The following is a 288,358-nucleotide window of genomic DNA, read 5'->3' on the forward strand; positions in this document are numbered from 1 at the left end:
CACCATCTCCTTCACTATCACTACCACCATCACTATCATCACTACCATCTTCATCTCCATCACCATCACCAACACCAACACCAACACCACCATCACTATCACCATCACCATCTCCTTCACCCTCACCATCACCAACACCATCACTAACACCACCATCACTATCATCACCACCATTACCATCACCACCACCACCATCTCCTTCACTATCACCAACACCACCACCATCACTATCACCAACTCCATCACCATCTCATTCACTATCACCATCACCACCATCACCATCTCCATTGCCATCTCCTTCAATATCACCATCACCATCGCCATCTCCTTCACTATCACCACCATCACCATCACCATCTCCATCGCCATCACCTTCACCATCACCACCACCACCATCACCATCACCATCACCATCTCCATCGCCATCACCTTCACTATCACCATCACCATCACCAACACCACCATCACTATCATCACCACCATCAACATCACAATCACCATCCCCATCACCATCTCCTTCACTTTCACCATCACCAACACCATCACCATCACCAACACCACCATCACTATCACCACCATCACCATCACCAACATCACCAACATCAACGCCATCATCATCATCTTCATCACCATCAGCACCACTTCACCGTCATCATCACCACCACCAACACCACCACCCTCCTCAGAAGACGACTTGGCCTGTGTTGAGGAACTCATGCTGTCACTGTATAATATATATCATGTGTCATGTCGCATAAATTAACTATGATTGACGGGAAATGAACATCTGTGATCAATAACTGCATGGTATGTTTCATCGTGGTGTATGTACATCATCCCATTTAATCTTCACGCATACTATCAATCGACAGGTACTGGAGCAGATACAAATTTCATTGATCGCGTGTATCGCGCTAAAATCTTCACACGAATATACATACAGGCATTGTAGGATTAGTCAATAACACTCTCATTCATATTTCCCGTTTGAGAGGAGGACGAGTGTATTAATATTGTTTTATGCCGCAGTCAGCCAAACTATTCCAGCGGCCTGTAAACAATCAGCCATGAACCATGCAAACCAATGGTTGATGGCATAAGCACAATTCACTTTGGTGATCGGCGACAATCAAATAGCCAGGTTTAATATGATAACAACAAGATCTTCCTTTATAGTCCAAAGTATATAATGGTAACCTGCTGTTTTTCGGCATCCCCCCAAAAATGGAGAGAACCCGTCCACAATATTTAGGCCCCATCACATTAAAATTCGCTTAATAATGGTCCATATGCATCCAGAGTTTCACACTATTTATCCTTATGTATACGTTCAATTTAAGAACTATCTACACATGCAAAACACAAACGCCGAAATTCTGTTCTACTTATGCCAATTGTGACGCTGTGATGTTTCCATACTCGACATATAAGAAAGAAGGTGTAAAACTAGACGCGGCAGTAGACGTAGTATGGACCAGCGCCCCCCCCCCCCCCCCAAAACCTACGCCACTGTGTTACAGTGCTAACTATCGTCAGTGCATGTCCACAATATACACTTGAGGCAAAACACTCACAACGAGCACTGATCTGGCTTAACTTACTATTGATTCCTGTGGGTGATCGATGACACGGTTAATGGGGATGATAGTTGGGCCAGTTTAATTGCGTGTGTCGACAAAACCAGCATGGCCGACATCACGTGACTTGTATCAGCTTTTCGTTCAAGTTCAGAATAGTTTATCTTTTTCCATCAAGCGAAGGATGCACATGAAATGGTGGAAGTATCATGTAGATTACTCCCTGTCATTTCAAGTAGTGTCTAACGTTATTTATAGTTGTTGTTGATGATAAGACTTGTAGATAGGTGCTAAATACGAGATTCAAGATACAGGTCTTCAACGAGGGCTCTGTACCCCGTTCTGGTGAGGTGAGGTGAAATGGGGTTTAACGTCGCGTCCAAGATTATTGCACTTGTATTGCGCATGTACGTGTGTGTGTTTGTGTGGCTGCTTGTACTAGTCCGGACTGATGCCGATTTATAGTGCTAGCTCACTGAGATACCATGCCGCAGTTTAACATGAATACCCCACTCAGACACTGTATACTGACTCCGAGCCGACCAGTCCTTGTTTTAGCCCCTTAATGCCGAGCGCCAGACAGGGTAACAACAAGTACCATTTTTTAACGTCTTTTGGTATGACGCGGTCGGGATCGAACCCCAGACCTTCCGCTCTCCGGGTGGACGATCTACCACTAGACCACGGAGGCGGCCATACCCCGTTCAGGGCCCACTTACACAAAGCGATCTTAGCCCTAAGACTATTGTGAGCCTATGTTAAAGTATGGGAGTTACGATCATCTTAGCGCTAAGATCGCTTTGTGCAAGTGGGCCCTGGACTCGGTGACTCATGTTGAAGTAGCAATTTCATTGTAAATAGACGTGCATGTTAAAACTGTTTGGTGGGCTGTAGTACTGATGTTGTGTAGCTGTAGTGATGTTGTAACATAGTAGTGATGTAGTGATAACAGCCCCCGTGGTCTTGTGGATAGGGTGTGCTCCCTGAGAGCGGAAGGTCGGTGGTTCGATCCCCTGGTCATACCAAACAACGTTATAAGATAGTGCTCCTTGTTGCCCTGCAAGGCGTTGGGTCTAGTGATAGAGCGTCCGCCCGGAGAGCCGAAGGTTGGAGGTTCGATTCCCGGCCCCGTCATACAAAAAGACGTTTAAAGATGGAACGTGCTACTACCCTTCCTGGGGCTCGACATTAAGGGGATTAAGAAAGGACTGGTCGGCTCGGAGTCTGAGGATATCCATGTTAAACTGCGGCATGGTATCTTTATAGGTTAGCACAATAAAACCAGCATAAGATCGGACTGGTACAAGCAGCCACAAGATTATATCACTCACATAACGACGTTGACGCAACGTTAAACCCAATCTCACCTCACATAGGCTAGCGCTCTTGCTGTAGTGGTAACGTAAAGTGATATAGTAGGAGTGAGATAGAGTGTGTTGTGTTTGACGCCGCTTTTAACATTATTCCAGTTATATATCACGGCGTGTCAGGTTAATGTGGGAGGAAAGCTCAGACGTTTACCACTTCGGGGAAATCCACGAGCACGGGTATGGTTCTGACATACCTAGAAACATAATCGAGGGAAACCGGGATTCGAACCCACAATCATAGGTTTCTGGCGTGCCCAAGGGACGCAACTCTTCACAGCGAATCGCCGCGCCTTTGACGACTGGGCCAACCGTGCCACCTGATATAGTAGGACAGTAGTCCTGCTGTAGTATTACTGTAGCAATAATGTAGTTAAAGTGTAGTGATATGTAATGGAACCGCAGAATACTACACCGACCGATCCATGATGAATGTAGCGCTTACCGCCTACCATGTTCGCACAGAGGAGGTAATGAATATCATTATGATATACCGACATGCAACACTAATGTTTTTACTTTTTACCAAGTGACGAATGATGTTCAGTGAACACATCTGCCGTCTGCTGTTTTCATTTATTCAAATGGTGAAAAATGAAATTATCATTTCTATGAATATTAAAATACACCAGGCACAATGCTACTTAGTTCTGCATCCGGTAAACACAGATAGCATATTCTGACCTGTCCACGTTTTTCATGTTGAAAGGCGGGGGGCGGATGACACAAGCTGATCGTGCTAGTTGATGTGGGGCCCACACTCGATCATACTCCAACTTAGGCCAAGCCTTCTGTCCACTAAGAAATCGTCAGAATTCTTTGAGTTTTAGTTTTTAACATATATTTTCAACAGGTTTTCATTAAAGTATTACAAAAAATATTTTGATTGATAGCGACAGTGAATGAGCTTAAAACATATTTTACTTCCTGATCGTCGGAAGAAAAACTGCTTTTCAATTTTTTTTTCGGATTGAGCCATGGCCTTTGGCATGACGAGCGAACGCTTCAACCACTAGGGGACTTCACCACGCCAGGTATATATAGCATCAGTGGAAGAAGTAGTATTTCTAGTAGTAGTAGTAGTGGAAGAAGAAGTAGTAGTGGAAGTAGAAGTAGTAGTAGTAGAAGTAGTAGTAGTAGTAGCAGCAGTAGTAGTAGAAGTAGTAGCAGCAGTTATAATAACAACCGTAATAGCAGCAGTAGTAGTAGCAGTGGTAGTAGTAGTAGTAGTAGTGGTAGTTATAGTAGTAGTAGTAGAAGTAATAGAAATAACAGAAGCTGCGGTAGTAGGAGTAGAAGAAGCAGTAGTTGTTGCAGCAGCAGCAGTAGTAGAAGTTGTAGATGTCGTAGTAATAGTAGTAGAAGTAGTAGTAGAAGCAGTAGTAGTAGCTGTAGTAGTAGTTGTACAAGAAGTAGAAGTAGTAGTAGTGGAAGTAGTAGTAGTAGTAGTAGTAGTAGTTGTAGTAGTAGTAGTAGTAATAATAGTAGTAGTAGTAGTAGTAGTAGTAGTAGTAGTAGTAGTAGTTGTAGTAGTAGTAGTTGTAGTAGTAGTAATAGAAGACGTAGAAGTAGTAGTAGTGGAAGAAGTAGTAGTAGTAGTAGTAGTAGTAGTAGTTGTAGTAGTAGTAATAGAAGACGTAGAAGTAGTAGTAGTGGAAGAAGTAGTAGTAGTAGTAGTAGTAGTAGTAGTAGTTGTAGTAGTAGTAATAGAAGACGTAGAAGTAGTAGTAGTGGAAGAAGTAGTAGTAGTAGTAGTGGAAGAAGTAGTAGTAGTAGTAGTAGTAGTTGTAGTAGTAGTAATAGAAGACGTAGAAGTAGTAGTAGTGGAAGTAGTAGTAGTAGTAGTAGTAGTAGTAGTAGTAGTAGTAGTAGTAAATAGGTGGAGTTAAGTTACTACATCGTGAGAAACACATGCTCTGCTGCGACATCTGGGGCAATGATGACGCATAGGTCAGCCACAACACAACTTCGTCTACTAAGCAATATGATTACTTTGACACTGAACCTACAAATGCTGCTGTTGAACTGTTGAATACATGCATGTCCTGGCACAGCGTGTACATCCCTGATGACTTGTGGTACAGGACCCTGTTTGATAATGCTCTGTTTGTGGGGACGTCATCATCTCGTCGTCATCTGGTTGCATCCCTCATCATCTTACGTCATCCTGCATGTACATGCCGAAACAGTAACTGTGTGACGCATGATGAGTCATGGAGGAATTGAAAAAAATATAAGGCATTTGAAATATCTAAAGTTTATATTCATTGTTTTTTTTAAACATCCCTTTGTTCGTGGACAGTAGGATTTTAGTTCCCTTGAGGGAGTATGCTCTATACTTTGTTTTGCTGTGAGGTACGCCACATTTCACTTGCAGATTTGCTTCCCTTAGCCATGTCTGTATCTGCTGATCGAATACCGAAAATAATCCTCCCACTCTCAGCATCCCATTTCACCCATACTTTTTGGTTTCCCACCCACACCATTTTTTCTATTTCTGTTCCTGCAAGGTGGTTCAAATTAAGACTCTATGCATCTAGTTTTTACTCATTGCCACAGACCCATTCTGAACAATTCTGCTCAATTCTGTGTATACCAGTATAGTGCCCATGATAAACGGCGTCCATGCTAACGGCGTCCATGCTAACAAACCTAGATCACATTGTTCTCACTAACTATGAACACTGGAACTGTTTTAATGAATAGACGGCACTGTTCCCATTCAACGTGACTGTCCTGAATAGGTAGTTTCCGCACTAGAAGGGTTCGAATTAAAGAGGTTTCTCCATCCGATTCTGCTGATAGTGTGACGACCCATGTTAGTCAAGACCTGTGTACATGCACGTGAAACTTACCTAAATCACCTATTGAAACCAAATCATCGATAGACGACAATACATGATCAAATAAACTTTGTTCACAAAATTGGAATCTACAAAATAAATCGATTGAATATTGGAATACTAGTAAATTGAACACGACAAAGACACGCGGGAACATGTCCACTGAGGGGAACGTAGCGTGTTTTATCAAGCACATGATTTTAAAGACATTCCGAGTAAGAGATGACATTGGTTGTTTTTTTGTTATTACCTGTCTCTGCAACAAAGCCGCCACGGCGAGATGGAGCAAGCATTACCCTTGCTTTGATCGTAAATGCGCAATCTATCTTACGTAAAACCAACGTGGAAATTCATCCATCAGCTGGTATTCGTCTCGGCCCGAACAAGCCACTTGGGTCTGCTTTAGTTGGCCTCTGCCTGGCCGAGACTTCGTTTCTCGGAGCGCCATCTTAGGCGAAAATTGAAACCGAAAGATGTGGTAAAGACTGTTGGCACATCCTGGTCGCTGGGAATGGAATGTAATTCCGTCTGTTATTGCGAACAATGAAATTGTATTGCTTTTATATAAGCGTTGATGGTAGGTGATGGATGGTCTTTGGGCGCGTGGTTTACGTGTTACATGACATCTTGGTAGGAACAGGTCAGGTTTATGGTTGTATGGTGAGTGATTGGTTTAGAACATCTACTTTAATTCTATGTATTCATTAGACGGTTGCGTATGTAACGTTTCTAACAGCACTGTCATTAGAAATGTTGTGGTAGGTTTGTTTGTTTGTTGTTTAACGCCGCACTCAGCAATATTCCAGCTGAATGACGACGGTCTGTAAATAATCGAGTCTAGACCAGACAATCCAGTGATAGTAATAACTAAAGTAACAATAATGTCAGTAGTACTAGTGGCAGATAGTTATAACTAAAGTAACAATAATGTCAGCAGTAATACTGGTAGGTAGTAAGTAAGTAATGTTATTATCTACAGTAATTGTAGAAGTGACTAAAATAACAATGTTAGCAGCAGTAGAAGTTGTAGTGGTAGTAGTAGTCGTAGTAGTAGTAGCGGTAGCAGTTTTAGTAGTAGTAGCAGTAGTAAAAGCAGTAGTGATGGTAGTAGTAGTTGTAGTAACGATCACTGTTAGTGACTGGCAGTAGTAGTAGTAGTAGTAGTAGTGGTAGTAGTAGTAGGGGTGATGGTTGTAGTAGTAGTGGTAGTGGTGGTAGTAGTAGTAGTGGTAGTAGTAGTAGTAGTAGTAGTAGTAGTAGTAGTAGTGACATACAACTGGTTGTAGTAATATCAACAGAACATGGCGAACTGTAGAGTATGATACGTAATAATACCGGTGAGTGAGTGAGTGAGTGAGAGTAGTTTGGCACCGATTTTACCAATATTCCAGGAATATGACGGCAGGGGACAGATGCAATGGTAAGGATGACCAGTATCGGTGGTACCAGTATTTGTCATAATTCTAAGAGTACTGGTAAAAATATGCGTCGTAGTGCTCGTGCTAATAGTAGAACCTCATTACCCTGGGCGGTGGGGTAGCCTAGTGGTTAAAGCGTTCGCTCGTCACGCCGAACACCCAGGTTCGATTCCCGACATGGGTACAATGTGTGAAGCCCCTTTCAGGTTCCCCCGCCGTGATATTGCTGGAATAGTGCTAAAAGCGGAGTAAAACCATACTCACTCACTCACTCACTCCGAGGGTAAATCGAAACGTTCGTGTCTCACTCACTCACCTCATAACCCTAAGAGCAGGACAAGTTTTTTGAAGTGAGGGAAGAATCAGCATCATGTCTAACGTGTCTGCCGACAGTTCTACATGGTTCCACTTCCTATACAGTGAAATGACGTGAAATGGGTACTGAAATAGAACTACACTCGAATACACTGCAGACAGTAGATATTAAACATCTATTAATGCAGTATTTCAAACGGTTCGGGTCTCCAAGAAAATATTCACAAAACCATAAATCGTTATAAAAATCATAAAAGATTTGGGGCAATTTCCTCTCGGCTGTTAGGCGAACGACCGCATCCATGTCTCACATATCCGAGCCAAGATTCAGGCCATGAATCTTATAAGAGTACGTTTTTAGGAAGGAATGTTTGGATAGCAAAACCAGGCGTTCAACGCCCCAAGTCCTTTACCTCCCCGCATGTTGTTATTTCCAGATTCGTTTTTACTTACATTGACTAGATAATACCCCATGCGCAGTAGTGCCGTAAAGATCCGGGTTAGAATTGATCTTCAGCAACCCAAGTGTGTCGTAAGAGGCGACTAACGGGATCGGGTGGTCAAGTTCGTTGACTTGGTTGAAGCACGTCATCGTATCCCAATTGTGTGGATCGATGCTCATGATTTCAATCACTGGATTGTCTGGTAAAGACTCGATTAGTTACATACCCCAATCAAATAGCTGGACTATTGCTGAGAGCGGCGTTAAACCAAAAACAACAACAACAAAACAAACAAACAAATTGTGTACAGTATCTAGATAAATGATTTTCCATTGTACAGTACAGGTCGACAGAAGATATTAAAATGTTTTGAAAGAGACTTGAAATAACATTAAGTGTTTTTTTTCCTCATTTGGATTGGATTTAATATAGCCCTTACAGTATTCTGTTCAACACTATTGGCTCTTTTTTAGCCACCCAAACAGTTTCTTACTCGATTAAAGCTATTGGAGTATATATATAAAACAAAAAATATTGTAATATCAAACATATTCGTTGCGCAGGCTGAAGTAAGTTGTGTAGGCAATATACGAACTTTTTTCTCGAATGTTCGTCATACGCACGTTTTAAAGGAACACTACCCATGGTTGTGAAAAAAAGACTATAACAACGGCATATATGTTGGTGCCAAGCTCTCTTCACTAATTTTTGGAACACCAAATGAGACGCACAAGGCTTCGTTCTACGAATCTGTTTTACGAAAGAAAAGGACAAAACTCTTTCCATATCCAAAATAAATTTCTACATAAAGCAGAGTCGATTGTACGATTCCGACTATATCATGAGCATGTGTTTATGAATCACTATCAAATAGTAATGATACCAGGTGTCGCGTAAAGGTGGGCGTATCCTGTCCCACCGATGGTACCCGTCACAAACACATGCAAAGGCAAGTCAACTGTTCACCTGAAAAACACACCGGAACATATGGTATAACTCAAAATAGGGAATTGCATCGGATATCAAATTTTGTCACTGATGCGTCAAATTTCGAAATGTCCTTTTCGAAAGCTTTACCTGGGCCTCTAATGTTGTAACCTTATCAAACAACGTCTGAGCAAGAGTCGTATGACGCTCTTTGAAATCTTCGAAGAAAGAGCATGCTTGATTGTATCTCTAGAGTTGTGAAATGTAAACAAGACTGCAGCTGCTGGAATATTGCTCGACATGAAGGGACAGTTGACTATTGGAAAGTTGAAGTGATCCCTCTTGTCATACAGTGTTTTGTCACTCTGAATCGTTATGCATGGATCTCAATCTGAAATATGAATGTAAGGCTATGTTGAAGAAAATGGGAGACAGCAGTCACCTTTCTGAAGCTGAGAACCAAGGCTGGGTTTTAACGAATAGTACTGGTAACACCATTTCCACGATCGGGACAACACTTCAAGCTCGATTATTCTTGGTATTATCTCTTCTTCTGTTAATGATAAATATCCAGGACCCATTCGCTTCATTTTGAGCCCGATAAAAATACACAACTCTTAAAATAGCCGTCCAATCATATTACACTCAGCATTCCATTATAACATGTGGTGACGAAAGGTTTAAGGTTATTTATCGTAATGAGTATGTATCATGCACTGGATAACCGAGGATGGTAACACAGATTCTGGAATACGAGACCAGGCACATGATGAGATTGTCTCAGAGAAATAAAGTACATTGTTTCCAACAGAAAGAAATGCTGGGTCGTACGCAGGTGTGAACAGTATTTCAGTTACGTTATGGCGTGTCAGCTTCAAGAAAAGCTTAAAGTGATCACGACCATAGTATCATGACACGCCAAAGGGCCGCAACTCTGAACAGCGAAGTGCAACGTTTTAGACGACTGGGCGAAATGGCTCGATAGTAATATCAGGATAATAACATATTAAACGTAAACTTTCAAAACCGATAATCCTCAGAGCAGCAAACCCAGAAATAGATTATTAATAAGCAAAAGAAATATATATGCGTGTGACAACAGATATTTGAAAACTAATGTGATTTCTCATACCTAACGGCAACGTAGTACACCTGGATTATTTGGTAAACCTGTTTTTCTTTCCTTGAATTCAAGTTAAAACAGAGCAACCTTGAATATACATGTAGTTTCATGCGATTCAAGTTAAACCATATTAACCTTGAATATAGTTTCATGCACTCCTTCAGTTGCAACCCTCCTTCAACTAAAATGCTAGAGATACCAAACACAACGACATTTTAATATGAGGTGATCTAGATTCCTCAGTGGAAAAAGGACGCATTGTTGGTTCAATTCAATAGGGCTTACCACAGAACGGCATTTAGAACACCAACAGCTTGCAGTGTCATATATGCAAATGCCAGAAGTCTGGTCATTATCGCAGATGAAAATTATGGAAATGAGATCCTATCAATTACTATCAGCTCTGGTCCGTTTAGGACAATTACTGAGTGCAAAAATATATCGATTGAAAGAATCCGCCTTACCACGAGGAAACGGTTGAAATAATAGTTTCATGGTATTTCCTGCAACGTGCCTGCATATGATAATACACAGCATTAGAAATAGTGCTCATTTATATAATGGTTATAATGATGTGAAAGCATACAGCTGTGACAGTTTAATAATCTGGGGTAGGGTTAGGGGCCGTGGGGGTGGGGCCGTGGGGGTGGGGCCGCCCGTAGGGAAGTTCTGGGATCGGTGTTTCAGACAGGCTGTATTTTCAGTCAGGGATTCAAACCATACAATTTCTTTCTCTGGCAGGAGTAGACGAACAACTGTTTCACTAATAACAGGATAGATTCAGGACATTCAAAAACGATTAATGTTTGAGTATAAATTTTGAGGAAAACATATTTTGCCACGGATTTTCGGGAACAGATTATTTTTCTCAATTAGATATATAGCGTTGTCGGTTCCTTAGATTCCATTCGATCGTTATCGTGGTTGTATCGTTTATAATCCCGAATCATTCTTTTCGACGTTTGTAATAACGACACTCCGTTTGTCTCGAACTACGGATAAGTCAACATGTTTTCGATTGTCAACAGGATTTCGAATGAGGTTCATGGAGGCTGAAGGCTTTAGACATCACAGCTGTAACTGGCCTTCACATCCCATCATCACTGTAACTTGACTGTAGAGTTGCGTCCCTTAGTCATGCAAAGATCCGATGGTCGTTGGTTCGAATCCCAGATTCTAGTTCTTTTAGTCATCACCACATCCGTACTCGTTGGTTTTACTATATTTTTATGAACTGCTTTGAGCCTTCTCCCATATTAAGTTGATATATTTCCCATGATGCACTTCCCGTACTCTAGAAAGCCGTGCTGAACCCAAGTCTCTCTCTCTCACTAACCCGTTGTACACGGTCCAAAATAGCATCACAAACCTGCATAACGTTACAGTTGCTTATAGAAAACACTTTGGATCCCTTATCACATTCACAACCCGATGCCTACTTCCGAGGGTAAACGGGGCGGTCGGGTAGCCTTGTGGTTAAAACGTTCGCTCGTCACGCTGAAGACCCCGGTTCGATTCCCGACATGGGTAGAATGTGTGAAGCCCATTTCTGGTATCCCCCGGCGTGATATTGCTGGATTATTGCTAAAAGCGGCGTAAAACCATACTCACTCCGAGGGTAAATCGAAACGTTCGTGTCCTCATAAATATTTTTTGTCACCGTCTGAAGTTTCAACACAAATATGACTGACTGGAAGCTATAACACCGAGTTACCAACTATGTGCGTTCGATTATTAAATTTAGAGCCAACAGAGTTTACCACCTTATTCGACCCACGAAGATCCGGGGTAGAATAGGTCTTCAGCAACCCATGGTTGCCGTTAAAGGTGACTATGCTTGTCGTAAGAGGCGGCTAACGGGATCGGCTGGTCAGGCTCTCTGACTTGGCTGATGCATGTCATCGTATCCCAATTGCGTGGATCAATGCTCATGATGTCAGTCACTGGATCGTCTTGTCCAGACTCGATTATGTACAGACCGCCGTCATATAGCTGGAATATTGCTGAGAGCGACGTTAAACAACAAACAAACAAACAAACCACATTTCAATCAGGGTTGACTCGATTTAACCTTGTTAACCAGTGTTATTCAAAGATATCGTCGACAGTACCCGAAATAGAACGCATAAAATGCAACCTTAGATTATACAACTGGCTGATGCGGAGAAACACAACCGTCGTGTGTATTGCTATAACACACAACTATGAGAGTTTAACTAGTTTGCGCAGCTTGACAAAGCTGCCATTGTACCTTCTCTAGTAAATGCATTTAAAACGATGAGATGAACGTTGTGATCAACGTTGCGTAATTGATTCTGTATTTATATACACAAACGAAAGTTAAATTACCCCGACGCGTATCAAAATACATATATTATATCAATACTTAGTTAATTATATTCATGAAAATGTTTGTATTCATGATTGAAAGAAGAAATGAAACATGTATGCTTTAACGATGACGTTAGGGGTTCAGTAGGTATGGGCAACGAAGGTTAGAATAATTATTAAGTAAATCAGTTAACATAGGATAACATACGTCAAGCACGGTTAACTTGTGTTATACGAGGGTTGGTTTGTAAAATGTTGAGACTTATATAGCAAGAATTGACTCATGGTAAAATCTTTTGTTGTGAGTGACTGAGTGAGTTGGGTTTAATGCCGCTTTTAACAGTATTCCAGTTATATCACGGCGTGTCAGCTTAATGTGGGAGGAAAGCCCGAAGTGATGCAGGTCTCTGACGTTTACCACTTCGGTGAAACCCACGAGCACGGGTATGGTGCTGACAAATCTAGAAACATAATCGGGGCGAACCGGGATTCGAACCCACAATCATAGGTTTCTGGCATGTCCAAAGGACGCAACTCTTCACAGCGAATCGCGGCGTCTTAGACGACTGGGCCACCCGTGCCCCCTCTTTTGCTGTGGACATTGCATGATGGCGAAGCGGGATATCCACAAAAGACTTGAGTCTATTGAGCAAATTGTTTCGCTGTGTCAAGTCAGCCAACTACAGGGTCCTGTGACCGCTGGAAAATGGACAAACGTGTGATAAAATACTTGCAGAAAAACGGCTCAACACCAAAAGCCGTTCATGAAGATGAGTTCAACACAAGGGATGGACGCTCCTTCCTGTCACCGTATATAAGTGAAAGGTTTCTGACGTCAACACAAGATATGATCCACAGAATCCATGATATGGTGATGACAGACCGGCGAATGACTGATATTGCGAGTTCAGCAGGCATATCCCAAGAGACAACTTTGGCAGCTCGTTTGGTTCCAAAGATTCTGACATCGGATCAAAAACTCACCAGATACTCAAGCTCTCTCAGAAAATGATCCAAAGGGTTTTTGTAACCATGTGAGACTATGGCTGCAACCCGGGTTCACCACATTCCGCTTACAGTCAAAACAGTGGAGGCATTTGACATCACCGACGCCACCAAAGAAGGCAAATAAAGATTATGTTCTCCGTGCCATCATGGTTGACTCTCTTTCAAAAGGCCAGACAATAAACGGAGCATATTATGCTTCACTTTTGCGGCAATGGCGGGTTTAAATTAAGACTACGAGACATGGGAAGCTGAGAATAGGTCCATCAGGACAATGAGCCAGTGCGCAAATCAGTCATTGCCGTGGCTCCTTCAGAACCAACCCTATTCTCCTGGTCTAACGCCCTCAGACTTCCATCTGTTAGCAAACATGAAGAAAAATCTAGCCGGAACCCATTTCGACTCAAACAATGATGTCATAGCAGCTGAAGGTTTTGGACAGACGACAGAATGACTTCTAAGAAACTAGAATAAAATACCTCCAACATCGTTTGCAAATGTGTATTCATGTGTAAGGGGATTATGTTGAAAAAGATCATTTTAATGTCTTTCTGTGTGAGGTTCAGAACTTATCAATCAACCCCCTAACCTTGGTCCACGCGGGCTCCCCTGGGTCGTTCGGGGTTTTGAAGCCGAAAGAAAGAACTGGTAACTGCATTTCTAGGCGTTAACTGGATAATTTAACAGGGGAAAGAGAAGCTGTGAAAATGGAGAAAACTGAGAAACGAGATGTGATACGTACCAACATGAAGAGGGCCAAAGGAAATAGTAGACGAATATATGCACAGCGCGCTTGAGGATGAATTCCCTCATTGGCAACTGTTACGAAAGGAACTGTTGCATTTTTGCAAGGCAGAAGTAGCACAGAAGGTGACCCTAGGTCATGGCTGGCAAACGTGTTACAGTTCAAGATATCGCTGACACTACTGGGATCAGATTGGGTTCACCATTGCTGTTCGCAGAATGATGACTCAAGGTCAGAAGCTGACCCGACCGAACGTATCCAGGGACCTATGACAGGTCACCAGCAGAATCTTGTCAACACTTCCAAGAAACCAGTGGAAACATTTCGTCTCACCCCAGCAGAGGAAATACAAGCGGATGACGTCATTTGGCTAAGTTCAGTTGGCAAACCTTCGGATTCACCACGATTGACTATCTGCGCCGAGCTCCGACCATCAATGGGAAATACTATACCGCAAAACTACGTCAGCTGAGAGAAGCTATCAAGGAAAACTGGTCGGGGAAAGCTCTGTTCAAGTGTACCACTGCTTCGGGACAATGTTCCCGAGCACCAGTCAGGAACCAAGACGAAGGATTCTATAGAGCAGGAATAACAAGCTTGGGCATCGCTGGACCAAGTGTATTCAAGTCAAAGGAGGTTATATTGAAAACTAGTGTGTGAACAATTTTTATTTTAAACGATTTTCTATGTGCTGCCGCGAACATTCTATTTACATTCCTCGTACTGTTGTTCCCACAATAAAGGGCTGCACTGACAGGCACAAAGTTGCACTGGCAGGCACAAAGTTGCACTGACAGGCACCAAGTTGCACTTGCAGACACAAGGTTGCTCTTGAGGGCAAAATGTTTCCGATGCAGACAAGGACAAACACAACACACCAAAAATAGAATTACAACAAGCTACAAAAGTTCCAAAATAGGAAACATTTGTCTTCCAATCTTTGCCGAACTCTACGTGTGACGTATCCCCGAGCTACTGACGCATGACGTGTGTATAACAGGGAAGAAGCCTGTCCTCGCCGACGCTAAATATTAAAATTCAGTTTGCTTAATCCACCCTACCTTCAATAAATGCTCTCAGACAGATCCATACTTGCTAGGGTCATTTTTGCAACTGATACGCCGTTCTGTCTGGAGCCTGGAGACACGGTAGTGTCGCAATCAACTGTTTAAAGACAAGGGGTGAAATTGAGAGTATTTTAGGAAGTGGTCACTATAAATATTTAACCCATCCCGGTGTGAAGTAGCAGTCCTGTCACCACGTTGTATGGCGGAGTCGTTGTTGACGAGGTCGGAGCTTAGGGAGATGACGGGATGAGGCTTCAGGAAGAGAGAGCTTCGAAACAGTATGAAGATGACCTTTTATATTGGGCAAGAACCGTAAACGATGTGTATATTTTGTTCATTCCAATTGCAAAACCTTAAATGCCAAACACCCAATGATATTTACACCAAACAGCAAAATCTATATATCATCACGAATTCCTGACGTTATGGTGAATGCGATTATGGTAAAAACAAAATGCGCAAGAACAAGCATAGCATATCCATTCTTTTTACATGTAAATGAAAGTATATCAATGACAATAGTTATTATCAAACATTATATTACTTTGTGTATTGGTGGGTCTTCTGATATTATTATACACGTTATGGCATGTTTCAATTATATTCATACATAGACATGCAAAATGTATTTTATTTAAATAGTGTATGATGGTAATGCTTCCGTTTTGTGCTTTTCTGTTTAACAATTCCTTCAGTTTGAAGTGGCATCACTTAACTGTACCTAACCAAGTGATGTTTAGTCGCTGCACCAATGTGAATATAATCCACCAAATAGCCCTTAACCGGCAGGTGAATTGTTGTGCAAATACAGAGTATAGATTTTTAAATGGAACGAACATGTAGATGAATTATTACTAACAAATTCTGAAGTTCAGACCACGACAGTGAAACAGGCCGGAGACTTGCCATGTTGGTAGTGTAATCGATGCCAGTACTGAGCTCTGGTATACAGCATTACAAACCAGTTATTACACATCTATAAATACACAACCATCAACTCATCAACACTGGTTATTAACATACCAACTAGTCACAGCAGTATGGATGGCAGCTATGGATGTGTTTAGCAATGTTTCGCTGTACTTGTACGCCATGGTTGAGTTCTATTTACAAGTAACGCCATGTGCCGACTCATGACTATAACGTTAGATGCACAATGTCGGGTTGAACTCATGTCATTATTTAGAATATTTAGCTCTGTTTGAATTTTCATGGGATTTGTGATGACACACCGAAAGGGAGGCGTTCACATCCAATCTAAAACGAAACGAAATAATCCGTTTTCATGTTGTGACTGTCTGTTTGCGTTTCGTACGAAACCAAATACATCAACTTTAAACAAGTTAAACTCAGACAGTTCCATCCGTTAGAAGTACTTTGTGTGCCTACTTTCTCACAATGTACAATCATACTGCCAACGTCTTCTATATTTCGTATTATTATCGAAATTGAATTCAATGATCCGACAACAAAGACGAACTGGTTTCCTCGGCAATCGTAACTGGTGCGAACAGATATTCAATAAATCAAAATGATTTAAAGATATCTCGTTAGCTGGTTTGATGTGTTTGCCCTGGACCAGCTTGACGTAATTACAGTTGATGAAAATCGATTCCGTGTATATAGAAAGGTCATTGGGCAAATCAGGGTCCCCATCGTACCTAGCAGACGAAATAATTCGGCCTCATCACCAGCTTCGCGCCTGCAGCTATAGACAATCGTATCTTTTTAACTCTTGTCAACACTAAATTGGAAGTTTCCACAACCAATTTTACGCAATAAGGGTTCAACAGACAGAGGGCCGGTCGATATCAATTGTTGTTTTTCGTAATGTAATGAAACCCATCGATCATGGAGTTCAAGCCAGTGGATCCTGACATGTAATTGTTGTTGATAATCTTTTTCAGATTGGCAACTACTGATTCAGAATAACGTTTCGTGCAATAATTGTTAGTTTGCGTAATTATCAGTATTAGCTGTTGTTGCAGCGAGTGTCCTAGATACTGTGGATGAGGATGCCATTATGAAATATTCATCACACAACAGCCGGGATGAAAGAGGCATGTTCACTGTCTGTTACCAACATTCAGAAGGCGGGAATGACGCTTAAATAAACAATGCGAGTTTTACAAGTGTGTTAAACCCAACCACAAAACTATGCAGCATTCATACTTCTCACCCTGAATATCGAGCGTGGCACCGCGACTGGTATTGTGCAACATCTTTGTCTGTAGCATATGGTAATTAAGGCCAAGAAGTACGACGCAAATTGAAATTTACGTCTATGTGCAGATATGGGACGGATCGACTTGACGTGTTGTCGTCGCAGGGAAATGTTGAATAATCGTCTTGCATGGTACATACTGTTGGGGCGCATCATTTCACAACATGCATATTTCATTTAAGATGTCACAAAATCGTATTGATCTTTAAGATATGCTATTAATTCGTGGTATACGAACTGACCTTTTTCTCAGGCTTGATTTCGTATCCGTTTCAAAGTTTGAGTAGTATAGGTGGTATCATAATGTGCCTCGACGACAGACGTGTGTGGTTGTAACACCTCTCATGCGGCATGAACACCTGGACAATATTCACGGACTTATTCGAAGGTCCTAGAGGTAGCTGTCGTGAACGTATGTCACTTTAGTTAGGGCTGTCAACTCAGTATTTACGAATGGTGAAGCTATTATGACGTAGTATACACGGGAGAGTGAGTAGAATGAGGCACCCAGACTCTGTTAATTCCTGCTTATAATTCCCAGTGTAAAGGCCAGCCATGGGAACAGCAGACATAGGAACAGCATAGTCAGTCATTAGAACAGTAGAGTCAGACAGGAACAGCAGAGTTAGTCATACGAAAAGTAGAGTCAGACAGGAACAGCAGTCAGTCATAGGAACCGTAGCGTTAGCCGTTGGAACACCGGGCCTAGGAACTGCAGTCAGTCATAGGAACAGTAGCGTTAGCCGTTGGAACACCGGGCCTAGGAACTGCAGTCAGTCACAGGAGCAACCGAGGTTATCATAAGAACATGAGTCAGACTCAGTCGAAGGAATATTATACTCAGTCATAAGAGCAGTCAGTCTAACTAACAATAGTGTCAGTCACAAGAACAGCAGTCAATTTAACGATCATTGGAGCCAGTTAAAGGAACATCAGTCAGTTATACAAACGACAGGTCAGTCATAGGATTAGTTGAACCACACGAAAAGAGTGAATATGGTTTTAGGCCGCATGTAGCAATATCCCAGTCATCACGACGAAAACACCAGAAATGGACAGAACAGGACGACGTAGAACTGTCTCAAACCTGAAGCAGGCCATCAGAAGAATAGTTGGTTGGTTGGTTTGTTGTTTAACGCCGCACTCAGCAATATTCCAGCTATATCTGTAATAATCGAGTCTGGACCAGACAATCAAGTGATTGAAATCACGAGCATCGATCCACGCAACTGGAATCGATGACGTGCATCATCCAAGTCAGCGAGCCTGACCACCCGATCCCGTTAGCCGCCTCTTACGATCAGAAGAATAGTCCGAAAGTCATAACCACACTGACTGTACACTGTCTTTAGTAAGAACAATGTGACTTGACACTGTGACTGTCGTACCAAACTTAACAGTCGTGGGAACGGTGTGACAGTCAGTCCAATCTCAGTCTCCAACGGTTTGTCTGGAATCCCGAAGCAACAGGGGACAAGGCTTGGGGAAGCTGGCGGCGATGGAATGTCTTTCATGATGCAACCAGGGAGGGAATAGCCGCTGCATCACTAGGATCACCCGTCCTGTTATGACATCGGCCTGTTATGATAATAACCCTAGTTGGTGTCGAGAATACCTACTTCCGTGTTAACTATACTGACATACATAACCATTATGGGTGGTTGCACATGCTCGTCGTTTGTGCTTGGCGCGTTAAACAAGACAGCGAATGTGTCACCGTGAGCACTTTAACGGTAACGTTAATTCATGACAGTGTTCTCAGCTTGGTCTGACAAAATTTGACTCTTAAAATCTACAGATCCAGATATATGAGTGAGTGAGAGAGTTGGGTTTAACGCCGCTTTTAACAGTATTTCAGTTATATCACGGCGTTTCAGTTTAATGTGGGAGGATGGTGATGCAGGTCTCAGACGTTTACCACTTCGGCGAAACCCAGGGTATGGTGCTGACAATCCTAGAAACAATCGGTTCGAACCAGTATTCGAACCCACAATCATAGGTTTCTGGCGTACCCAAGGGACGCAACTCTGCACAACGAATCGCGGCGCCTTAGACGACTGGGCCATACGTGCCCCCTTTTTCGTACGACTATAGTTAATCTATCATGCCATGAAAGAATAAGTATAGTCATATGAACACATCGGGCGTCCATTAGCTTCTTTCGAGTAGTATATCCAACTAACTGGACAATAGCGAGTGGTTCACTTCACCCCGGCAACCTCCTGTCACGATTCGACCCCATCGCCTTCTGCCCTTGTTTTAACAAGAGCGTAAAACGTAAATCAATAATTCTTGAAAATTCATTCTTTTATCCTATTACATCATGTATATCCGTGTGTCCAGGTTGGTTCGCTGGTATTTCAATACTGGCTTGGTTTCCGTTTCACTGTAGACAGATGTCGAGACATTAACGTGTGTCCATTGAACGAAACCAAGCGACTTTGTTGCTTCGTTCAATACCCAATACTTTCCTTTCTATTGTTTCACATCCCACCGCATGCATAATGCACCTGGTTCACCTTGACATGCAAGGTACGAGAGAGAATATTAATAATGCATTCTAGTGTTATGCATGTCTTCGCGGGACCCTGTCGTGTACCTTACACGCCTGCGTTATCCCCGATCTTCATGTTATTCTAGTGCAGTAATTAATTTTAGAAATATATTGTACCCGTACGCAGTCTTCTTACGACTCCGTAATGAAACCTCATTTGTATTTTATATAGGTTTGTTGTTGATTGTCGTGGAACGATATCGTTTCCGTTCAGAACTATATTACCATAAATGTTCAAGGACCAAATACTTTTCGTTCGAAGTCTGTGTAACTTACGCCGGACATTTTCAAGCGTATTCGTAGGTGAATGTACCAGAAAGCATGCAGGACTATAGGCGGCCATACACCAGATACTGTTCATTTTCAGTGTTGACGCTGTTTATTTTGCATAATATAGATGTAAATGAACCCGTTCTTAGGAAGAGATAAGTGTAGAGATCAAGAAGAATGCTAACGCAAGAAAAGATACCATTCTACAATCTAATCGCTAGTTCTGTGAACAGAGCCAAGAATGTCATTCAGATGCGGGAGTGGTTCGGCAACCAGGGGTCCATTCGATTTAACATGCAAGTGACGTACAACCATTTGGATAAATTGGAAAGGTAGCTACCAATTATTGAGAAGCGGGTAACCTGTGGTGACCGCGCTCTCATCGATATGCATGGGGCGGCGAGTGACGTCTTGCACAAATTTATCAAATATGAATGCTCTGCAATTACGACCAATGCAGTCACGTGTAGCAAATCACAATGAACCAATTACCAAGATGTGATAATTTGTTTCTTCGTCGTAACGTCATACACCTCCCCTTATATCGATCGGTTGTCGATCTTTGCAGCTATTACCCTCCAATGACGTCAGATTCCTGGTTTCCGAGATGGGTCGCCGACGGCCGAATATAATAGGACAATTTTAGTAGGAAACCAAAAGATCGAACAAGTTGTGTAATTCCACTTTGGAACTTGACTTTAATGGCAGAAAAATAAAACTCTTACATCTTATACTTCTGAGTTTCAGCAAATATAATATTAGTAACGGCCATATTTTGCTTGGCCTCAAAATAAAAATATCTTTCTTGTACTTTGTCGACGAGTTATTGGTAATCTGTGGAACATCTACAATATACACAGAGTAGTAAATAATATTAAAATAGAAAATACTAAACTATGGATGTGCAACAAATTAAGTCTTTGAGAATCTATTTATACAAATAATATATGTATGTTAGAAAGCTTAAATCTTCAATCACAAACAAAACCCACTTTGGGTTGACTCCACAATATAGAATAAAATAAAGTCTATTTTTTCTTTTTCTTTTTTTTTTCATTTGGACTATAAAATATTGTCAGCTGGATAAAATATAATTTAAAAACGGAATCTTACACCGCCAATTCTCGTGAACATAACATACCACCTGCAGTTGCCTCCCCTTGCATTTTGGGTCGAGCAGGTTGCGTCCGTTAATAACACATATACCACATAGAAAGCAACAGTCAGCTGCACATAACATACACTTAAATTATTGTCATCTCTCGATATCAGACATAAGGAAATACAGATATTCAAAGAATAAAATACTCTTATAAGTAATATTAATATAATACTTTTGGATAAACGCACATGTATATATCCACTTTGCACTTTTGAATATTCACATAATATTCAATAATAACACATATAGTTAATATAAATCAACGTAGAGAGTGGGCTAGTAATCTCATTTCGCTTCGTGTGAACTCAGCGAGGTCCCATTGAGAAAATGTCCACCACGAGTATCATTATATGTGGAGAGAACGTTGATTAATAGGAGTACGTACACACCACGTAGGAGTAGTATTAGGAGGAGTAAAATGAGAAAAAACTCAAGAAAATATTCGAATTGCCTGAGTTGGAGTCTGTTGGCATACCGGGCAGGCTCTCTCGCTGGAAGGTTTCTCAACAATTAGGCTGGCACACTCCATACAGAACAAATTGTGACCACACGGAACGAGAGCTGCTACCACCTCGCTTTCATTGCAGATAAGACAGTGCTTCCTTGGTCGTGTTGGGGACGGGCCTGTACCCGCTGGGGTGACAGGGCCACTTGCATCGCTTGTTGGGGTGGGGCTTGAGGTGGCGGTGCTGCTGTGGGTGGGGGAACCGCTGGAGGTAGAGACACACGCGAAACCGTTCGTCACGGCGCTAGGCGGGGTGGTGAAACCGTTCATATTTGATAGTCCATTGCTCAGCGGATCGCTGCGGATACGCCGGACCATTTGATGGTCCCCTGAAATGCTTGGAGCTGGGGACGAGGTCATATTGCTGGGGGGACTGGAGCTTGCGGAGGTCCCGTTCTCCGTGAGGGGTGGGGAGATTCGTGAGGAAGGGCACATGCCACCGGCGAAACTGCTGCTGCGGCGCGGACTGGTGGATGGCGGAGAGTTCGTATTGCCGAAGATTGAGACTAGAGAGTTACGGTTGTCACTGCTGAAGTCGGGCCACATCGACGGTGACGGAGGGATTGGGTCGAATGACGGAGACCCGATCCCTTCGTCGTTGTCGTACACACTAAAGCCATTGAATGCACCGAATCCGTTCGACAAGGGGTTTGGGAAGTCTGGTGAGATTTTGGATGTGGAGGACGTGGACCCATTAACGGGTGGGAAGTTGAATATTGTAGCTTCCTGACTCCGTCGCGACAAAAGGCTATTCCCATTCACGTTGCTGCTGCCATAAGACGTAAATGCCGACCCAGAGGTCGAATGTGGCTTGTAGATCGACCCCATGAAATCCCCATTGAGCTCGTGAAAGCCGGAATCAAGTCCATTACTTGGGAAGTCCTCTCCGTGATTGGAAGGCAGGTTTGTCGTATCCACTAAACCTCCCGTTCTCATAGCAATATGGCTCTCTATTTCTTGCCTTGCCTTCTCCACATTATCCGGAAGACCGGTCACTTCGAACACTGGCTCCTTGTCGCGACTTGGGGTCACAATATATGTGTGCGTTTGTTGCTGGATTCTTTTGATTGTAGCACCTTTAGGTCCCACAACTAACCCGACCACACGGTAAGGGACACGAACTTGTATTGTCACCTGTCCCGGGGCGTTGGGACTTGGGGGTCCAGGAGTGAGGGTGGAACCATTGCTAGATCCCACACTTGAAACACTACTGTTCCTTCGGGACGCCCGAATTTGACTAAAATGCTCAGCGGCAGATAAGATCTCTCTTTTGGCAGAGTTGACATCTTCCTTGCGTCCGGTGACGACGAAGACCGGTTCTTCTCCCCTCACTGGTGTTTTGATGTACGTATTTGTCTTGGCCCGGAGAGCTTTGATTTTGCATCCTGAAAGTAAACAACAGCGTTAGACATGATTGCACAGCGGGGACGTGTTAGTTGCGACCATTCCGAGAGACAGCTTCGGGCGGTCAACTTGCCAGCGAGCTTCATTAAAGTACACTGATTACTCAGGAGGAAGATATAATATTTACTTAATTGACAACATGGTGGCTTTCTGATACTGCAAATTAACTATCAATCGGCAGCCACCGTTAAAGAAAGCGACAGACAAAATTCTAATCGTGCCAAGAAATTAAACCAGGTAATCGATAGCGGCTTGACACAAGCTTTGAAAAGAAATGCAATAACACCATCATTAAAATATACAGCTTCTTTTGAGCGGTCAAAAATAATTGGTGCTTCAACAGGATATATATCATACTTCACGAGATAAAGTTATATGCGATGATGCTCTAACTCCACTACAGAAACTAAACCCTTTCTATACAGCAAGCGAGAACTAAGCCAATCCGCCCCATGTCAATACCACTGAACTGACGCAACACGGGAAGGGAAATGTGCAAATTTGCCTACATCGGTAATTGATTATTAGTACCGTCTTCCGGCCTACATTTCCTCGGTTTCACTAACTTAATTAGGGCAGTCGACGGGAGAAGGGCAGTTACTAGTCACTCGAGGCGCGCAGCCATACTGCCAACTTTCAAGTATGCTTTTCCTCTTCTTACACGCCCGCCGCAAATAACCGTTCTCAAGGCCGGTCAGCATGCCGCCCGTCGAGGTGTGGAGGCAATGCTAGACTGGCCATGGCCGATATGCAGCACCTACAACCTTTATTATGCTTGCTAGAATTTACATATAACTTTGAAGTCACCGCGAATATTCAATTACTAAGGCCGGGTGAAGATACAACACAAGTTCTTGACTGGACGTAAAAGCTAACTGAATAAATACAGGATTTGCTTACCGCTAATAAAGCTATGTGTTGATAAAGATGCACATGTAGTCAGGAAATAGGACAGTATTCAAGGCAAATTCAAAAACACTGATGGTAGAGCTACATTGTTGGTGCGGCAGTCTTCTCAAACACTATACACAGCTGTATGTAGTATGTATGTCTGGGCTGGAATGACACCCGACACTGAAACTAACGGTGGAATTTCCTGGAACATTGGAAGATAACCCAGCTTTGGTAACATGCTAGTTATATAAATAGACTTGATGTCTGGGAAATCAATCACATGCCGCGGTTCATACTTCGAGCGTGTGGATGTAGTCTTCACAACGCACTCGCTCCTCATATCATGAACATGCCATGTTCCCTTACAAAAAATTCCCTTTGGAACGAAAACATCCAGTATAGTGCACAAATACCAGGACTAATGACTGGATGGGGGCACGTTCTGCAGACTGATTAAATACCGTCTATCTAAGCTGCATAAACTGTCTACACCGTCCGTGACCTCTGACTTCGTGTGCCGTCTGCGTGACCTCAGTTTATGACACAATCTCCTTAATGGGGTTACACTCGGGGGTCCACTCCATTTAGCACGTGTTGATGCATAACAATCTCGAATCAGCTTAACTTAAAGTGGGTCAACCCAATATCGACTGTTATATTATATACCATTATAAATATATCATTTCCCTTACTGACTGCAGGACCCAATCCTGAAGTTCATGAAAAACACGCCAGCACTCGATGCTGATCAGAAGATACCGGGATAGCTCCTTCAATGACTGTTTACAGATTTAATCAAAGATATGTTCATGTATCATTATAGCATAAGATCATGAAAAGCACGCTTTCTGCTTGCGTGCAGGCATCTGAATGCAATTACTAGATGACCTTAGATGCAGGCGAGGCCTGCTTCAGGAACAAAGGGGCATATCACCATGATCAAGAACGTCGGTCCACCATCTGTCAGACCAAGCATATGGCAGCAAGCAGTTATCTCGGCCAATCAGCCAGCCTATGGTAATGCCTACTTATTAATGTATAAGAGCAATTTAATGAAACGTAAAGCCGTCATGACAGAGAATGATTATGTTCTTTCTTTCCACAGGCGTACTTACAGTACGAACATGCAATACCATGACAAATTAACCGGTCTTGTTATTCGGGCTCATTGTAACCTCTGGTTTCGGTTTGAAAAGAAGACATCCACATCCACGTCCACGCCTCAAACCTGCCCTACGAGCGCGAGTGCACTTTCCCTCTCCAGCAAACACCGGGACAGCGGCTTGTGTGTTTGTGGTCTGACCACATGACACAACAGGAAATGGTCAATCACGACATTACATTAGGTTTCCGGTGCACGACATAGAACCCGTCGCTAGCCAACTTCAGTCACATGAAGTGGGCACTTGACATTGAACATGACCAATTGGACGCAGCCAAACAAATGTCGCGGGCTACATATTGCTCGAGGTATGACAACCCGCCTTGCATCACAACAGATATCGAACTGCGTTTATTTCCCAGGAGATGGGGACCACTTCTGGATGTTAACTAAATGCTTGTGTCAAGGTCCGAATTTATCTCCGACTCTGTCGCGAATATGCAGGCGTTTTGTTACAGACATACATATCAAACCCAAATGACCTCGGCAGTAATCATCAAAATACTGTACGGCGCATAACTCACATTCTGATGGCTGAGCTTAATTACCGTACCGACCACATGCCACACAAGTTCACGACTTCTTTTTACGTCTACAGTAAATACGTGTTTTTACCACTCGACTGTCGATGCCATTCAGCGTTAGTGATAGCAGTCTCATTATCAGTCTTTAGTAAAGTATTTTATCTCCTTCTTCCATTCCACAAAATACGATCATCGTAATGCAAAAGGAAGAAAACACCAAGCAAATTAGTTGTAAGTGGTTCCTCAAAGGAAGTGTCAAGTTTTACGTGTATCTTATACGCCGTGTTAAACAAGACGATCAGCGCTATACTTAACGTCCCCCAACACATACAATGCGAAGAAAAGTAACAATAGTTTATTACATGTCATAATTTCCAACGACATGTGGCAACCTGTGATATTCTCTTACAGGTAGAAGCGCTAATCAGGGGTAGGTGCAAGCAAGATATACAACACGGCCTTGTGGGGTTCAAGCAGAGGTCGCCGACAAAAGGTCAAACCTAGGACCCTATCCCACGATGGGTGTATTATGCCAGCATATTGATGACATATCTGCTCATAAGGAGGGCGTTCTCGAGTCGGTGGATGTTCTGCAGTGAAATGTCACTCGGCATTTTGACACATGCATAATTCAACTTGAATAGAAGAGTCTGTAAAATGTCTGACAATTTATTCGTACGTAAAGGTCAGACAGTTTCATCTAACTGGTACATAGTCCCCAGGAAGGACAAGAGGAGCTTATTACATTGTAAACATACCTCGCTAAAAATAGCCACAATCAACCACATTGGTTCCAGTTCTTCGGTTAAGAAGATCCCACCCGCGCAAAGAATAAGAACAATTGGCACTTAGATTTTGATTAAAAGTATGAAACAGTCGTTGTTGTACGGAAGTGAGGTCCGTTAAATATGGACGTTTAAATGCGTCGCATGTAACATCGGTTCAATTGGATTCTCGGTCTCCTGTAGAGAGTACGAGATTTTAAAGTGGTCATTATAAAAAACCAACGTGGTATACAAGCGGACCAGGGATAAATATATGGGCACGTTGAAGTACTTTGGCTAAGCAGGGATAACGTGAGCGGGGGCTATGGATGAGAAGCACTGCTACAGAGATGGATGGTCCGGTTCCTGCATTCCCACAGCAGAGCACAGCTACAGGCCATACAAGCCACAAGATCCCGTGGAACAAGTGGACGAACATTCCTGTACTGGACCGCCCGGATAATGGGGTTATTAACTTGATTAATGTTTACTACTGGAGCTAGGTCTGGCGGGGGAACATGGCGCTGGTATTTGAGACACTGACTGTAGGTGATGCTCGTGTCCAGAGTGTGCCGACAGACAGGTGATATAAGCTACTGCTATTAGTGGTAGGGAATAGCAACGGTTGCCGGTGTACAATGTCAAACAGTTGAATTTTATGATCTATTCTCTTTTGAAAATTCACACTAAATGAAATGCCTTATATATAGTGTAAGAAAGATCAAATTTAATTTAAGATTTATTGAAATATCTCACATCCATGTACGAAAGAATAATGTATGCATGTAGGCGAGACCAACAGAACGGTTCGAACGTTCTGCATGGCAGGACCACGTGCTGTCTGCAGTCACCGATTAATCAGCAAGATGAGGAGTGCTCCTCTCACCAGATGGTATCGCGCAATTCCGAAACAGATAAAAACACTACGTCCGCTCACCTACCAAATCCCTACTTTCCAAATTCCTAACATCGGCGACATCTTAAACAGCCATTCATCCAAAAGTTACTCGACCGTAGCGAGGAAGCGGTACATTATTTTACGCATCTCAACATCTGCATATTCATACTTATGCAATATATTTGCGGCTCAGTCTAACACTCCTGCCTGTATTGGCAAAGATGGGCCCGCATGGCCACTAGATGAACATGACACTATACACCCAGTGCGAGTACAGTTTCAACCCAGTTATGTACGAGTGATGTATACCACATGTCAGCGTCGGACGTGTAATATAATCATTTACACTGCTAGCTTCCTATGTTAATACACTGGTATGCCAACACTTCCCTTCCTGGGTACTCTCAATACATCAAACTTGTCACGGCGACATGGACGAAACCATCCATAACCACGCATAATACATGCGAAACTCAAGCATGTGCACTTCTTTTCATTTATCTATAACCTCCACGCACACCATACAAAACGTAGCGGCGACAAATTAAGTCTTTTCAAATTTAGGTTCACTATTCCCCCCCCCCCCCCCTAAATCCGAAGTTGAAGTATGCTTCCTGTATAATGAATAACCTACGCGACCAGACTCAAAGTTGGGTTTAATCGCTATTGATGCCTTTCAATCCTATATACTGACTGTAACAATCAACCCAGGATTACCCACCCAATCTGTTTTAAAGCGACCGAGAATTCAGACAAAGAAAGCCGTTGACTCGGCATTCCCGCCAATTCTGACAGTTCAAACAAAGCCGTATCGAATTTGAATTGGTCAATGACCATCGCCCCAGGTGTACCTTGCCTTGTCACAACATCCTACCGCGGGCACCAACCCCTCTCCCTAACACTCACCTTAATTACGTACATAGACAAAGATTAATTGAAATCTGCGTCATCCATGCTTCCGACATTGATTACAAGTTTATTGTCTTGTCGACGCATGATTGACAATGACCCGAAACATCTAAAGACAAGAAGCTTGATGAACAATGATTAAACGGAAAATATTTTCGCGCCAATTACAGTTTTGACAAGGAAATATTTTGACAGTAGGTGACCACGTGGTTAACAAAACCGTCAGCTGTCAAGCGTGGTGCGCCGAGCGAGGGCGCTGACTGATTCAATTCACAGCATCATACTATGAATGAAAATCTGAACAATACATGTTTTCAGTTTCGTAGTAATTGTAGCGTTGGTCTACTTGTAAATTAATGCACTATTTGAGAAAAATATCATAATATGAGGGATTTACGAAGCCTTCAAATACATCTCTATTTCTTACTGAAATTACCTCAACAACCTCATGGGCTCCATACAAATAATTTATAGGGAGCTTTGTTGGAAATATAAACCACGAGAACATTTTTCAATTATGCTGTCTGTCCGCGGTCAAATTTGACACGACTTGTGTGCATCACGTTTTCCCATGTTGGTTCCACCATCTTGGTGTGAGTAAATGTTTGGTCGCGGATTTATCGACCAAGTTGTTCGTATGAGTAATACTGCTCTCGTAAATTCGTGTTACGGCGTAAAATATCGATCGCAAATGCTTACAAAATACATGAGTTCATCGGCAAACGAAGGTACACACTCGTGAATATATCTCCGTTTCGATAAATAGTCATGAGGTGGCTACAGAAATATGTCATTACTAAGATACATTTATACACACATGGTTCGACAACGTGGAAGTAACATTGCAGGTTTTTCAAAGCTGTAAGTAAAGACGTGATTGTAAGACCACGTGCAAATTGGCGCGACCCTGAACAATAGCCCGAGGCGCACAGAAATCTCGTGCACGCGTAGCCGTAGTATTTACACTAAATATAGAATAGGCTACTGTTAGGCGTTGAATGGAGAAGCGAATAACTCGAGTCTAGAAAACACATGCGATAGACTGACAGACTTTTCTTTATTTATACATGCGGTTTTTTTTCAACAAAGAAAAAAGCCAATGTTTACAGTGCCACTGCGTTTTAATACATACCTTGTCTCCCTACAATTTCAGCTACATGTTCCGAACTCGGCACAGGGACACACTCCGTCATGTTTGCACTTCTTTTTCTAGCATTTGAATCCTCGAAAGATGAGGATGAGGAGGAAGAGTTAACTGTGGTACTATTGGGACTGGTAGTGCTAGGCTCGTCTTCTCCTCCCAACCCGAGCAAAGACAGTTCGAAGGCGAGTTGCAGGGCTCGCTGGTCTTCTATGCCAGTACTGGCAGTCATCATGTCTGCATAGATATTCGCAGGCATCACACTTGCTGTTTACCTCAGACGTACATCCAGAATAGTGAATGGGCAGTCGAGTAGTGCCCTATCTACCTTAGTTTCTTTGTTGCCAGCGCCGTACTGAAACGTGCGCGGCATACAAAGCCTTACCTTCTACAAGTACTCACAATGCACAAAAGCAATATGGCTAGGGTGACGTCATTTTCCCAACATGCAGCGCGCGGGCTGGAAATTATAGCACAGCTGCCGCTGCTGATTGGACAGTTTGACAACGGGGCGGAGCTTACCTTTGACCTTGATTGAGGGTCGCTGTGTTGAAAACATTGACTGAGAGATTTTTTGTGTACGCTCGCGCGGTTTACCAGCAAACTTGAGTGTTACAACCCGCGGAATATTTTTACTGTAATAAGTCTAGCGTAGCTCCACATTTTCAGAGTAAAGGGTAAGGATTTCGAATGAGTTTCTTTGTGTAATAACAGCTGTCGGCTCGCGCTATATTTGGGGACCTTTGTGTGGTTGGTGAGTTTACGGTTGATCGAGTCCCGCTTGGTGGGCCGAGTTTGTTTACTGTTTAGGCCCACGAATTTCATGGGTTTGACGTTTTGAGCGCGTATGACTTGGTCGGTTTAGCGTCTAGATACATTCGAACAGCCTTACCGTCCGCTAGTAGATAACGGAAGTTTTGAAGTGAGGTTAGATGATATTCTCAACATACTCGCTGAGCTATTTCTATCCTGCTCTATGAAAACACTTTTCTCTGCGGATGTTCAGCACGAGCTAGCGAGGTGATTAAAGCGTACATATAAGTCAATTCGGTTACCCATGGCGCGAAAGGATTTCGTTGTCCGGAATAAAGTACAGTTCTCCAGCGATATTCAATATTCATTTTGTTTTCCGAGAATGGTATTGATTGAAGATGAAAACTTATTGCGGTAATTTGGTATGGAATACGCGCGTACGGAAATATGTGATCTCTTAAGTCTTTGTATAATGCCAAATTCAACCATGTGTGTGAAATACGCAGTCTTGCAGCAGACAAACAGTCTCCAAGCTGCATTTAGATAAAACGTTTCGGTGTAAAACCTATCGATTGGAGCTTTTCCTTCACATGGTGTGAATACATTTCTGTGAACCATTTCTAGGGACTATTGTTCATCGGAGGGCAATCGATGGGGTAAAAGAGACTTTTACACAGGGATTTGAATATTTGTTCATTAACATCGTGTGATTTCTAAGACTGGCCTAGTCATTTTATTAATTTGTTTCTTGAAAGATCCAACATATTACTCAGCTATACACTTCACACTTGGTAACGATACAGTAATATCGACAAAACTAACCCAATAGCCAGAAAATAAAATTACTTCAGCTCTAACGAAATTGGTGAAGAAAGTGTGGTGTATACAATGCCAAACCTAGCGTCATCCTGAGACACGAAGAAATGAATGTTCCTGGATAACTACACATGATTTCTGAGAATTGTTCGGAAGTTCTAATCGTAGTTATTATTTTACACAATGTCCTGAAAGTGATCTTTGAAACAAACAATATATAAGTGAACAAGATAATTAATAAAACACTAAATCCACAAAAGATCATTATTAATTTTTTTTAATATGCATTCAACAGTTCTGTTTATAACTGAGATAGCTCTTCAGCGAGCTTGATCCGGGGGTGAAATCTCAGCCCTTGTAAGCAAGAACTCCCTGCATGTGCAATGTTGAAGTATGTGTCAGACTGACAGAGAGCGGGGGGTATCTAGAGGAAGAGTTCCACATCGATCTTGACGCATGCATGTGGTACTTACACACGTGGTGCATGTCAGAACGATCTGACAAACTGCATGACATACACATTACAGGTAACCTGTGTCAAGAAATTAACACCGAAGTAATTGCATGCGCATTAATAATTCCTTTTTAACATAGGCAATCCGGAAACGGAGACAGTCGACTGTTTAGGTATAACACGATTTTAAATGAACTGAAGAAGAGTTTGCAATGTTTAATTACATTTAGCAACTAGTTCTATTTGAATTTGGCAAAGGGGCGGTCGGGTAGCCTTGTGGTTAAAGCGTTCACTCGTCACGCCGAAGTCCCGGGTTCGATTCCCGACATGGGTACAATGTGTGAAGCCCATTTCTGGTGTCCCCCGCCCTGATACAGCTGGAATATTGCTAAAAGCGGCGTTAAACCAAAACTGAATTTGGCAAATGTTACAGAACATTGCTTCATATTGATATAATACACCCACGGCATGAAACGTTCTTGATGGTTTAGTCCTGCATGCGATGTTGTGTTTGTGCATGCGTGTGATCAAGTTGATCAATTGAATTGTACCAATAAAAATAATAATATCCTAAGCTTTATTGAACCATATGCTATAAAACATCGACGTGTCATGTATGAATACTGTATGTGTTTTTAATTAAAACAGATCCACGATTTTAATGACACACACCTGGTATACATGTACACACACATCCTGCAATAATGGTACATGTGTTGCATAACGTGAGGCAAAGTATGATTGATGGATGGTGCACACATATGATTACATATCAGGTCCACTTTTCACAAGAAAGCGTATGGAATTTGCATTTGCCACAGCACATATTTCAGTAGTGGTGAGAAATCGACAAGGTTATGTGCATCAGCGGAGTGTAGATAACACTTGAAATCAACATGGCCAGAGTGAAATGTGATACACTCCACGCACAGTTACACTGTCGCTGGTGGAAGCTGATACTCCCAATACTGATTGTATCCCGCGCCCTTCGGAGGAGAGCTAGTCAGGTTAAGGAAAACGTTGTTTTAGAAAACAATGCAGCTGTCAGGACCTTTTGAAAAGTTCACAAAACATTGCCAAAGTGCGCCCATTTATTTATAATTTGAGGGTAACGCTGTGAGTTAATTGTTGGCATTCTTTAGCTGACGTGTGACGCAATGGGGCTTTAGTACGTGGGAATTGTATTATCTATCCACCCGTATTCTTCCATATCCACATATTCCGTTCTTTATCAGGTACTTTTACCCGATATTGCAATTATATCACCGTGGTCACACTAACATGGATGCTGTGCTACAAATAGCATAGTAGAGAGCGGAGTTCCATAATTGAAAGAAACATTTAGTTTCAAATGCTTATCGATTTCATCATCATAGCTAAATTACAATATCTTAATATAACTACACACACACACACACACTCACACACACACACACACACACACACACACACACACACACACACACACACACACACACATATATATATATTCATATTCCATGTAACAATTCATCTATATCTAGCTATGCATCCTCATATTCCATATAACAATTCATCTATATCTAGCTATGCATCTTCATATTCCATATAGCAATTCATCTATATCTAGCTATGCATCTCCATATTCCATATAGCAATTCATCTATATCTAGCTATGCATCTTCATATTCCATGTAACAATTCATCTATATCTAGCTGTGCATCTTCATATTCCATGTAGCAATTCATCTATATCTAGCTATGGATCTTCATATTCCATATAGCAATTCATCTATATCAGCTATGCATCTTCATATTCCATATAACAATTCATCTATATCTAGCTATGCATCTTCATATTCCATATAACAATTAATCTATATCTAGCTATGCATCTTCATATTCCATATAGCAATTCATCTATATCTAGTTATGCATCTTCATATTCTTTTTCAAGTCATACCTTTAACTGATAATGTTATATAGAAATAAACTTATGTCTTGCAATCCAAAGATCTTATATTACATACAGACGAACTTCCTTCGGTCATATGTCACTAATTAAACATAACCATACGGAGTTCATGATCTTCAGCTTATCAAGTGAAATGATATTTCCTAACTGGATCTCAAAGAGTTTTGGCATAATGACCTGACATGTTTTCATTTTCCTGTGAGGTCGATTAAAAGACTGTAGTGGAAATCTCACAAGAAAAAGAAATACAGACACTGGCCACAGGTTTGTTTCCTATGATGTAAGTTCAGTCACAGTAAAAAAAGTAACAAAATAGTGAAACACAAATTCTGATTGTTTTATATCGTTCATAATAATATGATAACAATAGTAGACACAATTTATGGATAACTTTAAAACTGTAAAAAGCGACGTTTCGGTATAGACCCTTATACCGTTGTTAAGCAAAAATGAATGAGGGGCATTGTACAGAATATATATAGTAGATGGAGAATAAATTGTATCTCCTTTGTCATCCGCCAACTTCTAAGTAAGGCCTATCAAACAATACAAAACAATATGTATATACGTAGCACAGTCACAAACCCTTAATAACTTACAATTTCACAAACTTACAGTGCATAGCATAATAAACAAAGTCACAGGAAAAAAAGGCACATAAAAAGGTCCACAGGAAGGACAGCCAGACCCTTCCTGTGGTTTTTTCTGTGACTTCTTTTCCCTATGACTTTGTTTTCCGATCACCGATTAAAAGAGACTATCGTCATATGATTTCATATGAATGCATATACAGTGTTCCAGGCTATACATCGCTGCCTTACATGTCCGAACATGTATTATGTAGCATTTCATCTTCGTGTGATCACTTAATGAATATACCGACTCCAACCTTGCGTGCGGCCGCCATCGTACATGAACCACTGAACCAGTTCATGGTAAGCGGTTCCAGCTGGTGCAAAAAACATAACGTAATAAAATAATGACACTATTTGTTGAATCGTTCAGGTGGTGTGCATGAATTACACTATTAAAAACAGATGAAAGAGAGAACCTTTACTAAGTGTGAATTCGTCTTTGAATGTGTCCAAGCAGGTATTAGCATATCTATCATTCATGAGAAATGCTAGCATACCTGTAATGTTTCTATATCCTCCTTTAATAATACATTGTATTTCTCACGTGAGTACTGAAGCGAGATTCGTCTGTGACAGCCAACTAAATAACGTACCCTATTTTATAGTTCGCATGGTACCGATTAGCATAATTACACACGGCGGGTTGTCTCCTTGTAAATATTTAACTTCTATTCAGAAATCCGTCATTAACAATCAACTTTTGAAACAGAGTCTCATCGATATGTCTGTATAGCAGAGTAATGTACTTCGACCATATTTACACATACTTGTGATGCTTTTACCCCGAATATATTTACTTCCAAATCCAAATCAATATGTCACGCTTAGCTTATTTGAAATAATAATTTGCAACAAACCTCTTCGTGCATCAATGAGTGCATATTTAATGTGCTATATATATGTCGTACTGCATGTATGCAGGGTATGCATATGACATAACGATTGGACAGAGTGAGTGAGTTGTGTTTTACGCCGTTGTATCACGGTATCAAGGCGTGTGCGCATAGTGTTAGGCAGAGCCAATGTCGTTGACATTTACAACTCTCGGTTTCCTTTGAACAAGCTCCATTTAACCTATCATATCGTCACTTACTTACTTATATTGGAGATTTAACGTGCGCTTTCCGACTGCAAGCGTATGTCGCACACGGGTTTATCGTCAGAGCCGGCGTTGATATATATATGCTAACGGCGTTGTATCCGATACAGTGAGTGAGTGAGTTGGGCTCAACGCCTCTCTTGAACAGTATTCCAGTTTTATCACCACGTGTCAGCTTAATGTGGGATGAAAACCTGAAGTGATGCAGGGCTCATATGTTTACCACCTTGGTGAAACTCACGAGAACGGGTATGGTGCTGACAAACCTAAAAATATAATCGGGGCGAATCAGGATTCGAATCATCTGTCGTAGGTTTCCTGACGTGCACAGGAGCATCAACTGCACACAACTGACTGTTTATCTGATACAATTAATCCACGTGTTATGTAAATAACTAATCTGTCTTAATATTTAGTAAGTGGCTGTTATAGTCCCTTCTGTGTATGCTATTAAAAATGTAAAATATATTTTTTTCACCCATGACTGAGATGAAAATAAAGTTATCGGATGCAGGGACAAGTAAATCTATCATCACTCGGGATTAGTCATGTAATCAATCATACAAATAAAAAGGCACCAGATTCCATCGTCCACTGACTAAGAGTAATCAAATCAGCATTATGTAAAATCAAATTACAAAAATAAAAAACGAACATATTAAACGCGAAATTTCTGCTCTTTTCGATTTTGCTCAACGCGGCCAAAACACTGCTCGTGCACCGCCGCTTCTTTCTCTGACTCATTGGGTCTACCAAACAGGCTCATCAGCTCCATATCTAAGTGAAGAATCTTTGTTTAGGAATTAACACAGCTGCTGTGATGTCCCTCATATAGCGAGTATTAAACACGAGGATGCTTATGATACCTTAGACCGCCTCCGTGGTCTATAGTAGAGCGTCCGCCCGGGGAGCGAAAGGTCCGGGATTCGATACCCCGGTGCGTCATATCCAAAGACGTGATAAGATGGGACTTGTTGTTACCCTGTCTGGCACTCGGCATTAAGGGGCAAAATCTAGGACTGGTCAGTACACTGTGTCTCAGTGGGGTGTTCATGTTAAACTGCGGCATGGTACCTCAGTGGGCTAGCACTATAAAATCACCAATAGTCGGACTAGTACAAGCAGCCACACACACGTGCATTCACATCGCAATATAAGTGCAATAGTCTTGGACGCGACGTTAAACCCCATTCACCTCACCTATACCGTCCATACTTTGTATAATTGACGGATAGAGACATCCTTTGGGATGTATTGGGGATGGACCTGGTATGGTGCATGTGTATCCCCCGCTACATGTGAACAGACATGTCAAAATGTTACTGGATATTTATTCTTTATAAAAAAACAAAAACATAAATGCTCAGATTGCCTGGCGATGTAACGACTACTTATTATAAGGGCAGTGTAAGCATGTATCCAGCACGCAGTCTCAGAGCAATGGACCGCCGGAAGTACATAGTTCATACAAGTACTTGGAGTAAAAACACAGTATTACATGACCTTCCGGGTACTTGGGGATCAAAGTGACAAATTACTTACTTTGTACACACGTCAGTGTCGAGATTTACAGCCCGAGGTTTGCACTGAAATTAACCCACATTGGCCAGCTGTGCCTAGTCTCTGTCACATACTTGTTGTTTTTGCTAGACAGCGGTAATCTCTGTTATGCAACCTGGATCTGTCCACACTCAAAGGTTATGGCATAACGACGAATCCTGACAATTGAAACGCATTAGGCTGTGATTTGGCAATAACACATGTTGATTGACATAGAAAAACACTGATTTTGCCTTTCTCTAGATGAGTTTAAGCAATTAAAACCTTTTGCATCAACGTCTTATTTTCGTTTTGTATCCATGATACTGAAACACAATAAGGAGAATAATAACTATTAATGGTGAAGTTATTCACACCGTTCGTATCGGTGAAGAAACATGGGATATCATTACAGCTGGGTATGCTGGCATTGCAACTAGTCTGTATTCCGAGAAAATGGTCCTTCAGTGAGCGAGTGTGGTTTTACGTCGCGTTTAGCAATATTCCAGCAATATCACGGCGGGGGACGCCAGAAATGGGCTTCATACATTGCAAAATTGTCCTTCAAATAATGCAGAATGAATATCTGTATTCGACATGGTTGTAAGCCTTCGACCAAACGATAACAAGACGAGTTACCAACCATAAATCTCCAAAATATTCCCAAGTAGACTGTTGGGGAACTTATTTGAGAATTATAGCAGGTAATTGTATTGTTATCTGATGATGATGCTAACTTGTGAACATGTTCTGACTAAAACAAGTAAACATGAATGGTGAAGTATCAACAGATAAATATACTTTGGTATTAATTCCTTTTTTTTCCATTGATAAATACATACAACTGATATGTGAATATACAAAAAAGGTTCAATTTCAAAATTTATATGTACTTTTCAAGGTGGCCCATCTACTTAGAGAAATGTGGGAATGATTCTTTTCAAGTTAAGTATTATAGGATTGTCCTTGAACATATCTCTATTGATACACGCTCAAAAGATAAATGAATGCTAAACAAATACACGATGTATAATTGAACATATGTATATTTATGAAAGTTTGTCCCGGTCACAACGTCAATATGCAGTTGATCCACCTGTTTGTTGCCATTCTTCACGGTTGCTGTGAGATAATTATTAACATGTGTTTATTGTTATGTTCTATTGAAGCAGGTGTTGACAGTGTTTCCATGGCAAAGTAGTACTTTACGGTATACTCTTACGATATCTATGAATTCTGTGCAATTTAAAGGACAAGTTACCAGTAAAATTTAAAAGTGTACATTGAAATTCAACATCAATATCTTTACAATAGAAAAGGAAAAAGAAAATCCTCCACCACTATATATATTTTGTACAATGTCCCTCATTTACCTCGTGCGAAATACGCTACAGTCATCATCATCATCATCATGACGTACATCATACAGTCGGAAAGCGCACGTTAAATCTCCTATATCAGTCAGTCCTCATTTACGAAAATAGAAATCACACCAATACAAAAATAGAAATTCTGTGAATTCACACATGAGTCCCAAAGAGGGACAGGTTTGTCGAAATTGCTTAGGCAGAAGGCGACCTCTTAAACACTTAATGCAACAACAACACTCATTCAGTCTTCCTTATAAGGATCTATACCGACACGTCGCCTCTACAGTATCAAAGAAGTTGTTATCCATAAACTGTGTCTACTTTGTCATCCGTCAACTTCCAATTAATGCCTATCGAACAAAACTCAGTGATTATAAACACACAATGCCATTTAGAAAGTGGTCAAATGTAACAAATGTTATATTTGGGATAACACTTTCTTTGTAAAGTACAGATTCTCGCACTGTTTTGATTGAGTCCCGTCCGGGATCCGAACCCACACTAATCCACTAAAATTTAAATAAGGCCATGTCACGTTTTCGACTTTGAAATGTCGTCCATCACCCTTATTGCTCTGATGCTTCACGTTATGTACTGTGTCTTTCAACATGGTTGCCTAGAGATATGGCACTGCCGCACGCAAATTGTATATTACTATGTCTTACCATGCGGAGTCATACCACACCTCTTAGAGGTATAAAACAAATTGTCTGTGGTGCTTACCTACCCTTTTTAATCCGGGAGGTATCAATTCACACCCCTGTATTCACACTTTCTGTCTGGGAAGTATGAAATGTCTGGGAGGTATCAAATTCCACACCGGTGTTTAGCTACCCTTACCAGCTGGACGGTGTCAAATTAGACCATATTTAGGTTTCATTACATATATCCATCTTTTTTTGAGTGACACTCCTGTGATGTTAACCTACCTTACAGGTATCAAATTGCACCTTATAAGGATTGGCCTACAATTTCTAGCCGGGAGGTATCAAATACATCCAAATGGTATAATTCTTTTTTTAAAATGTTCAAAATGAGATTGGCGTGAGTACGTAATTAAGTCAGTGATTTACGCTACTTTGAACTTTACAGTATTTGGGTTGTACATTTCATGTCATTTTGTTGTGCTGGATGTAAATAATAACGTAGCTGTAGTCACGAAATATAATCCAGTAATAAAACACTTACAGAACAATGATTATCTTTAATGTCAATTATATAATGTATGATATTTCTCATGTCACTTTCAATAAATTGTGGGGGCGGTCGGGTAGCCTAGTGGTTAAAGCCTTCGCTCGTCACGCCGAAGACCCGGGTTCGATTCCTGACATGGGTACAATGTGTAAAGCCCATTTCTAGTGTTCCCCGCCGTGATATTGCTGGAATATTGCTAAAAGCGGCGTAAAACCATACTCACTCACTCACTCAATAAATAAATTGTAATTTGTATGTGTATCATGTTTGGGAGAGGCGTTCAGATAAACGAAATCGGCTTGTTTGCCAGTCCCTCCAATTTATGGAAATAAATGTGTTTATATCATGTCAGCTTAATGTGGGCGGTATTACCGATATGATGAAGGACATATATATGTATCTATCACTTTTCCGAAACACATGATCATCAAGAAGCATAATCAGGGTAAATATGGGATTCGAACCCACGATCATGACATTGTGGCACGACTAAGAAGTACGGAACGAAACTACAGCGTATAAGGCGACTGACCCACCGCTTACAACAGGCACTCGAACCGAAGCTCATTGCAGACAATTCGTCATTACACGGTGAAATCTCCCTCCCCCACCCCCACCCCCACCCCCCGCGCTCCTCCACGCACCCTCAACTCTCACTACCGTGTTAACACATACACGATCCCATAATGTATAACATGGACGTATCAATAAACCAATGATAAGTCTGAACTATAAGCATAAAAGTCTACTCGGCCTGCTTCTATTAGCCATCCAACATGAATACCCTAAATGGCTTAATGGTATCAATATCCATCTTCAGTGATAAAAGAATTTTCGCCGCTATCCAAATCGTTTTAATTCTTTTCACATATTTGTCAAAGAGGGGCAAGTTTAATGGAAGACGTTTTCGGACATGACAAATCTAGGAATGAATAAAGCTATAAATTTAGAAGTCTTCCTTACAAGACAGGCAATAAACATGTTTGTTATACTTGTCTGTGCAAACCCATTTCTTCCATGGATACTTTGATGTTCGTAGATGATGTAGAACGTGTAAATATATGACTTGGTATGTAACAAAAAAAGTAAAAACGGGGGTAAAAAACTTGATGTCTCGTGGTCGAGTCAGTTGGCACATTCCTTAATGAAATCAATTAACAAAAAGGTCTAAAGGATATAACATGTTGAGTAACTGAGCGTTTTACGTAATTTGAAAAATCTTTATCTGATTTCAGACCAAGGGAGGTTGAAGGCGCGCAAGGGAAGTCGAAAGTGCGAAATTCCTTTGATATCATTTCATACGTTTTATTGATATGTCAATGTGACACAGCCTTCTCAAATACAGTTTCTAATCAGAAAATCCCAAAATTACTCAAAATTATCATTGATTTCAGAATATTTCCGCGTATCGTAATGAGATAAATTTACGGTCACGTGCTCTTAAAACGTCCGGATGGCCTTTTCTCGTAACGCAATAAACAAGCGTCGTTCTCTCTAATGAGGGTACGCTTCTGAAGCACTAATCAGGTTTTATCACAAAACACAAGTTAAAAGCAGAGTTAAACTAGTATGCATCATTAGCTTCAGCTCATGCGCGAGTGTTGAGGCAGAATGAACATTTATTGAAATAAAATCAGTTAAAAGCCTTCTATTGAAGGAAACATTCAGCTAGGAAATACGCCCAGCACCAGACATATACACTGTATTGAAATGAAACCAGGGATAAACGATTGCAGTGGTGTTGTTTGAGGATAAATAGGTGCTCCTTTGACAAATGAAAGAAATAGGTGTATATAATTCAGGGAAATAATGTTCACACAGCTCATCGTGAAAATAAACATCAATCGGTGTGGAAACAAATTGTATTAAACACTGTTAAAAGCTAAACAATTATCATTTAGAACATTGTCTATTCGTAAGTGGTGATCATGTCTCGCCATACATTCACCTTATGAATATTCATTGTGATCTAATTATTAACCATAAATTTAACAAAGTAAAGGCACATTATCAATTTGTAGTGATAGGGCGGTGTTCTGGTGGAACCCGAGCAGCATGGCAATTTACAAGCATTTGCACAGCTGGTATATTGCGACTCACGAAAAAAGGGAATTATAAGTCAGAGTTACAGACGTGACATGGGCATGATTTAGAGAACACGTACACCCACATATATACTGAACCGCAAAAGAAACGTCACCATGGATATATATATGAGAAACCTTATTTGTCCAAACACTGTAAACATACTTTGAGACATATTAAAAAGATGAAACTTGGCAAAATGATCATCAAGGTTGAAATTAAGGTGTCAAATGTTCTTAAAGTGAAACACAACACTCGTCTGTGAGAAAATGGAATCACAAATCAGTATCTCGTGTGTCCTCCATGTGCATTGATGACTGCCGTGCAACGTCGATACATGGAATGGATGTGGCGGTTGATGAAGGCCATAGGCACTTGAGCCCACACTCTGAGGAACGCCTGACGCAGTTCGGCCTTGGTTGGACTTCATTCAGGCGTCTTTAAATCTCGTCCCAAAGGTGCTCAATGGGATTTAAATCGGGACTGAGGGTAGGCCACTGCATGGTTCCGATGTCATTCTGCTGAAGGAAGTCTCTTGTTGCTCTCGCAGTGTGGGTACGGGCGTTATGCTGAAACTCAACGTGCCAAATGAGGTATGGCGTGTGGTCTCAAGACTCGATCAATGTACCGAACTGCTGTGACACCATTGCCTCTTCCTGGACCGATGTTCTGGAAGACCACAGGACCGACCCTCTGTGCAAGACCAATTCCACACCACACGATGATGCTCGGACCACCCCACGAGTCTCTCTCCACAACACAAGCATCCGAATAACGTTCCACACGGTGTCTCCAGACTCTCTCTGCCATCTGCTGTTGAGATACAGCGGTTTGTCCAGCTTGCAATCGTCCAAGGGCTTGGTGTCGCTTGGTGTCGCTGATTTCTTTTCAATCTTGGCATGGCTGTAGCAATCTAATAACGAATGAATGTTTTCCGATATGGGTGGATTTTTATAGGGCAAGACATGGGGGAACGCATGTGCTCTTCAATTTGCACGGAACTCACGTGCTTCGGGTTACCATGGCCGTTGCCGTGATGCGTTTGGGCGATCAGTTTTATTGTCTTCTGCTTTGGTTTTTTATCATCACATTTCATTTCTCCGGACAAGGTGATTATAAATTTTCGAAACTTTGACAAAAAATACCCAGATATTTAAATGACAACTTTTCATGTTACTTGGTGTGACGTTTCTTTTGCGGTTCAGTATATATACATAGAGACCAGATGCACCCACATAACATATATACAAGGAACACATACCTCCACAGAACATATGCATGCACGCGCGCACGCATGAATACATACAGAGAGAGAAACACATACTCAAAATTCCCAGGTCTAGCATTTCGGTAAACCTACGCTGACCCTTGGATTCAGTCCCGTGGTTCTGGCATCACAAATTACCCGCTCCTGACACCATCTACACTGTAACAACATTCCTCACACCATCTACACTGTAACAACACTCCTCACACCATCTACACTGTCACAACACTCCTCACACTATCTACAGTGTAACAACATTCCTTACACCATCTACACTGTAACAACGCTCCTTACACCATCTACACTGTTACAACGCTCCTTACACCATCTACACTGTAACAACATTCCTCATACGCTCTACACTGTAACAACGCTCCTCACACTATCTACACTGTAACAACATTCCTCACACCATCTACACTGTAACAAAGCATCTTACTCCATCTACACTGTAACAACGCTCCTTGCACCATCTACGATGTCACAACGCTCGTCACATCTACACTGCAACACCGCTCCTCACACCATATTCACTGTAACAACACTCCCCACACCATCTACACTGTAACAGCACGCCTCAAACCATCTAAACTGAAGAAAAACACTCCTCACTTCTACGCTGTAACAACACTCCTCATACTACCTACACTGTAACACCGCACCTTACACCATCTACACTGTAACAACTCTCCTCACACCATCTACACTGTAACAACGCTCCTCACACCATCTACACTGTAACAACACTCCTCACACCATCTACACTGTAACAACGCATCTTACACCATCTACACTGTAACAACACTCCTCACACCATCTACACTGTAACAACATTCCTCACACCATCTACACTGTAACAAAGCATCTTACTCCATCTACACTGTAACAACGCTCCTTGCACCATCTACGATGTCACAACGCTCGTCACATCTACACTGCAACACCGCTCCTCACACCATATTCACTGTAACAACGCTCCCCACACCATCTACACTGTAACAGCACGCCTCAAACCATCTAAACTGAAGAAAAACACTCCTCACTTCTACGCTGTAACAACACTCCTCACACTACCTACACTGTAACACCGCACCTTACATCATCTACACTGTAACCACTCTCCTCACACCATCTACACTGTAACAACGCTCCTGACACCATCTACACTGTAACAACACTCCTTACACCATCTACACTGTAACAACATTCCTCACACCATCTACACTGTAACAACACTCCTCACACTATCTACACTGTAACAACACTCCTTACACCATCTACACTGTAACAACACTCCTCACACCATCTACACTGTAACAACATTCCTCACACCATCTACACTGTAACAACATTCCTCATACCATCTACACTGTAACAACACTCCTTACACCATCTACACTGTAACAACACTCCTCATACCATCTACACTGTAACAACACTCCTTACACCATCTACACTGTAACAACTCTCCTTACACCATCTACACTGTAACAACACTCCTTACACCATCTACACTGTAACAACACTCCTTACACCATCTACACTGTAACAACATTCCTCACACCATCTACACTGTAACAACACTCCTCACACCATCTACACTGTAACAACACTCCTTACACCATCTACACTGTAACAACACTCCTCATACCATCTACACTGTAACAACACTCCTTACACCATCTACACTGTAACAACACTCCTTACACCATCTACACTGTAACAACACTCCTCACACCATCTACACTGTAACAACATTCCTCACACCATCTACACTGTAACAACACTCCTCACACATCTACACTGTAACAACACTCCTCACACCATCTACACTGTAACAACACTCCTTACACCATCTACACTGTAACAACACTCCTTACACCATCTACACTGTAACAACACTCCTTACACCATCTACACTGTAACAACACTCCTCACACCATCTACACTGTAACAACACTCCTTACACCATCTACACTGTAACAACACTCCTTACACCATCTACACTGTAACAACATTCCTCACACCATCTACACTGTAACAACACTCCTCACACCATCTACACTGTAACAACATTCCTCACACCATCTACACCGTAACAACATTCCTCACACCATCTACACTGTAACAACATTCCTCACACCATCTACACTGTAACAACACTCCTTACACCATCTACACTGTAGCAACACTCCTCACACCATCTACACTGTAACAACACTCCTCACACCATCTACACTGTAACAACACTCCTCACACCATCTACATTGTAACAACACTCCTCACACCATCTACACTGTAACAACACTCCTTACACCATCTACACTGTAACAACACTCCTTACACCATCTACACTGTAACAACGCTCCTTACACCATCTACACTGTAACAACATTCCTCACACCATCTACACTGTAACAACGCACCTTACACCATCTTCACTGTAACAACGCTCCTCATACGCTCTACACTGTAACAACACTCCTCACACCATCTACACTGTAACAACGCTCCTTACACCATCTACACTGTAACAACATTCCTCACACCATCTACACTGTAACAACGCTCCTCACACCATCTACACTGTAACAACACTCCTTACACCATCTACACTGTAACAACACTCCTTACACCATCTACACTGTAACAACACTCCTCACACCATCTACACTGTAACAACGCTCCTCACACCATCTACGATATACAACACTCCTCACACCATCTACGATGTACAACACTCCTCACACCATCTACGATATACAACACTCCTCACACCATCTACGATGTACAACGCTCCCCACACCATCTACGATGTACAACGCTCCTCACACCATCTACGATATACAACACTCCTCACACTATCTACGATGTAACAACGCTCCTCACACCATCTACGATATACAACACTCCTCACACCATCTACGATGTACAACGCTCCTCACACTATCTACAGTGTAAGAACACTCCTCACACCATCTACACTGTAACAACGCATCTTATTCCATCTACACTGTAACAACGCTCCTCACACCATCTACGATGTCACAACGCTCCTCGCCTCTATACCGTAACCTGTCTCCCAAGATACATATCTTTATTAGCTGATAAATGTAATAAACATTGACTACTAAAACAGAAGCTTCGCTATGCATGAACTCCAAGATAACAGTTAAACCACTCCCCAGAGGCCGTGTTAAACTAAACACCCTTAACTCGTCATATTAAACAGTGAAAACCGATGATCCATTCTAAACAAAACTGACATATTAACAATTTGAGATCGAGTTACAGCTCACGAGGCGCATTATCCCTTGCTGTGACGTCATAGTCAACCGGAAGTAGACCCACACACAACTGGAAACGCTCATAAAACGCAACAGACTGGGTTAAATGGGGCTATCTGGTTTTCATCCCAATTCGCTAATGAATTATTTTGGCAAGTTTTCCCCGGAGATGCGACTGGTTGTAGAAATGAATGTCTGTAATTGGCCTTGCAAGTCAGCGTTTGGGCGGTATCCCAACCATCAGGCTAATTACACAAGGGCCCCAACATCAGAACTCGGGACTGTGGTAGAACTAGACCCCTGTCTTCTCTAACCAACGATATTTGCATGTTTAGTCCCCCTTGTGTAGAATCCCCCTGTACATTTGATCTCGGAGCCTTCGGGTTGTGTTTACTGTGAAGTTCGATATTCGTGTCGGTGTGTAGTGCAATCCCTTTGAGCACCTCTGGCATCAGATGCTAGCAAAACGCATTAATAAATTGATATTTGGATACGAGCTATACTCTACGGATATGGTTCATTTATATTTGGAATTTAAAACGCCACGTCAATCCAGATCATTTCTTGTCAAAGCCACCCGTGCCTTTTGAAATGAAAATTGTTAGGCGTCTTCATTAACGCAAATGGGACTCGGGTTGTCATACTCTCATGTTAAATATCCCTTTCTTGCCAACCGGGATGTATTTCAAATTGGAATCAATATCACGAAATCCGTTCAGACGGAATAAAATTCAAAGAACGTTGTCAATTTCTGGCCATTACACTCCTGTGAATCAAGTGACGTGAAATGTATTCTTGTTGAGACCTTTTTCTTACCCTTGGCATTTCCGCGTTTCTACTTCTTGCACTGCTTCGACGGAATTAAGAAATATGGTATAATCGTAACGTAAAATCGCCTCTTTTCAAGAATATCTATTTCAATAGGGTTTCGCTTATTGGCATCAAGACCGCTTAATTCAAGACGTTTCTTTTCATCTTAAGTATCGGGTTTATACCTGATGAAATATTTTTGTGTTTATTCCCAGGTTTTGTTTTGAGCACAAAGCTTTTATAACGGTTATTATTCGGGTAAATACTTTCACTCTCTAGATAATATAAAACCCCGTTATGAAATTCTTAAACACAATGCAGCTTAATTGATGGTTTAGGACAGGTCATTAAATGTACTGAAGGCCTTGGTGTTGAGGAAAGCGATGAACTAGAATGCTGGTAGTTTACTGATATATCTGCTTGTAACATTATTAACGCAAGTGCAGTATGGCATTTAACATGGAAATTAATTATCAAGTGTTAGACTAAACTAGCCCCATTCGTCGACGGCGAAAATGCTCAAATAAACTTGTCATAGTTTTAGCAGCATAGCAGCATTTCATTGGAAAACGATTTGAAGGAGAATTAAAATGAAGTATCAGTACTTAATTTTGATGATAATAATAACAATCAAGTATTGTATCTCCGGTGTGTTCTCTGATCACGTGAGTGTTTCTACCATTGTCTGAAATCAACACGTGATAACGTTATTGAGATTGAAATCATAATTTATCTGTAAATATGTGTGTATTTGTTGAAAACACATACCATTTTAAATAAAATTAAGTGATTAGCAATGCATAAACCTTCACTACCACTGGGTGCCCACGACACAATGGTAGGCGTTATCGATAACATGCCTAACTTGAACTTCACATCTAAACTCCATGTTCGATGTGCCATGTACACACTTCTCTTTCACATACCTTCTCCCCTACCCCACACCCTGACGCACAGAGGCAATCAGCTGGCCTGACGGGTAAAACGTGCATATCACAACATAACACAGGCATCGATTTCATTTTCTTCGGCGTCGAAAACATGTCACTCAAAATATAACATTATTGATTTTCTATACTTAAATGCTTTGAATGTTTAATCAAATCAAAAACTACGAAAAAGACAAAGAGTCCCGTGAGTCATACTTAAAATGACACATTGTCCTACACCTGGATGACGATTACGGCAGACAATAGACATTCTGTAATGAACTTGCCTTGTTATTGACAACCATAGATGATGTCAATATCAATATAGTCATTATCACTCTCGCTCGCTGTGCATCTGGTTCACGTGAATATGGATAATTCGAATTTACGACGAAGAAGCAAAATAAACACTACCAGGAATCATTTGGGAACGAACGCGCATAAAACGAGGAGCAGTCATTAACGAACACATATGCAACATACACGATATTGACAACACCAGAGGGCTTGTGTGTCGCATCGTTCCATGCTGAAATCGATCATTTGGAAGCAAGTGACAATGAGTGCTTGGTGATTTCTTATCTGTGTTTGTGCGCCAGCAATTGCTGACAGTGAAGGTATCAGTGTATGCGAGGGGTCATTAGGCACTGTCAGAGTTCATCTTCGCGACCTTAACCTTCTGATGTTCTTCGTACAGAACATGATATACAAACATATCTGTCTGTTAATAATTATGTGAGTTAAAAACCTGCGTTTGTAATCGTCAACCAAGAACAGAGAAGCGCGTATTAAGGGATTTCAAATAAAATATACTGGTACACCCACAAATGTATTAAATACTGTTGCACATTCTTTTTTTACCGATACCAGTAGGAGTTACTCAACACACACACACACACACACACACACACACGCACACGCACACACACACACACACACACACACACACACACACACACACACACACACACACACACACACACACACACACACTGAAAAAACACTCTCTCTCACACACACACACACACACACATACATACATACATACATACATACATACATACATACATACATACATACATACATACATACATACATACAGTCGTCATTTTGGACTTTATAGAACTAAGTCGGTTAACAAAATATGTGTTTGCCATTTAAAATCTACCCATAATTGGTAACTTTAAACGTGAGGCATAACACACATCGAAATCAACGTTGGATATGACATGTGTCAATTATAATTATATGTCAAATTCTCTACAGGATATTACAACTTCCCTATTCCCCCTTGCAAACTAAAACATTAAGATCTACAGTATTTGAAACTCCAAGTTTGCATCCGGCAGTCACACGAGTTCCCTGACGGCAAGGGTCATACTCAAGTACACGACATGAGTTATGGTATGTTTGCGTGGCCGAGAGACATAAACAATCACTTTGCAGGAGGCATTAAAATTTCACAAACTGAACGCTGCATTTCGATAATTTACACCTGTTAATAACGCTGACATTGACCAGTTTCGGGCATTTAAACATTTACGGTAAAGAAAAGCAGTCATAAATACTGATGACGAAAGTACAATACGGCACATGAAATCGACACGCAGCCATGCCACAGCACGCACCTGTGAGTTGGGGCGGTAGTCTTTGTTCTGCGGATATGTGTGAACGAAAAGTTAAACTAGACATTTAAAAAGTCATTGAGTGTACTTTTATGACAGAGTGTCGGCACAACATGACCTCGAAGTGAGGTGGCTCTGTTAATATGTAATAACATTTCTGAGCAGGGCGTTGATCGAATCCGTGTGCTTGTTGTTTTGTGTGCTCCTAGTTGTGAGTATAAACTGGTGTGTGTGTGTGCACATGCTGTTGTTGTGTATGCCTATATTGTTGTTGTGTGTGCATATGCTGTTCTTGTTTGTGCATAAACTGCTGTGTGTGCATATACTGTTGTGTGTGCATTTACCGTTGTTGTGTGCACATAAGCTGTTGTTGTGTGTGCATATACTGTTGTTGTGAGAGCATATAATGTTGTTGTGAATGCACATACTGTTGTGCGTGCTTATAGTGTTGTTGTGTGTGCATATAATTGTTTGTGAACATAAACTGTTGTTGTGTGTGCATATACTGTTGTTGTGATTGCATTAAATGTTGTTTTCATAAACTGTTGCTCTGTGTGCATATACTGTTGTGTGTGCATAAACTTTTGCTGTGTGCATATACTGTTGTTGTGTGTGCATAGACTGTTGTTGTATGCATATACTGTTGTTGTGATTGCATTAAATGTTGTTTTCATAAACTGTTCATGTGTGTGCATATACTGTTGTGTGTGCATACACTTTTGCTGCTGTGTGCATATACTGCTGTTGTCATTGTAGATAATGTTGTTGTGATGGCATATAATGTTGTTTTCATAAACTGTTGCTGTGTGTGCATAAACTGTAGTTGTTTGTGCATAAATTGTTCTTGTGGGAGCATATACTGTTTTGTATGCATAAACTGTTGTTGTGTATGCATATATTGTTGTTGTGACAGCATATACTGTTGTTGTGGGAGCATATATTGTTGTGTGTGCATACACTGTTGTTGTGAGAGCATATACTGTTATGTGTGTATAAACTCTAGTTGTGTGTGCATACACTGTTGTTGTGTGTGCATATACTGTTGTTGTGATTGCATAAAAATGTTGTTTTCATAAACTGTTGTTGTGTGTGCATATACTGTTGTTGTGTGCATACACTGTTGTTGTGAGAGCATATACGTTTATGTGTGTATAAACTCTAGTTGTGTGTGCATATACTGTTGTGTGTGCATATACTGTTGTTGTGAGAGCATATACTGTTGTTGTGGGAACATATACTATTGTGTGTGCATACACTGTTGTTGTGTGTGCATATACTGTTGTGTGTGCATATACTATTGTGTGTGCATAAACTCTAGTTGTGTGTGCATATACTGTTGTTGTGGGAGCATATACTGTTGTGTTTGCATAAACTCTAGTTGTGTGTGCATACACTGTTGTTGTGAGAGCATATACTGTTGTTGTGATTGCAGATAATGTTGTTTTGATGGCATATACTGTTGTGTGTGCATTAACTCTAGTTGTGTGGGCATATACTGTGTTTGTGGGAGCATATACTGTTGTGAGTGTATAAACTACTGTTGTGTGTGCATATACTATTGTGTGTGCATATACTGTTGTTGTGTGTGCATATACTGTTGTGTGTATAAATACTGTTGTTGTGTGTGCATATACTTTTGTGTGTGCATATACAGTTGTTGTTTGTGCATTAAATGTTGTTTTCAGAAACTGTTGTTGTGTGTGCATAAACTGTTGTTGTGTGTGCCTAAACTGTTGTTGTGTGTGCATATACTGTTGTGTGTTCATAAACTGTTGTTGTGTGTGCTTATACTGTTGTGTGTGCATAAACTGTTGTTGTGTGCATATACAGTTGTTGTTTGTGCATATACTGTTGTGTGTGCATAAACTGTTGTTGTGTGTGCATATACTGTTTTTGTGAGAGCTGATAATGTTGTTGTGTGTGCATTTACTCTTGTGTGCATAAAATGTTGTTTTGTGTGCATATACTGTTGTATGTGTAATACTGTTGTTGTGTGCGCATATGCTGTTGTTGTGTTTGCATACACTGTTGTTGTGTGTGCATATACTGCTGTGTGTGCATATACTGTTGTTATTGTGTGCATATACTGTTGTTGTCTGTGCATATACTGTTGTTGTGTTTGCAAATACTGTTGAGTGTGCATACACTGTTGTTGTGTGTGCATATACTGCTGTGTGTGCATATACTTTTGTTGTCTGTGCATATACTGTTGTGTGTGCATAAACTGTTGTTGTGTTTGCAAATACTGTTGAGTGTGCATACACTGTTGTTGTCTGTGCAAATACTGCTGTGTGTGCATATACTGTTGTTGTATGTACACATACTGCTGTGTGTGTATAATCTACAGCATGGACTCTACTGTAAGCATTAGGTGGTAGTACGTGCACAACCCTTCATTTCATCCAAGCCGCCTTCTCACAGCTTCTACAAATCCTCCAATTTCTTCTCTCAATATATTGCCACTGTCAAACCCTCTGTCATTTCCCCTCCGCCAGTACAGTAATGCTTTAAAAAAAGTTAGTTTCAAAACTGCAAAGTCCTACCTGTGAGAATTCTCCACCACCTACGCGTATTTGTTCTCTGTTTTATCCTTGAAAGGAAAGCCAAATAAATGATGACCGTTAGCAATGTTAATCTGTTTACCCCTCTCCGGGGAAAACGTTTACTTTACAAAGTAGTCAATCTGTTGATATTGATTTATAAAACTCAAATCAAGCATCGAAACGGTGTCTTGGTGCATGGCATGGAAGTGTCATCGAGGCAACAAAACTTTGCCTTTCTGATTTACTATTCAAGCGTCGGAAATAAAAAAAACACCCGACAAATTATTAAATTGTAGAAGATGACGTAACGTTGTATGTGTAGGGTATTTTCAAGGGGCTAGGATGCAACGCATCTTTCTGTGTCGAGACAGCTTGTTGACTTTGCTACTGAGCGTGGTACATGTACATGATGTATAACATTGATTTGTTGGAGGAGAATTGTCAGAAACACATTCGATATTATCACAAATGACCCTTAACTTGTAAAAATAGACATTTGGTGTAACTCTATCATTGCAAAAAACATGACTTCGGTGTTAAGATACATTAGAGTAACCGTTCATATTTGTTTTAAGTGTTGGCGTAAGATAGAACATGGCAGTTGTGTTAATTTTAACTGTTTTTTTTAGTGAAGGATCGGTATCCTATAGCTATAGTCCACTTGCATCGATTGGGAGGGGGGAGGGGGGGGGGGGGGGGGGGGAGTGATCCAAGTAAATATGATTTATGATAATATAATGAAACAAATTACCCACAAACAAAACAAATAAATGCCCTTAAAGATAAATTTATGTTGAAATGGCCAGGTGAGACACTGGAGAAAGAGATAATGTTATTTATGTTATCTCCTTGTCACACAATACAAACCATACAGCAATCTCAATAATTAACAGATACAAATTAAAATACTCGAGTCCAGTCGTTGAAGGCTTAAGGGACACTATATACACATACATACATAATTGCTTTGTGTTTAATTATCACAGTGTGACATAGACGTTTAAGATTACCCCGTTAACAAATCTTTACAGTGTTAATGTAGATATAGCCTTGGATGCCACGCAGACGATAAGATAGCCAATCAAGCATGTCAGTCGACAAAGTACTGGGATATCATTATACAATTAGGGTTGAATAATACATGCTTCGTGGTTAGATACGATGCGGTAGAATAAGATAATTTCAGTCACGGAAATTACGGCCACGACATAAATCTTTGATAACGTGGAACAATTGCTTCCTGATATCCTCAACTGGTAATATCGGTAAACATGGGCTATTTGAAGCCAATATACCCAGGAGAACAGGTGGAAGGAGATGGGAACAGATGGGGTTTGCCATACAGATGGTGTTTGCCATACAGATAGGCATTATTGATATATGATGGTGTCGTTTCGTTGCAATTTGATAACTTTTGACATATGGATAAATTCCGAGATGAATTAGTTATATAACTAGAATCGGCATTTGGATCGAAGCTTGTGAACTGGTGTGTTTAAAAATAGTCTTAACCATGATTCGTTATTCGAAAGATCTGTAAATCTCCGAACGATTTCGCTGGTAATGGTCCCGTCTGGATTAACGGGGTCCAAGTGTAAATGGGGACACTGGAAATAGAAAGAACCTTCCTCGGGGAAGAACAGATGCCAGAAATCATTTCCAATAATATTTTGATTTAAACACAACCTTCCGGATTATAGAGATTTGATGCAGATACCCACTGGAACAGGTGGTCACAGATGAGGTTGAATGGGCGATGTCAGTTGTACTGAAAGTTTGACAAGACCATAGCGCCTGCATGACATTGTCATGTGCCGATATCTAGGCTGAGTACAAATCTCTACATCGTTACAGCACTAAACAAGACAGTTATTGTCATGTATCACAGGAAACTAGCCTGTTAATCTCACAGTCGGGAAGATCTGTGCACAGTCCTGCCTTCGGGAGATTAGAGCCAGAGCGAGTCCCCCGATTACTAGGTAACGGCTCATAAACCGTGCTTCGACCTGCTTGATTAGCCGGGTATTGCTCATTGAAGAGCTGACCAAACAGTGACCGGAGCCATAAAGTCAACAGGCTTGACCAGGCGTGAGCGAACCAGCGTTAAACCTGTTTACCTATTGTAAAAGAGTGCGAATCAAGTGCGGTCGGAACGCCAAACTTCTGATATAATGTTAAAACTCTGTTGGTAAAGAGCACACTGCGTTATGTCAATAAATTTAATGCATGTTTAGAACTGTTATTGAATTATGGCTGTGTTTGTTTGCCATGTAACAAAGGACTGTCTTGCCGATGTTTCAGTGTTCTCTGTGCATATTGTTATACTTATTCGGTATCGACCGTGATTCATCATATTTGTCCTATAAAGAGGCACGCGGTGCTCTGTCTTTGTGACGCGGCAGCATTCGCCAGCGACGTGCAGGGGTCACGGTGTTATGGAAGGGCATTTAACAAAACCTATTTGTGTAGTATTTTCTAAAACGGATGATGAATTGAGATGATGAATCTTGATCATCATATTGAATGATGGCTCTCAAGTCTTTTCGTGCTAAAACTGCTAGGTTCTTTTGGTTCGTGCTCATAATTGGTCAATAACGCAGCAATTACCGCGAGATAATTATTCCCATTTCTCCATGCCCAGATGACGGACTTGGGAAATAAAGGGCGATAACTAAAGAGGCAAAAACAAGTACTTCAAGAAAAGGTTATTAAAGTTCAATCTAGGTTTTGTGAAAGATGTGAAATATAACTGGATACTGCATGCTTTCAAGCTTTCACTGATCAATGATGGCATTTACTACTACTACTACTACTACTACTACTACTACTACTACTACTACTACTACTACTACTACTACTACTACTACTACTACCACCACTACTTCTACTACCACCACCACTACTACTACCACTACTACTACTACTACTACTATTAATACTTCTACCACCACCACCAACACCACCACCACCACTACTACTACCACTACTACTACTACTACTTCTATTAATACTTCTACTACCACCACCACCACCACCACTACTACTACTACCACCACCACTACTACTACTACTACTTCGAATACCACTCTACCACCACTACTACTACAACTTCGAATACTACTCTACCACCACTACTAATACTAATACTTCTACTACTACCACCACCACCATCACTACTACTACTACTACTACTACTACTACTACTACTACTACTACTACTACTACTACTACTACTACTACTACTACTGCCTCCTCTACTTCTAAAACTACACCACCACCACTACTACCACCACCACCACCACAACCACCACTACCACCACTACCACCACCACCACCACCACCACCACCACCACCACCACCACCACCACCACTACCACCACCACCACCACCACCACACCATTACCACCCCACTACTACCTCTACCACGACCACAGCCACCACCACTACTACTGCCTCTACTACTTATACTTCACCAACACCACCACCACCACCACCACCACCACAACCACAACCACAACCACAACCACCACTACCACATCACTACCTCGTCACGATATGGCTGAAATATTGCCGATGTGACGTAAAGCATAAACTCACTCACTCACACAACCACCACCACCCCTATACTACTACTACTACCATCACCACTTGTACTGCCGCCGCTACTACAACTACTAATATTTATACTACAACCTCAACTACAAAGACTGCTACTTCTGTGTCTACCTCTACAGCTTCTGTATGCACAGCAGAACCAACACAAAGGAAAACTTTCTTTTGATCACCTCAGTTCCACGATGATATCGGAGAATCGGAGTTGCTCGTTTCAGTAAATCTTGCTATCAGGAGCCAGTGTCGCTGCATGAAATATCATTATTGGCCGAAATGGCAGATTGGCCCTTTAAATCCACAATGGAAAACTGCAGCATTATTGAAAGCAATTATGATGAAGTAGTTCCATCCTTTTCTCGAAGTAACCATGTCTCTTTAATGCCTCAGAAAGCACTTTGTTTTCACATGGAAGATACATGCCATTAATCATACCGATAAGACACGGGCCTATTCCCCCATCTTAATGTCCAGTCCACATGCTCTTGCATGGAGGCAAGTGTTTCACTCCGAATGACTCAACCCACTTGGTTAAATAATTAACCATCCGCCGTCTAATGAACAATTTGAAGACAAGTCAAATTACTGCGGGTAACAAAAGTCAAGGCCTTGTGATACTATAGGGTCATTAATATTTCATATGAAACTATGTGACTCGCTGAGACTGATATTCGCCTGGCCTGTCATTGTTCTGGCCCCGGGTGTTCTCACCTCCTTGACAGAATAACTCCCAGATTGTTTTCCGAATGTCGTTGAGGTTACGGTTCTTTCTGTGCAAAGGATAACACTGTGGTACAGGATTAGTTTAAGGGCTTAATCCTTACCTTAAAAAAAACAAGCATAGTATTACGGTTTGTTTTTGCATTAAATTGTTCTTTTTGATTAATTAGCAATGCACAACATAATATTTCCTTGTACAGCAGTCGTCATATTGATGAAATTGTGAGGTGGGGTAAGGAGAAATTAGGTTTTACGTCACGTCCAAGATTACTGTACTTATATAGCGACGTGCATGCACGTATGTGTATGTGTGGCTGCTTGTACTAGTCCGGACTGATGCCGATTTATAGCGCTAGCCCACTGCGATACCATACCGCAGTTTCACATAAATACCCCACACAGACACAGTGTACTGACTCCGAGCCGAACAGTCTTTGTTTTAGCCCCTTAAAGGCGACAGGGTAACAACAAGTAGCATCATTTAACGTTTTTTGGTTTGACGTGGCTGGGAATGGAATCCCGGATCTTCCGCTCTCCGGGCGGACGCTCTACCACTAGACCACGGAGGCTGTCTGATGAAATTATGACAGAATATGAAAAAATTAAAAAATGAGAAATATATTACCTTTTCGATTTTTTTTTGGCCGATTTGACCAGGTCGCCAGGTCATAGAACATGTTTTTTAAAAACGAGACATTTTCTTAAGGGTGCATGGTCTTCAACTATACGAATACGATTCCCTTCCAATATTGTAGTATATTCGTGTATGTATCAGTGACTTACAGAATGGAAAAATCTGCACGCATGTAGCAATTGATAAATCAGTCAAAAGGTGAATGTACTGCTTTGTAAGTGATGTAAACGTCTTCACCAGAGCGTTGGGAACGCTCTATGACCGTGACCTTGGCAGCGTTTGGAACATCTGAGATCATTTAACAGGACAAAGAGAAACACTTTGTGCACCGAATGAAAATAATTGTTCTCTGTTAGAATGTCTTCAAGTATTCCCTTTAAACTAAAACAGCACACGTGCCACATCTATTAAATCTGTCAATAATTAATCAAATGGAGGGCTCCACGTTAGTCAACTGGGAGTTTACTCGAATCGTTCATCGAAGCCAATCTGCGGTTTTTTCTTAACACTCGTTCTCTGACCAGGCCAAGCTTACATATTCCTGTTGTTCAGTTTTCGCTCGGAAGGACATGGTGAATAATTTATATGATTACAATCTTTTGGTGTTAGTCCTACAATTGCAATGCTCATTAGAAAATTGTATTGCCTATTAAACTATTGGAGCATGCTTGCAGCTAAATGCGTGTTGTCCTGTGATGCTGCGTGTTATGTTATGCATTCGGTGGAATTAATGAGAAGTTGTCATTTTAATGCAGTAGTTCATGTTGTTGCGTGTGGCGTTGCTCGTTATGCATGATCACAAGAACATAGAAGAACACTCCAATGCCCTGGCAGTGTCTTAAAACACGCAATGGCAGCTCTTTAGAAAACAAACATGAGATAATATGCTCAAGGCTTTTTTTATATACGAATATGAATTATGTTTGTAACGGGATTAATCGACGAACAACTCTGGTCGTATGAAGTTTTGGCGTTTTTGTCAGTCTATCACGTAAAGGGACTTCTGTAGTACTGAGTGCGCTTTACTTCAAGGCTGATGTGGAATTATCCATTAAGAAAGTCTAGTTAGAAATGTTAGCCTATCATTTTGCATATGGTTAGTTGGCTAAAGTGTTCTTTGAACTTCTCATCATGGTATGAAGCTATCAGTGATGAGTACAGGCAATGCACTTAGTGTAATGCTGATCTCATTAAGTGTTGAAATCTCCCCATATTGGGCCTGCTTTTGTAGACGCCTCCACACAGATACCGCCACCTTGCGTGACGTGTAGACAATATAGGTGCTTGAACATGCCACAAGCTATCCAATAATATCGCAATTCACTGTGTGATGTTTTCCAATGTTTTACAAGATCCCAGGTTGTGTCTAGCATGTTCTTGTCTTGTCTGACATTCAAATAATGTACACTGGCACACATACTGTATACTAATATATATATATAATGTAAACTATACTATAATTTGCAAACTGACATATAGAATGTACACTACACATATAATGTAATCTTGCACATATAATGTAAACTGACACATATAATGTAAACTGACACGTATTATGTAAACTGACACAGATAATGTAAACTGACACACATAATGTAAACTGACACATAATGTAAACTGACACGTATTATGTAAACTGATACATATAATGTAAACTGACACATATAATATAAACTGACACGTATTATGTAAACTGACACATATAATGTAAACTGACACACATAATGTAAACTGACACGTATTATGTAAACTGACACATATAATGTAAACTGACACATATAATGTAAACTGACACATGTAATGTAAACTGACACATATAATGTAAACTGACACATATAATGTAAACTGACACACATAATGTAAACTGACACATAATGTAAACTGACACGTATTATGTAAACTGATACATATAATGTAAACTGACACATATAATATAAACTGACACGTATTATGTAAACTGACACATATAATGTAAACTGACACACATAATGTAAACTGACACGTATTATGTAAACTGACACATATAATGTAAACTGACACATATAATGTAAACTGTCACATGTAATGTAAACTGACACATATAATGTAAACTGACACATATAATGTAAACTGACACACATAATGTAATCTGACACGTATTATGTAAACTGACACATATAATGTAAACTGACACATATAATATTTACTGACATATCTAATGTAAACTGACTCATGTACTGTATACTGACACATTTAATGTAAACTGACACATATAATGTAAACAGACACATTTAATGTAAACTGACACATATAATGTAAACTGATATATATAATGTAAACAGACACATTTAATGTAAACTGACACATATAATGTAAACTGACACATATAAAGTAACCTGACACATATAATGTAAACTGACACATTTAATGTAAGACACATAAAATGTAAACTGACACATAACTACTGATGGGAACTACTGGTGGGAACTACTGATGGGAACCACTGATGGGAACCACTGATGGCAACTACTAGTGGGAACTACTGGTGGGAACTACTGATGGGAACTACTGATGGGAACCACTAGTGGGAACTACTGGTGGGAACTACTAATGGGAACTACTGATGGGAACTACTAGTGGGAACTACTAGTGGGAACTACTGGTGAGAACTACTGATGGGAACTACTGGTGGGAACTACTAATGGGAACTACTGGTGAGAACTACTGATGGGAACTACTAGTGGGAACTACTAGTGGGAACTACTGGTGAGAACTACTGATGGGAACTACTAGTGGGAACTACTAGTGGGAACTACTGGTGGGAACTACTGGTGGGAACTACTGGTGGGAACTACTGATGGGAACTACTAGTGGGAACTACTAGTGGGAACTACTGGTGAGAACTACTGATGGGAACTACTGGTGGGAACTACTAGTGGGAACTACTGGTGAGAACTACTGATGGGAACTACTGATGGGAACTACTGATGGGAACCACTGATGGGAACCACTGGTGGGAACCACTGATGGGAACTACTGATGGGAACTACTGATGGGAACTACTGGTGGGAACTACTGATGGGAACTACTGGTGGGAACTACTGATGGGAACTACTGATGGGAACTACTGATGGGAACTACTGATGGGAACTACTAGTGGGAACTACTGATGGGAACTACTGATGGGAACTACTGATGGGAACTACTGGTGAGAACTACTGATGGGATTTACTAGTGGGAACTACTGATGGGAACTACTGATGGGAACTACTGATGGGAACTACTGGTGAGAACTACTGATGGGAACTACTAGTGGGAACTACTGATGGGAACTACTGATGGGAACTACTAGTGGGAACTACTGATGGGAACTACTGATGGGAAATACTGATGGGAACTACTGATGGGAACTACTGATGTGAACTACTGATGGGAACTACTGATGGGAACTACTAGTGGGAACTACTGATGGGAACTACTGATGGGAACTACTGATGGGAACTACTGGTGAGAACTACTGATGGGATTTACTAGTGGGAACTACTGATGGGAACTACTGATGGGAACTACTGATGGGAACTACTGGTGAGAACTACTGATGGGAACTACTAGTGGGAACTACTGATGGGAACTACTGATGGGAACTACTAGTGGGAACTACTGATGGGAACTACTGATGGGAAATACTGATGGGAACTACTGATGGGAACTACTAGTGGAAACTACTGATGGGAACTACTGATGGGAACTACCAGCGGGAACTACTGATGGGAACTACTGATGGGAACTACTGATGGGAACTACTGGTGAGAACCACTGATGGGAACTACTGATGGGAACTACTGATGGGAACTACTGATGGGAACTACTGGTGGGAACTACTGATGGGAACTACTGATGGGAACTACTGATGGGAACTACTGATGGGAACTACTAGTGGGAACTACTGATGGGAACTACTGATGGGAACTACTGATGGGAACTACTGGTGAGAACTACTGATGGGATTTACTAGTGGGAACTACTGATGGGAACTACTGATGGGAACTACTGATGGGAACTACTGGTGAGAACTACTGATGGGAACTACTAGTGGGAACTACTGATGGGAACTACTGATGGGAACTACTAGTGGGAACTACTGATGGGAACTACTGATGGGAAATACTGATGGGAACTACTGATGGGAACTACTAGTGGAAACTACTGATGGGAACTACTGATGGGAACTACTGATGGGAACTACCAGCGGGAACTACTGATGGGAACTACTGATGGGAACTACTAGTGGGAACTACTGATGGGAACTACTGATGGGAACTACTGATGGGAACTACTGATGGGAACTACTAGTGGGAACTACTGATGGGAACTACTGATGGGAACTACTGATGGGAACTACTGGTGAGAACTACTGATGGGAACTACTAGTGGGAACTACTGATGGGAACTACTGATGGGAACTACTGATGGGAACTACTAGTGGGAACTACTGATGGGAACTACTGATGGGAACTACCAGCGGGAACTACTGATGGGAACTACTGATGGAAACTACTGATGGGAACTACTGATGGGAACTACTGATGAGAACTACTGATGGGAACTACTAGCGGGAACTACTGATGGGAACTACTGATGGGAACTACTAATGGGAACTACTGATGGGAACTACTAGTGGGAACCACTGATGGGAACTACTGATGGGAACTACTGATGGGAACTACTGATGGGAACTACTAGTGTGAACTACTGATGGGAACTACTGATGGGAACTACTAGTGGGAACTACTGATGGGAACTACTGGTGGGAACTACTGATGGGAACTACTGATGGGAACTACTAGTGTGAACTACTGATGGGAACTACTGATGGGAACTACTAGTGGGAACTACTAGTGTGAACTACTGATAGGAACTACTGATGGGAACTACTAGTGGGAACTACTAGTGTGAACTACTGATGGGAACTACTGATGGGAACTACTGATGGGAACTACTGATGGGAACTACTAGTGTGAACTACTGAGGGGAACTACTGAGGGGAACTACTGATGGGAACTACTAGTGTGAACTACTGATGGGAACTACTGATGGGAACTACTAGTGGGAACTACTAGTGGGAACTACTGATGGGAACTACTGATGGGAACCACTGGTGTGAACTACTGATGGGAACTACTGATGGGAACTACTGATGGGAACTACTGATGGGAACTACTAGTGGGAACTACTAGTGGGAACTACTGAGGGGAACTACTGAGGGGAACTACTGATGGGAACTACTGATGGGAACTACTGATGGGAACTACTGATGGGAACTACTGATGGGAACTACTGATGTGAACTACTGATGGGAACTACCAGTGGGAACTACTGATGGGAACTACTGATGGGAACCACTGATGGGAACTACTGATGGGAACTACTGATGGGAACTACTGATGGGAACTACTGATGGGAACCACTAGTGGGAACTACTAGTGTGAACTACTGATGGGAACTACTGATGGGAACTACTGATGGGAACTACTGATGGGAACTACTAGTGTGAACTACTGATGGGAACTACTGATGGGAACTACTAGTGGGAACTACTAGTGTGAACTACTGATAGGAACTACTGATGGGAACTACTAGTGGGAACTACTAGTGTGAACTACTGATGGGAACTACTGATGGGAACTACTGATGGGAACTACTAGTGTGAACTACTGAGGGGAACTACTGATGGGAACTACTGATGGGAACTACTAGTGTGAACTACTGATGGGAACTACTAGTGGGAACTACTGATGGGAACTACTGATGGGAACTACTGATGGGAACTACTGATGGGAACTACTAATGGGAACTACTGATGGGAACTACTAGTGGGAACCACTGATGGGAACTACTGATGGGAACTACTGATGGGAACTACTGATGGGAACTACTAGTGTGAACTACTGATGGGAACTACTGATGGGAACTACTAGTGGGAACTACTGATGGGAACTACTGGTGGGAACTACTGATGGGAACTACTGATGGGAACTACTGATGGGAACTACTAGTGTGAACTACTGATGGGAACTACTGATGGGAACTACTAGTGGGAACTACTAGTGTGAACTACTGATAGGAACTACTGATGGGAACTACTAGTGGGAACTACTAGTGGGAACTACTGATGGGAACTACTGATGGGAACTACTGATGGGAACTACTGATGGGAACTACTAGTGTGAACTACTGAGGGGAACTACTGAGGGGAACTACTGATGGGAACTACTAGTGTGAACTACTGATGGGAACTACTGATGGGAACTACTAGTGAGAACTACTAGTGGGAACTACTGATGGGAACTACTGATGGGAACCACTGGTGTGAACTACTGATGGGAACTACTGATGGGAACTACTGATGGGAACTACTGATGGGAACTACTAGTGGGAACTACTAGTGGGAACTACTGAGGGGAACTACTGAGGGGAACTACTGATGGGAACTACTGATGGGAACTACTGATGGGAACTACTGATGGGAACTACTGATGGGAACTACTGATGGGAACTACTGATGTGAACTACTGATGTGAACTACTGATGGGAACTACTAGTGGGAACTACTGATGGGAACTACTGATGGGAACCACTGATGGGAACTACTGATGGGAACTACTGATGGGAACTACTGATGGGAACTACTGATGGGAACCACTAGTGGGAACTACTAGTGTGAACTACTGATGGGAACTACTGATGGGAACTACTGATGGGAACTACTAGTGTGAACTACTGATGGGAACTACTGATGGGAACTACTAGTGGGAACTACTAGTGTGAACTACTGATAGGAACTACTGATGGGAACTACTAGTGGGAACTACTAGTGTGAACTACTGATGGGAACTACTGATGGGAACTACTGATGGGAACTACTAGTGTGAACTACTGAGGGGAACTACTGATGGGAACTACTGATGGGAACTACTAGTGTGAACTACTGATGGGAACTACTAGTGGGAACTACTAGTGGGAACTACTGATGGGAACTACTGATGGGAACCACTGGTGTGAACTACTGATGGGAACTACTGATGGGAACTACTGATGGGAACTACTGATGGGAACTACTAGTGGGAACTACTAGTGGGAACTACTGAGGGGAACTACTGAGGGGAACTACTGATGGGAACTACTGATGGGAACTACTGATGGGAACTACTGATGGGAACCACTGATTGGAACTACTGATGGGAACTACTGATGGGAACTACTAGTGGGAACTACTGATGGGAACTACTGATGGGAACTACTAGTGGGAACTACTAGTGGGAACTACTGGTGAGAACTACTGAGGGGAACTACAGATGGGAACTACTGATGGGAACTACTAGTGGGAACTACTGGTGAGAACTACTAGTGGGAACTACTGATGGGAACTACTGATGGGAACTACTGATGGGAACTACTGATGGGAACTACTAGTGGGAACTACTGATGGGAACTACTGATGGGAACTACTAGTGGGAACTACTAGTGGGAACTACTGATGGGAACTACTGATGGGAACCACTGATGGGAACTACTGATGGGAACTACTGGTGGGGACTACTATGCTCAATGTTCGGATGATGTTAGAGAAGTGGCCTTAATGACGTGTATGGCATTTCAACCGAGCGTACATCGCAATAGGGCTTTAACGATTTGTAGTGCTAACGCCGGACATTTGCACTCAACATACAGGTGGTTACTAATTACGGATATTTGTGACGTGTGTTAATTACCTTTTGAGGAGCTAACAGTATTGGACCAGTATCCTTTGAAGTGGGATACAACGACATATGGAGGCAGGGACGTCAGACTACTATAAAATGGTAGTTCCCATCGATTTCCCATGACCATATGTATAGCCAGATGATGCTTGAACTTCACACAGAATGAACATGTGGACTGATTTTCTTTGTTACGAATGCCCGCCGGCGTTTGGAACTTAGGCCTCATTGTCATATGTATAGTGATCTCTGTAGTACTGTGAACATCTGATTGCTGATTTATGATGCAAATCATCAGTGAACAATGTTATGTTGACAATTAGTACTTTCACTATTTTGTCAAATAATATTAATGATGATCATTATCATCTGTCCATTTAACACAAACGTTCAGCACTTCATTTTCATTCATAATACATAATTTACTTTGTGTTTAAACTGGGTCAGGTTTAAATAGTCCTGCTTCAGTGGTGTTCGGTTCAATGGGCAAGGCGGGCGTTGTGCCGAATCTTTTCCTGATGAAGAGAAGATTGACACAAAGAGAATGAATACATTGACCATGCAACATTGAACTTTTACATGCATAAATGATCCCCTGCGGGGACACACCAATATCGATGTTGTGTGTTAAACCATAAAGCTTTATTTCATATGTCGCATGGGTACAAACTGACAACAACGCAGCCAGAGTTCATAGGAGACTGAAATTTAAGATCCTGGGTCAATATGGTTCATATAAATCCAGACGAAAGCCTTCCGATGAGAGATACTTAGACTAACATCTTGTCTCTGAAATGAACATATCGTACAGAAAAAAACAGTTGTTCAGTTACCTTAATAAAAATATAATAAAAGGGAGCCCAGTGACTCTCTTCATTTTCAGATACTGCAGTAATCTAGACCTGCCAGACATTATATTTCAGACTTGCATGGGCTGTATTTGATATATATTTGTATCAGGGTCTGTAAGACAGACTAAGAGATACTCTGTATGTGTGTATTGATGTAGCAGAACACACCCACCATGTTTCATTAATAGACGAATGTTTTCGTCACATGGGCGCAATGTGGAAGCCCATTTATGGACGTGATTGGTAAATATTTCGAATAGCGGCGCAAAACTCAACTCACTCATTAATATATGTTCTTTTATAATAATACTAATAATTCCAGCCCACATATTATTTTAGAACTGAGGTGATTTGGTCGACACGTCACACGATTAATTGACGTTGTCAACACACGTACATACAGGCATGTATATCAGTAACGATATGCAGGTGAGTGGGTATGGTTTTAAGGCGGTTTCAGCAGTATTCCAGCAATATCACGATTCCAAATATGGGTTTCACACATTGTACCCATGTTGGGAATCGAATCTGGGTCATCGGCGTGACGAGCGAACGCGTTAGCCACCATGCTACCCAACCGATCCCAATATGTAGGAAAGTGTATATAATATATATGCAGGTGTCTTATAATGTTTAATTCATAAGAGAGATTTAGTCATGTAAACCAATTTCGTTTAGTTTCGGACAAGCAGCGGACTGAGAGAGAGAGAGACGGTACTAAGCGAATTACATTCGACCTTAACTTCACTGGGGCGTAAAGTATATCACATTATTATCTAATGAAGCATACAGCGCCCAACGGCAACCCTGTAACATATATCTGGCATCCAGAACAACTTCCTTTGGGACAGAACGGTTGAAATATGAATAACAATAGTGTAAGCTTCTTCACGAATGAACAAAATACGATATGCACAGTGCTCTCATTTGCATATATTTGCATGTATGCATTGTGTGATGTGTAGATGATGGGGAGTGTTGTTTAGGGTGAGTGATTAAGGTGACCGAGGCAACGTAGGGACACAGCTGTACTGCTATTTACGCCCATCCACACACATCCACAAACTAACTTTCGCCTACATCCACTCATATACGCACACATACACACACTTCCACTCACATCTGCACACTTCCACTCACATCCGCACACTTCCACTCACATTTAAGCTCATCCACACAGGAACTCACTTCGCATACTTTTACACACATGCGTTCACATCGACTCGCCGACCCACACACATCAACATACACCTACATTAACATCTACAAACAACCACCCCCATCCATACCCCCCACCCACCCACACACACACATCCACACTCATCCATACCCCACCCCCACCCCCACCCCACACACACACCGACCCCCAAACGCTTTCTCATCTATCCACAAATAGTCATGATGGCTCCCTCCCTCCCCCCCATCCACGCCCACCCCCTCACACCAACAGACATGTATACAGCCACGCTGAAAACACTCCAACAATAACCAACTAAAACGTCTTCAACAAATAGTCACACAGTGGCCAGTCGTGGTGACTGTGGTATTGTCTCCGAGGTATACGTCTGATGGACAGCTCCCCCGTGGGCGGTGTTGTGTAAGTGCCGTTAGCTATTCTTCGGAGAGAAACGTATACAGAAAGGGGCGAACCACACTTGGGAAATATTAAACACCCCAACAGTTACAAGTAGAGATCATCTGACTGACTGACCTGACCAAGATGCCCAACAAGTCAACAACATCAAACACAAACTGGAATTATGGGAACACAGTTCATCAGTCTGATACTTTTATTCTTTGTCATTGCATCGTTACGGTGATGTGTCATTGTCTTGCCTTTGCATCTGAGCCTATCAAAACTTTGCTAGACTGAAAACGGTCGCCGAAAAACTGCAAACCTAAGGTCCAATATCGCCTATGATACCTTACCATATGCATCTCCATTGAATGATAATTTCTTTAATTGTCAGCCACCATCAAATATTGGTATACTTAATTTTGCCCGGCAGTTTACATCAATTTCCCCTTGAAATGAACATGCTGTGTGTGGAAAGGAATGTTGATATGTTCTCTGTGACCTTGAATTAATATAACCATACAGTGACCTTGACAATAACATGACTATACAATGACCTTGAAAATAACAACCATACAATGACCATGACAATAACATGACCATATAATGACCTTGAAAATAACAACTATACAGTGACCTTGACAATAACATGAGTATTCAGTAACCCTGAAAATAACAAGCATACAGTGTCCTTGGCGATAACATAACAATACAACGGCCTTGAAGATAATAACCATACTGTGACCTTGACAATAACATGACTATATAATGACCTTGAACATAACTATACAGTGACTTTGGCAATAACATGACAATATAATGATCTTGAAATAAAAAGCATACAGTGACCTTGACAATAACATGACCATACAATGACCTTGAAAATGACAATAGCACTATAATTGATGTAAGAGAACAGATACAAATTAAACCTACACATTGTAGATGTGGCCGTTTACATATTTTGAGTGAAACTCTCGTTATTCCGAACAATTCCAGAGCCGCATGGTTCGCAGGATATATGCTGATATCGGTCGTTTAAATGGACGACAGGTTTAAGTGATCAAAATACAAATCACAACATACATATTTTACACTGCAGTGAGCCTTGTGAAGTGGCGGCTTTCGGGCGTCTCGCTCACAAGTGACACAGACGTCAACATGGATGGAGTAAGAGTGGTGTGCCATCAAGCAGTCGGAAGTATGACGCTGACAGGACTATGAACGTATACAAACATGAGAAAACCACAAAACACAAACAGTTCCATAATCACAATGCATCTCCACTAAAAGCTGATTCCACCGTACGATTCTTAACTGACTTCATTTCAGTGTCACATGATCAATGATCAACGCGTCAACTCTATAAACCAGGTAATCGTGCATCTATCGAGCTACAACCCCTTACTTTGTAATCTGATTTAATTCAATTATAATACAGAAAAAGTTTTAACATTATGCACCGTCAATCAACAAAATCGACAGTCAGGCACGAATTTATATGCTTCAGCTCGCTAAAGTGTCAATACTATTTAAATATTTAAAAGTCAATATCATTGAGAGATTGAAAACTTAAAACCATTTATATCAAAATTTACAATGTCAATGCCGCGATTCGCTGTGCAGAGTTGCGTCCCTTGGGCACGCCAGAAACCTATGATTGTGGGTTCGAATCCCGGTTCGATACTGTTTCTAGGTTTGTCAGCACCATACCCGTGCTCTTGGGTTTTACCAAAGTGGTAAACGTCTGAGACCTCCATCACTTCGGGCTTTCCTCCCACATTAAGCTGACACGCCGTGATATAACTAGAATACTGTTAAAATCGACATTAAACCAACTGACTCACTCGCGCTAATACCTTAAGGATTTTCCAACGTCCATATCAGCTACGTTTTCAAATGTTAATTCCTTACAAATATACTGATGTCTTAGTGATACTAAAAGGTCGATATTATAGGGATAACTTCCACGCAGATATTTAAAGTCAGGACCACGAAGAGATTCACATTATCTGAGTGTTCACAGATCAAACACCTACATCACACGTAACAGAAGCTGTTCTAGTGGATAGCGCATCTGCCTGGAGACCGGAAGGTCTGAGGTTCGATCCACTGGCCTCTTCATACCAAAAGACGTTAAAACATGGTACTTGTTGTTACCCTGCCTGGCGTTCGCACCCACCAGTACGGGAGACTTTCAACGGGTCCCAAGTACATCATGTCTGTCAGAGAGGGCCAACTGAAGTTGGCATCGGATTCTTTGGCCTGGCTGATTGTGTGTTATCGTACCCTGGCGATGGTGGCCATTAATCAAGACATCAACCAATGGTTTGGCTGACACATGTCGCCGCCATATGGCTGGAATATTGCCGCGTAAAACGACAAAACAACACACAAATAACACAAAACATGAAACAGGACTATTCAAAATCGTTTATCCCAAAGTTGGTGTAAAACAATACACTTTGACCTCCGAAACCGAACAAGAGTTATTAACTCGACTTTTATATTGTATGTTCCATATATACAACAAAGGAAAACAAGCACTATTTCTCCATTTCATTCCGAAATGAGACCAAGCTCTCTTCCAACCCTCAATCAGGGCTGGATTGTAAACATATAGAGCCCTTGTCGTGGCTATCCTATCCCCATCCTCCAATCTCGTGCGAGCAATGCTAGCCTCCGGGGACACGAGAGTGTTTCATAATCACTGCCGTAAATTGATGTTAAACAACTCGCCATAATAACAGCACAGCGGGCAAGCTTCCCAACGTCACCAGCGTTATGGGTGTCAATATTTCTAGGACCATTTTTTGATAACAGTGTTTTGTCTTTTGCAGAGACAATGAGTAGGCAGGTGGAGAAATGGAGTCGTCTCGCTGGTGCACAACCACAAATCATAGTCAACGTTAATGTAGAAACATATCATTTGATCGCATGTATATTATCTATTGTCTAGCGGACAGTTTAGCCGAGTTCGACGCTTGCAGTCAGAACAAACGAAGAGGAATTGTACATGTAAATTATGAATTTCTGGTTTTCGAGAAATGGACGACATTGTAATGGAGCACAATCAATTTTTGCAACAACGTATTTAGTGTTCTGTTTTATTGGTATGTCAGTTTTACAAACGCACAGACATGGCAGCTAGAGCCATTGTAGTCTGGTTTGTCTTACTTTAGATGCATGAATTATTGATTGGTTTAGTATTCAAACAACAGACATAAGTTCATTGATACATTCATTCATCGCTTGCGAGTAGTACTCTTCACTAATGCCTAATATTCATCCTTCCACCATCCACCCTTAATTCAATCATGAGTATTGAACCACCCTCTTCCATCCTTTCAATATTCACCAACCATCCCTCCATCATTCAGCATGCATCCTTCTATCCTCCAACCACTGAGGTCACTCTTTTTTTCCTTCTAACATAATCCATCCTTGCATCATACTTCTGTCACCCTACTTCGTGGTCATGTAATCTATCTTTGCCTCATCCTTTTTCTTCATATCATCCATCATTGCCACATCCTTCTTCTTCATATATGATATGAAGAAGAAGGATGTGGCAACGATGGAAGATATGAAGAAGAAGGATGAGGCAATGATATGAAGAAGAAGAAGGATGAGGAAACGATGAATGATATGAAGAAGGAGGATGAGGCAAGCGTGGATGATGTGAGGAAAAAGGATGAGGCAAAGATAGATTACATGACCACGAAGAAGGATGTGGCAACGATGGACGATATGAAGAAGGGTGAGCCAACGGTGAATGATGAAAATGATGAAAATGATGAAAAAAAATGAGACAAGGATGGATGATTTGAGGAAGAATGATGAGGCAAGGGTGGATGATATCAAGAAGGATGAGGGAAGGATGGATGATATGAATATGAGGAAGAAGGATGAGGGAACGGCGAATGATATGAAGAAGAAGGACATTCATCGTTGAATCATCCTTCTTCTTCATATCATCCATCCTTGCCTCATTTTCTTCTTCTTCATACCATCCGTCGTTGCATTGATCCTTCTTTATGCCATCCATCCTTGCATAATGTGTCTTCATACCATCCATTCCTGCATCATCCTTCTACATATCATCTATCCTTGCACCATCATCCATCCTTCTTGATATCATCCATCTTTCCATCATCCTGTGTCATTGCATCCGATCTTCCACATCCTTCTTCATATCATTAATCCCTGCATCATCTATCCTTCCTTCAATCCTTCCATAATCCTTCCTCCTGTCATTCATTTTTCTTCAATCTATCTTTCACTCGTTCGTCCTTCCACGAACCTTACATCCATCCGTCCATCCTTCAGTCCGTCCTCAGTCATTCGTCCTTCGGGTGTTCAGAGAACAGAAGTACGTGCTGTATTTCGTATCGTTATATTTAAGCTGAAAACGTAATAATGACATAGCTTTGCCCTAACCTGCGTGTCTACAGACACATACATAAATAAGCTTGGACAATCTTGCCCCGAGGGCAGTCTTACAATCAGGAGACAGCTCCCTCATGAACCAATTACTTTCGTAATGGGTGTGTACATTAAATGTAATGGATTATTGGCTATTACATCAACTGTCGCAACCTTATTGTCCTCCTGAGCACGGATCGCCAGGCATGTGGTGAACTCGACAATTATCTCAAATAAATTTGAACACCGTTGCTGTTTAGGAGGAGGGCAACAATTGGGTATTGTAAATTTCGTGTGTTATATTGTGTACTGTTGTTTGTATAGTTGGTGTGAGGTAATCGTTAGGATAGGCGTAAGTTGTGATAAACAGTACTGGATTTGTCACATTAGATCCGCAAAGTTTAATTCCAAAGGAACTTGCCAGAAGGTTACTTACGGTGAAGAGCTGTTGAGCAACCTCTCTTACTAGTGGCCTATTCACTGCATGTGAATGTGTAGCTTAGTTTCTCTATGTACATTCTATCGTAGTGTTACAAATCTGACATGACAAGTCCTTGCGGATTATGATGTAGTTGTGCTCGGGTGTTCAACCCGGAGTATACCTATCACGACAGTTTCAAAGAGACATCTTCTCAACGCCTGTCCAAAGCTGAGTGACCTTGATTTCTCAAAGCTGATCAACTGCGCTGATGTTCTAATTTTTAACCTAATTGGATTTCGTAAAACATACTTTTCAGAATTAAGTTAACTCCTTACGTCAAACACTTACTTCAAGCTATCTCACACAGACAATCATCTCATTGTTCGTTCATACGGAGACAGTTTTTCTCCTCCTCGTGGAAACGAATATCCAAAGAATACACCACGTCTCTCACTCACAGGAAGTACGCTGTAACACGAGGTAACATAATCACCATTGTGTTACCCAGGATTACCCACATGTGTGAGTGAGTTGTGTTTTACGCCGCTTTGTATACTCTATCAACATCATGGGGGTGGCACCAAGACTGGGCTTAACACGTGGTATATATGTCGTGAATCGAACCTGGGTCATTGGTGCGACTAACCACTAAACAACCTCCCTCGCCCTATACGCATCCCAAGCCATTTCAAAGAAGAGGCTTATAAACAATCAACTGTCCAAAATACGCTACACGACCCGTCCATATCAATATTTCCATATTACCCCTTGTCAGGGGGGTACTCAAAGTACGTGATCTAGACAACCAGTTGTCGGACTTTCATTTTTGTGGAAGCGTCGGTGGCTGAGTGGGTTAGATCGCTGACTTTGTGTGCTGGCGATTAGGTGCCTCACTCTGGCAGGTTCGAATCCCGGACGGAACACAAGTACTAGAATCTGTACTTTACTAAGAAAGTGTTATCCCAAATATAGCATCTCTTAAACGTGATATACGCTCTTAAGTTAGGTACACTCTTCTGTGAGAAATTCACTTAAATATAAATGTACCATGAAGTGAGATAAATCTTTGACTGATATTCATAATCAAATGATAAGCGCCCTTAGTGTAGCATAACCTTATGTAAGAAGCGAGATACGCCTTGAGTGAGATTCGCAGATTAGTGACACACATCCGCAAGTGAAATACTCTTGTGTCGGATGCCTCAAATTAGACACCAGTTAAGCTGGATACACCTTTAAGTCAGATGCACCCATTGAGCTAAGTACGTATAAGAAACCCTGCCATATAATTTTCCTCTTCAGTGAAAACACCCTGACATTTGACATAGACGGGAAACAAGACCCCTATCGCATTAAATAAGATCCGCATGCGTTCATTAACGGGTAACCTCTAAACCAAGAAAAGTCACCTTATCCTGTTCGTAAACTTGATCTCAGATGTGCCTTGTATGCTGTCAGTGTTATGTCAAGCGAGGACCCCTAAACCTGCTCGCTGTGGAGACGTCGTGAAACTAAAACGGTTTCCCTGTTCACATCTCTGACCCATAAAGGACTCCCATCACTCAGAGGTCGTAACGACCCAGTAACACGTTACGTTGGCCCCTAACACCAGCGCGCGACAGATCGTAAATCCAACGTGCTTTACGCAGTGATGTTTCAGGCAGTGAAACTGCGCGTCCATCTGTCCGTGTAATCATAGGGTCTCACACATGCGAAGGCGTTGTGACTCACCTTCCTCGTATCGTGGACAGCAGGGACGGTCGTAGTTGTAGAAATTTTAGTGTAACACGCTTGTACGCAAGCGGCCAATTTAATTGTTACGTTGAATTATTATTAGAACGTATCATTGTATTTCCAGTATAATTAGTTGTCTGTATTTTACTCAGCTGAAGTATATCTTAACCTCAGTATTTCTCTTTTAAAACAGAGGGCACGGGCGGCCGAGTCGTCTAAGGCGCCGCAATTCACTGTGCAGAGTTACGTCCCTTGGGCACGTCAGGAACCTATGGTAGTGGGTTCTAATACTAGTTCGCTCTGATTATGTTTCTTGTTTTTTTTACCGAAGTGGTATATTCTCAAAGACTGATGCTGCTGCTGGTAGTACATCACGTAAACTCGTTCAACCCAGTAAATACTGATCCTGTTTAAAAATCAATATCTTATCACGTGCATGTGATGCAGTTTCATAATTTATCTTAAACTTGCTTAACAACAACAATCAAGGAAATGTAAAGAGGAAATCAAAGAGACTAAAAGATGCGGGTGAATCATCCCCGGCTGCAGCTGAGATGTAAATGTCACCGATACGGTGTTAGATTTGCTGGGAACAGGTACATCAATCATGTATTCAACTGCACCAAGTCTATTTAAGACAGAGGAGGGGGATGTGTATTTTCAAACAGAAGTTCCAGGTACTCTGTTGGTTTCTGCCAGCTTCCGAAAGCAGAGCTCGAAATAGCTCAGATATATAACCAGACACTTTGATTAGAGACTCGTCGTTGCTATCCCGACATATACAACACTATTCAACAATAAAACAACATTTCAACAATTTAGAAAAAGATATTTTAGTATATGTGATGAAGAATAATCTATTCACATCAATGTTGACACATTTTACACTTTGTAATTCGAATGGTCATCAGAAGTAACAGAAGTTGATGTACATATTAAATTTATAATTCCGATAGGTCCAAAAAAATTTTATTATTTGAATGAGTTAAAATATATATTGCTAGACATGCAGATAAGTAACCTTGAATAATTGCTGGTCCGCTTGAATTATTACTTCTACCGGTAAACGGGCAAGCGGTTATTTAAGCCCTGCTCTTAACCCTGAAGGTGTTTTTATGACTCTCGCAACGTATCCTGCCGTTACAATGCACCATGTATATGTTAACAGTAACCAACCCTTCTCTGATTACGTTGTACCTTTAACCGTTCAAGTATCGCGTTGTGCTGACCTTCACAAAGAGATTCGTATATAACAAAACAAAATTGTTTCTCCTTGAATCATCTTGCCACAATGATACTCAACAATTTTCTCATTGTCATGACTATCCTGGCCTATGCCCCGGAGGAAAATGCTTCCTGAATTTATCCGTTGGCGAATAAGAAGTATAGTCTGAGTTGCGATGAGACGGAGGTAATGCCGTGCAAATTGCATGCTTCGTGTTTTTATCACTAAACTTGAGGGTTAATGTTAGTTGTTTTTGACGAAATTCTAGCTCTGTTACTAAGATTAGATGTGCATTAACAAGAATGTATCGCTCCGGGGATTGTTTCAACTGCTGCAGCAGAGCGTACATCCTTTACCCCTTTTTATCGAAACTGAAATCGTTATTGTAGTATTGCTATAATTTCTATCTTTAGCCACCACCCGAGTGAACCCGTTCTCACGCTAAGCTGAAAAGTCAATTGTAGATTGCAACAAGCGTCATGTTCATTACTATACACAGGTCATATTACTCCGGACCTTGGGTAGGGCAATGAGGTTATGCCAGTTCGTATAGCCCAGAAAATCGAATCAATCACGCAATCGATAAATGGTATCGATCAACGATTAATTGTGTTAGCATTGCTAGTCATTTGTCAGAAAAGGCGAGCTGTTAATTTCAGGGGAGACGTCTGGTCCAGTATTGATCCGGGTACTTTTCTGTGGCTTTGATTGACGTAAAGAACTACTATTATATGTCAACACCGTCTCTCTGATTGCAATCGCTGTCTAATATATGCGCTTTTCTTTTGAAATATACATCACGTTACCCCATGCAAACAATGATTGAATGAATGGGCTATCATGAAATCAGCATGAAACAAAGGGTGTGACGATTACATCTTTTTTCCCTAGGAACAAGATTGCTCTGGTGGTGATCAATTTCTTGTTGTTGTGAAATTAACAACACTTATATCAGTCAGACTAGATTTCAGCCTGCGCTATTGATTGTCATCCATTTCAGTGCCTCTCGCATTGCAATCACATGGCGTGTAAATATTCCAGTCAACGAATAAATACGACATATTGTGTCGACAGCCGTGGAGGAGTAGTACGCTATAGGTGTATGTTACTACAATCAACATTAATATTTATGGTTAGAACATGACCATTGTCTTCTTTCCCAACAGAGCACATGAGATGTCAAGATTTATCTATTTTTACTACCGCGGAAGAACGAGTATGTTTCTATTGAGTACAAGGATATTTGTGGTTTTCGGAGTGTGAAAATTACTGTCTATCGACCCAATTGCCTTTTATGAGCTCTTTTGTTCGTCATTACAGAGGGAACTATATATAATCAACAACAAAGATATCCTAAGCTAACTTGGAGAATAGATTGGATACAAATAAGGATTAATTTATAGGATGTATGATTAATAAACTCACTGATGCTTGATCTGTTCCGCTGTACAATGCTCTGCAACCCGTGCATGTCATATCGCAACTTGTTCGATTCTCGATTCTCGAAAATGCAGATGTTGCGTCCCTTTGATGCCAAGATTGGCTGATCGTCGGTTCGAATCCAATCTCGCCCGTTTAATAATCCTTGGTATATTGGCACCACCAACATTAACATGAATATCTTAAAACACTCATACAGACATTTAAACAAAACCAAATATAACCAAAACATCCCATACACATCTACCATAGTTAGGCCAAACTAGAATTCTTTAAATATTTGAAAATATTGTCGGGGCTCCTTTCAATGAATTATATATTACCAGGCAAGTTATACGTAATTTTAAAATAACAAAATGTTGGGCTGGGTTTTCCTCAAAGTGGTAAACGTCTTTCCTCACTCATTCTGATTTGGTTGAACCACTCTGCAAAGCCGTGTCTCTCTCACTCACTCACTCACTATTAAGAGCAACGTCCCACGTTGTCGGATCGTCGTACTCCGTCGGCGTGGATCGTTGCCAACAATATCAGTCACTGGATTGTCTGGTTCGGATTCGAATTTTTAGGCCGACTCATATAGCTGGAATATTTCTTAGTGCGGAGCTAATAAAAACAACAACAAGCAAACCCACGAACCCGGAATCGCTGCAGGGGTTCGAACGTGTAACGGTAAATCCTAGTGTTTATAACCCAGTGGAGACTCCGGTTCGGGGAAATTAAACGCCAGACAATTTTGATTAATCTCGTCATATTTCTCTACCTAAATAGAATGAACTTCATGGGGTATGTACCATGTTTCATTCTAGCAGTTTGACACAAACATAGCCTTTGTAATAACGATTGTGGACGTGGAAATGTTGAGCACTACCGGCCAACAAAAAATATATGCATGAAAATTGGATTTGCAATAAAAAATACCAAACGTTATCAAGACGTCAGTAGGATGAAGAACAGGCATCGAAACACTGGTATCAAATACATCATCTTTGAATAAACATTTTTGTTTTCATTTTCAGTCACCATCAAACATGGACTATTCTTTCATGTGCCCGGCAGTTTGTGCTTTAAATCTACGCATTATGCGTGACACAAACATACATCATGCGTGTGGATACATCGTGCGGATAGGTTTGACAGAGTATCTATTGGACCACACCTGTAAATGTTGTTGTTTTGTTGTTTAACGCTGCACCATCCCAGCTATGAAACGGAGGTCTGTAAATAATCGAGTCTCGACCAGACAATCCAGTGATTGACATCATGAGCAGCGATCCACGCAAATGGGATACGATGTCATGCATGAACCAAGTCAGCGAGCCTGACCACCCGATCCCGTTAGTCGCCTCTTACGATAAGCATAGTCGCCTGTTGCGACAAGCATGGGTTGCTGAAGACGTATTCTACTCCGTATCTTCACGGGTCACCATACATGTAAAGATACTGTTAACCTTTCTCTAGAATGTCTGGAATAGCGTCCGTGCATAAACTGAGTTGAGGGTTTTTGTCTTTCAAGTTTGGAAGCCTTTTAGTGTCACAGTCATGATACTTTCATCTACGTAGACGATACTTTTTTTACTGTGGCATTAATACGCTTCCATATTCCAGCAATCATTATTGGAAGGAGTGAAATATTTTGGGTTGGCGGAATTGAAGATCATTTTTAGAAAAGTCAATTTAATGAAAAGGTGTGTTTCAACTTTCACAATAATATTAAAGAAAGTGTATGAGTTGAATTTCCACTTATTTTGATGGTCGTGTCTGTAGGACAGATTAGGCAATCAGATTTATTTTTGTCGGCGAGTAACGAAAAAACACCCACACTGCGTGATATGAATGCATATTTCGTGACGTAGGTATATAAAATGTTATTGATCTGTTATCTTACCATTAATCATGTATCACGTTATAGTAAGTGTTGATGCACTTTATCTAAATAAATCTGACGGATGCATGGCTTGAAGTGAATGAATGCATATATGGACATTGGCAATTAATACCGTGAATCAACGACCTGACTCGCATATGTTGAGTAGGTATAAACCAGTGACCTTTAGTTGGTGGGGTTGAACGAATGGAAACAAAGCGATAAACAGACATGTTTTGTTTGGTTGGTTTTCGCCACAGTCCAACTATTCCATATTATATTCCAACTTTGCCCAAGAAGAATGTCAATACCATGTCTGGGCCGGATATACATGTACCAGTTGTAAATATATCATGAGCATCGTCAGACGCCATCGGCTACGTCGCTGAATCTGACCTCCCGATCCAATTTCGTCTCCTTACAAGCAATAAAGTGCCAGGAGTGAGTGAGTGAGTGAGTGAGTACGGTTTTACGCCGCTTTTAGCAATATTCCAGCAATATCACGGCTGGGGACACCTGAAATGGGCTTCAGATATGGTACCTATGTGGGGAACCCCGGGCTCTTGCGTGGCGAGTGAGTGAGTATGGTTTTACGCCGCTTTTAGCAACATTCCAGCAATATCACGGCGGGGACACCAGAAATGGGCTTCACACATTGTACTCATGTCGGGAATCGAACCCGGGTCTTCGGCGTGACGAGCGAACGCTTTAACCACTTGGCTACCCGACCGACCCTAAATGTAAGGAATCCCATTCAACCAGGGACCCGACATGGTTTAACATATGTCCAAATCGATGAATCGATGAAGATGTTGACAGACGTTCAGATTAATATATTAAGATTATACATTGTACGGAATTCTCAAACGCATAATTTGTTTGCTGTGCAGAGTTGCGTCCCTTGGGCGCCCAAGGACCCTATGATCGTGGATTAGAATCCAGATACCAAAGAGATCTTTCCTTCCACTCTATGCTGGCACGCTGCGAAATAACTTAAATCTGTTCAATTCGTCGTGTAACCAAACGCTCTCATTCGCCAACTAAGCTTGCAAATTGTGCATTCAGATCTCCTCTTTGACATGACTGACAAAACGTTTAGTTTCTCAGCACCTAGACTCAGACAGTCCATTACCCTGGTGATCTGTGTAATGTGTTAAAGCATTTCAAGAATGACCCACACATACACATGTATTAATTTATCGTTGATCAAAGCAAGACGTAGCAGACAACCGTGATGACAGCGTCAGGTCCTGTTAGTAAGGGCATTGCTCAGCAGTCTAATGCCAAAGTGTCAACGTTGATATTGAACGTAGCCGATGTACTTTCATGTTTTGCGCCCGACTTTTACTTTTAAAGAAGCGTCAGAGACATTTAAGTTGTGCGCATTATGGAACGATCGTGTATTGATACGTTGTCATCGCGTGGATCAGTGTCTGGGGTTATATGTGAATAAGCCAAAGGTTACAGTAATTACCGCAACCATTACGCGTCACCGCCACGATCCCTCACTGCGACACTAACATCCTCAACACTACCAAAGAGGACAATTAGCGCATTTAATATTGATGAGAAACTAAAGCATCATCATTCACTGACATCATAATCATCTCCAACCATCAGCGACTACAACCACGACCTTTTTCGCCATCACCGAGTACAACCACATCTTGTTTTACCGTCACCAACTACAGCCACCATCCTTTATCACATCATCGACTACAGCCACCATCCTTTATCACCATTCCCGACTACAGCCACCCTCCTTTATCGCCATCATTGACCACAACCATCATCCTTTATCACCATCATCGAGTACAACCACCAACCTTTATCACCATCCCCGACTACAATCACCCTCCTTTATCACCATCATTGACTACAACCACCCTCATTTATCACCATCATCGACTACAACCACCAACCTTTATCACCATCATCGACTACAACCACTCTCCTTTATCACCATCACTGACTACAACCACCCCCTTTAACACCATCACTGACTACAACCAACATCTTTTATCACCATCATCGACCACAACCACCCTCCTTTATCACCATCATCGACTACAACCAACATCCTTTATCACCATCACTGACTACAACCACCCTCCTTTATCACCATCACTGACTACAACCACCATCCTTTATCACTATCACCGACTTCAACCACCATCCTTTATCACCAACATCGACTACAACCACCATCCTTTATCACTATCACCGACTTCAACCACCATCCTTTATCACCAACATCGACTACAACCACCATCCTTTATCACTATCACCGACTTCAACCACAATCCTTTACCACCATCATCGACTACAACCACCATCCTTTATCACCATCATCGCCGTCTCATAACCGCCGCGAGGTTTCAATCAGACTCCTTCTGGGGGCTCCTGATTACAGCCACGTCAGTATTAGAGATATACGACAGTCATAATATTGTCAAACACAGTCACGTCGAAGGAGGCAATGAATGATGACGTTGATGTCAAGCATGTGGATGTCTGCAGTAGTTCTGGTAATACAAATGATCAATGTAGGGAATGTGAAAAATAGTCACCAGCTTTCAAGATTCGTTAAACTCCCGAGCCATGAACGCCAGTGCCATAGTAATGATGAGGATGATGATGATGATGATGTTGATCACTCTAATCACAACAATTGAAGAAGAGACCGAAGATATAGAAACGACCCCGAGCATGGCGACCTACTTTTGTCTCGACTGATCTTTGGGGACTTTGAAGGCGAGACGTTCCATTTCCTATTTATATCGGCGACAACTCAATCAGCTGATACTCAATTTCCCAGAATTCCCTGGTCAGCTTTGGTCCGGCCGCTGACCAGTTGAAGAGCCTGTGTCCGCTACAGTGGTCAGAGATATATTGTGTTTATCACATGAATGACCTAAGTCTGAGAAAGGTGAGGTCAGCTGATCAGAGATCTCGACCGGGACGCTGTGTAGCGTTACACAAATGACTTCAGTAATACTGATATTGTCAGTAATATAATGGAACCGAGTCAGAATATATTGATATTGGTTGGGTTTATCTAACTCGGGTATCGCAAGTTATAGGTATGCCTCAGTTGGCTTAACTGTAATTGACCAGCATGAAATAGATGATTACTGATGCCCGTGAAATAGAGTTCAGCGGTGATACGGGATCTCTAGCTCCATACACGACCAATGTACCGAGTTGACATCGCCGTTATACCCCATCTCAATGGTTGTCTTGCTCGTGGAATGTGTGGGACAATGCCAGTGGTGTTATAATTCAATGGTAGAACAAGACTCGTCTGTTTAACCGTAGCATAGCAGCAAGACAGTGTTGTCAGCGTGAAACTTATCACATGTGAATATTATAGCTGAAATAGAAATTAATTATATTCCAAAAGTTACAAATATGAAATTTATCGACCATTCTGGTAATTTATTGCTAAAATTTAAAAATACCATTGATTTAATTATTTTTACACAGAATGGATATCAATTAAACATACTAAGACGGTAAAACAGATGTTACGATAAATGTCTCGTTATTTCTGTTCCATTTTAATTGCGCGAAGCTAAATGGAAGGCGTCAGCTTTATCCCCAGGTTGTTAATAGCCCTTCTTCAGCTTAACATTGGCGCAATGTACAACCTTTTCAAAGTAGCATGTTATAGACAGGACCTGCTATTGACCAAGACCCGCGTCAATCAAATGACAAGCTTGAATCTCAAGGGTTGTATTTTGACTGAGTTGTCGCTTATTAACACGGGGAATTTGAAGGCATAATGTACGTCGAATATGGGCCAAGGTATTAATTAAGATCTTGGGTTCCGATATTAAATCCTTTCCTTGACCATTGCTGACCGGGGGCCATTAGGAGTGGTTTTTAATATCCTCTTTCCTCTAGCGCTCTGAGGGCAACGTGTGTTAGACATGACATGGGATCTCGACTTGCTAGTTTGTTGTAAACAGGTTGGACGTTCGTGTTGGGAGCTTACATGTTCACTGCTGACTAAAATTTGATAGCGAAAACAGCTTGAAATGAAACAAACCGGTTTTCACAGAAGTCTGTATAGTCTGAATCGGTGTTTGAAGAAGCCTAACATCACGCCTCGAGGTAAAGATTTGTATGCAAAGTAATGTTACAGTAACATAATAACGACGAAGCTGTATCCAACATATGTTACATACTAATTAATCTGTGTGACACATATGCTACACAAGGATAGATCTGTAAGCAACATATGCTTCATAAACAAGGATCTGAAGGCAACGTCTGCTACATAAGAATGAATTTGTTTGCAACATATGCCACATAAGAATACATCTGTGTACAACATATGCCACATAAGAATACACCTGCGTGCAACATATGCCACATAAGAATGGATCTGCGTGCAACATATGCCACATAAGAATACATCTGTGTACAACATATGCCACATAAGAATACATATGTATGCAACATATGCCACATAAGAATACATCTGTGTACAACATATATCACATAAGAATACATCTGTGTACAACATATGCCACATAAGAATACATCTGTATGCAACATATGCCACATAGGAATGGATCTGTGTACAACATATGCCACATAAGAATGGATCTGTGTACAACATATGCCACATAACAATACATCTGTGTACAACATATGCCACATAAGAATACATCTGTGTACACCATATGCCACATAAGAATGGATCTGTGTACAACATATGCCACAGAAGAAGGAAAATGTATACAACATAGGCGACGGACGAATGGACCTTTGTACATCCATAAGAAAGGCGATCAAAGCAACAAAATGCGTATTGCAAAATAAGAGATCTGTAAGAAAAATATTCATACATATGAATTCGATATATTACATAAGGAGGATGTGTATGCAATGTATGCTGAAAAGGCAGACGTTGTATAGTCTACAAAGCGAAGGCGTTGCGCACGTATACAACATAAAGACTGAAAACAAGATGTGTAACGCAACTGTGTCTACATAAGAACAACATTGCAAACAGCATAATGTTGGGCATTGCGAAGCACACAACATATGCCTTCCGTTGACAAGTCGGTACAGTGACACAATGGACGCCTCTAAAGCGACTGTACGCACTGGGGAAACACAGACTACTGTTTAAAAGGGAAAACGTCATTTGGGTATCCTTTATACTTTGCTCTCACTGTGAATACTAGCCTCTCACACAGTCCTAGCCTGTCATACAGACAAATATATCCAATACAGCCCATGCAAGTCTATAATGTTTGGCAAGTCAAGATTACTGCAGTATCAGTCATGAAGGGAGTCTCGTGTCTCTTTTTTATTATATTTCTATTAAGATAATTTAACAACTGTTTTTCTTTTCTGGAAGATAAGTTCATTTTAGAGACTTGATGTTAGTCACAGACCCTGAAACGAAAATAATGGAAAGACTTCTAGTCAAGTCTATACCAGTTAAGCAAGTCTAGATTAACGCAGGTTCATATTGAAAATGAAGAGATTTGGGCACAAAACAAAATGTCCTTTCAGAAACTAGGTGTTACACAATCTGCATATACAGGCTGTCGTGATTTTGCTTTTAAACACATTTTTTGGTCAATGGGATTGACGCTGTTAGGTTGACCGTTGTTCATAATTGTACAACCCTCAAACACTTTCATTGTCTCTACATGAATTGCTTACACAGTAAACATTCGAAATTAAGCATAAACTTTGTTAATGATAACCAAATATTTGACTTTGATTTAACAGCACTATTTACACACATTCTTGCACTGATATGACACTCGTTGCTCACACCAATCAAACCCTTGTACTCGAAACAAGCAGTAACAGTAATAATACAATAACAATGTCATTTGCAATATCAGCAAGTATCAAATGACAACTGTTGCCCTTCAAATAAAATGTGTTTTTCCGCTATCAAAATCTTTTCTACACACCACTGACCACTCAGTGTTTGAAAGTACCCATAAAATTACCACAGCCCCAGGCGGTATAAGTCTAGGCTCATCAATAGCATCCTTCGATATCAAAATACGGGCTTTCAATTGACAGACCTCGTTATCAACGGGCCCCGAACGGCAAGTATAAAATCCCAATAATTCGCGGGCTCTGTACAAGCTCCCGACACCGACGGGGTGTCTGTACCGTAACCTCCCCCTATTTAAAAACCCACTCCCTTTGTGTCAGGCTCTGCTGTTTGGAGAAGAGCCTGGGGTCCTTTACTTGAGGTCAAGGCCGAAGAGTGGTGATGTAATAAAAAGGAAGGGTCATTGATCGAACGGATGAATGGGATTTAAAAGATCTTTTAGACGGGTATGAAGGGGGTGTCCTCTCCGTTTGACCTTTGATGAATGAGTGACATGATACCGGAAACGGAGACATTTTTGTCACAGGTTTAGGCCGCTGGAACGACAGGGAATCCACTTTTCGCTTTAACAAAATGTAGCAGATGTTTGAGTTCAGCCTTTTGACAGTGGAGTGCTTCCCTTGTGTCATTTCCTTTACTTACTTCAATCGTTAACTATGTAAGTGTTGAATTAACTTAAATATAATGAAGTTTTTTGACGTTTCCATTTTTGGAACTTAATGAATTGGGTTTAACTCTGCTTTCAATATTTCAGTTATATCAAGATGTTTTCGGAACATACGAACACATTGCCACTGGGGTCTTTGTTTGAGCTGTCTATATTACAGTTTAGAGTTTTATGAACTAATAGATTTTACCATGAATATGTATATAGATGTGATTTACATCAACTAGGACGATTTATAACTGTAACAGAACCGCTGTCATACATCTGTCACTTGTTTAAGGCAAATATGCCTGACCAGTCACTAAGCCGTCTCGCCGTCTCCCGTATTGAAAATGGCATCAGATAAATATTTGATCTGCATAACGTACGCATAACTATATAACGATGTGTCATTGGGACTGACCATTGTCATATGTGTAGCTTTACCATGTCACACAATCTCCATTAATGTAATTACTGTTTAACAAATCAACGAGAACAAAAGTCCGCCGACTGGTAGACCCGACAAGACTCCATTCCATGTGTCAGAGCTATTAAAACACTGTCTGGTCATTGTGGGTACCAAATGAAACGTTGTTCTTGAAAGCAAGACTTGACATTAACACGCAATTCCCCGCGCAGTACGTTAAAGTAGATGGCTAGTACACAGTTGCCATTGTGCTATCCATCAGGGCATCCATAGTCATATGTGAGACCCTCATCTCCAAACACAACTACAGTGGGCGCCGGTCGGTTGAAGACAGTTGATTTAAAAAAAAATAAAATTGACATTCGTTGATAAGTTGTCTGCTATTCAATAAAAGCAAAACCCTTCCATAATGAAAGGGGCCCACTCGTCTAAATATCGTTGGTTCATATCATTGGGCCAACTCGCATTTTGTTCTTAACGCCGCAAACGGCATTATTCCGGCAGCCTGTAAATACAGTAATTTTTATGAAGAGCAACGTCCCGTGGATCGTTGCTCACAATATCAATCACCGGAGTGTCTGGTCAAGACTCGATTATTTCTGTCGCATAGCTGGAATATTGCCGAGTGTGGCGTGAAAAAACAAACAAACAAGCAAAGTATTTATAGATTTACATAATTTCAACATACCTTTTCTGAATAGTTACCCACTGTGTTTTGAAACCATCATAGGTTTTATATTGAACTTATCAACTTAAATGGAATTAAAAAATATTTTACACTAATAATCAGTACATAATGGTGTCGGGGCGGTCGGGTAGCCTAGTGGTTAAAGCGTTCGCTCGTCACGCCGAAGACCCGGGTTCGATTCCCGACATGGGTACAATGTGTGAAGCCCATTTCTGGTGTCCCCCGCCGTGATATTGCTGGAATATTGCTAAAAGCGGCGTAAAACATACTCACTCACTCACTCACTCACTCACATAATGGTGTCGACTGTCACTCCGTTATATCAAACCAATTTGAAACCAAGATGCAAACATTGTTCATGAGCTGGTTGTCGTTTTTCGTAGTGCACGAGCTTCACGTGCTGCACGCTTCATAAAACTGCATGGGCTTATCGTGCACATAAGGTCATCAGGGAGGGTCTATCCAAATACATTAACAGCACTGTCAACTTCAGCATATATTTTAACAGTACTATCAAGTATTTACCCAATACAAATCTACGGATTAACCGTTAAATGGTAATCTGCTACTAAGTGTTGCGAGTATGTACTCTGAGTGGTTATGGAATCAAATATGCAACATACGTGGAGCCTCCCACGGGGGCAGGTTGTCATAACCGCATTGCTTTAGTTCGTTGCTATGGCAACAAAAGATGTCGCGAACAACACTGCAAATATATGGATGCATGGTGTATAATAGACTTATCAATATATGGATGTAGTTAATGCTGCTTCCCTCGTGTATTTCTGAATATAAACTTGAGAAAGCGTGCAATAGGATTATGTGAGAGTACGAGCACCCGTTTCACCGTCAAGAAAATATGATATGCATTATAATTGAAGTTTAGAGTATATACATTTTGAATGATACACATGAGGTTTATTCGTTGGTTATTTCAGTTTTAACGCGTTGTACGTTTAACACGGGAGCAGTTATTATCACCTTTTACCCATGTTTATCCGTGTTTACCTATGTTTACCCACGTTTCTGGTTTACACAAGTCATGTTTACCAATCGATGGTTGGGAAGGGGTAGGGACGAGTGGTCCAATCGTCTTCGGCACCGCAATTGACTATGCTGAGTTGCGTCTCTTAATATTACCAGAAACCTATGATTCGGATCCCGGTTCGCACTGATTACGTTTATAGGTTTGCCAGCACTATAACTCCTAAAACCTGCATCACCTCGGGGCCTCCTCGCATATTAAACTTACAAGCTGTGATATGCACGAGGAAATCAGCCAAGCTCACCCCACAAATTAAGCGAGATTTGATGGTCAAGTCGACCAATCCTACATCCATTTTCCTATCCATTCTGGTCAATTTGCTGTGCAGAGTTGCGTCTCTTCACTGTCAGATTGTGGTTTCGGGTTCGAATCCCAGTTTCGATGAAACCATGATTCTTGGCATGGCAGTAACGCATCCGTAGTCCCGCGTATGAATGTCCTGACACGTTAAGCGGACACACCGTGACCAAAACTGAAATACTGAAACTCACTCACTCACTCTTATTTAGCTTACCAACAAATGCTCCACAATATGAACTAGGTTTGCAAACCCAAACATAGCTCCAAGAAACAAACCTACCCATCAATATATCAATAGCTAATTAGCCTAAAAGATACACTGTTTCAATTTGGCACGCGGTACTAATTACAAGATCTACCTCTCACAGGGCGGGCGTGGTAACTGGGAAATACATATATAATTAGCAGGATGTACGGGTTTCTACGAGTTGAATAGACTTGTACACTAGACGAACATTTAGTCCTAGAAATATATATATTTTTTAAAACCTATATCAACAAAACACAAAATATAATCCACGATGAGTCCAGAACAATGCTAACTTTCAAAGGATTAGGCAATCTAGACACGCCAGATCATTCTAGACTTGAGTTGGATTCGTTCATATATTTATTCTCTAGCGTCTGGGAGAAAGACTAACTTGTACACAAGACGACGTTCAAGGGGTGTACACGATCGTTCATCTCGCTGGTTGGTTGGTTTGTTGATTTACGCCGCAATCGGCAATAATCCAACTATGTGACGGCGGTCTGTAAACAATCGAGTCTGAAAAAGATATTCCAGTGATTGACATCATGAGCATCGATTCACACAATTGGGATACGATGACATGCATCAAGTCAGCGAGCCTGACCATCCCGATTCCGTTAGTCGCCTCTTACGACAAGCATAGCCGACTTAGTGACATTTGTAGCCAATTTATCATAACGTGTTCACAAGTAAAGAGGTTTTTTTTTTCGGTGAAGTTTGTATGTATGGCAAAATGAGGCCTACGACCGCGAGTTCGGTATGATATCTCAAAATGTTAACAGGGTCAACTATGACGCCACAAGCGGATGACGTTATATGAAACACTATGACGTCATGATGTATTTACAAGTCGGCGACTCGTCAATCAGATGGATTTTATTACTATTATGATATTTCTTTGTACATACACTATAAACCAATGTAACATATGACTGTCAGGGTGGGGAGATAGCCTGGTGGTTAAAGCGTTTGCTCGTCACGGCTTATGTGAAACCTATTTCTGCTATCACCGCGTGGCATTGCTGTAACAGTGCTAAAAGCGGCCTGAAATCATAGTCACTCACTCATTATCATGTTGTCAATAGTCCTAGAATCAGTATAGCCTTTGTAACCGTGCCTTATATACTCTTCAAAAAGAGAAACGCAAAGACAGATTTGTGTGAGGTGGGAAAATGCATTTATACGAGGAACCGTATAAGGTATTGAGCCAATTTTTTGTGGAGAGAACACTTGGTGATTGTAGTCATCTCAGCTATCAGTACATAGGAAAAATCCAAGGTAAAGGTCAGCTACCATCAATAACGCGCATGTCCCCCGTTGGAATCGATAGCGGCCTGCCCATGGAAGAGACGAGTGTGCGAATTACATCCTTTCGAATGGTTGCCCACTCAGACTGCAACGCAAAAGCCAACTGCTGCAACGTCTGAGGTTGTGGTTGACGTCGACATAGCCGTCTATCCAATTCATCCTACAGGTGCTCTATCGGGTTCAAATCCGGGGATCTGGAGGGCCAGGGGAGAACGTCAACGCTGTTGTCTAGACAGGCTCTTGTGCTGTGTGCTGTATGCGGTCAAGCGTCGTCCTGCTGGTATACACCGTTGCCGTTGGCTGCAATTGGGAGGACGTGTAGTAGAAAAGATTCGTTGATGTATCGTTGCGCTGTAAGGCTGCCCTGGATATGGGCCAAAAATGTCCTGCAATGATGAGCGATAACCGCCCACATCATAACGCTACCCCCACCAAACCTGTCCACTTTCTGTACGCAGTTTCCGATGTAACGTTCTCCTTATCCCCTCGACGGAGGAGAAATCTTTATTCGTCGCTGAACCAAACATCTCTCCATCGCAGTGGAGGCCATACTCTGTGCTGACGACACCAATGCAGTCGTTGTTGACGATGATGTCGACTCAATATGACGCGTCGAACAGGACGTCTTGCTCGTAGACCTGCTGCTCTTAAACGGTTTCGTCTGGTTGAGGTGGCTGGGGTCGTCCTTTCACGTAGGTTCCCCAGTCGGATGTAGCGATCTTGGGCGGGGGTGGCTACTCTTGGTCGTCCCTACCTTGGCCGATCACGTGTTGAAACCGATCCCTTGCTGTTGAAACCGATCCCATAGACTTCTGATGGTGCTGTGTGCTTCATTGAAAACTCAGCTACAGCTGATCGGGATTCCCCTGCCTGCAAGCGGCATATGACGTTCTTTCTTTCCACTTCTGTTAATCTTGGCATGTTGAACTGTCACTGTTCGATTAACGCAGTTGCCAGACAATCAGAAACCCTGCACTTTAACACCGTTTATAGTGCTGCTGCACGTGCAGTACGTGCAGCGCCATAGCCCTTTTGTTAATGCACTGGGTGCGTTTTTCCGAATCGTACGTATTTCCCGACGAATGGTTTGCATGTCCATGGTCCTTGATCCGGGAAATTGTCACTGACACTATAAAACCTTAAACCTCTTCATTGTAACACTTCTTGGTCCGCTAAGTTTGCGTTTATGGCCACACATATCCCTATTGCGTTTCTTTTTTTTTTAAAATATATATGTTGGCGTTAATATCTATGTAGCCTTGTCCTGAAGAAAACCATACACATCGCCCTAAGTGGTCCTATGATATGACACATCTAATTGTGTTTTGTCTGTGACCTACTAGCATATAAATATTTCCGGCACAATCCTTTTAATGAATCATTTCAGTGTTAGAGTTAGTCAGAGGAAGGTCAGTGCTATAGTATTCGGATGTCACCGTAGCGTAAAGATTGGCTTGGGGTTAAGCGACTTTAATTTTATTAATAGTATTAACTTAAAATTTCGTCACGTTTTGCCCAATTGTTACGTGAATAGCCTGCCCACCTCTTGATTATGCTAATTACCGAGTCAGAATGGTACCACACACACTTCACGGCAGCATACACGTTTTGGGATGATTATGTTCATATGCAACACTGCTTCAGAAAAGATGCATATTGATTTTGTTATTACTCATTTTATATAATCAACGGCAAAATTAACATATTTCCAGTTGAGATGCGATTCCCTGTAATGCTGGAATGGAGTAGGTCACAATCAACATATTACGTCTCTCATAGCGGCTTCAGAACAATACCTCATTACTCTTATCCATGACAGGAGGCCATTATATAATATCAACAATACCATTAATTTCCATATCAAATTGATCATGAGAATTCAGAAAAGGCACGCCGTATTTTATGCCAGTTAATTATCCGCCTACGCATTAGCATAGAAAGAACAATGACTGGTTTGTAATCTACATCTCTTGTCAGCAATACATAACAGAATCCGTCAAACTGGTGGCTTACCCTGCCGAGGAAAGTAGTTGTTCATTTCAAACACTAGTGATATATGACACACATTTTCTCATGGTAAAACGCTGCTTTAAATATTATCAATTGGGATCTTGTGTCGATTTTCTTTACATACAGCTAGCTTCTCGACAATAACGCAACCGTTCATCACAATTCAGATGGTATATTTCCCATGCACAACAATAGTTCAGAACTCAGCCAAGCCTGAACCTGTACTTATCGCGAGAGACGCGTGATCCTAAAGTTTGACCCCAGCCTCAGCGACATGGACCCCTACGGTCACGAGTCAATGAACGACGTCATACATTTTAGGAGGTATTTCCCTGTCTGGTAGTTTCTACACACAAAGATAAGTATAGCTGGTTTTATTTATAGCTATCATCATCAAGTAGAGGCAGTGGCGGCATGTTTCGTCGTCCTTTGATCTCTGCTATAGATACGTACGGTTTTTAAATATACATGATTCATGAGGGTCTTCATGGGTGGGTCATGGATACCAGGAAGTGTTTTTTTGTCAACTAAGACATTTGTTTATCGTTTCGGTGCTGACTGTTCAGCTTTTTTTTAATTAAAATTATCTTCCCTTTAAATGTTAAACGTAGAAAGTGACTTAAGAAAGGTATGTGTGCTATGATGAATTCGATCATGTTAATATGTTTCCACGTGTTTTATAGCGCTATTCTCTCTGGTGGTAATCATTATGTGAATACCGAAATAGAGAAAGCAAAATATCCCTATTGAACACACTATTCAACATCACACTGATGGGGTAAGGGTGGAATAACAAGCGCCGTATAGTCCATGCGGAGTTCCCCCCCTTAGCTTTCAGGATCCGCTTATTCTAATCCAAATTTCCTGTATTATATGATACTAGGTACTCGTTGAATGACAAACTTAAAACATCTGCGTTCCTTTTGGCTTTCCTTCCAAACCCCGACATATTAATGAAATACTGTTGAAAACCGTGTGATCTTGACTTCCGCACCACATTGACGTATGACCAATTTAATTACCATTACAAACGTGGAATGTGATTTGTTCTGCAACAAACATTTATTTCAATAAACTTTAAACGTGTCACTAACAATAGGAATAGCTTAGACTTTATCACAGTGGCAACTTTCGAATATCAAAGATTAACTAGCACCAGAACCACCATCATTTGCCAATTCTTTCACCCGTGAAGATCCGGGTTAGAATTAATCTTCAGCAACCAACCCTGCTTGTCGTAAGAGGCGACTAACGGGATCGGATGGTCAGATACTGACTTGGTTGATGCATAACATCGTATACTAATTGCGTGGATCGATGTTCATGATATCAATCACTGGATTGTGTGGTCCAGACTCAATGATTTACAGACCGCTGTCGTATAGCTGTAATATTGTTGAGTGCGGCGTTAAACAACAAACAAACAAACAAACAAAGCCACTTCCCTCTATCTGCCTTATCGCCCAACTGAGCTGATGTTGACGTAATACTTTCATATCACCCCCACATTCTTCCCGTGTGAAGCTGACTATGCTGTAGAGCATCCCCACAGAATGTGAAGTATTTGTGAGTGGTGCCCAACAGGTGTGGTGTTTGGGGGGAAGACACGTTGATAAGAAGCAATTACAGCCCTGTTCAGTGTAGATTCGTGAACCGAAAACACATAAACAGCTGCGCGTTAGTAGATATTACTCCATATTTGATGTTTATTACTTTACTGTTATTTTGGTCATAGTTAATGTATACAAGCCCATGGCATGTTAGGTTCGATTTTTTCACAAATTTGTCAAAAACATACTTCATGAATATTGTATTATCGTATTCTAAAGCAACTGATGCACCACGTGGTTCTCGATAGAGCGTTTACATGCCATATGTTGCATTCAACGTCTGGATACAATACATACACAGACGGCTGCCTCGAGTGAGTGAGTGAGTGAAGACTTTGTCAGCATCACCAGAGTTTTATAACCGTTAAATACGACTCATTGTACGTCTAAAAATAACCTTTTCCGTGTGTTCCCGTGCTGTGGGCGCTAGTATATGGTATATAGGCGCGTCTGACAGAGAAAGAATACATCTGTAACATATATGCTTGTGATTATTCATATTCCCACGGTGCCCGTGATCTGTATGGGACCGACAGTCACCCTCAGCTGAACACATCTACAGTAACTTTACATACGTATCAGCAAATAGAGAGTGGGGGAGAGAGGGGATAGAGAGAAAGGAGGGGGGGGGGGGGGGGAAGAGAGGGAGAAGATAGGAGAGAGAGGGGGAGAGAGAGAGAGGAGGGGAGTGAACGAGAGGGGAGAGAGGAGAGAGAAATTTATAGGGAGTAGAGAGGAGAGAGAAAGGGGGGAGAGGAGGGGAGGGAACGAGAGAGGAGAGAGAGAACTATAGGGAGGAGAGAGGAGAGAGAAAGGGGGGAGAGAGGAGGGGGACGAGAGGGAGGAGAAATGAGAGCTAAAGAAGGGGAGAGAGAGGAGGGAACTATAGGGAGGAGAAATGAGAGATAAAGACGGGGAGAGAGAGAGGAGGGAACTATAGTGGGGAGAGAGGAGAGAGAAAGAAGGGGAGAGAGATGGAGAGGTGGGGAGGGAACTATAGGGAGGAGAGAGGAGAGCTAAAGAAGGGGGGAGAGAGGAGGGAACTATAGGGAGGAGAGAGAAAGAAGGGGAGAGAGAGAGGAGGGGAGGGAACTATAGGGAGGAGAAATGAGAGATAAAGAAGGGGAGAGAGAGAGGAGGGAACTATAGGGAGGAGAAATGAGAGATAAAGAAGGGGAGAGAGAGAGGAGGGAACTATAATGGGGAGAGAGGAGAGAGAAAGAAGGGGAGAGAGATGGAGAGGTGGGGAGGGAACTATAGGGAGGAGAGAGGAGAGCTAAAGAAGGGGAGAGAGAGAGGAGGGAACTATAGTGGGGAGAGAGGAGAGAGAAAGAAGGGGAGAGAGATGGAGAGGTGGGGAGGGAACTATAGGGAGGAGAGAGGAGAGCTAAAGAAGGGGGGAGAGAGGAGGGAACTATAGGGAGGAGAAAGGAGAGAGAAAGAAGGGGAGAGAGATTGGGAGTGGACTATAGGGAGGAGAGATGAGAGAGAAAGAAGGGGAGAGAGAGAGGAGGGAACTATAGTAGGGAGAGATGAGAGAGAAAGAAGGGGAGAGAGATGGAGAGGTGGGGAGGGAACCGCGGTCGAAGGTTTACGAGACACTATATGCACACAAATACATTATTACTTTGTGTTTAAATCTTACAGTGTAAAATAAACGTTTGAGATTACCGCAGTAACAAATCCTTAAAGTGTTATGAGAGAAAGAGAGAATAATTGTAGAGTAAGATCGCGGGCGGATACACATTTAAGTGCACTTTCCTGTATTTGTGTCGTTATTCGTGCAGGAGAATGTCAAGCGCTGAGATGCAAACAATTGCTGCCTCCAGTCGGGCGCACAGCAGCGGTGCATCTCAACCGTTACTACTGTCGGCAAAGTAATAGGCTATACACGGTATAAAACCTCTACAGGGATCTGCTTTATGCACCTCGAAGGAGAAGTCATATGATGAGGACCTTTATCATACATGCAGCTGGAAATGAAGGGCCGGTGGTAGAGTCTAGTGGTGAAGGCGTTTGGTCATTATGTTGAAGTCCCAGGTTCAATTCCCCACATGGGTACAATGTGTGAATATCTAAAGGCTGGGTACACCAAGTTCTATATTTGGTATTCGAAAATAGATAATCAAGGTTTCACTACATGCACATCTAAGGGGGCGGTCGGGTAGCCGAGTGGTTAAAGCGTTCGCTCGTCACGCCGAAGGCCCGGGTTTGATTCCCCACATGGACACAACCTGAGACCAATTTCGAATGTCACCTGATACTTCTGGAGTATGTCTGACACTGACAGCAGTTATGACAGGTGTCAACCACACCACCTGTAACTTGACCTGAGCAACTGACCGTGACTCTGCATTACGCGGCCTTGAACTAGGGTCACACGTGTAATTTCACCTGTCATTATAAGCACGACACGACAGGGGGGCAGTGGAAGGCATTTGCGGACACTGAGGTCGTGGCTAACTTTCAACTTACATATGACGTACGTGTGGACGATGACATTTGAGATGCATGTCGACCTCTCCCAGCTCTATGCATTGTTCTTTTGGCTTCATAGGTGGTGACAGTTGTATGTCGTTATACACATACACAAGTAAGTATTCTGATGAAAGTACTTATTGTTCTTTTGTTGTGTTAGCAGGCATGTAACGTGCCTGATGTGTGCGTATGCTAATGATATGCATATTTCAGATAATGAAATAAACAAGAGAATGATTATTAATAATGTGTTTTCACTAAGATGACGTTCATATATCATGACTCATTCCCAACATCACAACTTCACTTAACTCATATCATACGTATCAATATCGGTGCATACAATTATAACAGTAAATGCGTGTGTCAGTAAAGAGTAATATATATAATATAAAGAATTTTATCAATAATTTATATGGCAGTAACAGTTGATATATTTCAGTAGCAATGTGTACATACCAGTAATGCTGTAAATGTGTGTCAGTATTGGTGTATATATCAGTCATGCTGTACATGTGTGTCAGTATTGGTGTATATATCAGTCATGCTGTACATGTGTGTCAGTATTGGTGTATATATCAGTCATGCTGTACTTGTGTGTCAGTATTGATGTATATATCAGTCATGCTGTACATGTGTGTCAGTATTGATGTATATATCAGTAATGCTGTAAATGTGTGTCAGTATTGGTGTATATATCAGTCATGCTGTACATGTGTGTCAGTATTGGAGTATATATCAGTCTTGCTGTACATGTGTGTCAGTATTTGTGTATACATCAGTAATGCTGTACATGTGTGTCGTAGTGGTGTATACATCAGTAATGCATTATGTGTGTGTCAGCAGTGGTGTATACATCAGTAATGCATTACATGTGTGTCAGAAGTGGTGTATATATCAGTAATGCTCTACATGTGTGTCAGTAGTGGTGTATATATCAGTAATGCTGTACATGTGTGTCAGCAGTGGTGTATATATCAGTAATGCATTACGTGTGTGTCAGTAGTGTCGTATATAGTAGTAATGCATTACGTGTGTGTTAATAGTGGTGTATATATCAGTAATGCTGTGCATGTGTGTTAGTAGTGGTGTATTTATCAGTAATGCTGTATATGTGTGTCGGTATTGGTGTATATATCAGTAATGCTGTACATGTATGTTAGTAGTGGTGTATATATCAGTAATGCTGTACATGTATGTTAGTAGTGGTGTATTTATCAGTAATGCTGTACATGTATGTTAGTAGTGGTGTATTTATCAGTAATGCTGTACATGTATGTTAGTAGTGGTGTATTTATCGGTAATGCTGTACATGTATGTTAGTAGTGGTGTATTTATCAGTAATGCTGTACATGTATGTTAGTAGTGGTGTATTTATCAGTAATGCTGTACATGTGTGTCAGTAGTGGTGTATACATCAGTAATGCATTATGTGTGTGTCAGCAGTGGTGTATACATCAGTAATGCATTACGTGTGTGTCAGAAGTGGTGTATATATCAGTAATGCTCTACATGTGTGTCAGTAGTGGTGTATATATCAGTAATGCTGTACATGTGTGTCAGCAGTGGTGTATATATCAGTAATGCTGTACATGTGTGTCAGTAGTGGTGTATATATCAGTAATGCTGTACTTGTGTGTCAGTATTGGTGTATATATCATTAATGCTGTACATGTGTGTCGGTAGTGGTGTATACATCAGTTATGCATTATGTGTGTGTGAGAAGTGGTGTATACATCAGTAATGCTGTACATGTGTGTCAGCAGTGGTGTATACATCAGTAATGCATTACGTGTGTGTCAGTAGTGGTGTATATATCAGTTAAGCTGTACATGTGTGTCAGTATTGATATATATATATATCAGTAGTGCTGTACATGTGTGTCAGTATTGGTGTATATATCAGTAACGCTGTACATGTGTGTCAGTATTGGTGTATACATCAGTAATGCATTACGTGTTTGTCAGTAGTGGTGTATATATTAGTAATGCTGTACATGTCTGTCAGTGGTGGTGTATACATCAGTAATGCATTACATATACGTGTGTGTCAATAGTGGTGTATATATCAGTAACGCTGTACATGAGTGTCAGTAGTGGTGTATATATCAATAATGCTGTACATGTGTGTCAGTAGTTGTGTATACATCAGTAATGCATTATGTGTGTGTCAGCAGTGGTGTATACATCAGTAATGCATTACGTGTGTGTCAGAAGTGGTGTATATATCAGTAATGCTCTACATGTGTGTCAGTAGTGGTGTATATATCAGTAATGCTGTACATGTGTGTCAGCAGTGGTGTATATATCAGTAATGCTGTACATGTGTGTCAGTAGTGGTGTATATATCAGTAATGCTGTACTTGTGTGTCAGTATTGGTGTATATATCATTAATGCTGTACATGTGTGTCGGTAGTGGTGTATACATCAGTTATGCATTATGTGTGTGTGAGAAGTGGTGTATACATCAGTAATGCTGTACATGTGTGTCAGCAGTGGTGTATACATCAGTAATGCATTACGTGTGTGTCAGTAGTGGTGTATATATCAGTTAAGCTGTACATGTGTGTCAGTATTGATATATATATATCAGTAGTGCTGTACATGTGTGTCAGTATTGGTGTATATATCAGTAACGCTGTACATGTGTGTCAGTATTGGTGTATACATCAGTAATGCATTACGTGTTTGTCAGTAGTGGTGTATATATCAGTAATGCTGTACATGTCTGTCAGTGGTGGTGTATACATCAGTAATGCATTACATATACGTGTGTGTCAGTAGTGGTGTATATATCAGTAACGCTGTACATGTGTGTCAGTAGTGGTGTATATATCAATAATGCTGTACTTGTGTGTCAGAAGTGGTGTATATATCAATAATGCTTTACTTGTGTGTCAGTAGTGGTGTATATATCAGGCATGCCGTACTTGTGTGTCAGTAGTGGTGTATATATCAGTCATGTTGTACTTGTGTGTCAGTATCGGTGTACATATCAGTCATGCTGTACTTGTGTGTCAGTATCGGTGTACATATCAGTCATGTTGTACTTGTGTGTCAGTATCGGTGTATATATCAGTCATGTTGTACGTGTGTGTCAGTATCGGTGTACATATCAGGCATGTTGTACTTGTGTGTCAGTATCGGTGTATATATCAGTCATGCTGTACTTGTGTGTCAGTATCGGTGTATATATCAGTCATGTTGTACATGTGTGTCAGTATCGGTGTACATATCAGGCATGTTGTACTTGTGTGTCAGTAGTGGTGTACATATCAGTCATGTTGTACGTGTGTGTCAGCATCGGTGTATATATCAGTCATGCTGTACTTGTGTGTCAGTATCGGTGTACATATCAGTCAGTAAAAGTTAGCATGTGTCAATAACAGTGTCCACATCGGTGCAGTGTACATATATGTCAGCGACTGTGTATATTAGCAAGGAGGTATATATCAGTAACAGAATGGTTGAATTGTCCTTTGTTTCTGAATGTATACAACTAAAATTAGTCAACAGCCAACGATTGTAATGTAGGTCCACTGCATGCATATGAAACAGGGACATGTGACCACGTGTCTTACCACCACCGGCGTGAGTCATTGATACGCATCCTTCACGCTGCTCTAGTGATTAATTACGTAGCGGACAAGATCACGATGACAAAAAATATAAATGCAACCGATTAATTATACGCGAAAGTGATGCGATATAAACAGATACACACGTTGGCGTAGACACCTCCGTAAACACGGGCGTTATAAATAAGGGGGACATGGGGAGAACACGTGACACTTACGGTGAGGTTTGATGGGGAGAGTGAGAAGCGATGTTGAAACCCCCGGCATCCCCCAGTCGCCGCCCCCTTATCAGGACAGGTGAGTCTCGTGGTCAGCAGAGCAAGACCAATGGCCATTGGTCACAACAAAGAACAATTATTTTTATGCCATTCCCAAGTGCGATTGCTTTGTTTCAGTTGTGAGTGTGATATCGGATTCTTGCCATCGACTTAAGTGCGGGTTCGTGTTGCGAGTTTGGCAATATGATAGTTAACGTTGATAACACGGCGCACTCTGCCAACATTCATGCACTATTCATTTCAGGTGATATGAAGAGCACAAGGAATACAAGGCTTTGTATCGACGTTCTTTGTCAATTTTTAAGTAATATTTTTTGAGTGTACATTTTTGCTTTATATGTATCAACTTGATAATCTCATCAATAAAAGTGCACCAAATTGTTACTATCATAACAACAGCAGCAACCACTACTAGAAATACTACTCCTACTACTACTACTACTACTGCTACTACTACTACTACTACTACTTCTACTACTACTACTACTACTACTACTACTACTACTACTCCTGCTACTGCTACTACTACTACTCTACTACTACTACTACTACTTCTACTACTACTACTACTACTACTACTGCTACTACCACGACTACTACTACTACTACTGACCCGTGAAGATCCGGGGTAGAATTATTTACAGACCCCCGTCATACAACTGGAATATTGCTGATTGCGGTGTTAAACAACAAACAAACTACTACCTATTCCTACTACTGATTGCTGCTGCTACAGCTTCTAAAGCGGCTACTGCTGTTACTACTACTACTACAACCAGAGACCATATAATATTTTATGGTTTCTGCTACTATTCATTCATTCATCCATCCATGCATCCATTCATTCATTCATTCATTCATTCATTCATTCATTCATTCATTCATTCATTCATTCATTCATTCATTCATTCATTCATTCATTTATTCATTCATTCATACATTTAGAGAGTACACGGACCCTCCGCATCTTGTGAACTGGCCACTGCATCAGCACATCACGACCCCCAGGACTGTGTCTTACAGTGTACACATGACTGTATAGCCTCAGTTATATAATACAGCTGTTGTGGTAATTTCACTGATATAAGAACAAAAATGTAATGAACGCACAGCAATAATGTAACAATTTCTGTGGTTTATCATCGATTCTTAAAACACCGACATGATGATGGAACTTGTCAAACGATCCCCACTGCGGATTTCTGTGAAATCTCGTGCATAAAATGTCCTTTTGAACTTCGCCGCCGCTTCCTGCAATCTCCCAGACTTCCTAGTGGTGTCCTTTGATAATGTCCTGGATCGCCATGCTGCATAGCGTCTTTGCCCAAAGGTTAAGTGAGTTATCCCCCCTTTGACCGTATCAATTGCACGTGTTACACGTTTCTAAAGGGAGTTGGTATTCTATTGAACTTTTTGACAGATTTGATTACTCATATGTTTAAAGGATAATGTTCTACGTTGGATGGGATCGGCGGAACTAATTTAGAAATATGCTCCAACATTGATTGCAGTTAGCCGTGAATCACGCCATGATGTCAGCGGGAGACAGCTTCCAACCCGTCCAACGTGTCGCCAGACGGGATGTCTTGTACAGATGGGGTGTCCCTTGTTGTCTCGTCAACTTGTGGCAGATTTTCTGAGACAGACAGAGAGCTACTGTTGCTTCATAGAACCTGTATTCCATAACACTGTGCATCATGATATATACATTCTCCGTGATATATTGATATATTGACACATATATATATATTTGGTTCAACCGGAGATATACAGATTTAGCACGAGGCAAGACACATGTATCGTGGTGTGAGATTGGCAAGGTTTGACATTTCAGATTTGTTAATGTTTGGAGACACACACGTTTAGCATGATGTGAGACATACAAGGTTCGATATTATCAATCTGTCAGTGTTTGGAGATATGATGGGTGATGAAATAATCCTTTTTGATATGACGAGAGCATGCTATGACTATACACCCCCCAGTGTGGACCAGGTTGATTCGTCCAGATTGCGGTTATTTGCGTTACTGCTGCTACTGCCACTACTAATACCACTACCACTGCTACTACTACTACTACTACTACTACTACTACTACTACTACTACTACTACTACTACTACTACTACTACTACTACTACTACTACTACTACTACTACTACTACTACTGCCGCTGTCACTGGGTCGGGGATGTGAGGTAGCCTACTGGTTAAAGCGTTCATTCCACATTACCACTACTACTACTACTACTACTACTGCTACTGCTACTGCTACTATTACTACCACTACTACTACTACTACTACTACTACTACTACTACTACTACTACTGACACTGCAATTACTACTGCTGCTATTATATCTTCGATAACCTCTGCTATTGCTTGCTACTAACTGTCATTTGCCGCAATGTATTATCTTTTCTTTAAAAAACATAGTCCTTAGTTCAGATACCAAGACGTACACAGTGCGCTATAACCCCATTTGTCTTGAGGAATATATAATCTTAAGAGGTATGACGAACGCTCATGCCGGTTCAAGATAGCGCTGGATCCAGCCGCGAGTCATTATTGGAATATGAGCAAACATGACGTCCATTTGCTGGTGCTATCTACCGGTCAGAGACTCGTCGCCTCTGTGGACGTGTGGAGACGCAAGGACCAACGGTAACCACCTCAGCGGGATGATTGGCCATCAGTGACCAGTAATGACCGATATTGACCTCCGTCATCCTTGTTATTGTTTAAGCGGTCATTCCTACAGGCGACGATTGTAATTCCCTCCCGAGAAGCTTAAAGAAATGGAATCAGCAAATCCGGGGAAATCCAGCCTTATTCTAGCCTAGTGTCCTGGTTAGACGAACTCGCTGTGACCCAGATACAAGACGACATTTTGTAAATGTCAATAGCCATTTGGATTTGGTAAGTGACACAACCGAATGCAGGCACGCTCGTGGAGAATTTTAATTTCATTAGACGGCGCGTCACGTGGTATCGAGTACTCTGTAATGACAGGCATGTACATTGAAGGGAGATGTGATTACAGTCTCTATTTGATTGACATTTTCCATGTGGAGAACCGTCCTAATATTAACGCAGGCTCTGCGATGAACGCGGGTTTCAAGTTACATAGGATGGTGATGTTTCATAGAAAGGTATTTATGTAAGTATAATGACGGCAAAACGACACTTGTAAACCGATGCGGCCTATTTTGAAATTAAAATTAAAAATAGAACTCCTGAAGGTGAAATTGACATCGCTTCGTCGCAGTAGATAATACACGTGGTGGGTATATCTATTATGGTTTTAAAACGAGAATTGATTTATGTCAAATATGATTTATATATATCTATATCTTTCGCTCTGGTCAGCTAGTGGTACAGGTTTGTTTACATCGTCATGAATCATGGCATTAATAAAAAGCAGGAATTAAAACCACATTTGTATTTGAAGGAAAATGCGGTGTTAAAGGGGAAGTGTACACGCAAAAATCACTTTCTTTCTTTTTCTAAACAAAACGCAATTTTAGAATTAGTTAGTATCTGTGTTTGAAAATATACACTCATTTTCTTTCACAGTGAAAGTAGGAAGCTCACAATAGTGTGAAAGTGATATGCCGTTATGAGGCCTTCGTTTTACGAGCGAAATAGGCCTGAGTTATCCCCCTTAGATTATGACGTAATTGGTGCCAATTCAACTGGGTCCCTGTCTATTCTCAACGCAAAAGATATCAAGGACCAGTTTGCGGTAAAACAACATGGTCTACGACACACTCCGGCGCAGTGGTGACTCAGCATAACACAATTCTGGCTGGCATCTGAGATGCTAGAATCACAAAACTGTACCTACACCACGTGAAGCGGCTCTAACAAAGCATGATGACGTCATAATGTTTATCAATTGGCACCAATGACGTCATATTGCAAGGGGCATAAGCCATGGTGTTTTTGTTATGGAAATAGAACACTTGGTAAATGTGAAAAATATAAATCGTTTTATTGCAAAAAATATGTTAATTAAATATGATGTTTTCATATTTTTGTCTGTGAAACTTCTATGTTAACACTTTTAATGTGGAAAAAGTACAAGAAAAAATGGGTTCATTTCCGTGTGAACTTGCCCTTTAAAGAGAGAATCTCACCCGAGTGTCTCTTGATATCAAATATATCAACACGAATTGATAAAAGTGGAAAAATTCCGAGGCTTGCCCAGGATTTGTGCCACTTTTGTCAACTTTTGTCACTTTTGTCATTTTTCAATTTGTAGACTGTAATTAGCATTGTCTTTAGTGTACAAAGTACTGCTAACAGCTTCAGTAGCAGAGCCATTAGTGATGTCATTTGATTGTGACGTCTTGGTAACCAGTGACGTCACAATGGTCTGCAAAGCATTGTGATGTAATTTCATTGCAGCGATATCTACAGTGTAGATATCGCTTGATATATTCCAAGCGATATCTCCTGTGGGAGCCAGTTTTGGATGATAAAGAAAGCTGGACTCCAGACAGTGTACCAAGTTTATACGTATATAATTAACCGTATTTTTAAAAACTGTACAAATGCTAACCATTGTGAATTTCAAATGAACTGATATGACCTTTTCAATTATATAAATTTCTCCGCAAGGCTAAAAGTCTTGTGCGACATGTGTTATTGATGGAATGTGGACAGTTTGGGTCAATATGGTTCTCAGAAAATCTGGGAAAATCAGCTCAACAAATTGACAGTGAGTGAGTGAAATTGACGTCATTAACAGCGCCATTTCAGCGCTGACAAATATATACAAGCTTCTTACAGCGTAGTCTGTGTAATTGGATTTGAAATAAGCCACTCACAGCAAAGAATTTGTAAAAACTATAAACATAGTCATGTTCATGTTTTGTATCCTGGGTGTTCATGTACAATAAATCTTCTTCTTCTTCTGTCTTGTGTGTAAATCCGAGAGAGTTTTGTTGAAACTGTTTTGAGTGAGTGAATGGTTGTATTTCACACAGAATTCAGCTATATTCCAACGATTTCATACTGCTTAAACACAACCAGTAAGGTGTGAATGAGCACGTTTGACTTAACGTCGCTTTAAATAATACTAGCAGTTATGATAATAATGACGTCATAAAAGGTTATCACCCAAATCCCACGTGCTCGGGTACCGTTCTCACAGGCCATGATCATCATTGTGGCGAATATAAGATTCAAACCAACGACCAGCAGATCCTAGGCACGGCTAAGGGGCACAACTCTGCACAGCAAGACCACTTTGGTTACCGTAGCTTAAAACATGTCAGCAGTAAGGGATATTGTTCTATGCCGTTTTAGCAATATTCCAGCAATATCACGGCGGGGAACACAATACATGGTCATCGCACAGTATACCAGTGAGTGAATATGTTTTATGCCCCTTTAGCAATATTCCAGCAATATCACCAGTAATGGGCTTCACACATTGTACCAATGAGGGGAATCGAACCCGGGGCTTTATCGTGACGAGCAAACGCTTTAACCAATAGGCTACCCTACTGACCAGCGTCCCAATGTCAGCACTATTCCCGTGCTCATGGGCGTCACAAAAGCGGTAAAACATTTAAGATTGCCGTCACGTCGGGCGTCTTTCCTTGTTTTGACGACACGCTGTGCTGTAACCGAAATAATGTTCAAAACGGCGTTAAACCCAAAACTCTCACTCCATAATCACAAGCAATTGCATTACGGCTGTTAAGCATAGTCATCACGTACAACGACACAATAGACGCTGCACACTATAACTGGTAGACAGTTATAGATCTGTGGATATTTGTTATTGATTTGTTACAAGTGATATGATTGATTATTGATCCGTCTCGGGTCATCAGCCTCCATAGCGTCATCTCACCACGTAATGTGACTCGTTGCTCCAGATGACTATGAACATAAGCCTATGTACACCGCCTAGTTCAAACACTTTCTCTATTTACTGAGTAAGTACAACTCTTAAACTAATCTAATTTGATGGAAGGCTGAAATCTGGACCCGAAAGATCAATGTTGAGATAGAGGGGACGGAATTGCGAGGAAGTAAATCAGATTGTCCTTCAGTTCAAGAGGGAAGCGTTGCAGCAGTGCACTTCACAGTATTGACGAGAGAATGAGAAATTGTCTGAGTGGTCTCTACCAGTGCGGATATCTTCCGTAAACAACGCGCATCACTTTTGAAGTTTCTGATTTCTCTACAGCTTGAAAGAGGAAGACTTTGGTTGTAAATTGTAACTAATTAGTTAATTAAAGTGTTCTGGGTATTCAGCCCCCGCAATGAAATATGTTCATAATTATAATGATTCATAAATAATAATTTGATATACATCGTTGTTAATTAAATGGTCTGGGTATTTAATCCCCGCAATGAAATATGTTCATAATAATAATGATTAATAAATAATAATTTGATATACATCGTTGTTTATGAGATTTTCTTGACTGTTTATGATTAGCGTTATCTTTTAACCATTACCAGTTTAGTCCCGCTGCATGTATTATAACGTGACAACAGTAAATATTGTAAGTATCATTAGAATGCATGATAAATAGGAAATACATGTCTGTTGATGATATAACTATAGATTTAGTTTGATATTAATACTATCTGCTACTTATAAACACATTTACATGTCTGTCAGTGACACCCGATTATGCCGGACTGTAAGAACGCAGGGAAATGGTCCGAATCAACAGACAGACAGATAGACAGACAGGCAGGCTGACAGACAGATAGATAGATAGATAGATAGATAGATAGATAGATAGATAGATAGATAGATAGGGAGGAAGGCAGGCACATAGACTGACAGACACACAGATATTTTATGGAAATCTCACTTTATGTACAACAATGTTTGCACATTCAATCAGTTAAAAGTACACAGTCCGTTCACAGCGGAGCTACGAGAGACTATATCTATGTACATTATGACCTATGAGATATACATTAAGTCAAAGTAGGCAACAAGACGAGATTTCCGGTCTGTCGGGTTTTCGCTGTAAACAATAACCCATGTCCTGCCAGACTTGACCATCTCAGTTATGCGTTTTCAGAATAATATTGTTTATTGTGTTTAATCTTGGTTTGATATAGATTTATAAGGAAGTATCAGATATGTGCTCTCTGAGATGTTCAAACATGACTTCTAGAGTAGTATTAAACATCAAAGAACAGAATTCCATTTTTGTCTGCGTTGTTTTCCTTTGCAGTTCATGAGGCTCCCACACTCCATTGTTACAAATATCCCGCCAATGTGTTTTTGCGCCAAAACTAACCACAACGCGGCACCAAGCCCCATTTAAACATCTAGGCACTATGGTATTGTCTTTGCCGCCAAATTGCGCGTTCAGCAGGTGTTCGGAGACATCCATGACGGACTACCTCACAAATGATGCTGCTGTTTTGCTGGCCGACACCCGGTAAAGCCCTCAGACATTGCAGCACAGGGACGGTCTCAAAAGCAAACTGTCCTTTTATGCAGGACGTCGAAAATAGGATTTCCTTGTCCACGGAAGGGAAACATAATTCGATTACCGTATTCGACGTAATAAGCACCCCGGTCTAATAAGCGCCCACGGCGATATTTGCTAATATATTTGCTAGTGAACAATCCCAATTAGCACCCATTCCGATTGATCAATGTACACAAGACTTATTTATTCGCGTATAATACGCACTCGTGTGTTATATGCACCCTTAATTATGGGCAATTAATTTCTGGAAAAATATATCTGTGGTTTATAAACATTTCAGGCTGTCAGCATAAACCATGAAATTTAGTTTTCAACCTATTTTTTTCGACCAAAATAATATTCTAATAAGAGCCCCCTATTTCTAATTTGAGAACGCCTTGGGCGCTTATTACGTCGAATACGGTACATTAACTTCAATCCGTATACGATTCAATTTCAGAGCGGTTTAAATATTGTAATGAAATTTATACACAATAACATTTCGGAATAATATTTTAAAAAATCAATTAAGGGATTAATTATTTTTCTGGTGGTATTACTTCTAAGTATTCAATTCAATTCAATTCGGTTTATTTCGTAAGTGTAGGCCATCGGCCCGCAGTTACATTTGTATTACAATGGACGTGATGTACACGGCTGTTATTGTGGTAACAATAATGTACTACGAAGTGACATCGCTTGATAGATATAGATAGCCAGACGTTCAATTAATTTACAATCAGTTGTAGACATAATGATATTAAATTTTTGTATGGTCGGATATTCATAAAATGTTTGTGGTAAGTGATCCATGCGTAGCTTGTTACAACCGGAGCAAACTAACAAAAAATGATACTCGTCCTCCACATACCCAGCATTACAAACACAACATAGTCTTCTGTTACGTGGGACATCAGCGTATCTCCCAGTTTCAACACACAACTGATGCGGAATACATCTAAACCGAGCTAGCGCCACTCTCAATTTACTGACGGTCACACAGCTAAGATTCCACTCTGTACCAAACGATTCCTTGAATAGAGAATACGAGAAAGCTTTACTACCCTTTACCAGAAGACTATGCCAATCCTGTTCATAACTACATTTCAGACGCGACATAAATTCTGTCAAAAACGAATGAGGATGACTTATACACTGGTTTTCCCATACAGAGCCAAAACCCAAACGGAACAATAAAGATTTACATTTTGATACCCAATTAATTTTACCATTACTTTCTGCCTGAAGCATCATATAATAACATTTCTTTGGAAAGCGACAATCGGACATACTTAATAACCTTATCCAATAACCAATAACTCTTTTGAATCCATACATATATAATGGATACCGCCCACATTCACCTCGAACCATGTTGTTGGGTGTTGACGATTTGACACCTAGAAAGCGCTTGCATGCCAATGTATGTGTATAGTTTCCATTTCATCATTCTGGTGTAGACCCCAGACTTCGGAACCATAGAGTAAAATTGGAACTATTTTCATATCAAATATTTTAAAATATAAGTCATATCGAAGAGGATGTAATTTTATCAATGAAGTCCATCTATAGTACCGCGATTAAAATAATATTGTCTGCAAATAATAACAGGAATATCTCTGTAATATCAGGATGAAGTTGTATTCCTGGTCCAGAATTCTAAGTATATATTATACTGATAAATAGGGGCGGTCGGGTAGCCTGGTGGTTAAAGCGTTCGCTCCTCACACCGAAGACCCGAGGTTCGATTCCCGACATGGTTACAATGTGTGAAGCCCATTTCTGGTGTCCCCCGCCGTGATATTGCTGGAATATTGCTGAAAGCGGCGTAAAACCATACTCACTCACTAACTCACTGATAAAAAAATATCATAAAATATCAAATGTATGTTTGTAAAGCTTGAACTTGTAGGTCAGTTTACTTATTTATACAATTGTTATACACATTATCATTCATCCTGCCATGCGAGGCGGCATGGCTAGTTTAATGGTTAAAGCGCTCGCTCTACACGACAAAAATGGGTTCGATTCTGACGGTACGAAATAGAAATCCTGTTACTGATGTCCCCCGCCATAATATTGCGAGAAAGGTGCCAAAATTCTCCACTAACTCCTGTCGGCGTCAAGGCTGTGACACTTCATACACATCTGCTGTTTATTAAAAAGTGGAATATACATCTCACTGAAATTTGATAGTCAGATTTGGGAAATATCGTCATTGAACTACCTCTACTGTTTTACGATTTTAAAACTGTAAACCTATTTGGTGACACAGCCCCTAGGTCGGCTCTTCAGTGTAGTGGTATTCATTCCAGCGTATCCCCCATCTGTCGTCTGTGTCTACATCACGGTCGTCTGCTCGTCCAGCCCTTGTTATCAGCGCGTGTCTCCTTCTCCATTGTCGCTGTGTCGTCTGCCACCGCTTGCAATTGAGTCTCATGACCACAATTCCCCACCTGCTCTTCCGGTCCGAGGTCAACGACGGCTTTTTCTGGGTGGGGTCAACTTCAAGTCAGCCGTATGTGATCACCGGATGCTTATTTGCTAAATAATTTATTGTATAATTTAATAAGCGGTCCACCTGTGGGACTTGAGTGTCAATGTATGCTACGCTGAGGATCTCCACCTCAGTAGGTACTTCCTGACACCATAGGACGTGCGGGAGATGGCTTCTGAATTCCTGTACGACATCTCGATACATTTACAATTCCTGTATAATGCCAAGAGTGACTGTCAACTCCTGTGAGATACAAGTCGTGTGGTCTGTGCATACATACACTTGAAACTCTCTTCGTAATGTGGTGGTGTAGACTAATGGTCACCTGTCATGTCGATGATCGATTCCTAAATGATGTTTCCCTGACGTGAAATTTCAATAATGTGGCGTAAAACTCACTCACTCATCCAAACAAACACCCACTTTTTCAAAATATATTCCCCTAACTGTGATAACTTAGTAAACTATATATTAGCATATGTTTGTATGTAATATATGTCCTTAACGTTTTTACTGCGGGAAGTTGAGTCCCTTAGGCGTGCCAGGATGTTATGCTGAAAGGTTGGAATCCCATATTCGCGCTGATTATGATTCTTCGTTTGCCAGAAGCATACCCGCGGACGTAGGTGTCACAACAATGGTAAACAACCTGCATTACTTCGAACTTTCTATAACTTTATGCTAACACGTCGTGTTATAAATGACACGCTGTCCAAATCAACGATTATAACATATCACTCACTCCCTCATCCACTCGCGATTTGAAACTATCACTGTACCTGGACTGATGTACTTAGATTCATTAGTCAACGGCTTCATCCAGCCTATTGGCCTTAAGGCGAGGAAAAACTGACCTGTTACGCAAGGTCTGTGGTAGTCTCGGGGGTCACCCAGGGTAGTCTCGGAAAGTCTCGTATAGATCTCGGATTAGTCACATTACAAATACGTCACAGTTGATCATAAGTCTTCATATAGTCTGCGGTCTCATTATATCTAAGTTGAGGACATGAGCCGAAAACTTCGACATAATGGAAAGGTCCATGAAATATGGAACGTGATAGTTGCTTGAAAATGGGTTGACTCAAATTAATAAATCGAAATTGAAATTAATAAACCGGTATTTAAACCAATGACATTTTCAGTCAATCATGCAATTAGAGAAACAGGGAAACAAATCGATCAAAATGTCTGGCTATCGATCTGTCCAACCAAATAATTCTCAATCAGTCAATCAGTAGCTTGACGTTCAAACAACCCCCTCCCCCCACCACCCCCTCTCTCTTACCCGCAACTTTTTTTTCTGCCACTTATCCCCCTTTTCCTAACCCCTCTATCTCTTACCACCCCCCTACCACCCCCCACCCCCAACCCCCACACACTCTTCAGTTCTTTCTCTAACCATGTCTTTTTTCTCCTACCCGTCATACTTCCTATTCAAATACATATACACGTATATAGTTAATGGTGATTTATTTTCAACCCATACCCTTTCTATCCTTTGAGTAACGTGTTTGGGGCGTTTTCATCTTTAGTGGTATTCTATTTCACCATTATAAGCCTTAGGGGTATTCAGTGAGCATATCCGGGTCTATACACCGTCATAACTACCCGCAGAGCGGAATAAGGCGGAAAACTCGCACCCCAATGTTTGAATCCCGGATGACAATACCGGGGCGGTGCGGGTGAGCGGTCACATCGACTAGGCCCCGTGTCTTCTGTATCCATATGTACCAACCCTTAACTAAACGCACCCGTGTACAAAAAAACATGAATTTACTCGTATGAAAAAACACTCACAGCTGGTTGGCGCAGAGTATTTAAGTAGATAGAATGTAATAAGACCGGTCATATTAGCGCAGCCCATCTGCCTAAGCCGGGGGCTGTATCAAAGGTTTTGTGGGATCATTATTAACTGCTGATTATGCTTCAATAATGCGTTTGGTTTGTGTGAAAGGATCTTTTTTGGCCGAATAAGAGCGTGTGTTTACCTTAAGGGTTGTTAAGGGTCATATTTAAACATTTATAGAAAACTGCAGTGTTTGCGTTTAGCCCTTTGATATAAGGCTTCAGCCCGCCAATAAAAAAAACACAAAGGGATTGATAAAATGGCTAGATTTTGGCGCGTGCCCTCCGCGAAGACTGCAGCTATGCGTAGGACTAGAGGAATTTAGAATTGCGCGATGCGGCATTTGGTCTCTGCGGGCACAGGTAAGACATACTAAAAGAAACACGGGCACTTGAAATAATAAATACATAGAGACTGTGTTTAGGTTCGGCAGGTATTCGTATGGTAGGAGGACGTGGTTTCCTTGTGAAAGTGCGGAATGTTTGATTAGGCTTTTGCTGAGGTCCAAAGCCAAAGTGAAAAAGGAAAATACCAGCTGAAGTTTTATATCCTTGATACCGAAGCGATAATACGAGTTTACAAACAACATAGCCACACAACAAACAATTCGAACGTTCCTAACCTAACGATCGTTAGCATTTCGAATATTCAGTGTGTTCTATCCACTTTTTATGATTAAAAAGAAATACCACAATAGTATAAAAAAATGGATAATAAGGGACGAATTTGTAGACTTTAAATAATGTTATACTTTTTACAATGAAGGGCAAAAGAAATCCCCGTGTTATTCTCTTACAAAATCAATTTACAACGACTTAATATTCGATATATATTGTTTTCATATTTTTATCAACAAACATGAAATAATATGATCACATTTATCTACAGTTTAGATATGTATAAGGTGTTTTCGTAAGTTACCTCATGTGTGTTAAAACAATATTCCATGTATCTTGATAAATTACTTGAAAATGTACCATTGCGAAATGTTAAATGGAATCTTTATTAGTTTCGCATAAACGAAAGATTAACACGAGGCAAACACCGTTCAAGTCGATATTGATTATCTTTGTTCCAAAAGGGATTTCTATGTGTTAAACTAAGCATTAAGACTGCCACAAAGCCATTCGGTGACGACCCACTTTTTAGCAGGGAATATAGAGATGTTGAGAGTCGCCCTAATTCCTATACACGCGACAGTCGCGTGTCCCTGCCCTTTGTGGCGGTCGCCAGCCGTGCGCATTGAACATCTGGAGGAAAATGGGAGCTTTTCAAACACCATCTTAACAAAAGCTCGGAATTACGCTATAAAAAACCTCACACATTTCAGTGCAAAATACCCCGACAATATAGAGCTGACAGCATACCGTTACAGGCGGCGCGCGAAGTTTGCACCTGTCGGGTTTGGCGCGCGATTTTCACCTGGCTTTTGTAAAGACGAGCTTTTCATGGTTGGCGGTTAAAAAAGGCGCGTATCTAATACGGGAACGTTTGTGTTGACGGAAATAAAGGTTGATTGTTGCTTTGGGGAATAAAATCTTCAAAGAAAATGTGTTTTGGAAAAATTCATTGTTCATATTTGACACAATAATCTAAATATATTAATAATTGTTACTTTTAAAACTTCATGATAAATAAATTAAAGTGAAAAAAAACAGCTTACAAGTTTAATGAAATTGGATTTTATTGAACAGATAGCAATGATATAATTATGATTTAACACACTGTGACCACCCAATCCCCAGTTTGTGTCTGCTCTTACGACAAGCACAATTTCACAAATCCAGACGAGGGTCAAAGATTTTGAGAAAAGTAAGATTCCAATAAGGAAATTATAAATATCACCTTTCGAATTATGAACAAAGAATTACATTATTCTCTTATTTAACAGGAATCCAATTAAGAACCTGCAGAATGACACCTTTCGAATCATTTCTGCACCAGTCTGCCAATGGAAATGTAATATCACATTTTGTGATTTGTAATTCGCGCATTTTATTGAAATTATATCTGGAAATCAGATAGTCAAAGTATTGTTTTTCATTAATGTTTAGTATATTCGTTTATCTAAACACATTCAGATTTTATAAATGTTTAGTATGCTTCAAAAAGATGGGGAGGGATGCGACCCCTATATTTTCAAAAATATACTTGTCCCGGAAATACAGGAAAAGAATTATTGTGCAAAAATAGTTTTCGCTGGACAGTATCATTCACCCCCTCCACCTCCCACCGACTCACGCACGCTTGCACGAAGCTGCGGATGACCCCCAAATAAGACTACCCATATTACCCCACAGTATGAGACGCGCAAGTCTTGCCGATTGTATTAACATCAGAATAGACTTCCCATTAAGATATGCTGACGAGATTGCCGCCACAAGCATCAATGATGAATAACATACATGTGTATTTATCGGTTACAATGAACAATATATATATTCAATAATAGTACATAAACATATTGAAGAACTATACAAATGTGTTGATAGTCACTCAAAAATAGCAAGGACGTCGTTCTGAATAAGTTCAGCTCGTGTCCGGGTAGAGATACTCTGTCAAACACGAAAGCCTAACCTGGTTGCGATCAAAGCAAACTCTCACACACGGCCGCCCATTAACCATGATTGGCGCGAAATCCGCGTTATTTTCCGAAACAACTTTTGTAAGATAGAGCGCGCGGTTGTTTGCACCTGGCCAATCGGAACAAAGAATAAATGACAGATGTGATCACGTGTGACCTGACCTCCACGCGCCCAGTGGAAGCAGGTGTTAGTTCACTAACGGTATGCAAGTGGCGGAAGGTCTATTGTGTCCCTTTGACAGAAGGCCCTTCTTCCGTCGGAAAAGACCCCCAACGAGATGAAATATCATTCACCAGAAAGGGGACTATAATTTGTGGTTTGGGCCTTGTTATGAAGACGAGTTTTGAATACAGATGGCTTAGCTGAATCACCTGTCCGGCGGGAAGCGGCATGTTACCCGGATTTAAAAACACCCAACAAAGACTCTCTCAGATGTTGGCAGTGTCTTTGTTCCCCTTGTACAACGTTTAAACATTGCTTCATGACGTGGTGTTCCTGAAGTGTTTTGTCTCCCCAACATGATGAATTTGTCTTGTTTCATGTACTACTACTACTACTACTACTACTACTACTACTACTACTACTACTACTGTTAATTATACCACCACTGTTACTATTACAATCGGGACGGTCGGTTAGCCTATTGGTTAAAGCTTTCGCTTGTCACGTCGAAGACCCGGGTTCGATTCCCGACATGGGTACAATTTGTGAAGCCCATTTTTTGTGTCCCCCACCGTGGTATTGCTGGAATATTGCTAAAAGCGGCGTAAAACCATACTCACTCACTGCTATTACTACTGCTACTATTGTGGCGTTGGCTTAGCCTAGTGGTTAAAGCGTTCAATCGACACGCCGACGACACGGGTTCGTTTCCTCACATGGAAACAATGTGTGGAACCCATTTCTGGTGTCCCCCGCCATGATACTGCTGGAGTATTGCTAAAAGCGGCGTAAGCCATATTCACTCACTCTACTACTACTACTACTACTACTACTACTGACGGCCTCCGTGGTCTTGTGGTAGAGCGTCCGCCCGGAGAGCGGAAGGTCCGGGGTTCGATCCCCGGCCGCGTCATACCAAAAGACGTTAAAAGATTGTACTTGTTGTTACCCTGTCTGGCGCTCGGCGTTAAGGGGCTAAAACAAGGACTGGTCGGCTCGGAGTCAGCATACTGTGTCTGAGTGGGATATTCATGTTAAACTGCAGCATGGTATCTCAGTGAGCTAGCACTATAAATCGGCATTAGTCCGGACTAGTACAAGCAGCCACACAAACACACACACGTACGTGCACGTCGCTATATAAGTGCAATAATCTTGGACGCGACGTTAAACCCCATTTCACCTCACCGCCTCACCTCACTACTACTACTACGCCCAGATCATGTTTCCAAGTTTGTCAGCACCATACCCGTTGCCGTGGTTTTCACCAAAGTGGTAAACGCCTGATAAATGCATAACCTCGGACTTTCCTCCCACATCAAACCGACACGCTGTGTTAAAACAGTTCAAAGAGGCGTTAAACGGAACTCACTCAACCCTTCTCTGGCTGTGCTGGTATATCGCCACCATCAGACAGCATCGTCAGCTTTATGACTAACGGACGACAATCGTTATCCAACCACACATTTTCACCTGATTTCTGCTTTTAGATCATTTTTAAGCCATGTAAATGTTGTATATTTGTTGGCGTCTAACCTTTGTGAAGAAGTATACTAGTCATGGGTTCGAATCCTAGATTCCCTCCGATAAAGAATCTTAGTCGGCCGGTAACCTACCCGTGCTCTTGGGTTAAACATACGTGTGAGGTGACTGTGTATGGTTTTACGCCGCTTTTAGCAATGTTCCAGCAGTATCACGGCGGGGGACACCAGAAATGGGCTTCACACATTCTACCCATGTCGGGAATCGAACCCGGGTCTTCGGCGTGACGAGCGAACGCTTGAACCACTAGGCTACCCGATCGCCCCCATACTTGTAAGGAGAAGGCATGCATCTGCACCACTTTGGTCGTTCCTCCAACATTAAGGTAACACGTCCTGATACAACTGATATATACTGATCAAAGCAGCTCACTTGTCGTAAAATGCCACTTACGGGATCGGGTTGTCAGGCTCGCTGACTTGGTTGATGCTTGTCATCGATCCCAATTGCATGGATCGATGCTCATGATGTCAATCACTGGATTGTCTGGTCCAGACGATTATTTACAGACCGCCGTCATATAGATTGGATATTGCTGAGTGCGGCGTTAAACAACAAACAAACAAACAAAACAAAACACATTCCATATCACCCACTATAACCTTAAAAAATGTATTCTGAAGGAGAGATTGAAAATGTTTAATCGATTATTCCTACCCAGAACGGGTTACACATGGTCGATCCTCTTTCAGGGGGAACTAAGACCAGTACTCTAGAACTAGCTATTTCGCTAGGGAGGGCGACATGAGGCTGTTGTCAACGTTGTCTGGGCCGTAGTTGACACGTCGTTGTTGCGGGAGGGGAGTGAGTACATGGGGGCATTTTGGGTGTACCTGCTCTTTTACGGGTGTTTCTCCCGGGTAGCGGACACAGAGACGCTGGACACGAGTGGCGGGATATGAGTGAGTGAGGGAGTTGGGTTTAACGCCGTTTTTAACAGTATTCCAGTTATATCGCGGCGTGTCAGCTTAATGTGGGAGGAAAGCCCGAAGTAATGCAGGTCTCAGACGTTTACTGGAGGGATATGATGCAAATAAACGAGCGAATGAGAGGAATGTTGACCAGTGTGTAAGTAGCTCGGGATGACTACAGGGTGGCTGTGTAGAAGAAGTGAGCATCACCACACTCTGGCCATGTTCATGATTATAGAGACTCGTGAAGATCCGGGGTAGACAGATCTTCAGCAACTCACGCTTGCTGTAAAAGGCGACTATGCTTGTCGTAAGAGGCGACTAACGGGATCGGGTGGTCAGACTCGCTGACTTGGTTGATGCATGTTATCGATCCCAATTGCGTGGATCGATGCTCATGATGTCAATCACTGGGTTGTCTGGTCCAGACTCGATTATTTACAGACCGCCATCATTAAGCTGGAATATTGCTGAGTGCGGCGTTAAACAACAAACAAAACAAAACAAATCTTCTGCTGATGTTCCTCAAACTTTTAACTGCACTGCAGACGCTTGTGTTCCGCTGAAAATGCAGTCCATGCAGTTTAGACATTACAATAACCTTCAGCCAGACTGCTAAATCACATTTCCTGATCCAGCAATTACCGTTTACCCTAATGACACCGAGACTGCCATGTACAAACGTCACGATCTAGACTGGGCACCCGACCTTCAGGTCCAGCTGTCCATCGATATTGTACAATACGTAGTCTGCACGTCGTAACGCCAGTCAAGCTGATTCAAGAGAACAAGCAGAGCAGTGATAAGTTGTTACTTATTAATGCACTTTTCAGTTGTGATAAATATGATTTGTGTGTGTGCGTCTATGTATGTATATACTAGTATTTCTATATGTTTTGTTTGTTTGTTGTTTAACGCCGCACTCAGCAATATTCCAACAATACTCAGCTATATGAAGGCGGTCTGTAAATAATTGAGTCTGGACTAGACAATCCAGTGATTGACACCATGAGCATCGATCCATGCAATTGGGCTACGATGACATGCATCAACCAAGTCAGCGAGCCTGACCATCCGATCCCGTTAGTCGCCTCTTACGACAAGCGTAGTCACCTTTTACAGCAAGCATGGGTTGCTGAAGACCTATTCTACCCCGGATCTTCACGGGTCTATAAATATGTACATCAATGTGCATGTATTTGTTGAAATAATATATTATTTCAAATATATAAGGCACTCGTGGTGATGAAACAATAACAATAATGAAAATAATAATAATTATGTTTTATTTATGTATTAGCATACATGTATTTCATTTTATGCTACTCGAGGTGATGAAACATCATCATCAACAACAATAATAATCATCATCATCATAGCAATAATAGCAATAATAATGTTTCATTTAAGTATTGACATACATTATTTCATTTTCGCCATTCGAGGTGCTGAAATAATAATAATAATAATAATAATCATTATCATAATAATAGAAACAATAATAATAGTAATAACAGTGTTTCATTTATGCATTTGCAACAGTATCAGGGGATTCTCATTTCAATGCATTGTTTGTTTGATTCCAGCAGGTAGATTTATTTGTAAGCAGATATTGCCACCGAGTTTACTCTGTTCATCTTATAAACACAGAGGAATCCATCATCGTTAGTACACTTATACCTGCCAACACGAGGTGACGGAATAAGGCCAGTCCAGAATTGGGTCAGTTTAACCTGCTTGCGTTGAAAGCAATTAACTTTTACAATTCACTGTTTTTAGTTCTTTAAGATGTAAGCGCGTCAAACTATGTTTCGCCTTCACTTGATATAACTATATTTTTCTGTCTTCGGCGCTGAAAACAGATTTTTTAACAAAAAACCCTGAAATGTGTCAACACATAGCAACACCTTCAAAATGAAGGAAAAATCAGAAACTGACTGATAAAAGGGAAAGCAGGATAATCAGGCACATAATAAATTTAACATGAAAAAACGATCCCACCGTGACAAAGAGTAGGACAAAAAGTCAACACTGTGCAGTCTCGTTGTGCATTAACGTGCGAGACATGAGTGTCCTCGCTATCGTGAATATTTCATCATGTCATCGCCATAGTGATGCTGGCACTTCCAACACGCTCTATGGATGTGCCACAATCACGTTTCGCGTGTGTTGTTTTTGAAAGTTAGAGAAGCATCTCGTATTTTCAACTCATAATTTATTCAGATCTTAAAACAAGGCCGTGAAAAGCTTTTCATGACATGTATTCCGATCGACATTGTTTTCTCATTAGTGTCAGAGAATAGCCTTTCCATTTTGGTATAAACCTGTAAGATCCATTTACGAAAAAAGATACAGATATGCTTAAAGCCCCACTAGTGATATTCTTCGCTGGAGTCGGTGGCTGTCAGTTATCAATCACACCGGAGGGGTCAGTTTGAATTATCCTGCTCTGTCCTTCCGGCAAATGAATAATCAATCCTCCATTTAATTAATATGACTTAGTGAGTATGGTTTTACGCCGCTTTTTGCAATATTCCAGCAATATCACGTCGGGAGACATCAGAAATGGGCTTCACACATTCTACCCATGTTGGGTATCGAACCTCGGGTCTTCGGCGTGACGAGCGAACGCTTGAACCACTAGGCTACCCGACTGCCCCCGCAACTGTAGAAGGGTGAACGACATACCGTAATGTTGTAGTGAAGATCACATGAGTGAGTGGATCAGTGAATGATTGAGTCTATCTATCTATCTATCTATCTATCTATCTATCTATCTATCTATCTATCTATCTATCTATCTATCTATCTATCTATCCTCCCACCACCCATCCATCCATCTATAATGCAGTCTATCTTTTCATATCAATATATCTATCTATACACAGTGGAACCACCTCAACTCGAACTTTTATGTCGCTTAAGACGAACTTTTTGGTCCCGACCCTGTGGTATAATATTGAGGGAGTTGGGTTAAACACCGTCTTGAACAGTATTCCAGTTATATCACTGTGTGTCAGCTTGATGAGGGAAAGCCCGAAGTGATGCAGGTCTTAGGTGTTTTCACTTTGGTGCAACCCGCGAGCGCGGGAATAGTGCTGACTAGCCTAGAATCATAATGAGGACGAACAGCGAGTCGAACCCACAACATAGTTTTCTGTCTGCGCAGCGCGGTTACGGCACCTTAGACCACTTACCCCCAAAGCCTCCACTAAAAAATACATCCGCTTCCTTCGAACTACGGATATCTCAATATATTTTCTATTGTAGCAATGACTTCGAGTTAGCGATAATCTGGATATAACGAAGGCGAAGGAACCAACAAACCCCGAATAAGAACATTTTGCGGGCTTTAATATTAAAAAAAATCTTCACATCATCGATCCATCATCCATCAAACCATTCAGCCATCCGCCAACCAGCCATCCACCTCCATTCACTAAACCACCGAGCCATCCATCTACCCATCATCAACTCAACCATACACGCATCCATCCATCCACCAACCACCCAACCATCCATCCATTCATCCATTTATCCATCCATCACCCTTCTGTCCATATAAATTCATCGTATTTCCCGCCCATTCATTCATCCATCTTTCCATTCATTAAACATCCAGGTCACGTGTCCAACATACAATGAACGCCTAGATACGTTATTACAACATGACATTTTGTGCAGCCCTGTACAAGGGGCCGGACTACAAAGAGATACTCAAATGACATTACTATTTTCGACTTCTGATGAGGTAGCGACAAATGAATTGTTTCCATTAAAACGTGTAAATGTTTATAGACACATAATTAAATAGACCCATTTTGGCCAAGGTCGCTACATAATTGTAGCATTACTTTGTACAGAACGAAAAATGAATTGCTGATCTAGCCATCCTAATCATGATGGCTGTAGCGAAAATCTATTAACTTGTGCAATACAGAGAAACACCAATTGGCCACCTGTATCAAGGGAATACTGGCGCCCGTGGGGAAAGTACTGATACACCACGCAGTTAGATGTTTGAACTACGAAATGTCACGTAGTCGTATTTTATTGATACGTAATTGATACATGATTCAACGTCTTGATGATTCACGGTGTATTTTTATACAGCCAGTGTTCTATTCCAGAAGGGCTGATGTCATGTCTTTCTTCTGTGTCTCATTGTTCGCCAGTCAATGTTGGCATGACCTCTTTAAGATATTCTAAGTGTCGTTATATGTAGAAAGTAGTTTGATGGTTAAACGTATAATTCGGCGTTATGATCAAACTGCTTCACAGTTTTTACATATTCTAATCCTATTCTATTCAATCCAATAATGTGTCCTTGTGTTATTGCTTGGATCTGATCCATCACGTGTCAAGGTGTTATGACCTCACTCATCAACCACTAAACAAGTATTCCCGCGTCACGCACTCACTCACTCACTCTTTTACAATCATCACCCGGCTAGCACAAAACAATAGGAAGTCCCCCACTTTTCCCCATCCTGAGTGAGGCAAGAGTTGCATCATCACCAACACGAGTCATCGTGTTATTGCCATTGTCACTACCTATATTGTTGACACGCCTCGAGGAGACACAACTAGGTTGAATCACCACGCCGAGGCCAGTGACTGTCCTTGCATCTAGAGCACTCCCGCTCACAAGAGATTCAATTAACATAATGCATCTCACCGATAGGGAGTTCCCCAAAGGATCAAAATGAGTTACAGCAAGTTGTTTATGATGATCTACAGATACGCCAACAACTAGAAACATCGAATAGTGCCTTTCAACCTTCATGTACATTTCATGTCAGACTGCAATAAACACCACTAGTGAAGTGACAGTATCAGTTATGTCCGGTAGAGTACAGTTGGCAAAGTGCATTGATATCCAGATCAATATGTATCTTTCGTGACAGACACTCCGATGCGATAGTGACTAACACGGCATATTCTGGACTATACTCATCTCTGCCCGTGTGTATATCTAAGTGAGAGAGAGTTAGAGAGAGAGAGTGAGAGAGCGAGAGAGATATAGAGAGTGAGGGGAGAGAGAAAGAGAGGGAGAGCGTGTGTATATCTAAGTAGAGAGAGGGAGAGGGAGAGAGAGAGCGTGTGTATAGCTAAGTGAGAGAGAGATAGAGAGAGAGGGGGAGAGAGAAAGAGAGGGAGAGCGTGTGTATATCTAAGTAGAGAGAGGGAGAGGGAGAGAGAGAGCGTGTGTATAGCTAAGTGAGAGAGAGATAGAGAGAGAGGGGGAGAGAGAAAGAGAGGGAGAGCGTGTGTATATCTAAGTAGAGAGAGGGAGAGGGAGAGAGAGAGCGTGTGTATAGCTAAGTGAGAGAGAGAGGGGGAGAGAGGGGGGAGAGAGAGCGTGTGTATATCTAAGTGAGAGAGAGGAAGAGAGAGAGAGGGAGGGAGGGAGAGAGAAGGAGAGAGAGAGAGAGGGAGAGAGAGAGCACTTGATTGCTTGGACGTCAGCTGCTAATTGATTGGTGGAAGTATTGATTGAAGTGTTCAATAGCCAGACATATTGATTGATTTGTCTTCTTGACTTTTTACAATGTCAGAAAAAACCAAGTTCAAGTCTGTCACAACATTTGATTTTTCAACTTGTACAGCAGCATCCTTCATCATAAACTTGAGGATATACTTCCTTTTGTTATATAACGTGGTAACAATAGATACAGTTATATCTATCTTTAGAGGTTCAGGTCACTTTGTCAAAATTGAAAGCAAATGCCATCTGTTATTTACTTAGAATACAGTATTTGAAATCCTGGACTTCATCATTGATAAAATCTTTGTAAAATATGGGGGTAAGACATTGAGGCAAGAAGGAAGCTTCCCATGGGCACTCACTGTGCCCCCTTCTTACTCATCTGTTTCTTTATATGATCGGATTGGCAAAGCCAAAACAAGTTAATTTGAGCTTCAGGGTATATCGATGATCTGATATCGATCAATTAGGAGATAAACATACTGTGTTTTCAATGTAGAGCTAGGTTACCTGTAGATTTAACCCCGCTAAATTGAATTTGGAACCGAACGCGCAGCCTCCCCACACACACACACACCCAACTAGAAATGAGGGAGACCAGTGAGACCGCCTCATCCGTTTCATCTGAGAGAAAATATGACAAGAGTTATGAATCCAACTTTCCAAAGTCAATTTCCCCTTTATGTCGAGCAGTATTGTAACAGTTCCAGCCTTTTAGTGTTTACATTTCAACACTGTTGATGAACAATCGAGCACGCTCATTCTTCCAATATTTTAAAGTTTCCATTTTAAAATAATATAATTACATCCAATCTAACAAAAACTACCCCCACTAGCCAAATCAGTATAGCGTGTCTGAAAATGTCATAACACATTCGCCACTTTAATTGGAAATGCATCTTAGGCGCCGCAATTCGGTGTGCAGAGTTGCGTCCCTTAGACACACCAGAAACCTATGATAGTTAGTTGGAATCCTGGTTTGCTTGTTTGTTTTACGCCGCACACAATATTCCAGCAATACAGCTGCGGCCTGTAAATAATCGAGTCTGGTCCAGACAATCCAGTGATTGACATCTTGAGCATCGATCCACGCAATTGCGATACGATGACATGCATCGACCAAGTCAGCGATCCCGACAACCCGAGCCTCTTGGTTGCTGAAGAACAATATGACCCGGATGTTCAAATCGATTCGTAACCGTAACAATGCTTGAATGGGTACACATCATTGTATAACCAAGGAAATATCTCGCCAATTAACACACAGCTCATTGTAACGCCCTTGTATCACTGCACTGACATATATAGTGACTACGTAAAAGTAGGATTTTTGGAATCATATCATATTTATTTGTTTCAAAAAACACATTACCAGTATTTGTAAACGTTCATTGTACAGGAATAAGGAGAATACAGGCATAGTCGAGTACACACAGCTACCAGGATCCGCTTGTCAGGAGTTCAAACAACAAATTCGCCTGGTTATTATCATTGGTCTGTTCGCACAGCGTCCGTGGGTTTCATCACGTGGTAAACGCTAGATAATCTACGTCACCTAGTGCCCTCCGCTAACGTCAAGCTGACATGCGGTGATAAAACTGGACGCTGTTCAAAGCGCTGATAGACCAAAATCACTTACTATCAATGTTGTCATACCAGTGTCATTGGACTACGATGATTCATGATTCTCTGATTCCTATAAACATAAATTGTCAAAGCAAGAGAATAACCAGCCTAGATTTTCTGCTGAAACAGATTTCACTAGGCGTAAAGGGCAATAGCTGTGGAATTTATATGAATGGACCACTGAAAATCAGTGATGACGCCAGGTATTCGCAGAAAAGGGTAAACATGGCCTGGTCTACCCGTAGCACCCGCCATGCATACAATTAGCATAAAAAAGTAACCATTTATTGCCTGAACCTGCACAGCAGTACAAGACATATAGTACTGAAACAAAGTTAAACAACACCCATTTTTTCATATGCTATGATAGATTGAGTTAATCTGTTAATCTGTCATGGCAAAAGTTAAAGAACATCCCCTAACATTCTCTCCTGTGACTACAAGGGGCATGGGTGGCCAAGTCGTCCTAGTCGCCGCGATTCGCTGAGCAGAGATGCGTCCCTTTGGCGCACCAGAAAGCTATGCATGTGGGTTCGAATCCCGGTTCGCCGCGATTATTTTTCTAGGTTAATCAGCACCGTGCTCGTGGGTTTCACCGAAGTGGTAAACGCCTGAGACCTGCATCACTTCGGGCTTTCCTCCCACATTAAGCTGACACGCCGTGATATAACTGGAATACTGTTAAAACTGGAATAACGCCTGTGACTATAGTTAATCATTAACTATGGTCACCGGAAAGAACATTAGGGTGTTCTTTAAGTTTTGCAACAACTGATTAACTGTAGTCACATAGAGGAATCGGAAGTTCTTTAACCTTTTTTGAGTAGTATGCATCAAAGGGGGAATGCAGTATGACTGTATGCGAAAATGTCTGATAATTGATCATAGCACTCAATTTTGAAAAATAGCATCGTTTTCGAGGCAACCGTACATAACTGTCATTTATCCTGATTTATGTGGAAATTGAACATCTCGCGCGGAATCAGTTTCAGGAACTAGTACATTTTAAGACTGATCAATAGCGTTAAAGGTCAGGGTCACGATAACCTAGGAAAACATAGCCTATGAACCCAGCCATTAAAGGACGCTTAGGAAACACTATAAACATCGGAGAGATTGGAAAACAAGATTTCCTAAATTGACTTGCCAAATAACCGTTTGGAAATGAAGCAAGCATAAATGTTTCCAATCATTTACATGTGGTATTGACCCAAAAAAATTGAATGAAGCCGATCAAAGGTTTTTGCGTACAAAAGCTCAATCCTAGCTCTTCAAACCTAACTACCGCGAGTCACGGAAGGATAATTATTATGCAAACTGGGCCTCAGTTACGTAACAATGATTTCACCATTCTCGTTTTCCGATCCTAAGTAACCGTCATGAAATCGACCACCCCATCACATTTTACAGTCTTACTATAGTAATTAACACAGACTGAAAATCAGCACGAAATATCATTAGTTGCGGCTGATGGATATACATGTGAAATGAACGCTCCTCGTGAAAAGTCATATTGATCGATGTCCAGGAAATGGACATCAAAATCGTCAGACAGGGTACCGAATGCCGTCGGTCTATGGACACTGGTTGAAAGCCAGACTTAAAAATACACGGTCAGTTTCCTTTATGCTCCAGCTCACGTCATTCCGTTGTTCGACCTTGACCTTCATTGACATTTACATGTGTACATGGAGGCATGTGAATATGGCGGATGGGCGTCTAATGGCTGTCGACGTTGGCGGAATTCAAGGAAATGGTGGAGATTAAAGTTTTATGAGTGAATTCTTTGACCTCACGAAGTAAGGAAACGGCTTGTTCACGCAGACTTACGCTTGGGGTAACCAACACATTCAACTCAATGGGAGCGAATTTAGTAGTGAAATTTGGTAGTGACTTTGACTAAGTAGTTTTTCTTTCTTTTGAAATTTTCTCAAGTATCTGAGAGAGGTAGTACATCATCAAATACTGAAGGACGAAGCGCAATGTTAAACAAATGCAAGCATTTTTATTGCTCTTGAACACGTTGTATTCACCAGAAAGCGATTCAACTTTCTGCTAATCGTGGCGTTGTTTATGTTTTATTGTTAATAATTAATCATCAAATTATATGCCACAAAGGTGTTGGGGTGAGCTTAATGATTAAAGCCTGGGTTAGTCGCAACTTAAACCCGAGTTCGATTCCCCGCATGGGTACTATGTGTGAAGTGCGTGTGAGTGAGTGAGTGAGTGAGATAGTTCGGTTAACGTCACTTTAAGCAGTATCTCAGCTGCATCACAGAGTTTCAGATGTTGGAGGAAAGCCCGAATTGATGCTGGTCTTTTTCCATTTTGGTGTGACCCACGAACACGAGTTGTGATGCTGACAAATCAAAATATGGGAATCGAACTCACGGTTGTGTGATCCTGACACTCCAAAGAAAAGTAACTCTGTTTATGGAATAGCGGCGTTTAAGATGTGTCTCCACAATGTATGAAGTCCATTATTGATACCCCGGGTGATATATCTGGGATATTATAGAGATCGGTGTAAATTGAAACTCACGCACATAGCACACTGAGATTTCCAGAAAAATACAAACCTACATTATTGAAATTCCCTATCGTTCAATATAAAAGTGTTGCTTTACAAACACAATTTAATCAAATATGTTTTCCCAAAGAAAGTTGCCATATAGTTTATTCTTTTGTTCCCAGTCTTCACATGTAAGGTTTCATCTAATAATTGTAATCATCACCGAGTTGAACTCGGCTGCTGTATCCATATTATTAATAATTCTTTCAATATTCTTCTTTGGAAATTTTGATAAGAATGTCAAACAGCTGATTAAACCTAACATCATGTAAAATACTGTCAAAATTCCAAATGCAAAAACCTAAAAATACTTAGCCTTTCACCTCAGTGTCAGAGCGATACCTTTGTAGTCACTGACCAGAGAAGTATTTCATTCTGGCAAATAAACATTACGATTAAATTTCGGAACTCCCTTGCCTTTCATCGCCTACAGTACTTTAGTGACGAATTTTGATCAAACGATGAACTCCAACCTCTGACGTCCTGCCCAACGTCTGACGTCACATAGGTCAGGGTTGATTCCCTGTCCAATCAATCAAGCGAGCGTCTTGTCAGATGGTATCGGGTTTATTGATCTTTAGGAATTGGTTCATCGGCGGTGATCGATATACCATGTGTGATCAGAACGCGGGGAACTCGTTAACTTAAAGCTTAGTGAAAAACTCACTGACGTTCAAACGTGAAATTTGAAACTTAATTTAAAAAACAAAACTGTATTTTTTTTCATATTCTCAACTCGTTTCATTTACAGTATGAACCTAATAACATTAATCATGGTTTACGACTGGATGTCAAACTTAATATCCCGATTTGACTATTATTCTATGTTTCATTGTGTATTAATTAAACCAACATTAAACATTAAACACACATATTCTTACTATAATAAGAACGAGTAATAACCATTATCTTTATCAACAATTCCATTCTGATTGAAACGGGGCCACGCAATTCATCTAAGGCGCCACAATTCACTACGCAGAGTTGCGTCCCTTAGGCGTGCCAGTATTCTGTGATTGTGGTACACATTTGTTTTTCGCCTTGATACTGATTCTTGGTTTGCCAGAACCATCTTCATGTTTTCTTCCAAACTTGGGTTAACACACGGTGATATATTTGAAATAGTGTTTAAAGTGGCGCTCAACCAAATTCACACACCCCCTCTCTTAGTAGGAATGACAACAAAAGTACATGAGGGCCGCGGAGAGATGTAATAATGGTTGTAGATATGGGCATAATAACAGAGGAGCTGTAGTTGTAAATGTTGTAGTACTAGAGATAGGGTTAGTTCGGTAGTGTGTTACTCTAATGTGCATATTTCTAAAATCCTAGGACACCAGAAAGCCAATGTCAATGAAACATTCAAGTAAATCACTCATTTTCCTTCATTAGGATTTCATTAACAAAGACATTAGTTTTCATAAATGCAGGAAGCTCTTCTCGTGGTTTATCGTGATATACATCACCCTTGCTGTGGCTGCAAACCGAGAAAACAGCACGAGGCGATGTCTGCAAATCCTATTGACATAGAAAATGAAATCACGTCTATTAGCGTTTCCATCTTGATATAAATCAGCGGAAAATCCTGACCTGGGGATCAATTTCAAACTTGAATACCACAATACACAAGCTCCATTCCACGAACACCGAAACCTACTATCGTACCAAAAGAGAACATGTGATTGATTGATCAGAGAGATTGGCAAAATCAATCAGTCGTGACAACACGATTCGATTTCTATTGATTTTTGCGACACCTCAAAGTAGCGGTGACAGACAGCACCACTAATCACAAACGGACTGCTAACTTAAAGACTGTGGGCTTCCCGCTAAAGACAAAAACGTCCACGGCTCTTGTCTGGACCTTCATTTGCAACTTGTAATGATGGTGTGTGAATCTTGATGAATACAGGCACACGGCTTAAAGGTCATCTGGGAAATTCGTGGGTTTTAATCACTGATAGTTTCTTTAGTTATTGAGACAGAAATGCTTTGCTTGTTCAGTTCGCAAAGAAATGCTTTATATTTACCATTATGTGTGTAAACATTGTCAAGGAATACTGCCATTATACAAAATTACATCATTTGCAGATTCACTTTTCAAGATAATATTATATCCGTATATATAAGACAATAAAGACAAAATAACATAAGTAAACTACAGTTATAACGAACTCAAAGGGACCACTAATTTTTGTTCGTTATTACTGATATTCGTTATAAGCAGATATATAGCATATATACAACAAAAGGCCGGGACTACAAAATAAGTTCGTTATATCGGTCAGTTCGTTATAAGCGTGTTCGTTATAACCGTAGTTTACGGTATCTATATACAAAAACAAGAAATGTACCTACACTCTTCAAAAAAAGAAACGCACAGGTAGATTTTTAGTAAATTTATTGTACCTGATAAAGTCGATATATTTAATTTAATATCATAGATACAAATATGAAATTTTAGTGCTCGATAGTCACATATTGTCGTTGTACAACGGCACATAAGGCCACCAGGTTGCGCTAAACTCAGTATATTGCGTGACCGCCCCGGGCAGCAATCTCGGCTGTGCATCTCCTCGGCACTGACTGGATAAGTGTACGAATTCTGTCCTGCGGAAGTCTGCGCCATTCTGCTTGTAACGCGTTGGCCAGTTGTGAGAGTATCTCCGGCGTGTTCTGACGTTCACATTCACGTACAGTTCATCCCAGTAGTGTTCGATCGGGTTGAGATCTTGAGATCTCGACGGCCAGGGCAAGTCGTTGATGTTGGCATTATGAAGGCAGTCTTCCGTGACACGAGAGTGTGTGGTGGAGCGTTGTCCTGTTGAAACAGTTCCCTCTGGCGGTCAATCATTGGAAGAAGGTGAGGTTGAAGAATTTGATTCATGTAGCGAGTTGCAAATTTCCCTGAACCACAACCAAGTCAGATCTCGTGGTGTTGGACATGGCCCCCCACACCATGACATTACCGCCACCGAAATTGTCGAATTCACGAACACAATGTGGGACAAAACGCTCATTTCGACGACGATAATACACGTTAAACCACACTCGTCTCCAGTTTATCAAATTCCTAGGCTGTAAGTTATGGCACCAACGCAAGCGTCGCTGTCGATGGATCTGTTGCAAAACAGGGACGATAATTGGTCTTCTTGGCCGGATTCTAGCCTCGCGAAGATGGTTCCTGGCAGTCTGGTCCGATATCCTCCTCAAACTACTAGTAGGGATGCGTCCTGCAGTCTCCGTAGCTGTGGCATTGCGATGGCGTAGGTGGAACAGTCGCATGTAGCGATCCTGTGCAGGGGTACTAACTCTTGGTCAGCCGGTTCTCGGACGGTCGGCAGTGTAATTGAACTGTGTGTATTGGTCCCAAAGGCGGGAAATGGTGCTGTGGTGGACGTTGAAGTAGCGTGCAACAGAAGACTGCAATTCCCCTCTTTGGACACGTCCTATGGCGATGTTGCGATCGGCAACGCCGTCTCGGCATTTTCAAACTTGAAAAATGTTGACAATTGAATGACAAATTATTGGCTTATGCTTGCCTTTTTATAGCCACTACCACGAGTTACGAATGCCATAACTTGCACGTGCATTTACTGTTTTACTCCATGACATTTTTGGACATGTGTGATAACAATGCCGTTTACGACATTGAAAATCGACAATGGCTGTGTTTTGACGCACCGTTTGTGGAATGTCATGGAATATCATTTTCCAATAGCGTATATACAGTTTATTTACCGGATTTCTTATGTAGTCATTTTCAATGTACTATATACTACCTGTGCGTTTCTTTCTGTGAAGAGTGTATGTACACATGTCAAAAGCAAGGCACCTACAAACACTTGCCCAATGATCGAGACAAACAAGGCACCTACAAACACTTGCCCAATGATCAAGACATACAAGGCACCTACATACACTTGCCAAATGACTGAGACAAGCAGGACACCTACATACAATTGCCATATGATCAAGACATACAAGGCTCCTACATACACTTAACACACGATCGAGACAAGCAGGGCACCTACATACAATTGCCACATGATCGAGACAAACAACGCACCTACATACACTTGCCAATGACGAAGACAAACAGGACACCTACACGCAATTGCCTCATGATCAAGACATACAAGGTACCTACATACACTTGCCAATGACGAAGACAAACAGGACACCTACACGCAATTGCCTCATGATCAAGACATACAAGGCACCTACATACACTTGCCAATGACGAAGACAAACAGGACACCTACACGCAATTGCCTCATGATCAAGACATACAAGGTACCTACATACACTTGCCAATGACGAAGACAAACAGGACACCTACACGCAATTGCCTCATGATCAAGGCATACAAGGTACCTACATACACTTGCCAATGACGAAGACAAACAAGACACCTACATACACATTTCAATGATCAGGACAAACAAGACACCTACATACACATTTCAATGATCAGGACAAACAAGACACCTACATACACATTTTAATGATCAGGACAAACAAGACACCTGCATACACATTTCAATGATCAGGACAAACAAGACACCTACATACACATTTTAATGATCAGGACAAACAAGACACCTGCATACACATTTCAATGATCAGGACAAACAAGACAACTACATACACATTTCAATGATCAGGACAAACAAGACACCTGCATACACATTTCAATGATCAGGACAAACAAGACACCTACATACACATTTCAATGATCAGGTAAAACAAGACAACTACATACACATTTCAATGATCAGGACAAACAAGACACCTACATACACATTTTAATGATCAGGACAAACAAGACACCTACATACACATTTTAATGATCAGGACAAACAAGACACCTGCATACACATTTCAATGATCAGGACAAACAAGACAACTACATACACATTTCAATGATCAGGTAAAACAAGACAACTACATACACATTTCAATGATCAGGACAAACAAGACACCTACATACACATTTTAATGATCAGGACAAACAAGACACCTGCATACACATTTCAATGATCAGGACAAACAAGACACCTACATACACATTTTAATGATCAGGACAAACAAGACACCTACATACACATTTCAATGATCAGGACAAACAAGACAACTACATACACATTTCAATGATCAGGACAAACAAGACACCTACATACACATTTCAATGATCAGGACAAACAAGACAACTACATACACATTTCAATGATCAGGACAAACAAGACACCTGCATACACATTTCAATGATCAGGTAAAACAAGACACCTACATACACATTTCAATGATCAGGTAAAACAAGACAACTACATACACATTTCAATGATCAGGACAAACAAGACACCTACATACACATTTCAATGATCAGGACAAACAAGACAACTACATACACATTTCAATGATCAGGTAAAACAAGACAACTACATACACATTTCAATGATCAGGACAAACAAGACACCTACATACACATTTTAATGATCAGGACAAACAAGACACCTGCATACACATTTCAATGATCAGGACAAACAAGACACCTACATACACATTTTAATGATCAGGACAAACAAGACACCTGCATACACATTTCAATGATCAGGACAAACAAGACACCTACATACACATTTTAATGATCAGGACAAACAAGACACCTGCATACACATTTCAATGATCAGGACAAACAAGACAACTACATACACATTTCAATGATCAGGACAAACAAGAAACCTACATACACATTTCAATGATCAAGTAAAACAAGGTACCTACATACACATTTCAATGATCAGGACAAACAAGACACCTACATACACATTTCAATGATCAGGACAAACAAGGCATTTACATGCACATTTCAATGAACCATACAAACAAGACACCTACATAAACATTTCAATGATCAGGACAAACAAGACACCTACATACACATTTAAATGATCAGGACAAACAAGGCATCTACATACACAATTCAATGATCAGGACAAACAAGAAACCTACATACACATTTCAATGATCAGGTAAAACAAGACAACTACATACACATTTCAATGATCAGGACAAACAAGACACCTACATACACATTTCAATGATCAGGTAAAACAAGACACCTACATACACATTTCAATGATCAGGACAAACAAGACACCTACATACACATTTCAATGATCAGGACAAACAAGACACCTACATACACATTTCAATGATCAGGTAAAACAAGACACCTGCATACACATTTCAATGATCAGGTAAAACAAGACACCTACATACACATTTCAATGATCAGGACAAACAAGGCATTTACATGCACATGTCACCCATCAAGACAAGCAATCAATGTATCTTTACACAGATGTCATTAAAGAATGGCATCATGCCAATATACATAGGTCAATGGGCAGCACAAACAAGATACGTTACCAACAAAACAATAGAAAACACATGACAACATTAAACAATTCATCACAGTATCAATACATAAGATTTAGGTGATAAGTGATGGAATTGTTTCCCCATAATGGTTCCTGGCTTGTTCCCTGTTTAGAAGTTCAGACCTCGCGCGCCAATATTTCTGAGGCAGTGACTGTCAGTTATTAAAGATGCACAAGATAGATGTGGCTGAAGACTCGGTCGGTCGTCAGTTACAAGGGTGAGTGATAGTTTTCTGCCCCTGGGTGACTTCAGATCGATCACGGGAATCAACACCTTAATTAGATATTTCTAAACTGAATCAGCTTAAGATGGCGGTTTGGAACATGAAGAGGACATCTTTTCGGCTGCAGTCAATGTCAAAACCATCCAGGTCACTCTTCACAAAAAAAGTTAATACCAAAATGACACAAACTTTGAAAATGAATGGCATATCGTAAACAATGTAATAAAGCCCTGCTATATAAGGTGTAGTCAATTTAAGGGTGAGTGTCTATAGTTAATATCTCAAAGTGACAATTTATCACTTTGAGGCCACATACAAAAAGTGTACAATAATTCCGCAGATAATTTCAATTTCCAACTCCGGCAAAATGGACAACTTGGATATGCAGCTTATCCGATCCTGGGTGCTCATTAATACACGTAAACGCCCTTATTTCTTTCTAAATTGAAATAGCGTCGAAAACTGTTACTTTAAAAAGAATACTTTAAAAAGATAAATCAAATTAGTTTTGCTGTATATAATAAACCCCACAGACAAAGAGTTCTATGCTTTGCATAAGTGAATTGTTTGGTCCAGTAGGATGCTATAGGATCGCAAATTGAAGATTCGCACTTGAGATCTAAAATGCTAATGAGGGTCCCAATACGTATTTTAAAAGATCTGGAGGCGTGCCCGGTCTGTGCTTCTATTTTGTTAGACACACAATTTGAATATAGAACTGATAAAAGCCTTGGGAATCCAGGAAAAATCGAATTAAATGTCGATCGTCGGAGTTTGTTTTTGCTCCTAAAAAAAGACGGACCCAGCAAGGCGAAGATAATGATGGTCAAAGTAGCGATTTTATCAAGTTGAAAAAGGCGTGCTTCGGTTTTTATTTGATTTTAAGATTTTCGTTCTCATGTGGGTAGTGGAACTTTGTAAATTTTAACGCAGACACTTTTAAAAATAATGGCTTTTAAAATAACTGTACACATAACTGAAGAAATTGATTTAGTAACATAAAATATAAACCCAAGAAAATATATACGATATGGAAGTTGTATATTTTATTCGATTCATAGATAACAATGTATTGCAGACAGAAACATATCACTGTGTAAGACATACTGCACCATTTACACTGAATAGTCATTAATAGTTGTAAATTCTAAAGAATATTGACAATAAATATATAAAATATATCTAAAATGAAGTCAAAAGACATTTGCAAAACAACACTTGTAATGTACCGTCCATATAACAGATTAGAAAAAGACATAATAGATCGTTTATATTCACGATATAAAGGTCAAACTCTCCACGCATTGAAACTTTAGATTTAAATACTGTTCTGTTGTGTAGGAGACACTTTCGAGGATATGAATTACCTGCTCTGGGGATAAATCAGATGTTCGTAAAATATAACGTCCCTCCCTTTTGTGATTGTATTTATCACGCGTATGCATATTTATTTCAAATCTTGACCATCGGCCGAAATAGGGACCATTGGGCGTAACCGGCAAAATAGTGATGAAAATGATATGATTTGATCACTAAAATGTGATGACACCAAGTGTTCGCGAAAAGGGTTAGTGTGTTTTGCTCTACGGGTAGCACCGTCTGCTCTCGCAGTTCTCACAAAAAAGCATGCATTTGGTTGTTTCCAAACTTCACACCCAGCAATACTCCTGCCCTTCGACGGCATGTAAACAATAGTCTGGTCTGGACCAGAGAGTCAGTAACAGTGAGTAGTATCAAGAGCTATGGTCCACGTCGTTGTGGTACACATCCACGCCGTAAACGTGGTGTACGCACTCATCCTTACTAACCAACTTAGGTAAGAGAGGACTACAGTGTCTGGATATAAACCCACGGTGATGGTTGTCGACGTGGCAACTATAGCCCTCTTCCATGTAGGTATAGGACCACTACAATATACGCATATATATGACGACTACCATGTTCGTGTATTCAACAATGAGTTAAGAAGACGACCCATATAACCTTGTTCCATGTAGGTGAGGTGAGGTGAGGTGAGGTGAGGTGAGGTGAGGTGAGGTGAAATGGGGTTTAACGTCGCGTCCAAGATTATTGAACTTATATAGCGACGTGCATGCACGTGTATGTGTGTGTGGCTGCTTGTACTAGTCCGGACTGATGCCGATTTATAGTGCTAGTACATTGAGATACCATGCCGCAGGCTTAACAAGAATACCCCACTCAGACACAGTATACTGACTCCGAGCCGACCAGTCCTTGTTTTAGCCCCTTAATGCCGAGCGCCAGACAGGGTAACAACGTTAACGTCTTTGGGTATGACGCGGCTGGGGATCGAACCCTGGACCTTCCGCTCTCCGGGCGGACGCTCTACCATTAGACCACGGAGTGTTCTATGTAGGTATATCGTCACTACCATATACGCATATACTACCAGGAGTTGAGGAGAAGATGTATACATATAACCTTCACTCAAAACTTAAACTACATGAATCATGGAAACTGGCACCAAGGTATCCTCATTTTAGGTATTGCATCCAATACTCCCTTAAGACAGCTTCCCGACCCATTACATCATTACATGTTCTACATGTGGAACACATTCCTATGGTTATGACAGACATGTACTTCTACACGGAATATTTTATAAATGGTCGAGATGAATTCTTCGCCACCCTCAATGACAGACTGGATATCGAAAGCTATGTTCAAAGTGAACTTTTGGAAGAGGATGGTATGCTTGCACTATTCTGGGCCTCAGTAAACTTACAATCTGGAATTATGAAACAGTGTACATGGGAAAACACATCATTAATATTCTGTGAGTTGAGAGGAACTTCTTCTATGAAGGTATATGCATATACGCATATACTCCGAGTTGAGGAGAAGACGTACACACACATTCTTCTATATAGTTATATGATCACTACCCTATACGCATATACTCCGCTGAGTTGAGAAGAAGACGTACATACTTAACCTTCCTCTATGTAGGTATATGATCACTACCCTATACGCATACATTACGATGAGTTGAGAAGACGATGTACACATATAACCTTCTTCTATGTAGGTATATGATCACTACCCTATACGTATATACTCCGCTGAGTTGAGAAGAAGACGTACATACTTAACCTTCCTCTATGTAGGTATATGATCACTACCCTATACGCATACACTACGATGAGTTGAGAAGAAGACGTACACATATAACCTTCTTATAGGTAGGTATATGACCACTACCATAGACGCATATACTACAATGAGTTATGTACAGCATAACGTTCGTCTCTGTAGGTATACGACTACTACCATATACGCATATACTATAAAAAGTTAGGAAGAAGACGTACAAATATAACCCTCTCCTATGTAGGTATATGATTCGTACGCATATAAAACCAGTATTGCACAAGGCATTCAAACATAAACCGACCGCCTCCCTGGTCTAGTGGAAGAGCGTCTGCTCGGAGAGCGGAGGGTCCGGGTTTCCATACCCAGCCGCGTCATATAAAAAAACCCCGTTAAAAGATGATACTTGTTGTCACCCTGCCTGGCGCTCGGCATTCAGGGGATAAAGCAAGGAGTGGTCGTCTCGGAGTCAGTACACTGTGTCTGATTGGTTATTCATGTTAAAGTGAGGCATGGTATCTCAGTGGGCTAGCACTATACATCGGCATCAGCCCGGACTAATACAAGCAGCCATACACACACGCGTGCATGCACGTCGCTATATAAGTGCAATAATCGCGACGCGACGTTAAACCCCATTTCACATCACCTCAAATATAAACCCACTGTCTATAACGTAACCCAAGCATACACACAAACCAATACTTTGACACAAGCAAAACAGCGACTGCTGAAATTTGTTCGTTATATCCATTCTTCGTGTCTCACAAAACCTAGGCCATTGAGAAGAATGTAATATATTTCATAATAATATTTTAAAATATCTTAAATGGTTATGTGCATGGTACATATAAACCCATTATTAAATCACCTGAACCAACAATGATACATCCATAACTCCTCTTTGAAATGCTTATAAATCCACTAAGCTACAATATATACTCACCGACAAAAGACACGAAAACACCATATATGTTGGTCAATTTAGTAAGAATGACTCATATTCAAGAGATGTTAGATTGGTTTGATGCACAAACGAACATGTTAGTATGGTGTGTGAACGGAGGCTCATGAACGCATCACATGTGACGTCATAAGACCATGACTCGAGATGCATCATTTGACTCGTGCAGGATTAGCGTGTAAAGTTTGGAAATCACGTGCAGCATCTCGTAATAAGAGTAACGACTGTGGTAATGCTAGACTGATTGTTAGTTGTGTCATTAAGTGGAACACATCGGAAACATCTCTTCTTAACGTACATACTTCTCTATATCTTTCCATATTTCTCGTTTCTTTTGGCGGTGAGTAAATAATATAGTTACGCGAATAGTAGGTATTTATTTATATATATATATATATATATATATATATATATATATATATATATATATATATATATATATATATATATATATATATTATATAAACCCGTTATTGAATACACGAAATACAATGAAATATATATTACTCCTCTTTGAAACGCATATAAACCCACAAAGCTACAATACACGAGCATAACTCTCTTTACGAAATACGCCTACAACCACAATGCCGCTGACGACCTGTAAATATGTTGTAACGTGAATCGTCCCTCATTAGGGTCAGTTTTGTGTTGTACCAAACATAGCCATCTTGAAGTTATCGTTTCCATATTCAAATGAAATCTTGATATTTCGGTTATTTCCATTAAGTCGTAAGTATGCATAGTTTTCTTTGCCCAACCCATTGTCACGCCACACAGGATACATAATAGATACTAGCCAGGCTATATTCCAGAAGGAATGAGTTTAACGTGCAGTAATGGGGCACCATGTATTGCCGTGTCCGTTTGAACGCAGATATTCAGCATTCAGTTTAATGTCCTGAAACAAAGCTTCTAAAGAGTTTTAACGCCACATCTGGACGATGTAATGGAGGCGAGTTTCAGTCGAAGACCACGTGGCAACATATATAAGATGGAGGTGCTAACACAACAAAACGTTGACGACGTTCAGTCACACCTACACACAATCTGCCGAAGGCGTATTTACAAGACAAATATACGAATAAGTGAATACTACTGATCCAACTGTCTTTATAAAGCACATGTATTAATCAAAATGAAAATTGCCGGACAACTGGGTCCTTGTGCTCGCTGCTCTTTTGTCAGCGTTTGGCAACAGTTTATCGAATTCAATCACACGCGAGAGGTTGACCTATGGAGACGGGCAAGAGGCGTTGCTATCGGACTTTGGGTTCTCGTTTTGTAACGTTCAAGCGCGTCATTAATCAAGCCAGTAAGACAAGGCTAGAGAATTAGATCTCGTTCCAAACATTTGACCGACTATCAACCGTTGATTTGGACGAAGATTTTTAACCAACAGAGCATGTTAAACGCGTGAAATTGCAACTTTGGTTGAGACTAGACAAGAGAGGTGATTAAGGAATTGATTAGGGAGCTGGAAGAACGCATTAAGACAGATTCAACGCGATAAATCGAAGCTAATTAGCAAATGTGGTTGGGAATGGCAAACCCCTTTTCGTTCGTAAGGATTGCTTGGTAAGGGCCGCCTAAAAGAGGTATTTATTTAGCCGAAATGCCGATAGTGAATACAGAATCACTGTTCCAGCTTCAGGCAAAATGAACAAAAAATCTTTCGTGGTTATTTTAGTAAATTGGGAGGTATCTCGTATTTAAAAGCAATGATTAATCGCTGGTCAACTCAATGAACATGCCCGTAGATCTAAATACACATTATTTAGTCAAGGTTATTCTTAAACACTGAAATTAAACTGGAGAAGGTTTGATCAAACCTAGAACGCACGCACTTAGCGTGATGTGGGGACTTTGTCTTTCTTAGTTGTCGCGTGGAGAAATGCATGAGCATCTCTTAAATGTTAATCTTTGTGATTTAGGATAAGGATTAGTGCTCTTACGGTGCGGTTAAGCGTTTCTCAGATCAAGGAGACAAGGGCAGTAGATTTTACCAGTAATGGATTGACAACATCCCTCTGAGAGCACCAGTTTAAGGAATCGCGAATCACTGAAAATACACGTCAGAGGAAATAGGAAGCGGGCGAGTAAGTGCTATGGAGGTAGGGTGACATCGCCGTTGATGCTGTGGGTCGTTGATGTAGGTGTCCTCAGCGTGGTTTGCGTCATACAGAGACCGTATGCTCTCTCTGGGGAACTGACCCTGAATACTAGACGCTTAAGATAGCAATAGAATCTGGGGCAAAACAAGCCCAGTTTTCCCAGGGATTTTGTCTTTTTCCTTTAATCAGAGGGCATCAGTCTGAGGTCGATCGGCTGCTACAATGGCAAATACAGGTCCCTGAGGTGTAAGACTCTAACATGCCCATTGCATGTTCGGAAACAGCACGACCTGGTCCCCGTGCATACATGAAGCGGGCGACAGATTTGGATTCGGTTGATGTGGTCCCTGAAGAGAACCATCATTCCTTTTGAAGCGGTCGAAGGTGTTCCAAGAATCACACAATTTGTATACACAGTCGGCAAACAAGACAGAATGTGGTTTAAGTGCTACAGTGAGTTCCTAGTTGGATGACAAGTGATGAGATGTATATGAAACGTGGGATTTTGAATCGATTTGTCATTCTAGAATATATATTTAAAAGCTTTAAAATAAAAGGACATGTACAACGTTAGGATGAGTCCGGCTTACTTCGAAATTAGCATATTCTTTGAGGCCAAATATACACGCTTTTGGAAAATTAATGTCTTCCTTCACTTGTGATGTAGGAATGTGTTTTAATCATTTCACTTTATTCTGTGTTTGTTTTCTTTTTAAAAATATTCATTTCAATTTAATTAGATCCCTACACTTAAAGGTATTTTTATCCTTCGTGGTAAAACACCCCCCCCCCCCCCCACACCCCCCTTGAGAGTACGTTGCGTCTATCAGTACTGACTCATACATCTAAAACACCGATTTAACATGATGTACTTATTAAAACGTCAAATCATTAAACGTTTTCGATCAATGACTGGTTGTTGACGAAGCGTGCCTGTATTTTCATCTACCGCGTGAATGTTACCTGCACGTTACCTAGGTGTAAGTTACATCCTTCACTCTATCCCATGTCAATATTTCATTACAAATCCCTATCACACACAGTACATAGAAAGGCTTACAGTAGGCTGGTGTAACTGTACCGTGTATCGCTCTTTGCCTGCAATAGACAAGCGTTTATATACACTTCGGTGATGCATCTCGTCTCACCAGCGGATCGATACAACGATCACTCGCGATGCAGTGTATGTTTCACGTAATAGCCACTTGACCAGAAACTGATTAGATAATAACCTTTGATGAGGGTCATTACCGTCGGCGAAGCGGTGTGGGGGTGAGCGTCGACGGAGGTGTATACCACATCTGTAGCGCTCTGATTTGAATAATTATTGGCTGGATTTTCTGTGCTCACGTAGATGAAAGCTTGGATAGGGAAACGCTTTTGTTTTCTGAGTGGCAGAATTCGTTTACGGTGAATGTGTTTGATTAGGTATTTGCGTAGCTGAGCGTCTAATTTCCCTGACTGTAACTTAATGAATATAAAGTAATGAAGCAAGCCCGCATTACGACATTATACAATGTAGCGATTTATTGTTGTAGATTAACATTTACCGTACAGTCTCACCTTAGATTACACGTGAACCTAAAGCACGGAATACATCAAGACTATACAGTTTGGCTGCGAGGTCATGTGTAAGAGAGAGAGAGAGAGAGAGAGAGAGAGAGAGAGAGAGAGAGAGAGAGAGAGAGAGAGAGAGAGAGAAAGAGAGAGAGAGAGAGAGAGAGAGAGAGAGAGAGAGAGAGGGTGGGGGAGGGTGGGGGGGAGGCGTGTAGGGATGGATTGCTTGACTGATTGGCGGACTCGACTTGATTGACGGATCGATAGAGTGATTATTTTCTTGGATCTCTGACTGCAAGTTTGATTAAACATTTAATTGGTTGAAATGCCGTATTATTATTTTCAATATTTGATTTAACGCGTATTTACTAAGATTACAATTCGACTGATTCATCCAACGTCGTGCGTTAGTCACTTATTTTCATGTTTAAATGATATAATTACATCCGACATGGAGACTGAAAATGGGTTAGAGGAAAAGGCAAACATCTGCGGGTTGTCAAATATTTCCACATTTTTACAGCTACGTCATTGTGAGAAAATGATTATTGATCGACATGTAGATAAAATGAATATTCGAAGTACACACAGTTGTATATGTTCCGGTGTCCGAGGGGGCACGGGTGGCCCAGTCGTCTAAGGCGCCGCTATTCGCTGTGCAGAGTTGCGTCCCCTGGACACGCCAGAAACCTATGATTGTGGGTTCGAATCCCGGTTCACCCCGATTATGTTTCTAGGTTTGTCAGCACCATACCCGTGCTCGTGGGTTTAACCGAAGTGGTAAACGTCTGAGACCTGTATCACTTCGGGCTTTCCTCCCACATTAAGCTGACACGCCATGATATAACTGGAATAATGTTAAAAGCGGCGTTAAACCCAACTCAAACACTCACTACGGTGTCCGACCAATAAACGTTTGTGGCAAAAGTTTCTTTTCAAATTAGGATGTGTTTCTAAAGCAGCAATGCGCTTTGAAACACTTTGGTGTTTCCAAATGCATGAATACCGATGCATATAGTCAAATATTCTCAACTCCTTTCATATCTAATGGTAAATATTCAACCTGGGTTTTTTAAACGCTATATATGACATTAAAAGAAATCGACATTGCGCGTGTCGCAATTTTATTGCAACAGGCGTTTTAAATAAATCATGCGAATAATATCTTACTGCAAACTTTATACCTTATATAGCAAACAGAAGTTTAATGCGCTTTAATTTATAACATAGCTGATCCAAAGTGACTTTTAAGCAAACTCCCTCGATAGAACTGCCAACTTCAATTTTAGAACAAATAACACAAAGTCTACCGTTAAGGAAAACCAGAAGCCTCCGGTTAACTCAATTCAATCCTCGTTTGAAATCAAATTGATTACCGCTGCAATTTGTGCCGCGGCAGATACCGCAATGAGAATTGACTTCTCACTAAGCAATACCGTCTAATTGCTTTACCATGTTCTTTTGCAGAGTCTCGATGGCTATTTGTTGTGTTTTATTTGAGTTAGAATTTAGAATATGTTTGCCATTGTTAGATCTTGGTCACTTCAAAGAGAAGGGTCTGCGAGAGGGGAGATCGCAGAGCTTTTAGTTACGTACTTCCGCTACTAATCGGCTTCATTTATGGCCGAACACTTTTGAGTCACTGGCCTTGGGACCACACTCGCTCAATGAATGATACACTTAATGTATATAGCTGTTCTGCGTCACCACATACACAGAGAGCCGTTTGTGTCACGTGTGGGAATACCGAGGGGAACAGGTACTTGTAACCATCCACAAAGACAACTTAGAGTTACGTCCCTTTAGCCATGGTCGCTTGATATGACAGGGTCACCACCAGGAATGGTACATAATATTGTTAAAGGAAGCTTTTCTGGCTAAAAAGGTGGTCTGAAAGTCTTTTGGTCACGTCAAGAACAATAACATGACCACAACACAGTTACAGTTGGCAAGATGAACACTGATGACGTATGATTTGGAAGTCGAAACATCCTTCAGAACGTCATAGTTTAGGAATGGTGGTGGCTTTGAGTTTGAAAAAAGATGAAAAGATACTGTTGCTCAGTTTGGGAACAAATATGAATTGTCAGAGGCAAGTTCTTCTCAAAATGTTGACTGACTCTTTTGTCGATTCCTTTATGTGGCAGTTACAGGTTTTGTTTAACTGTCAACTAACCAGTAATATACCAGTAGTATATAGTGTATATAATACATAGTGTAGTTAGTATTAGTATTAATATTAGCATTAGTTATTTGTGTCAGTATTAGTATATAGTGTAAATAATAGATACTGTAGTTAGTATTAGCATTAGTATTATTATTAATATTAGTATTTAGTATTAGTACTTAATATTAGTATTTAGTATTAGTATTTAGTATTAGTTTGCAGTATGGGTTTTAGGGATTTTAATGAAGATTTGATACAATTCCTTTTAACTTAGTTATGCTTGGGTCAGTCACTACCCTATCAGCTCTTTTGTGTCAGCCAGGGCAAATGTTCTGGTTGAGTGGTTGACCCTATTGTTTTCCTTAGGGTCAGCTTTGCATGCTTTTTAACCCTCACTTGCACCTCAGTCACTACACTGACAAGTCACTGACAGACAACAGCAAGTGGGCACATTTTTACAGATTTTGTAAAGTCAAGGTATGTTTCCAATTTAATACTCAATCATATATAAATCTATCTTTTCATAAATAAGATTATATAAATAGGTGTACGTTAAATAAGGTATTTGTTATGATGTGTGTGAGATTTAGTCAATGTCTGATTCTCCTGGACAGAGTGTTGTTTGACTATGTTTATGAGGCTATTTTCATATATGTGTTAAATGTATTGTAAGTGTGTGGACATTTATGATAGTTTTATGATGTTTAGTAATTTATTGTGTTTTATGGTAGTGCTTTGTTCAGATCTGTAAATATGTATAAACAATAGCACTGATTTGATAATAATGTCCACACGCGCAAGAGCATTGTGTAAGGAAGCTAGTTTTATTGCACATTTAGAATAACTTCCATATTCATAGGTACTTTGATGTCACTGTAGCCCTGACCATGTAGTCGTGACAGACTAAAGTGTCACCTACACCTAGAGGCCATACTTCTGGTATGTTTATTTATCACCACATGTAAATATATAGTATTATTATTATGTTTATCTATTGATCACGTTTTACACCACCTAAGAAGTATTTTGATTTGATGTATGCATGTACTATATGTATGTATAATGTAATTGTAATGATCTAGCATGTTAGGACGTATACATATCCTCTATATATGTATAATGTAATCCTGATGAAGCATCATGTTCTCATTTTAATTGTCATGATTTACAAGATTCTTATTGAGTGTTATTGTGCATTTCAGGGTGTGAAAGAAAGGTATACCACTCATCATCTAATAAAACGAATCACACCCGTAGCTGTGTTTTTGACATCATTTATCGATACACACACATAATTCTGCTACATTTACACCATGTTCAGAAAGCCATGTTAGCCATAAGGGGCGATACCGGATCGGGTGGTTAGACTCTCTTGTCTGGCCCAGATTCGATAATGTACATACCGCCGTCATATATCTTGAACATTGCTGAGTTCGGCTTTAAGCAACAAACAAACAATATAATTTAGTATTTTGTATAAAATATCTTTAAAAACCTCTTATAGGGGTATTATTCATTGTGCGTGAAGTGGTCAAGGAGATATGAGAGATGCACAAATTGTTCCCCTGCTCAGTGAACAGTAAACACTTGCTCAAATACTATTCATATTTTTAACTGGTACCCTAAGTAGTATAGGAATTTGTTCCCACGTTTTACGACAATACCACCACGTTCCATCTGTAGGTACGATGACATGTAACACAAATGCGCAAACAGAATATGCTCGCGTACATTATACCAAGAAATGTCACAGTCGTGAATTAAAAGTAGGGGAATGTAGAGGGATGAAGCACGAATATGAAATGGCAGCGGTCGAATCATTACTCAACGTCAACGATATCTTGTTATTATTTCAACTCCACTCACTTAGAAATGTCCGCCCTGACGCAATATCAACTTACTGATGATACATCATTCTGGATGAAATATGTCACATTGGTGAAAAACCCAGTCCAGGACCATAATTCCCTTGAGAAACCGTTTTACGATTCAGCAAAGATTTGGTTTGGTTTGGTTTGTTGTTTAAAGCCGCACTCAGCAATATTCCAGCTATATGACGGCGGTCTGTAAATAATCGAGTCTGGACCAGACAATCCAGTGATTAATATCATGAGCATCGATCCACGCAATTGGGATCGATGACATGCATCAACCAAGTCAGCGAGTCTGACCAACCGATCCCGTTAGTCGCCTTTTACGACAAGCATAGTCACCTTTTATGGCAAGAATGGGTTGCTGAAGACCTATTCTAACCTGGAATCTTCACGGGTCTTGGCTGTGCTGTGTTGATAGATGCGTTTCTACTCACGGATCTACCCAGTAGTAGCTGTATACTATGATGCCGTTTGGAACATATAGATTTGTAACATACTTCTGATAGGATATTTTTAGGTTATGCCAGACAGAAAAATGTGCGAGTTGTCTCTCATATGAAGATACAGTACTTTTCTAAACAAGCTTACCCTCGATCGCGATGTACCTGTGTTTGGATTAAACGTCCCCTTAAAGGCGACCGTGGGACGAAACACGCACATATTTATATTTCAGGAGACGCTCCACGATCTAGTACCGATTTCTGTACAGACCTAGACGTCGTAGGTTTTACCCTGTTACTTTGTCTCTGTTTAATAAGCACAGTCATTAACGGTGGCGTGTAGATAATTTTACGTCATACAATTAATGAGAGGGAATGGGTGACCAGTCGTCTAAGGCCACGCATTTCGCTTTACAGAGTTCCGTCCCTTAGCGGTACCAGAATCCTACGATATTTTTGGAATTTTAATCCAACTTGCTGTGACTAGTCTTCTGCCACTTCAAGTCACTGCATGTTCCAAAGTCCAAAACAGACAGTTGCAGTGAGATAGCCTGGAGGCGGCTCGTCACGTTGAACACCCTTTTCTTCTCTGCTACCCCCAACTCCACTCCAACTCAACGTCAGGGATTTACCTTTCAACTCCATTGAGTGGCAAATGTTCTGCACGAGGTACTTTGATGCGGAGTATGAACAGAAGGGTTGTAAGACCAGAGGGGTTGTATGACCAGAGGGGTTGTATGAACAGAAGGGTTGTATGACCAGAGGGGTTGTATGACCAGAGGGGTTGTATGAACAGAAGGGTTGTATGACCAGAGGGGTTGTATGACCAGAGGGGTTGTATGAACAGAAGGGTTGTAAGACCAGAGGGGTTGTATGACCAGAGGGGTTGTATGAACAGAAGGGTTGTAAGACCAGAGGGGTTGTATGACCAGAGGGGTTGTATGAACAGAAGGGTTGTAAGACCAGAGGGGTTGTATGACCAGAGGGGTTGTATTACCAGAGGGGTTGTATGAACAGAAGGGTTGTAAGACCAGAGGGGTTGAATGCCCAGAGGGGTTGTATGAACAGAAGGGTTGTAAGACCAGAGGGGTTGTATGACCAGAGGGGTTGTATTACCAGAGGGGTTGTATGAACAGAAGGGTTGTAAGACCAGAGGGGTTGAATGCCCAGAGGGGTTGTATGAACAGAAGGGTTGTAAGACCAGAGGGGTTGTATGACCAGAGGGGTTGTATGAACAGAAGGGTTGTAAGACCAGAGGGGTTGAATGCCCAGAGGGGTTGTATGAACAGAAGGGTTGTAAGACCAGAGGGGTTGTATGACCAGAGGGGTTGTATGAACAGAAGGGTTGTAAGACCAGAGGGGTTGTATGACCAGAGGGGTTGTATGAACAGAAGGGTTGTAAGACCAGAGACAAACACCCCGTCGACCGCAACCGGGGCCCTAAGCGATTTGGGGGCATATTTAATTTTGGCCGGAAGTGTATTTCCTTTGCCTACTGATAGATCCACTTCTGTGAGCCAACTCGCCCAATCTTCCACATCAGCTACAAATTCCGCAGCATAACATGAACGGATTCTATTCTGATAAAGTTTGGGACACAGCGGGTTGAATGTATATATGGGCTTGCTTTTTTTATAAGATCGTTTGCCAAAGTATGCTCATTGTGATAATGGTGTGGCTGTAGTCCGGACAGTATCTTGCAGAATGGTCTTCCCACATTATCTACCGCCACAGAACATCAGTGTACGACTGACAAGTCTTCTCTTCAGATAGCAACGTACCTGTGAGCACTATTGGTAATTTCATTGCAAAGGAAACTGCATTTTTTCATACATCAGATAAATGTGGATTTATCTAAATATTGGAATTTACACTCCACAGAGGTGCCCTCTGCATGGTTCAAGGGTGGTTGGGTAGCCTTGTGGTGAAAGCGCTCGCCTGTCACGCTCAAGTTCTGGGTTCAATTTCCAACACGGGTACAATATGGAAAGCCCATTTCTGCCCCGCCGTCATATTGATGGAACGGTTTTTAAACGGTTTTTCTTTTTTTCCCTTTTGTGTGTATCTACTACTACTACTACTACTACTACTACTACTACTACTACTACTACTGCACTTCTACTACTACAACTACTACTGCTAGTAATACTACTGCTACTACAACTACTACTGCTGCTAGTAATGCTACTACTACTACAATTACTACTGCTAGTAATATTACTGGTACTACAAATACTACTACTACTGCCAGCACTACTACTGCTACTACAACTACTACTACTACTATCACTACAACTATTACTACTACTGCTAGTACTACTACTACTACTACCACTGCTAGTACTACTACTACTGCTACTACAACAACTACTACTACTACAGCTACTATTACTGCTGCTACTACTACTACTACTACTACTACTGCACTTCTACTACTACAATTACTACTGCTAGAAATACTACTGGTACTACAACTACTACTACTATCACTACTGCTAGTACAACTATTACTACTACTGCTAGTACTACTACTACTACTACCACTGCTAGTACTACTACTACTGCTACTACTACTACAGATACTATTACTGCTGCTACTACTACTACTACTACTACTGCTACTACTATCCGTTTCCCTCCACAGTTGTCATCCTAGAATTGTCTTTAACTGCCATGTATGTAATAAACACATGACCATATGTCTGGTAAATATTTGATCTAATTTGCTGGCACGATGATACTGTTCAGATGGTGTATGCTGTTGTATAACGGTATATTGAGTCTTGTAGAAACAAGCATCAACACGCGAGCCGACTGGCAGCTCTCTCCGTGTTCAGGAACCTTCATTGCTTGTGATCAAAATTGTTGTAACGTGGTGCCTTTTATACAGTCTCCGTAAAGCAAGTCATTGCACGTGCTTCCCATATCAGTAATATTGTATACTGAACACAGTAGGAGTGAAGCCTGAGCTCAAAATTTCATAAACATATCCAAACAAAATTTACCTAACTTTTTTTCAGACTTCGTAACCATGTACAGTAAGTAACCTAAATTAAGCATCGCTTAACGATGTATTCAGTGTACCAGGTGAACACACCTGGGCACATGTCGGGGAACGGGTTGTCAAGTGGACTAAGCGGCGCCGTCGCTGTAAAGATTTGCGTCCCTTAGACGTGACAGGATACGATGTTAACGGGTTAGAACACCAAATTCTCAAATAATATTCCAGTTTTTTTGTCAGCAGAATAGGCGTGCTCGTGGTTTGAGGTGATAAACATCTAACCTGTGTCACTCTGGACTTACATTCGTCATTAATCCGAAAAGCCGCGGTAAAACTGACTTGTCTGTCTGCAGCTTTTCTGGGCGAACGGTGAGCTTTGCACTGGGTCTCCCGATCATCCGCTGTTCTGTAGAAATGGACCGTATGTTTTCGAAGCTTGTCAGTTTTGTTTAAAGAAGAATTCTATTTGCTGTTTTGCAAAAGTTAAAGTGCTGCTTTGACCTTCAGCAACCAACCCCTTCCCCCACCTCATCCTCGAGAGTCAGTGATGATTCCAGCTGAAACTTGAAATCTAATTATGTATAGAGCTGATAGTGCGGGTCAGAACAGTTTAATTCCACACAGTTTAAGATGCTAATTCTTGTTGTTAAAGACACGGGTTTCAAAGGTCAAATTTGACATATTTCACGAAAACAACGTACGTAATGAATTAACTGAGGGACAAATGAGTAGAAAATATTCCCGTGGGGGCGAGGACCAACGCGTCCGCTCCTTTCCCCCGACCACGAGCCTAAAGAACACGCTGACGCCAAACGTTGTGTCGCCTTCATTACTACGGGTAAACACTAATGCGTTGTCATATTTTGCGTCGATACGTGCTCTGAATACCCCACTTTTGTTGAGCTGACCTCTTTAATCTACCGTATTATTCGCAATTAACGTAAGGTGCCTCGTGGTAAACCTCAGCAAACGTGGGTGAAATTATATTTGGCATCACCGGTATATTAAAAGTCAATGCTTTTATCTTGCAAAAAGGTGTGGGTGTTTCTCCTTACAATACTGACATGTGTGATGTAACTGAATACTTATTAAAGTTGTTACAAACTCACTCACTCAGTACGGTTGCCTGCGGTTCATAGTTGTGTCCCTCATCTATGCCAGGATCCGCTGAAGCCTTGTATCCTAGATTCACCCTGATTATTATCCTTGGTTTGCCTGAACCATATCCATGCTCTTTAGTTCAACATCTAAACGTGTAAAGTCTACGATCTGCTTTAGTTGGGACTCATCCCACTTTAAACTGACACACCATGACTGAAATATTGATTATCAATTTCATCTAGACTTGCTTCATTTGGGACTTTAACTGCCTGGAAAGGGAAATATGGTTCAGGTAATGGGAGACAGTTGTATGACCAGTAGAAAGTGGCACGAGTAGTATTCCGGCCGTAAACAATGAACATTAAAACATCCACATGAACGGTTTTATCATAATGGTCATCGAATGAGTGAGTGAACGAGTAACACGGCTTTGAGAAGCATTGTAGTTACAACATGGCGTGTAAACTTGACGAGAGAGGACAGTCTGAAGAGATGCAGGTCTTAGACGTTTACCAATTGGGTGAACCTGTGAGTATGATGCTGACAAAAACCAAGAAACAAATCAGGTCAAACCTAGATTCGAACCCATGATCATAGGATTCTTGCTGGCAAGTATGCACAGCGGATTCCGGCGCCTTTGACGGATGGGTCGCCAATCTTCCAGGTCACCGTATGCGTGAGGTGTTGGCATGTGACAAACTCCCAGTCTATAGAATATTATTTAAGGGTAAGTTCGACTACACAGACGGAAAACAAATTATTGTTCCGTTTGTTTGCAGCTAAATCAGTGCCACTTTAATCATTGAAAAGGGCCACAGAGGAAGTAAAAAAAGACAAAACAACATGCCATTGTGTTCAGAGTTACCCGCCCTTGGCAAGTACAAAAATCAGCTGGGAAAGGCGGAAACGAAAACAATGTTTCTTCGTAGTTCTATTACGTTTCACATGCCGTGTCTTGGGACTGGCTTTCATTGAGACATAAGCTGGAGACGAGGTTGAATATTTATGAGACAAATACTTTATTGACAATCCAGGTTGTTTCGTGCTCATGTTTGGCAAATGTACATTGTGCAATTTATGTTCTCTCATTTGAATCTAATGTCCTGGTGCTATAGCAACCATTTCACTCAATATTTGCTATTTGTAAGCAAACATTCAGCTGGAAGTGAGACCCTGCTCACACAATAACTCCACATTTAACTCCGTGTATTCCACGACCTCGTGCCTGTCTGAGCGGTTATCATTGTTCCTGTCGTTACAGAAAAAACACACACGACAAAGGTGTGAGAGCTGGGCAAACACGTACAGTATATAATTCTTTACACATCCGCGAATGTAAATATTTAAGAAAACACTTTACTTTAGGTTCTTCTGGAACATTTTATACCATATGACAACGGATTCTGATATTCATCTTCCCTTGCGTGTAGCATTGACCCGCGACACTTTAAACGTTCCCTGCAAATTCCTTGATCAAACAAAGTGGTGTTACAAGCACCCGTTGTCAATTATAAATTGAAATGGACACACCAGTTGTCTGGGGCTGATGAAATCGTTGTAATATTTACGGTATAGATGCCTATCGCCTTTGGCTGGTTTTGCTGGGGAATATCCTCGCAGACTAGATAGGCGATTCCATGCAATCTAAATTCATCACGTCTGGCTCCCAAATCTAATAGCGCAATGAATACAGCCCTCGCTTTTGTATTCAACCGTTGACACCCATTTCCCTCTAGGAACAACGCTCACACACGAGAAACGATCGATCTACGAAAATTTGGTCTTTACTATGTTATTGTTAGACCTTCAGATAAACATTCGCCACACCTCGTTTGCTTAAGAAACGATTTCCCCGTGTGCCTTCTCTTGACTCTAGCAGGGTTACAACTTCTACTTGCAAAACCCAATGTGAAGCCGGGTTAGACAGTGTTGTTTAAAAATATCACGCTGTTTTCTCGGTGTTCAGTCGGGTTTAACTAAACAACACTTTGTTTTATTTCAATTTTATTGTGCGGTTCATTTCCTTTGCAATCTAAAAAAAACATTTAAACATTTGTTAGAAAATGAGTAAGAATAAAAAATATTAACTTCAACGCTGTGAAAAGAAGCGCTGCTCGGTCCGTTTAATTCCGAGTATGGAGCAATGTTCACTGAAGAAGTCGCTAATCATTTGGGGGTCGTTACCGTCGACGTGTAAAGAAAAACGACAACACTGCATTGAAAAAAGTCGAAAATGACAAGAAAGTTCAAGACGCTTTTAGTTGCATCTTGCATGCGATTGCCTCCATAATCCCCAATACTGAATAATTGAATTTTCCTTTTTTCACATCATACTGCAAACCGATAACGACGCCCCTGGGATTCTAGCATCTTTACAGCATTGTATCTCAGTGCATGGTGGTGATGAGATGTGGTGTGCCATATAGAACCCACTAACGCTGATGTATGAAGGGAGAGACTTCGGTTCTCTATGCAAGATAAATCCGACCAGTTCCACAAACAGGAACCGGTTTTCGTACCCTCCATCCAAGTCCTACTCCCTGAGAACGTTGCTCGTACCCGGCGTTATCAACATGGTGTCAGGTGATCATGTAGCGTGCTGCTTGAAATTAAAAGAAATGTTTTCAATGCATGACGTACTCGTGACCTGTCTTACTGGTGTGTCACCGTGTCCTAGCGCCAGGGTCGATGCTGACAAGACGTTATCACTGGTTTCCTAACTCCAAATCCGATACGCTGTGAAGAGCCGTTGTCACGTGACTCTTGTATTACTGATTGTGGACGCATGGCCGATCTTAATGTCCCTGCATCACTGCCTATTAGGAATATGAATACTGTTAGTGGCCTTATTTAGTTAAGAGTTGTATTGACCTAATTTAATTGTTCAGTTACATGAGACTGAAATACAGCCATCGTAGTCTGGTGGCTTGCCTGGAAAGACAATGACACATTCACGTTTCAAGTTAGCACAAGCTGGATGTTGGACTGTGCTTTGTTTTGTTTTTTTGTTGTTTAACGCCGCACTCAGCAATAGTCCAGCTATATGACGGCGGTCTGTAAATATTCGAGTCTCGACCAGACAATCCAGTGATTGATATCTACGCAACTGGAATACGATGACATGCATCAACCAAGTCAGCGAACTTGACCACCCGATCCCGTAAGTCGCATCTTACGACTAGCATAGTCGCCAATTACGGCAAGAATGGGTTTCTGAAGACCTGTTCTACCCTGGATCTTCAAGGGTCTTGGCTGTGCTGTTATGATAGATGCGTTTCTCGGTCAGTTATATATGTGCTGCATCCCCTGTGCACAGGAGCTTCCTGGATCTGCTCATTGAAGGTTCGAATCCAAGATTCTCCCTAGAGACAGTGGTGTTGTCGTGTAAATTCTGCGCCAGACTGGGCTTCCGTACAAAATAATCAAGATCTGCCAACCCTAATATATTTTGTGAAAACTCACTCACACGAAGCTTCTACCAAATGCTTAATGAACGAAATAGCGTTAATGAGGTGCAAACCCATTTAAGCCAATAGATAATTGTAAAAAGACTTTTTTCCATCATATGCTTCGTTTACTTTACTGAGAAATGTTTCCTCAATTGATTGCATGAAACTGTGTACGAAGGTGGATTGATAAATTGTGAGCTTCGCACAAGGACTTGGCCTTAAGACATACCCCTTCCACACTGATACATTTATTTATTGCCAAGACGTCATCGTTTAAGTCGAAATGGGTTTCGGCTACAGTTTTCTTCATGTTTGGGAACAGATGGAAGACTGATGGAGCCAGATCTGGAACAAAATGTCGGCGCCGAAAAAGTTCAACGCCACACTCGTGTACCACGGCAAAGGCTGAATTGTGCACTGTCGCGTTGTTTTAATGAAAGGGCACACCTTTTCATAGCTTCCCACGTCTTAATTTTATCTTGTAATTGCTTCAGAAGTGTAGCATAAAATGTTCCGTTATTTTCTAGGCTCACAACTTATCAATCAACGGGCGATGGGATAGCCTAGGGGTTAAAGCATTCTCTGGTCAAGCCGAAAGTCCAGGTTCGAATGCTCACATTGCTATAATATGAGCCATTTCTGATGTTCCCGCCCCGAGATATTGTTGGAATATTTCTAAAAGCGGTATAAAACCATATTCACTCACTATCATTCAACAGATAATCTGAACTGTGCTATTTAAATTATGGAAATATCAAGATTTGTTTCACGTCGCAGCCAGCCATATCCCACCCATACAATGGCAACCTTTTCATGATCAAAACTGTCCAGACAAACCAGTGGTTGATATTATGAGCAACGTCACATGCCGTCACATGATGACATGCAATCAACAAAGTCACCGAGCCTGGCCACCCGATCCAATTTAGTTGTCTGTTACAACAATCAACGGCGTTCTGGTGACCAATTCTAACAAAGGTCACCATGGAGAAATTATATCGAGGGTGTATTCATTTACACACTAGCCCCGCCACCCAGTTCCAACGGATAACATCTAGACAAATAAGTGATGCCATCTTTACGGACAAGTGAACTATTAGTGTTTACTAAAGGTACGGTACATTTGGAAAATTAAAAAAAAATGTTACTAATGGAACGGTGCTTTTAACACCCGCCCGTCCGGCTTGGTCGCCTGGCGTATTTCGTACACTAGAGTACACAACGTTTACCATGTATGTTACCATGCGTGCACCACAACAGGGTATGAACCATTGAAACTCACCTTCCAACCCGCCGGTAAGCGCTTGTCAAACAGTGTTCTTTATTGCTAAACAGAGGCCAATGTCAATGCAAATTTGCCTTGACTCATTTTGAGTGATTTCATATTTCTGATTGTGAAGTGTTGTAACGTGTATTGTGAATCTATTGAATTATGGTCTTAGAAATCGATAGACATTTGTTTTTCAGCTGTTTGATAAGCGGAAAACAGTTGAAGCAGGCGAAACACCAGCCATAGTTTAGAAATTGTCAGGAATCGATCTCAGCTTCGTGAATCATTCTGTTGTGCTTCATAATATTAAGTTATTGAAAATTCACACTGTTATTTCCAATATGATTTGTATAACAACAAGATTAAATCACGTTCATTTTAATGAATTGTTTTGAATATTTGCGAAGGATTACCCCGTGCAACAATCACAGTTCCGTTATTTACTCCTTAGGCATATCCTATAGGCAAACGGCTTTCATATATATATATGACCGTGAATATTCAGTTTTTTTTGTAACCATGACGACGACACGTGCTCTCGTGACCAAGGCTATATAGTGATGCACGCCAGCTAGCATCTGACGCTGTATCACCAGGGGATGCAGGATTATACAGTTCTAAGTCTGCTGCCTGGGATCCTGTGAAACAGACAATATGCAGGCTTAAGAAATGCACTTCCAAATGTGTTTATCCCGACTGTAGACTTTTTTCACTTCCTCATGTGTAGTGGTGTTCTATTTCAAAGAGGGATAAGCGCCATTCGTTCTATTATGTGCACTTGTTTTTGCCTGTTACTGGATAACTCGTTGGCCCAGAAGGCGTGAAGGAGAAAAGATGTTCTATATCTGGCTATATAATCTTACATAACCATTTTAACATGAATAGTTGTCCCTCCTGGTGACGTCAAGGGGATATATTTCTATAATTACAGTGTGAAAACTGTTTGCTGGTCAAACAAACAATACAGTCGTGTAGATGAGTAACATCAACTACCATTTCATTCACATGATGTCGTCATCCTCGGCGAGAGAAATGTTATTATGCGTTTGATCACATCTGGTTGTTGTCCTTATTTAGTCAGACATGTCTGATATGGTCTATTTACTCCCCATTTACTCCTTTCTGTACTTTAAACTTTGAACATAAACCTTGTCCATGTCCCAGCCTTCCGTCAGTGCTCGCTGTTCTGGTTTTCGCTATTGTGTGTCCTGGTCTAAGCTTTCCCCGGCTTTCCTTGGTGTCCTTGTCATGATTATCACCCTAATTGCATCCCTTCTCATCTTGGTTAGCTTTCCCTAGCAACTATCATGCGTTTCACCGTCAACCGCACCGTTATTTTTCCTATCAGTTGACCATGGTCAGGCTTTTTCCTTCAGCTGACAATGTTTAGGCTTTCTCCTTCAGCTGACTATGTTCAAGCTTTCTCCTTCAGCTGACAATGTTCAAGCTTTCTCCTTCAGCTGACAATGTTTAGGCTTTCTCCTTCAGCTGACAATGTTCAAGCTTTCTCCTTCAGCTGACAATGTTTAGGCTTTCTCCTTCAGCTGACAATGTTTAGGCTTTCTCCTTCAGCTGACAATGTTCAAGCTTTCTCCTTCAGCTGACAATGTTCAAGCTTTCTCCTTCAGCTGACTATGTTTAGGCTTTCTCCTTCAGCTGACTATGTTTAGGCTTTCTCCTTCAGCTGACAATGTTTAGGCTTTCTCCTTCAGCTGACAATGTTTAGGCTTTCTCCTCCAGCTGACAATGTTTAGGCTTTCTCCTTCAGCTGACAATGTTCAAGCTTTCTCCTTCAGCTGACAATGTTTAGGCTTTCTCCTTCAGCTGACAATGTTTAGGCTTTCTCCTCCAGCTGACAATGTTTAGGCTTTCTCCTCCAGCTGACAAAGTTTAGGCTTTCTCCTTCAGCTGACAATGTTTAGGCTTTCCCCTCCAGCTGACAATGTTTAGGCTTTCTCCTTCAGCTGACAATGTTAAGGCTTTCTCCTACAGCTGACAATGTTTAGGCTTTCTCCTCCAGCTGACAATGTTTAGGCTTTCTCCTTCAGTTGACAATGTTTAGGCTTTCTCCTTCAGCTGACAATGTTTAGGCTTTTTCCTTCAGCTGACAATGTTCAAGCTTTCTCCTTCAGAGGGGTTGGGTACCAAGGTGTATGTGAGTGCGTGTGTGTGGATGGAGAGGGGGTGTAGTGGTGGTGGTTGGGTGTGCGTGTGTGTGGATGGAGAGGGGGTGTAGTGGTGGTGGTTGGGTGTGCGTGTGTGTGGATGGTGAGGGGGTGTAGTGGTGGTGGGTGGGCGTGCGTGTGTGTGGATGGTGAGGGCGTGTAGTGGTGGTGGGTGGGTGTAGCCTGTGCGGTCATTGGAGTTTCTTCGCTAGTCACTCTTCTCCCAAATGACCAGTAGATGGACGCTACTGTCCGTGCAGCCGGGAAAGACCTCCGTGTGACCCATCACTCACTCTCACATAAGTATCTAGTTTCTATCCATCATACCAGTAGCAAGTGACCACAACTCACACCTGAGATGATATTGACGAGTCTATCAAACAGACAATCCGATACAACACCTACATGTCACGGAGGTACACATCAACAAAGGTGTATGCACTGCACTGTCACAGAGTTAATAACAACCCATCACTCGTCACGTCTCCTCCTCCAGAACGACATTATCAGCAAAAACATCAATTTGCCTTCAATAAATGGCCATACTTCATCACGAAATGTCGATGGTCTCTGTCTAGGCCAAATAAGAAAAGAATCTTCTAATTTGTTTCGCGACGGGTACTGACGCCTGAAGCCGAGAAATTATCTCCCTTTGATAATAGCGGTATATATCAGTGGGAAGATATTCGACCTTTCTTTGAGCAGGTAATGAAATGTCTGAGGTGTAACCGTGTCATTTGCTTGTGAGGTCTGAGGCAGTTTTATCTATCAACATCACCAGCGACCACGTGGAGGAACCCATATGACAATGTGAATAATTAAAGTTGCCATCACCTCCAGACCCCGGCTTCAAATAAGTTTCTATCAATATGCGAATGGCAAAGGTTACGGGCAAAGAAGAAATGCGATATACATGGATATCCAGCTTAACTTATCCTTTATGTATTAGGTAGATAGAGCGTAGATAAGTGTATTCGCTTTAGGGGGAGAAAGTTTTCATAGTGTATAACTTTATGATGTGCGTATATGGCAACATTAGGTTGAACTCGCAATAAGGGAATAATAACATTCAAATTTTGATGTAAATTTGGCTTCTGTTTGATTACAATATCATGCAATAATTATTGTCACAGGAACACACATTGGAGAGTACAAATATTAAAATGATCATTTAAAACTTTTGATTCTACCTACACCAGGAATGTTGTTATTTTACAAACAGAAAAAGTGAGTTGGGTTTAACGACGCCTTTAACAGTATTCCGGTTATATCGCAGCGTGCAAGCTTAACGTGGGAGGAAAGCTCGAAGTGATGCAGGTCTCAGATGTTTACCACTTCGGTGAAACCCACGAGCACGGGCATGGTTCTGAAAAACCTAAAAACATAATCGGGGCGAACCGGGATTCGAACCCACAATCATAGGTTTCTGGCGTGCCCAAGGGACGCAACTCTGCACATCGAATCGCGGCGCATTAGACGACTGGGCCACCCGTGCCCCCCTCAATAGAAGAAGTACAGTTTCAAGTAATACAAACCCTGTGAGAACAAAGGCAAATGTGTTGACATTAGATAATTGTTTGTTTGCACGCAACTGGGATACGATGACATGCATGAACCAAGTCGGTGAGTCTGACCACCCGGTCCCTTTAGTCACCTCTTAAACATAGTCGCCTTTACGGCAGGAATGAAATACGTCGTTTCATTAGATGTTGTTTATTGTTGTTTTGTTGATGTTGTTTATACCACACCACGAAATGGAACATGATTTCACATAAATGTTTCGTCAAACAACTAATGATTCATAGTTATATGGGCATGGGTTAATAAAAGCCAATAATATTTATAAAAAATAATATAACCGGACTCGATTATGTTTTTGCCTAATTTACGGATCCGACTTCTTTAAAAATGGAAAATTCAGACGAAAAAAGATAGCAGCAGTTTTTTTTATACTGTCTACGGTACAGACCGCTTTGACGATAAAAAAGGCAATGAATTGCCGCTGTTAGATTCCAATATTTATAAGGACCAAAACCAGGCCAAGATTATTTTTTGTTTTATCCCCTACCGATCCAAATAAAACTTTAAGATGATTAAAAAGTCCTGTACAATGCATTTTATTTTTTCCACCCATCGACCACATTATTCACTGTCAAAATCCGTAAACCAAACAAAAAGGAACGGTGGCCTTATAAATTATTTCTCGAATACTTCATCATTATAAAGGTAATCATCAGTTTACGTGTATAACGTTACAATTGTTATTATCGACATGTTTTGTAATTCTGAAGATTGCTACAATTACTGTACTCTTTAATTTGTTCAATTAATTTCAAAATTGTATTACATTTTTAGCGTATCCCGCAAGATAGATGATTAAAAGCTATAGATTCAGAGAAGTTGCCACCCTATCTCATCAGGGCCTCAAGCAAGAATCTGACAGCGATCAACTCGTGTGTCCAATCCATTCCGCAATAAAATACATTAATCATCTGGTTTATTTTCCACGTCTAAATGACCACTATGACATGTGAGCAAGACGTTTTCAGTCATTTGCATATATATGTTGCATTAGTAACCCGTGGCATGTAACACTCAGCAAACAGGTGAGCAGAGTTGCGTCCCTTACCCTTGCCAGAATCCGATTGACGGTTGTTCGAATCCCAACACGTAAAAGCTGTTCACAAGGGCGGTAAACAAAGTCGCCATACCGATAACATTTCTACACGTTGCCTGCGTTACTTTGAAATTCCCTCCCACATTAAACAGACACGCTATGACCTATTTTACTGTGCAGAGTGACGTTTTGCTACAACCCACGCAAGCAGATATCCGTACACGCCAAGGACGATAAGTTTCTAAAGTAATCGAAATGACATTAAGGTTCAATACTAGACATGAAACGTTCTGAATCAAATTCAGGAACACGTGTAGTTCTGAATCAAATACCTGGGTTAAATTAGCGTCACAGCATCGACTATCGTCAATCCCCAAACATTTGGAAATATACTTGTCTTGCATCTTGTGCAATATCATACGTTCTCCAGACAACTAACGGAACCACTTCGGGTGGTGAAATCTTTACCTAAACACGTACCAGTTCCTCAAAGAAAACATGCAACTTCCGGGGCGGTGTGGAAGACTTAGTCTAGTGTTTAAAGCGTTCGCTCGTCACGCCGAAGGCCTGGGTTCGATTCCTCACATGAATACAATGTGAGGAGCCTATCTTTGGTGTCCCCAGTCGTGAAATTGCTGGAATATTGCTTAAAGCGGCGTAAAACCGCACTCGTTCACTCATGCCCAGTTTCAATCTCGATCTGGGCGGTGCTGTCAGTATGATTTGAGAAACTGAGACATTAACATAAACTGCTAGCCAAAAGAAAGACTACAATGTTGAAAACTGGATTTGACCAAAACATTGCAAACCTTATCAATAGGTTATTAGGCTAAAAACAGTCGCCGAAACACTGCAAACTTAAGATAGAAAACGCGACCTTGATATCGGTATCAAATACAACACCATCGAACACCCATCTCTTGTTTGTTTCAAATTCAGTCACCATTAAACATTGATACTTTACTGTGCCCCGCAGTTTAGTGATAAGAGTAGGTATAAACCGGATGTCGAGATATAAACTTTGATAAGGCAGACAGAGTGGGTTTTCAATGAATAGAATCAAACTTTCCAGGACTGCGAAATGGCGCCTTTAGCCATTTCAATCTTAATATTTCAGGGATGGTTATTAATGAATTGCTATGTCGACAGATAGATTAAATGGCTACATTCCGATACCCTTAGTGTATATAGTGCGATATTCAAAAGCAACTGCAGGATGGAATCTAAAAGAAATTAGTCCGTCAGAAAGAGTACAGAACAACGTCATTGAATTTGTCAATTTCCATTCTGGCGTCGAACATTCTGGCAGTGGGAAGTAAATTACGACGCTGGAGTCTATACGCGGTGTTCAGGGACAAACTGTTGATTTGCGACACCGTGTTTAAATCTAAAGAATAATCAAATTTGACGGCTCGTCTACAAGGATTTACAAAAAAGTTCCAAACTTAACAACAGGGTATCAAAAGTGAGATTTAGAGTTCACGGAATGGATCTAGTAGTTAGAACTGTCTAGACATTGAATACAGCGCCACCTATTTGAGAATACACGAATCCTTGTTCCGGGCTGAATGACACCATGAAAGGCCCTGAATGGGTTTGGGTATCATTCAATCCCGTTAGTACTGTAGTGGAGCGAGGAATGAACACCACTCGTCGTGCGGGTATGAATTACTCGGCTACTCAACACAACTTAACCCAAGTTTGATATTGACAGAAGGCGGTGGGGTAATATCGGGTCGATGAGGATGTCTGGGTGGTTTTCAGGAACGTCGAAACAACATCATCAACATTAAGCTATGTTGTTACCTGAAATGGGCGATCTCCGCCTCCACGTTCAATGTTAAATCACCATCCTAACACAGGCAGGTTTTCTGTTCTTCGTTAACGCGAATCCCATGTGGCTTTGTAAATGTGTGGATAAATTAAGAAAATGGTTAACATATACAAACAACACTGTAATATTATTAACTTTAATATTTCAGTTAGAACTGCGCTGTTAAATATGCATTGAAAGATCGAACAACACATTAACGTATATTTCGGGATAAAATATGACCCTTGTATCCAATGCTTATAAGAACTGATTGAAATGAGGATTGGATGGTTACTATTGATGTGTGACCTGGTTCGTTGTGTGTCACGGTGACCCAACGGCGTGGATCGTTGTTATTGCTATCAAAACATGTTTTTACTGACGCAGGATTGTTTATTTACAAGTTGGGTACCGTGCCACAGCTGCAATAGCGCTGATGACTTTGACATAAACCAAACAAAACTCACACACGTCGTCCCGAGGCCCAATGAATATCTATATGAAAACGTACAATGGTATACCTGCATTGCCCACACAATGGACCCTCTTTAACTCGAAGTCCCTAGTTCATCGTAATATAAAATTATCTGTAGTTCGAGACAAGCGGGTGTCAGTAATAGATCAAAGGGCTGATAAGCGTTCATGTTTAATTTCATGTTAAGGAAGTTCAGGTTATGCGGATGTACTGCAGTTGGACTCCTTGGATGAAATTGATGAAAATAAAAACCATCAGCAGACGTGTTAGTTTTTAACTCGGAATCTAAACCAATTCAGAATCTTTATACACAGACTGTGCACAAGGCAGCTAACAGTCGCGAAGGATATCGATTTACATTCTTGTAGCTTAACAATTTCTTGCAGTTTTCAACCGCATAGTGAGGTCTATAGCACCCTGTCTCGCCTTGGAGCCAGCCGGCTTGAAATACATCACAGCTCCAAGGTTTTGTGACGACAGGGTGATATGGGGACATGTAAGATCTACGCGGTTTTTCTTGACGGAAAAGTAATTAGATAGTTGCCATTGTTTTTATCAACACGAAATCGAACCATCTTGATAAAACGCATCGTGTGTTCCGGTAATCCGGGATACACACATAAAAACGCTGGGTACTGAAAGGCATGGGAGGTGTTTATCAATCCACGATCAGGGCGACCACAGGGAGAAGTACGACCCTTGCTGTGAATTTCTATGTCATAAAAAGTAATACTGGTGATAGAACGTTGATATATAGTAAACATCGGCGTCCCTGGCAATGACGTTTCTGATTAAAAAGCAAGCCCTTATCGAGTGTTGTAAGACTTCTGACGCACAAAAACCTGACGCACAAAAACATAAATGTTTGAACGCGAAGCAAACGAAAAACGAATATGCACTCTTGAGGTATAAAAAGACAAATAGCCCGTATTGGGCGTTGCAAAACTTGAGCGAAACCATCCTCGTTAGCGTGTGACATCATAACACTTGAACGCAAAAGAAAGTATAACTCTTCATTTAGCTCCAGAAGTTTTTTAACCCGGTTCAACCTCGTAAAGGTTGTTTTTTTTACATTTTGCCATCTGTTTGTAGATTATTGAAGCACAGATGGGAAGTAGGCGGCAGATAGCTATTATCACATATCCGTCGCTGCGTCTATAGTCAACATACAGCCTTCCGCGTTCGTATCTGAAGAAGCTGTTTTGATCACTGCGTACAAACCGCAGAAAGATAAGTTGCTACAGCTGCTGGGGTTTACTATACTTGGATGAAGTTTATGCTGTGTAGATAGAAACGTATATCCACGGGCAGTACCTGATAAGGCACAGGAGATTAATGGTAGAAGAAATGAGACAAATTTCACACGTAGTTCACCCTAATGCTTCACGCTGGAAGACGGGTCATGTTGATGCTATTAAAGAACTTGCCTTTAACGACCTCTAAAGATTGAAAATACACGTGTATCTCGAGAACGTGAACTTTCAGTTTGTCTGTCAACATGATGGCAGGGTGATGGAACTTGTGCGGTTTTAGTATCAAACATACAGCGGCTAGACATCATAACGGTATCGGCGCCTTCGCCAGGATAACGGTAAATCTTTACGCGAGAACAGATACAATAAACATAAGCGTTAACTTCCAATGATAATTCAAAGTTAAATGTAATGAATGTGATTTTGCCCCGCAGGAATAATCCACGTTGGTATGTACGTAATCGTGTCTTGGTAAGGCAAACATGTGGTTGATAGCAAAAGCAACGATCCACGCATGTGCGGTACGACACTACAAAATCAGTCAGGTCAACCATTTTGACCAGCGGATAATCATAAGTCGGCTTGTACGACAAACACGGGGTATTAGGGACTTGTATATTCTTTCTGCCTCCATGGTGTAGTGGATAGCGCTTCTGCCCGGAGAGAGGAAGACCGGTGGTTCGATCCCCGGCCGATTCATACCAAAAGGCATTAAAAGATTATACTTGTTGTTACCCTGCCTGGCGGTCGGCTTTAAGGGACTTATATTTTCTGTTAGCATCCATGGTGTAGTGGATAGCGCTTCTGCCCGGAGAGAGGAAGACCGATGGTTCGATCCCCGGCAGATTCATACCAAAAGGCATTAAAAGATTATACTTGTTATTACCCTGCCTGGCTGTCGGCTTTAAGGGATTTATGTATTTTGTCCGTCTCCTTGGTGTAGTGGATAGCGCTTCTGCCCGGAGAGAGGAAGACCGGTGGTTCAATCCCCGGCCGCTACATACCAAAAGGCAAAAGGTATAAAAGATTAAATTTGTTGTTACCCTGCCTGGTGGTCGGCTTTAATGCGATAAAACAAGGACTGGTCAGCTCGGAGTCAGTAGTTTTGGATATCTTAGGTATTCATGTTAAAAAACATGTGGTATGGTGAGGGAAGCTATTAAAGCTATTATAGCGGCAATAGTTCGGACTAGTATATATTATGAAGTTCAACGCATTCACACAAAGCACACCAACACACACAAACAGATACACACACTTCGTTATATAAGTAATAATATCGAACGTTTAAACCCATTTAACCTTACCTCGCCGCATTGCTTAACAATATTCCTCAGAATGTTCACGGAATAGTGTTATAAATCTATGGATCAGTGCATGTTTTGCAAAACAATGACAACAACTTTGGATGGAACGGATTCAGCAAACTTTCCACTTATACCTGAAAGCTGCTCTATTTCCCTGAATAATAACGGTACTTACTACTGTCGGAGAACAGGAATATTGATTTCCCCGTAGCTACAGTCATCTGCATCGCTTCACCTGCCGATGACTATACCTCAAACAATAATGAATCATCTAACAGTCCAGCTCAGATGGCTACAATACGAGTGATAATACTGTAAACAAAATAAGTATTCTGATACAGAAAAACCTTTGAAGTCCTGTGTCTCGAAAACCCATGTAACTTTATGGTTCTGATACAATGCTTATTACCGTTATATTCCAATAAGTGCGTGTCTCGACCTACGGAAAACGCTACACATATTGCATGTTCCCCGAATTAACGAGTTTAGTGTTTCTATATATATGTATAAATTTTTTATATAATCTGTCTCCTGACCCTAGAATGTGAACTAAAATCAAATTCCACTCAAGTCCGGGATGGTAAAGCCTTCACTCAAGATATCCCAGAAATTCAGCATTGTTCTGGCTTCCATTTGGATTTCATGTTTTATTTTGTAAATATATAGAAATTCTTTTAAATATGATACCTTATTTCTGGGACTAAATGTTAGTATCCCGGGTTACGAGGACGCCCTGTCGCATCCTCTGCCCAATGTCGGACTAATAGCATACAGTTTCAATATTGCAATGTAGAACAGTAGGTCATGTGCCATTAAGCTCAGAGACACAAAACATACAGTCAACAAAGTTTGACAACTGAAGTGTGAATACGTGTAATATATTTCTAAAAGCCAGTCCATTCATCTGATATCACAACTAATGGTGTGTGTACAGTGATTGTAACGGGTCGCGAGGGTATTCCGTCTTTCTCCCCACAGACTGCTTGTGTGTATTGTACACAATACATCTAATAACTGAAGTACGTCAGTTGAATTATTGTGTAATCAACTTGAAGCCCATTTGTTAAATTAAATTATCACGTCCTTTCTTTAGCCTGTCCGTTCTTTAGTTTTCCAGCTCACAAGATTGGTTAGATTGCCCCAGAGACTAATTTTATGATGATAATGTGTTCACCAAAGTTTTCAGAGACGATTACATGGTTCAAATACATTTAATTAAATTTGCTTTTATAAAATATGAAAAAGGGAAGAAGAATTGGCAACTGACTTCCCTTCTTAAAGACATACAAAAGTGGAATCAAACCTTTTCTGCACTTACATAGTGATGTATGTATGACTTGTATGTATGTATGTATGTATGTATGTATGTATGTATGTATGTATGTATGTATGTATGTATGTATGTATGTATGTATGTATGTATGTATGTATGAATGTATGTGTGTGTTAGTGTGTATGCGTGCTTGCGTTTGTTCGTGCGTGTGTGTTGGTGTGTGTGCGTGCGTGCGCGCGCGTGCATGCGTGTGTGTGTGATCGTCATAGTTCAAACTTATTGACATGTGGAACGACAGCGCCAGAAAACAATCTGTCCCGATTACTTGCTGAAACAGATTCTATTTGGCGCAATAGGCAAAACAGTGTTGTTTGTTAGTGAGTCTGGTAATGGTGCTTTTATTTCGTGTCACCAGTACAAGAATGAATGTTGTTTAAGGTCGTAGTTTTACATTCAGCTATGTCATGGCGACCTACAAACAGACCGACAAACCGGATCGGGCCACGATCCATGATCAAGGACCCACGATCCACGATCCGACAAACTTCACCCCAACCCCCCCCCCCCCCCCCCCCCCCCCCGATCCTTCAGTCGGCGTGAACGAGTCAGGGGTGCTGCGTTCTGTGTCGGAATCAAGTACCGCCATCAGATGGATGCTAAAGACGTGCACGAGGCATACAGCGTTTCATGCATGTGTGACAGCTCATGTTCATCGCCTGACTGCACTTTAAGTTTAATGAGACATACTTTATTTATTTTTGTGAATATATCATAATGACTCATTTGGAATGAATTATGCTGTTTTCAGTAAAAAATACAGACGCGTGGGTTAAACTTTCCTGGATCTCTCATAGAAAACGTGTTCGTTCAACCAGATTTTTTTTAATACATTTTGTACGAACAGTCTGGTTGGTGGTTTGTATGTTTGTTGTTTAACGCCGCACTCGGAAATATTCTAACTATATGACGGCGGTCAATACATAATCGAGTGTGCGCCAGACAATCCAGTGATTGATACCATACGCATCGATCTACGCAACTGGGATATAAGTTAGCGAGCCTGACCACCCGATCCCGTTAGTCGCCTCTTACGACAAGCATGGATTTCTGATAGTTGTGTCAGATCTAGCATACATTATTAAACCTATTTACAGTAACTGTTACTAAACAGCCGAGCAAAAACAATAAAACAAACAAGAAATGGTTTTTCGATGGTGATGCATTTGATAGGGGTATCATACTTGTGTTTCGGACATTAATTTTGCAGTGTTTCGGCGACGTTTTAGCCTGATAATATTTTTATGACTTTTGTAATGTTTTGGTCAAATCTAATTTTCAAATGCATGCTTTCTTTTACTCGACAGTTTATGTATTTTGTATGTAATTTAATTTCGTAGCTGTCTATTCAGGAGGATATCAGAAGTTAAGAAAGTTGTTAAGAAAGTTGGAAACACACAAGTGACAAATTAGGTTACAAGGTACTTTTGCCCCTTGATTTCCACTTAAAGAGAGTCGACTGTATGTGTTCGTCATTGCAGTCGCTCCAAAGAATAGGTATAATACGAATGCAGTCTCTCACTTGACGCATTGTTTGCCGTGAAGGCTGTGAAATTGCCTCGCTGATTAATAGTGACCTTGGCGGCCTTTACATTTTTTGTCCTCAATTATGTCTGATTCACATCGGAATAAACCGACTAATTTGACCCCTGATAGCATAATGCATTTCAAATCACTTAGTAATACGTGTGTCACTGGGCGCTTGCGGACACATGTATAAAAGATTGCAATTTGATCCCTGGAATATCACCACGCTTATGCGTCAATAATTCATATAAAATATGTAAATAGACATATTTTGATCATGAATGTTTTATAAAAACTAACGTGAGTGTAATTATACTGGTCCCACGATCAATTTTATTTTAAAAACTCATTCATTTTGGTATGCGAGACACAATGTAGCTTTTCAGTGATAAGAGTGACCGAGTAGCCTAATGCGCAGCAATTTGCTGTACAGAGTTCCGTCCCTTAGATGCCAGGATCCGTTGATCGTGATTTCGAGTACCAGATTCGGCCCAATTATCTTTGGCCTGCCTGCAAAAGGAGAGGTGAAATGGGGTTTAACGTGGCGTCCAAGTATATTGCACTTATATAGCGGCATGCATGTACGTGTGTGTGTTTCTTCTTGTACTAGTCCGGACTGATGGCGAATTATAGTGCTACGTCACTGAGATACCATGCCGCAGTTGTAACATGAATACTGACTAACATGTGTACTGACTCGGAGCCGACCAGTCCTTGTTTTAGCCCTTTAATGCCGAGCGCCAGACAGGGAAACAACAAGTACCATATTTTAACGTCTTTTGGTATGACGCGACCGGCGATCGAACCCTGGACTTTCCGCTCTCCAGGCGGACGCTCTACCATTAGACCACGAAGGCGGTCAGCCTGTTCAAGGTTTCATCAATGTGATAGACGTCGGTCACATCGACTTCCCTTTTATTAAGCTGACACGCCATGATATAATTGAAATAATGTTCAAACCAGCATTAAACCTTGTTATATATTTACCTCAGGCACATTAGGTTCATCCTATGTGGCTATTTCTCTACAGGCAACAATAATACTGCAACATTTGGTTACATAATCGTTCAGCTGATGAGCACTGTCTGCGCGACATGTAGAATTGAAACATGTATCACACTGCGATAGACAATGACAACAAACAAAAAACATATGACTAACACGTGTGTCACTATCCCCTGATGACTAAACAGTTTCACACGCTGACTGGTCTGGTGTATATAGCTGTCAGTCACCTGCACATGGTCTCACCTGGTGACCCGGAAGCGTGTAATCAATTATTAACACTTGATGTATCCACCCAGCGCCATTGTTGCAGGGCGGTTGTAACAAGTGAATTACTTTGCAAGCACAACACAAAGAAACGCGTAATAATGCAAGAGTCTCGACCTGGATGGCAATGCTGCAATTCATCTGGTGACTGAAAGACTGGTCATTGTATTTTATGATCAACTTGCTGTTTTTACCTGTTAAATATTCCCTTTGATCAGACCGCAGTTTCAGGTGTGTCATTTCGTGGCAGGCAACGCTTAATCATTCACATAGATTTGGTCTGGCGGCTGTAAGTCTTGATTTAACACAGTTGTCTGTTCTTCCGCTTGTCAATTCTAAAGCCATTATGAGTGAGTTGGGTTTAACATATAAAGCTGTGAACGGTATTTTAGTTTAATCGCAGCGTATAAGCTCAACGTGGCAAGAAAGCCCAAAGTGACGCAGGTGATTGACGTTAACGAATGAATCCCGAGAATCATAATCACTGCTGGATCCAAAACCGACGGTCAGCGGATCCTGACACAGATAAGGGAGGAAACCATGGAGGTCGCCCCTATAGAGTCCCCAGCACTCAATGGACTGTCGCATCGCAGGAATAGACTATTGTCGCTCATAGTATCAACCACTAGTTTGTGTAATTTACCAAGCGCCGTGATATAACTTTAATATTACTGTCAGCGGCGTCAAACAAGAAATAAAAAACATTTTCTGGCGTGTTTGATTTAATTAACAAAGCAAAATGATACATTATTGTATGTGTGTATGTATCTATGTATGTATGTGTGTGTGTGTGTGTGTGTGTGTGTGTGTGTGTGTGTGTGTGTACAATGTAACGTTTCAGAACACTGCGTATTTTCTAGCACTGGTTCTAGTTGTGTTATTAATGTTCGCATTCAAATTACCATTTTACAAAACCTTGTACCGTGTGCCCTTTAGCACTCTGCGTCATTTGTCGACACAAAGACCACAGAATAGATACGGTTGATAGAATTGATGAATTATAATGATTTCGAAATATTTTTATTATTAAATAAAGCCTTTTATTTCAGCAACTGTGTAACTGAATATTTATTGTTCTCGGCTGTTGCCATGGTACGTGAATATCTAACAAATATTTAATCTAAACCAAATAGGTCACGAAGTTTATTCTTCCCATCTGTTGCTGCCTTGTATAGGTGACACCGGTAGAATGCTAAAATCTAGTTAAATGAATACCAAACAAATGTATTGGTTGCAGTTTATGAAGTTGCGCCCAATTAATAACTTAAGGTCGTGAAATATTATACGAGGATACTTATTCTTTAATAACATACATTTCCTAAATGCAACTTTCAGACTTTACCCCAAAATATGCTGTGTGCTCTGATATACTTAGTCTGTCAAACAAACCAGGAAACAAATATACCCAATAAAGCCTATGCAAGTCTATATATTTGACAAGTCTAGATTATGGCTCTTTTTGGTTTCTTTCTTTTATATTTTAACAATAGTTTAACAACAGTTATTTTCTGTAAAATGTGTTCATTTCAGAGACAAGATGTTAGTCTGGTGTGATTCCTATGGCTGACACTTCAGTAATCTGGACTTGCCAAATATCATAGACGTGCATGGGCTTTATTGGATGATTTGTTTCAGGGTCTGTAGGGCAGACTAACATGACCCTTAGATGGAAACAACTCAGGAACATTCATGGAGGCGGTTCTAGTGATAAATTCTGGATTAACATGTGATGGTCGGGAGTGGAAACAATCCAACTGTTCTCGCCCGGAAGGTTGAGTTTTCCGTTATAACGGGGTCCGGACTGAGGAGGTTTCATTGAACTACCGTCAGTTAAACAAGTTTATGTCACGGAAAGTGTTAATGGTTAACCCATTTTAGATTTCCTTCCGCAATATCTGACATGGATGTCCAAATGCCATCCACTGAAATAATTCATAATGACAGGAACAGCCAAGCCTGATTGCAGCACACCTGTTAATTGGATTACATTCGGTCGACGGATGAATTAGTTATCGTTGTTTAGATAGAGGAATGGTTCCGAACCACGATTGAATTTCCTCGCTGAGGGGTTTTGGGGGATACCTGTTGCGGTTCCCACCATGTATTGCGGTTGGAGACATACAGGCTCGCGAAGCAGTGTTTATGTTGAAATATTCATCAAATTATCTGTAAAGTTTTAATGAGATAACCTCACCTCTAACAGCCCGACCAGGTTGGAAGGGACGACACCCGTATGTTTGTGTAAAACATTGGGTTCTTTAATTTGGTGCAGTGAGTTTGACGGTTTCATTTGCATCCCTCTTCCCCAGCTGCATCGCATCGATCCGTGTTCTCTACAATGATGCAACCAACGATGAGGTTTGGGCGCATCAGGCTTCTGGATCTTGCAACACGACCAAGTGCCATGCCTTTGTTACAAAACGCGCTCTTGAAGAATAAATCGCGCATAAAAACCGCAATTGGGGTGGTTGATTTTTCTAAACATTATACAATGATAACAGCTGCTTTATGGCATTGCTAGCTTCATTGACTTTACTTGCGAGTCTCAAAGGCGAACGTTGGAGAGTCGGTCTGTAGGGTTTACGACATTACTCGCCAGTTTACGGTCGTTAGATTATTTTTACGGTTGTCGCAATTACCGCATGTCTTCAGCTCAACGAGGCAGCTATATTATCATTGTTTTATCTCGAACAAAGGCTCTCGATGGGCAAGCCGTATAGTTTGCATAGACAATTTACTTTCTTGACCTATATTCATGCTTTGAAATCTTTAGGTCAATTTAACACACATGGTCGTTTGGATGGTACCTTGGAGCTTTCCAATAAATAACATTAGATGCCAAACAACAACATCCGCCCTGCATGCACGAGTCATTAATGTGGTATATGGTTTAATGTTATACAGTTTGTTGTGGGACTTGGCCACGAGAGTGTGTACATGAAAGAAATCCAATTAAAAGTACACAGTAACATTCCTACACCGTTAGACTGATCCCATTGACTCAAGATTCGAATGGATGCTCATGATATCAATCACTGGATTGTCTGGTCCAACTGTATTTACAGACTGCCGTCATATAGGTGGAATTTTTGCTGAGTGCGTCGTTAAAAAACAAACAAAAACCAACAACAACAACAAGATTCGAATCCCTTTTCGACAGGATTATGAACCTTGGTGTTTCAGAACACACACGTGCTCGTCGGTGTTGAAACAATTATAACTAATATCTACGACCTACATCACTTTTGGCTCTCTTATACATACTGTGATGGTACTGACATACTTACTACTCACATCGACGTTTAGCCCAACTCACTCACTCACTCACTCACTCACTCACTCACTCTTTAGGTACATGACCCATACAACAAGCTGCTATGGCTTGGTTAGTGAGTGAGGGGTCCACTTCCGTTTTGATTGTGTACGTATTGAACCCTATCCCTTTCTTCCGCTTAAAACGCCAACGTGTTGACCATTCGGCCACCTACACCTACCCATTCATAGGAAGTAGGGGGAACCGAATTTGACGTCAAGATTATTGCACTTATAGTGACGTGTGTGCGCGTGACTGTGCTTGATTGTACCAGCCCGTATTAATGCAGGTTGCGCTTGCCCACTATACAATGCCAGTTTAACATGAATATCCCACTCAGACAAATTAAACTCCGAGCCAACCAGTCTTTGTTTATCACCCCAATGTCGAGCGCCAGGCAGGGTAACAACAAATACCATCTTTTGACATTTTTTGTATGACTCGGCAGGGGACCACACCACCGACCCTCCGTTATATTGTGGGGCGTAAAGCAAATACTGACATACAGTGGTATATTAGTATGGCAACATTCCGGATACATCGATATGGCCCGGGGCATGTCCACCTTAATGAAGCAGCCATCAATATTGATGGATGGACATCTTGTGTCAATAACTGATTGCAATAATTAAGACAACCGGGAATCTAAATTAGATACGTTTGTCAGAATTGAGCGACGTCGTGCGGTAGGATCAACACGCCGTTGCTGACGCTGACCCCGTGACTCGAGAGTTACCCGTGACACGTGCATACTCAAACTTAGCCATGGAATGCAGTCGGGATCATCGGTGAAATTAAGCACAGATTCTCTGTTGTCAATAGCAGTCTCGTGTCACGATCTCCTTCCCGCCATAATTAAAGTCACGCGAGATCTAAGTTATTGCGAGAACAAACCTTCATTAGCGCTGCCATACCCTGCCCACTGCAACTGTGTTCAAGCCTCTTTATAGAATTAGAAAAACGGCCAATTTAATACAGAAGGTCAAGTTGCGTCAATGGATTGTTAGTTCTTAGTGCTGTCGTATTTTAGTTCAGTGTTCCATACTTTGAATGACATGCAGTCCATGTAATCATTATAACAATATATTTCTCCCTTTTAATGTTTTGTTGATTACATGTGGAATTCGAGCTTAGACTCGACTAGTTTTATTGTCTAGACTAGTATTACTGTCTAGACGAGTTTTATTTCCTGGACAAGTTTTGATAACATTGAAAGCCGTCATGGCGCAGGACAACGTCGCAGAATTGTAGGCAAATACATTCAAACATCTCGGTTCTCTAAAGTGACAAGTATACCGAACAAAACAGTTAAGGATCATGAATACTTTGAGGAACATTTTCATGAAATCTTATGCTCAATTTTCACTGCCACAACATACCCCCAACATATTCATGATCACTAACTTGTTTTGTTCAGTATACATTCAGTCTCCGGGTTTGACGTTATTTTCTTATGTGTGTGTTTTTGTTTGTTTTGTTTTGTGTCTGTGTGCGTGTGAGCGTGCGTGCGTGCGTGCGTGCGCGCTAGTGTGTATGTGTTCATCTCCCGCAGGCCCTACGTAACCACCTCTCTCTGAAATAAATATAATGAATTTTCCCAAATGATCGTGTAATTAATCGGAAGGATTCACGAAGGGAGGTAACTCTGTCGCTTTGATTTTCCCTGTCTTTTTGGCTCTTAACGCCGTCCTACGATTTTGTTCCTATAACATTGACAGCACGCATGCACATTTGATGAGTAATTCCAAACGTATAACCAGGTTGTTACTCATTAGGCCAGTACTTCACCTTGTGAACGTTTTCCCTATATCTCATACAATAGACAACTGAACAGTGGTATTCTCAAACAAAGGCATTTTATTTTATTTTTTAAAAAGCCCTTACGCCCGCTCACATCATCTAAGCTGAGCATGGAGATGATTTTAAAAATATGGATGGCCGTAGGGACATGAGATAAATGTATATACCCGTGATTGCATTGCGATATGTAGATAATACTAACTGTATGCTAACACTCTTCCCCGCGAGACTGCTAGTAACAAACATAAACATATAGTCAGGTTTTAATAATTTTAGATGTTTTAATCAAACATTGATTGCCTGCATCACTTCGGGCTTTCCTCCCACAATAGGCTGACATGCACCCCCCCCCCCCTCTCTCTCTCTCTCTCTCCGTCTGTCTGTCTCTGTCTTTCCCTCTCTCTCTCTATCCATCTCTTTCACTCTCTTTTTTCTCTCTATCTCTTTCCCTCTCGCTCTTTCGCTCCCTTTCCCTCTCTCTCTCTATCTCTCTCTCTCTCTATCTCTCTCTTCTCTCTCTCTTTTCTCCTTTTTCTCTCTCTCTGTTTCCTCCTCTCTTTCCCTCGCTCTCTATCCCTCTCTCTTTTTCTTTCTGTTATCTCTCTCTCCCTTTTTCTCTCTCTCTTTCCCTATCTCTGCCAGGATTTCCGACAAATTTTCGACAATAGACGCGAGATGTCAGCTGTTACACAAATAAATAATGGAGTACATGCACTCCCGTCGAGAATACTAATTTATCAAAATATAACCACTCGCAGACCAATTATACGAGATCCTATTTGATTAATTACAATTATGAGTTTTACATTGGGTTGGTGCGGAAAAATCAATAATTTGCATAACCTATGACATGAAACAATCATTAATGTATGGAAAAGTTAATGTCAGAAAGGTGCTTTAATTAGTTTAGAAGAACTGCCTGAATCACTTAGTTGCACCGCGTTCTAAAACTGTTTTGTCGACAATGTGACTGACAACTTCTTGAAAGTCAAAAACTATTTAAAATGATAACTGTGGTAACTAAACATACAAGTAAACAATGCACCGTATCACACCACGAAATGTGTGCTCTCGCTACAACATGACGACAATGAGGCCCTTAACACAAGGTGATGTGAATGGGGTCACGTGACGAATATTGCACTTATAGAGATTTAACCACAAGCTGTTTGATTGGCATTGTAGAAGTTAGTAAGTAAGAAAACGTACAACTTTATGAATAACAACATCTGGTTTATTGCATATAGCCCTGTGTCGATTCTTACACCGCTATCGGAAAAATTGTTTGATAGGCATTACTTAGAAGTTGACGGATGACAAGATAGACACAATTTTTATGGATAACAACTTCTTTAATACTGTAAAAGGCGACGTTTCGGTATAGATCCTTATACCGTTGTCAAGCAAGACTGAATGAGGGTTACTTACTTACTTACTTTGGAGATTTAACGTGCGCTTTCCGACTGATGCGTATTTCGCACACGGGCCCGGCCAGGCCATTTAATGTGTTTCCGAAAGGGGCGAGGGTGGTCTGTGCAACCCAAGAGGGGGCTTTAGGGGTTGCTTATATAGAATTTGGGAATTTTGAGATTTGGAATAGATGCTGATGGGGTTGGGGAGGAGAACTAAGGGAGCTGGGTATGGTGGATGATTGTTTGTTTATGTGATTTTGATTTGGTAGGTTATTATGGTTTTAGATGCGTTTTATTAGTTCCGTTTTTATTAAGAATACGCCTAAGGCCTTGAAGTTTTCTAGTTTATTTTGTGGGTTTAGTATTGCTTCTAGAGTGAGAGCCTTGTTTAGATTGAGGGTGGTTTGTAATGCGGTTCGATGTGTTAGGTAGTGTGTGCAGTGGATGAGTGCGTGTTCTGGGGTTTCTGGTTGTTTGCAGTGTGGGCAGTTACCTGTAGTGTGTTTTTTAAAAATTTTTAGGTGGTTATTTAGGTTGGTGTGTCCTGTTTGGAGTTTAGTGATTACTCTGTCGATTTTTTTTGATGGATGGAGAATTTTTGGTTTGGTTAGTGGTTTGCTGAGCACTCTTTTGATTTTGCTATTTGAGTTTAGATATAGGTTATGCCATTTTTTTGTGATTTTTTGTTTGTTTACACTTTTAATTTCTGATTTTGAGATGGGTAAGTTTAAGCTTATTTCTGGGATTTTAAGGGATAGTTTAGCTGCTTTATCGGCGTTTTCATTACCGTATATTCCTACGTGGGCGGGTATCCACAAGAAGGTTATTTGTTTGCCTGCTTTTGTTAGGTCGTTGGAGCTTTTAAGTATTTGATTTATTAATTTAGGTCGGTTTTTGGTATTTTTGTTTTGGAGGGCTTGTGAATGAGGGACATAGTGCAGAATATATATAGCAAGTGGATGATAACAATAGAGGATTAACAGTAACAACAAGGGCATACATGAGTGGGATAACATAGGTAGGTGTGACAACAAAGGGATTATGCTATCACAACACGATGGACAGAAAACACATAGCTAGAAGCCAATAGGGGCATGAAGCCAAAAAACAGGTGATTATTGGTTGATGAGTTCATAGTAGGCGGATGGGATGAAATAGCCTTGATCTCTGTTGATTGATGGCTTGTGGCGGCGAATATGGACTGCTTCTGTTAGTTTTCTTTTGGTGAAGTCATGGAGGTTGTTGGCGAGGATTTGGACGTTGTCCCAGTTGTTGTCACACCTACCTATGTTATCCCACTCATGTATGCCCTTGTTGTTACTGTTAATCCTCTATTGTTAATCCTCCACTTGCTATATATATTCTGCACTATGTCCCTCATTCAGTCTTGCTTGACAACGGTATAAGGATCTATACCGAAACGTCGCCTTTTACAGTATTAAAGAAGTTGTTATCCATAAAAATTGTGTCTATCTTGTTACCCGCTATCGGAAGTTGTTATCCATTAAGTTGTACGTTTGCTTATTTAACCACTAGGCTTTAACGGCAAGGCTTTAACCCTAAGGCCGTAACCACAAGGCCTTAATCACAAGGCCTTAACCCCGAGGCTTTACCCACAAGTCTTTAACCACAAGGGTTTAACCACAAGGCTTTAACCCAAAGGTCTTAACCACAAGGCTTTAACCGCAAGGCCTTAACCACAAGGCTTTAACCACAAGGCTTTAACGAAAATGCCTTAACCACAATATTTTAACCACAAGGCCTTAACCCAAGGCCTTAACCCCAAGATTTTAACCACAAGACTTTAACTACAATGCCTAAACTACCCTAGATGTGCTTGACGTGTATGAAGGTCTACCGCCCATCATGTGGATGGTTGGTGCAGGTAGCCTGGTAGCATTGACGCTAGTCTGTCTTACAGACCCTGATACAAATATATATCAAATACAGCCCGTGCAAGTTTATAATGTTTGGCAAGTCTAGATCACTGCAGTATCAGGTGAAAATGAAGAGAGGCACTGGGCTCCTTTTTATTATATTTTTATTAAGATAACTGAACAACTGTTTTTTTTCTGTACGATATGTTCATTTCAGAGACTAGATGTTAGTCTACATTGACGCCTCACGCCGCAGACCTGGTCTCCTCAAACACAAGGGTTTCAGGACTATATGGAGGAGGATGGAGATGGACGGATGTGGAGTATTCAATATAATCCAGTCGCTGCAAGCAAAAGACTTGAGTTTTTGTTGAGACATTATTAGTAACAGTAAACTACGTTTATAACCAACACGCGTATAGCGAACTTACGGATATAACGAACTTACTTTTTTTGTCCAGACTATTCGCTGTAGTTATGTTGTATAGTTAAAAAACGAACTAATATTACGGGTCCCTTTGAGTTCGTTATGACCGTAGTTTACTGTACTACTATATAGTATATGTAAGTTGAGGATTACACGATAGCTGTGTTACTATTTTGACACACAATTTGGGTGAAACTTCTCTGGCGGAATTGTATTAGGTGAACAGGTGACACGCATTGGTCATCACTGCATGAACACACCTGAGTTTTCAGCATCGAGAAGCTTTGCAAACTGTTTGAATTTGATCTGGAAATGAGACAAAATGACAGAGCGAGTGATATAGTGACTGTACCAAGAATCGGGGTGTTCGATGTACCACTTTAACTGCTACCAAATCCCACCTCGGGGGCATGACACCGCCAAACCAAACTCACTGGCTCACTCACACTCTCCGTGAAGATCCGGAGTAGAATAGTTCTTCAGCAACCCATGCTTGCCGTAAAGGACGACTATGTTTGTCGAAAGAGGCGACCAACGGGATCGGGTGCTCAGGCTCACTGATTTGTATCCCAATTGCATGGATCGAGGCTCATAAGTCAATCATTGGATTGTGTGGTCCAGACTCGATTATCGAGTGCGGCGTTAAACAACACTCATTCACTCACTCACTCACTCACTCACCCACTCACTCACTCTGCTTCAAGTATACAATAAATGTCACTCGACATTTATCTTTTATTGATATCCTAATATTCTTATACGAGTATTCTCTAAGGGTGGCGGGGTCACGGGTGGCCCAGTCGTCTAAGGCGCCGCCATTCGCTGTGCAGAGTTGCGCCCCTTGGGCACGCCAGAAACCTATGATTGTGGGTTCGAATCCCGGTTCGCCCCGATTATGTTTCTAGGTTTGTCAGCACCATACCCGTGCTCGTGGGTTTCACCGAAGTGGTAAACGTCTGAGACCTGCATCACTTCGGGCTTTCCTCCCATATTAAGCTGACACGCCGCGATATAATTGGAATACTTTTACAAGCGGCGATAAACCCAATTCACTCACTCACTCTAAGGGTGGCCCAGTAAGCTGTGCCAGAATCCGGTAATCAAAGATTCCAGTCCCAGTTCCCCTTTATAAACTACCTCTATACTATACCTGTGATCATAGCCTGTGCCAAAGTGGTAAAATGTCTAAGGCCCACATCACCCTGGCTTTTCCCCACATCAAGCTGACACGCCGTGATACAGCTAAAATAGTGTTCAAAGCGGCGTCGAACCAAACTCACTCACTCACACATGATGCTGACACTCCGTCATATATCTGGGCCCCGTTGCACAAACCTATCTTAGCGCCAAGATGATCGTAACTCCCTTACTTTAACACAGGCTTATGATAGCCGTAGCGCTTTGTGATCGCTTGGTGCAACGGGGCCCTGAACTAAACTGTTCAAAGCGACGCTAAACAGTTGGCTCAGTCATATATCACTCTCCGACGTTGTCACATCTCGCGCTACTAATCCTGTGTTTATGTGACTTATCTACTATAGTGTATGTAACGTGCCCACTACAGCCATACCTGGAACACGGTGTCCATATCATCCATATCATCGCCAGATTAAGGTGGACAAACCAGTTGACGCCATCACCTCCGTTGTCCCTATATCCCTGTCAGTTGGGGAGATATGTTGTAGTGTGATACACTGGTCTACAACGGCGGTAGGAACCCGCAGTATGTACAGTACATTAATCACGAAAGCTCTGCTGCTTGACAGGTAATAAACATGACTGACAGGTAGTTATAGCAGCGTGTGTACATGGCATATTGATAGCTGGACAGTAATTGTAGTATATGCGTTTATTGTGTTTTAACGTCATATCAGGTAATAAATAACATATATGCGGCTTAGATTTATTGCCTTTACTATAATCAGTGCAACTGTCGTCTAATACAAAGTATCTGTTTATGTGGAACATCGTTGTACTGGTTATGCAATTTATTTTGTCTTACTGGATGAACTTAATTGATTAACGTAAGCTTCAGGTGTAAGTGCTCCTCAGTTATTCTTTATAAATTAGTGCATCAATAGTATCATATGTACCACCATGTCCCTATCTCAAAGACTAACCATAATCCTTAATACAATCATGAAAGCACTTTCTTTATATTCATCGAATGTGAGCGCGAGTAGGTGAGTTGGGTTTAACGCGGCTTTTAACAGTATTCCAGTCACATCACGGCGTATCAGCTTAAAGTGGGAGGAAAGCCCGAAGTGATGCAAGTCTCAGACGGTTACCACTTCGGTGAAACCCACGAGCACGGGTATGGTGCTGACAAACCTAGAAACATAATCGGGGCGAACCGGGATTCGAACCCACAATCATAGGTTTCTGGCGTGCCCAAGGGACGGAACTCTGCACAGCGAATCGCGGCGCCTTAGACGCCAGGGCCACCTGTGCCCCCTCACCGAATGTATTTGAGTGGAATTAATGTACGGATTCTCAAAAAATGAAAGTATTTCCTTGACTTTTTGCTATCTCAGTAAAGAACAAAGTTCCATTCTGTCAAAACATTTGATTTTTGAACTTTGTACACCACTATCCCATTTGACAAACGTAAGGGGCATTTGTTACAAAACGCGGTGAAAACAGATAGAATTACGTATCTGTATTCAGAGGCTAGGACAATTTGTAAAAATAAGCTCTTGCCATTTAAAAACAATAAATATGTGAAATGCTGAACTTCCTAACTGATAACATCGATGGAAAATTTTGGGGTAAGACATTTAGGCAAGACGTACGCCTCAACACGGGTACCAATTGTGATCATATTCTTGCGGATCTGTTCGGATTGGCAACGTCAAAACAAGGTAATTTGGCGAAGAAGTTTTTCTTTAGCTTCAGGTATATATCAGTGATCTCGTATCGTTCAATGACCATCAAATAGCCAGTTCCCTTCCACTGATTTACCCATCTGAACTAAAAATACAGGGGACCAGTGAGACAGCCTCATCTGGTTCCTATTTAGATCTGTGCATAGAGATTCAGAGTGACAAAACACTCCCCACATGACTGTATGACAAGAGGGATTCCAATTGTCAACTTTCACGTCGAGTATGTTCAAGCAGCTCCAGCCTTTGGTGTTTCATATTTCACAACATTTGAGATACAATCCAGCATGCTCATTTCTACCAAGATTTCATAGAGCGTCATACGACTCTTGCTCAGAAGTTGTTCGATCAGGTTAAAACATCCAAGGCCCCAGTGAAGGTTTCCAAATGTTTTATGGTAGATATGTGCAGGACATTTCCAAATCAGTGACAAAAATGATGTCCGATGCAATTTCCTATATTGACTTGTACCATGTTCCCGTGCTTTTTTTCAGGAGAAAAACTGACATGCCTTTGCATGTGTTTGTGATGGGCGCCACCTGTGGGGCAGGATACGGTCACCTTTTCGCCAACACCTGGTATTATTACTATTTGATAGTGATTCATGAACACATGCTCATGATAAAGTCGGAATCCTACAATCGACTCTGCTTTTAGCAGAAATTTCTATTGAATGTGTAAAGGGTTTTGTCGCTTTTATTTGTCCACAAGATAGTACAGGTAATCAAACGGTCTAAGACGCCGGCATTCGCTGTGCAGAAATGCGTCCCTTTGTCATGCCAAGAAACGCTGATCGTTGTTTCGAATCATATGTTCGCCCTGGTTGTGGTTCTTGATTTGTCAGAACGATACCGGTGTAGGTGGTAAGAAGAAAGTGGCAAAATAGACTATGGGTCACAGTAGGTGGCTTTCCTCCCATATAAATCTGAAACGCCGTGACAAAACCGAAAATTTTAAACTCACTCACTAACTCACTCATTCATACAAACCCCATGCATCCCCCACTCACTCACGCACTCACTCACGCACGCACGCACGCACGCACGCACGCACTTACTCACTCACTCACTCACTCGCGGGCATTGGTGGCACAGTCGTCTAAGGAGCAGCGGCGTCCCTTGGACACACCAGAAACTAACTAGAGAATAAAGCGACCAATCATCCAGTGTTTCCGTTGTTTCGACATGATGGTTACAAATGATATCCAACGGATCTCCGACACGCGATGATTCAGCAGCGGTCACTCGGATCAATTCGGAATGCTCATGCGTTAAGGTCATAAGGTCATATTTAACCATTAAGGTCTTAAGGTAATATTTACTCGGACAGTGGATGCATGTTGGTCACTTGTCGATCTGTGGAGCCAAACCGTACACTCTCTCAGACCAACATTCGACCGCTCTAAGATAAATTATGTCTTGTTATACTCATCACAAGCCTACCCTAAGATATTTAGCAAAAATGTGCAGTGGAGAAATCACTGGAATCTGTTGATTCCGGAAGTAGAATCAAAACAATCACTGGAATCTGTTGATTTCGGAAGTAGTATCAAAACAATCACTGGAATCTGTTAATTCCGGAAGTAGAATCAAAACAATCACTGGAATCTGTTGATTCCGGAAGTAGAATCAAAACAATCACTAGAATCTGTTGATTCCGGAAGTAGTATCAAAACAATCACTGGAATCTGTTGATTCCGGAAGTAGAATCAAAACAATCACTGGAATCTGTTGATTCCGGAAGTAGAATCAAAACAATCACTGGAATCTGTTGATTCCGGAAGTAGTATCAAAACAATCACTGGAATCTGTTGATTCCGGAAGTAGAATCAAAACAATCACTGGAATCTGTTGATTCCGGAAGTAGAATCAAAACAATCACTGGAATCTGTTGATTCCGGAAGAAGAATCAAAACAATCACTGGAATCTGTTGATTTCGGAAGTAGAATCAACACAATCACTGGAATCTGTTGATTCCGGAAGTAGTATCAAAACAATCACTGGAATCTGTTGATTCCGGAAGTAGAATCAAAACAATCACTGGAATCTGTTGATTCCGGAAGTAGTATCAAAACAATCACTGGAATCTGTTGATTCCGGAAGTAGTATCAAAACGATCACTGGAATCTGATGATTCCGGAAGTAGAATCAATTTCTTCCGGAATCTGCAGATTTGTATGATTCCTTCGACTATAGCCATGCTATGGTTCATATAAGATTTATCCAGGTTTAATTGCACAAATGCAGGTTCAGATCTGAAATAGTTATAAAAAATACAATTCAACTGTACGATTCCCACTATGTCATGAGCATGTGTTTATGAATCACTAGCATACAGTGATGACACCAGGTGTTCGCGAAAAGGTGTATTCTGCCACACCGGTGATACCTGTTACAAATATATGCAAAGATAAGTCAATTGTTTACCTAAAGAACACGGGAACATATGACATTAGGGAATTCGGAATCATGTTTATCACTGATGCGTCACATTCTACCATAAGACGTTTTGAAAGCTTTATTGAGTCCTTGAATGTTGTTACCTTGATCATTCATCTTCTGAGCAAGAGTCGTATGACGCTCTTTGAAATCTTGGCAGAAAGAACATGCTTGATTGTACCTTAAAAGTTGTGTAATGTGAATACCAAATGCTGGAGCTGTAGGAATATTGCTCGACATAAATGGAAAGTTGACTATTGAAAAGTGGAAGTGATCGCTCTTGTCATCCAGTCTTCATCTTCCCGAGGCAAGGGCATTAACTGACTACAGAAAGTCCAGTTTCCACCCTTGCCGAACTAGACTGGAATTTCCAGGCTCGATGGCAGCGTAACCAGTGGCTATTACTAGTTATGTCCCTTCTATATCCCTCTTATTGACCAGTCAGATTCAGTCTCTCGTATCAATTGCATATGCTTCAAACAAAATGACGACGCCCACGCAAGACGATCTGATCGATAATCAAGATCTATATTGTAATAAAACGGGTCTTACCCCGCGAAGTGCATCAAAATACTTGAGCACCTTGATTAAAAACAATAAAAGATTTGCAAAATGTCTGTCGCCACCCAGTTGACGGTACACAGGCTTTGCAAACCCTGCAGTCTACCGAAATCTGCACTTTGAAATCCATATTGTTTACGAACCGGATGTCTTGTTCGTTACGCGATTTTAATTGGACTATAGACTCGTTGGTCCAGCCAAAATGTAACTCCGGAATTCCAGCCTAGTTCGGCAAGGGTGGAAACTGGACTTGTATAGTAAGTTAACGCCCATGCCACGGGAAGATGTCCAGTCTTGTGGATAGTGTTTCGTCACTCTGAATCTTAATACATAGATCTAAATACTAACATATGAGGCGGTCTCGGCGACCGTCTTTATTTCTAGTTCAGGTGGTTAAACCAGTGGACGGGAATAGTTACAGAACGTTACCAGATCATTGCTACACCTTAAGTTAAAGTTCTAGGCCGAAGTACCTTGTTTTGACGTAGCCAAATTGAACAGAAATAAAGATTCCTATGCATAAAGAAGCAGATTTGCAAGAAGGTGAGCGCAAGTAGTGCCCATGGGGATGCCGACTTCTTGCCCCACACAGCAAACACGCGATAGCGTCCATGTCATTCGGTAGCTTGTTGAATGAAACGAACAATGAGATAGACATACCTAATTTTGTTTCTAGATCAGGGTCACCTTGTTCATAATATGCATAAGAAATACTTGTATTTAGTTTATAGAAGTTAAAACATGATTAAGTTGGTCATTCTGGAATTGTATACTCGCCGCAGAACATGCATTTCATAACCCGTGCACGTGCGAAAGATTCAGGAAACATTCCACGTGAATCACGCAGGTGCGACTCGCACAGTACTCAAAATGAGGTTTAAAGTTCTTGAATATTCTAAATGCAGCCATCAAAACTCAAACTGAATGTTGTTTAATCATTCAAGTTCTGTGTTAACGTTCTATGAATATTATCCATTGCCTACATAGGTAAGAGAACTCGGCCCCCGCTTCTGACTCAGTACAGAACCGACCGTTTGATTTCTTCTTTTCTTTTTTTATAGGGGCAGACACCGGGTCCTCACACACACACGTACATTAACGGATAGCGGGGATTGTGATATAAGGAATACCAATACAACGAATTGTCTCGTGTTCTCGGTCTCAACAAAATTAGATTCTTTACTGAGATACGATACCTCTCTGGGTGAAGATCGGAGGACACCTTCAAAGGACGTAGCGTCGGGTGAACTTTCTTAATTATCGGCCAATCGACGTACAGGGTTCTCAATTCTGGATACAAGTGAAGGGGGCATTAAGAGAAGCATGTATAATTTCTATATGTCGAAAAAGATATGAAAGGACAACTTCCGAAAGGACATAATTTTACTGTTGTGGATATCTTAAACACCCTTTCGTTTCTGAGCGCCATGGCATCTATAACCAAAATGGTGCACAATAGAATGAATACGTGTGTTCTGTGTGTGTCCCCAAATCTTCACCCAGAGCGTTATCGCATCGGAGTAAAAGATCTGATTATAAAGAGATTGCTCATATACTATACCTGTTGTAAGCTTGTAAAGTAACTTGGGGAAAATGGAACCGTGAGAACGACAAGGAGGTGTCTTTGTATTAATCAAACAAATATATCCAAGATATCCCATGCAAATCTATAATAGTTGGCAAGTCTAGATTACTGTAGTTTCTGAAAACGAAGATAGGATATGGGCTTTTTATTACATTGTATTAAGATTATTTAACATTGTTTTTTTTTTAACATGTTCATCTCAGAGACTAGATGTTAATCTACGTCTGTATGGAACAATATTAATAAAATATTTTCTTTTTTTATCTTATATGAAACGGCAGCCGGCATAGACATGATGCTTACATCTCCAAAACAGGTTCCCGTACTGAAACTTCGTTATTCGATTAAATAAAACAGCCTTATTGCATGAAATATGAGCGATATGAATCGTAACTCTGTAAGGTCAATCTTGACATCTATTGACCAGTCGTCTATTGATACGCCGAAACCCCTTTGCCATGAAGAATAAATATACTTTCAAGTCTTTTCAAATCAGACTCAACCACTGTGTTACTGAAACACCTGTCAACGCAGCTTGTGACTTATGACTTGCTTGCACACCATAACCTCAATGCACAAATCGAGCTTCGAAAATGTTTCATTTTATGCAATAAATCACATTGAAACGCTGCCCCGAACGTGTCTCCACGCGCAATACATCATTGAAACTGACCACTGTAAGTTTCCCAGTACGGGGATCGCCAAGCCCAGGATCCCTGTAGGCCAGATACTTTATTGATAGGTCGAGGCTTTAGACAATAAATCTTTCAGTGCCTCTTTACACGTTGAAAGCATATGTCTGAAGATTAGAAAGCAGTGTCTCTACCTCAGTGTCCCAAGCCACGTGAGCGTGTCTATTTCAGGAGAACTGACACGCAAGAATATTGAACCACGTGAATCAGGAATTATGAACAGTCATCAATTTCAAGTTTTACTCGATAGTCCGACTGCAGTAATGAAGATGAATTGGGGCTGTGTAATTATCTGCCTTCAAAGTGTTATGTAATACGGATAAATTTTATTACCGTAGACTTTACGACAATATAGTTTTAACACGCTATCGACTTTATTGATAATCCTATACAAAGCTAAAACAAGACGCCATAAATTGTATTAGCGTTGGATTCGAAAGAGAATTTACATAATTGAAATAATGACTTATTGATTGCAGATTGATTAAAATATCAAAGTTTATTGATTACTTAATCAATCTATATTTGAGGGCCTACATAGTGATTATTCCATCATGTAAATGGTGTTTGTGGCTTATTTGATAAATCAAGGATTGATAATATTAGTGTATAGAAAATTGATCATGAGAGAATTTTGAGTTAGTGACATATCGAAATATGACAACGTTACATTTACAAGATCAGAAGCGTGAGTTCCAAGTCATTAAAACCCTCGGTGTACTGGAGATACATAATATTATATATTCGCATGAAAACACAGAAACGCCCAGGGGCGGTCGGGTAGCCTAGAGGTTAAAGCGTTCGCTCGTCACGCCGAAGACCCGGGTTCGATTCCCGACATGGGTACAATGTGTGAAGCCCATCTCTGGTGTCCACCGCCGTGATATTGCTGGAATATAGCTAAAAGCGGCGTAAAGCCATACTCACTTACTCACTCACCAGAAGCGTCACAACAGAATGAAAGCAGCGATTCATGAAAGTGAGTGACTGAGTGAGTTGGATTGAGCGCCACTTTGAACATTATTTCAATTATATCACGGCGTGTCAGTTTATTTGGGGAGAAAACCCCGAAACGGCGAAGGTCATAGACGTTTAATACCACTTTGGCGAAACCCACGAATAAGGTGTGGTGCCGACAAACCAAGGACCAGGACACATCTAAGACCTGCATCTGCATCGATTCCCGACATGGGTACAGTGTGTGAAGCCCATTTCTGGTGTCCCCCGCCGTGATATTGCTGGAATATAGCTAAAAGCGGCGTAAAGCCATACTCACTCACCAGAAGCGTCACAACAGAATGAAAGCAGCGATTCATGAAAGTGAGTGAGTGAGTTGGATTTAGCGCCACTAAGAACCAGGATAAATCTAAGACCTGCATCAATTCGGTCTTACCTCCCACATCAAGCTTACATGCCCCGATATAACTGAAATACTGTTCAAAGTGGAGTTAAACCCTACTGATGCAGCAGCATCAACTGAAATGCTCAGAAGAAATGATGATCAATGCAAATCTCAACAGATGACGGTTACTACATGATGAAAATGACCTTTGGATGAAAACGTGTAACAGCTGAAATATTGGGAAAGTCACATTTTGCCACAACAAAGAGTTTTCGTCGAAGCAGAGGTGAAAGAGGGGATATGACAGCCTCCTTCAAACATCTCGCCGACAGATAAAATCTGCAGATTACCTTTGAGTGTTTACAATACGATAAATCAATGAACAAAGCGGTTTTGAAAATGCAAGCTATTGAACAACGATTGTGTGAGTGTTGGATACTTCAGATCAAACAAGATCAAACTTTACAGAAATAAGTCTTGATGCTTCAATTTTGTTGGAGTAAAACCTACGGGTGTCCCCAAATTATTAAGATAATTGGGGATATTAATTGAGTGAGTGAGTTTGTTCTGACGCTATAATTTCATTTAAAACTACTTCAGTTGAAGACATGATTTTTTGTATGGATAACAATTTCTATATTCTTTGTAGCATCCTTCGTATATCAGTATTATCACGATTGGTGTGGTGAGGTGAGGTGAGGTGAGGTGAGGTGAGGTGAGGTTAGGTGAGGTTGGGTGAGGTGAGGTGAGGTGAGGTGAGGTGAGGTTTAACGTCTCCTTCAATATAATTATACTTATACTGTACTACTTTTAGCGCCTTTTAGTATGACGCGTGTGTGTGGTGGGGGTGGGGGATGGGGATGGGGGATGGGGGGTGGGGGTGGGGTGGGGTGGGGTGGGGTGGGGTGGGGGGTGTCATACCAGGCAGACGCTCACGGAGGTCCATCTCGATGGAACAGATGCAGGTTGGATGAATGTCCAGCCAGGCAGATATTAAACATGTGTACTTTGTCAAACCCACGGGATGGATATAATGCTTGCTGTTTGGGGTCTGGGGTTCGAACTAAAGAGCAGCGGATCCTGACGAAATGGATGCAACTCTGCACAACGACGTATTTAATCCAGTACTTTTAGAAACCCTTTTTGAAAACACACTGAACACTTTGTGAAAGGGGATATTTTAGTTGAAATATGTGTACTCGATGGCTTAAAACGGCTGTTGAAACTTGTCCATTTCGGCGGGGAAACAAGCATGAGCGTTATCTCACGTGTATAAACCCAGATATACATCAATGGCTGCAAACGCGTTTGGCATCCAGTTATCTGTATCACGTTGCCTCCTAGCATAAGGATTCAATCAGCATAGTTACGAGAGATAGTGGTGCAGCACAACAAGCGTGAGTTTGGCGAGTGCACTGCTCAGCTTCTATGCTCCAGGCCCGAGGGTCCTGTCGGTTGAGGTATGTGTGGACACGATGTTGGTTTTATTGGAACGCCGGGTGATAATACATTGCTGCCTTCGTCTCACGACCGACGGATTAGATTTTCAAAAGTGTTCTCATTGAAAAACACTAGTACGACCTCGTGACACACACGCTATCGTATTTTTTATGCATTCGTGATTGTTTTAAATTATTTACAACATAACAATATGCCTTAAAGGTACTCAAATATTGAAATTTGGGAGAATGTATACATTAAAATATGATTTAGAGGAACCATTGGATGAAATGAGTCTGTTTATAATAATATTTGGAAGACAATACATTAGTTCAGAGGAACTGGACGAATTTGTCATGCACGTCGGGGGCCACCGCTGGGGCAGGATACGCTCACTTTCACGCAAATATCACCCCCGCAAACAAGTACGCGTGGACCCAACTTTGAGTATAGAGTGGGCGATGTGATGTAACTTGGGAAGGGTTTGGCCAACTGGGTTCCAATTAGGTCCCATTTTATTACACAATATATAGATGTTATCACGCGAGTGTACTTTGGGATAGTTGTATTAGGAATACACATCAGTGAGTCAGTATGGCTTAACTCCGCTTTCAGCAATATTCCAGCAATATCACGTCTGGGGGACACCAGAAATGGGCTCCAGAATAAACATTACATTATCGGGCTTTGGTTCGTCAATAGTTGCTTGTGATACATTAACGCATGCTCTTGATAGTCAGAATCGTACAATGGACTCTGCCTTTAGCAGAGATTTCTTACAATTATGGGGATGTTTTTGTCGCTTTTATTTAGAGGAACTGTTTAGAGTCAGGAACGGTTAGGAGCATATAATACTAATATATATAATCTTACTACTCCTCTTAGGGCGGTCGGGTAGCCTTGTGGTTAAAGCGTTCGCTCGTCACGCCGAAGACCCGGGTTCGATTCCCGACATGGGTACAATGTGTGAAGCCCATTTCTGGTGTCCACCTCCGTGATGTTGCTGGAATATTGCTAAAAGTGGAGTAAAACCATAAATCACTCACTCATTACTACTCCTCTTGCCGTTCTACCACTCTAGCTAAGCGTCTGTCTGTCGCCCTGCTTCTTGGTCCGTCTCCATGTCCGGTCGTGCTTTTGGGTGTTACACAGCACAAAATATTAATCCCTTAATCATTCATATCTCATAACAGGACACAGCTACCACACTGTGTACAACGAACCAACCCGTTCCCGACATCATCAAGTATTCTTCTACCTTACGATCCATATTATTTTGGATCGAATCTAATAATAATAATTGCTTTCACATTTTTGGACTTTAATCGAAAATCGATTTATTTACATGTTTTCAAGCGACTTTGTGAAATTAGATACCAAAAATAACTTCAGCAATATCAACTTTGAATTGGATTGCTGTAATTAACATTACGAAAATGAAATGAACATCATGTTGATATTGATTCCCCCGGGACATGAAATCAACACTGATGTGACGGTTGATGTTAATGTATGGACATCGCTAACCTGTTGCATTACACAGTATCATATAAGCCAGATTTGATGTGAACTAAATATACATATATACGATGTCTATAGCAGTGATTGTCATACAGTCGCCACCGGGTGACCGTGTCTTAGATGTGTAGATAGCAAATCGACAAGGTAGTCATCAATTTCACTTCTCTGATCTCCTTATATCGGATGAGTGACATGGGTTAATAGACACGTACTCTTGAGGTAGACAGAGAGGCGATCCACGGGAGATTCAGTGTCCATTATAACCTCAGTGGCTTCTGTAGGATAGCTGCTGCGATTTAACTGTGCTCAAGCAAATGAACAGATTTCTTAGGAGATTTCGACGTAATTTGTCCGATTTCGTACGACGGATATACATTTTGAATGGTGGATTCACAGTTGACAACGAATTACATGAACGAAGAGGTCCACTACAGAAAGGGCGGGAGTGGGTCTTGCCATATTTAGGTTCTTCAGTCCTGACTACAATAAACTAGACATGCTGATCATGTTGGTTTTCGAAATGAGAAATTTTCAAAATGCGGATCGATGAAAACAGTTCGCGAAAAACATGAACACTTCCTGACAGCGTTAATCTTAGGCTGTGCATTTATATCAAATCGTTACAGAGGAGTCAGCATTTCGTTCTAACCGACGTCCCGATTTTGCATTACTTTAAATTGTCATATCAATTTCAAATTAAACTATTTGGTCCAGTTTTCTGTAAAATGTGGCTTAAATGCTGCCATGCTACCTCATACTCTTACATGCATTTGTGAAGGTGTAGCGTTAATGACGATGTATGTCTGTCTAGCACTGAGGGTAAGGTCACGAAGTACCTCAAAACAACCCTATCTGGTTAGATGCCGTCTTACATATGAGCCATATGCAATCTACAAGCCGACAGTTTGCATACATACATATATATTTCATAAGTCAGTGTGCCTTTTGCATATATATGTTACACCCAATCTGTGCAACTGCTCATTGCCTGCATTGGGCAGGCCGTTTTTCGTTTCACTAACCTTTTAGGTGTGAAGCACTTCTCCAACAACGACTTCTTTACATCCCACACAATTGTTATATCTGGCCAAATATGTGTAAATTGCGTAAAACGTTATCACCTAAAAATATATCCACTTTGAAACATCTGTCCAGATTCATTATACATTTGAACACATTATTGCGTTAAGATGTCTAATTTAAAAAAAAAAAATAATAATTATTATTATTATTATTATTATTATTATTATTATTATTATTATTATAATATATTTAAATTATTATTTTTCACGCAATGGGCTGTTGCACAGCTTGGATGTAACATCTATAGAACGTCGACGCCGGAGAATAACCTCGGTTATCCGACGAAACAGGGGCAATCGTTTTCAGTATTTTAGTCACAAAACCTCCGACCTACCCTCCCCTGTAATAAATGACCGGTTTCCTACAACTACACCTGTTTAGGCTGAACTGTGGAAGAATATCAGTAAAATCACGAATTAACTTCGAAAGTAACGAATTAAAAATAATATGTAGTCGTTACATCTAGTGTTCTTGAGTTATGTTGGTACAACATTAAAAGTTATAGTTTTTAGCCGATGTTTCAGTTCCCAGATGCACTTTACAAATAGTGTTAACAAGGACAAATAAAAGCTATTGTATTACCGCACAACGAAAATCGTGTAGGTCGTTCCCAGTGTATCAGATATATTCAATTTACCCGGAGAGAATGGTGTGATACATTATGTGATGTTCTTCATCTCTTATTTGGTTCAATCTATTCAGATTTATTTGCTCGCGGGCCATGGTTAGATTTCTTTAATTGGTTTCAACATTTTTGTGTAGATAGGGTGAATGTTTTATCAAATATTTGGTACTTCATGTCAAAGGAACTAAAGGGTCACTCTGTGCGTCTTTTGTCGTCTAGTGTGGATGTCCGACGTTGACTGTCGTTTGTCCTCCGTCTGACGTTTTATTGGACATCTGTCAACGCTTCGCGATTCAACGTGAAGTTGGGAATTGGTTCAAAGATCACTAGTCTCCCGTCAAATAAAGCGGTTAAATCGAATATTCCCCGCAGTTCAATCTACCAATGTTGACTAGCAGCCGGACTCAAGAGTCGTTGAATAGGGTCAAGTACCTGGCTCTTCAGAAATGAAACCGAAACTTTAATATGAATTCGACTATCGACAATCGACCAGTGATCAGTGAGTGAGTGATTGAGTTGGGTTTAACGCCGCTTTTAACATTACTCCAGTTATATCACGGCGTGTCAGCTTAATGTAGGGGGAAAGCCCGAAGTGATGAGTGATCAGTTAAGCCTCTCTTTTATAACATCTACTTTTTATATTTACATAACTAGAGGGATATGTCTTCTGTTGGAACAAACACATAATATGAAGCGGTTATGGATATGTATATGCACAATAGCCCCTTGCGATCTGACGTTGTGCTAAGCCAGCAATGAGAGCCTAAAGTAACCTACATTGAAAACATGTACTGTACTTCGGGTACTGCGTGACGAGCAGACTGTACAAACATGAGAATATACTTCAAACCGTGGTCCGCGGTACAAACAAGAGAGTGTCTGACAATTCACCAAGTGTTCCATGGCACTAATATTCGTTAACCCGCCATGTGTTCCACGGTACAAGCAGGAGAGAGTTTGTCAAAACGCCATGTGTTCCACGGTACAAGCAAGAGAGTGTCCGTCAAACCGCCATGTGTTCCAAAGTACAAGCAGAAGAGTGTCCGTCAAACTGCCATGTGTTCCACGGTACAAGCAAGAGAGTGTCCGTCAAACCGCCCTGTGTTCCAAGGTACAAGCAAGAGAGTGTCCGTCAAACCGCCATGTGTTCCATGGTACGAGCAAAAGAGTGTCCTTGAAATAGCAATGTGTTCCAAAGTACAAGCAAGAGAGGGTCCGTCAAACCGCCATGTGTTCCACGATACAAGCACGAGAGTGTTCGTCAAACCACTGCTAGTATGTGTTCCGCGGTACAAGCAAGAGAGTGTCCGTCTTGATTTCCACAGTACAAGCAAGAGGGTGTACGTCAATCCGCCATGTGTTTCACGGTAAAAGCAAGAGGGTGTACGTCAATCCGCCATGTGTTTCACGGTACAAGCAAGAGGGTGTCCGTCAAACCGCCATGATTTCCACAGTACAAGGAAGAGTGTGTGCGTCAATCTGCCATGTGTTCCATGTAGAAACACATATGAGAATATTCGTTATACCGCCATGTTTTCTATGTATAAACACATAACAGAGTATTCGTGAAACCGCCATGTGTTCCAAGACATGGAAAGGAGAGCGGATCCGTTAAACCGCCATGTGTTCCAACAGAACAGTGATCTTACAACAACAAAAAAAACAAAGAAAAAACAACAAAATAAAACGATTTTCCCTTATTTGGATTGTAAAAATTGGAAACATAATTAGTTTGACATTTGAAAAGGTAGTTTGTAATTCATGCACATCCTTGTACGTTCCTTTGCATGAACTATTTCTTTTTCTTCTATCTGAAAACGTTTTAAAATATGTAAGCAATATCAATTTAATAATGCGCGGTTATCTTAAATCAAAGTATTAGATTTGTGCCAGGAAATAGCGATGTTATATTGATCGTGAGTCTCCCCACCGAAACTTTATCCTTCTAAAGACATCGTTCCAAACCGATGCGAATCAATTTCAATTACGTCGGTCAAAGCACTTAGATCATAAATCGACTGGCTACCAAATTTTGAGATCAGTTCAATCATGTTGAGTGGCTGGATATGTTGAAGCCGCCATATTTTACCTTGTTGGATCAGTTCGGTGCCATAAAGAACGCCATTACCAAATATCGCCTTACGCTACTTGGTAGCCAAACGTCGGTCTACTTTCCATTGCGGATGTTTATGGCCGCAGACGTCTGAACGCTTTTATTCCAAGTTTAAACGTAAAGTAGTTCCTGTGTGATTGACCAACACATATCCCATCTCTTCAATGGTTTAATGGTTTAAACACTATCGGTTTAAGTATCGGACCCCATTGACTAATTAAAGACGATGCCATGGAAAGAAAGTATTAAAACCTTCCTATTAATTGATAAAAGCATTACAAAAATTGGAAAAAAAACACGCAGACAGTTCTGGTGTCATAATTTAGACACATATTTCTTGCTAAACATGCTTTAGTCTTTAGCTAAACCACACACTGAAATCGATGCGTGAGCAGTTACAGCAAACGCGCACCCATGTCAAACTGCAACATACACTTAACTGAAGAGAATCTTGTTCGTACACTGGTCCCATTCGAGGTTGTATCTCTGTGTTAAACTCGTGAACCTTATGACCAGTAGTAGGTCAGTGTATGTTAACATTTCAGTCATGACCTATGGGTGTTCGCATTAAGTCATGACCTATGGTAGGCCAATATATGTCAACATGTAAGTCATGACCTATTGTAGGTCGGTGGATGTTCGCATGTAAGTTATGACCTGTGGTAGGTCAGTTCATGCTAACATGTAAGCCATGACCTGTGGTAGGTCAGTTCATGCTAACATGTAAACCATGACCTGTGGTAGGTCAGTTCATGCTAACATGTAAACCATGACCTGTGGTAGGTCAGTTTATGCTAACATGTAAGCCATGACCTATGGTAGGTCAGTTTATGCTAACATGTAAACCATGACCTGTGGTAGGTCAGTTTATGCTAACATGTAAGCCATGACCTGTGGTACATGTAGGTCAGTTTATGCTAACATGTAAACCATGACCTGTGGTAGGTCAGTTTATGCTAACATGTAAGCCATGACCTATGGTAGGTCAGTTTATGCTAACATGTAAACCATGACCTGTGGTAGGTCAGTTTATGCTAACATGTAAATCATGACCTGTGGTAGGTCAGTTTATGCTAACCTGTAAACCATGACCTGTGGTAGGTCAGTTTATGCTAACATGTAAACCATGACCTGTGGTAGGTCAGTTTATGCTAACATGTAAGTTATGACCTGTGGTAGGTCAGTTTATGCTAACATGTAAGCCATGACTTATGGTAGGTCAGTTTATGCTAACATGTAAGTTATGACCTGTGGTAAATCAGATGATATTAACGGACATGTAAATAAAAACGTCAAAACCCTTTCCATACATTGTATCATTCTGACTATATCATATATGTTTATAAATCACCATTAATTATCAGGCGCTTGCGAAAAGGTGAGCGTTTCCTGTTTATCCGGTGCCAACCGTCACAAACACGTGCAAAGGCAAGTCAAGTGTTCATCTGATCATTAAAAATAGGGAATTGCATCGGACATTATAATGGTCACTGATGGGTAGAATTTGGAAATGCCCTCCATATGTCTAACATAAAGCCCTACTAAAGCTTAACTAAGGCCCGGAATGCTGTAACCATGATCAAACAACTTTAACGCTCTATGCAATCTTCGAAGAAGCATCATGCTCCATTGTTGTTCAAACGTTGACACATGTAGACGCCAAAGACTGAAACGGCTGAACTATTGCTCGACATGAAGGCGACAAAACGATTTCCAAAATAACAATATACAATAAGAGTCCATTATAAGACTCCAACTACTTCAAAAACATGTGATCATGAATCATCACCATATAGCGATGATCTCAAGTGTACCCTACACCACCGGTGGCACCGTCACAAACAGGCAACGTACTTATTCATCCCACCTGTCATGCAATCCTATGGACAGTACAGCATTTCACATATCGTAGGATCTAGGATGTGTGATGTGTGAATGACATCAATGACATGTGTGCCATATGATGTATCAGCGCCACATATTCTTCTTCCACCAAAGGTACCAGTTTTCAGTTTCATCTTGATCTATGTCAATGTGTCTCCGGGTCATTCTTTATCCATCTCGCATCAGAACAGCCGTTCAAGAAACCAAGATATCCTCAGTAGCGTATCCGAACAGTTGTTCCAGATGCCTGGAGATTATCTAGGATTGGACAGTTTTAGATTCTTTGAATATCTTCAACGCCAATTATGTACATTTGTTCACCCTCTCCATAAAGTTCTACGATCTCACAGATATATACTTATAAAACATATATACAATTGTGTAAAATAAAAAATGGTATATATGACATACGGATAACGTTGGTTCATTTGGCCTGATTGATCTATGATATAGTTGTGTCATGGTTTATAGAACACGGATATACGTACGTCACATATCTCTGAGGGTTGCACAACAACTAATGCTGACAGAATATCACAAAATAAATCGGTGCTCTCAACTACATTACGAGGCACAGCAAAACACTCTGTCACAAAATGTACATATATATACTTCAAGCAATTACCGACAAATAGTCTGTCCCTGGATTCACCTTAGGCATGCATTCAATATTAGTGAGTTTTCCAGTTAATCGCGATGTGTCAGCTTAATTTGGGAGGAAAGTCCGAAGTGATGCAGGTCTCAGACGTTTAGCACTTCGGTGAAACCTACGAGCACGGGTATGGTGCTGACAAACCTAGAAACATAATCGGGGCGAACCGGGATTCGAACCCACAATCATAGGTTGCTGGCATGTCCAAGGGGCGCAATTCTGCACGGCGAATCGCGGCGCTTTAGACGACTGGGCCACCCGTGTCCCCATTCAATATTAAGGTGACACGACGTGATATGATGATATCAAACTGATATAAAAATGAAACCCGGGTGTCTATACAGTAATAACATCCAAGTGGCTTATAAAAAAAATTGGCACCGGGTGTGTATAACCACAGAGGTCAGGGTATAGTTCACCTATGTCAGAGTGAGTGAGTGAGTGAGTTGGGTTATTGCCGCTTTTAACAGTATTCAAGTCATATAACGGCGTGTCAGCTTAATGTGGGAGGAAAGCCGAAGTGATGCAGGTCTCAGACGTTTACCACTTCGGTGAAACCCACGAGCACGGGCATGGTGCTAACAAACCTAGAAACATAATCGGGGCGAACCGGGATTCGAACCCACAATCATAGGTTTCTGGCGTGCCCAAGGGACGCAACTCTGCACAGCGAATCGCGCCATCTGTCAGAGTGTCTATTAGGCAAATTACGTCTTTTTGTGAAACTATTAGTCGCTGTAACAAGCGACCGTGTACAACACAGTGCGTTGACAACAACCGTTTCCAGCTGCTTTTCTTTTGTAAAAATAATCTCCTTGTTAAGTTCAGTTTTTCTTTTAACCACAGTTTTAAAAACAGTCGACGTGACTCATGCACGTTTATTTCAATATCTGATGATTTTATATCTCTTTTAGGATGTTTAACAGTTAATTATCGATATCACTTGGCCATATAATACCATGGATGACGCTGTCCACACGAAGTGCGATCATAGCCAGATCGCTCTCGACGCCCACACAGGCCTGGTCCTAAACATTCGCCAGAAACTATGATCACTTAGTCTACAATTAACACTCACGATATCACCAACGTTGACACAGCAGTTTGTGGTGGACAAGATGACCTACGTCTCTTACATCCGTTTTGTGGGCTATGCATTTTTCTTTTCTTAATTTATCTTAAAGAGAAAGTGACATTTTGAGAGATTCTTGTGATTGCAACATCTTCGTAACAATAAGCCACTCCAATAACGTCTTCTTCTCCGGGAGTTATCACTATAGATTTGTAAGACGTTAATTAATTGACCTAGCGTTCCCTTTCTTCCCGCTCTGGCGTGGAAGCGCTTCGATGTCCAGCCATCGTAATCTTATTGAATTTGAGAAAAAACTGTACCAAGGTTTTTTCATCATTGCTAAGATGGTCGCGGACGTAATTTGCTTCAATGGAGTCATTGAATAAAGTGACTGGTTTTTGTCCCTAACTATCAGCATGCCGGAGTTGATTCAATGTAGCCAATTTCTGTTCCACGTGAAGGATAGTCCGTTTTGAATAGAAGAAATCTGGTGGCGCCGTTTTAATGCCTCGATTAGATCCACGAAAACAGCATTTGTATGATCAGTGTTACAGCTGCCTGAGCACGGGAGTCTGGGATCCGAATGAGATGGGGCGTTAGACTACACAACTGAGCTGGAATATGTGACAGCAGTATTCCAGGAACTGCACTGAATATGAACTCATAAAACGACTGAACAGTCCGTGTGTGGTTCAGAGCTAATAAAGAGTGTTATCTGGTTCAGTGGGACCGCACCTACTACCAGCTCGAGAAAACGTTGATATATAGTGACTCTCAAAATCTAAAAGCGGGGTGAAGGGAGCAGAGAGTGGAATAGGAGTGAAGAGATGGTCGAGCGGAGTTAGGGGCGTGGAGAGCGGAGCTTGGAGAACGGAGCGTGGAGAGAGTGAGGAGTGGAGAATGGAAAGCGAAGCGAAGAGAGCGAGGCGTGAAGAACGGAGCATGGAAAGCGAAACGCAGAGAGCAGAGCGTGGAGAGAAAAGAGCGACGAGTGGAGCATGGAAAGCGAAGCGCGGAAAGCGGGGTGTGGAGAGAAAAGAGCGGAGAACGAAGCGCGGAAAGCAAAGTGCGGATAGCGGGGCGTGGAGACGGAAGCGCAGAAAGCGTGGCGTGGAGAGAAAAGCGCAGGGAGCGTGGCGTGGAGAGCGGGGTTTGGAGATCGAAGTGCAGAGAGCGGGGCGTGGAGAGCGAAGCGCGGAGAGCGGGGCGTGAAGAGCAAAGCCCGGACGGAGAGCGGGACATGGAGAGCGGGGTTTGGAGAACGAAGTACAGAGAGCGGGGCGTGGAGAGCGAGGCGTGGAGATCAAAGCGCGGACGGAGAGCGGGACATGGAGAACGGGGTTTGGAGAACGAAGTGCAGAGAGCGGGGCGTGGGGAGCGAGGCGTGGAGATCAAAGCGCGGACGGAGAGCGGGGTTTGGAGAACGAAGTGCAGAGAGCGGGGCGTGGAGAGCGAGGCGCGGAGAGTGGGGCGTGGAGAGCAAAGAGCGGACGGAGAGCGGGACATGGAGAACGGGGTTTGGAGAACGAAGCGCACTGAGCGGGACATGGAGAGCGAAGCGCGGAAAGAGGAGCATGGAGAGCGAAGCGCGGGGAGCGGGGAGGGGAGAGAAAAGAGCGGAGAGCGATGCGAAGAGAGCGGAGAACGGAGAGCAGAATCACTTGAATCCACCTGAAAATTAAAGAGTGGAGAGGGGATCGTGTAAGGTGCAGAGAGTGGAGAGGGGAGCGTGTAAGGTGCAGAGAGTGGAAAGGGGCTCGTGTAAGGTGCAGAGAGTGGAGAGGGGCTCGTGTAAGGTGCAGAGAGTGGAGAGGGGATCGTGTAAGGTGCAGAGAGTGGAAAGGGGCTCGTGTAAGGTGCAGAGAGTGGAGAGGAGAGCGTGTAAGGTGCAGAGAGTGGAAAGGGGCTCGTGTAAGGTGCAGAGAATGGAGAGGGGAGCGGGTAAGGTGCAGAGAGTGGAGAGGAGAGCGTGTAAGGTGCAGAGAGTGGAAAGGGTCTCGTGTAAGGTGCAGAGAGTGGAGAGGGGATCGGGTAAGGTGCAGAGAGTGGAGAGGGGAGCGTGTATGGTGCAGAGAGTGGAAAGGGGCTCGTGTAAGGTGCAAAGAGAGGAGAGGAGAGCGGGTAAGGTGCAGAGAGTGGAGAGGGGAGCGTGTAAGGCGCAGAAAGTGGAGAGGGGATCGGGTAAGGTGCAGAGAGTGGAAAGGGGCTCGTGTAAGGTGCAGAGAATGGAAAGGAGAGCGGGTAAGGTGCAGAGAGTGGAGAGGAGAGCGTGTAAGGTGCAGAGAGTGGAGAGGAGAGCGGGTAAGGTGCAGAGAATGGAAAGGGGCTCGTGTAAGGTGCAGAGAGTGGAAAGGGACTCGTGTAAGGTGCAGAGAGTGGAGAGGGGAGCGGGTAAGGTGCAGAGAGGGGCTCGTGTAAGGTGCAGAGAGTGGAGAGTAGAGCGTGTAAGGTGCAGAGAGTGGAAAGGGGCTCGTGTAAGGTGCAGAGAGTGGAGAGGAGAGCGGGTAAGGTGCAGAGAGTGGAGAGGAGAGCGTGTAAGGTGCAGAGAGTGGAAAGGGGCTCGTGTAAGGTGCAGAGAGTGGAGAGGGGATCGTGTAAGGTGCAGAGAGTGGAAAGGGGCTCGTGTAAGGTGCAGAGAGTGGAGAGGAGAGCGTGTAAGGTGCAGAGAGTGGAAAGGGGCTCGTGTAAGGTGCAGAGAATGGAGAGGGGAGCGGGTAAGGTGCAGAGAGGGGAGCGTGTAAGGTGCAGAGAATGGAGAGGAGAGCGGGTAAGGTGCAGAGAATGGAAAGGGGCTCGTGTAAGGTGCAGAGAGTGGAGAGTAGAGCGTGTAAGGTGCAGAGAATGGAGAGGAGAGCGGGTAAGGTGCAGAGAATGGAAAGGGGCTCGTGTGAGGTGCAGAGAGTGGAGAGGAGAGCGTGTAAGGTGCAGAGAGTGGAGAGGAGAGCGGGTAAGGTGCAGAGAGTTGAGAGGAGAGCGTGTAAGGTGCAGAGAGTGGAGAGGAGAGCGGGTAAGGTGCAGAGAATGGAAAGGGGCTCGTGTAAGGTGCAGAGAGTGGAGAGTAGAGCGTGTAAGGTGCAGAGAGCGGAGAGGAGAGCGGGTAAGGTGCAGAGAATGGAAAGGGGCTCGTGTAAGGTGCAGAGAGTGGAGAGTAGAGCGTGTAAGGTGCAGAGAGTGGAGCGGAGAGCGTGTAAGGTGCAGAGAGTGGAGAGGAGAGCGTGTAAGGTGCAGAGAGTGGAGAGCGTGTAAGGTGCAGAGAATGAAAAGGGGCCCCTGTAAGGTGCAGAGAATGGAGAGGGGAGCGTGTAAGGTGCAGAGAGTGGAGAGGAGAGCGTGTAAGGTGCAGAGTGGGGAGGAGAGCGTGTAAGGTGCAGAGAGTGGAGAGTAGAGCGTGTAAGGTGCAGAGAGTGGAGCGGAGAGCGTGTAAGGTGCAGAGAGTGGAGAGGAGAGCGTGTAAGGTGCAGAGAGTGGAGAGCGTGTAAGCTGCAGAGAGTGGAGAGGGGAGCCTGTAAGGTGCAGAGAATGAAAAGGGGCTCCTGTAAGGTGCAGAGAATGGAGAGGGGAGCGTGTAAGCTGCAGAGAGTGGAGAGGAGAGCGTGTAAGGTGTAGAGAGTGGAGAGGAGAGCGTGTAAGCTGCAGAGAGTGGAGAGGGGAGCGTGTAAGCTGCAGAGAGTGGAGAGGGGAGCCTGTAAGGTGCAGAGAATGAAAAGGGGCTCCTGTAAGGTGCAGAGAATGGAGAGGGGAGCGTGTAAGGTGCAGAGAGTGGAGAGGAGAGCGTGTAAGGTGCAGAGAGTGGAGAGGAGAGCGTGTAAGGCGCAGAGAGTGGAGAGCTTGTAAGGTGCAGAGAATGGAGAGGGGAGCCTGTAAGGTGCAGAGAATGAAAAGGGGCTCCTGTAAGGTGCAGAGAATGGAGAGGGGAGCGTGTAAGGTGCAGAGAGTGGAGAGGAGAGCGTGTAAGGTGCAGAGTGGGGAGGAGAGCGTGCAAGGTGCAGAGAGTGGAGAGGAGAGCGGGTAAGGTGCAGAGAGTGGCGAGTGGAGAACGGAACATGAAGAGCGGAATATGTAAGGTGCGTGTAAGGTGCAGAGTGGAGAGTGAGGGGCGGTGCGTGTAAGGTGCAGAGTGGAGAGTGAGAGGCGGTGCGTGTAAGGTGCAGAGTGGAGAGTGAGGGGCGGTGCGTGTAAGGTGCAGAGTGGGGAGTGAGGGGCGGTGCGTGTAAGGTGCAGAGTGGAGAGTGAGGGGCGGTGCGTGTAAGGTGCAGAGTGGAGAGTGAGGGGCGGTGCGTGTAAGGTGCAGAGTGGAGAGTGAGGGGCGGTGCGTGTAAGGTGCAGAGTGGGGAGTGAGGGGCGGTGCGTGTAAGGTGCAGAGTGGGGAGTGAGGGGCGGTGCGTGTAAGGTGCAGAGTGGGGAGTGAGTGTCGGTGCGTGTAAGGTGCAGAGTGGGGAGTGAGGGACGGTGCGTGTAAGGTGCAGAGTGGGGAGTGAGGGGCGGTGCGTGTAAGGTGCAGAGTGGGGAGTGAGTGTCGGTGCGTGTAAGGTGCAGAGTGGGGAGTGAGGGACGGTGCGTGTAAGGTGCAGAGTGGGGAGTGAGGGGCGGTGCGTGTAAGGTGCAGAGTGGGGAGTGAGGGTCGGTGCGTGTAAGGTGCAGAGTGGGGAGTGAGGGACGGTGCGTGTAAGGTGAAGAAAGCAGCGCGGAGTGTGGAGAGTAGAGAGCGGAACATGTAAGGTTGAGAGCGGAAAGCGGAACATGAGGAGTGGATAGCGTAGCGCGGATCCGAGAGTGAGACATTGGTGCGGACCGAGGGCAGAGCATAGTGAAGAGCGAGGCTTGGACAGAGCGACGAGAGTGCAGGGTGAACAGAGAACAGCGAGAAACAAGGAGAGCGGAACATGAAGCTGGGAGAATACGGAACCTGCGGAGTGGAGACCGAGTACAGATGAACATAGCGATCGGCGCGTAAAACGTGGAGAATTAAGCTGTTGTCCATACAATATTGAACCATTTCACAGTGCTTGCTTTTGCGTTTGATATTCACTCCCAAACTCTTTTTGTTCAATTCTGTTCACTTTTCAACACTGAAAACAGTCCTTGTCTAAGATTAAAGCATTCTAAATTAATTTTTTTGCAAAAGCAGCTGACGATGGATTTGGACGCGCTTGGTGTAAGCTGGCATGATCAACATGAAAGATTCATTATCTATATTGTCTCGTTGGTTGCATGCTTATCGCCGTTCGTGGGCGGACATGGTGACACACACTGATCTCACAGGGAAAGTCTGGACGCACTTAACGAAGAAAGCCAATCACGTGTGTCGTAATATGAGCCGAAAGCAACAAAGAATATGCGTTAAACGGAACAATCCCAGGAGGTAATCATTTGACACAATAAAACCAGCGAATGACATTTTTGTGTTATCGATCTCAATGGGAAATGCTTGACAATGACCGTTATTTTGCAAGATTTAACATTACAGTTTCAAATTTTCTTCTCGTTATTGATTATTAATTAAACCACAATAGAAGCACAACAAGTGAAGACCACCACACTGATGCGAGTGTGATGAAACTAGCATGTCCTCGAAATAAACCACACGTTAGATATGTGGTGGAATTAATTGTGAAATGACAGTTAGATACAATCAAGGCTATTTGAATCCGGATGATCCAAGTTTAAGGTATCTCGAACCTGGATACGTGTGTCTCTAAATATTTAAATTTTGTTATCTGAAATCTTGTTCGTTACCTATCCTATCTCGATCTTAGTTTTGAACGCTGGTTATCACATCCGGGCTGTAGAGACACTGATAATCGCATCCTAGCTGTACAGATCCTGGTTATTATGTCCGAGCTAATGGGAGATATCACTTTCCGTGTTCGAGCCATAGAGATAATGCTAGTGGTTATCTCGTCCGAGCTAAATGAGTAAGAGGTTATCTCGTCCGAGCTAGTCGTCCCGAGTCTAGTTGACAAGATGCTGGTCACCCCGAGTCCTGTTATCAAGATGCTGGTCGTCCTGAGTCTAGTTATCAAGATGCCGGCCGTCCCGAGTCTTGTTGTCAAGATGCTGGTCGTCCGGAGTCTTGTTGTCAGGATGCTGGTCGTCACGAGTCTAGTTATCTTGCTGATGATCGTCCCGTCTAGTTGTCAAGATGCTGGTCGAGCGTCTACTTCTCAAGATGCTTGTGGTCCCAATTCTTGTTGTCAAGATGCTGGTCGTCCCGAGTCCAGTTATCTTGATGCTGGTCGTCCCGTCTAGTTGTCAAGATGCTGGTCGTCCCGGGTCTTGTTGTCAAGATGGTGGTCATCCCGAATCCCGATATGTATAGCGATCTTAGTGGAAATAAATATTCTAAAGTATATTACAAGTTACATTACTCGTAACCACGTTTCGTTAATCCGGAAAGTTGTTAATCCGGAGATTTAAGAAGGAACGCTATTGTCCGGATGACAGCCACCCACTGTCATAATATACAGTGAATTCTCGTTAAGCTGAAACTTTTTAAATAGAAAAAAACTCTTTGGTAGAGTTGTCTGCATTCTCACTATATAATTACCATTTTATATTTGATAAACACTAGTAGTGAGCAGTTTATTCAAGTTGTTACAAAGGACCAAGACGATGGGTGACGTGAAATGGGGTTTAACGTCGCGTTCAAGATTATTGCACTTTTATAGCGAAATACACGCAGGCGCATGTGGGTATCGCTGCCCGACGGCGTTATCGTGCCAGTCCACACAGATATCACTCCGCATTATAACACTCAGACTCATTCAACTGTCTCTGTGCCGAACACATCTTGTTCTATACCCCCAATGCCCAGCGTCAGGCAGGGTAACAACAAGTGCCATCTTTTAACGTCTATTGGTATGACGTGGCCAGGACATAGAGTCACTCTGTTTCGGTAGACCACGGAGACGGGCGATTCCAAAAGACAGGAAGCCAACGTCAGTTTTGTTGAAATGTTGCAAGGGCTGGGGATAATGATTTTCCCTTGATGCAGTCATTATTAAATTGGTAGCAACACTTGTAATTCGGTTAACATATAGGTTTTTGTGTATACAATAACACGGAAGTATCAGCTGGGACAATGTGTAATTCTATTGTCACGTCACCCTTTCAAAAATGATTCAGAAAATTGTATTCAATTATTAAAAAAATATAAAAAATGTCCAATTTCAAATTCAACCTGTCTTCACTGATGGCCAAAAAGATGTTGTGTGCGTATAAAACCGGAGATTAAGATAAAGAAAGTCATGTCACTTGCAAGCAAATACAGAATGTTTTCACCCACAAAAACTCCCCAAACTAACACCGCGTCATTGTTTATCGACAGCCCTTCATCCAAAGCACGCGAATGTTTCTTTGAGAAAAAAAAGGGCAAGCCTTGAAAAAATAACTGGCTTAATCTCCTTCTCTGTTGTCGCATGCTACTAATAGCTGCGTGGGTCCAACAGGTGGACCATCCCAGCATGTCTCGGTCCCAGGTTTTAGACCAGGGAAGGTAAAAACGTCTTTAAGGCGTTATCAATCTTTGGTATGATAGGATCTCGTGGCCAGTACAAGCACTGAACAGACATTCCCTGGTGACATCGTGTCCTTTTGTTTGCAGTCGCACACAGAATTATTACTTTTAGATGGGATTGTTTTTCGGGGTTGAAATTGATTTGCATTGCGGAGATTTGTAGTATTTGTTGGGTTTTTTAATTTCTTTCATTTTTTACGACATCATTTAGGCCGGGGCTGCTTGTGTTCGACACAAGGGTGTTCGACACGAAGGGTGTTCGACATAAGGGTGTTCGACACAAGGGTGGAGAGACAATGGGATCCAGCACATTAATCGCGGATACCAACAAACATACCGTGACGAAGTCTGTATCTCGTACATGCTTGCTGTTTCGTCTGTTATATTTCATAGTGTATAGCGGCCGCCTTCGTGGTCTAGTGGTTGAGTGTCCGCTCGGAGAGCGGAAGGTCGGGGGTTCAATCCCCGTTCGCGACACACCAAAAGACGTCAAAAGATGATACTTGTTGTTACAGTGTCTGGCGCTCGGCATTAAGGGTCTGGTCGGGTCGGAGTCATGTTAAATTTGTATGTGATGTGATGTGATGATATACGAAGTGATATGATGACAGTGTATGTGATGATATACGAAGTGATATGATGACAGTGTATGTGATGATATACGAAGTGATGTGATGACAGTGTATGTGATGATATACGAAGTGATGTGATGACAGTGTATGTGATGATATACGAAGTGATGTGATGACAGTGTATGTGATGATATACGAAGTGATATGATGACAGTGTATGTGATGATATACGAAGTGATATGATGACAGTGTATGTGATGTGATGACAGTGTATGTGATGACAGTGTAAGTGATATGATGACAGTGTATGTGATGTGATGACAGTGTATGTGATGACATTGTAAGTGATATGATGACAGTGTATGTGATGTGATGACATTGTAAGTGTTGTGATGACAAGACATGCAAATTGATTAAATTAAAAGCAAATTGACACCATTTAAATGAAATAAAGGGATTGTGTTGATATGGTGACATTGCATGTGATGTGGTGACACGAACAATCAATATGAACGTTCTTCCAAATGTCAATGTTACCCTTTAACTAAGATATACGGTAACATCACCAGCCCATAAGAAGAAAAAAACGAACGTGGGCAACACTACACCAAAGACCACTCAAAAGGATGTGGTCGATTACAAAAACCAACAAACTGCATAGTCAGCATGAAATAAAACAGCTCCAGTCATGTTTAGATAACAATTAGATATGTATTTCCCTACAGTGTGATATGTATCGTAGTAACCGCATATTTATAAGCTTTGTCTAATTACCAACCCCTTCCCAAGGGGCACCACTGAATCCCTCTGACGGTACCTCCCCCTGCGTGGGTGGGTGTCCGCGTTATGCTGTTATTGTGCGTCACTCTGCAAATGTTTTACGAATAAGGCCCCATGTGAGTTACCACTCTCAACGCACAGCTTTTATCGCAACAGCAGGGGTTCAATGGTTTCACGGATTACGATTAGGCAATGTGGGAAATGTGAGTTTCAGTACATGCACATTTCAATACGTTGTCTGATGGAAATGTGAATATCTTGTCACAGCATTGTCGATATTCAACCTTAGGAAGCTGTTCAAATGTTCGATGCCATATAAAAATCTGAATTACTTAAATTTTAAGTTGGGGTGTTTGCAAGTTTCCGACTGAAAACCCCCAAACCTTTCAGACTTTTTTATTGTTCAAGCGAATACATTATAGCTCTAGTTGTCATATTTTGACTCTAAATATAAGTATCGTTATTGGCATAGGCAAAATATATTAAATCAATGAAAGACCGCACCATTTCAGAATCCTGTCTTTGTGTGTTGATGTCGGTGTTGGTGTCGACGTTGGTGTCGATGTTGGTTTTGGTTTCGACGTTGGTGTTGGCTTCGACCTTGGAGTCAATGTTGGTGATGATATTGCGTCAAACCGTCTGATGTGCTATGGTGTCATAAACGTTATGCCATGTTATTGTTCTCTGTTTTTTCTGAGTATGTCACAATTAAATAATACGGAGAATGTGCGGACATGAATGAAAGCTTAAGGAATCAATTTTTTATACAACATGGATTGTTCCCTAAAAATCTACATATATGTCCATTAAATGTACTCATCTTCAACTATATAAAACAAAACGATGTCCCTTCAACAACCATACCACCTTGGCATGAGATTCCAATATACAACACTTTGACCAACGATGACCGAATTTATATAGGTCATTACGCCAACTGTCCAATGTTCAAGCTAACGAGCCTCATCAGACAACAAAAAACGCTACCCATTCCTAACAAAGCATCGTTTATGTGGAGTCTCTTTTCCAAATCACCAGCAGATGTCAGCACCCAGTAGCAGACGATACTTGCACATCTGGCGGGAACATGTCAGAAGCAGCCGGCAAGTTAAACAGATGGCTTCAAACAAATGCAGACGATCTGTGACGTCACACTCGGTACACATTTCCCGAGGTGTGCGGGAATGTGGTTTGTTAGTCTTCGCGACAATAGAAGTCTCTAGACAATCTCTTTGTTAGTCACGTGACACTTGAAGGTTAAACAGGTCATAAAAAGAGGCAACTTGTCCATTGTTTGGCATCGATCTGTATTCATGCGCGCCGATACAGTCACGTGACAGTTTTAATTGCATAACATGGTCTCGTGCACATCTCGCGACAGATGGCTGTGAGTCAGCAGACGACATCGTTGTGGGACAGACGACAGTTCACGGCACAAAGAAGGAATTATTTCCATAGCAACATGGAATTGTCTGAGAGAAAGGGATTTGGGCGCGAGATTGAGAGTGTATTTTCTTGATCTGTCAGATTTAATGAAGCCCGTGATTTATGACCTTTTCATTACAATGCCAGTACAATCACCAATACCAGATGGAATCAGATATGTACAATATGTGTCGTTCGTGGTATCAATAATTAATTCCCCGAATTGTTAATGAACTGATACCCGCGTAACAGTTTCGAATTAAACATGGATATTATTAATTTGAAATATTATCGTTGAATTCCCAGAAAAATAAGTCTGCATTTATAGTGCATTTTCAATTCGATTCACAGCAGCGTAATTTTGTATTTGTATACGGTGCATATTGCACGTCATTTTCTCATTAGTTTTGAACTAAAGTGACTATGCCTAATTCTAAATCAAATTAATAAATTTTAGTTTCTATCGATGAACAAAAACATTTTAAAAACATGTACAAAAACAAATTGAAAATATCAGTATTGGGATGCCCTGTTGAAGGCCACTCTCGAATCTCGGTGTCGAAATATTGTCATTACATTGTTGTGGTTCTGCTGGCAAGTAACTGACGGTCGTCTAGACAAGTACTATCACCCCATACAGTACAGTTAACCTACACGATGTTCACAAAGCCGGAGATAAATGAGAGTGCAATGCGATAAAACCCATCACAAGCAGCTTGTGTGTGTGTGTTTGGGAGGGGGGGGGGGATCACACCTTTCTTTAGCCTGGTTGTTTCGCCATACATGTTTGTTACGATGTTTGTGCGGGTGACTTTGTTTGTCGCAAAAAACAATTTTGTTCATCGCGACGGATGTGTCTTGTGTACTTGTCGATTTCATGATGAACTACCATTAAAAATAGTTCAATAAAAGATAATAATGGTAGTGTGCGAAATACACACCATTACCAACATCGGTATCCAACTTCAAATACGTACAGATATTGTTTGATTATGAAAGAGAACTTATGCTCGGTGAACATGGATGTTGTGGATTGTATTTCACTGATGAAAGGGAGACAATTCCAATCGATGCAGGGTCGGCGTGACCTGCATTTAGACCTGGTAATTTACACTCATCGCATATTAAAACGTCCATATACGCTGCTACTACAGCTGCTACTACAGCTGCTACTCATGTTACTACTCATGCTACTACTGAGTCGGACGCGACTACACATTCCCCGTGCCGTTTCCCTGTCCATTACCTCGTGGTGATGGAGAGACAAATAGCGCTCTGATGAGCCAATTGTCGTAAGGCCACTTCTAGGACTTGGTTAAACTACGTGACACGGCTTCTAGCGTGGCAACATGACCCGCCCTTGGATGTTGTTCATGCTGCTAACACCGCCTGGCCCCAACTGTTTACAGACATAATACAACTTTTATATGTCCGACTGCGGCGTAAAACAACACTAACCCATTCTGTCCACACTTTTATTTCTTGGTACGTTTATGTACAACAATACTAACGATAACCAATAACTACCCCCTGTCTGAATCCCTTTAACTGCTTTGGGATTAAGGTAAAATCCTATTCGTGTATATCCAATAATGTCTGCTCAGTACTGTACGGATATGAATTCATTCTAAAGCTTGACAGTTTGATGTAAAGAGTGAGCGAGTGACTTGTGTTTTTTTAAGTCCTTCCGTTCTATCACAGAATACTTTTAAACGTTTTCCTTGGTCAACCACAAGAGCACGGGTGTAATGCTGACAAACCAATGGTTATGGTCGAGCGAATCTGCTATTGGAATCCATGGTCATGAGACCACAAAACTCGCAAGGGGTGCAACGATTTCCGGAGCAATAGCCAACTTGGCCACCATTGTCTCCATGTAATGTTTTGAAGGGTTGGGAGTCACATTAAAGTAAGGGAAATATATAACGTCAACGCCAGATAAACATCAGCTAGTCTCGATTATCCGCCGCAACAGATTCCATTGGGCGTAAAAGGCAAAATACTGTGGACACTTATATGAATGGATCACTGAAAATCACTGATGACATCAGGTGTTCGGGAAAAGGATACACATGTCCTGTCTTCCCTTAGCACCCGCCACTCACACAGTATGCATAAACAAGTAAGTGTTTGTGGCCTAACGTTATCTATCAACGTGTAGGGGTTTATACCTCCTGCAGCAATTAATATGTGTGGGCAACATCTCATGTGAAGTGGAATGGGGTTTTACGTCGTGTCCAAGACTATTGCACTTATATAGCGACGTGCATGCACATTTGTGTGTGTGTGTGTGTGTGTGTGTGTGGTTGTAGCTGCTTGTCCTAGTCCGGAATGATGTTGATTAAGCCCACGTATAGTGCTAGCTTGCTGAGATACCATGCCGCAGTTTGACATGAATACCCGACTCAGACACAGTATACTGACTCCAAGCCAACCAGTCCTTGTATCTAGCCCCTTAATGTCGAGTGCCAGACAGGGTAACAACAAATACCATCTTTTAACGTCTTTTGGTACAACGCGGTCGAGGATCGAACCCCGGACCATCCGCTCTCCGGGCAGAGGCTTTACCACTCGACCACGGAGGCGGTCTCAACTAAACAGTGTTACTTTGACATGTCTGCCACACTAGCCTGCACCTAACGAGCGGATTCAGCTGCAAGTGAATAACCAAACGGAAGCGTACATCTCCAAAGTAGTCGATACCTTTTTCAGATTCAAAACATCCTGAAAATAAACCCACGTCTTGGGCTGGACAAAGTTCATGGCGAAGTAAACAAGGCGATATGTCTGACACGTGGGAGTAAACACTGGCCTTCAACACGTAGCCAGGTAAACAATCGCCTCGGGCTAGAGGCACAGTCGCGTAGCGGAACTACATGACTCGCGGCTGCACCTACTGACTTGACCCACCGGAAATACATCTTGGCCTTTCATTCATTCACACCAACATCCGTTGCCTTCGGCAAGGCACGCTTGTTTAGATGACCTTTGTCCGTTTAGACGAAGAATAAATAATATTTTGTGTTTCGGGTCGTGTTTGATACATATTGAGGAAATATGTATGTTGTATGAATCAGTAAACAAATACGTCACAATACCAATATCTGATTGAATGTTAATATCAGAAACCATAATGTAAATGGTCTCTGTTACTATGTACGAAATCACAGCGCGTGTTGAATAACTCGAACCAGTTTTAATATCTGAGTCCGATCGAATGTCGCTGTGACTTTTTCGAAAAGGTCGCGTTCAATGAATGGATGAAAATAGTAACAATCTGGTTGGAATACGCTGCGACAAATGGTGTCACTTTTTAACCTGAGGAAAATCAATGCTGTGTTTTTCACGCGTACCGTATCACGAAAGGCTATTACTGCTGTTATCCACACGAATGATGGAACCTTGTGTAGGATATATAGTCGTGCAGGTGTGTCCCTGGCTGATGAAACCTCGTGTAGGTTATATAGTCATGCAGGTGTGTCCCTGGCTCATGAAACCTTGTGTAGGTTATATAGTCATGCAGGTGTGTCCCTGGCTGATGAAACCTCGTGTAGGTTATATAGTCGTGCAGGTGTGTCCCTGGCTGATGAAACCTCGTGTAGGTTATATAGTCGTGCAGGTGTGTCCCTGGCTGATGAAACCTCGTGTAGGTTATATAGTCATGCAGGTGTGTCCCTGGCTGATGAAACCTCGTGTAGGATACATAGTCATGCAGGTGTGTCCCTGCCTGATGAAACTTCGTATAGGTTATATAGTCGTGCACGTGTATCACCGACTGATGAAACCTCGTGTAGGATATATAGTCATGCATGTGTATCCCCGACTGATAAAACCTCGTGTAAGATATATAGTCGTGCACGTGTATCCGCGACTGATGAAACCTCGTGTAGGATACAGAGCCGTGCAGGTGTGTCCCTGGCTGATGAAACCTCGTGTAGGTTATATAGTCGTGCAGGTGTGTCCCTGGCTGATGAAACCTCGTGTAGGTTATATAGTCGTGCAGGTGTGTCCCTGGCTGATGAAACCTTGTGTAGGTTATATAGTCATGCAGGTGTGTCCCTGGCTGATGAAACCTCGTGTAGGTTATATAGTCATGCAGGTGTGTCCCTGGCTGATGAAACCTCGTGTAGGATACATAGTCATGCAGGTGTGTCCCTGCCTGATGAAACTTCGTGTAGGTTATATAGTCGTGCACGTGTATCACCGACTGATGAAACCTCGTGTAGGATATATAGTCATGCATGTGTATCCCCGACTGATAAAACCTCGTGTAAGATATATAGTCGTGCACGTGTATCCGCGACTGATGAAACCTCGTGTAGGATACAGAGCCGTGCAGGTGTGTCCCTGGCTGATGAAACCTCGTGTAGGATATATAGTCATGCACGTGTATCCCCGACTGATGAAACCTCGTCTAGGATTATATAGTCGTGCACGTGTATCCCCGACTGATGAAACCTTGTGTAAGATATATAGTCATGCAAGTGTATCCCTGACTGATAAAACCTTGTGTAAGATATATAGTCATGCACGAGTACCCCCGACTGATAAAACCTCGTGTAAGATATATAGTCGTGCACGTGTATCCGCGACTGATGAAACCTCGTGTAGGATATATAGCCATGCACGTGTATCCCCGACTAATGAAACCTCGTGTAGGATATATAGTCATGCAAGTGTATCCCCGACTGATAAAACCTCGTGTAGGATATATAGTCATGCAAGTGTATCCCCGACTGATAAAACCTCGTGTAGGATATATAGTCATGCAAGTGTATCCCCGACTGACAAAACCTCGTGTAGGATACAGAGCCGTGCAGGCGTGTTCCCGACTGATAAATCCATTTATCATATAATGGGTAGGTTTCTCGACAGGATAAAGCCAACGGATAAAAACGATATCCGTTGGGGTCATATGCGGATAGAGATGCAAATATCAAAGGTCAAGTAGGGACTACTTTCACTGTTTATAAACCTCTATGTACATTTTTAGATCTTTGATGTGTATAATAATTATTGTATTTTGTCAATTTGTCGGCCGTCAACTGTTCTTTACTTCGAAAACAATTACAATCTTATTATGTTATTGAAGCTACAAGACAATGAATGTTTAATACTGGCAACAGTTGGGCATTAGTTCGGGACATATTCCAGCAACATCACGGCGAGGGACATCAGAAATGGCTTAACACAGTGTTAATATATCAAACCCCATCCCCACCCGTCAAACTACACAGACACAATGTGACAATTTCGCAAAGGGCACCATCCAAGGTCTCAACTTTGTCTAGAAAGCATTGGCAAAAGGGATATAAATGAATGTAGGAATAACAGAACGAAACACTTCAAATAATTGACACATTGCAGCAATAATTCTGCATGAAGGATGCAAAAAATATTATCTGGAATGAATTATATATTAATTTCATTTTACAAAATAGTTATCCTACATATTGAAGACGAGAATACACACAAAAGCCGCAAATGCGTCTTGAAATGTTGCTATTTTTATGCTAGCATGTAGTTATTCTGAAAGACAAGCGCTGATCAAAGCAAGAGCAGTTGTCATGTCGCGGCTCTGTAAGATTGCACTTACCACCCAGCTGTCATAATTATTCTACCATGATGTTACACGGGCTGTTTCAAGCCTATTTCTGTGTATCTGTCAAGTGTTTCGAAGCTTAATATGATAAGTTGCGTTCTAACCGCAGCGCTCCATTAAGTTAGTATCCCATTCCCAAGGTCTGAGCAAAATACCGTTCTTGTGGCGTGAAAGTTTTCCTACTTCAGGGATTCGCATTATACGTAGGTCGACTCCCGTCTGTCGGACAAAGAAGCCTATATTTCGTCCTGGTATTTTACCAAAGACGTTATTACGGGTTCTGCTATCCATTATCATTTGAAATTGCAGACTCTACAATTTCAAAGAACCGAAGGATAAACTGCAGATAATTGAGCATTTAAAGCAACGTGGGGTGATATCTGTAATAGTAGGGACACCAAGTGTCCAGGATGAAATAGATGACCCTCGGACGTGATCACAGAGTGATGGGTTGGATCCTATCTAGGGGAGGGTAGCTAGATTACCCATAATTTGTACACAAACAGGCCTGCCTGAAGAAATGTTCTTTAAATCGCCATCAGAGAGACGCAGAATCTGGCTATTGCTCCGCGTTTAGCATTCAAATTGTCATTAATCACGAGTTTTACGCCAAATTTCCTTGCTTGAAGTTTATGAGGGTTAACATTTTTCACGTAAATTGTGCAATTTTGTCCCGCAGACTGCGATATGAATCTTAATAAAGTCGTTCATCTTCTAGTCGCTTCTCCGCCTCCCAATCCCTCCCGACTATCGTGTTTAAAAATGTCAAATATGATTTACTAAAACGAATGCTTTCACATCTTCCTCTAGACTTTGATGAATCAGTGGAAAACGTTCTTTGCCAATAATTCTCTAAACTCAACGGCCACGGCATCACGGATGGAGAAAAATGTCTCTTGGAATAAAATTCTGGCTCCGCCGTTTTTCAAATTCCGTCGGTGGGCAGTGATTTAAGGAAACGAAGGCAAATATTTCAAACTCTCTGTTTTTAATATCTCTCAAGGATCTCTCTTCATTGGTTCCATCCGCTGTATTCTATTTTGAAAACTTCCACACAACACACCTAATTATCTTACATTGTTTTTATCTTTTTAGCTCTGAAAAAACGTTTTGTGCTACGTCAAAAAAATTGCTTCAATCACTCGCTATTGTGAAATGAAAATATTTCCATTACCGAACTTCTTAATGTTAACTCCTCCAACTTTAAAACATAAAACTTCCGCGTGTTAACTACTCGTGCTCCAATACAGATGAGTGAGTGAGTATGGTTTTACGCCGCTTTTAGCAAATTGCATATTCCAGCGATATCGGCGGGGGACACCAGAAATGGGCTTCACACATTGTACCCATGTCGGGAATCGAACCCGGGTTTTCGGCATGACGAGAGAACGCTTTAACCACTAGACTACCCGACCGCCCCCCAATACAGATGAAGCGAGGTGAAATGTGGTTTAACATCGCGTTCTAAATTATAGCATGTGCGTGTGCGTGCGTGTGCGCGCGTGCGTGCGCGCGTGCGTGCGAGCGTGTGTGTGTGTGTGTGTGTGTGTGTGTGTGTGTGTGCGTGTGTGTGCGTGTGTGTGTGAGCACGTGCGTGTGTGCGCGTTTGTTTGTGAAGAAGAAGAAGAAGAGGATATAATTCCTTCCGCCAGGCAAGGTAACAAAAATTACGTATCAACTTTTAACGTCATTTGGTATGACGCGACCGGGATATGACCACCGGCCTTCCGTTACCCGAGAAGATGCTCTATCCACTGGGCTAATGGCGGTACTCTAATACAGAATGTTATCGCTGGAACATCACAGACTGAGGCTTGAAACGCCACCTCACTAAAAGTTGAAACAGATTGGTACTTTATGTTTCTTTCTATGATCAGTATGCATCGCTACACACATGTTCATGTGATAAACAGTGAAATTCTTTTTATCCAGACGGCAGCGCACCAACAGGAATCGTCCTAATTAACAAGGTTCCGGATTAACACATTTACGGATTAATAAACCATGGTCACGCAGTCTCCTTGCATGCGGTTCATATGCAGGACGGTGACCAACTGATTTTCATTAATCCCATATTGGCATGTCGTGCGAATATTTCTCGAAATCAGTCATGCAGGTGCCTTGTTTAATCCGGATCGCGAGGGGGGTCGTCTCAAAAGCAAAGAGTAAATGATTCAGGGTTCACCAAATTATTCCTTACCTACATGAGCTTATGCATTGATGTACATCCCAGATGATGATGATGATGATGATCATCATCATCATCATCATCATCATTATTATTATTATTATTACAGTTTCCATATGCAAAAATACACAGGCTATTTGTTCAGACCTGATTATTGAGACATTCAGATTTGAAGCAGGTCGGAAGCGCTAATAAGTATCGTCGGCATAGTGCTCGGTGTCCATTTCATGCCTCTCCAACCTTGCAAGTGATATCTATCGTCTTTGATCTAGCGCATAAGGCGTCAAAGGATACCGCACTGGGACTTCGTGTGAATAGTTTTGGTCAACAGGCCTACGTTCTGCAAATCCCCGTTCACGCAATGGTTCAAAGTAGTAATCGTACGTTTGGTGGGTTGTCCATTTTAACGGGGTCCGGACTAAGGAGATGTCAATCCAGTCAGTGCAGAAAATGTAAACGACAAGAAATTCTAATCGAAACACTATTAGGAAAAGATACATGTTTTCTTTCAAAATATTTTTATGCATTATTCAAACCGAATGAAAGCATACTGCATGTATCTATTACTTTTGTATTAAAAAAACCCAAAACATTGTTGAAGATTGGATGCGAGGGTATATTCACGTATATTTGTTCCTTTCAAGTAAACCGCATTCTATTTTATGATGACTATATTATCACATTTTACACGTTGCTTAAAAACAGTGGAATCTGTTTCGGCAGATAATCGAGACTGGTTATTCTCTGGCGTTGACGTTCTGTATTTAAATGGTAATTACTAATATGAAATTCACTACTCACCGTGCACAGTTCAAATAAGCCTCCTAAAATAAAAACGTTTTTACTATCAGATGATCAAAGGTTTGCTCTACCAGGATCCTTCCTCCCTCTATCACTCTCTCATCTACCAGGATCAGTGATCACTCTATCTTTCTCATCTATCAGGATCAGTGCTCACTCTATCTTTCTCATCTATCAGGATCAGTGCTCACTCTCTCTTTCAGGATCAGTGCTCACTCTATCTCTCTCACCTATCAGAATCAGTGCTCACTCTCTCTTTCAGGATCAGTGCTCACTCTATCTCTCTCACCTATCAGGATCAGTGCTCACTCTATCATTCAGGATCAGTGCTCACTTCTTACTCTCTCACCTACCAGGATCAGTGCTCACTCTATCTCTCTCATCTCTCAGGATCAGTGCTCACTCTATCCCTCTATCATCTATCAGGATCAGTGCTCACTCTATCACTCTCTCATCTACCAGGATCAGTGCTCACTCTATCTCTCTCATCTATCAGGATCAGTGCTCACTCTATCTTTCAGGATCAGTGCTCACTCTATCTCTCTATCATCTATCAGTATCAGTGCTCACTCTATCTATCAGGATCAGTGCTCACTCTATCTCTATCATCTATCAGGATCACTGCTTACTCTATCTCTATCATCTATCAGGATCAGTGCTCACTCTATCACTCTCTCATCTACCAGATCCTTCCTCCCTCTATCACTCTCTCATCTACCAGGATCAGTGCTCACTCTATCTTTCTCATCTATCAGGATCAGTGCTCACTCTATCACTCTCTCATCTACCAGGATCCTTCCTCCCTCTATAACTCTCTCATCTATCAGGATCAGTGCTCACTCTATCACTCTCTCATCTACCAGGATCCTTCCTCCCTCTATCACTCTCTCATCTACCAGGATCAGTGCTCACTCTATCACTCTCTCATTTACCAGGATCAGTGCTCACTCTATTTCTCTCATCTATCAGTATCAGTGCTCACTCTATCACTCTCATCTATCAGGATCAGTGGTCACTCTATCTCTCTCATCTATCAGTATCAGTGCTCACTCTATCTCTCTCATCTATCAGTATCAGTGCTCACTCTCTCTCTCTCTCTCTCATCTATCAGTATCAGTGCTCACTCTATCTCTCTATCATCTATCAGTATCAGTGCTCACTCTATCTATCAGGATCAGTGCTCACTCTATCCCTCTATCATCTATCAGGATCAGTGCTCACTCTATCACCCTCTCGTCTACCAGGGTCAGTGCTCACTCCATCAGCCTCTCGTCTACCAGGATCCTGCTCACTCTGCCACCCTCTCGTCTACTAGGATCCTGCTCTGCCTTCCTCTCATCTACCAGGGTCAGTGCTCACCCCATCACCCTTTCGTGTACCAGGATCTCGCTCTGCCACCCTCTCATCTATCAGGATCTCGCTCTGCCATCCTCTCATCTACCAGGGTCAGTGCTCACCCCATCACCCTCTCGTCTACCAGGATCCTGCTCTGTCACCCTCTCATCTACCAGGATCCTGCTCTGTCACCCTCTCGTCTACCAGGGTCAGTGCTCACTCCATCACCCTCTCGTCTACCAGGATCCTGCTCTGTCACCCTCTCATCTACCAGGGTCAGTGCTCTCCCCATCACCCTCTCGTCTACCAGGATCCTGCTCACTCTTCCACCCTCTCATCTACCAGGATCCTGCTCTGTCACCCTCTCATCTACCAGGGTCAGTGCTCACCCCATCAGCCTCTCGTCTACCAGGATCCTGTTCACTCTTCCAGCCTCTCATCTACCAGGATCCTGCTCTGTCTTCCTCTCATCTACCAGGGTCAGTGCTCACCCCATCACCCTCTCGTCTACCAGGATCCTGCTCACTCTTCCACCCTCTCATCTACCAGGATCCTGCTCCGCCATCCTCTCATCTACCAGGGTCAGTGCTCACCCCATCACCCTCTCGTCTACCAGGATCCTGCTCACTCTGCCACCCTCTCATCTACCAGGATCCTTCTCTGTCACCCTCTCATCTACCAGGGTCAGTGCTCATCCCATCACCCTCTCGTCTACCAGGATCCTGCTCACTCTTCCACCCTCTCGTATACCAGGATCCTGCTCTGTCACCCTCTCGTCTACCAGGATCCTGCTCTGCCACCCTCTCATCTACTAAGGTCAGTGCTCACCCCATCACCCTCTCGTCTACCAGGATCCTGCTCACTCTGCCACCCTCTCGTCTACCAGGTCCAGATTCGATTACTTACTGAACCACCGTGGTAAGTTTACAGTTAACTGACTGTGTTGTAAACAACGCATTTACTCTCTATTAAATAGGCACTTTCTGCTCCTCCTCAGAATACTCTACAGCACTACTTAACTTCCCATGTTATAGAGTTATACAGAATATGTAAACGAAACACCTGTCGCAAAGACCTGCATGTCTTGATTTCTTGTCTTTATGCGTTTCTATTTTTTATGTAAAACATATCCCTTAAATATATTTACAATTCATTAGCCTTGCAAGATAGTGCTTCCCTTACCGCTCTGCATACCGTTAGGACAAACAGTGCCATCCGCAGGTGCAATGTTTTCCCATGGTTGTCTGATAGACAAATTATTTTTTGTAGAGCTACAATCCTAACAGCAATGAACCCTTTCAAACTGATTAATCGATACAAAACATGACATAACGCTGGGGGTTTTCTCTGAAGGTATCATTATTAGCTACATTAGTGTCTGAGTTTGGGAGGATTACACGAAACCTCTTTAGTCCGGACGCCGTTATAATCCGGAAACCTGAACCTCATTACATAACTGACGTCACAATTGTCATCAATCCGGAGATGGGACTGGACGATGATTGACTGGACAGCTCAGATATTTTAAATATGGGCACATACATTTTCGATTTTTTTCAAATAATCAAATCGTTAAGATGGAAGATTAGTTCTACATAAAGTACATGTAGTTCAAATTTAAAACGTCAATGTCAGAGAATATTCAGTCTCCGGCAATGTGTCAATCCGGAGTATTGGACTCTCAATGCAACCATCCTGAATAATGGGGTTTCACTTTATGTTTTATTGATCCCAGCAACTGTTCACATATATACGGTACTTCTGTTGGCAGTGCGAGATGCGTTTTAAGCACTGGTAAGCTCGTTTTACGGGCGGTTTGAGGTTTTTGTTGAATAAGGGTTTTGTAATCAAAACATAAAGAAGTACGTAATGTTTTAAACAGTATCAGCAGCGACACAAAAACAGGATACGACAAACAAAGTTTATTTTAGCTTACTTAAACAAATAAACAAATATAACAGATTGTTTTTAGCAATGTTGAACGTTGATTTTAAGTCAACATTAAATCGTTGCTGCAAACTTGTTTTCATTACTGTGTGCGTATCATTGCCATAATTTGAGGCAATATATTTTCAACCAATGATGATTACAGTAAAAACTGAACCCAGATGTGACCGCGACACATCGTGGCGGACATGCGGGTCGGGTAATATGGCTGTGTCATTTTGCTCGGGTAATGTGGCTGTGGGTATTTAACTTGAGTAATGTTGCTGTGGGTACTTGGCTCGGGTAATGTGGCTGTGTCATTTTGCTCGGGTAATGTGGCTGTGGGTATTTAACTTGAGTAATGTTGCTGTGGGTATTTGGCTCGGGTAATGTGGCTGTGTCATTTTGCTCGGGTAATGTGGCTGTGGGTATTTAACTTGGGTAATGTGGCTGTGGGTATTTGGCTCGGGTAATGTGGCTGTGTCATTTTGCTCGGGTAATGTGGCTGTGGGTATTTAACTTGGGTAATGTGGCTGTGTCATTTTGCTCGGGTAATGTGGCTGTGGGTTTTGACTTGGGTAATGTGGCTGTGGGTATTTGGCTCGGGTAATGTGGCTGTCATTTTGCTCGGGTAATGTGGCTGTGGGTATTTAACTTGAGTAATGTTGCTGTGGGTATTTGGCTCGGGTAATGTGGCTGTGTCATTTTGCTCGGGTAATGTGGCTGTGGGTATTTAACTTGGGTAATGTGGCTGTGGGTATTTGGCTCGGGTAATGTGGCTGTGTCATTTTGCTCGGGTAATGTGGCTGTGGGTATTTAACTTGGGTAATGTGGCTGTGTCATTTTGCTCGGGTAATGTGGCTGTGGGTTTTGACTTGGGTAATGTGGCTGTGGGTATTTGGCTCGGGTAATGTGGCTGTCATTTTGCTCGGGTAATGTGGCTGTGGGTATTTAACTTGAGTAATGTTGCTGTGGGTATTTGGCTCGGGTAATGTGGCTGTGTCATTTTGCTCGGGTAATGTGGCTGTGGGTATTTAACTTGGGTAATGTGGCTGTGGGTATTTGGCTCGGGTAATGTGGCTGTGTCATTTTGCTCGGGTAATGTGGCTGTGGGTATTTAACTTGGGTAATGTGGCTGTGTCATTTTGCTCGGGTAATGTGGCTGTGGGTTTTGGCTTGGGTAATGTGGCTGTGGGTATTTGGCTCGGGTAATGTGGCTGTCATTTTGCTCGGGTAATGTGGCTGTGGGTATTTAACTTGGGTAATGTGGCTGTGGGTATTTGGCTCGGGTAATGTGGCTGTGGGTATTTGGCTCGGGTAATGTGGCTGTGTCATTTTGCTCGGGTAATGTGGCTGTGTCATTTTGCTCGGGTAATGTGGCTGTGGGTATTTGGCTTGGGTAATATGGCTGTGTCATTTTGCTCGGGTAATGTGGCTGTGGGTTTTGACTTGGTAATGTGGCTGTGGGTATTTAACTCGGGTAATATGGCTGTGTCATTTTGCTCGGGTAATGTGGCTGTGGGTATTTAACTTGGGTAATGTGGCTGTGGGTATTTGGCTCGGGTAATGTGGCTGTGGGTATTTAACTTGGGTAATGTTGCTGTGGGTATTTGGCTCGGGTAATGTTGCTGTGGGTATTTGGCTCGGGTAATGTTGCTGTGGGTATTTGGCTCGGGTAATGTGGCCGTGGGTATTTGGCTCGGGTAATGTGGCTGTGTCATTTTGCTCGGGTAATATGGCTGTGGGTATTTGACTTGGGTAATGTTGTTGTGGGTATTTGGCTTGGGTAATGTGGCTGTGTCATTTTGCTCGGGTAATGTGGCTGTGGGTTTTGACTTGGGTAATGTTGCTGTGGGTATTTGACTTGGGTAATGTGGTTGTGGGTATTTGGATTGGGTAATGTGGTTGTGGGTATTTGGATTGGGTAATGTGGCTGTGGGTATTTGGCTTGGATATTGTTGCTGTGGGTATTTGGCTCGGGTAATGTTGCTGTGGGTATTTGGCTCGGGTAATGTTGCCGTGGGTATTTGGCTCGGGTAATGTGACTGTTGGTATTTGACTTGGGTAATGTGACTGTTGGTATTGGACTTGGGTAATGTTGCTTTGGGTATTTGACTTGGGTAATGTTGCCGTGGGTATTTGGTTCGTGTAATGTTGCTGTGGGCATTTGGCTCGGGTAATGCTGTTTTGGGTATTTGACTTGGGTAATGTTGTTGTGGGTATTTGGCTTGAGTGATGTTGCTGTGGGTATTTGGCTTGGGTGATGTTGCTGTGGGTATTTGGCTCGGGTAATGTGGCTGTGGGTATTTGCATGTGGTAATGTTGCTGTGGGTATTTGGCTTGGGTAATGTTGCCGTGGGTATTTGGCTTGGGTAATGTTGCCGTGGGTATTTGGCTTGGGTAATGTTGCCGTGGGTATTTGGCTCGGGTAATGTTGCTGTGGGTATTTGGCTTGGGTAATGTGGTTGTGGGTATTTGGCTTGGATAATGTGGCTGTGGGTATTTCGAAAAAAACTGCTGAAACAGATTCCCTTGGCGGAAATGAAATTGTCAAGTTAGCGGTGAAATATATATGAATGCTCTACTGAAACTTTGTGATAACACTGGGTGTTCTTGAAAGGGGTAAGCATGTCCGCTACCTTAAGACATGCCTACTCTCTTCACAAACAGCTGGTGTCCTCACTTGTTTTCTGAGATCAATCATATCATTTTCATCATTCACTGCCTTTTTCGCCCTGTAGAATCAGTTTCGGCAGATTTTCGAGACTAAATATTCTCTGACGTTGACATTTTAAATTTGAACTACATGTACTTTATGTAGTACTAATCTTCCATCTTAACGAATGGATTATTTGAAAAAAATCGAAAATGTATATGTGCCCATATTTGAAATATCTGAGCTGTCCAGTCAATCATCGTCCAGTCCCATCTCCATGGTATGCAAATATAATAACAAGCCTGGGCCAGGCACACAATTGGCTTCTCCGCATGGGCAAAGACTTCTCCACCCCCTACCCGTCCCTCCCCAAGGTGACAAGCAGTAGATACTGTGGGCATATCCTGACCCCTAATCCCCACGCGAAAGCAAACAAGAACTAATATTCACAAAAAAACAATATTTAAAAAACGAAAATTAAGTAAAGATGCGATAGTCGTTACATGGACTAGTACATTCCCGCTGATACATCTGACTAACAGCACTACGTCAAAAACAACAACACCTCACTTGATTGTATTAAGGGCAGTTATTAACAATAACATGTTGACAGATTTCATGAGCATGTATATACAGGTGTATTTACCCCGAACCTGATACACGTATTGTTGTATTATTGTATACATGCATTGGGTAACTGTTATTGTAGAATATAACGAACACAACACACTCAAAGACGACTGAGGAAAACATAGGAGAAATCGGTGGGTGGATTGGTGGATGGCTTGGCTTTCGTGAATTAATACTGGCGTGGGGGACCCTTACCATATGTCCATTTGTCTTTTGACGTTCATTTGTCTTTTGACGTTCATTAAAACCACTAACCAAATCGATCTGATAATGTAAATAAATGTTTCCACATATTTGACCATATTTGATCATATTTTGTGACAAACACATTCATTCACGACAGACCAAATTTAGCTTTGAGGGTAGTTTTGTGCTGTTTGTCTGTCCGTTGTTTATCGTCCGTCGTCCATCGCCCGACTGTCAGCATCTTCGATTCTCGCCTAAACCTGCTGGACCGAAAGAGCTGTAATTTGCTAGTTTCCCGAATTGAAGACATTAAAGATTGTTCAATGTAGTTCCGATCCATTTATGCATTTTTCCTTAAAATTGAAAAATAATGGAAATTGAGAAAACCTTTTAAAATCGTTTCCTCTGAAATTGCTGGACCAATGAAGCTGAAAAAAAGTAATGCATGTTTCTGTCGATTATGACACCAATGATCATGATCCATTTCAAACGTTTGTTTATCCAAAAATAATTAACAATTATAACAAACACCAACTTTAAACATTTATTTCACAGAAACCACACGACTGATTGATAATATGAGAATGATAATTACCAAAAGTAGTTTCTTGTGTGTTCAAAGCGTCAGGATTCAGCATTCAACTTTCGTCATTGTAGACGGTTTTGCACAAAACACGTCCACATTGTCTCTAATCTACATTTGCTACAATGGCATCAAATTGAATTTTGTTGTTGTTTAATAGCTGGAAACAATAATTCAAATTTGCTTAGGCACCAGAGAGTTGAAACTTTGTACGTGTCAACAATATTAATGCGACCTAACCTTTCGCAGTCATAGAACAAACAACATAATATAGGTGATACATTTGTGTAGCTTAATAAGTGTTGTTTCATTTTGCATAAAATTATTTAGGTTGGTTAATGCGAAGCAAGAAATGCTAATTATGTTTAAAGTGCTTCAGTATTAATATTTTCACAGAAACATGTACACGTATTTAAGACATTTAATTAAGAAATAAACGACGAGTGGGACTTATGTATTTCTCATACTATGTTCAGCCGCTTTAAGAATGTTAATAAAATGCACATGCTTCAAAAATATTTACCCGTTATTAAATAATGATGACTCCTTGAAAAGAATCCGACCTCGGCAATGTCGGACAAGTCCATTATATGAACGGGGGCGGTAAAAAAAAATTCCCGCATATTCTCAAACATTACACGTCGAATGTTGTAGTTGCGTCTTTGTTGTCTTCTAACCCACCAAAGACAGGGATAATTTCTTACAGAAAAGATTCTAGAAAATTATTGTCCTGAGGTTTTAACCCCATAGACACTGGACGTATAAAATGTCGTGAAAATAGTATCTGCTCCTTCAACAGACAAACGTTTGTCTTTTGCCTCTCACCCGGTCTCACCCTGTCTCACCCCTGAATATGTCTGCCTGCATCTCATCAACGTTAACAGTCATATTTTCATATCCTGTCCAAAAAACAAAATAACAGCCCTCCTTTTGTCCTGGAGTTTTCTAATTTGATTTTATAAGAGATTTATCCTATCTTAAAGGAAAAATAACAGTTAATTCAGAATAACAGTTAAATCAGAATATCGAAGCTTGCAACGACTTTATTGGTTGTTTATATTATTTGCCAGTTGTAGATATCTAATTAATATGGAGGTGAGCTACAGTAGCATGGCGTTTCCTATCTAGTTCTGTGCACTGATTAGCCTATTCAGAACCTGCGAGGAATACAACGTGGAACGCTGCTTACATGGTGTGACCTGACTGCTTTGGGCTCGGTCGTGTTGTGTAACTCCATAAACAATCAAGGTGCCAAGACTAGGTGTACGATATCACTAGAATTAAAGGGAAAACCTGCACAGCTGATGTGAGTGGTGTGTGACAACAAAGAGTTCATGTTCTTCAAAGCCATGTGTTATGGGAACGGCCGCTAGAGGGCGCAAGGGGACGTTAGGCACGTGACCTAATTAGAATGAAAACAAAGGGTCACTTTTTTGTGAGTGGGCGTTTTTATTGCAGCGGATTTCTTGCGGAACTGAATCGAATTGGGAAACGTTTTATTTGGATTTTCGCAAAATGCGTGATATTCTGGGTTATTCATAGAGCTGACATCCCGGGAAAATGAACGTTGGAAAACAATAGTTTTTTTCCGAAATGATTGATGCTTGTTCACAAATACACACGTTACCGTGAGGCTATCTTGTATTGGAATAACCTTAGGAAATAGTGAAGACGTCTTTTCTGCCATAGAAGATAGTAATGACAAGGGATTTGAGGGATTAAAAGAAATATTCAATATAAGGATTCAATTGTTTATTTTTTAAAGACGAGAAATGTTCATCCATACACCTGTTAATTACAGTAGTATTTGTTTCGGCTATATTTCATATTAATAAAAGCGACAAAACTATTTGCATATTCATGATATACAACGCCAACGCCAGAAGATTATCTGCCGAAACAGATTCCGTTAGCGTAAAATGGAAAATAGCGGTCGAAATTAACCGTACTGATAATCAGTGCTAAAAATCAGGTCTTATATCGGAAATCACTACCACATAGTGATGATGTCAGATCTTCGCGAAAAAGTGTACGCATCCTGTCCCACCATCGTCACACGTCACAAACACATGCAAAAGCAAGTCAATTGTTCACTCAATCCTTACGTTGTATCTATAAACGTTTCTAGGATACAGCTCTCTGAAGTATTGGCCCAAATATACATGTTTATCAGGTAAAACGTCTCCTTCTCTCTTCTCTGTCTTTTAGGCGTTCAGTGTTTCACCAAGCATTACTTGCAGGGCAGAAGTGTACGCGCCCATGTACTGCCAGTGATGATAACGTGAATGAGTTTGGTTTAAACGCTTTGAAGAGTACTTCAGTTATCATGGAGTGTTTGGGGAGAAAGGACTGAAGCTACCGTGTAGATATTATAACTTTGACAACTGCACATTTGTTTGTCAGTCATTTTGATAAACTTCTGCTTGTCAATCATGGTCGAATTATTCGGGGTCTCAACTAGAGGCGAGAATGGGAGGCGCCATATTGAAATGCACAGAGTTGCGTCCCTAGGTCATGTCAGAATCCGCTGTTCTTTGGTTTGAACCCCAGACTCGCTCTGATTATGATCCTTGGGTTGTCAGTACATGTTTGTCGTTAGAGCCGTCTTTTGAGGATTGGGTGGTCAGGCTCTATGCGGAGTGCACATGTGTATATGTTGTTGTTGTATGAAGTCTAAGGAAACAACTCATGATATAGTTAAGTGTCCACTTTAGTTTGAAGTATTAGTCGAGATGGGGTTCTAGTATTTTCAAGTCACTCGAATTATCGTCACGTTTTGATAGAATGGGAAGGTCGGTTGAATTATGTTAATATTTTATTCACAGTTTTACCCAAAGGCTCAGCCAAGGCTTCAAGACCTCGCAGTCTTCTTGGTCGCAGCTAGGACGGGTCACCGGGTCGGAACGAAAAAGAGTTCGTGAAATAGATGCGGAAGCGGAACTGAATAAACATGCAAACATATTATCTCATGAGAAAAAGAGTTTTGTTTTTACGCCTGAGCTGAATAAATTGAAACTGTGTGTTACCAGTTGATGCATGAGACCAGTGCATGCAGCTGTCAACACGTGCTGCATACACTCCTAATCCAGTGGCTTTTACTGCTGCAATGCTGAAGTGTGTCACATTACCCAGTTGTCGTATTGTCCTTCTCCAGCTCTGATGACAGAAAGTAACAAGGAGTTCCTTTGAGACTCAAGATTTAAATAATTCAAAAACTCTTCTTTGCGCACGTGCATCTCATGGGAGTCCTCGCTACTTCATCGTGATTAAAGTGTGAAAACTCTTCTTCCCACGGCACGCTCGATTAAACTGTTGAAAAAACTCAAGCCACTTTACGGTTAAAAGACACGTTTTTGGCTTACGGGAAATGAAATAGACCACTAACGAGGCAATGGTGGAACACTGTTCATTAGCAAGATTTATCATCCTTTGAAGGCACTCTTTCATGCAAAAGATCACATTCCGTGTGAAATATACAATATGGTAAAATCACGTGGTGGATATGCCTCGCCTGCCATTGGATAATTGAGATTGCCGTGCTGTCAGATAAAAGAACATGCATTACTTCCATTAATCTTCGTAATGATTTGCATTACCGTTGTGATAAACACACCTGTGCTGATTTCATAAAATGACATATTTATTTCACTGTCGGACATGTAATGGTTCCTGCTGGAAGACATCATGTAGTGTAAACATTGATTAGTTCAAGTTGATTCTCACATAAATCAGTTCGACAAACTGTCGGTCCAGGCAATCTATGTACATTATGCCGTGGTAATAGCGAAAGATTCACGTTCCGATTCACGTGTGTTGTAACACGGAGCCTTTAAATGCAATCACGTTTCAGGTTCTCAGGGCATCAGGAAATGACAGAATTCGGTTTGGATTTCATAAGCGATATCACAGACTATATAGAACCAGATTCAAATATTCCTGAACACATAAAAGTACCAAGTATCGGATGCATGGGCATGAATATTAAGAGAATTATCTTTTTGTCACCATGTCTTGATATGACATACGAGGCATAAATCTGAGTAATTTTCACCGGAATCATAACAGAATGGATTATCAGTAAATAGGATTTTGGGGATAATTAATTACTCTTACGTTACCAGAACGAAAGAACAACAATCCGAGAAATATGAAAAAAACTCTTTTTATTTTTTTCCCTTCAAAATAACAGTGTAAATAATGTATTTACCGGCGTATGTCATATCTCGCCAACGGCAAACACTAATCTTCCCAGTATTTAATTTGTTCCTGTTTGCAATTCTTTTCTTTAAGCAAAACATCGGAAATTAATAACTTGGGAAATCTGTTTTTTAAGTAAACGAAATACGAAGATGTAATTCTTAAGAAAAAGCATGTAATCGTTTTCGAGACATACTTAATTTCGACAAAAAGTATTTTGTTTACATCAATGCATTGATGGGAAAGAGATTGAAATCGACAGTAAAAAGGGGTTTCTATTTGCTCAGTAAAGACGATGAACGTTTATCGTGTTAAAACAGTCTAGCCGATGAAATATCCAAACAGAAAAGTTCCTTTCCCAATAAGAAATGTTGGTTGTTCGAGGAGTCAATTTCATTCGTGTTCCCAATCCATGTTGATTTCAGTGAAGTAACTTACATGCAAATAACGAGCAAGTAGATGTGGAAATCAGATCGCTACAGGGTTAGGCGTTGATTGACTGGTTGAAATGTGAACCTTTGTTTGTTGATTACATAAATCAGTTTCTTTAAGGGAACTCTTTTGACACGAAACGTGTTTATTTGATAATGTGCTCATGTTGGCTTGTTGCCGAAAACAAAAGCGTCCACTGATTTAACTCTCAACAACATGAACAGTAAAGCCACCAACAACACTGTAAAAACAAGTAATTTTGTCAATATGGCGCCCAAGAAGAGTTGAAGGTAATTAACTGTCTCGTCAACTGGGTGCTTGTCTACTCAAAAATCGCGAACATCATTGCACGTTATGTCAGTAAATCAGGCTGGATCAGGTTGCTTAAGCTCTGGTTTATATCCGAACATATTTACACCCCCGATGGAATTCCGGGTTAGAAGTGGCCCCGAGCAATCTATGCTTGTCGTAAGAGGCGACTTCATGGGTCAGGTGGTCCCCGACGTACCCAACGACATGGATCGTTGCTCATAATATCAATCACTGGTTTGTCTGGTCCAGACTCGATTATTTACAGGCCGTCGTCATATGGCTAGATATTTGATGAGTGCGGCTTTAAACGACAAAGATGTCCAGTATTACATGATACCTTCTTTCTTTGTGTACTACCAGTGTATCATGTCGACGTACCTCTACGATGGGTATACACTGCCTGCCATAAATGTCAGTATAGTATAATTGTATTACTAGAGTGAGGGCAACCAGCAGGAATCGTCAAAGCAAACTGCGATGGTTTGTTTTTCAACAACGAAGCGTCGCTATATGGCTGAAATAATGCCGATGCGACGTTAAATTTTAACTCACCTCACCCAGCATCGAAGCGTTCAGTCACGGATATTATGTGACTTGGAAAACAAAGTAAACTGCTGGTCAAGAGAAAGTATACACGTGAAAATTGCATTTGACAATGATAATTACAAGCGTTACCAAAACGTTATTAGGCTGAAAAACACTGCAATCGTACGGTCCAAAAGACAACTACAATACCCGTATAAAATACATCACAATCGAATAACCATTTCGCTTTTGTTTCGTCTTAGCCACAATCAAAAATTGGTGTACACTTCCTTTTATACGGCGGTTTATAATGACGTATAACATTCATCGACTACTACTCGATATATCTTGATCAAGAAATCTCAAGAAAACCACAAATCTATAATAATCGCCATTTAACTTCATCACCATATAACCAACGTCAAAATCTTTTCCTCCCCCATGATGCGATGAGCATGTCTGCTTGTTTGGTCACTCGTTCTCCACACAGACGCAGAACAGAAGCAGAACAGGCAAAGAAAGGGATTAGCTCAGCAGACAACACACTGGGAAACATTGAGACATAATTTGATTGTAGACTGCGTAGTTAGAGGGCGAGAATCCAACTACCTTCTTGTTGAGGAAGGATTCTCTTTAAACACTGACAGTACAGGGCCCAGAAGAGTGCTGGATCTAACGTTACCTCCATTGACAGGCTGAGGACGACGATACGATTACGAAGCCAAGAAACACACATATTTCCACGTCATTTCACAATCTATAATTTGGAGAAATCACCTCTTTTCTGTTTAGAAGTTTGACCCAATAAAGGAAATCCTTTAGATTAAAGGAGTCGATGCCCATAGGGTCTTAAGAGTCGTCTGCCTGATTCCAGCAGACGAGATTGTTCCCGCGCTCAATGACTTTACAGCTTGGGCGTTGTTCTGGCCTTTACCAGTAGCCTCCCTTGCCTACTGAAGACAGAACACGCCTCGGGTCCGACAGTAGAGAGGTCATTAGATTTCCTCGCTTCTTTCGCTGTTGTTGAAAGAGTCAGTTACAAAATTCAATACAATATTTCCAATTTTTTTTCAAAAACTACATGAAGTTGAATTCAATTTTGTATTCCTCAATTTCTGGAACAATTTCATTATTTGACTATTTGAAATGTCACTGTCTCGATAAACAGCTTATATAGAATGATGCGTGTGTGATGAAAAAAACAAGACCAATTATCTACATTAAGAAAACAGATCCACTGTTTTCATGCTACAAAGGGTTTCGTTGAACGAAAAACTATCAATTATGCTTCAAATCTAACTTGAATTAGCTGACGATATTTGCTTCATTTAGAATCCCTTTTGAAGGCACACAGCCATATATTACGCTTAAGAGAATCCAATTTAAACAGGCAGCTTTCCATATAAACTAGGATCATGTTACACCTGCCAGAGACGGATATCATCACTTATACAGGTTACAGTTGGAGACCAAAGGTGAATCTGAAATTGAAGAAAGGTTCCCTTTGTTTATTTTGTCTTCAATATCCGACGAAATTGTTGTCAGAGGAAGAGAATTACCGCGAGCCCGGGGTTGAACTGGCTTCTTGAGGGTCCTCTCAAACCCATTAAAGCAAGCTTACGGTGCCAACATGGCAGCGAATACAGATGGCGGGTCTGATGAGGGGAGGGTTGTGGGGACCGCGCTGAGGCATTAAACTCCAGGAACGGGGCTTATTGGATCTTCTATTTCAGCGTCAATATGTAAAAAGTATTACCTTGCGATGTGTTTAACTTAACTTGTCTTCAATATGCGTGCGTGTGTGCGTGCGTGCGTGCGTGCGTGCGTGCGTGCGTGCGTGTTCGTTAAGTGCTATGTGCACATGTATTGTTTGTCAAGTACTGGCATATATACTAGTATGCATGTCTATTGGTGCCATGTTCTTTTGGCATAAAGTGCCAGGCAAAAGAACGTGTACAGTTGAAAATTGGATTTAACTCATTTACAAACGTTCAAAACGGTACTTGGTCTGAAAACACTCTCCGATACACTGCAAACTTTAGGTCCAAAAACACAACTATCACATACATCAAGAATTTCTTTTTTGTTTCCGTTTTAGCCACCATCAGACAGGGGCGTATACTTTTTTTTACCCGGCAGTTAATGTCATCGTGTAAAATGCAAAGGGCTGTACGCGCCATAGGTTTAAAATGTAATGTCTTATCTGGCGCTACCGTGTTCCTCAAGTTAAAGTCATTGAAATGAGACTCTCCAGTCATTGCGGTTGTTTAGTTGTTGGCGTTTGTTGTTACATGGTGTTTGTTGTTACAGGATTTCGTTGTTACAGGATTTCGTTGTTACATGTTGTTGTTGTTATATGATGTTTGTTGTCACATGATGTTTGTTGTAGCATTTTGTTGTTTTACATGGTGTTATTGTTACATGGTTAAACTAAACAATCTCCGCTCTACCGAGCTTAAACATAAGAGTGATATTCTGAAAACTATGTCACAAACATGGTGACTCTAAACCCAACTCACTAGTCTCCATTTAAAAACAAAGAAACTAATCAAAGTGATGCAACTATCGATGTTCACGAAAATAATGAAGAGAACAAGAGCTGCTGGTGGATTAAACCCGTTTTCAATCACCTCCATAGGGTGGTTTCCGTGGTCTGCGTCGCATGGTTCTGTGGGCAGCCGTTGAAGGTGATGAACATAGCATCAACAACACGAACCACTCCATCTCCTGGCAACACACTAACTTCCTCTGTGCAAACATTCATAACTGGAGGAAGCGTTCAAAGATCAATTTTACAAAGTTGGAGGCGAAGGAAAGTTAATTCATCAAAAGGACACTTTTATCATTTGTTTTTAAGATATCCTCTCAATGGAAGATTTCTTACCACATGATCAACATAATTTACGCCTTTTACTTACTAAAAGTATAACCTCCAACCAATGATTCCCAATTGAAACTAGCAGATGGTTTAATATAAAAAAGTAAGATAGGCTTTGCTCACTTTGTGAACTTAGATGCTCAAGATGTCAATCACTGGATTGTCTGGTCCAGATTCGATTGTTTGCAGACCGCCTTCATATATCTGGAATATTGCTGAGTGCGGCGTTAAACAAGAAACAAACAAACAAACAGTTTGTGAAATGCTTACTGCGTATGAGCCATTAATTATTGTCTCATTACTGAGTATATGCAGTTTGTCAAATGTGATTCTTCCTCTTCTTCCTCTTCACTTCACTTCTACTCATTTATTTATAAACACAGTATATAAATGATCCCATTGATATACTTTGTACGCATTACCCACTCTCCTTGTGCCAACAAGTGGCAAATCTCTCTTGATTGTATACCAACGTTAACCTACTTACCCCATAGTATTATATTATGTAATACAAAATGTTTCTAACTATACCTGGCTCCTTTATATATCTGACGTGTAACGAATAACGCTGAACCATATCATGTTCTCCTTCCCCGTCATTCAACTGATGAAGATGCAAAAACCAGCAATGAGACGTTGTGTATATATGTTGTTATCCAAAATGTCCTTTGTCATATTCGTATATAACTTTTAATGCCTATAAAACTCTAAACATAAAATTACCTGCAGGCGTTTAACTAACAAACAATTTGTGTAGAAGGCAGTTAATACCAATTTAACGAAAACCCACAAACAAATACTCTGAGGATTTCAGATCATCTTAATTAGCATCTTCTTCTATTATCATGTATATTTATCTGGCAACGATGCTATATCCACCTCCAATCTACGGCTTCACGACTGCATCGAGAGAGACATCTCGCCACAATATCTCCACAAATGTTATTAGACGTATCGCGGCGATCTCCAACAACTAAAAGAGATTATCGTATGGAACTATCCCCAGTCTGACTTAAAGACGTCACCGGCATGCACGATGGCGTCCGTGGTGCTTACTATGTTAAAGCACTGTTATGTCCGATGGCAATCAACACAAATAGATAATTCATAGCCCTTCTTAGATGTTGGCGTTGATATATGCAATGATAAGAGTTTTAGTTCGGTTAATTTTTCTACTAGACGGACTGAAAGTGATGAATGATAAATCCACCGCTTCTGGGGGAGATTAGGGTGTGAAAATAATCAAATGATAACACAGAGATGATTGTGGTCATTGGGAAGTCTGTATGCTTGATTCATATACATCAATCATTTCCTCATCAAGTCAGAACGCGTTGATGAAATATGGACCTTGCATGGCCAAATGCCCCCTCTTTTGCGTTCGTCCTGATCTAATTGATCAACTGTATTTGTCATTTTAAAAAGTAAAATTGATATTGGATGAGAATACTGGGCTATCTATATCCACCGGTCATTACTTTGGTTGTGATTGGCTAAGTAGAATATCACATATGCGTTTAGACATGATCAATCATTAAACGAAGTGTATTTTCACATGCAGGAAACTAAGATATCGACATGAGCTTAAAGGTGAATATACGTGAAACCATTTCTGTAAATGATAAAATATATTTAATCTCTCAACATATTTCTGAAACATGTCTGAGTAGATACTTCGGAGATGACATTAAAGGGGAAATATGAAATCAATAACGCATATAGATATTACCTACGAATTCGTCGTAAATCAACCACGAGAACGTGCTGTGAATCTTTGCGACGTGCACGTTTGTTCATGTGATTGTGCGTGAGTTTTTACTTGAATACATGCGTGCGTATGTGTGTGTGTGTGTGTGTGTGTGTGTGTGTGTGTGTGTTTGTAAACGTGTCACCTATGCGTCTATTTCAGACAAGTTTCCATTTAACGCTCCAATACCCCTTCCACGTGCTGCAATATCCTAAATCTACACCATTGAGACACAAAATCAACCAAAAACCAAATTTGACCCCACAAAATAGAACTGTAACTGACAACAGAGATGACCGGGGTTAACCAGCCCTCTGTCCCTTGTCTGCCCAAGTAGTCTCCAAGGCCTGCCCCCATTATCTGGTATACACTTGAAGACTAAGGTAAATATGTTGGCACACGCATTCTAAAGATTTTGAAGCATTTCTTTACAATACCATTAAACAAGGTTAACTAACTCAATTTAGTCGACGAGGGTTCATTGTGGATAGGATCAGACCATATTTCCTGGTTCCAAGACAATTTGCAGGGCGACAACGAATTAACAATCGTCCAAGATGGCCGTCACTTGCAAATCGTCTGCATCCTATAATCTCATCAATGCTGTAAGCACTGGTCAGTCTTGCTGACGGTTTATCGGATTAAGGAGATGCAGTCGGTCAATAGTAACTGCATTACAACTTGTGTGGCCAACTGCTTCATGGATAAAGTTACATTTCGTGAACTATTTCACTTAAACCTCGACCGAATTCAAGAGAGGTCTTTGTAGTGATGTTTCAGGCCTGTGTGGGCGGGCTGGTATTCAATTAAATACAGTTTGATAAAGGTTAAAGCTTACCAGAAGTTTTATCATCATGGAGTGCAGTAAAATGTTATACTACAAGTTATATGACTTTTAATTACTATTCTTTACATTTGAAATAATAGAGTTTACATCTTAAGGTCCTCGTGTAGAGTCCTTATCATCTTCTTCATAATATGTCTCTACAACATGTCGGTCAACATCTAACACCCGTTAACCACGTTATATTGCGTTTAGTCAATGATAGCTTGCGGTTTGCGAATTAAAAAAGCTGAAAATAATCTTGTATTCGTTTTTTTTCTACTTGAATGATAATTATTTGATTAAAGAGAGCCTCCGTGACAGACATAGATAATTCATTCGACATGAGTTAGAAGACAACTTCATAAGCGATCCTACTTTGTGTTTGGAATTGATAATGATCTAACGGAACATCGATCAAACACTATACGAAGGGGAAAACACAATCATTAGATACATTAACGTAACTTTGTAGCTTAACACTGTAACTTAAAGCAATGACAAAAATAATATGGCAAGGATCTCAGCACTGACTATTGATCACTAGTAACTTTATATGAATAGTCTTCTCTTCCAAGAGAACGCCACTCTTCGATCAGAGGTGTAGCAATGCTATAAGTGGATGTTCTTGGACTGTTAAAACATGGCGATTGCTAGCCCCAAGGGAGCTTTACATCTCCCATCTTTTTCTGGCCAAATGTCATTAATTGTTGGCAAAAACTCAACCCATGCACGTAGCTCACTGCCACAAATTTCCTTTAGGACTTTGAGTTTGGCATTTCGGGTCAACTCGCTTTGATGGTGATAGAAATGTAGAAGTCAATTTCAAGATCAAAATCCCTTTGAGAATTTTGCTTAATTTTTTTCTAAACATTTTGTATTATTGCGGAAAAAATATTAGCGCTGGGACAATATTGGGATATACTGAGCCCCTATGAGGGGGTGTTTCTCTCTGAGGAAATCAAGTCTTGATGAAGTAGTGTGTCTACCATAGCTGTTTGGTGTCAGAAAGAACTTACCACGACCTCCAATGGGCTCTCGAATACATAGACCAATGATCCGGGTTGTGTCAGCACTTATCACGTAATGAATTGCTTGTAAAATGTGAGCGCGTACACGTTTCTTTAACTGCGAGTTGAAATTGTTTAAGCAAACATGTCACCCCATATTGTGTACCGAAATCGTGCATAATTCCATATCGATTGGTGGCATTGCTCAACTGATCCGAAGTCTGCATTAACTTAATGGCTACGCGTTATTTTGACTGCATGCTGAAACAGTTTCAATACTCATGGAAGTGAATACTGTGTACTCAAATGCAGTATTTTGCTTAGTATTGATTTTTCCTTTCGCTGAAAAGTTTCTGATGAGCACGGTAAATGTGAACATTTTCATGAACTCGACCGATGGAATGGTCTAATGATCGTAGAAAATGGACATTTTTTATGAATATTCATAGTGGGAAGGTTTTAATGAACACGTCGAATGATTTCTGCTAAACAATCGGGAAAGTGGTGTTCTGAAGAATATCGAGTCGATTTGGTTTTTGATATTCTAATGACGAAATTGATTGGATGTTCTGATACAGGTGGTCCTGTGGGATGTTCTAATGAATAAATATGAAACGCAGTGGTTCTGGTTATAATTTCGATGTTGTATGGGTATGCTTTGATAAACGTATTGGTTTTTGATGTTTTAATAAACAGAATGGTTTGCGGTGTTGTGATGAAGATATTGGTAAGGGTGCTGTGGCGAAGATATTGGTTCAGAATGTTGTGGCGAAGATATTAGTTAAGAATGTTGTGGCGAATACATATGTTGTGAATCAGACAATACTCGTTTGCGGTGTTGAGATGAAGATATTGGTTTCGAATGTTGTGGCGGAGATATTAGTTTAGAATGTTGTGGCGGAGATATTAGTTTAGAATGTTGTGGCGGAGATATTAGTTTAGAATGTTGTGATTAAGACTTTGTTTTAGAATGTTGTGATGAAGATATTAGTTTAGAATGTTGTAATGAAGATATTGGTTTAGAATGCTGTGATATAGATATTGGTTTAGAATGTTGAGATGAAGATATTGGTTTTGAATGTTGTGATGGGGATATTAGTTTAGAAAGTTGTGATGAAGATACTGGTTGAGAATGTTGTGATGAAGATATTGGTTTAGAATGTTGTGATGAAGATATTGGTTTAGAATGTTGTGATTAAGACTTTGGTTTAGAATGCTGTGATGGAGATATTGGTGTAGAATGTTTTGATTAAGACTTTGGTTTAGAATGTTGTAATGAAGATATTGGTTTAGATTGTTGTGATGAAGACATTGGTTTAGAATGTTGTGATGAAGATATTGCTTCAGAATGTTGTGATGGAGATATTGGTTTAGAATGTTATGATGGAGATATTGATTACGAATGTTGTAGCGAAGATTTTGGTTGTGGATCACAAGATATTGGTTTAGGGTGTTGTGATGAAGATATTGGTTTGGAACGTTATACAAATGTTTGTGAATGTCCGTATGATTACATTCTGATTGGGTCAGTTGTGAGGCGTCAGTGCGTTGAACTGGACTCCGCTGTGAACATTACTTGTATTTTAGTTATATAACGGCATGTCAGTATAGTGCAGGAGGACAGCCCAAAGTGATGCATAATCTTAGATGTTTACCACTTTGGTCAAAGTCTTCACATAGACTCGGGGTCGGTCGGATAGCCGAGTGGTTAAAGCGCCGAAGACGCGTGTTCGAATCCCAACATGGGTACAATGTGTGAAACCCCCGCCGCGATATTGCTGGATTATTGCTGAAACCACACTCACTCACTCACTCACTCACTCACTCACTCACTCACTCACTCACTCACTCACTCACTCACTCACTCACTCACTCACTCACTCAGTCAATCACTCAATCACCCAATCAATCACTCAATCAATCACTCAATCAATCACTCAATCAATCACACAATCACTAAATAAAGATTTATTAACGATATGTAAAATGCATAAATATGTTCCTATAATCTGTCAAATCAGTATCTCGAATTAGAAGTAATCAGATTCTTCTGTTACTGTGGCTCTGATGAATAATAAAGAACAATGCTTGGTGGATGAGCTCTCTATTTTTTATACGTCTCTGTTCTTAAAAGTAATATCCCGACATATTTGTTCAAATGTGCCACACAAAAAAGTGACAGACAATATTGCGTAAGGTTTTGTTCAAAACATACAAATTGGACTTTGAAGCTGCATAATACGACCAACAGGAGCCGTCCTTTCAGACTGTCCTATGATGTCGCTCTTTAAACCCACATTATCTACTAATCTACACAGTGGGCGCTTACTCGTGGTTTAACGAAATGGACACCATTGGGCCTTTGTCATACACAGATCTTCCATTCGGGGACAATTGCTAGATAACACCAGCGAATCTCTCGAGTGTAATTGCATTTTACATTAAGCGCCGTGGTTTCAATAACATCGGACTAGACTCGCTTGCTTTTTGTATAATGCTACAATTCCTGCTAATTTCCCCTGGTGAGAATGGGAAAATGGTCGCAACATTTCTAGGCTCTCTTTGAATCGCTCCACTTGCAGGGATGCCGAACTGACACTGATATCACTTAGGTTTCAACATTGCCTTGGCGTGAGTTTTTATCCTACAGAAGACTAAACCAGAAACGTGATGTGGACCACATCAAAATTAATTTGAATTGACGTTGTTAAACAGTTTGATAAATCAAAATACGAGTTCAATAACGAAAAGTTGACGTGCATCGATCGTCCGGATAGTGGTTGCAGCCAGTGTAACGAAGGCATTCCCGGCCTTGATGACGAAATATCCTGATGACGGTTGCCGATTTGATTCGGTAATGAAAGTGTTGTGGGGACACATACACTGTCTGAAGCTAAGTTAAATATCATTTGAATGCTTTCGACAGAAGCTAGTTCCTATTGTCTCTGCAATGTGTATTGTATGTGTCTGTGGTTGAATGAGAATCTCTTGAAAAATAACCGGCCTTTGCGTCTCTATGTGCGAGTGTGAAGATCAACCCAAGCATCAGCAATGGTGATCTGTTTCGCAACTGATCTTGCTTACCATGACGAGGAACATCCTGTCCCTATGTTTATTGTAGATAGTATTTCATAATTCTAGATCATCGCACTCTTTGTCACTGAGTCATGGTTGGTTGGTTGGTTTGTTGTTTAACGCCGCACTCAGCAATATTCCAGCTGTATGACGGCGGCCTGTAAATAATCGAGTCTGGACCAGCCAATCCAGTGATTGATAGCATGAGCATCGATCCACGCAACTGGGATCGATGACATGCATCAAACAAGTCAGCGAGTCTGACCACCCGATCCCGTTAGTCGCCTTTACCGACAAGCATAATAACCTTTTAGGCAAGCATGGGTTGCTGAAGATCTAATCTACCCCGGAATCTTCACGGGTTCATTGAGCCATGACTACACCGCCAAATGCCACGGTGGTTGCTTCACCGACCTACTGAGATCCCTGGGTGACGATGTCATCCTCCAGGACATTTACTTGTATTTGCTTGGAAACCATCATGTCAGGAAGCTCATCACACACTAACTGTGATATCCTCGTACCATAGAACATGTCACTGTGATTATTTGACGAGACCATCACACGTAATCTGTGATTTTCTTGAACTATAGGACATGCCACTGTGGTTGTTTGACGAACCCATGACACACAGACTGTGATTTCTTCGCCCTACAGGACATGTCACTGTGGTTGTTTGACGACCCCATGATACACAGACTGTGATTTCCTCGTGCTATAACACATGACACTGTGAATGTTTCACGAACCCATGACACACAGACTGTGATTTCCTCGCCCTACATGACATGTCACTGTGGTTGTTTGAGAACCCCATGGCACGTAAACTGTGATTTCTTCGCCCTACAGGACATGTCACTGTGGTTGTTTGACGAACCCATGACACACAGACTGTGATTTCTTCGCCCTACAGGACATGAAACAGTGATTGTTTGACGAACCAATGACACACAGACTGTGATTTCTTCGCCCTACAGGACATGTCACTGTGGTTGTTTGACGAACCCATGACACACAGAATGTGATTTCTTCGCCCTATAGGACATGTCACTGTGGTTTTCTGGTGCCCTCATGACACGTAAACCGTGATTTCTTCGCCCTACAGGACATGTCACTGTGGTTGTTTGAGAACCCCATGACACGTAAACTGTGATTTCTTCGCCCTACAGGACATGTCACTGTGGTTGTTTGACGACCCCATGACACACAGACTGTGATTTCCTCGTGTTATAGGGCATGTCACTGTGGTGTCACACAAGTTGTGATTACTTTGTCCTATAAGGCTAATTGATGTACGACCTCATGACACAGAAACGCCCATTTCCTCGTGCTATTAGATATGAAGCTGTGGTTTTTTGACGACCCCTTGGCACAGGGGCAGTTGCAAGCAGCACATCGCGATTGACCGCCTCATGATATTAAACAATAATTATTTCTTGTGTACGTTACATTGTGCGATTAGAGGACGTCGTTACCACCAGGCCACGACAGTGACAACCCGGCAATGACCGTGACAGACATCCCCTTTACAGACCTGTGTTAACCATGAAAGAAAGACGAAAGACGTTTCTCAAGTTTCAAATTGATGACAAGTAGTAAAAACAAAGAGTGATAGAAACACACAACGCGCAGCCCACTCACACAATTGCGTCACTGTGTAGAAGTGAGCTCAGCATGGAGTACTTCATACAGCAAGTAATAGCTTCTCTATGATCTAGCCGTACACCAATCTGTCTACATTACAAAGCAATTTCCTCTGCGCATCCTGTGCAAGTAAACTACAATCAAGACCACCGGTGCAGAAATGTACACTTGTACATTTCATCCTCCTTGTATATGAACATGTGGCATGAAATTGATTAAACATGTAATGTCGCCGAAGGATTACAACTGACTGGCCATCCGCGACATTGTTAGCTCAGGAGAACCGCAAACAAATTGGACATCTGCATTATCTTACAGAGATTGGAAGCCTATCTCGCATGGTTGGCTGAACGCGCTGACAGAACGATATATGCTTAAGAGCTTGTCTCGTGTGAACTGGCTATTAAGTCAGTAATAGTCAAGTGATATGGTGAAGGGCATACCTTACCAGATGAACATACGTCAGGATCCTTAGTCTATCGATTAATTACGATTGCTGTTCGTGAGCTACACTTCTTCTATTAAATCAAATTTATCAATTGAAAACGTTAAGATAACGTCAGCTGAACAACATGTTATAGGTGTTCTGGGCAAGTATGGCAGAGGAGATGTGAGGAGTGTGTTGTGCTGAAGGTGGTGAGTAGCGTCGGGGGGAAGGTGGGGTCTGTGTGGTGATGTGTGGTTCTGTGGTGGGGTAGGTTATGTGGTGATGTGTGGTACTAGGGTGATGGTGGAATCTACGTGGTGATGTGTGGTACTAGGGTGATGGTGGAATCTACGTGGTGATGTGTGGTACTAGGGTGATGGTAGGATCTGTGTGGTGATGTGTGGTACTAAGGTGATGGTAGGACCTGTGTGGTGATGTGTTGTACTAGGGTGATGGTAGGACCTGTGTGGTGATGTGTGGTACTAGGGTGATGGTAGGACCTGTGTGGTGATGTGTGGTACTAGGGTGATGGTAGAATCTACGTGGTGATGTGTGGTACTAGGGTGATGGTAGGTTATTGTGGTGATGTGTGGTACTAGGGTGATGGTAGAATCTACGTGGTGATGTGTGGTACTAGGGTGATGGTAGGATCTGTGTGGTGATGTGTGGTACTAGGGTGATGGTAGGATCTGTGTGGTGATGTGTGGTACTAGGGTGATGGTAGGATCTGTGTGGTGATGTGTGGTACTAGGGTGATGGTAGGACCTGTGTGGTGATGTGTTGTACTAGGGTGATGGTAGAATCTGTGTGGTGATGTGTGGTACTAGGGTGATGGTAGGACCTGTGTGGTGATGTGTGGTACTAGAGTGATGGTAGGTTATTGTGGTGATGTGTGTTACTAGGGTGATGGTAGGATCTGTGTGGTGATGTGTGGTACTAAGGTAATGGTAGTACCTGTGTGGTGATGTGTGGTACTAAGGTAATGGTAGTACTTGTGGGGCGATGGTAGTACCTGTGTGGTGATGTGTGGTACTAGGGTGATGGTAGGTTATTGTCGTGATGTGTGGTACTAGGGTGATGGTAGTACCTGTGTGATGATATGTGGTACTAGGGTGATGGTAGTACCTGTGTGGTGATGTGTGGTACTAGGGTGATGGTAGGATCTGTGTGGGGGTGTGTGGTACTAGGGTGATGGTAGGATCTGTGTGGTGATGTGTGGTACTAGGGTGATGGTAGTACCTGTGTGGTGATGTGTGGTACTAGGTTGATGGTAGGATATGTGTGGGGATGTGTGGTACTAGGGTATGGTACGACCTGTGTGGTACTGTGGAGGGGTAGGTTATTGTGGCCAAGTATGGCACTGGAATTGTTATAAGGTGCGTGTGGTGATGGGTTATAGGTACTTTTGTGAGGGTGGTGCGTGTTGTGATGGGCGGTACTGGTGTAAGGATAGGGTTATGTGTGGTGACGGGTGTTTAATTGATGTTTAACGCCACACTCAGCAATGTTCCAGGTATATGACGGTGGTCTGTAAATAAAGGGGTCTGGACCAGACAATCCAGTGATTGACATCATGAGCATCGATCCATGTAAATTAAGATGCGATGACATGCATCAATCAAATCAGCGAGCCTGACCACCCGATCCCGTAGGTCGCCTCTTACGACAAGCATGGGTTGCTGAAGACCTGTTCTACCCCTGATCTTCACAGGTCGGTGATGGGTGGTTCTGGTGTGAGGGTCGGGTGTTTGTGGTGGTGGGGTGTACTGGTGTAAGGGTAGTTTGTGGTGTTGGGTGACACTGGTGGAGGGTAGGGTATGTGTGGTGATGGGTGGTCCTGGTGTGAGGGTGAGGTGTTTCTGGTGATGCGTTGAGCTTTAGTTATGTTTGTGGAGATGCTTGATACTGGGTGATGGTAAGATGTGTCTAGTGATGGGTGGTGATGGGCTGCTGGATGTGTGCGTGCGTGAGTGCGTGTGTGTGCGTTAGTGTGTGTGATTGGTTGCACTGATATGAGGATGGGGTATGTGTGTGTGATGGTTAGCAGTAGTGTGTTTGTTTTTGTGTGTGATAATTGGTTGTACTGAGGTGAGGATGGGGTATGTGTGTGTGATGGTTAGCAGTAATGTGTTTGTTTTGGTGTGTGACGATTGGTTGTACTGAGGTGAGGATGGGGTATGTGTGTGATGGTTAGCAGTAGTGTGTTTGTTTTGGTGTGTGATGATTGGTTGTACTGAGGTGAGGATAGGGTATGTGTGTGTGATGGTTAGCAGTATTTTCTTTGTTTTGCATGTGATGATTGGTTGTACTGAGTTGAGGATGGGGTATGTGTGTGTGATGGGGAGCAGTAGTGTGTTTGTTTTGCGTGTGATGATTGGATGTACTGAGTTGAGGATGGGGTATGTGTGTGTGATGGGGAGCTTAGTGTGTTTGTTTGGTGTGTGATGATTGGTTGTAATGAGTTGAGGATGGGGTATGTGTGTGTGATGGTTAGCAGTAGTGTCTTTGTTTTGTGTGTGATGATTGGTTGTACTGAGGTGAGGATAGGGTATGTGTGTGTGTGATGGTTAGCAGTAGTGTGTTTATTTTTGTGTGTGATGATTGGTTGTACTGAGGTGAGGATAGGGTATGTGTGTGTGATGGTTAGCAGTATTTTCTTTGTTTTGCATGTGATGATTGGATGTTCTGAGGTGAGGATGGGGTATGTGTGTGTGATGGTTAGCAGTAGTGTGTTTGTTTTGGTGTGTGATGATTGGTTGTACTGAGTTGAGGATGGGGTATGTGTGTGTGATGGTTAGCAATAGTGTGTTTGTTTTGGTGTGTGATGATTGGATGAACTGAGGTGAGGATGGGGTATGTGTGTGTGATGGGGAGCTTAGTGTGTTTGTTTGGTGTGTGATGATTGGTTGTAATGAGTTGAGGATGGGGTATGTGTGTGTGATGGGGAGCTTAGTGTGTTTGTTTTGTGTGTGATGATTGGTTGTACTGAGTTGAGGATAGGGTATGTGTGTGTGTGATGGTTAGCAGTAGTGTGTTTGTTTTTGTGTGTGATGATTGGTTGTACTGAGGTGAGGTATGCATGGGACTGGGCTTAGGGGAGTTAGGTGTGAAGTTTCTTCTTACTGGAGGAGGTAGTGCGGTGATTGATCGAGGTCTCCAAATCAACACTGTCTCGGTTCGTTGAAACACAATCATCGTGGTCACACACTGTAACAATCTGACCCCTCTTTAGCCGGCTCTTTCCGAAAAACATTTGGCATTGCGGGTCTATTCTGTCCCGGAATTTCCACGAGGAATCTGAAATGTTGAAGCTGGCGTGTCCGAGGTGGGAATGAAGTCTAGAGTTGAGATTCCTAGGGTAGGTGCAATATTGGTCAGGGGGTGGGGAATGCAGAAACTCCAAGACAAAGTGTCCATTGTTAAACAACGCTGTTTTCATAAAGGTCTAAGGGGGAGTAAGTTGGCTTTGACGCCTCTTAACAATCCGCTCGTTTCATTGATTAATGACAGCCGCAGTCCTAGCTAACAGATGTCCTTATAACCTATAGTCAGCTGATAATAATAGAGAAACACTAGCTGGGTCCGGCATGTATCTAAATAAGTGTACTCGGTGAATAACAGACACTGAGACTAAGATAAGCAAAACGTCCAACAATATTTTGGCTCCCTCGGTGTAAGCTTGATACTGGGGGCGAAATAGAAAATAATATTTTCATAGCATTTCGTTATCTTGATTGCTATACTTTAGCTGGAGCCGTGGAGCCATGGCGCCGGCACACAGACCTAAATACACTAGTCTGGCCGTCCAAGACGAAAAACCGTTAACCATAAATATCCAACCCGTTACACAACTACTACAAACTCAACTCAAATATGTCTCAACTGACCATTTGATTGAATGGGGTGTTAACAGTTCTATCATTAAAATTCCAGACATGATAGTCTATTTTTATAAATGAAAAAAATAAGTACTTTTTATCTTTGGTACATGTCTTAAGAAATGAGGGGTTAAGGGACATCGAAAGATTCAAGGCACCCCCTTCCCTCTCTCTGGGGCTATTATAAACACCGTTACAGTGAACAAACAAGACGATCGGTCAAAAGAGGCTGACACACGTTCCACAAATAACGGTTATACGCAGCGAAGACTTTATCCAAATCATCTTCTGAATCTTCGAGGGACCAAGGGTAATTGGACAAACACACCGTAATCTTTCTGAAAATACGCCGAGAGTAAAAAGACTGGCTGGATGCTTCAGGTACTTTCGCAGAATTGGGCAACGTTTCAGTAGGAAATGTGGATTAACATAATTGGGTTTATCGTAAGCATGAAAATATAGAGGACCTTGATACATTTTTTTTAGAAATTCCATAAACTTCACGAGTAATTATTACTGATCTCCGCTAGCGGCGGTATTCTTTAATAACGAAAACGTCGCCTCGGGGAAAAAAGTTTAATAATTCATTTGACATATCATTTGATGAATTAAAATTATGCTCTGAAGGGGATGGGATGGGGTGGGGGGTGGGGGTGTGTGCTGTCAGTTTTTTTATAATGGCATTGCTGTTTGTATTAGCTTGAAAATAATTACTTTACAGTTTGTAGAAATTGAGCAGCACCGACTACTTACCGGTTGTTAGTTTTACCGTAATGCATGTCAAGTTAAGAAAGTACAAAACGTAATCAAATGATGGGTCGGTGCTGTGAGTATGTCGCGGGTATGGAAAACAGATGACGTTCAAAGGAAATAAGATTTTTTTAAATCGAAATCAGATTTCCTTTCAACCTATTGAACTCAGTGATCCTCTGGCGGTGAGGACTTTCGGTCAATAAACTTATATTATTTTTTTTGCGCATGTGTCTTTTATTTATTCGCCCATATGCAAAATGGCCGTGGACACTGTTATTATCGGTTCTGTCTTGTTAAATGTTACAGTTCATTAACTCGAACTCATTTAACTCGAGATGTATGCCTACGGCGAACTTGATATATTTTCACTGATCCCGATGACTCTCCACTTAGCAAGGTCTACTCTGTCTATACATTTTTAGGGGCGGTCGAGTAGCCTAGTGGTTAAAGCGTTCGCTCGTCACGCCGAAGACCCGGGTTCAATTCCCGACATGGGTACAATGTGTGAAGCCCATTTCTGGTGTCCCCCGCCGTGATATTGCTGGAATATTGCTAAAAGCGGCGTAAAACCATACTCACTCACTCACTCACTATACATTTTGAATTAAATTTGTGTGGGTGCAATGCTTATGATTCAACCATACGGAATAACGCAGGTCTCGGGCGTTTAAATACCAACATGGGTTGAACCCACGCGTGTGAGTATATGATGCAGACAGCGCGAATCATGTTTTAGTGAAACTGGGATTCGAACCCAAAACAAGTGGTTCTTGCAAGCAAAGGGACACAATCCTTCATCTACGGTACCACAGGCCACCAAACCCCCACAAAACATTAACACTCATATTAACAACAGTATATTACCATGAATCACCATCAAGTCTTACAATGGCATTTACAACCTTAACGACGACGGCGACGGCGATAACGCTGATAATTACGTTGATGCAGACATCCACGCCACAGCTTTTATGACGATATCAACAATGCCATCACCCAGCAGAGGATATACACATTACAGCGAATTGACTACAAACGTTAACGACATGATGAACCATGTGCATGGACAACAACAGTCAAAACCTGTTGATGGATGAAGACCCTGAAACCTTAGCTGGAACCAATTGTGACGGTGTAACGTTGATAAAACATACATTTTCTTGATTTTCTCGAACAGATCTATTTCTCCTTTACAAGTGGGTCATGGTGACCTAGAGTGACCGTGCCCACACGGACAGACACAACCCCTCATTTGATCCCCAGTCCATTATGAGGATATGGATCGGAACGTACCGCCACTCCGTAACCTTAATCAATACACTAAATGATCGTCGACGCGCTGGCGTCATATTCTATGTGAATGACATACTTTAACAAGTAACCGGCGCCTGTAGTGTAAGCCTCCATTCGTTTAAACTGATTGACTTTAAGTTTTTTGTACAATATGTAAAACTAATATGTTTCAAAAAGGAACTCTTGATCTGCTATGAAAGTTCTCCATTCGTATTTATCATCGTTGGATGTGTATAATCAATATCTGACAACAATAAAACTCTTTGAAATGTATTCAATAAAAATCAACCTTTTTAATGCTTAGTAATTTTTGCGTCATAAATATGAAATGGTCTAACTCAACAAGTGATGCTTTTACGACAATAAACGTCATTACGTTTCATTCCTTATTGATGAATGTTTATTGTCCATATTTGAAAAGAAGTATCGTTTCAAATGCATTCAAAAGAATGAAACACTTTAATGCCTGGCAATTTTATAGTCATCTAAATTTATTCCATAAACCAGAGACCATATCGGTATATGATCTCTGCATAAACATAATGCACTGCCTTATTGAATGCACGACTGGACAAGAAGGAAGATGCTAATATTACTTCTGACAGGTGCTTCAAAGAAGATGGTATGATACCCATGGTAGTCTTGACTCACCATATGTGGCTTAAAATACACGTCACATAAACGTTCATGTCAGCTAACAAGGGGACCGGCAACAGGGGAACGGGACCATATCTTTATGTCGCTGCATCTGGGAACATCAAACAAGCTGTCAGAACAGTAGCCTGAAACCTGCAATTGATCTGGCAGACATTGACATTTGGGTCCGTCATTGAAAGTCTCTTGTACGTGGCTGTCACAGTAAAGCCTTTGTTCGTCTAATTAACAGTGTTGTGTACCTCATTAAAACAGTTCTATCATCCCGAAATCTGATAACAAGAGGCGATAAACTGGGTTGTTTCCCCTTATGTGTCATACACATCTAGATCCATCCATACATTAATCCAGTCATTCATTCACATCCATCCACCATCCACATCTATCAATCAATCCATTCTTCAGACCAGTCCTCCCTTCATCGTTTAAAACTTCACCACTACTACCTTCATCTACCCATCCATCCTTCATCACTACACTGTGGTCGTCACAGACATCCCTTCACCACTCCTTCCTTCATCTGCCCATCCATCCCTCATCACTACACTGTGTTCGTCACAGGCATCCCTTCACCACGCGTTCCTTCATCTACCCATCCATCCTTCATCACTACATTGTGTTCGTCACAGGCATCCCTTCACCACTCCTTCCTTCATCTACCCATCCATCGTTCATCCCTACACTGTGGTCGTCACAGACATCCCTTCACCACGCGTTCCTTCATCTACCCATCCATCCTTCATCACTACACTGTGTTCGTCACAGACATCCCTTCACCACGCGTTCCTTCACCTACCCATCCATCCTTCATCACTACATTGTGTTCGTCACAGGCATCCCTTCACCACTCCTTCCTTCATCTACCCATCCATCCTTCATCACTACACTGTGTTCGTCACACACATCCCTTCACCACTCCTTCCTTCATCTACCCATCCATCGTTCATCCCTACACTGTGGTCGTAACAGACATCCCTTAACCACTTGTTCCTTAATCTGCCCATCGATCGTTCATCGTTAATCTTGTTTCCACTACACCTATATCTATCAGTTATAATCAAGTTACCTACATAACTGCTATCTATCTTCCATGTAATGTTGCTAAAAGCGGCTTAAATATTGTTTCACTCACACATATATCGATCCGTCGTCGATTTGTCATTCATCGACCTTTCAATCAACAAGTTAACATCTATCTATCCGCGATATATTAATCAATATACGTGTAAGTACTCCATCTGTCTTGTATCTATGGGGCTAGATTTATCTGTTTAACGTGTCTATCGTCTATATGCCTATATGTCTATCAATATGTTTACACGTCTATCTACCTGCCTCTTCGTTCCTTGCGATCATTCCGTGTTTACATGTCTGCCTGTCTACCTCCGCTCAACTCTCATGTTTATCCCCACACTTAAGTGATAATTGTACTGCCCATGAATCTATTCTGCCGACAAAGTTGATGCTCCCCGGAGACAGATGAAGGATTACGATACAGCTGCTAATTTCGCAATTTTCACTCAATATCACTATGATCGTTATATGACAACAAAAAGCATTTACAAGAAAAAACTGATAATGATTCCTTTGACTTGTCAATTTCAACGTCTTAACTATCCGGCTCAAATTACGTCTTTAGCGTTTCATATTTGACACACTTCGTTAATCACATATCAACAGCATTAGTTGCCATGGAAACCAGCAAGCGAAAGACGTTGTCATGATTTTGTCAAAGAATTTCCTTAATTTTCATCAAAATGTTACTTCCGCAATTAAGCGGGATCAGATTTCTTCGACGCTATTTGATCGTGTGAACGTCTTTAGTGCGCAATTACACCGGAATGATGGATATTATCATTTTTATCATTTTCCAGAAATCGACAGTTGTAAATTATAGGAAGAGGACATTAAAACGATTGCTAATGCTTAATTCATACAGGACGCTATGAGTTGTTTGACACATGGGTAGTTATACATTCCCGCGAGATCGGAAGTTAGAGACGCTTCTTTAAAACCAACACATCATCAGATGTTTCAACAAGTCGATAATCAGCCACCTTCCTTGCTTCATACAGTTTCCTTACGAAAGCGGATTGAAGACTGACCTATTTGTACTGGACCGATTTGGTTTTATCTGGTTCCTTTAGTCCCTAATTTGATTCCCAGGCTCTCATTACCGAGTTCGAATCCAAACATTATATTTAGTGAAACCCATGCATGTCTCGGTGAACGCAGTCGTGATATCACTCCTACATTAATGACTGTGGACATAATACTTCACTCACCCATACACACACACACACACACACTCACCCCCCCCCCCCCCCCCCCACACACACACACAGAGGCACACACACACACAGAGAGGCACACACACAGAGACACACACACACACCCACACACACCCACACACAGAGGCACACACACACACACACAGAGGCACACACACACAGAGAGGCACACACACACACACACACACAGAGGCACACACACACACTCACCCCCCCCCCCCCCCCCCCCCCCCCCCCACACACACACACACAGAGGCACACACACACACACAGAGGCACACACACACATACACAGACATGTACACAAACACATAGTCACGTACACTCTCACACATAAGTGCACGTACACACAGTCCACATACGTACACACATAGACACACACACGTACACTCTCTTACACACAAACACACACACGTATGGGCACACTTACGCTCACAAACGTACACACACACGTACACACATAAAAACACTTACACACACAAAAAGAACGTACACACAAACAAATACACAGTCACACAAAACGCACGCGAACGCACAGGCACACACGTATACACAAACAAAAACGTACACACACAAATACAGTCACACAAAACGCACGCACACACACACACGCACGCGCACGCACACACACACACACACACACACACACACACACACACACACACCTGTAACCGCAGCAAGCAGTTAAAACATAAAATACGTATGCGTTATCGTTGCTCAGTGGGCAGGGTTAGGGTGTTCGATTTTGAAGGGGAACATCCGTTTCTGCACTGTTTTCCCTCTGTATTCATTTGTGAATTCTTGTTTCGTTCGTGTGTGAACACAGATATATATCAAATATAGTTGCCATAAATATAATCACATAAAGATGTTAATCCTAACCTTAAGTTCCTTCATCAAGCACGAATTGATACAAATTTTATGTCTTCTTGAAAAGCAATCGTTGCACATGATACATCGGACTCTCGTTAGTGAGATAACTTATTATGTAATCGATGTGTATATGTATATATGATATGTTAAAAGAAGTTACTGTACCACATGAGCAAATCAAATAAAAGGTCCATGTTTTTAAAATGAATCAACAGTTGCTAAATCCGCCCCTGAAGCACCCAATAAAACCCACATAATCATCATGACGTCAGGCCAAAAATACCTTTTACACGCGCTTCAAATCACCCCGACAGTGCAAAGTTTGTTCACTCAATAGGGATCGCCCCATCACTGCATGGAGCGTCTTTTCCTTTGAACATGGAGTATATATTTTAGTGAGTGAGTGAGTATGGTTTTACACCGCTTTTAGCAATATTCCAGCAATATCACGGCGGGGGACACCAGAAATGGGCTTCACACATTGTACCCATGTCGGGAATCGAACCCGGGTCTTCGGCGTGACGAGCGAACGCTTTAACCACTAGGCTATCCGACCGCCCATATATTTTATATATAAGACCTAAATAGACTCCCTGTTCTGACTCAGTGCCACGCCATTCTGTCAACACCTTCCTTCTATTTCATCGTGTCAAGCCACATATTTACTGTAATAAAACTGTTGTGGAAATATTGTCAATGTATTATTATACAACACAGGCTATTGCTCTTTTAATGCTTGCAAAATATGTTGATAACAATTTACTGATTGCATGTGTGTGCGCGTCATTAACTATATGAATGGTTATCCGAGTTTATCCGTGTGTGTGTGCGTATATATGGGTTGTGTTATAAAGGATAGTTCTGCCCTGAACTATCACAGTTGCAATATGAGGACGCTGATGGCACCGACAACTGAAAATGTTCATACGGGGCGAAACTGACGTGCTGTTCCACCTAACTGCCTGCGCCCTTGCGTTTAGAGACGTTTTAAACATAAGAAAAAACTTATGTTTAAGTAAATCACATGTTATCATCCGTAATGTGTGATTATCTATAATCCATGCAAAAGTAAATAAGATTTAATTTGATGTTTTTAGATTAAATTGCTTCACTTTAAGCATATGACGCTAAAACATTACACAGGTTTTTTTGTATGATGTTTAACGCCGCACTCGGCAATACTCCTTCCATATGACGGCGGTTTGTAAATAATCGAGTTTGGACCAGACGATCCAGTGATGGACATCATGAGCATCGATCTACGCAATTTGGATACGATGACATGCATCAACCACGTCAGCGAGTCTGACCACCCGATCCCGTTAGTCGCCTCTTGCGACATGCATAGTCACCTTTTACGGCAAGCATGGGTTGGTGAAGATCTAGTCTACCCCGGATTGCGCAAGTGCGTTGTGGGGCCGCCCTAACTCATGGAAACATAGGCGATGTTCTGTGTCTCTGGTTATTGTGAGCTGAGGTGTTTTCTCTCGTTAAAGTTGCAACTTTGTTTCCACCACTTATGTTAGCAGACTCCAGCTACTGCCGAGTTGGCTGCATTAAATGATACCGTAACAGACGTGATTCGACGCCTGGGACGTGAAATGGCGTCGCCGTGGGACCAACATGGCGGAGGAAGGATCAGAAAGAGCAACAGTGGTTGTTTTGTTTGTCTGCAGCAAGATGCTAAATGCCATACCCTGGGAAACATGTACACATGTGGTTATGAAACTTTTCAAGTATTATTCATTCCTGCGTCCAGAGACAGACAGAATTCCAAGGGCACCAACGCCAGCCTCGACCCCCATTGTGGCTGCTGTGGGACGACTACAGTGGTTTGTATATGGTTTGGACATATTCGCGGCACCGGAGATAGTTTTAATCAACACGCAATAACATAAATTAATTAATTATCAAGTTTACAGAGGCCCTTTCAACGAGCGATAATTGATGAGGATGCGCAATCTTGATTGACAGGTTGGTTTTTTTGTTGTTTAACGCCGCTACCAGCAATATTCCAGCTTTATGACGGGGTTCTGTAAATAATCGAGTCAATCATGAGCATCGATCCAGTAATGACAGTACGATGTAACTGAAGATACGTTCGTTAGATCCCGGGAGTGAGGAGGGGAGTGGGTATGGGGTGGGGTGGGGTGGGGTAGAGGGGTGGGGGCGTAATTTGAAGAGCGTCATGATGACGTAACACAACATGTGTTCAAATTGTTCATTGTTTGTGTATGGTTCAATATTTGTTCACAGAGGGTGCAAGGGTTAATGTATACTGAACAAAAATAGTTAGTTAGTATGAACATTTTTAAGGATATTTATGAATATTGTGTGCTTTACAACAAAAATATTCCCTAAAATATTTATGATCCGGGTTTTTTTGTTCTGTATATTTGTGTTATTTTGTCTGTATGGGTCAATGAATGAGTGTTTGTCTTTGAGTCTTGTCTTCGCATACATCAATAAGTGTGGTGCCATTGAGAATGAATGGGGTACTGTTGGCCCAGTCGTCCATTGCGCCACAATTCGCTGTACAGAGTTGCGTCCCCTGGACACGCCAGAAACCTGTGATTGTGGGTTCGAATCTCGGTCCGTCCCGATTATGGTTCAAGGTGTGACAGCACTATATCGGTGTTCGTTGGTTTCACCATAGTGGTAAACGCTTGAGGCCTGCATCACTCTGGGATGTCCCCCCACATTAAGCTGACACGCCGTTATGTCACGCCGTTATGTAACTTGAATACTGTTGAAAGCGGCATTAAACCCAACTCACTCATTGAGTATGAATGCGTTTGTTACTGAGCGTGCATGCATTTAGTGAGTGTATCATTGAATATGCATGAATGAATGGGTGTGAGTTTTAGTATGCATGAATGTATGTGTGTATGTTTGGGATGTACATAGGTGAGTGAGTGAGTATGGTTTTACACCGCTTTTAGCAATATTCCAGCAACATCACGGCGGGCGACACCAGAAATGGGCTTCACACATTGTACCCATGTCGGGAATCGAACCCGGGTCTTTGGCGTGACGAGCGAACGCTTTACCACTAGGCTACCCGACCGCCCTTGTACATAGAACAATGCAGGTCATTGAGTACACATGCGTAAATGCGTGTGTCATGGAATGTGCACGTATCAAATCCAAATTTCGCTTTTATGTATGTGGGGGTTGAAATCATGATTTTCCGCGAAAATCTATGTACAATGTTCAATTCCGTAAGCGCAACTTTAACTTCAAAGTAAAGTTTTGACATTAGTAATGAAAATGTCAGAGGATGGTGCAAATATTTAGAAACACTTTCGAAAAACATGCGCGGTGTTTGTGAAATTAAATAACATTCGTCGCTTTTTTCTTCTTCAAATAAGAATCCAAACGTCATCAATCATTTTTGAAATATGAACGCTAAAAGTGCATTGTGTAATACTGAAACGCAAACGACCGCACTGAAAGTTCCAATCACAACACTCAAGGTCAGAGTGGCGGCGCTGCGTTAGACAGGTCCTGCGTCAGAGCCGCCATGGCGTCTCTAAAAAGCTTCACCCTTTGTGCAGGGATTCTCAGAGTGACTTAGCCCCTTCCTTACGAAATTCGGCGCCCTATCTGGAAGAATGAAGGTATTACACACTCACTGCTTCCTTCAAAGGTCTGGCAGTGGAAATCGACGATTCCATAAGTGATATCGACACCAAATTTAGAAAGCAGTCTTTCACGAAGGCCGCCAACATCCATTAGGTAATGGGGCGTGACGGTTGTCTGATCGATAAGGAACACACCATTACTTTCAGGCGAGGGCGGAATCACGTGACATTCAGTATAAAGACCTCCTTTAAATATTATTCGAAAGAAATTAGGAGTGTTATCACATGTATTGATCGTGAACCGCGGATAACTTCTTCGCCAAGCTTGACTTATGATCGTGTGGCTGAGGGTGTTCAATATTAACGCTTTATATATTTTCCGTCTTTACACACCATGTATTTCAGCTACATAAATCAGTTTTATATGCATGCATACGTGTATTTAAATTAATGCGCAATAGGTAATTACCGGTTAGCCACTTTTATGTTGCGTGTATATGGCTACTCAGACAGCCGCGGAATCAACTGATCATTAATCCAAGGATAAGGCATTTGTCAGTTCTGATTACCCGTCAAGGCAGACGGAATGAAAGAAGGAGACAGATAGTCTTAGATATAAATAATAAATAATTATTATGAGTATATTTGCATTCCATTCACAAGTGGATGCTCATAGCGCTACAGTTTATTATAGAAGAACACTATTCATGTAGGCCGTAGAATTTATGTAACGGATGTGTTTTCAGTCAACTCGTGAAAGATGGATGGATGGGTGGGGGTATGGGTGACAGTTTCGGTCCAGAGTCACTTGGTTCCATAGTGTCGCTGCCGAGAACTTGTAAATGTCGTGTTATTTGTCGAGGTGGCAATATATGTCGATGTCGACACGCGTTATGTCGAAAACGTAGAATCTGTAGGATAACGGCGTTTGAAAAGTTCACAGGTCATGACGTGGAAAGGTGAGATTTAACAGTCTGTTGAAATAACCGTGCTTGAAATACGTAATATGTCGAGATGGTTACATTCGAGGAACACAGCATGTCGAGATGGCCATATTCGAGGAACACAGCATGTCGAGATGGCCACATTTGAGGAACACAGCATGTCGAGATGGCCACATTCGAGGAACACAGCATGTTGAGATGACCACATTCGAGGAACACAGCATGTCGAGATGGCCACATTTGAGGCACACAGCATGTCGAGATGGCCACATTCGAGGAACACATCATGTCGAGATGACCACATTTGAGTAACACATCATGTCAAGATGACCCTATCTGAGGAACACATCATGTCTGGATGGCCACATTTCGAAACATAGCATGTTGAGATGGCCGCATTTGAGGAACACAGCATGCCGATATGGCCCTATGTGAGGAACACATCCCGTCGAGATATCCACATTCGAGGAACACATTTCGAGATGGTCGAGAGCTGAATAAACAATTTTTTAGATGACCGTGCTTGAAAAGCAGATGGCGTGATCACTACATTGAGGCATTAGAAAGCAAGCACCTGGATATAAAGGCATAATTGGCATGATCAGTTTCCTTAGCTATTTGCTAGGCTTAACAAGTCATTCTCTTCCATCCACGAGTAACCAAATGTCAGATTTGTTCGTACAATTACAACAGTCAGCATTATGCATACCAAACAAAGGATATCAATTAATATAACCCATTTAACATAAGATCATTCAAATCCGAAAATAAGTTCAATTTGGAAATCGAAATGACGATTATGAGGTTCATGCCCTATCTTAGAAAGCAAAACTGGTCCACCGCCTTGGGCTACGTAGCGTTCATCGGCAATTGTTTGTGAACTCACGCACAATCTTCTCAATGATCGTACTTCGAACGTGCCCCACATTAAACCTTGGATTTAGATTTAGTCCTGTATAGCTATCGGCAGCGTCTTCCCGTCTTCGCCTCTGATTGAGACCACGTTCTCACTTCCGCAATCACCATGGTACAATACCAAGAAAATTCAGTCTCCCCACTACTGAGGTCGGCTAATATATCCCCGAGTCCATCTCTGACCACATACTGCACGTGCACGCTATCGAATAGCCTCGACGGCATGCAACCTCAACGTCGGAGCACGTTTACTCATTTTACTTAAGTTGTTCAATTAGCGTAAAAGCAGATTGAAGGACCCAGAGCCGATTTTAAAATGGCCGCCCGGTCACCACGTGGCAGACGGAGCAATATTACTTCATAAACAGTTGTCTCCCTTAGACGATATGTATCTTCTAATTGGTATCCTGCTTTTGTTCCTAAGTTGCTCAGGGGAAGAGTGTGGGTGAGTTAACGTGCTCCCAGTGGCCATTGGATAAATTAACATCATGGTATTCACCCTTTAAGTAAACCTGTGATTATCCAGGGGCTCGCCGTGGTATCAGTGTCCTAGAAGACGTCGTATCTAACAGTGAGATATAATTGACGTTCTTGACAAACCGTGGTGGCATCGCCATTACCTTAATGAAGTGGCGTGGTGTGTCATGTGAACATTGAATATTGCTTATTAAAGAAATCCATGGCTGTGGAAGCACAATCTTGATTTAGTTATTGGTCTTGGAACATATGCTACATTCACACTCCCGAACTATATACAAGCTCATATTGTAACGGATTCGAACCGAATCTTACCATAATTTCTTTTTATTTAAGTATGGAAAAAACCGGGTAGGGAACATTTCTATAAATGATAAAACGTCAGCCAGTGATTTGAATGTAACGTCGCTTGTAATATTGCGGTTATAGCATGGCGTAAATGCGTTAAGGTATTATACTAAATCGGTCAACATATTAAAGAGACTGATGTCAATTATTAACAGTTTGATGACATTGAATGCGTATATGAATCAAAAAGAAACCAAAGGAGAAAGTAACGGTTCAAAGTTCCTTTCCTGTCTCTACGGAAATAACCAGACATTATAACCAAAACACAAAAACGGTTGGGCAGAATTTGGATTTGGAAATGTTATTTATTGAAATGTGTATTTTAAAAAAAAATTAACTATGCAGAGATCATATGGGAAGTAAATGTAAGAACATTTCAACTTTTATCGAGAAATATAGTTCTAGAGAGTTCATTTGCTTGGAACTGACTTATCACAATATGATAAAGAAACCGCTATAAATTAATCATTAATCATAAAAACTGATGCAAAATATCCGAATATTTCCATGCGAGTCTAAAAACGAGAAGGTATCGATATTTTCAGTTTCAGAAGATTTTCTGAATCTCGGTACTGATTTCTGTTGCATAATCTGCTGGGCGAAAGAAAATATACACCCATGATTGATGTTGCTAAAAATATAACAGACAAGGAATGGTTATTCGATGGTTATGTATTTGATATGGGAACCATAGGCGATATTACATGTGTCATATCGATGAGCTTCTCCCAACAGGTGCACGTGACGTCTCAAGGAACACGGGGTAAGAGAGCAGAGTGAAGCAGGTATTGTCACGATCAGTTTGTATAGGTTCACAGACACCACCACGAGCACCAATGCAAAGCCAGACTCACCGTTCCATCGATACCCGTGAAGATCCGGGTTAGAATAGGTCTTCAGCAATCGATGTTTGTCGTAAAAAGCGACTCAGCTTGGCGTAAGAGGCGACTAACGGGATCGGCTGGTCAGGCTCGCTGACTTGGTTGATGCATGTCATCGTATCCCAATTGTGTGGATCGATGTTCATGATGTCAAACACTGGATTGCCTGGTCCATATTCGATTATTCACAGACTGTCGCCATTTAGCTGTAATATAACAAACAATAACAAACAAAAAAACAAACATCGATGTTGTCAGCCGCCCGATGACCTCATAAGGAATCTGGTGCCAGTCATCCTTCAGTACGGATACAGCTGTTGATATTTCTGTGGTGGATGATGACGCCTCGTGATCTGACGATTCAGATGATGGGGTTTAAGTCTGGTGCGAGCAGACGGGATCGGCTGGTCAGGCTCGCTGACTTGGTTGATGCATGTCATCGTATCCCAATTGTGTGGATCGATGTTCATGATGTCAAACACTGGATTCAGATGATGGGGTTTAAGTCTGGTGCGAGCTGACCATTGAAGAACAACGACGTTGCTCCTAGCCAACCCTGCCGACCCTTGCGTAGTGTGCGGCATAGCGTTGTCGTGCTGTCAGAGTGCTCCGTGTTGCAGTTGCCGAATGAATGATAACACCAGGAGTGGACAAAACGTCATCCCTATAGATCTGGCCGTCGAGGTTTGCGCAGATGATGACAAGTCCTTGCAGTTGGTTACCCCATCATTATGCAGTGGCCAGTAAAAATAAACACTTTCTACCAGTCACGAAAACTGCCAGATATGCTGTCCTTCCAATCGCTGTCACTGACGCTGATGTTCAAGGGTCAAGGCCATTCCACGGAAGGGGCGGTAAGCTCGAATACATGTGACACAGAAACGTCGTAGAACAATGCGCGACTGCAGCGGCTTCCTGGCGCAATTTCTGCCGTTTGCGTCGCTTCGACGAATCGTTTGCGCAAATGTACAGTGCGCAAGTACCGTCCATCCTGCAGCGTTGTTACGCAAGGTCTTGTCCTGTCCTCCGTACTGCTGTACATCGTTCTCTGTATGCGTGAATTGCAGCAGAGTCATTGTGTTCTTTCAAAGTCACCGTGATATATAGCTTGTGTTAAGTACACAGGCATCCACTTTGCTATCGACTCCTATCTATTCCGTTATCACATACTGTCCTAAAGCACGACCTATACACTGCCATCTAGTCCGTTATCATATACTGCCCTGAACCACGACCTATATACCACCCATCTAGTCCGTTATCATATACTGTCCTGAACCACGACCTATAAACCGCCCATCTAGTCCGTTATCATATACTGTCCTGAAACACGACCTATATACCGCCCATCTAGTCTGTTATCATATACTGTCCGAAACCACGACCTTTATACCACCCATGTAGTCTGTTATCATATACTGTCCGAAACCACGACCTATACACCGCCCATCTAGTCCGTTATCATATACTGCCCTGAACCACGACCTATACACCGCCCATCTAGTCCGTTATCATATACTGCCCTGAACCACGACCTATATACCACCCATCTAGTCCGTTATCATATACTGTCCGAAAACACGACCTATACACCGCCCATCTAGTCCGTTATCATATACTCTCCGAAACCACAACCTATACACCGCCCATCTAGTCCGTTATCATATACTCTCCGAAACCACGACCTATACACCGCCCATCTAGTCTGTTATCATATACTGTCCGAAACCACGACCTATACACCGCCCATCTAGTCCGTTATCATATACTGCCCTGAACCACGACCTATACACCGCCCATCTAGTCCGTTATCATATACTGCCCTGAACCACGACCTATATACCACCCATCTAGTCCGTTATCATATACTGTCCGAAAACACGACCTATACACCGCCCATCTAGTCCGTTATCATATACTGTCCTGAACCACGACCTATATACCACCCATCTAGTCCGTTATCATGTACTGTCCTGAACCACGACCTATACACCGCCATCTAGTCCGTTATCATATACTCTCCGAAACCACGACCTATACACCGCCCATCTAGTCCGTTATCATATACTCTCCGAAACCACGACCTATACACCGCCCATCTAGTCTGTTATCATATACTGTCCGAAACCACGACCTATATACCACCCATCTAGTCCGTTATCATATACTGTCCTGAACCACGACCTATATACCGCCCATCTAGTCCGTTATCATATACTGTCCGAAACCACGACCTATATACCACCCATCTAGTCTGTTATCATATACTGTCTGAAACCACGACCTATACACCGCCCATCTAGTCCGTTATCATATACTGTCCTGAACCACGACCTATACACCGCCCATATAGTCCGTTATCATATACTGCCCTGAACCACGACCTATACACCGCCCATCTAGTCCGTTATCATATATTGTCCTGAACCACGACCTATATACCACCCATCTAGTCCGTTATCATATACTGTCCTGAACCACGATCTATATACCGCCCATCTAGTCCGTTATCATATACTGTCCTGAACCACGACCTATAAACCGCCCATCTAGTCCGTTATCATATACTGTCCTGAAACACGACCTATATACCGCCCATCTAGTCCGTTATCATATATTGTCCTGAACCACGACCTATACACCGCCCATCTAGTCCGTTATCATATACTGCCCTGAACCACGACCTATACATCGCCCATCTAGTCCGTTATCATATATTGTCCTGAACCACGACCTATATACCACCCATCTAGTCCGTTATCATATACTGTCCTGAACCACGATCTATATACCGCCCATCTAGTCTGTTATCATATACTGTCCTGAACCACGACCTATACACCGCCGTCTAGTCCGTTATCATATACTGTCCCAAACCACGACCTATACACCGCCCATCTAGTCCGTTATCATATACTGTCCCAAACCACGACCTATACACCACCCATCTAGTCCGTTATCATATACTGTCCCAAACCACGACCTATACACCACCCATCTAGTCCGTTATCATATACTGTCCTGAACCACGACCTATACACCACCCATCTTGCCCGTTATCATATACTGCCCTGAACCACCGACCAATTCCTTTATGCAAGGCAACAATAAAAAACAAAAGTTCCATTGACCACAAAAAATGAACACGATTTTATTACGCTGAACGAAGACTACCGCTTCCCTTGATCTACATTCTATAGGGATGTGTGGTTTTAACATGATAGTTTGAGATGGACATATATTTCCAGGGGCATATATCATCCACCAAATCCAATTCCATACCATTGTATATCTGTTGGTCAAAGACAATTCAGTGTTACAAACCTCTTAACTACGAGTCCCTGTTGAACCAATTCAATTGTCCACGCACCAATCTAAACCCCTCAAAAACCAATCTTTCGGGGCACTTCGAAAAGCAATTTTCAGTTATTGGTATTGACCTGTCATAATTGTCATGAAATACAAATAAGCTAGACCCGCCGGAGCCGAGCCGTGGTTCCGATTCCCTGTGATTCCCCTTTTTCCACTACCCTTGCTATCGATAATATCGTCTGCTTTTCACTCGCGACGGCAGAAGGCACTTCGACAGATGGGATTCGCTTTGGGTAATTTTCGTTTTGGATTTGTTTACGTGTTAACTTGTGCCATTATTTTATCTTAGGTCACGGGGGCACATCAAGGAAAGTAGTTTCGTTTTTCATTTCTCTGAATTGTCAGGCATTATTTTACTTCGAGGTCTAAATAAATATGTTCGTGCCAATATATTGTGTCGATTAACTTTCAAAACAAGGAGCAAAAATATATTTAAGGTGTTGTTCTGATGAGATGTGAAGACGGCTCATTAGTTTGTCTGACCGTACTGCGAATTGGTCTAGTCATTTTGTCTTGTCTGTTTCAAAGACAAGAAGCGGGCAAGTACGCTGAGTGTGACTCAGCTGGCTGGGATTGGACTTCAAGGAATAACGTCGAGTTAAATTTTCCCACATGTGCTGACTTGGTTGATACATGTCACCGTAGCCCCATTGTAGATCGGTGCTTATGATATCAATCGCTGGATTGTCTGGTCCAGATTCGATTATTTACAGACCGCCGTCATATGTCTGGAATATTGTTCAGTGTGGCGTTAAACAACAAACACACAAACAAACATGTCCATTCATGGTGATCTAGTTTATAATATATTTTGTGTGACAACGATTAGTTGAACCATCACTGGTGAAGCAAAAAGACAAAATGTCTCTCGCAACTTAATGATCTTAAGATTGGCGTGACGCTTAGCTATGAATGGAGGATCCGTAGATACTATTACCTAGTATTCTTTCTTGAACGATGAGGTATCAATGGTTACAGCGATAGATCTCGACATGACCCGGGTCCGATTCCCAAATGGTTCCAATGTATGAAGTTCCCCTCCAACCCTACGTGATATGACCACATTACTTCTAAAAGCAATGTCATTAAAACCCGATCACATGTACACTGAGTAAAAGATCTCATTTTAACGAGATTGATCTAAAAGCAGCCTACAATCACAGCCGCACACTCAACTGTCACTTTTCAGTTCTTTGTACATGGCTTGCCCTTTCGTTCTAACCAACTAGAATAACAAACTTTGCGCCATTTGTAAATATGAACTGGTAACTATTTTTTCTGAATCGTCCTGTATTCCTCAACGGCTTGATACCGTTAGCTGTTTAATGTACTCCATACTCGTTCTACGTTGTTTAAAAGTTGCTAGATCGGGGTAACAACATTCAAGGCGCCAGCAAATCTTCAAAAGATGTTTTGTCAGGCATGTGGAGGACAGTTCCAATTTGACGCTTCAGCAACAAAAATGATCTCCGAAGCAATTCCCTATTTTCACTTGGACCATATGTTCCCGTATTTTTTTCAGGTGTACAATTGACTTGCCTTTTCATGGGTCTGTGACGGATGCCAACGGTGGGGCAGGATACGCTCATCTTTTTCGAACAGCTGGTATCGTCACTATAAGCTTCTGATATGGTTAAAATGATACAAATATTCTTTTATGATTACTGAAACGGTTTTGTCGCTTGTATTTCGTCAGTCACTCTGCATTTCGTAATTTTCTGCAACCTGAGTTGTTCTCTTGTAAATCAGAAATAGAACAAGAAGGCAGAGTACTAGAAGAGGTGAAAAAGCAGGACAAGTAACTAAACTCCAGCGATAATATATGTTTGTTTGTTATTTTTTTTGTTTAACGCCGAACTCAGCAATATTCCAGCTATATGACGTCGGTCTGTAAATAATCGCGTCTGGACCAGACAATCCAGTGATGGAAATCATGAGCATCAATCCACGCAATTTGGATACAATGACATGCATCAACCACGTCAGCGAGCCTGACCACCCGATCCCATTAGTCGCCTCTTACAACAAGCATAGTCGCCCCTTACGACAAGCATTGGTTGCTGAAGATCTATTCTAAGCCGAATCTTCACGGTTGGATAATACAAGTTACTGTAGATTTTGATTTTGGACGCAACAACAATTTACCGTGCTTCAGGAACCAAGGACCCATCATTGCCATAGACTGAGTTGAGTCTCTAATGCCGCAACATGATCTAAATATAACATATGCTTGTCACTGGCTACAGTGACTAAGTTTAACTCGGCTTTGAGCAGTATTTCGGCTATATCACGGCGAGCCAATTTTGTGCGTGATAAAGCCCGACGTGAAGTTGGTCTTAGAGGGTTCATCTCTTTGATGGAACCTATGACCACAACCGCGATCAGCGCCAGTTGGTTTGTTATCTTATTTGCTTCACATCGTCGTTCAATGGCCAAGTGTACAGAATGAATAAGGGTTCCTGAATATGTTTTCTGGACACAAGTATGATTGTTTCCCGAAGATTGGACATCTTTAAATGAGCTGTCTGATTTACCAGATACGTGCTGCGTAACAAAATGCAAGACCAGTTTGTAAAGGATGCAGGCTTCAGTTTCAAACTTAGACAAGGGGAGATAACTCTAACTGTCAGAAACCAAAGCTACTTAAACGAACATGTTCCAAGTAACGCCTGGGTCATTATCAATTCAATGCTTATCCTCTTCGGTAGAGATTGCTATGCTACTGTAACCGATGAACATGAAACCGATTCCATTACGAGGCAGTGATAACCTCGAACCCTTGTGTTTGTTCGACATGATGGGTTGGAGGCTATGGTATCTATAGAAGAGAAATTCATGCGTTGCAATAAACGCAGATTCTGATGTGTATGAACAGTGTGGCGTAGGGCACGTTGGGATGTATATATGTACATTGCTAATATTTATAGAGAAAAATAACTTCTAAATTATTATTTTTATCAAAAGTAAAAAACAGGGTAAAAACAAATTCACAAAATCTAAAAGCGTATTTCAGGACATTTAAATGATGGGAAACCACTTCTATTTTGTTATGGTGTTTTGAGTAGATGCTAAAATAATTAGACTGATCACACAGAGCTAAAGATGGGTACTTAGTTAGGGCAGCACAGGCAATATTCCAACTTGGACATTATACCTGGTGTTTACCCAAATATATTCTCCAGAGCACGAACAAAACAGTGAATAATAACACAAAAAGCACAAGCAAATATTTAGCTTGGCGGAATTATGTTTGCGTGAGCTGATGAAGATTACAGTGTTGAGGTTCATAATTCATACCACTGGTCTTTTTAACTACTAGGGCTCCACGTAAGTTGTGTATACATCAATTACAGTTTTCTTATCCCCAAAAATTAAATTTACCGGAACTGAAATTCAAGATCATATTTCGCATGCGTGTGCTTTACAACATGAATGTTTTTAACTGTACCCTGCTGTTACCAAACAAGTTTAACTTGAGACAGTTTCTATTTTCACGCATACGTGGGGAACCCTGGGTAGAATTGGTCAGGATTTTTTGTCAAGGAATGAGGCTCAGAATCTTAGAAGTAAAGCGTCAAACATGTATGACGTAATGATGAGAGAGTGAGTAAGGTATCAGTTCCAGTTATATCACGGCGTGTCAGCGTAATGTGGGAGGCAAGCCAGACGCAATGCAGATCTCAAACCTTTTCCACTTTAGTGAATTACACGGGCACGGTGTGGTGCTGACAAATCTAGAAACATAATCGAAGCGAACCGGGATTCGAACCAACAATCATAGGTTTCTGGCGTGCCCAAGGGACGCAACTCTGCACGGCGAATTGCGACTACTTTAACGACTCGGCCATCCGTGCCCCAATGAAGTAAACTACTGTCAATACTTCCGTTGGTTAACAGATGAAGACATTAAGAAAGTTCATTTGAAGGGTTTGACTCGCCCAAGTCTCAAACAATGTAGTTGAGGTGATAATGTACACTTTGCTTATTACCCCACCATGTTCGCCTGATTTCGTACAACACCATATAGTAAACATGTGGGTTTTTTTTAAAATGGCGAACGCCTGATTTCGTACAACGCAATATATTAATCAAAGACATGTATTTGTTAAAATGGCGTACGCCTGATTTCGTACAACGCCATATATTAATCAAAGACATGTATTTGTTGCAATGGTGTACGCCCGATTTCGTACAACGCCATATACTAATCATCTATTTGTTAAAATGTCGTGCGCCTGATTTCGTACACTTGTTCACGCCAGTTCAATACTCCGTCAATGTTTACACTAGCGTGCTTTGTTGTTTATTTGAAACATGCATTATAATTAATAAAAATAAAATAAGGACAAAAGATTGAAAAGAGTAACATTTTAATCAATTTTCGTTTCAAAGAAATTGAAAAACACATTCATCTTTTGTTGAAATCGTTTTGTTCTGCAATCAATTGTCCAAAATGTCCATGAAGGATTATCTAAGCGTTCTCCTCCTCATATCGAATGGCTTTCCCTAAAAAGTAAGCATTGCTATTTTCTACGCCTTGTACCGGGTCACATCGAACTAACACTGTACAACAAAAGTTACGTGAAAAATGCATAACACGCTCCCATGTCGTCTCCGAACGCAACATTGATACGATTGTAACTGAGCTGTTTTCACGAGGAAATGCTTCCAGCCCAGTCTCGCGAGACTTCACGCGAGTTTTTCCGGGCACGGGAGCATTCATTGTAGGAAACTTGCTTTTCCATTAATTCAACAGAAAGTTAATAGAAACACGAATACTGGTGCACAGATATAGATTGGGCAGCGGTTCATGTAAAAATCATTGTGTCGGGTCTGAGGGAAGCCCTGAGTTAGCAACAGCTGTTGGCCGATCTAGAAACTTCCCACGTCAAATCAGATCATCAAGTAAAGGGAATGGTATTGGGTGATTGCGAGGGGAATTACTACCTTTTCAAATCAATTATGTACTGAGAATTCTCACACCGTTTGCACTGCAATAAGCTCGACCTCTCTGGCAATTTGTGTTTTCAATTTCTATCCCTCATGTTTCATTTCTTCGTGTTGAAATTAAGTTTAAAATTCAACTTGAAGCCCCAAAAAGGTTTTTCTTTTCGTGAAACTATATGTTTCTTTCAGTTTTTACCATTTGTGTTTTTTTAAAACGTAAGATCTCCGTCATGACCTGTGCTGAGCCTAACGAGCATAACACACATACGTGCATCAGTTTGAACAAGCATATGAGCCTATAAGGTTTTCTCAGAATGACCAGCACTATATCAGACGTACATATAGGCCACCTGGGCTTCCACTCACAGAGTTGTGCGTCACCGGGAGGAGTCTTGTATTTCTATACCATCATTCTAGTGACGATTTAACCATTATTTATAGGAATATAACGGTTTGGGGGGCTTTAGGGATGCACTGGGGCTTAGAGGAGAGGATGAGTTACAAATTCGATGTCTTTCATCTCAACTGATGATGTAATCCCCTTAACAGCCTTGCCGTAATGTATCCAATAATCAGCAAGGGGAATGACCCACGTTAAATAGAAAAAATCTTGAAATCTTCCTTATCGAACAATGTTAGAATAAAATAAACATCTTTGCAAAAATCTAATTGCCTTGAGACGGATATGAGTTCGACAGAATTTTAAAAGTAATGAGTGAGTGAGTTGGGTTTAACACCTCTTTTAACAGTATTCCAGTTATATCGCGGCGTGTCAGCTTAATGTGGGAGGAAAGACCGAAGTGATGCAGGTCTCAGACGTTTACCACTTCGGTTAAACCCACGAGCACGGGTATGGTGCTGACAAACCTAGAAACATAATCAGGGCGAACCGGGATTTGAACCCGCAATCATAGGTTCCTGGCGTGCCCAAGGGACGCAACTCACAGCGAATCGCGGCGCCTTAGAAGACTGAGCCACCCGTGCCCCCAATTTCAAAAGCACATTACCCTCGTCTCGATTATCTAACTGCTGATCAGATTCCCCTGGACATTAAAGGCAAAAGAACGGTTAAAATGATATAAATGGTTCACTGAAAATCAGTGACGACACCAGGTGTTCGTGAAAAGAGTACCGGTAGCGCCCGCCACTAGCGCCTGCGTAATAGGTGTTTGTTGCCTGACGTCACAGAGTAGCACTCCTGTCATACGATGGCGACCTGTAAATAATCGAGCCTTTAAAAGAAATGAATTGTTGCAATCATCGTGCAAGGGCTGGGGAGGTAACACCGGTCATGTCGAAAATCAAATATTTCTGTCACCATCTTTTGTTGTGCGGAGTTGCTTCCCCTTGTTGTGCCAGAGGCCTATGCTTGTGTCAGGCTCGCACTGACTCTTGGTTTGTGAGGACTAGCTAGTTTCATCGGTTTCATCGGCAACATGTCTTCCCACGTTCCTCGGCAATATGTCTTCGCACGTGAAGGCGACAGGCCGGAATATGACTGAAATACTCCTCAAACCGACGTTACATCTGTCTTACCCATTATTTTATCAGTTATCGAGTTGTGTAAACACGTTAGTGATGATCTTGATTAAGAAAGTAACTAAATCCATCTCAATACTACTCCGATTAATTTTTCAAAAGGTTTCATTGAAAACACGTGGAGGATTTTCCAAATTTGACGAAATCAGTACTTTTCCAAATCAGTAACCAAAATGATGTCAGATGCAATTATTTGACTTGTACCATATTTTTTGTTTGTTCGTGTGAACACTTGATTTGGCGATGCATGTGTTTGTGACTGATATCACTGGTTGGGCAAGATACACTCACATTTCGACTGACATCTGGCAATATCACTATAAGATATGGATTCATAAACATGCTTAGGGTTTAGACAGGATTGTACTGTGGATTCATTGTATATATTACATACATGCAGATATGCTTATAATTAACTTGGTGTATCTCTACCCAGTTACATATACTTTGTCATATAATTAAAAGTGCTATCGATGCGAGAAAGAGATCCGATCAAATTGGTATTACGATCCAATCAATTTGTAAATGAGGTCACCCAGCGTGAACTACTTTCAAGCCTCATACATATATAGGTCATTCAGCTTGAACTACTTTCAAGCTCCATACACATATAGGTCACCCAGCTTGAACTACTTTCAAGCCTCATACATATATAGGTCACCCAGCGTGAACTACTTTCAAGCCTCATACATATATAGGTCATTCAGCGTGAACTACTTTCAAGCCTCATACATATATAGGTCATTCAGCTTGAACTACTTTCAAGCTCCATACACATATAGATACAATATATTTTGATATACATTAATCGGCTGATGTTCCCAAAAAGTCTTGACAGAGGTTTCCTGCAGTGTGGATGTTCCTGTAGACACACGTAGCTACACATATTTTAGCACTATTTGATACATTAGGCGTTTCACGCAAACACTGTATTCATGCGGGGTTGCTAAGATACCTCTTTGAGCCGAAATACTTGTTAGCATCGATTATTTGAATCAGATTCTATGAGTGAGTGAGTGAGTGAATATTGTTTTACGCCGCTTTTAGCAATATTCAAGTAATATCACGGCGGGGGACACCAGAAATTGTACCCATATCGGGAATCGAACCCGGGTCCTAGGCTTGACGAACGAACGCTATAACTACTAGGCTATCCGAGCACACCCGTAATTATATGAAACGAAAATTATATGCCCTGTGTTTCCGCATCGTAAATATCATATTTTAGGGATAAAATATGTTTTATACTCGACAAAGGCTCATATGACAAGACAGCCTACGTGGTCTGGAGGTATACCTCCGTGATAAAGCGTTCTCCCGGAGAGCGGAAGGTCGGGTCGAGCGACTCGGCCATCCGTGCCCCAATGAAGTAAACTACTGTCAATACTTCCGTTGGTTAACAGATGAAGACATTAAGAAAGTTCATTTGAAGGGTTTGACTCGCCCAAGTCTCAAACAATGTAGTTGAGGTGATAATGTACACTTTGCTTATTACCCCACCATGTTCGCCTGATTTCGTACAACACCATATAGTAAACATGTGGGTTTTTTTTAAAATGGCGAACGCCTGATTTCGTACAACGCAATATATTAATCAAAGACATGTATTTGTTAAAATGGCGAACGCCTGATTTCGTACAACGCCATATATTAATCAAAGACATGTATTTGTTGCAATGGTGTACGCCCGATTTCGTACAACGCCATATACTAATCATCTATTTGTTAAAATGTCGTGTGCCTGATTTCGTACACTTGTTCACGCCAGTTCAATACTCCGTCAATGTTTACACTAGCGTGCTTTGTTGTTTATTTGAAACATGCATTATAATTAATAAAAATAAAATAAGGACAAAAGATTGAAAAGAGTAACATTTTAATCAATTTTCGTTTCAAAGAAATTGAAAAACACATTCATCTTTTGTTGAAATCGTTTTGTTCTGCAATCAATTGTCCAAAATGTCCATGAAGGTTTATCTAAGCGTTCTCCTCCTCATATCGAATGGCTTTCCCTAAAAAGTAAGCATTGCTATTTTCTACGCCTTGTACCGGGTCACATCGAACTAACACTGTGCAACAAAAGTTACGTGAAAAATGCATAACACGCTCCCATGTCGTCTCCGAACGCAACATTGATACGATTGTAACTGAGCTGTTTTCACGAGGAAATGCTTCCAGCCCAGTCTCGCGAGACTTCACGCGAGTTTTTCCGGGCACGGGAGCATTCATTGTAGGAAACTTGCTTTTCCATTAATTCAACAGAAAGTTAATAGAAACACGAATACTGGTGCACAGATATAGATTGGGCAGCGGTTCATGTAAAAATCATTGTGTCGGGTCTGAGGGAAGCCCTGAGTTAGCAACAGCTGTTGGCCGATCTAGAAACTTCCCACGTCAAATCAGATCATCAAGTAAAGGGAATGGTATTGGGTGATTGCGAGGGGAATTACTACCTTTTCAAATCAATTATGTACTGAGAATTCTCACACCGTTTGCACTGCAATAAGCTCGACCTCTCTGGCAATTTGTGTTTTCAATTTCTATCCCTCATGTTTCATTTCTTCGTGTTGAAATTAAGTTTAAAATTCAACTTGAAGCCCCAAAAAGGTTTTTCTTTTCGTGAAACTATATGTTTCTTTCAGTTTTTACCATTTGTGTTTTTTTAAAACGTAAGATCTCCGCCATGACCTGTGCTGAGCCTAACGAGTATAACACACATACGTGCATCAGTTTGAACAAGCATATGAGCCTATAAGGTTTTCTCAGAATGACCAGCACTATATCAGACGTACATATAGGCCACCTGGGCTTCCACTCACAGAGTTGTGCGTCACCGGGAGGAGTCTTGTATTTCTATACCATCATTCTAGTGACGATTTAACCATTATTTATAGGAATATAACGGTTTGGGGGCTTTAGGGATGCACTGGGGCTTAGAGGAGAGGATGAGTTACAAATTCGATGTCTTTCATCTCAACTGATGATGTAATCCCCTTAACAGCCTTGCCGTAATGTATCCAATAATCAGCAAGGGGAATGACCCACGTTAAATAGAAAAAATCTTGAAATCTTCCTTATCGAACAATGTTAGAATAAAATAAACATCTTTGCAAAAATCTAATTGCCTTGAGACGGATATGAGTTCGACAGAATTTTAAAAGTAATGAGTGAGTGAGTTGGGTTTAACACCTCTTTTAACAGTATTCCAGTTATATCGCGGCGTGTCAGCTTAATGTGGGAGGAAAGACCGAAGTGATGCAGGTCTCAGACGTTTACCACTTCGGTTAAACCCACGAGCACGGGTATGGTGCTGACAAACCTAGAAACATAATCAGGGCGAACCGGGATTTGAACCCGCAATCATAGGATTCTGGCGTGCCCAAGGGACGCAACTCTTCACAGCGAATCGCGGCGCCTTAGAAGACTGAGCCACCCGTGGCCCCAATTTCAAAAGTACATTACCCTCGTCTCGATTATCTAACTGCTGAACAGATTCCCCTTGACATTTAAGGCAAAAGAACGGTTAAAATGATGTAAATGGTTCACTGAAAATCAGTGACGACACCAGGTGTTCGTGAAAAGAGTACCGGTAGCGCCCGCCACTAGCGCCTGCGTAATAGGTGTTTGTTGCCTGACGTCGCACAGTAGCACTCCTGTCATACGACGGCGACCTGTAAATAATCGAGCCTTTAAAAGAAATGAATTGTTGCAATCATCGTGCAAGGGCTGGGGAGGTAACACCGGTCATGTCGAAAATCAAATATTTCTGTCACCATCTTTTGTTGTGCGGAGTTGCTTCCCCTTGTTGTGCCAGAGGCCTATGCTTGTGTCAGGCTCTCACTGACTCTTGGTTTGTGAGGACTAGCTTGTTTCATCGGTTTCATCGGCAACATGTCTTCCCACGTTCCTCGGCAATATGTCTTCCCACGTTCCTCGGCAATATGTCTTCCCACGTTCCTCGGCAATATGTCTTCGCACGTGAAGGCGACAGGCCGGAATATGACTGAAATACTCCTCAAACTGACGTTACATCTGTCTTACCCATTATTTTATCAGTTATCGAGTTGTGTAAACACGTTAGTGATGATCTTATTAAGAAAGTAACTAAATCCATCTCAATACTACTCCGATTAATTTTTCAAAAGGTTTCATTGAAAACACGTGGAGGATTTTCCAAATTTGACGAAATCAGTACTTTTCCAAATCAGTAACCAAAATGATGTCAGATGCAATTATTTGACTTGTACCATATTTTTTGTTTGTTCGTGTGAACACTTGATTTGGCGATGCATGTGTTTGTGACTGATATCACTGGTTGGGCAAGATACACTCACATTTCGACTGACATCTGGCAATATCACTATAAGATATGGATTCATAAACATGCTTAGGGTTTAGACAGGATTGTACTGTGGATTCATTGTATATATTACATACATGCAGATATGCTTATAATTAACTTGGTGTATCTCTACCCAGTTACATATACTTTGTCATATAATTAAAAGTGCTATCGATGCGAGAAAGAGATCCGATCAAATTGGTATTACGATCCAATCAATTTGTAAATGAGGTCACCCAGCGTGAACTACTTTCAAGTCTCATACATATATAGGTCATTCAGCTTGAACTACTTTCAAGCTCCATACACGTATAGGTCACCCAGCTTGAACTACTTTCAAGTCTCATACATATATAGGTCACCCAGCGTGAACTACTTTCAAGCCTCATACATATATAGGTCATTCAGCGTGAACTACTTTCAAGCCTCATACATATATAGGTCATTCAGCTTGAACTACTTTCAAGCTCCATACACATATAGGTCACCCAGCTTGAACTACTTTCAAGCCTCATACATATATAGGTCACCCAGCGTGAACTACTTTCAAGCCTCATACATATATAGGTCATTCAGCTTGAACTCCTTTCAAGCCTCATACATATATAGGTCATTCAGCTTGAACTACTTTCAAGCTCCATACACATATAGATACAATATATTTTGATATACATTAATCGGCTGATGTTCCCAAAAAGTCTTGACAGAGGTTTCCTGCTGTGTGGATGTTCCTGTAGACACACGTAGCTGCAAATATTTTAGCACTATTTGATACATGGGGCGTTTCACGCAAACACTGTATTCATGCGGGGTTGCTAAGATACCTCTTCGAGCCGAAATACGTGTTAGCATCGATTATTTGAATCAGATTCTATGAGTGAGTGAGTGAATATTGTTTTACGCCGCTTTTAGCAATATTCAAGTAATATCACGGCGGGGGACACCAGAAATTGTACCCATGTCGGGAATCGAACCCGGGTCCTAGGCGTGACGAACGAACGCTATAACTACTAGGCTATCCGAGCACCCCCGTAATTATATGAAACGAAAATTATATGCCCTGTGTTTCCGCATCGTAAATATCATATTTTAGGGATAAAATATGTTTTATACTCGACAAAGGCTCGTATGACAAGACAGCCTACGTGGTCTAGAGGTATACCTCCGTGATAAAGCGTTCTCCCGGAGAGCGGAAGGTCGGGGATTCGGTCCCCGACCGCGTCATACCAAAAGACGCTAAAAGATGGTACTTGTTGTTACCCGTACATATTACAGGTTGGTTTATGTGTCATTATAATGTCAGTCTTCAGACGTAAAAGACAAATTACCTAACTTGTCCAGAAGAAGACATCAAAGCCTAGGCGGTTGATTGACAGGTGTACTTTGTACTGTGGATACTCCTGTGAACATTCGTGTGAAGAGCGCCAAATACATCACGTTGTATAGCGTACAAATATATACCAATCAACGAGAGGGACATCCCTATTATATTCCACCAAACCGATTACCGACAATATGTATAAGAAATATTGGTCGGTATGTTTTTTGAAGTTAAGTGGACTGGTATATTTCTAACATATTGAAGGAGTGATACATTTAAGAGATAAACCTCGTCTGTTTTCAGTTTGGAGGTTTCAAACTTCTATTTGATACCTGTAAATTTCAATCTAAACTGAACGGGATAGCTTGAGGTTTCGAATTTGAAAAATTTAAAGCGAATTCTTTGGTTATAATAAAATTATAGTTATTACTCTCAGTCGTATGAAAACATACGTGTATCGTTCAATAGACAGACATTAATCTCACTTGTAGACGGCATGTCAGACAAACTGTTGGTAACGCCATGGATGTTACTCTCAGTCGTAAACGGCATGTCAGACAAATGTTGTCAACGCTATGTATATAAGTCTCTCAGTGGTAAACGGCATGTCAGACAAACTGTTGGTAACGCCCTGGATATAACTCTCAGCCGTAAACGGCATGTCAGACAAATGTTTTCAACGCTATGTTTATTACTCTCAGTCGTAAACGGCATGTCAGACAAAGTTTGGTAACGCCCTGGATATTATTCTCAGTCGTAAACGGCATGTCAGACAAAGTTTGGTAACGCCCTGGATATTATTCTCAGTCGTAAACGGCATGTCAGACAAAGTTTGGTAACGCTATGGATATTACTCTCAGTCGTAAACGGCATGTCAGACAAAGTTTGGTAACGCCCTGGATATTACTCTCAGTCGTAAACGGCATTTCAGACAAAGTTTGGTAACGCCCTGGATATTACTCTGTCGTAAACGGCATTTCAGACAAAGTTTGGTAACGCCCTGGATATTACTCTGTCGTAAACGGCATGTCAGACAAAGTTTGGTAACGCTATGGATATTACTCTCAGTCGTAAACGGCATGTCAGACAAAGTTTGGTAACGCCCTGGATATTACTCTCAGTCGTAAACGGCATTTCAGACAAAGTTTGGTAACGCCCTGGATATTACTCTGTCGTAAACGGCATTTCAGACAAAGTTTGGTAACGCTATCGATATTACTCTCAGTCGTAAACGGCATGTCAGACAAAGTTTGGTAACGCCCTGGATATTACTCTCAGTCGTAAACAGCATTTCAGACAAAGTTTGGTAACGCCCTGGATATTACTCTGTCGTAAACGGCATTTCAGACAAAGTTTGGTAACGCCCTGGATATTACTCTGTCGTAAACGGCATTTCAGACAAAGTTTGGTAACGCCCTGGATATTACTCTGTCGTAAACGGCATGTCAGACAAAGTTTGGTAACGCCCTGGATATTACTCTGTCGTAAACGGCATTTCAGACAAAGTTTGGTAACGCCCTGGATATTACTCTGTCGTAAACGGCATGTCAGACAAAGTTTGGTAACGCCCTGGATATTACTCTATCGTAGATGGCATGTCAGACACATTTTGGTAACGCTCTGGATATTACTCTGTCGTAGATGGCATGTCAGACAAAGTTTGGTAACGCTTTGAATATCTCTCTCAGTTGTATATTTCACGCATGCTATGAATACTTCATGTGGATACTTCAGGTCTCTAAAGATAAGCTGAGGACATCCACTTCCTGATCACTTTCTACACTCAACCAGTTCAGGAAACAGCTAAAGACATACCTGTTTGCGCTGACTTTTAAATATTGATATATTCACTATTGTAAGTGCTCTGAGCACATTTAGGTGTGGAGGTTATCGCTGTATAAGAAGCCATATTATTACTATTCTCAGTCGTAGATTTCATGAAAAACAAATGTTGGTGATCTAACAGTTATTATGCTCTGTCCTTTATTTCGTGAAAAACAACAAATGTAGTTAATCCTATACTTATCATTCTCAGTCGTAGATTTCTTGTCAAACAAAACGTAAGTAATCCTATGGATATATGTCTCAGTTGTCGATGCCAAGTAAATATCACCATTTAAGTACACAGCAGGATGCATAAATCAGTTTAAATCTCCGCTCTGTGCCATCGCATCTATAATGGTCACTGCTGTATAAATATTGTGAATGGGTCATTGCACAAACTGAAAGAAGCTCGCCGTTACTTGATCCATCGATTGCGAATGGTGGCTGGTAATCGTCCTGCAGGAACTAGACGGCGAAGAGCGTCTCCCACAGACTGATGTGGAGATTATTCTGTCTAGACTTAGAAAGGGTGTCTTTGTGGGACTTTCTAGACAATAGAACCTTGTCAGTACTAATAAAGAAACCACGTTTGTAATATTGCTTGGTTTGACAATTAATGAGAGATATATCGGTTCTTGATTGGTCTTGTTAAAGGTTCTTGATTTGTCAATTGCATAAAAAGCTTTATTAATCTTCTCTGAGACCACTCCCGCTGGTAATGGCATGAGAATAGACGCGGTACTAACAGTAATGGCGATTTGTAGCACTGATAAATTGGTCGTTATGTATGAAATGTTCTGTGAGGAATGGGTGAAATAATAGCCATTTCGCAACATATTTGGTACACCGATGTAATATATAGTTCATTGGTCCTTTACTGGGTTAGTGTGGCTTCATGCTACACACAGTAGTAGTCACGACGAATGACACAAGAATAGAGATGCGATTTAGAAAGATATAGGACCATTGTGCATATAGAGATAATCATAATGGTTACTACTACTACTACTACTACTACTACTACTACTCCTTGAAGATCCACGTTGGAATTGGTCCGGCAACCGAAACTTGTCGAAAGAGGCAACTAACGGAATAGGGTGGTCAGACTCGCTGACATGGTTGATGCATGTCATTGTACCCAAATTGCGTAGATCGATGCTCATGATGTCTGTTACTGGATTGTCTGGTCCAGACGAACTACTGCTACTGCTGCTACTACTACTACTACTACTAGTAGTAGTATGTCTACTACTGCTGCTACTCTACTTCTACTACTACTACTACTACTGCTACTTCTAGTATGTCTACTACGGCTATGGTAACTACTACATCAACTTCTACTACGACTAATACTACTACTAATACTACCACTACATCTACTTATTCAGGTACATCTACATCTACTGCAACTATTAGTGCTACCCCAACACGTACCATCACTGCTGTAGTTACAACAACTACTACCATCACGACTGACGTTGCAACTACTACTTCTGCAGCCACTACATCTACTACTTCAGTCGGTGAAACAACTACTACTGTTACTACTTCCACTACTGATGTAACAACTACTTCTACCGCTACAGTTCATGCTCTAATGGAGACCTTGCAGATCCTCAATCATATAATAACGCTGCACACTTTCATAAATCACAGACAACCGTCTATGTACGTTTAATGCAAATGAGAAGTCTGAATCATCAGCCTGTTTTAAAAACATAGTTTAGATTAAATCAACACTATGCATGGCTGCCTTGGATAGCGTTTATTCATTTTCGAGCCATTACAGAAATTGATACGTCAGAATTGAAAATCAATCTGAGTGAAATATGACGGAATGCAAGCACTGTGCATTAGAGCACCAGATGGATAATATGGTATTCTAATTTTTATGTTGCCCAATGGGAAAGATATTTCTTTAACTATATACACTCAGACCTCTGCCACATTTCACTTTATCAATGTAGTCGTTTCGAAAGTAATTAGTGATCAATAAAATCACTAGCAAGTCATTCATGTTTTATCGTGAAGTTAACTGTGCGACATTGAATGATCACTGATCATATCTATTTCAGACAAATAGCCTTCCCTTTCCAGATCCATGTGGATACATTACAAGGAACGGCTTAAAGAAGGAGGTTCTAATGTCAGTCAATATATATATCAAACCAAAGTAGGGATCCAAGATGAACGAATCCATATTAGAATTTCCCCTTTGAAGTGCATCAGAAGTGGACTCGACCGTAAAGGGCAGGGCAGCTACAATCCATCAACCCCTCGCTTTCACAAAACTACTCTCAGTTTGCGATCTCTTTGTGAGTTATCTCCCATTAATTGAACTCTCTTCTCTTTGAGATAAGATTATTTTTGGTAATGCTCGCCTTACTAGGTCCGTGTTTCCATAACAAGCAAAGAATTTTCCAAATGTTTGGTCAGCGTCAAAGCTTGATATGGTGTCTAACAATTTGCGCACTGGTCTAGGCGTTGGGTATTTCAAGCGACGTAATTATGGCAGCAAGTTTCAATATTGAACTAAAGCAAGCGAAGGCCTAATCAATGTTTGTTATCAATATCCACGCTACCTAAATAAGAGGCGTCTTCGCGTTTTATTATCAGGATATCAGTGTGCGGCTCACGAAGGACTTTTGATAAGGGTTGGAAATGTAAGAGCATCCAAATAACTGTTCACTGTCCATACTCTTTACGGTGACGTCATGATGAAGAGAGAAATTGTATATGATATAATCATATTTCATATTGAAGATTGATACGACAGTGTAAGTGGTCAGTTTCACTTGATGAATCACCGCTTGATTTTCTTTATGATGCATTATATCTCAGCCGTCATTTGTAACACTCGTCAAATATTTGATAGAATTATATGTCAAGCTAGACCGTCACATCACACTGCAAGTAATAGAATGTCATTGATGTGATGTACGAAGCCCTGTCGGGGTCATTATCTCATCGTTTCTACTTCAATATAGGCATGCAGGCGTTTCAATGTTTGACGCAGATAGCTACTGAACGAATAATCAAGTTTTTTAATCCCTTTAATGCATTACGAAATGGGTTTTTAACATAGGACGGTGATAACAAACGAACGTTATCACCGCTGCCGACACTAAAGGGATAATTAAGTGACAGTGACAGTAAAATATATTCGTCTTGACAATATTTTTTTCTTGAGGAAAATAGAGCTCGATACTGTTAAAAAAGTGTTAAATGTCTATTTCAGCTCAATACGTGAGCGTTAAGTGTTTCTTTGTCCCATGTCTCAGAAACCAGTGGGAAATTGGGTAGGCGAGCGGTAAAAGTGTTCACCCGTCACCCCAGTCGCCAAACTCGTTTCACAATATGTGTACAAAGTGTTAAGCATATTCGATGTGTACTACTAATTGAATATTGGTTACAGCTATTTAAACTTGTAAGCACACGCTCAGTCCAAAAAGGATTCATCCGATGCTTGTTTATTATGGAGTCGGACTGAGTTTACCAACTGACGATTAACATAATAATTATACTTATGTAAACAGTACAGATATTTAATTCCTATCGTATTAAATATTTCAAGGTATGCATAGTCTCGTAGCATAGCATGGAAATACATATACGCCAAGAAGTTATTTAAATGAGGAAACTCAATAAATTTGCTTTTTTCGGCACAAATTTACGACATTTTAAACATAGTAGGGGTCACGTGATTGCAAACTTAAGTCATTTCCTACCATGTCTTCATTGAACCTATGTATTTTTACACATAGTGACCCAGTCACAGATAACTTGTTACAAACCGTTGCAGGAATGAGTGAAATAGACATAATCAAATTTAACAACAGTTCTTTCTATTCTAAATTACATAAAAAACTAACTCGATATACTTCTTTTGCCCCTCAGTTCATAACATGATATTTCAGTGTATTCGTGTAATATCATCTGTGGGGCACGGGTGGCCAAGTCGTCTAAGGCGCCGCGATTCGCCGTGCAGAGTTGCGTCCCTTGGGCACGCTAGAAACCTAGTGTGCTAATATTTCCCTGTTTTCATGATATACCATCTGTACTAATATTTCCCTGTATTCATGTTGTAGCATCCGTGATGATATTTCCCTGTATTTATGTTGTACCATCTGTAGTAATATTTCCATGTATTCATGTTAAACCATCCGTGCTAATATTTCCATGTATTCATGTTGTACCATCTGTAGTAATATTTCCCTGTATTCATGTTGTAGCATCCGTGATGATATTTCCCCGTATTCATGTTGTACCATCTGTACCAATATTTCCCTGTATCCATGTTGTACCATCTGTAGTAATATTTCCCTGTATTCATGTTGTAGAATCCGTGATGATATTTCCCTGTATTCATGTCGTACCATCTAGTAGTAATATTTCCCTATATGCATGTTGTACCATCTGTAGTAATATTTCCCTGTATTCACGTTGTAGCATCCGTGTTGATATCTCCCTGTATTCATGTTGTACCATCTGTAGTAATATTTCCCTGTATTCATGTTGTAGCATCCGTGCTAATATATCCCTGTTTACATGTTGAACCATCCGTGCTTATATTTCCCTGTATTCATCGTGTACCATCTGTACTAATATTTCCCTGTATTCATGTTGTACCATCTGTAGTAATATGTCCATGTATTCATGTTGTACCATCTGTACTAATACTTCCCTGTATTCATGTTGTACCATCTGTAGTAACATTTCCCTGTATTCATGTTGTACCATCTGTAGTAATGTTTCCCTGTATTCATGTTGTACCATCTGTAGTAATATTTCCCTGTATTCATGTTGTAGCATCCGTGCTAATATATCCCTGTTTACATGTTACACCACGTGTAGTAATATTTCCATGTATTCATGTTGTAGAATCCGTGATGTGTCCCTGTTTACATGTTACACCACGTGTAGTAATATTTCCCTGTATTCATGTTGTAGCATCAATCCTAATGTATCCCTGTTTACATGTTACACCATCCGTGCTAATATTTCCCCGTATTCATGTTGTACCATCTGTAGTAATATTTCACTGTATTCATGTTGTACCATCTGTAGTAATATTTCACTGTATTCATGTTGTACCATACATGCTTATATTTCCATGTATTCATGTTATACCATCTGTACTAATATTACCCTGTACTCATGTTGTACCATCAGTGCTAATATTTCCCTGTATTCATGTTGTACCATCTGTACCAATATTTCCATGTATCCATGTTGTACCATCTGTAGTAATATTTCCCTGTATTCATGTTGTAGAATCCGTGATGATATTTTCCTGTATTCATGTCGTACCATCTAGTAGTAATATTTCCCTGTATTCATGTTGTACCATCTGTAGTAATATTTCCCTGTATTCACGTTGTAGCATCCGTGATGATATCTCCCTGTATTCATGTTGTACAATCCGTGCTTATATTTCCATTTATTCATGTTGTACCATCTGTAGTAATATTTCCCTGTATTCATGTTGTACCATCCGTGCTAATATTTCCCTGTATTCATGTTGTAGAATCTGTAGTTATATTTCCTGTATTCATGTTGTACCATCTGTAGTAATATGTCCATGTGTTCATGTTGTACCATCCGTGCTGATATTTCCCTGTATTCATGTTATACCATCTGTACTAATATTTCCCTGTATTCATGTTGTACCATCCGTGCTAATATTTCCCTGTATTCATGTTGTACCATCTGTACTTATATTTCCATGTATTCATGTTGTACCGTCCATACTAATATTTCCCTGTATCCATGTTGTACCATCTGTAGTAATATTTCCCTGTATTCATGTTATACCATCTGTACTATTATTTCCCTGTATTCATGTTGTACCATCCGTGCTAATACTTCCCTGTATTCATGTTGTACCATCTGTACTAATTTTTGCCTGTATTCATGTTGTACCATCCGTACTTATATTTCCATGTATTCATGTTGTAGCATCCGTAATGATATTTCCCTGTATTCATGTTGTACCATCTGTAGTAATATTTCCCTGTATTCATGTTGTACCATCTGTAGTAATATTTCCCTGTATTCATGTTGTACCATCCGTGCTTATATTTCCCTGTATTCATGTTGTAGCATCCGTGATGATATTTCCCTGTATTCATATTGTACCATCTGTGCTTATATTTCCATGTATTCATGTTGTACCATCTGTAGTAATATTTCCATGTATCCATGTTGTACCATCTGTAATAATATTTCCCTGTATTCATGTTGTACCATCCGTGCTTATATTTCCCTGTATTCATGTTGTACCATCTGTAGTAATGTTTCGCTGTATTCATGTTGTACCATCTGTAGTAATATTTCCCTGTATTCATGTTATACCATCAGTAGTAATAATTCCCTGTATTCATGTTGTAGCATCCGTGCTAATATATCCCTGTTTACATGTTACACCACGTGTAGTAATATTTCCCTGTATTCATGTTGTAGCATCCGTGCTAATATATCCCTGTTTACATGTTACACCACGTGTAGTAATATTTCCCTGTATTCATGTTGTAGCATCCGTGCTAATATATCCTTGTTTACATGTTACACCACGTGTAGTAATGTTTCCCTGTATTCAAGTTGTAGCATCCGTGCTCATATATCCCTGTTTACATGTTACACCACGTGTAGTAATATTTCCCTGTATTCATGTTGTAGCATCCGTGCTAATATATCCTTGTTTACATGTTACACCACGTGTAGTAATGTTTCCCTGTATTCAAGTTGTAGCATCCGTGATGATATGTCCCTGTTTACATGTTACACCACGTGTAGTAATATTTCCCTGTATTCACGTTGTAGCATCCGTGATGATATGTCCCTGTTTACATGTTACACCACGTGTAGTAATATTTCCCTGTCTTCATGTTGTAGCATCCGTGATGATATGTCCCTGTTTACACGTTACACCACGTGTAGTAATATTTCCCTGTCTTCATGTTGTAGAATCCATGATATGTCCCTGTTTACATGTTACACCACGTGTAGTAATATTTCCCTGTATTCATGTTAGTAGAATCCGTGCTAATATATCCCTGTTTACATGTTACACCACGTGTAGTAATATTTCCCTGTATTCACGTTGTAGCATCCGTGATGATATATCCCTGATTACATGTTACACCACGTGTAGTAATATTTCCCTGTATTCATGTTGTAGCATCCGTGCTCATATATCCCTGTTTACATGTTACACCACGTGTAGTAATATTTCCCTGTATTCATGTTGTAGCATCCGTGCTCATATATCCCTGTTTACATGTTATACCATTTGTAGTAATATTTCCCTGTATTCATGTTGTAGCATCCGTGCTCATATATCCCTGTTTACATGTTATACCATTTGTAGTAATACCTCCCTGTATTCATGTTGTACCATCCGTGCTAATGTTTCTCTATTTTCACGTTAATACATCTGCGCTGATACTTCCCTGTATTCATGATGTACCATCTGTACTAATGTATCCCCATGTACAGATTAGAACCCCCGCCCTGATGGAATGAAGACTTCCAAGCAGCGGAGTAACGAACTACGATAACTCCGAGGTCAAACATTTATTGCTATGTTCCAACTGGTGATCATAAAAATGTCGATATCTTGACTTTCTCGTGCTGTCTTTATATGCCTCTTGGCAGATATAAAACTAATGAAGGTCATAAAACCCATAGCGGCATAGATAAACCGACTAAAATTGATGAATGCAAATCAAACTCAACTGATGATCCTAAAGGCAGTTAGCTGAGGAAACGCAGCGAAAAATCAGTCAGTTATTTCGGCGCTTATCTGACATGCAATTCTTCAGCATGGCGTATCAGGAAGTAATATCTTGTAGAATTTCTGTAATAAACAAACGATGAGATAAATGCATATTAAAGTGTCAAATTTGAGAAATTAACTCAGAAATATTGACGTAGGATTGATATGGCTTATCATTGTCTCCTTAAGTTCAGAAGATCTCCAGAAACGAATGACGTCATCGTAGACTCATACGACTTCCGGTCTCGCGATTCTAAGGACCAGTGAATACAAAAAACTAAAATGATATTAAAATGCCTTGAACTTGATCTGAATCATTACTGCTGCAACTACATCATCGGAACTGGTTTTATGCCCATTGACAGGGGTTCTTGGGGTTAGAAGATTTGAAAGTGTTTCTGACAACTGAAGAGAATATTTCAAAGAAGTCATTACACTAAACTGACGAAGACAAATTCTGTGCGTAATTTATATGTCTCCTTGGTAATGTATTACATTTCCAGTGTCAATCTACACATTTGATGCCAACATTCTGATTCATCAAGTTATGTTTTACACGTGCAGCCCTATATTTTCTTTTAAAACATTCATTTCTACTTTTAAAACATTCAAATGTTCTACATTTAGGTCTACGCGTATTTACATACATACATACATACATACATACATACATACATGAGTTGATAAAAGTGGAAAAAATCCGAGGTTTGCCACTTTTATCAACGAGCTCAGTTGCAGCGCCATTAGTGATGTCATTTGATTGTGACGTCATGGTAACCAGTGATGTCACAATGGTCTGCAAAGCATTGTGATGCAATTTCATTGCAGCGATATCTCCAGTGGGAGCCAGTTTGGGATGATAAATATATTTTTCACTAATTTCTACAGCTAGCTTAGGTGTTTCTCGTCGTCGCATTCGCGATGCTTATTATCAAATTATAAATAACACCACCAGTTGAATTGCCATGACAACCGTAACATCAGTAGTGACAATCATGGGGCTATAATTTACAGTTTTACAATAACTCTAAACATTAGTTCAGTTGAGATAACAGATCGAAGCATCAGTTCTGACAATCATTGGGCTATGAATTACAGTTTAACAATAACTCTAAACATCAGTTCAGTTGAGATAACACAGTTCTGGTATTCATGGAGCCACAAATTATATTTAAACGTACATCACAACACTGATTCGGTTGTGATAATACCTCAAATACCAGTGTTGGTATTGATGGATCTATAAAAGCCAAAAAAACACCAACGCACCGAGACGGACGGAGAGCTGGGTTGTCCTGTCCCTCATCGTTGCAATGCCAATGGAAACGAAGCTCACACGACAAGCTACCGTCTGGCACTAACATTCATCATCTTAACACACCACTCACTTTCACAAATAACATCCTCCCTGCAATCGCTGTCCCCTGTCGTTCCCTTCAATTGCAGCTAATCGGCCCCACTTGGCTGCAAACGTACCCATTTTCTGTAGGGAAAGTTAAAGTGGCAGCGATGGCTGATCCATTTATCTAATGGCCAATTTCCCTACAATTAGACGGGGAATTGTCCCACAATCGGAAGAAATAACAACCGTCTTAGTTTTGATCATTCAGCGAATGACCGCATTACGCTGATTTGAGGCCCGCGGAGGGGTACATCCCGGCTGATAGATGGCGGGGAACTATATAATGGCAACAAATCGGTCCTAAGCGACGGGTTCTTTTTAGTTATTTACGTGACTTAGGACTAAGTGGGACGATATATGTGCCGGGTGTGCTGGATGTAACAGCAAAGCGGATCACGCGGCGTTTCAGGGGCATAATGCTACAGAAGACTAATGGCCAACCTTGACTAGAGTTATCTCCCTTCTTGTTGAACGCCATCACAAACTAGTCGGTTTAGACAGATGCCCCAGCATTTACAAATGGTTGCAGGAGGTGGTTGTTCGTTCCCTACACATCCATCCCTCTACCTCCCCATACGCCCCTTGACGATTCCACCCCCACCATCCCCCAAAGCTCAGCAACTAACCTAAATATCTACTCGCAAGTTCACCAAGCACTCATCCGAAATGCCGTCCTGTGTATTGAATTCCTTCTCCTCCCTTGTGTAATCTGGTCAGGTGTTTAACAATTTTCAACAGTCTTATTTAACTGAGCGCATCGTTTTTCTAAACCCCTTTTCTTTAACACGTTCCCATTTTTTAGTTCATTGACTTAACTGATACCTTTCAAAGTACAAACGCGTTCACGTTATACCAAACCTTCGGCCCAGACGTGTTTCCCTGAGACTTCTGCGATACCTCTCCAAAGACAAGGGGCGTATTAGATTATCACTAATAGTCTACTGCAATATCCGGAGACCTGCCCAGACAAATTTAACTTAACACTAATTGTTTTTTCATGATGCAATCTCTAACCCAGACAAACATAAGCGTCGGATCGAATCCAGATCGTTGATGACATCTGGGAATTAGATTAAAATTTTATCTCTGGAGTCGCCTATAATGTTTTTGGTTCAAATGATTTTGGAATGTGTAGGCACGACGACTCTGGGGACGTCTATTTGACGTAACGTGTCTTACCATGACATAATGTGGAAGGAACTTCTCCATGACTTGCGAATCAAGGAGAATCCTATTAACCTTTGTGGACGAACAGCATATCGTACCTTACAACCGCTTCAGTTCTGGTTTGGTCAGGAACATTTCAGAATTTCACGGACTATAATTGAATGTTATACAGTGAAAATCCGTTAAATCGGAGGGAGCTGTTCTGAGTGAAATTGTTCAAATTAAGGTCGTTGGGGTTGCCTAGTTGTTACAGCGTTAGCTCGACACGCCGAGGGCTTGAGTTCGACTGCCCACATAGGTAAAGTGTGTGAGGCTCGTTTCTGGTGCCTATGACTCCTGTCATGATATGGCTAGAACATTGAAATGGCAAAAAACCATACTCACTCATGCATTAGGAATTAGATGATCGGATTATTGAGTCCCCAGCGTGAAGAAGGTTCTTTGTATATTCGTTGTAATATTCTTCCTGAAAGTTTGGTTTCTGAAAGGATAACGGGAAGTGGGGTTTCATTGTAAACAGGATCTGAGTTGGGGTTTGTGCCATGGATACAACAACACTATCAATGCATGTTTCGGGCATACATCACCGTGCTACACGCATTCCTAGCAGGCCATTAGCGAGAGGGGAGGAGATAGACATGCTAGATTTATTCCTAGTACACCAGTGGACTTTGCACAACAATCACCTCTACGGAGAAAGCATGTTCCAGAATCTCCCTGAAGATGAATTGCTGTACTTAGTAGATTAGCCTTTTAGCTAACACAAATGGTCAACATAGAAAATTTATTAAGGTCTGACAAGGATATCACTCTCAGCAGTCTCCTGCATTAAAAGGAAATCTTTTATTCTCGAGGGTAACCAAGTTTTAGTGTCAGAATGTGTTAATATTCATCCCTACACCAACCCCTGCCTTTCACAGGTCCTCCCATTGTCTCTCGCTCTCATCTAACGCCGTGAGTCTGTCGCCCCAATTCGGGTACCTTGGCGTGTTTATCGTGAACATCCAGTGAAGCCCTATAAACCGGACAGCCGTTATCCCGGAAACTCTTCATTGCGGACTACCAATGTAGGGTGGTCTTTCTGTCAATTGGACTTACTCGATATATACTCAACGCCTCGATATTTTTGTTTGTTTGTTTGTTTGTTTGTTTGTTTGTTTGTTTGCAACCCTCAGGAATATTCCAGATCTATGACAGCGGTCTGTAAATGATCGAGTCTAGACCAGACAATCTAGCAATTGACATCATGAGTATACATCTACACAACTGGGATACGATGACATGCATCAACCAAGTCAGCGAGCCTGACCGTCCAATGCCATTAGTCGCATCCACCGACAACAAATTGGTTGCTGAAGACAAATTCTAATTCGAATCATTACACTGACAGTTATTCTTCGTTAAAGTGGATATTTGTTAATAAGAACGGTGTTCTTCTATTTGAACGGTACCATTGCTTCCCCTAGTTGTGCCAGTATCCTGTAATCAACGGTTCGAATCCTAGATTAATGTTATCCTTGGTTTGCCAGGTCCATGTCCTTGGTGGTGGGTTTCACCAAATCAGGCTTTCCTCCACATCAAGCTGACACGCCGTGATGTAACTGAAAGAGGCGTTAAAGGCAACTCATACAGTCTCTAACTACATGCTTTCAGAGACCCTATGCTTTCAACAAAAGTCTGTATAAAACACAACATGCACTATTCTGAAAAGAAATTGCAAACGACGTCAGATCAATATGGAAATAGATATTATAAATATTTTAATTCCCATACATGTACACGAATAGGTTTGTGATGAATATACAGATTAGGCTATTCTAGGGATATTAAGGACACACTGAACACAGGTCCAGTTGAAGAAAGGTCATCCACATCCTGCTAATGGATTAAACGTATTTGCAGTTAGCAGCACAGCCATATAGCTCAGCATTAGCTAACCCAATAAAAGATTTGATGTTTCAATTGAACCGAACACAGAACAAAAATTTTCATCTCAGATGGTTATTTTAGTGATCATCGGAACATCGATGCATTCCAGGAACTAAAGAACAAATTTCATTTTTAAATCATACTTGGAATATTTTCTTTTCGTTAAAAAAAACTGCATCTAGTTAAATACTGAAGTTTCGCATGAAACGAAGTGAGGCCCATGCCTCGATCAATGTATAAATGTCACGAAGACGATAAAACGCGTGTATTTGTAGCAAGGTTAAAAGGGTTAAATTTAATGGTCCGTAATCTCCATCAATCAAGTCACAGATTTCAACAACTGGGAATCACAAAGTTTGAAGACCCGAAATAAAAACGCATCTTTTCAATTTACGCGTTTCCTATCCAAAATTCCCGTCTTTCCATCACGTTTACGAGGAACTCGCCAGTTTAAGGCCTTTTTCTGCCCCGACTCTCTGGATGGCATAGCGACGGTTCCGTAATTAAAAACCTGGCTAAATTGGCTACATAAAAATTCTATATTTACACAGATTTCTGTAATTCTCCTGTTAATACCATTCCCGTCACCGTCGGGTCGAACGCAAAACCATCAAACCCAAGAGCTCTTCAATTTTACAAGCTGAGATTTGTTTACGGAGGAGCTCCCTATTGGTTATATATATTCCCGTCGCAATTTTTACATTTGGCTTGGCTACACTGTGCCAAACTCCCAGTTCGATTCGTCATCGATTGGGCACAACGGGGAGATTAAATCCGCGCTTAATTAATTTGACTGACTTTTGCCATCGGACTCTGGCGATGAAACCTATTGAAGAAATGAGTGGGGTCGAAGAGGTAACATCATTTGCCACGTCAGGGTAGCGAGACTCACGTCAGTTGGGACGAGATGAAACTACAGCTCTTATAGATGTATGTACGTGGCTATGAGAGGCTACAGTCAGTGTCATTAGAATGAATTATTTAAGAGGAGTAACGATCCGGACTTAAAAGACAATAAAATAGGATTATCTGCAATGATCCACTTAAGCTGTGGGATGATCGAACACTGTCCGTGGGCTCTAAGTACATAATGAGATTATGCATAGAGAAACCTCGCTAGTCCGGACACCGATTATTCACAACATCCTCCTTTCACAGGTTTATTATTTGAAACGTCACCATCAAGAAAAATAAACATAATTCACTGATTCTTTTGTTAGGAATTTCGTTTATCCGGAGGATTGTACTGAAGACGATAGAGTCCGGGTAAACGGGGTTTCATTGCAAGAGAATTTCTTTACTTGTGGGAATGTGATCGATAGCGTTCATGTTGATATATCTACCGATAGGCACTTCATGTGGCGGCATAAATTGAATGTCGGCAGTTATGTAGATTTATTTAAACTTGGTAGCTTTTTTCTTTAAGTTAGGGGCCACGCATCCTCGGAACCTGTAGATGCGCTGATTGTATCACGTAGTGAGTTAGGAAGTTCACACCAAAGGCTCGCATTTTAACTCTTGTGGTTGGACTCGCGCCACCAAGTACATCAGAGAATATAATAAATCAAGAGGACGCTCTTTCTTACACTGACCTAAAGAGAAGGGGTGAGATAAATAGAACGTAGAGGTTGTAAGTGAGAGAGAGAGAGAGAGAGAGAGAGAGAAAGAAAGAGAGAGAGGAGAGAGAGAGTGTGAAATACACAGTGAGAGAGACAGTCACAGAGAGAGAGAGAGAGAGAGAGAGAGAGAGAGAGAGAGAGAGAGCGAGAGGGAGTGAAAGACACACAGTGAGAGAGACATAGTTTCACACAGTGAGAGAAAGAGAGAGAGGGACACGAGAGACTGAGAGGGAGCGAGAGAGTGAGTGAGTGAGTCAGGGAGAGTGTCGTGATTTAGAGTTAGATGAACAAACATATAGAGATCAAATGACAGAGGTCTCTATTTTGAACATTCATTCTATGAGAAAACCGTGATGTATGCAAATTGTTCTGGCAATTTTTTAATATTTCTTTTTCTTTCGAGACCAACTATCCCCGGAAGCTTCTTGACAGAGAAGTGAAGAGACGGTTGTATTAGTTTGCCATTCGATGAAGACATTTACAACGTTAGCTACGATAAAACACATTTGCATTTGGAGAAGCTTACGGAATTATGTTTTTCGTTGACTGTTCTGATGAGCGAAATTAAGGGTTAATTTTATGGCTAACTAGGACAATTAGTTGTGATTTTAATTCGTCTAGTTAAGTGCATAAAGATGTGTTATTTATTTTTCTAATTTACCGAGGTAGACGAACTCGCTTCCGCGTGGAATTCTTATTTTCCCAGAGGCGTTGAAAATGTTCAATTAAACGGAATCTTTATCACAGAAGCCAGACAAATTAAAGTTTAACGCGGTGCAATTTCGATTTTTGTCTAGTGGCGATTGAAAGTGATGATACTTTGTGTGGTGACATGCCCAGTAGAAACAATCGGGATAATCTCGCTGCTTCGAGGCTTATGAGGACTCAGTGGTTGAAATAAGCAGACAATACTGCACAATGAAACCAACGAGTGAGTGAGTTGGATTTAACGCAAGCTGGAACAGTACTTCAGTTACACGGTCAGCTTAATGTGGGAGGAAATCCCGGAGCGATGCAGGTTTTAGAGATTTACCACTTTGGTGAAACCCATCTGCAGGGGTGTGATGCTTGAAACAATATGAGTGTGAATGTGGGATGATTCGAACCCCCTCATCATAGACTGGCACACTCTGTACAGCGATTTGTAGCCACAAAGGGAGATATTGGACATGTGTCACAGTGATATCTTGAATGTATCTATCTCAGGAACATGTTAGATATGTGTATCACAGTGATATCTTGGATGTATCTATCACAGGGACATGTTAGATATGTGTATCACAGTGATGAGTTGGAATTAATATCACAGTGATATCTTGGATGTATCTATCACAGGGACATGTTAGATATGTGTGTCACAGTGATATCTTGGATGTATCTATCTCAGGAACATGTTAGATATGTGTA

The 288,358-nt window shown here is 41.4% G+C and overlaps 3 protein-coding genes across 3 annotated transcripts; 2 read left to right on the forward strand and 1 right to left on the reverse strand.

Annotated features, from left to right (window-relative positions):
• Nucleotides 1–20,887: 20,887 nt before the first annotated feature.
• LOC139458135 (RNA-binding protein MEX3B-like) lies at nt 20,888–29,991 on the reverse strand. Its single transcript, XM_071239488.1, has 2 exons — nt 29,564–29,991; nt 20,888–23,261 (listed from the first exon to the last, which is right to left on the reverse strand). Exons 1-2 carry the CDS (start codon nt 29,829–29,831, stop codon nt 21,802–21,804), a joined length of 1,728 nt encoding a protein of 575 aa, XP_071095589.1. The 5' UTR covers nt 29,832–29,991; the 3' UTR covers nt 20,888–21,801.
• A 40,682-nt stretch (nt 29,992–70,673) lies between these two features.
• Nucleotides 70,674–197,226, forward strand: LOC139456728 (octapeptide-repeat protein T2-like). The gene is made up of 2 exons (XM_071238388.1): nt 70,674–70,821; nt 196,397–197,226. The coding sequence occupies exons 1-2, from the start codon at nt 70,674–70,676 to the stop codon at nt 197,224–197,226; spliced, it is 978 nt and encodes a 325-aa protein (XP_071094489.1).
• Nucleotides 197,227–197,476: 250 nt separating this feature from the next.
• On the forward strand, nt 197,477–198,797 carry LOC139456744 (apical junction molecule ajm-1-like). Its single transcript, XM_071238389.1, has 2 exons — nt 197,477–197,942; nt 198,277–198,797. The coding sequence occupies exons 1-2, from the start codon at nt 197,477–197,479 to the stop codon at nt 198,795–198,797; spliced, it is 987 nt and encodes a 328-aa protein (XP_071094490.1).
• Nucleotides 198,798–288,358: the final 89,561 nt, after the last annotated feature.

Source organism: Haliotis cracherodii, unplaced genomic scaffold (genome assembly GCF_022045235.1).
Source record: "Haliotis cracherodii isolate W230 unplaced genomic scaffold, xgHalCrac1.p SCAF_1, whole genome shotgun sequence".
Lineage (NCBI taxonomy): Eukaryota > Metazoa > Mollusca > Gastropoda > Lepetellida > Haliotidae > Haliotis > Haliotis cracherodii.

Excerpts from the sequence above, each read along its gene's own strand:
- LOC139458135 (XM_071239488.1), bottom strand. The coding sequence starts at position 29,831 with ATGCCTGCGAATATCTATGCAGACATGATGACTGCCAGTACTGGCATA. Across the intron at positions 23,262-29,563 it reads TGAAATTGTAGGGAGACAAG|GATGCAAAATCAAAGCTCTC; the intron begins GTATGTATTAAA and ends GTTTACTTTCAG.
- LOC139456728 (XM_071238388.1), top strand. The coding sequence starts at position 70,674 with ATGAAGAAGAAGAAGGATGAGGAAACGATGAATGATATGAAGAAGGAG. Across the intron at positions 70,822-196,396 it reads GATGGACGATATGAAGAAGG|GGGCGTGGAGAGCGGAGCTT; the intron begins GTGAGCCAACGG and ends GAGCGGAGTTAG.
- LOC139456744 (XM_071238389.1), top strand. The coding sequence starts at position 197,477 with ATGGAGAGGGGAGCGGGTAAGGTGCAGAGAGTGGAGAGGAGAGCGTGT. Across the intron at positions 197,943-198,276 it reads GAGAGTGGAGAGGGGAGCGG|AGAGGGGAGCGTGTAAGGTG; the intron begins GTAAGGTGCAGA and ends GGTAAGGTGCAG.